This window comes from Lepisma saccharinum, chromosome 1 (assembly GCF_977018435.1).
Source record: "Lepisma saccharinum chromosome 1, izLepSacc3.1, whole genome shotgun sequence".
Lineage (NCBI taxonomy): Eukaryota > Metazoa > Arthropoda > Insecta > Zygentoma > Lepismatidae > Lepisma > Lepisma saccharinum.
In genome coordinates this window covers 63,399,403-63,639,546 of record NC_139229.1, presented here as the reverse complement: position 1 = coordinate 63,639,546, position 240,144 = coordinate 63,399,403, and the positions used below count along the sequence as shown (strand labels likewise).

The 240,144-nt window shown below is 37.6% G+C and overlaps 5 protein-coding genes across 9 annotated transcripts; 3 read left to right on the top strand and 2 right to left on the bottom strand.

Moving 5' to 3' along the window:
* Nucleotides 1-7,521: 7,521 nt before the first annotated feature.
* Nucleotides 7,522-53,709, bottom strand: Atac2 (Ada2a-containing complex component 2). Of its 2 annotated transcripts, none has more exons than XM_083132019.1 (11): nt 53,402-53,709; nt 47,086-47,366; nt 41,766-41,903; nt 40,318-40,466; nt 39,601-39,707; nt 28,878-29,548; nt 26,138-26,387; nt 21,906-22,012; nt 12,154-12,359; nt 9,767-9,948; nt 7,522-8,315 (listed from the first exon to the last, which is right to left on the bottom strand). In XM_083132019.1, exons 2-11 carry the CDS (start codon nt 47,319-47,321, stop codon nt 8,142-8,144), a joined length of 2,220 nt encoding a protein of 739 aa, XP_082988145.1. In that variant the 5' UTR covers nt 47,322-47,366; nt 53,402-53,709; the 3' UTR covers nt 7,522-8,141. The 2 variants fall into 2 exon arrangements, with proteins under 2 accessions (XP_082988145.1, XP_082988146.1); XM_083132020.1 differs by lacking the exon at nt 53,402-53,709 and adding an exon at nt 53,183-53,337.
* On the top strand, nt 53,708-90,597 carry LOC145995790 (serine/threonine-protein phosphatase CPPED1-like). Of its 4 annotated transcripts, none has more exons than XM_083132023.1 (7): nt 53,708-53,782; nt 58,976-59,056; nt 72,515-72,724; nt 74,170-74,308; nt 79,586-79,878; nt 89,315-89,529; nt 90,383-90,597. In XM_083132023.1, exons 2-6 carry the CDS (start codon nt 58,981-58,983, stop codon nt 89,512-89,514), a joined length of 918 nt encoding a protein of 305 aa, XP_082988149.1. In that variant the 5' UTR covers nt 53,708-53,782; nt 58,976-58,980; the 3' UTR covers nt 89,515-89,529; nt 90,383-90,597. The 4 variants fall into 4 exon arrangements, with proteins under 4 accessions (XP_082988149.1, XP_082988148.1, XP_082988147.1 ...); XM_083132022.1 differs by having other exon boundaries at nt 53,750-53,797; XM_083132021.1 differs by lacking the exon at nt 53,708-53,782 and adding an exon at nt 56,040-56,671.
* Nucleotides 90,598-122,813: 32,216 nt separating this feature from the next.
* On the top strand, nt 122,814-180,046 carry LOC145995748 (cilia- and flagella-associated protein 57-like). Its single transcript, XM_083132018.1, has 19 exons — nt 122,814-122,995; nt 129,101-129,334; nt 131,075-131,342; nt 133,331-133,596; nt 135,969-136,284; nt 142,403-142,604; nt 146,122-146,339; nt 149,086-149,298; nt 150,933-151,103; nt 159,353-159,670; nt 163,652-163,836; nt 164,934-165,033; nt 166,845-167,026; nt 168,663-168,813; nt 169,814-169,957; nt 172,160-172,375; nt 176,995-177,174; nt 178,670-178,864; nt 179,815-180,046. The coding sequence occupies exons 2-19, from the start codon at nt 129,129-129,131 to the stop codon at nt 179,896-179,898; spliced, it is 3,615 nt and encodes a 1,204-aa protein (XP_082988144.1). The 5' UTR covers nt 122,814-122,995; nt 129,101-129,128; the 3' UTR covers nt 179,899-180,046.
* A 6,203-nt stretch (nt 180,047-186,249) lies between these two features.
* Sc2 (trans-2,3-enoyl-CoA reductase Sc2) lies at nt 186,250-200,889 on the bottom strand. The gene is made up of 6 exons (XM_083132017.1): nt 200,751-200,889; nt 194,934-194,984; nt 191,614-191,930; nt 189,853-190,072; nt 189,059-189,251; nt 186,250-187,860 (listed from the first exon to the last, which is right to left on the bottom strand). Exons 1-6 carry the CDS (start codon nt 200,754-200,756, stop codon nt 187,733-187,735), a joined length of 915 nt encoding a protein of 304 aa, XP_082988143.1. The 5' UTR covers nt 200,757-200,889; the 3' UTR covers nt 186,250-187,732.
* Nucleotides 200,890-201,386: 497 nt separating this feature from the next.
* LOC145995716 (dnaJ protein homolog 1) lies at nt 201,387-218,520 on the top strand. The gene is made up of 3 exons (XM_083132016.1): nt 201,387-201,579; nt 204,431-205,253; nt 217,538-218,520. Exons 2-3 carry the CDS (start codon nt 204,438-204,440, stop codon nt 217,769-217,771), a joined length of 1,050 nt encoding a protein of 349 aa, XP_082988142.1. The 5' UTR covers nt 201,387-201,579; nt 204,431-204,437; the 3' UTR covers nt 217,772-218,520.
* Nucleotides 218,521-240,144: the final 21,624 nt, after the last annotated feature.

Here is a 240,144-nt window from a genome sequence, read left to right as displayed (position 1 = left end):
AGTGTTATTCATAATATAGTCTGTTTTGGTCAGCATTTTTTAGTGTATTTAATGAAAATTGCATTTTCATTTCGTGTTGAGGCACATTTTTGTCACCCAGATTTTGCATTTAAAAAATGTAGGTCAAGTTTATGTCATTGTGAATTCGAGTCGATTAAAACATTTTGCGTTGTTGCGAGATTGTCTTATTAGGATAAAATTTGGACATAATGAATGTAAGTAGAGACAATGCAACTTGTATATCAAAATTGCTATGTCCAAATGATCTCCGAAAGTAGTATTTTGCACGTGCCGGCCACCCCGTGGCAGAGTGGTTAGCACATCACTCTACGATGCCAGGGGTCCTGGGTTCGAATCCTGGCCTGGGCATGAATGAATCAATTCCATCATATCATCACTCATTCATCCTCATCTTAGCAAATTAGCCAAAAGTGGCACAAGAAGCGAAGTAAAATAAAGCAATTCTATCAATCAATTCTAGTATAGGTCATGATTGTATCTGGTATATGAACGAGATGTGTTCCTCCTCTAACAATACATGGCTTGTACCCACCGAACGATGTGTGGATCAATGTCACTTATAAATTAATTGTCCGAAAGCAGGCATTAGGCATGAACAAAACAAAAAATACTCCTGAGGAATTACAAATGTTATAAGCCAGTTCATGGCCGTGAGTTATTGACTGTCTTCCCAAACCTATCAGCTTTAAATTCCGGGTTCCTACATGAAATATCCATTAAGATCTGGTCTGGCAATTTCTTTTTTAAGTGTCCCTTCATCAATTAAATCTGATTATTATCAATCTTTATAGTTGCGATTAATTAAAAAAGTGACATGAAAGCGAAGCAAAATAAGAACAAATAAAAATAATTGCAAAATGACTAGAATGTCAGAACTACATTTGAAAAATATAATTCGAACAGAAGATTCATCTTCAAACAAGCATTTGGGGAGAACTGTGTAGACCGACAGCATGCTCCCGAAAGTTGCCAATCCACGTGTAGCATGACCTTCGATACAGGAGTTGTGCTTTTCAGGAAAGTTTGCTCGACGCTCCTCAAGCGTCTTATCAAGAATGCCTCTGTGTTCGCAGTATTGCCAACATATTTTCAGTCAGGAAAACCTTTTTCCTCCTATTTAATTTGCCGTTGGCTGTACTCTCAGCTGATCTAGAAAGCTGTTTTTCCGGCCATGTGTTCTTCATGAATGTTCAGTTTCACGCTGTGTCCGAAATATGTACTTCTGCAGCAAATAATACATGTATAGTTTGAAGGGTCCAATAAGGCAAGCAAACAGCTTGCAAAACCAGAATGGCAAGGAAAGAGGTGTTTCGGCAACACCACAGAACAGTATGACAAAAGTACAAACTGTGCAGACCATTAAAGAAATTGGTTGTCCTGTAGCAAATTGTCAAGTCCAATAATTCCTTTGCTTGTTTGTTTTAAAGTGAAGTACATTTCTGTTCACAAAAAGTGGCACACTCGTTTCAGTTGAAGTCCAGCTTCGTGGCCGGAAGAACAGCCAAACTAAGTGTTCGGAAAGCAGCAGTGTTGCTTACTATCAATCAATTTAACCATATGCAGGGAATTTTGTGTCTCCCAGACTCAAAGAAAAGGCCTGATGGAAAGATTGCAGCGTAAATATTAACTGGATTTTCCACGTTTACAATCAAAGTAATGTAAATGTGAACTATTCCTGAAATTTATTTTGAAAAGAAACACTTTTTTTTATGTTCGTGACGAAGTAGTTATCACAATTCGTTAGAATGAGAGGGCCCCGGGTTCGAATTTGGCCTGAACTTGGGTGTTCATCATCATCGCGAGTAGCCAAAAATGGAAGAAAAGCAACACTAAATAACGAAAAGGAAAAAACAATAAGCGAGACAGAAATAGTGCCGTTGCAATCCCTGAAAATGAATGCAAAAAAAATCTTTTGGGAATAGTGTTATCCTAGTCCAGGAGAAGGCTTAAAGAATAAATAAACTCCTTCCCCATACACTTTGGCAAACAGAATCGCAAAGTTGGCACTGAATATGCGATGGGGAAAAAATAATAGAAATGCTAAAGGAAGAAGAGTTTGTCACAGCCAGGGGAGCACATGAGAGGAGGTACCCCCCCCACATGTCATCCAAGCTATTAAAAATAAGTCAATGGTTGTCCTCTCATTTAACTTTAACAGTAAATGGAATTTTTGTAAAATAAGAATTGTCGGGCTTTACTTGTTTTACACGTGCACGTTGGTTTTTTAATGGAGCACAAAAATAGAATTGTGAATCTCGTAAAATTCTTACCAAATGAATGAATGTCTCCGTAGATTCCAGAATAATGACACTTCATTTGAAATAAAGAGTTTAAAATAAAAACAAATTATGTGCCGTTGGTTAATGAGATTCGTCGTCACATAGCAGAATCCGCTATGTTGACGGAAACTAGAGAACTGTTATGATTTAGTGTTGCAAACCCTAACCTTCCACAAAAGCACGATTTCCCAAAGTCTTCATTAATTTTCATGCACAAGTTTCACTTGTATTTTGTCAGCAATGTGTACAGCATATGAACCCCATTTGATGAAGCGTATTGCTTTCAAATTAATGTAATTAGCAAGAAGCAACATAAAATTTTGAGCTGGACAGGAAAAGATGCAATCTTATGGATAATTTACTCGAATAGCTTGGTTTCTTCACCGTGGCTTGTGGCCATGTCGGTTAAAGGCTAGCTTTGTAAGCTAAAATCCTAGGTTGAAATCCCCGTGCCTCCAAAATATTTTTTCTTACCAAATGGGTGCTACATAATGTATTTTATTCTCATCACCCCAATTGCAGGCTGAAACTTTGTTATTGTTTGCGTGCCAATAAGAAAAAATGTATTGAAACTATTACTCGTTCAGAGAACGTGACTGTTACTCGAGACTTGAAATTGAGATTTTTTAGTTGCAGCTAAGCCTCAATATTTAAAACCTAAAATGAAACCAATGAAATGAAATGAGTAAGTTTTGAGGAACACTAGCAGATGTATTTTAAGATGTTCCGTCATTCACGTGTCACTCTCCTCATTTTATACATAGATAGATATTTACAAGTGACCCACTCGATGAATGCTTGCACCTTAAGAGTAATTTTCAGATGGGAAAGAAAGAAAGCCTGGTCCAAATTGTAAAGTCAAGATGTGTGTAGATTGTAGATGTTATTATCAGAAACAAACAGAATTAATCAGTAACTACAATGATTTATACCTAAACATAACTTATATGGCACTTAGAATAGAGCTGTAAAATATGTATTTTGTATGATTAGCTGTTTGAGTTATTTCGTAGTGCACAAGTAAGTGTTTGGATCAGCCCCCTCTTCTAAATCTGTAATTTTGTAAACTTCAAGGAATATCATTTGATCCGGTTGCAGGAGTTATTACTAAGAATAAAAGAAAACTACTTTTAACTAAAATTATCAACCAAAATTGCTTTCTAGTAGTGTTTGTTTAAAAATAAATAAAGCACTATTTTCGGTGACTATATAATTCATAAACATGATGGAAAGTTTGCCTGTCTCTTTTTTTTCATCTAGGAATGTGGATTATTTTATTTTTATGTTGTTGGAAAATGATTAATTTAATTTATTCTTGTTTGGAGAGTTAATTTTATAGTTCTCCAGCTTAATACTGACCTAAATTAGAAATTGATAAATTTTGTGACATAAGAGAGAGACTTTCGTATGTTGTGTTGTAAATTAGTCCCCCTTGTAATAAAGTGGCTCTGGGTTCGATAGCAGGTGGCAGGCACAGTGGTTCAGTTCTCACTTGCAACTGTGAGTCCCATCCCGAGTATACTTGAAGTGTGAGTGTGACGTATCCACAGACTTTTGACATGTTTCGAAAAAATCACTTTGCAACGTGCAAAGTATGTATAATTTTTCCTTCTCTATGTAACCTCTAAAAGTGTACAAATATAGGTTTCCCGTTAGAACCATATGTTTTTACATCTGAATTTTTGCTATTGAATTGAACGTTGGCAGTTTTCGAAATTACATGTTATACATCGATGGCAAAAATAAACCGAAATATCAAAATCTACTTTCGAATCTTGCTACGCTTCACTGTTTACCGTGTGAATAAAGAGAAGAAAAAAATTCTGATCCTGACAGGGTTCGAACTCGCGACCCTTGCAGTTTGTTAATTTATACCAAAGCAAAATGAATTGATTCTGCTTCTCGGTCGCAGAGAAGAAGTGGCTGGATTGACAGGTTCACGTGACTAAGTCACTGGTGCTTAACCTTACTCGAACATAATGAATACCTGACCTTGACAGTCTAAAGCAGCTCCCGCAAAAGCCAACAGACGAGGAAGCTTTTTTTCAGATAGTTCATCACAAGGAAACAAACATTCCATGGAATGTAACGTCGAATTTACTTAAAACCAATTCCAACGATAAGTTACCCCAGACGTTACCTGCGTAATATAATGTGAATGGAAACTACATATTTGTCCCTTTCATCTCTCTATACTGCAATGGTTGTATTGCTATTAATATTAGATTCCAATCCGGATTCAGCTGTTTTGCTCAAATTGCACCTCGAAAGCAGAAGTAGAATATAAGAAGAAGAATTCAACCAACTAATTATGCAAAATACATATTTTACAGCTCTATTCTAAGTGCCATATGAATGATGTTTAGATAAATAATTGTAGTTACTGATTAATTCTGTTTGTTTCTGATAATGGCATCTACAATCTGCGCATGTCTTGACATTACAATTTGGACCAGGCTTTCTTTCTTTCCCATCTGAAAATTACTCTTAAGGTGCGAGCATTCATCGAGTGGGTCACTTGTAAATATCTATGTATAAAACTAGGAGAGAGACATCTTAAAATACATCTGCTGATGTTCTTCACAACTTACTCACTTAATTATAGTGGTTTTCTTTTTCAGAATATTAACGGTGTGTTTTTATCACACAACAATTTTCAATTTTAGCACTTGTTTTAAATATCGAGGCTTAGCAGCAACTAAAAAATCTCAATTTCAAGTAGTCTCGAGTAACAGTCACGTTCTCTGAACGAGTAATAGTTTCAATACATTTTTTTTGGCACGCAAACAATAACAAAGTTTCAGGCTGCAATTGGTGTGACGTGAATAAAATACATTATGTAGCACCCATTTGGTAAGAAAAAATATTTTGGAGAAATGGGGATTTGAACCTAGGATTTCAGTTTGCAAAGCTGGCCTTTAACCGACTTGTTTGTCCACTTTTGCATGGAATGTCACTTATGCACGTCCATTGATAACAGGGCTACCCTCACATTTACAACTGTAAAGGAGGAAATTATGCTCTTAAAATAAATTTGGCATCACCTGGGCCCAGAACACAATTGAACCTATCTGGTTCGCTGACTGGTTATAATGGGTGTCACAGTTTTACAGAGTTTTTCAGGTAAAAAAAAATGTTACAAAACACATGGCAATGGTCAATCACCAGTTGTGAACTTTGAAGAATTCATAAACGCTTGGACCAGAGATTACCAAAATCCTCTAGCCATGGAGCAGATTCCCAAATTTGCAAATACATGGTGAACTACCAATAGTGGATTGTTTCCAAGAAGGACTCCTGTGTAGCCAAATGGTTAGCACTCTCACCTTTGTGCAAGCAGTTCTGGGTTTGAATCCTCTTGGGAGCCCCCAAAAATTGTGGTGTCAACCCAGCATCGTGAAGCCAATTGGGGAGCTACTTGAAAAGAAGTACTTGTGGGATGTGACCCAGAAAATACATGGGTTGTAAATTTAATAGCGGCAACACTGTTGTGTGTATATATATCATGAAACCGAACCGGTGCTTCTCACTTATACCACATGTTAGTTTGATACCTAAGCTATAAGCTACCTCCCAGTAAATGGACTCTTCCTTCCAAACACTAATTTCATGTGCAGTGACTAGAGGAATAGAATATCGGAGTTTGCGGTCTAAAGTTGTGTAGTCTGAGCCCCACTAATGTGAAAGTTTTTGTAATTCTCACCATACCCCCAGGACAGACTGTCGATGGGCAGTACTGTCAGGTTGGAACACGACCTGCGTTGCAAAAGAAGAGTGGACATCTGCTGAATCCTACCATCATTTTGTAGGACACTGCTTGGGCACATGTAGTGCAACCTGTGGCTGATTTGTTAGCTTGATGGGGCTTGCAGATGCTCGACCAGCCCCTCTGACTGATTTGATCCCTAAGATGAAGCTTCCGAACTGTTCCAGAGATTCTTCAGGCAATAGACCACTCCATTCAAACCATCAACAGAACAGGCACTGCTACAAAAATACTACAACTTACGCATCATTGGCAACGATTGTACATAATGCTGGTGACTACATCAATGGTCTATGAAAGTTTCACAGAGGTGTGTCTATTTCCACGTAGTAATGAAGGGACTCGATGTGCAACAAAAAGCAGCTTAGGTAGGCCTTGGCCCTCGAAGGGCTGTCACACTATGGAGTTTAGTTGTTTCCAAGTTTTGTCTAATAAACAGTGAGAACGGAAGACGAACAATTAAGTTTTCAAACTACAGTAACATTGAGAACATCAGTGATTTGGCATCTTTCACAAAAGGAGTGATTAGTTTCTAGTCTATTCTTGTGGTTCGGGGTTGCTGAAATCTTGAGTGTCATGAGAACAGCATGCAGTTTCTGCAGGCCAAAGGATTGGCCACAGAGGAATTGCATAAAGAAATTGGTACCACATATAGTGATAAGTGTCTTGACTTTAAAATGCTGCATATGATTGGATCCAGCACTTCAACAATTGACGAACGAGTATTTTCAACCCATGGAGCAGCATCTGGAGGAGATGATCCATACCAAACAGTGTGTGCCAATAGATAAGGCCTGCATCATCATGGTTAAATGGGCTTCCCTGAAGCATATCATGCAATGCAAGAGGGCTTCATCAATGCATTTTCAACCAGAATCGAAGCATGCCTCCTCAGCAGGCACTAAAATGTTTAAGGTTATCCCATCAGCATGAAAGGTTCTGCTAACTGTGTTTTAGGACTTCCAGGGTGCAGACTTATGCCTCATGGTGATACTGTCAACACCACTTCATATCATGCTACCTTGCAGAAAAAACAGCAATCCGCAAACCTATCTCTTTCTTCTGAGCAAAGGTGTATCATTCTCCTCTATGACCACACTGCCTGTGCATGGCCGGTCAAATGCAAGAACTGTTAAACACTTTTTCTTTGGAACGCTCGGAACATCCACCTTAGAACCTAGTGATTTCCATATCTTTGGGCTCCTCAAAAATGTTGTTTTCAACCAGATCATGTGTTGGCTGCACGAGCAGCCTCAGCCGGAAACCTTTTCTGCCAACCTTCAGACTGATCAAATGATGAGGCAAGCTTCTGAATGTGCAAGGATGTGCACGAAGGTTCAATTTCTAATAAGGATGAACTAACATGAAATTTTTGCCAATATCGATAAAACCAATATTTTATTATACTGATCAGATATAAAATTGTAAATGTTTCTTGAACATGAACAATTCGTTAATTAATTAATTAACCAGATGACTGCAATGGCTTTTGTCTTTAAAAAGGCAACTGTATTTAGTTTACAAAATCATGCCATATAAAGTATACATTTATCCAAACAGCAGAACTTTGCACTAAATTACATACTATTTATTAATATATCTTACCAGTAAAATTATTACTTTCACTTTATATATTTGAAAATAGATTGTCACATGTTTAGAATGATGTCTTGGTACAACTAATATGTAGTTTATGTTCATGAACAAAATTTACAGAGGATCAACATTTTAATTTCCAGAATTTAAGGATGTTCTACTCAGTAGACAAGTGTTGGCAAAGATAAGCCCTTTTTGAAATTCCCTCTCCCTTCGAAAAATTGCTATGATATTCCAAAATTTGAACAATTACATATGCTTAGCATTTCTTCTAGAACATTCTCAAGAATCTTCATGTGATTTGCTTGTGCTGTTATCTAGATATTGACAGTAGTCTTTGGAAAGAAGAGGAAATTTTGAAAACTGCTTCACTAGCATCATCCAAAGGTCCAGCTTCAAAATGAAACTAAGAGAAAGGAAGCTACAGAGAAATTGCATGTTGAGAAAAAATTTATATTGTACAGTGTTTACAAAAAATGCTATCTGCTTAACCGGAGAAAAAGAGCATGCTTACATTCTTTGGAATCTGCTGGAAAATACTTATCGTAGAAGTCCTGCACAAACTCCTCTACTTTGAAACCAAACTTTTGGTACAAAATCAGAGCTGGATTGGTGGCTGAGACATGCAACGTCACATCTTTTCCCATACAAGTCTGAAAATAAAATTACAAAAATTCTACAAATGTTTCTTCTATTACATCACAACAAAAGTACTGTGCCATCGGAGAAGGAGGGCATAATGCACGAAGCCCAGATGGTGGACAGATCAAGCAGATTTGGCCTTATAGAAATGTTCATGTGCAGTTTATTAAGAATATAGGATGCTGATGCTTCCAATTGACTAACTTAATTCATTTTTCCTGACTTCAAGGATTGTTTTGACATATCGTATTTACTCGTGTGTAATGCACACTTTTCTCCAAAATTGTTGCCCCCAAAATCTGTGGTGCATATTATGCACGGAATAATTTGGACAAGCCCACATGAAACCACACGTTTTCACTATGTCACTGAATATATAAACAGGTGCAAATACACATTATACGAGATATAATTGCATGTCGCTTTTCCTCTTCAAAAACCAGGGTGCACATTATACATGCGTAAATACAGTATTTAAAATATCCAAAATTACTAAAATCACATTCCATATAAAGTACTACATAAAAATAGTTTTCAAATATTTCCATCAAAAATAGTTAATATGCAGTGTTTGTTTAATTATGGAATGAAATTAAAACATTGTTTTTCATGAAACAACATAATTTCACTACAGCATCAAAATTCAATGAATGAAAACAAAATAAAATTATGATAGAGAATGTCATTGGATACCATAAAAAATTGTCACTTTGATAGGTAAAATAATAGTTTCATTCATGTTGAGGGGAATAAACAATGCTGTTGATAATCTTAGATGTAAACGAGTTACTAAGGATATATCCGCGAAAGTTACTTGTAAATGTTCTATTAATTTCGGTGGCCTCTGCCACCATCCACTTGGGAGCATCGAGCGAAGGCCACCGAAATTAATAGAACATTTACAAGTAAGTTTCGCGGATATATCTTTAGTAACTCATTTACGTCTAATAATAGTTTCATGTTGAACACACACAGTTTTGTATTCTCCCATAATTTTTTATTTTAATGCTCAACTTGTTCTGCTCATTGCTCTTAATACAAAATATATAAATTAATTAATAACAATAATGATTATTGTGAATATATAGGATGCCAGTACTTCAGACTAAGGAACAAAAATATGATTTTCTTCAGTCCTCTGAAAAAGTTTGGTTATAGGCCCTGTGTATACAGTGGAACCCACATTTCATATTTCCGGATTTTACATTTTCCCATATACATTCAGTTCTGATGATCCCAACATAGCAAAATGTTCTAAAGATTTTCCTTGATTTTATACATTCCCATATTTTAATTTTTTCCAGCTTGGTCCCCTGAAAAACATAAAATGGAGGTTCCACTGTATTGTGTGTTTTAAGGACAGCCCTGAGTATCAGTTTATTTAAGTGACTCACCTCTATACAGGACCTGCATATGTTATTTTCATTAACATTACTGGCTGTGAAAGCATAACATTTCTCACCTGTATCAGATGATACAACATGAAGCTTCCTATTCCAGCTCGCCTCCATTCAGGTCTTATGAAGAAAAATGATATGTATGTTTCATTGTAGCTTACATCAGGTACCAGAAATGCAAACCCAATGATTAGCCTCTTGTACAAAACCACACAACTGAAATCAGGATACTGGAGGCACTCTGACACTGATAAAGAAGAAAAAACTACATAAACAAAAGTCTACTTTGCAGGTTACATACACTATAAACATTATTCAATTTATGACAAGATACAAGGGGAAGTTAGTAAATAGGTGATGCAATATTCTGTTAGCAGTTGCTAGATAGCAGATGCACGCATGAGCAGCTTAGTTTAAAAATCGCGACCGTGCTCGAGGAGTGTATGTGGAGATGGCATGGGTGAAGGAGATGATTTGAGCTGATAGGCAAGTGACGATAGACAGATTAGCAACTGCAATAGGTTGTTCTCGTGTTTAGTCTACAGTATAATGCACGATCACTTGAATTTCCAAAAAGTGTGTGCACGGTGGTGGCAAATGTTTAGCGGATGATGGTGCGACTGTGGCGGAGACAGCAGCCCAAAGACTTTTATGCAGCAGGTGTTGGGGTACTCACCAAGCGATGGGATAAGTGTATCATGTTTGAAAAAATTAAAAATGGTTCTCAGGACAGTATCTCACTTAGTATTGTTTTTAATAAACGTTTGTAACCTACTTACTGACTTACCCTCGTATTTGAACATACAGAGTCTGTCCAAAAAACATTGGGACTGATTATTTCTAGCCAAGGGGAAGGGGTGAAGGGTGGTCTCCATGGGCAGGGACTTTGGTGGAGGATGTCAAGTATACGACGTGACCTGGCTCATTTGCTTCTTTGTCTTTGCAGTGTGTGGATCACACCCAGAGTAGGCAGTTGTATTGTGGTGTCGTCCGGAATCAAGATGCAGTGCACCATTGAACAATCGAGGACGAGCTACGCATAAGGGAGTTTCTGGCGAAGGACAATGTGCTAACGCTGCCTCAGCCCCCCTACAGTCCAGACCTGGCCCTGCCAGACTTCTTTCTCTTCCCTCGGCTGAAATGGAGCCTTAAAGGACATCATTATGGGACGGTGGAAAGAGTGCAAGCAGCTTCGATGCAGTGCCTGAAAGAGATTCCGGTTGCAGACTTCCAGGGGGTGTATGAAGCATGGCAGGAGCACTGGCAATGTTGTATTGATGCAGAAGGATATTTTTTGAAGAAGTTTAACCCATTGTACATATATCTGCAATAATGTTTTTATCCTGAATGTAGTGTAGAATCTTTACCTTCAAGAGTTATGCATGGCAGGTTCAAAGTACAGTTGCCCCTACATAACTGACTGATTCAACACTCATCTCCTTCACAGTCTATGCCATAAACAATGACTGATACAAATTATTTCACCATTAAACAATGTATTGTTGCATGTTGTTGGGTTTATTAAAGGACAAGACTGAGTTCTATGCTCGAAGTCCACTTTATGCACAGACTGGACTGGACGTACAGTTTAAAGTGAGGTCCGAACCACTGTGTGTCTCAACTGTGTATTGATCCTGGGTCCTCTTGATTACAAAGCAAACATGTTACCGCTACAACATCCGGGGGCCCCTACGAAAGAGCAAGAACATGACAGACAATGAATGCAATGCAGACTTTCAGCAATGCTTACCCAAAAAAGAACACTTCTGCGATGGAATCACAAAATCTTTACCACAGAGAATAAGAGAATAAACCAAGAAGTGACAAGCCTTCAACCAGAGGGAAACAATGGAGACAAGTGGCAGATCAGTCTTGGCAACACTGCCACTTTTATACATTGTTATTCTTTTTTTCTCCAAGAAGTGTCAGCCTATTTTCAAAAAAACTTTGCATGGTTGTAGAAATGTACCACTCCTCTACACTACATTTTTAATTTACATTGATCCATTGTGGTGGCTACAGGAGCATGCCGAATACCAATTTCTTCCATAAATTTTGATCTTCTTCTTTTTCCTTTAACTGTCACTATTGAGAGGTACAATACATACATTTCACCTCCACTAAAAGCCCTGTCATTTTCCCCAAAAAAATCTCTCTATGACAATTAGTTCCAGATTTTTTTTCTTTCTGCAGCAAGTTTCAAAAGTGCATGCTTGAAAAGATCCCATCTGGAGAGGTTTTACTTGCATCCGAGGCTCCATCCGGTAGAGGGTAATATGTTACAAAAATTGTAAGCTGTAAGTCTAATTTAATATAAAATAAATTACAGAATAATAGTCCATATATTTGTTACATTTATATAGAGGTGGCAGGACTTTCTTTGTACACTCATGCATAACTAAACATACAGAGAGATAAGATCATTTTGACTTTTATAATACTTGATACTTACGGTCAACTCCTGGCCAGAAGAATTCTGAACACAAACTGTTAATAATAGGAATGTGCTGTGGACGTACATAACTATAGTCTATCGGAGCCAACTTTGGAAGCTTGAAGTTGGGGTCATTTTTGTGTGTTTTGGTTATAAGTTCTTGCATCACTTTCAGCCACAATGGAGTCGTTTCATAATCCCTCCGAATGAAAGGTTTCAAAATTCTGAAATAAATAAAAATATATATAAACATAGCACTCTTTATTTATTTATGGTAGCTTTCATGCCAAATCAAAAAGTAATAATTGATTGAGTTGGTGTTTAAGGTCCACTTCATGCACAGTAAGGCTTCTTGGGACTGGACCTATAGTTTCAAGTGGGCTCCGAACCACTATGTGCCTACAAGTAATAAGAGACATGCAATATCTAACAAGCAACACATGTCTCTTGCAGTGGCGGCTGGCCAAGTGCAACAAGTGCAGATGTTTTCACCTAATTTTCAAATTAATATTGACATTTTTCATTTGCTTGTTAAATTAAACTATTTCCCAGCAGAACGCACACGATAATACTCAAATAATACGCTGCTCGGCGCTACGCACGTGAAGAGTTCGTCCCAACCCAAGAGCAAACACCGCCAGGTTGTGGAAAACTTAGCCGGTTGTCATGGCAACGGTGACGTCACCTAGCGTTGGCCTTGAACGGGTGTCGCCTTCTAGATGAAGCAGTTCTCTCGTCAGAGAAAACATTGCATCCAGTGGTTGTGGCAAAATCTTTGCGTTCTCGCGAGATCTTGTTCCGCGTGTGTGTTTCACGTTTCCTATCGTGTGTTGTGTTCATGTGTTGAGCTGTGGTTTCTACAATGAACCCAGTAAATGACTTAGTGTGTAATTTGTTGCAGACACCATTTTCCAGATGGACGGATGAAGACAAAAAAGACGTTTTAAATTGGGGGGGGGGGGGGGCACTGGCACTTACTATTTGTTTTTCATTGCCTATAAATATACTTCTTCACCTGTTATTTTAGGCACGAGCCGCTACTGGTCTCTTGTTGCTTGCATACCAATCGAACTGGGCAGTTTTTCAATAGCATACACCTTGTCATCTCAGTCTGTGTGCAGGGACGGGGATGGGGGGGCAAGATAGTATTTCCCCCCCCCCCCCCCCCCGGGTCGCGTGCTAAAAATGAGACTATATTTTTTTTCCCACGTATGTTTCATTTTGAACAAAATTTGAAAAATATTTTTGAACTAGTTAAATAAAGGTGGACTCAGCTTTCACTACCAACACGAAGTACGTGCAGATAAGAATTGCATCCACGTCTCTGCAAATCAAGTGTAACGTGGAATTATCCCCTTAGGAATTCACCGCTTCGGTTTCCAGTTTTCTGTTGAATCTACCAGGTTCTGTACGTACAGGTGCGGTCGGTGTAAAACAATAAACCCAGCATACCCCGATGGGAAGGGGCAGAGAGCAGCTTAATTTTAAATCTATTCTTTTTCAGCTACAACTAGATTATATGGATGCAAGGACTCTGAACCGGAGGGGGGGGGGGGGTGGCAGGTGAAGCTTGATGCATCTGGGTAAAAAGTTGGAGGAGGGAAAAATTCGAGACAACACGATGGTCTAGTGGATGGACTGCCACACGGAGACCCGGGTTCGATTTCCAGGGTGGGTGATCTAAGGTCGGAATTTTTCCAGCCTTGTCCCCACATAAAGCGGCTCCAGGGCTCATAGAGCCTAAAATCAATGGGTACCTGGGGGCAACATGGGGAGGTATCCAGAGCATGGTGCTGATCACATCACCTCCAAATTATCCGAGATCGAGAATGTGTGGGCCTTACCCTCACATCCCCTAAATGTGCCTTCATGGCATGGTGCTATATGTACCTCTTTCTAAGGTCTAAAACTAAGCCATCAGCCCTGAACATGACGTTTAAAATAAATAGTAAACTTTTAATAAATCTAAATGGCCAAGAAACAAAAGTTCCTCCCTTGGTTCTTCCTCCTCTACCCACAAGTGCTATTAGTATTGCCTGATGTGAATAAATCACAGAGGAGGGGCAAGATTGTATTTTTGCTTCCCGAATATTTTTGGAAAAAAATTTGCACTAGATTTGCGAAGGTGCACTCAAGTTTCAAATATCCTGTAGGAATTCGCTGCTTCTGTTTCCTGTTTTGCTTTGAAGCCTGCCAGATTTTGTATCTACAAGTGCACTTGCATATAACAATAGACCGGGGAGGGGCACAGATGACAGCTTAACTTTAAATCTTCCGGTGCACTTTCCGAACACGAGCTTTCTTTAATGACTCCTTGCTGTCAAAAAGGTCATCGGCCATGAGAAAAGGTGCACTTTGTAAGTTGTTGGAAATTTGTCTACGCTAATCTCCCCTTCCCTTTCCAAATGTCCAAATGTAGACTTGGTCAGACGACATAGTTATTGTTTTCAGTAGTATAACCGCAGAAGGTGTGTTTCGGCATTTTCCTTGGAAATTTTAGTGATGAGTTTGGATTTTCTTTCGCACCAAGCGATACAACTGTGCATATATACATGTAAATCATTTGCAGAAAGTACACCGACTGCAAGGTCACGTCGGAAGATCACCGCGCTCAGTCGCCTGATGTAGAATCAAAAACTGGTAAGTTTTACTTCTCTCCTTAAGTTTGTTTTACTAATTTATATTTTCTGTCATCAGTTTTCTGCTCTTACGGCTTTAACGCTGCAAACTGTGGAGTGAATGAACCACCTCGACTCGTGGGAAGGGAGGAACTTTTATTTCTTGGCCATTTACATTTTTAAAAGTTTACTGCTGTTTTAAACATCATGTTGAGGACTGATGGATTAGTTTTAGAGCTCAGAGAGAAGTAACACTATTTATTCTTATTCTCAAGGGTGATTTATTTTTACGTTGGGAAGAGTAATTGTTTAGTTTTAGGTGGCAAGGTCGAGGCATGATCTATATTTTATACCTCTTAGTGAGGGGGGAAGGGGGCGATTACCCCTTGCACCTTCAGTCTTAGGTTCTTCTCTCAAATCTGAAACATCTGAGAAGGGCCACTAATCTGAAAAGACATGTAAAGTTCAGACTGATTTCATTCAAAAGTCTGATATTTGAAAATATCAGTAAAAGGTGAAAGAATCGTTTTTGTACACCATTTTAGAAACAGAAATGTTTTATATGATAAAAAAAAGGTAAAGTGCTCCCCTGTGCATAGCACCATGCCATGAAGGCGTATAGGGGGTGTGGGGTAACCCACACTTTCTTGATCCGGTCGTGAATGGGGGTGATGTGATCAGCATCACGCCCCTGACTGCCTTTACCCCCCAGGGTTTCCCCCAGGTACCCATGTTATTCCACGCTGGGTGGGCGCCGGGGCCGCTTCCATCGTTAGAAAAGTTCCCGGATTTGAACCGGCCGGAGATCGAACCCGGGAATTTTTTATATGATAAAATATGAAAAATATAGTGCCTCAATCTCATCGACTTCCTTCGCGATTAGCCAAAAATGGCAAAAAGTGAAGTAAAAAACTAAATCTATCATTAAATTATTTCTTATTAACTCTTTCATTAACGTAATTCTTATTTAGTATGCAACATTTGTGTTACAATTATACTACGATTTATAAAATGATGAAATGATAAATGAGAACACGGGCAACTTTCTTTGCAACACATTGATCAGAAAGTTTCAGAAACATGGATTTTCTCAATACGTTTGCACATGTACTTTGTCCCCTTTTAAAAGTAAGGTGTTTAAACGTGTTACTAATTATTAAAGGAATGCCTCAATACCAACATGTTTTACTGCATGCGAAGATCTAGTACCAGGCAGGAATGGAAATTTGTGGTGATTTACGTAAGACCTAATACGTTACTCTTCTTGTATTAAGTGCCGTTTAATGGAATTATAAGTAATAAAATAGTCCATAGTAGAGGCCTCTGGTCCTCCTCTTACCTCTTATGAGGCTTCGCCACTTCAATAACCATATATTTATTATTTATGTAATAAATATATAAATATAACAATACAATATAATAAGTTCTTTAATTATAATTAATATATATATACATATATAGGATAAAAGGAAGGAGGGCCACAAGGGCTAAATAAAAAGTGAAAGAGGAGTGTGGAAACACTCACCAGATGTAGAAAAACTTCAAATTTTCGTGACGATTGGTCACATCGTCGGGAGTAGAAAGAAGGTTCATGTAGTGAGCGACATCAACAATGTGATAGAGTGGCCTGCAGGGTTGCCAGATCCAGAAAGAAAACGTAGACACTTTCACACATGAAAAAATCATGTTTTTCCCTCGCTAGGCTGTTGAAAACTGTGAGTGGTGAAAGGTGTAGGGGAAGGTGAAGGGTGTTGCTGAAGGTGAGGGGTGGTTGTGGGGGGACATTACTGGGTGGCCTTGTTCAGGCCTGGGGGTGTGGTTGCACTCATGGATGATATGTAGACCCTCTCCCATCTTCTTTCCCATATATATGTATATATATGGGGAACTTCCGGTTCAGTCTTTTTTCTTGCACCGAAGATGCAGCGTTAGACTGCGAAAATTATAATTTTTCCAGTGTCTGGTGAGTATTTCCTTTCTCCTTCTTTGATTTATATATATATATATGGGGGAAGATGTAAAAACTAGTTGATGGTTGATGGATTTGAAAAACCTGCCCCCACCCACTCCAAAATAAGTTCCAATGTCCCTGTATGTGTGTCGTGCATGTGCGGTGAATACTTTTTTACAGACTAGAGAACAGTGTTCTCTCTCGCTTTGGTCTGAAGTCTGCTTCTGTTAGCAGTTTATTACATCTAATAAGTAGGGACATGCATACTTTGTTTTTGACGAAAACATAACATGTGAAATAACACATTGTCATGTTAATTTTTTATGTTTTTGAAAGGTGTGAGGTGCATTCTGCTACCATGTTTTGTCATGAAATGATGCAAAATGAACTGCAAAATGCAAATCTAAACATGAAATTTAGGGTTTACTTACAGACGCTACACCTTGTGAGGTCTGAATTATCCTGCGATTAATAATGGAAAATTGATTAATTCTGCTGTAAATATTTGAGAAGCAAAAATGGACTCCTTTACACAGCATTAAACTTAATACTCTGACAACTATATAAACTGTGCAACTAGAAGTGAAATGCTAATTTTAAGTAGTAAGTATAGTTTTAAAATCAAATTTAGGTTTGTATTCTGTAAACTTGCAATACTACTGCTCTTAAACATTGTTGCATGGTTGTAGGAGTGTACCACTGTTACATACTACAAATTTTTATTCACTTCAGTCTATTGTGGTGGCCACAGGAACATTTTTTTTTAAAAAAAAATTCAATTTTCTTCTTATACTTCTTCCTTTAACACTAATTATTAGGAGGCACTATGTACAAATTTTATCTCCGCTAAACACACTTTCTTTCTCAAGAAAAACAAAAATTATTTCATATCTCTACTACAATTAGTTTACGAGCTACAATTCTTTTGTTTTGATTTGATTTGAGTTGGTGTTTTAAGTCCACTTTATGCACAGTAAGGCTAATCGGGACTGGACCTACAGTTTAAAGTGGGATCCGAACCACTTGTGCCTCCACCAGGTATCGAACCCGGGACCCCTTTACAAGGCAATGATGCTACCACTGCGCCATGGGAGAGGCCCTACAATTCTTTTGTGTATATTGTGACCAGAGCACTGCAAAGTCGGGCTTTTGCCTACATGCTTCTTGCCCCGTGAGAACAGGTATACGTGCTTGCCGGCCCACGGCAACGAGTCGACTTGCATCTTTACCCAGGTTCCTCATCTTCAAGGTGCTCTGTGCTTACAAGGTAACTGGGCATTTAACAAGACCCGGGTGCCTGCAAAACCTGCTGGAAGGAAACAGCCCTCCGGCAGTACGTTGCTCCAGGCGTTTCTTCACCACGTGGACAGCTGTGGCCAGTGTTGCCTACTTACGTAGCTCCTAATTCCTACGAAGTTCTAGGAGGAGCTCTCTCCTCCAAGGAGAATTTATATACTTAGCGATTTCAGTTCAGTGTAAGCAGTTTTTATCTTATTGCCAGGAAATGCACGCAATATTACAGCTTCATTTATTTAAATGGATGATCGGGCAAACAAAAAACTCCTCATCGAAAACTAATTGTTTTTCATTGCATGGTGTCTTAACCAGGCACGCAATGGCACAACCATAGGGAGGCAGAGGGCATTGCTCATTTACCTTGGATGAAAATGAAGTCTAGCAGGGTTGGGCAGGGGGGGCAAACATTAAAGTACAAGAAAAACCAGGCTAAAGGATACTCAAGATGGAATTAGTTTTCATATTTTTCTTGTATTTTCCTTCCAGTCGGTAAAGGGCACCTGCAGAGGGGAACGGAGGGGCAATTGCAACCCCTTGATTTTAAATTTTATGTAAGTAGAAATATATTATACAGTCTCATCAAGTTCAATGCTGTAGCTAGGGGGTAGCGGGAGTCAGCCCTGGGAGCCGAACAATCTAAATGAAAAACGTTTTAAAACAGAGAATACCATGGCGGCACAATGCCAACATTGCTATCAATGTTGGTTTGTTATGACATTGATTATGTAATGTATTTAAATATGCATTAAAGAAACTTTGAATACGTACACAATTTAGTGTTAACATGTTGCACATGTATTTTCTGTCGCTCCATGTTGCATATGTGAAAAGAAAATATTGTACATGAAAATTTTACATGCCCTATGTAAAATTCCATTTGGAATGCATTTATCATGTACTTTCTTTCTTTCAAAAACAGTTTGGGTGCTTGTTTTCCATTATTAGCTAATGTGAAATTAACATGTTGAAAAAATATTTCAAATCCTTTGTTTCAACACAAATGTGTTATAACCAACTTCTACCCACCCTCTTTTTGCATGACTTATGAGAATAATAATGCCTTTGATGTTACTTTATTACTATTATTGTTATTGTTGTTGGCATGTTTATCCAGGTACTTGACCCAACAAAAGAAAACTCGTGGTTGCACCTCTGCAGGCCCGTATCCAGAATTGATTGGCAGGGTGGGGGCGCTCATGGGTTATCAGGGAGGGCTTTATAAACCAAGTCCATTTTCAAAGGTTTAATAGTATTTTATGAAAGTAAATTATACGTGTGTGTCGTGTGTATAATCATTAAGTTAATATAGGACACAGAAAATGTAGAAATATTGTTCAAATACTTATAATATATTTTCAATATCTTCCCATTCATAGCTGAAGCCGAGAGAAAATATTCTAATTACTACCTGCTACTTTGACTTCGGCTCGTAAATCAAATGAAATAATTGTACACCTATCTGTTCTTTGTATTCTGTGAATTTAACCTTTATCAAGTTTTGAGCAAAATAATATCTGCAGTCAACATTTTCACTCGTCACTGCAAACAAATTATACAAAGTAGTTTATCAAACTTCAGAAAGGGGGGGAGGGGGAGGGGCATAATGACAGTGCCCCTGGACCCTGCCTAGCTATGGTTCTGGTGTTCGCAGTAGAACAGTGTGTTGCTCTACTCGCGACCGCGGTGTCGAACGTGACATGTTCCAGTAGTGTCCTGGATTATTGGTTGTTTATGACATATTCTTATGAAGCCTATACCATGGAAAACCTATTTCAATGTATGTGGGGGCAAAAGTAGACACATTCTTAAATCTTATTTCATTAGCGATGTGGCTTACGAATCTTTGAGTTCCCTTTCTAACAGTTGGGCTGAAAAGTTCGTAGGCTAACATAGTAAAAAATATTTTTTTGACAAAATTCGATTTTATTATTCAATATAGTTGCCTTCGAGGGCGATACAACGATTATAGCGGTCATACAATTTTTCGATGCCATTTTTATAGTACGATTTCTCTTTAGCCTCAAAATAGGCCTCAGTTTCGGCGATTACCTCTTCATCAGTGCTAAATTTCTTTCCAGCGAGCATTCTTTTAAGGTCTGCAAACAGGAAAAAATCACTGGGGGCCAGATCTGGAGAATATGGTGGATGGGGAAGCAATTCGTAGTCTAATTCATATAATTTTGCCATCGTTTTCATTGATTTGTGACACGGTGCATTGTCTTGATGAAACAACACTTTTTTCTTCTTCAAATGGGGCCGTTTTTTCGTGATTTCATCCTTTAAACACTCCAACAACGCTATGTAATAATCGCTGTTGATGGTCTGGCCCTTTTTGAGGTAATCGATGAATATAATACCATGCGCATCCCAGAATACTGATGCCATAACCTTGCCAGCCGACTGTTGCATCTTTCCACGCTTTGGATTCGGTTCATCACGTGCAGTCCACTTGGCTGACTGTCGATTGGACTCTGGAGTGTAGTTATGGAGCCATGTTTCATCCATTGTAATATATCGACGGAAAAATTCGTGTTTATTACGGTTGAATATTGCTAAACATTGCTCCGAATCATCAAAACGTTGTTGCTTTTGATCGATTGTGAGCACGCGCGGCACCCATTTTGCACACAGCTTTCGCATGTTCAAATATTCATGCACAATATGTCCAACACGTTCCTTTGATATTTTTAAAGTCTAAGCTATCTCGATCAACTTCACTTTACGATCATTTAAAATTATTTTGTGGACTTTTTTGATGTTTTCGTCCGTAACATCCTCTTTGGGGCATCCACTGCGTGCATCGTCTTCGATGCTCATTTCGCCTCGTTTAAATTTAGCAAACCACTTCTCAACGGTTGATTTTCCTGGTGCAGAGTCCGAATAATGTTTATCAAGCCACGCCTTGGCTTCAACAGTATTTTTTTTCGCCAAAAAGCAATGCTTTATTAACACACGAAATTCTTTTTTATCCATTTTTTCACAATAACAAAAGCTGCTTCACTCACAATGCTATATCTCACGAACTAATTATCCGGCAGCTGTGAAATTTATACACGTATCTTTTGAAGGTTAGTACTAAGTAAAAATCACATGGATTTAATTCTAGTAACGCCATCTATGAGTCAGCCTACGAACTTTTCAGCCCAACTGTTAAGTAGTGGAAATCTATTGCAGTTGGCAACACTACAGACAGGTGTGAGACTGGTGCAGTTTCTACTCGAAGCAACTACGTCATGCAGAGGGAGGGGCCTGCAGTTGTGAGACCTACTAGGTATTGTAAGACTGCGGGTACCCAGCAGGTCTACAATACCTGCCAGGAACGATCTGGACAGGTGGGCAGACAAGCTGCTCAAGCGAGGGTGTTGCGCAGGTTGCATGACATTCTAGGAGCAATGTTCACGAACGGGTCTGCTCCAGGTCTTGTGGAGGTCTCTGATTATGGCAAGTTTGAAAAGCGCACGCTTGAAAAGTTCCTGTCCAGAGAGGCTCTTGCATTCTAAAGGTTAAAGAAGAAATGAATAACATAACCTGCATTCGGTGCTAAATCAAATCCATCATTTCTGACAAAATGTAACCTCAGAGGTACCAGATCTTCTGCTAATAATTATATTTTGATCCTCCGTCACTGATGTTACTGTCTTAATGTTCATGCATGTTGGTACCCATTTGAATCTAAATTCATTCTCATTTAATGATGTTTGCAGAAAACACTGTTAGCGTACTGACAATCTCTTGCAGGTTAGAATAACATATTAATCAATGGATCTTCTTACAATTAAACATATCTAATTGAGTCTGCTTGAAATAATCTTAATTGAAGATTAATGAACATTTCAAGTACTTATGTGTGTGCTATCATTAAATTAACATAAGTATACTTCAATCTACAACCTTAAAGTTCTCACCTCTCTGTATACGGGCTGACAAAGCATGCTGGATCCGATCCCATCAAACGAACATAAAAAGGGCAGCTACCAGAAATGGAGTCATCGACATCATCTGTTTTGGGGCGCTGCAACAAATAACAAAACCAATATCAGATTTCTATGCAAAGAAATATTTTATTTTGGTATCAGTAAGTTAATGAAATGATAAAAAAGAAAATTTACAGCTTTCTATACACTCAAGAATTTTTTTTTAAAGAGATTCTGGGGTCTCCATATTTAACTGATAACAACAATGTACCAATTTAAATTTACTGATAACTAATCTGATATTACATATAGTTCATTCACCTCATCAATTATACTAAGTATAGAATAGTAAAAGTGCAGCCTCCCAATGATAACATTGTTTCCTTGTAATCAAGGAGTCCCAGGTTCATACCCGGGTGATGCACATAGTGGTTCGGATCCCACTTTAAACTGTAGGTTCAGTCCTGATTAGCCTTTCTGGGCATAAAATGGACTAAAACTAGAGCTGCAAAAAAGCCGGCTTTTTTGAATGGACGTTTTTTTCGATAAAAAGCCAGCTTTTTTTTTTTACCAATTACAGCTAACCTATTTCACTTGAAGTTACTGTTATGAGTTTACAGGTTTGTAGTGACATATTTTACAACTAGCTAAAAAAATTTACATCATGTAGCAGCCAAAAGACAGATATTGGCCAATCCCAGTTTGACACATATTGCATACTGGTTGATACAATTTTAACCCTACCGAAACGGGGAGTTGGGGGGGGGGGGTGCCTTCCAGGCCCACCACTTTTTTTTTTTTGAACTGTTTAAAAATAATAAATTACATTGTTTCCTAGGATGTTCCCAATATTTCTTTATTACTTTTCTTCATAAAAACATAAATGTAATGTGAGGCAAAATGCACTTGGGGAAATGACAAATGCCTGTATCTTAACGACGATTATGTCGAAAAGTAACCAGGTATGTTCATAACTTTTGGTAATAAATTAATTTTGTTACTTACACTTGTCTTTTGTTTATGGTCCATCGGAGGTTATAAAAAAAATGGCCCTCGTATATTTGACAGCAAGTCTATACATAATTGAACTATGTTTATACCATAGTTGATATATTAATATTAATTAAGGGTGCATATTAATTTCCATATAAACTTTAAAAATCAGAGATATATTTATGAGTGAAATTGTTGAAATCAGGACATTGATTTGTAAGAAATAAATTTACTGGGCTGTGGTCTCACAAAGGTTGAGAACCACACCAACAAACAGCCAAAATACCCCACTGTGCCCAGGTTAAGCTGCCATTTAACCAAATAATACTTGATATACTGGAAAGCCAGAATACAAATATATTTTAATGAACACAAAATTTAATGTAAAGAGATTTATTTGACACGAGATTTTCAAAAGGTAGAGGAGTATTTTCTTTTTTGCTTCAATGCAGTGTTCATATAACAAATTCAATTATTGAAAATCATATCATACTATTAGGTTCTATTAAAAACACATACAAAACTACTCTGGTTATGTAAATATGTTTATACTACATCGATATATTTAACAAGCCTACCGAAATATGAAGATAACACTCTGAAAGAACCACCCATTCATAAAAGCCAGCTTTTTTGAAAACACTGTTTATGTCTAGCTACGAATTTTATATTCTAAATTGTATTTTATATTTAGAAATGAGTGTCTATTTTACAGTAGGGAGATAAACGAAAACCATGGAACAAGAAAAATACTGCCAACTCTGTATTTTCTTTGATTTTATACACTACTGTGAAAAAAGCTGAAAAAACACCAACCAATAAAGCCATGGAAAAAAACAAAAAAGCCAGTTTTTTTCAGACTACTTCCAACTCTACTTAAAACACAATATCAAATCAATTCCAAACCCAATAAACATATTTGGACATTTACTTTAAAAAATTACAGCCATGAACTTTACATTTAGATTCACTTAAAAAATAACAAACAAATTGAAGAATTTAGTCAAAAGATATTTGAAGAAACATTAGATTGGTGAAATTAACAGTAATTACACTGTTAAACCAATGTGACAATATCAGCCCATAACAATAGCATATGAATTATTCTCTGCCATTCCTGACAACACAATGCTGTTTCTATCATGAAAAAAGTATATTTAAAACTTTGCATATATTATAAATATTCACACATTTTTTAGCAGTACGGAAGCAGTTATTCATATACCATGAAATGAAGCAGTGGCGTACGCAAGGGGAGGGTTACCAGGTTTAACCCCCCCCCTTGAGCTTTTGAAATATTATGGAAAATGCTGTAGAAAAAAATTAAAAATGGCTAATTTATCACAGTCAAAGATCTGCGACAGTAATAATAATAATAATAATAATAATAATAATAATAATTTGAATTAATATTCCCATTCAGCATGAAGAAAAACACAACATTCCAAACACAATCTAAGCGGCCGCAAAGTTCAATTTTGCAATTTTTTATTGCAAAAAGTAGCGCAGTGACTCTCGGGAGAATTGTGAAAATTCCTTGCTTCGTCGCAATGTGCCGACCTTATTGCAAACGTTCTTCCCGGTACTGATTTCACATCCCCTTGTGAACTCTTAAGTTATGCTGAGTCTACATCCACATCATTAAATAATGTTGAAGAAGTGCTTTGTGAATCACCTAGAAGTGATAAATGTGTTGGAATGTCTATAAACTTACTTTTCAACCAAAACATAGACTCAGTGGAATTTAGCAACATGTATTCTTGCGCTTCATCATTATCCTGGGCGAGTTCCATAGGTACAGGTAGGCCTAATATAAATTCCCCCCTGCATATAGCACCGTGCCATGAAGGCACACGTAGTGGGGTGGTGGGCCCCAAAGATTCTCGATCTCGAACTATTTTGCAGGTGATGTGATCAGCACCATGCTCCGACAGCCTTCATCCCCCAGGGTTGCTCTCAGGTACCCATTGCTATGAGGCTGGGTGCGGAGACAAGGCTGGATAAATTACAACCAATTCCGGGAATCGAACCCGGATCTCCCACGAAGTTGTCAGACTAGACCAGCGCGGCTCCTTCAGTGAGTTTCATATTTCGATTATTTCAATAAATTTAATATATTTGCTTGTTTTTTATGGATTTTCTTCACACTTAAAATGTCTCACTTATCATATACAAATAACCGTTGACTAGACAATTATTTTGTAACAATGAAACAAAAGAAATGTAATTTTGTTCTATTTCTTTCATAAATAGCAGCTGCATTAGTAGTAATTATTAGTAGTAATTAAACTAATTAATTATAGGAATTATTAATTAATTTATTATTATTATTAATTAATTAAAGTATAATAAACAATGGTACTGTGAATTTGTAGAAAGTTTTCGAAATAACACCCCCCTTGATGAAATCCTGCGTACGCTACTGAAATGAAGTGTGTATGGTCTGGAAGCATTATGAGGAAACAGAGTTACAAGAGCTCTTTATAATATTTTCCTCACAGAACAATGAAATTTTGTTCCCTCACGGAGAACACAATCAAAGAAATGCATACTATCATCCAACAGAAACCAATGCTAAACTTAGACAACGGACAAGAACAGAAAGAAGACAAACACGACCAAATTTTCTTCTCTTCTTTATCATCCAATAGTGACAGTTTGGTATGGTCAAAACATCCCAAGGGAGTGGAAAAACAATAAAACATTACAGAGGTTGTCATTAACTTATTAGAAGTGTTTACATGTATAAGGGATGAATAACAGTTGCAAGATACTGACACTTTTTAATTTTTGTATTTATAAGTTAATCTGAATTGCTATGATTAAAATATAAATACTGCACATACTGAAATTGTACAGAAAAGCATTATGATAATACTGAAGCTACAGGTTTCATATCCATATATATCCAGATATCCATACAAGCAGTGTCCAAATTTGTAAAGGCACATATTAAAGTTGTATTAATAAATAATTTATACTCTTCGCTTTTCCACCTATCTACATGCATTATTTGTAACAATGGGGAAGAATGGTGAATTAATGAATTTGGTGAAGAAACAAACACATTGAAATATCCATTCATTACCAAGGATTTGAACCAGCATCCCTGCTACACTAATCTCTTTGGCACATAGCCCTGAAAGTTGTATTCAAATTACTGATCACCTATGAAGCAAATTTTAGCACAAATCCCTTGAAGGAATAATTCACTGAACATATCTATTTACCTGAAAACGATCCAACACTCGATCATCATATGATATTTTAGACGAGTCATTCCATCTACTTTTCATATTTCTTTCCTCACTGTTAACATAAGAATCTAAATTGAATAGTGGGATATAATGCATTCTCTTTTGCTGCCGAACCATTAGTTTCCTATGCAAACGTCTCGCAGCAGGCAAAGTAAGTGCATGTGCTTGTTTACTCAGTATCCTCAGTAACAACTGCTCTTCATAACTGCTCATGGGTATACACCTAAAAAAAATAATCAGAAACTGTTTAAATTGGAGTCAACTGATGTGTTACATTTACAGTGAAACCCCGAGTTTATGTTTCCTGATTTTACATTTTCCCGCATTATACATTCAATCTTCATAGTCCCAATAGAGCAAAATGCTAGAAAATTTTCTGATTTTACATTTTCCCGCATTTTAAGTTCTTTCTCTTTGGTTTCCTAAGAAACGTAAAATCAAGGTTTCACTGTAATAATACTGATAATGTTTGATACAGCAACTGTGTAATCCTTGTAAAATACATTCTCATTATTAATCAATGTTTCATTAACAAATATATAATTTAGAAAATAAATTGTCTACCTGTTTCTAAATTAACTGGCAACTGTATAATTATACAGAATCATCAGAAAAGAATTTTGGGATTATAAAAATTTACTACTCAAAAACTGTTAACCTTGTGTTAGGCATGCAATTTTCTGTAACAAAATTAGGCACATGGGTTCGAATCCCGCTCAGGCTTCGTTGTTTGTGAACGTCCATTCATCAATTTCATCATTTCATCACTCATCCCCATCTTCGCAAATTAGCCAAGAGACCCAAAACTCAAAGTAAAATAAACTAAATCAATCACTTAAATGGCTAACGTTTTAATTTGTATATAGGTTTTTAGATAGAGAAGTTTTTACAGCTATGGGTTTTAAACAAACGAGGGAACATGGGAGTAGTAAAGGTTTTAGAGAAATTTTCCAAATTTTGCCTTCCCCTAAACTGTAGAGTTTCCTTTTTTCCTGACGTTTGAGATTATTTGACGTGGCTATGACATACTTCTGGTGGCAGAGAAAAAGAACCTGAAGAAGGGAACAGTTGTTTCTGAAACATCGTTTGAAATAATAGATACTCGCTACATGTAAGTACAAAAGTTTTGTATTTTTGATTAATTTATTGAAAATACGAATTAATCTATATAAAAGTGAGTAAGTCGCACACATCATAAATTATGAATTATTAAACCCTGCCACCACAATTAATACTAGCTTACCCGAGGGGGCTGTCAGGCCCATTAACAGTTCTTTATGAGTAGTGGTTCACCTCTTTTTTTTTTTTTTTTAACTGTTAATATTTCTATAAAAAAAAAATACAATACATTACATTGTTCCCCAGGGGGTTCCCAATATTTATGTATTACTTTTGTTAAATAAAATTCCTAAAGGTGATATCAATAGGGCCAAAATTCATGTGGTGGTCCTATCAGCCCCTACCTCCCCCTTGTGATGTGTATTCCGACATGGCACCACGGCTGAAATAGTGTACAATTGGTCGGTAATGATGGTAATTTTTGCAATTATTATAATTATTATTATTCAACTGTACATACGTAAGCTAAAAATAGCACTGATGCGATATTAATGTTGCTTTTTTTTTGTTGAGGTTTAGTGAATGATATAATATGTGTGTGCAATAATTGATTGTTATTTTTTATTGATGTGGTAATTGTTGCAACAGTTATAATTAATGTACTGTGATCTCACGATTGACTTGGCCACAGAGTGGCAGCCAGCATGAAAGGCTGTGAGAGTGCATCTGCCGGCATTTACACCCACAGCTGTACACTGACTTGCCAGTCCTTCATTATCCAGATAGCTGGCGTCCAGTTTGCATGTGTTTGTGAAGTGTTAAGGTGTTAACAAGTGTTTTATAGATTGTTTTGTTTTAGTTTACGTATTACTGGTGCTTTTCTGTGGTCTAATAATGCCACACTATATGTACAATTTATAACAATGAATTTTTATATACGAATCTTGCATCATTACAAATTCTTGTATGGAAGTTAGAAGACGTTTTGCAGCAAATTCCTCGATGTCCCTGTTCCACACAGAGTGAGTGTTCGGGTACTTGTGAACAAATTTAGGGAAACAGGGTCTGTTTTTGATGAGAAGCAAAGAGTAAAACAGTGTATGCCCTCTGGGGCCTTCCACAAGAAACAGACATTTGCAAGTCGTCTGTGCTTCGACCTACCAAGGTTTTAAACCTGAAGACATACATTAGAATTGAAAGAAAACATCAGCAGAGAAATTGAAGCAATATCGGAGGAGGAACTGATGCATCTTAGTGAAAATTTCCTAAAAAAAATGCCGTAAATGTATGGGAACAGGACGACAACATTTCCAACATCTCTTGTTAACAAGGTGTGTGCTCATTGTAATTGTAACTTTTCATGTAACTGTAAGAGCTTATTTCATTACACAGCTAGTGATTCCAGTTCCATCCAGTTTGTCGGCAGACAGACTCTCGCTGCCTGGCATGTTATCTGCTGCTCTGCGGCCAAGTCGACCATGAGACTCACTGTATAAATACACTTACATAAACAACAAAGGATACAGTGATTCAATAACAAAATGGTTTTCTGAATTTTGGTGACAAAAAAGTGTGAGTCTGTGAGGCACTGCTCAGGTAAATAAGTTTCTCGTATGGCATGGGTAAGCTAGGGTTACAACAAGCACTAACATACCTCGATTCACTTTTGAAATCCCTTTCCTTGGCAGCAAACACGGAAGTCGGATCCTTCCTTTCTCTGGATTTAAACATACTTGGAAAATAAGAAAATCCACTTATGGTACCTTCTCCTTCAGTGTCGCACGGGGATTCCACTTGTCTATCACTATTAGCCAGTTCAGTCGTCACATAATTATCCACACAAAATTCACTATAGTCACTGTTTCCATTAGTTTCATTTGTGCTACTAACATCATCAAAGGAACATGATGCTCCTGTATTAGTATCTTCTGTTTTCATAACTTTTCCATCTATCAGCAAAGAAGTCTTATTTTCTGGCAATAAGGAATTCAAGTCATCCAATCCACCAAGCTGACAACGGATATCTAAAGGATCCACGTTTTCTATGTCGATACTCATGTCGACATCGGGACCATCATCGTCCGTAAATAGATATTCCGAAGCAGGCAGACTACCATGCTGAAATGAGCTTTCCCACGAGTGAGCACTGAACATATCATCACTGCATCCAGCCATCATAGAGAAATCAGGCTTGAAATCAATGCTGCCATCATCGTACGTGGATAAACTAGAATCGTCAATATTTAGGGTCGAGTGAAAGGACATGGATTGCACACTTTCTTTGTCACTGAATGTTGATCCATGCTCTTCCATTCCACTTCCGTCCTGCAATGATTCAAGAGAGATTAATTTTAACTTCAGTTGAGAGACAAGAGACTTGGTAAATGAGTACATAAAGGTTGGGTAAACTCTGTCAACAGTACCTCTCCCAACAGATTGATAGGGGAACATAGCTAGGTGAGGCATTGCCAACATTTTCATGTTGGTAAATAATTACCCCTTTTCCTTCATCACCCCACTCCCCATGCTCCTTTCTAAACTCAGAACCCCTGCCCTTTCGATGTGGGTGTCCTTGCACTACTTCAAAAGATGCAATTGGAAAATATTTCAAGGCAACGGTATCTGACATGTCAAGTTTAGGGCCATCTATAGATTGTCCATTGCATTATTGTGGTTTCTATCTCAAAATGAGTAGTTGTTGAGTGTTCCTGCAGAGACAATGAAATAAGTCTTATCTCCTTGTTTTGTAAAAGAGAGTGGAGAATTAACAACAGTGGCATAAGGAAATAGGAAGTTCATTCATTGAGAACATAAAATACACAAGACATAAATACAATTTTAGTAGTGGCTGTTAGTTCTAAAATATGCAAGAAGTTGATATAGGCATGCATATTTACATATGCAATATGCATTTATCATAACATATCTTTAATATGTGTGTCCAATGCAATGTGGAAAATTAATAACTATCTGAGTCCTAACATCACCAATCATGTCAGTTCTACTAAAAATAGTCAAGAACTGTCCAAGCGATGTGTCTCATGCATATCACTTGAGGATTGACCAATCGACTTCAGGAATATATGCCAAATCGGGCTGCAATGAGCTGCGAAAGTGCAATTGTTTTTTGTTCTCAGGCAGGGACGTAGCTAGGATGATCAGTTCGGGGGGGCCAAATCTAAAATTTGTTCCTATGCAAATATTACCAGACAGTAAAGTTAAACAACTCTGTGTGATGCACACACACACACACACAAACACACACACACACACACACACACACACACACACACACACACACACACACACACATATATATATGTATATATATATATATAATATTGCTACATATATAGTGCATTGGTATATAAAACTACTACGAAGTGTATGTAATATATATGTGAATACTGGAGGTCAAATAAACATTAGAGTTCAAGAATTTTCAGGAAGCAAATCAATTTATGAAAGTACTACTATTAAACTATTACTTTACAGTTTTCTTAATGTATTTTACTTTCTGCCTGTCTCAATGACAACTTCTTCTTTTTTATCGAAACTACTGTGGAAGTGCTAAGCTGATTTCTTGACATCTGATAAATTATTCTTTGCAGGATTTTTCCTATTTAGCTATTCTGGAGAATCCTCCTGTGGATTGCATTATTGTCTGTCAAGATATTTGATATTAAGTTTCCGGAAAGACAAAACTACTACATTTATTTTCAACACAGCTACAAATGCAACCATCATGGGGATTCTTCCAAACCTACAGGTGAAAAGGCCTCACCGATGGTGTAGTGGTAAGGTCGTCGCCTTGTAATCAAGGGGTCCCGGGTTCGATATCCGGTGGAGATAATGGCACAGTGGTTCGGATCCCACTTTAAACTGTAGGTCCAGTCCTGATTAGCCTTTCTGTGCATAAAGTGAAGACAACAAATCAAACAAACAAACCTACAGATGAAATCTTACACATATTCATTTTTCAGAATTTACGAAATCTGCTTAGCACTTTCAGAGGAGAGATGTTTTTGAAAATTCCTCTTTGCTGAGACATGCAAAAATCAGTACAACGAAGCTTGTAAACACAGTTTTAAACTATATACAGGAGTCGCAGCTGTGGACTGTTGACACATTTGTGTTCGTGCTTACTTACGTAGCAATTGCTAATCTTGAGACCGAGGCCATTACCGGAAGTTACATTCTTGGAACTATCAGAGAATGACGTCGTTTCGTTTGTAATGCAAACGAGTCTATGACACGATCAACATTTAACGACGTTGAAATTTCTTGTTCTATGTTTATGGTTGCCAAAGCAGATGTTCTCTCTTGGTTTGATTTGTTTGAGGTAAGATTTTAATCTCTTGTGCACGCTAAAAGATCGTTCACACGCACAAGATTATACTGGTAACGTTAATGCTACTTGTAACAGCTCTGCTGTAATTGGAAAAATTGTTTCCGGCAAAGCTGAATGCAGGTCAGAAATGCTGTTTAGTGTGGTTGTTTGTTTTATATTACGAACATAGTTTTGTAGTACCTCAATCTCATGTTGGTTATATTCAGTGACGTTCACTGAGGAGTAGCTAGTCTAGCAGAGATAGATCAATCAATCTCACATCTCGAATTATATTCAAATCACAATATTTATTGTCTTGTTAAAGCCACCACAGCTCATACGCAACACTTTCTTTTCCACGCGCTTCTCGTCCATCGGTGTTCTCCGCGGGCAAAGCTGGCTGGATACCCTAGCTCGCTCTTCTTCCGCCAGACCAGTTTTCAGGTAGAAACGGCCGGCCCAAGGAAAAGGAAGATTTCTACCTCTACCTCTCTTGTCCCCTCGCCCCCCGCTGCAATGGTTGAAAGCCCGTGCTTTCAGGTCCCCCAGTCTATCTCCTATAGGACAGATAGGGGATTGGTTTCTCATAGATTTTTTGTAAATCCTGTAAAGAACTCACGGTAAAATTTTCTGAAGTACTTATGTTCTCTGTATTTACACAACCTTTTACACGTTGTACAATATGTGCGTATGTATAATATGGGATGTAGTTTTATTATTTATGAAATGGGAACGTGTTATGTGCAGACAATGATGTTATGCTTTCTTTCTTTTTCTTTTACAAATATGGAATATATAATGATTAAATTACAAATATATGCTCAGGCTCTATCTGACTCTCGTTTTAGTAGTGTTTTATTTAAATATACTACTCTTGGTCTCTAACAGTCATAAATACGGATGTATTTATTTGGGCAAGAGAACGCGTGTTCATATTGTTGTTGGTTTCGTTTATTTTACTTCGCTTTTCTGCAACATTTGGTTATCGCGAAAATGAGGATTGAGTGATAATATGATGAAATTGGTTAAGGGACCTCATATGAACAATCCAGGCCAGGATTCGAACCCGTGATGAGTGCGCATTCTTGTCCTATGTGTTGCAGTGAATAATGAAATAATTTGGAATAAAAAATGTATCTCAGAACTCAAAAAGTCAAATGAATATCATTGAAGAAACTACAAAAAAGTGTGTTGTGTTTTGTTACCTGTCACCAAATCAACCAAGCGTGGGGGACTGGTTATCATAGCGCGCTACGACACCAGGATTTCCGGGTTCGAACCCCGACCCAGGCATGGGCGTTCCCTGTGCTCGTCCCTTCATCAATTTCATCGTATCTTTGCAATTAACCAAATGTGACAAAAAAGCGACGCTAAGAAACAAAAATGAAATCAAATCATTGATTGATTGCTCAATTTGGTTCATTTTACTTCGCTTTTCCGCCACCTTTGGTACAACAAAATAGATGAAGGAACACACACAAAGAACACAAATGGCCAATCCGAGATTCGAACCCAGGATCTCTGGCTTAGAGTCAAATCAAATAGTTTTTTTACTTTCGAATGTGGGTGGGGGTTACGTGTACTTTTTTCTGGTACTCATTCATAATTTTGCAATCTTTTCCTGTTATTGACATTCTTCTTTTTTGTAGGAATACTGGCCCTAAAAGGAGGAAAGGTGTGACCCACACCAACCCCCCCCCCCCCCTTGAGCACGCCACTGACTGCTACCCCAAGTGTCGACGTCACCACACGTCACTGGTTATATTTGATATCAAACTTCTGTGTGAAGGCTTGCGGTTTTCAGTGAATTCACACAAAGCTGCGCTGAATAGCATACGGTTTTTACTATAAAATTACTGAAAAAACTGTTATACCTGTTCTTTAATTGTAATACAATTCCACAACGAAATATTTTCATAATTACCATTATTAATTACAACTGAGAATAATTTCTATGTACCAATAAGCACAACACATTTTCAGATTTTAACTATTTAGTATTTTCAGAGCACTCCCACATATAGTTGTAGTCATTATTTGGTGTCCTAGAACTCAATCGATAGGGCGTCTGACTACCATGAGAAAGACCCGGGTTCGATCCCCGGCGGAGGTGAACCGGGATTTTTTCCCGTCTGTTCAAGCGGCACGGGCGCCCACCCAGCGTCGTATAAAGTGGGTACATGGAGGGAACTCTGGCGGGTAAAGGCGGCCACCTTCGGCCGTGATCAAGAAAGTATGGAGCCCAAACTCCACACTCTCTAAACGCCTACATGGCGTGGTGAAAAGCACAGGGGAGCACTTTACTTTTTACATTATTTGGTATCCAGTATGTCATCATTAACAAAACATATTACATACACGCACACACAAATACACAGTTTTTTGGGATAACAATTATAATTTGTTACTTATTAGAAATGCTTATATTGAGAGCGAAGCAATCTAGAAAAAATATTACTAATTTTATATCTTTCATTCTTTCAAGCAAGCAATAACAATTTTACTTTCACGAGTCATCATGTAAGTAAACTGCTACATTTTCTTCGTCCCCTTGCATCTGCCCCGCCTCCCTCCCCCCAAAGCCCTCCTGCCTCCTCACTCAAGTTATTCCTTGCTCGAGGGCACCGAGGTCATTGAACCGTTCTGGTACTTGGCACCCTGGATAGAAGCAAAATCTAGCACAATGAACAAAATGAATCGGAAACAAAGATTTACTGGGGAAGGGAAAATTTAACCATATTTGCGTATTGCCTTTCAGAAACTGTGCTCTCAAACAGCAGGGGTACAACCCAGGGATAAGTCTTCTCTACCATTTGATTGTCATTTCCTTCCCTTTATCTTCTCCATCTTTCCCTTGTTCCCTTAAAGCAAGAAAGACCGCTCCTTGCAATTTGTCAGGTTCGACAGGTGACGACTGTCCTCTCGTAGGAATATTTTATGACAGGCAGTTCAGAAAGTATTTGGGACGCAGTGCCGCCTTTGGTTGTCCGCAACCTTCGCGCCAACATTTGTTGAACAAGCTTGTTGTATTGTCTCCATTCAAGCTTTGTGCTGGTCTTAGGACCGCCTTGTGCCTTGTCAAGACGTTGCTTTCCTGAAGATAGAAGATCGCGTTTTATTCGTATTTCTGGGCCTCCTCGATGGCGCAGTGGTAGCGTCGTTGCCTTGTAATTAAGGGGTCCCGGGTTCGATACCCGGTGGAGGCACATAGTGGTTCGGACCCCACTTTAAACTGTAGGTCCAGTCCCCATTAGCCTTACTGTGCATAAAGTGGACTTAAAACAATAACTCAATCAATCAATCGTATTTCTGGCTGCGAATTTAGGCAGGGACGTAATGATAACAATAATAGGACGTTACAAAATCATATTAATAATAGTAATAATGATGACGCCTTTAACATTGAAATTATTTTCAAATTTAAATTCTAGCAGTATTCCATCGCAAGCAGCACTTTACATTACGCAAGTGATTTGTAACTCTCCTCCAGACACAAACGTACGAAGGATTTTCTTTCGGAGGGGAGGTGGAGAGAGACAATATAAAATATTTGGTAATTACCACTTTTGGGATTCCTTTTTAAAGTTGTTCAAAGAGAGAAATGGTATCTAGGGTCATTTTAGGGGGTGTGGGGGTTGCACTTACCAATTTGTTTTTTTCCCCGAGTTCTTTACAGATTTCATTTCAAAATTTTGTTTTTCTCAAAGTTTCGGGAGAGTTGTAGCCTCATCAGCTCCCCCATGTTTACACCAATGCCTCGAGATGTAATAGGAAAAATAGGACGCGTGCCACTTTTCTTTCGAAAATTGTGCACCTCAAAACTTGCACCCTGCATTATCGCAAAACGACGTTGGTGGTTTGTACAAGTGTCATGAAGACACTGACTTAGGTATTTTCACACTTTGTTTATTTCTGTCTCAGTTCGTGTTATCAGTAGGGAGCGCGTTTATAATAGCCACAAACCATGCTAAATAGACAGGTAAATTGGCGCCAAAAATGACAACTTCAAAAAGCCCAAAAGAAGGTAGTAAATATCAACTTGTTATTACCTTTCTTTTCAGTTCATTTGTAAGTTTTCCTTCATTAATTGCCATTTACTTTTATTCTATGTATATTTTATTTTTCAAATTTTGTACCGCTTTTTTGTTACTTTTAGTTAATCGCAATGTTGACGATTATGAATGGCAATTAATGAAGGAAAACTCGCAAACGGCCATCACAATTATATGTAATATGCAGAATATTATTAGCGACTCAAATATTCTGGTTTTTCTTGTTGTTTTTGAACATTCTCAAGAATAAATTCACATTTTTGTTTTATATTGCATATTTCTTATAACGACACGTTCACCACGGCGGGCCTCCCAGGTGTGGTTTACCACGTTCCCTTATAACCAAAGAGTGCCAGGTTCAAGTCCCGGTGGAAGCACATTACACAATGGGTCGGAGTCCAATTGACATTATAAATCCAGTTCCAATTAATATATTTGAGCATAAAATGGACTTTAAACTATTTTTGATTACGATGACAAGTTATTGTAATAATGAAAGAAAATAATATCTCCTTCAGGATTCAAACCTAGGACTCAGTTTTACAGAAATTGTAATCTCTAGACCAATGGTTCCGAAAGTGTGTGCCGCGGCACCCTGGTAGGCTTACGGGGCCGCCGCGTGATGTTCCAATATTTTCAATGAAATTCAGTCATCGATATGATTGTTCCAAATACATGTTCTTATTTTGTACTTGTTACATAAAAAATGTTTCTGAATTTTAAATATGTTTATTTTTTAACTTAAGGCAAGCAACGTAAGCACACTAACAGAGCGTTACAAGTGTTAGATAGGGCCTCCCCGGTGGCGTAGTGTTAGAGTTTGCCACCTTGTAATTAAGGGATCCCGGGTTCGTTACCCGGTGGAGTCACATAGTGGTTCGGATCCCACTTTAAACTGTAGGTCCAGTCCCAATTAGCCTTACTATGCATGGACTTAAAACATCAATTCAGTCAATCAAAGCAAGTACTAGATAGGCCTACATTCATGACGTAGGCGCTGTGGAAAAATCTTGAAACACGAAGGGCGCCGTGAAACGAAAATGTTTGGGAACCCCTGCTCTAGACAGTGGAGATTAGCTTTGTTCCTTCGTTCGTCAGTGCTGTATATATTTTTTAAAACAATGCAAATATAGGTAAAAATTATTTCTCCGTTCTGCGAGGTATCGGTAGACCGTTAACATCTGCTAGCAATGCCAACAATGCATTAGTGTACATGTTATTATCTCGGCTTCCACTCTCTCCGACATTCATTCTAAACCAAGGCATTACTTATTAAATTTATTCCAGTGTTCGTGGCGGAGTGGTAAGCGTAAAGGGCTACGAAATCAGAGATTCCATGTTCAAACCTCCACCAGCCATTGGTGACTCATTCTGTTTGTCTATGCTCCCATCACTTTTCCATCCGTCCATCATTCATCAATCCACATCGACTTGTCGTAAAAATTAACCTACGAGGTAGGAAAAAAGGTAAAATAGCCAAAATGGAAACCTATTGAATTTTAGCCGCCTCAGTGGCTGAGCACGTTAGCTCCCGAATTACGATTTTGTCCCCAAATGTTGTATGTCCTTTTCATGCACAAATAGGAGGCCAATCGGGACTGGACGTACAGTTTAAAGTTTGATCAGAACCACTATGTGCGTCCACTAGATATCGAACCAAGTATATATATGGAATTATATGGTGACGACATTACCACTACACGATGTCCTCCCCTGGACAGGCAGGCGTGTCTTTTGTTACTGTCCATTCATTAATTTCTTGTATCACCGTTGCATATCTTTGACGAAAATCAAAGTACATCCAGTGTTCGAATTAAAATGGGGGGGGGGGAGTTTTTAATTTAACTCCTGACCATGTAAAGAATTTACCCTCATAAGTATATTCTAGATCATATTTTGCCATTGCTCAGAATTTGACGCAATCATTTCTTTCAATTTCAAGTAAATGTTACATTAATATCAACATATATATTGTCAGTTTCTGAACTAAATTTTACATTAAAATTAATACTGTTGTTGGTTTGCAAATTACAATATATACTTAATGAGAAAATATTTCCTGATTAATTTGCCTTCCTCTAAGAAAAATAATTCTGATATTAAATAAAGTCCACTGAGGCGAGATCAGTGATTACTGAAACCTTGTACACTAATTGGAAAATTTGTGTTATTTACTTTGAACCCAAAATTCTCAAAATTAGAATAGGGAAGCTGTGAAATTTTTCCCTCGGCATTTTTTCAATTTGAACACTGGATACAGACATACACATATTTCATTTTTTAAATGTAATCTACGAAAAAAAAAACACACACACACACACACACACACACACACACACACACACACACACACACACACACACACACACACACACACACACACACACACACACACACACACACACACACACACACACACACACACACACACACACACACACACACACACACACACACACACACACACACACACACACACACACACACACACACACACACACACACACACACACACACACACACACACACACACACACACACACACACACACACACACACACACACACACACACACACACACACACACACACACACACACACACACACACACACACACACACACACACACACACACACACACACACACACACACACACACACACACACACACACACACACACACACACACACACACACACACACACACACACACACACACACACACACACACACACACACACACACACACACACACACACACACACACACACACACACACACACACACACACACACAAAAAAAATTGTTTTACAAAAGTAATTGGTACTCACTTTGTAATTTGCCCACAGTTCCATGCATTTTAGATGGTATGACGTTCCTTTGTGTTCCTTGATTTTTTCACATGCTTTCTTCCAGTTGTGCATCCCTATTTTCCTGAAATTTGGTTCTGCATATCCTGAATCTGTGCCAAATTTACGGCATGGAAAACAAAAGCATGCCTCAAGTTCCACACTATATTCTAGCCACGGCGCAGATGCAAACCAGTGTTTTTGAAATGACCGCTTTTGCTTTCCGAACGTAGTATTTGGATAGTTTTGCAAAAGTGGTTGCCTAGGATTATCTACCCCAAGATCAGTAATTGTTTTCACATTAGTACATTCACTTGTTTTGTTTAACTTTGGAACGTCAGAACTTGGACCAACACCCTCTTCATTGCCGTCATCTTCCACATGTTTTGAGATAGTTTTAAAATATCCGGTTTTGATAAATTTATCCATTCAAGATGGAAATGCACAACAATGCTAGAACTCTTCCCACACACGAACAAATACACAGTGACCGTAGGAACCCGATAGCAGACCTTCCTCGCAAGCAAGAACACAAAGCTAATATGTGGCTCTGAAGCTGAAGCATAGAGCAATTTTAAATCTCAGAACAATGTCAGTACTGGAGAACTCTCTCCATAGCCTATGTCGCTCGACCACCTACTGTTGACCGCTCGGCCAGGGCGGATTATTTGATTCCATCTGTATTGGAAGGGTCATTTGCAACAAAAGGGTCGGATCTCTGGTTTCCAGGAACTTAGGGCAAGGGTAATAACCTCTAAGCAGGCAGATTTTATGACCTTGGTTATAATCTGGTAAGCAAGGAAAGGGTGGAATTTTGCTGTCCTACATTTGCTTCTGAAGATTTTCTTCGGAACAGTGTTTCCAACTCTGCTACAAATTTACCAGAAAATAATATGTAGTATTAATTTAGGATAATTTTTAATCGATCAAAATTTTGTTTGCGGGGGCCAGAGTTACAACTGCCGGGGCCAAAGCCCCCCCAGGCCCCCCCTAACGACGTCCCTGTTCTCAGGTGACATGTTTCACTTTAGTGGGGTAAAATCTATCTTATCTCTCTTCTTTTCAATATTCTTGCATTTTGCAGTTTTCCATACAAAAATACAAAACTTCTAAAAATATTAGTACTAGAAACTCTTTTCCTTTTACCTGCACTTCTCCAGAAACTAGGCATTTGGCAAATTCCTTGATTTTTAATTTCTGTGCTGAAGTTGAAGTACTTGCTGATGGCATTTCTTTTGCATTCAGTTTAGAGCCTGCAAAAAAGAGAAAAATGTATAATTATGTATCATGATTTCAACATGGTAGCATGGACATGTTCAAGGTATTTTTTTAGCATCATGTTTGTAATAAATTGTTAAACTAACATTCTGAATGTGGATCATTAAAATTAATTACTTTTACAAAATAATTCAGGACTAAAAGTACAAAATGAGACAAAATTTAACACATTCTCTGCCATGTCGGTCATAATGTCCGAAACTGGAACACACCAATCGTACCATGTTGGTCATTATGACCGAAACATGTGGCTTACACTTTGTTTTCCTAGCAAGCCGTCCGCACATAAAAGTCTTTTGGCTATTCTATTTTTTTACAGAAAAAAAAGCAAAATTTGGAAATTTGCTAAATAAAGTCCAATAACCATTTTGCCACAGGAGGAAAAATTGGTGAAATCACCCTGGCAGAGAACGTGTTAATTAAATATTTCAGCTTGATTTGGGAACTTGTCAACAAACGTTGTTTCTTTCTTACAAGGAATGCAACTCTGAGATTCATATCTGTACTAATTCAAAATTCCACATGGAAACTGCACTGAAAACATACATTAATTCAATAGTATTAACATAAATTAAAAATTCTTACGTTTCTCCAGTAAAAGTTCTGGTGGAAGAATTTCAGATAACTTCCACCATCCTAACTGACCAAGTTCTGCATTTCCTGACGTAAAATACCGGGGACTGTATGTTGAAATAGCACCTGCCACTGTGCCACTTAAGTTCTTCTTTTTCTTGCTACAAAGAAATACAAATGAAAATCAAAATGTGTTCATTTTTCATTTGCAAACATGGTTGTAATTTAGAATGAATGAAGAATTGGTGCAAACCCAATCTTTGATCATTGCTAAAAGTAAAATCGTAATAAGATACTAATACAAAATTGTAAACATAATTAATTGAGATTATCTTTAACTCTTTACCATGCGGGGCAACTAGAATTTGATTAATCACGGGTTACCAGGTATTCTCCAATTTCATTTTTCCTAACTTTTCTGGGAACATTAGTATATTTTCCAGGTTGTAAATCAAGACTTTTTAGGGGAAGATTTATAACCTTCAGTCCTCAATAAACGAAAATCTATTTTCTTTTATAGCATTTATGTGTGCATATAAAAGAAAAAAAATAAAATAGACAGAAAGGGCCACCACAATATCCACTCACTGCGTATTATTTTTAAGTACATAATTGAATTTAGGAACATCATTCTTGCTTACACACAAGGAATCATAGAAAGTATGACTAACATAATTATTTCTTATTGTAAGCCTTGTGTTTTCCACATTTATGTTTACAAACCATTTTCCACATTTATGTTTACAAACCATTCCCAAAGGATTCTACATGCATTCTCTCTCTCTCTCTCTCTCTCTCTCTCTCTCTCTCACACACACACTAACAAAAATAGGAGTAAACCAATTCTATAAAGATATGTATATTTTTTCTGTTATGTGGAAAGAGAGATATTTATTAATATTAGTACTGTAGCCACATTGGTAGATTACTACACTTGTACAATTTTAAATAAAGGTATAAAACATATTCACTGTATAACAGAAGAAAACATAATTTCAAATTTAAATTGTAAATATATTAAACAACAGATATTGATATTTTGGTTATTCAACCCCCCATTTTTTTTCTCCCGGAAGAAAAAAATTCAGAGAAGCTCACTGAAACTAGACCTACAAAGGTGTGTAATCAGACCTTGTGCTCCTAGCATAAAGTCCATAATAACCACAACCACAAATAGATAAAACAAAAAATCTAGGCTAAAATATGGTCTAAAAGATATGACCACGCTGGCGGGAATGAACATAATTCTATTTACCATTACAATGCCACATCTACAGGGCAGAATTATATGACAATATGTGATAGAAAGCCATAAAATCAAAACATATCTACAGGAATTATAAAATAATGTTTACAATTGTATTTATTGCAGCCTCTTGGAACATATATGTAACCAAAATACGTAGACTAAGAGGATAAAGCACAATTAAATGTAATGGGATATATTAAATAATACTTACACATTATTTCCAAAGAAAACTCCCCAGTGTTGTATGATGTAAGCATAAATGTGCATTTTCCAATGAAAATATCCTCTTTTGCTGAATCCTTCTCCTTTTAAATGAAGATTATACAGAGCCAGCAGTAGTACATTCACCCTAAAAATAAAGTAATTTTACTTTTCAACCAAATCTGATACATTAGATTGGTGTTGATTATGAACACACATTCCATTTTCAGGAATTATCTTTGCATTTTGGTAAAATAAACTTGCACATAAGAATCTAGTAATACAATATTACGAGGGATATCAAAAAGAAATTGAGTAAATTTCTTACAGCCAAATGGAAATGTATTCACAAAAACTGAAATAGATATCTTCAAGGTTGAACATTACTCTACTTTTCCACATAAACATTCATTCACATTTATACATTTGTCCCACCGTGACACCAATTTTTCGATGACCATGCGGTAGAAATAGTTTGACTGGACGCATAACCAACGATGCATGGCTGTCGCAGCTGAAGTGTTTTTCGGCAAGGTGTTCCTTCAGTGGGTCGAACAGGTGAAAGTCTGATGGGGCCAAGTCTGGACCATATGATGGATGCTTGAGAATTTCCCAATGCCAGGAATTTACTTAATTTGTTTAATATGGAATAAAGAAGAAATCCCTCAACAGTGGAAAGAATCCATAATTGTTCCTGTGTTTAAAAAAGGTGATAAAATGAACTGCAATAATTACCGTGGAATTTCTCTACTCTCAACAACATACAAAATATTGTCTAACATTCTTTTAACAAGACTAACCCCATATGCTAATGAAATTATAGGTGATTATCAATGTGGATTTAAACGTAACAGATCAACTACAGATCAAATTTTTCACATCAGACAGACACTTGAAAAAAAGTGGGAATATAATCAAAATGTCCATCAGCTATTCATTGATTTCAAAAAAGCATATGATTCGGTCAAAAGAGATAAATTACATAATATATTAGTAGAGTTTGGAATACCTAAGAAGCTTGTTAGTATGATAAAAATATGCACCAGTGAAACAGAAAGTAAAATTCGTGTGGGTAATAATATGTCTGACAAATTTATAATTCATGATGGGTTAAAACAAGGAGATGCATTATCTCCATTGCTCTTTAATTTTGCCTTAGAATATGCTGTAAGGAAGGTAAAAGAAACTAAAGAAGGACTAAAATTAAATGGTGTGACTCAGTTGTTAGCATATGCAGATGATGTAGACTTACTGGGGGATGATATAAATACGATTAAGAATAATGCTAAAATATTTTTCAAAACTGCTAAAGAGATAGGTTTGGAAGTTAACAAAGAGAAAACTAAATATATGCTTACAGGCCGAAACCAAGTGTTAGGTAATAATCAAAATCTAATTATTGATAACAACTCGTTTGAACCAGTTTCCAAATTCAAATACTTAGGAGTAATATTAACAAATGAAAATTATATTAAAGAGGAAATAAAAAGTAGGCTTAATTCAGGAAATGCATGTTACTTCTCTCTTCATAAACTTTTGTCTTCTCGTTTAATATCTAAGAAACTAAAAGTTAAAATATACAAAACAGTAATTTTGCCTGTAGTATTATATGGGTGTGAAACTTGGTCCCTTACATTGAAAGAGGAACATAAATTGAGAGTATTTGAAAATAAGATCCTTAGGAAAATATTTGGACCTAAAAGGGATGAGGAGACAGGTGAGTGGAGAAGGTTACATAATTCAGAACTACATAATTTGTATTCATGTCCAGATATTATTAGAATAATTAAATCAACAAGACTTAGGTGGGCAGGCCATGTGGCACGAATGGGAGAGGAAAGAGGAGTTTACAGGATTCTTGTTGGGAAACCAGATGGTAAGAGACCTGTAGGAAGGCCAAGACGAAGATGGAGGGACAACGTTGAGATGGACCTAAAGGAAATCGGTAGGGATGGAAGAGAGTATATAGATCTTGCTCAAGATAGGGACAGATGGAAGGCCTGTGTTGCTGCAGCCATGAACCTTCGGGTTTAAGAAGGCTAGAGAGTTAGTTAGTTAGTTTTTTAGTTAGGAATTTACTTCTTGCGTCACTGATGCAGCCACATGAGGACGAGCATTGTCATGGAGAATGATGACCTCCTCCAGAGATTTTGTTGAATGTTTACGGCACAGCAGCTCGTAGACAATCCAGCATGGTACAATATGCAGCAGCATTTACAGTTGCTCCTTTTATTTCAAAATCAGCAAGAATGACACCTTGCCTGATTCAGAATACTGTAAGCAAAACCTTTCCTGCAGATGGGGTTGTCCTGAATTTATTGGGCAGGAGCGAGTTTGTGTGTTTCCATATCATACCCTGTCACTTTTGTTCAGGGATGTAATGAAAAACCCACGATTCGTCCCAAGTAACAATGTGGTCGAGGAACGCGTTTCCAGCCCTATGGTACCAGAGCAAATGCTCAAGACTATATCCCCCATACGGTCCTCCATATTCTGTGATGTGAGCTGTCTGGGGACCCATCGTGCTGACACTTTGCAATACCCAAGTTCTTCATGGATGATGGTGTATGCACTTCCATATGAAATGTCCACTGCATCTGCTGTTGAATTGATTGAATTGTTGTTTTAAGTCCACTTTATGCACAGTAAGGCTAATCGGGACTGGACCTACAGTTTAAAGTGGGATCCGAACCACTTGTGCCTCCACCGGGTATCGAACCCGGGACCTCTTGCTTACAAGTTGGCGACGCTACCACTGCGCCATCGGGGAGGCCCTGCATCTGATGTTGTTTGCATTGTTGACCTCTGCTCCTCCTGAACAATGTCTCCACAGCGTCAACATTCCTCTGTGTGGGGGATGTACGAGGTTGTCCAGAACGGGGTTCATTAACCCGTTTCTGCCCAATTTTTTTTTTTTTTCTGAGTACTTGCATCTATATTTGATATTTACTTACTTAGAACATAAATAAGTGTCTGAAATGATTTTTTTTATTTTTTAGTATATAGTTTGTGAGAAAACCGATGTCAACAATGGGCATGAAAGGCATCATCGAAAATTAATAGAAAAAATACATATAGTGTTTTGTTATCTTGTATTTATTATCTAATGACAAATATAAATTGTTTTTTTACACTGAACTCTACAGATACACAACATCGTCCAATCCAACAAATAATAAAGATTTTCTAATAAGGATGTTCTCATAGAAATAATGAAAATATCTTAGTTCTTTCCCTCAAAATTGCTGTTTCTTTTTTTTTTACCTTGTATGAAATGCCTTGCTGCAATTCACATGGCAGCCAACTTGACATATCTGACACTTCTTACGTGTAGCTTTTCTGCAGAACCAACACTTCACTTGCGTCACATATGTTTGAAGGTAGTGTCCGTGGCCAGAAAAACTTACTTCATCAGGTACCAGTTTGTCAACTTTCATGGTTGTCCTACCGGCTGCAGGATGCTGTTTCGTGTACATAACTAAGTATGCCCTGACAACATATCTCGTGAATCCCAGCAAGTTAAGGTTTTCTGAAGACACTTTATAAGTTAAGCGATATAATTGCCATGCGTTATTCATTGTAACGTTAAGTATGAAGGCAATCATTGGCCAGTACCACTTCTTATTTCTGATATTAATGCCATACGATGCAATATTTTGGTCAAGTCGATCAACTCCCCCATGAATGTATTGTACATGACAACACAAGCTGGTTGAGGGATAAACATATGCTTTTTGTGTGCACTTGACCACCTTTTAACTTTACAGATTGGGTCCGTACCACAAGTTGTTGAAATTACAGTTACGACACTGTTGTCATGCGTTACAGTTACGACACTGTTGTCATTATACCGAACTAATGTAATACAACTTTTTTGATCTGACACTTGAGAGTGGCTGCCTCGAGGAAGCTTTTTAAATTGTTTTGGATCTGGTAGCGGTGCTCGTTCAACCCTGTTATTTCGTATAGTTCCTGTTGCAAGATGTCCTTTTTCTCTCAGGTATTCTAGCACCCGAACTGAAGAAAATAAATTGTCAAATGTAAGTATCAACAGTATTTCCTGTGGTAGTTCCGATATAAGGTCCATAACCACTGATCCACCAACACCAAGTTCAGGGATCGTCTTCCCTGTTGAAGCATCCTGGTAAGCTTCTCCTCAGTGGTAGCAGATACTAAAAGTATGGAATATTTTGCCATTATGGTCGACGAAACTTGTGCCATTTCCATCCGTAGACAATTAATATTCTGCATTCGAACTGTGAATAAAAGTTTTGATATATTTGAGGAATTCATGGGCTTTTATGAGATTCAGAACACTTAGGCCAAAACTTAAAAAAGGGAGAGAGTGAGTCATTCATTAATTTATTTCAGTGATCCGAGCCCCCCCCCCTCCAATAATTTTGACAAGTCGGCACCCCTGACCAAGTATACACTCTGTTGTACCCAGTTAGTGTTGGCACATTCCAATCGCAGCCGCAAAGGAGGATATTAGTATAATTCCCAAAGCTTAAAGGAAAAAGCTGGAAAAGGATAAAGGAATTCATTAAATCGTCAAAAACATAAATAAATGGAAATCCAGAGGGAAGTTCACAAAGAAGACAAGAAGGGAGTCCAGATCCAGAACGTTCATTAAGAAGGAAGTCCAGATCCAGAACATCCATTAAGAAGGAAGTCCAGATCCAGAACATCCATTAAGAAGGAAGTCCAGATCCTCCATGTTGAGAAGGAAGTCCAAATCCAGACCATCCATTGAGAAGGAAGTCCAGATCCAGATTGTCCATTAACAAGGAAGTCCATATAAAAGAATATTCAAATCGAGAAAAGAAATAATAAAAAGCGTATTGAGATCAAAATTACAGAAGAATGTAGCTTATCATGTAAATATTCTGTTCCATGTATCCTGTGTTCGAATAATATATACTTTTAAAAGTCTCCATTGGAAGGCATCCTGTCTGGTTTCGTTGTCTACAAAGAACCCTACCCTGATGATATGCTAGCTGAGGTTTAAGATTAAGATTTATACACCTTGCACCAAATAGAGGTGGCAATGCAGAATCGCAAATATTCACCATGTTCAAGTTTTCCATTTTTTCTCCATTAAAATGTTCTAATGTAGTTCCCGACTTCATGTTATAAGCATGAATGTAGTAAAGGACCTTCTATAGTCAAGTTGGTTACCCTGTGCTGGTTGCCACATTAACGACATTGTGGACTTTGAAATATTTCAGGGCAGTCAGGTAACTTGTGTAGAAGTGTACAAGGAGTTCAAAAAAATCCTAGTAAATAAATAATAAATCAAGACTTACTGCCAATTAAGTCATGCTTCTTACCATGGCAACTTCTTCCTTGAAATTTCTTCCTTTCCCAGCAGGCTGCACTCCTGGCATATGAAAGTGAAAAAGGTGTCTCCATCCAGTCCACCTGGCACGCCACCACTTCTAAGGCATTTAATGTGAATTTTGACATTGCACTTCTCACACACCAAGCTTGGTATATACTCTGATGTGCTGCCAGATTGGCAATATTTGCAGACTCTATTAATGTTTTCATAGGCCATTGCACTCATTTTGTAAGTTCAACTTGTACTTTCAATGTCTTCTTCCTGATGATCCTAAAATAAAATAAAGAAATAAAAAATATCCTCTACCTAGTTGCAGGTCAACAATTTACTTTTACTTCATGATATTTGGTCTAGGAATTAATTCGTGCGCCTGGACAAGAGATGGCGTAACGAGCGTATGGTCCCACAGTTCTGTGTATCCACACATGCGTTGAAAACTCCTGTCAGCGCGCATCGTTCGTAGTATAGGGCAGTTGATTGACGCGTCAACAACAGCATTTTGTAGTCAACTGAACATGGCACAGTTCGTGCCAGATAAAGTGTTTTTGTGGGGTGTTCTGCTTCATTACTTTAACATGCAGAAAAGTGCTACCGAAAGTCATCGTATTTTGGTGGAAGTGTATGGTGACCATGCGCTAGCTGAGCGAACGTGTCAGAAGTGGTTTGCACGGTTTAGAAGTGGTGATTTCGGCCTGGAAGACCAAGAGCGACCTGGACAGCCAAAAAAATTTGAAGACAAAGAATTGAGAGCATTGCTCGATCAGGATTCGTGTCAAACGCAGGAAGAACTTGCAGAAGCATTAGGCGTTGATCAAACAACAGTTTCCAAATGCCTCCAAGCCATGGGAATGAATCAAAAGATGTCACATTGGGTTCCACATGAATTGAAAGACAGAGACGTTGAAAGACTAAAAACCACTTGCGAATTGCTGCTTCAAAGACAGAAAAGAAAGGGGTTTTTGCATCGCATTGTTACTGGCGATGAGAAGTGGATCCATTACGAGAACCCGAAACGAAAAAAGGCCTGGGTGAAGCCAGGTGAACCAGGTCCATCACAACCGAAACGAGATATTCACTGTGCAAAGGTTATGCTGTGCATATGGTGGGATATGAAAGGTGTGGTGTACTATGAGCTGCTGCAACCGGGTTAAACTATTAATGGAGAACGTTATCGACGACAATTAATGCGTTTGAAGCAAGCTCTGGCCAGGAAACGACCAGAATGGGAGAACAGACATGATAAACTTATTTTTCAACATGATAACGCTCGCCCACATGTCGCAAAACCGGTCATAACCTATTTAGAAAATGTCGGATGGAAAGTTTTATCCCACCCGCCGTATTCACCAGACGTTGCTCCTTCGGACTACTACTTGTTCGATTGCATGAATAACGATTTGATTGGACAGCGGTTCACTTCTTCAGAAGATATCGAAAAATAGGTCTCTGATGACTGGATCGCTTCAAAGGATGAGGACTTCTTTCGCCACGGAATCCGTAACTTGCCTGACAGATGGGCGAAAGTGGTGGCTCGTGATGGACAATATTTTTCTTAAGGTATTTATGTATTTTGTGTTTGAACTACAACTTCAATGTGTGCGTAACAACCGAACGAATTAATTCCTAGACCAAATACATAAAATTACTTAATCCATTTCTTAATAAAAATTAATTGTTTTTTACTTACATATTTTGCACTGCTTTTTCGGTAATATTTCCGTATAGTGGAGACACCTAGAAATCATTTATTTCGCAATTTTTTACATTGCTAATGTACAATTCTGCATTACGGAACATTTCTTTAGGTGTAATAATAAATTTCTAACGGAAATAATCTCTATTTCTTACATTTACGAGTACTTACTGTTCTTCCTTTTCTTGGTTCTCTAACACACAATATGGCGATAGCAGACTGGTTCATCGCGCGATGTGGTAGTGTTTTGTCGATTTGGAGTGTGAATGCAGTGTTTTTACCTTATTCACTGAAAAATACCTAATTTCGTGGCCAGATTGGAAATTATGCTAATACCTCGTTAGCCCCAAAAACCATCGACGTTAGCCCCACAAACCATCGACGTTAGCCCCACAAACCATCAACGTTAGCCCCACAAACCATCGACGTTACCCCCACAAACCATTTCCGGTAAGGTTAGGTTAGTTTAGGCAAACATAGTTAAAAAACTTCACGACGCATCCTAGACAAGTCATCTTCTTGCGAAAACGGCATGGTTTGCAACACTTACTGGGGGTTTACATCATCTAAAACACGTGAACATAGAGTTCAAGTGCAGAAAGCAAATGGCAGCAACAGCAATTCCGTGTCGGAGAGATATTTTCCCAGAAGAAAACATAAATTGGCATTGAAAAGGATAAAAACTACATTCCCGAAACTCTACAACGCTACAGAAAATGGTATATGCTAAATTGAATGAAATGAGTGCTAATGGAACCGAACCTAACCTCACCTCGTAGGCATACCTCGTCCCTGTGATGGTTTGTGGGGCTAGTCGTGGATGGTTTTTGGGGCTAACATCAATGGTTTGTGGGGCTAACGTCAATGGTTTAATAATTAAATATTAATAATAATTAATAATTAAAATTTCACCTTGAAGAATCTTTCGCAATGCAGAATAGGTAAGTACAAATGTTAAAAATGACTAAATAAACGAGTGAGAGGTGTTAGGGACGCTACTGAAGTTTTACCTTTTACCACCAATCAAGAAATTGCTCTTTAGAAACAAAGTAAAAATATCTTCACCACAGTTCAATACAATTTTAGATTTCCAAATATTCAATTTTTATCAAATCTCAGTACAGATATGTAACAATGTAAATTCACTATACTCTAAAAAAATAGCAAAAATTCGGTAACAGTTCTGTATATCGGAGACACATTAAAATCGGATATTTTGTGTTTTGCATGGTTCGTACTTACTTATTGTGTATTGCAGAACATAGTTCAAAGTGCCATTATGCTTTTTACATGAAAACAAACACAATTTTTCACATAGAGAGTAATTTTTTTTATTCCTTTTTTCGCTTGTGTAACACACAACATGGCGGGCAAAACTTGACTACCGTAGTGGGTATGCAGTGTTTTCAAACCTTCTTCACTGAAAAATACCTACTATCATGTTCGTCACGTGTGCAAATTGTACATTATGCACGGGTAGCTGACGGATAGCCCCACAAACAATTTCTGATAAGGTTAGGTTAGGTTAGGCAAGCATAGTTAAAAAAAAGGGGGGTTGAAAACACTGACAGGGGGTTACATCATCAAACGTACACAGCATTTGGTTAGCAAATGAAAGCAATTGCAATTGTGCATCGGTGAGATATTTCTCTTGAAAAATACATGATTTCCTGCTCAAAAAGATTCCACAATGAAAGAAAATACCTCATCGAACGATGGAAACCTTAGAGAAACTCATTTCCGTAAGTAGTTTCTTCTGTAAAAATGAAGAAATGTGTCTCCGATATACGGAACTGTTAACCAAAAATTCTGGACCACAAGCATAGTTTAGTTTATTTGCATTTTGGGTAAGAATTTAAAATACCGGACCCATGCGTAATTTCTATCCTACTTCTTATACTCACGAAATACGTAGTCCCGATGAAGTATCTGAGGTTAACATGAGGGGGTGACGTGTTGAAATTCTTAATTGACGCGTAGAAGTTGTTCAACGTATCGTTCACTTTTTCAGTAATCTGTGTGGTGAGGAAGATGGCGACTTTAAAGGTAGGAAATAAAGTTATTTCCTTCGTAAGTTTTTTAGTAACTTTTAGTTGGGTACATATTAATAATACAGGGCATTTGTTCATATTTCGCATAGTCAATAATTTAGGACACTTGATCACGATTGTGTAGTTAAAATTTGTCGTTCAAGTGCTACGAAACTGACTTTTTTTTTACGGTGCTCACAAACCATTCACGCATAGACCCACAAACCATTCGGTACTATTATAGTATGGAAGTGACACCTATAAATCATATATTTTGTACTTTTTTACATTTCTAACGTATATTTTGGAATGCGGAACATTTCCTAAGGTGAAATAATGCATTTCTAAGTAAGATAATGTCTACTTCTTACATTTACGAGTACTTACTATTATTGTTATTTCGATTCTGTAACACATATTATGGCGACAGTGTACTGGTTCATCGCGCGTTGTGCGAGTGTTTTGTTGATTTATGCAGTGTTGCAACCTCTTTCACCCGAAAATACCTACTTTCGTGCCTGGATTTGAAATTATGCTAATACCTCACAAACCATTGACATTAGCCTCACAAACCATTGACGTTAGCCCCAAAAACCATTTTCCCGTAAGGTTAGGTTAGGTTAAGTTAGGTTAGGCAAGCATAGTTAAAAAAAATTATAAAAATAAAAATACTCGACACGTCATGTTCTAGTGAAAACATGGCGAGTTTGAAACACTGACTACGGGATTACATCATCTATTGTGCTCTCATGCAGAAAGCAATTGGCGGCAGCAGAAACAGCATGTCGGACAGAGATTTTCGCAGAAAACAACATGTATTCGCAATAAAATGGATCAAAACTACATTCACGAACTTCCACAACGCTACAGAAAACGATTTCCGTTAAGTACTTTCTCCTGTAAATTTGAAGAAATCCGTCACCCCTATACTATAATGTTACCAACCATGGTAAAATTTTTGTATCCCCAAAACGTATTTCTTCAATTTTACAGGAGAAAGTACTTACCGAAATGGGTTTATTTATACTTTAGGAAGGTCTTGGAAGTTTGTTTTCACCTCGTTGAAATTTTTTTGCCGGTAAATCATATAATTTTCGACATTAATGTCACTCCGATGCACGAAAGCTGTTCCCTTGATGTCCGTCTACTACGTGAACCAAATATTTGCGAGCGTTTCATGACGTAACAACTGGTCAGTGTTTCCAAATACGCGGTTTTGTAACTGTGTAACAGTTCTAGAACGTAAATAAACGTGAGTTACTGTTCATCATTTCTGATTACGAACTTGCGACAACATGACGTGCACAGGATCAGTGGCATGCTCAAAGTGAGGTTGATGGGGGTTATAACCCCCCCCCCCTTTCGCCCACAATTTCTAAGGCTATTTATGAATGGTTCGTGGGGTTATTTATGAATGGTTTGTGGGGCTATTTATGAATGGTTTGTGGGGCTATTTATGAATGGTTTGTGAGGCTATCTGTGAATGGTTCGTGGGGCTATTTATGAATGGTACGTAGGGCTATATATGAATGGTTTGTGGGGCTATTTATGAATGTTTCGTGCGGCTATCCGTGAATGGTTTGTGGGGCTATTTATGAATGGTTTGTGGGGTTTTCGAACCCAAAAAAAATTCTAATTTTGAAAAACAAATTTAACTATGTTTGCCTAACCTAACAGAACCTAACCTTGCCGTGAATGGTTCGTGGGGTTTCCGAACCTGGAAAAAATACAAAATCAGTAACACGAAAGTAGGTATTTTCTATGAAGAAGGTTGCAACACTGCATAACCACTGATCATGGACTACGCTAGTCAAGATTTCTCCGCCATATCGCGTGTAACGCAAGCGAAAGCGAACAAAATAAAAATACTCGATATTTCGAAAATTGAGATTATTTGCGTGCAAAAAAATGAAACGCGAACTTGAAGAACCCTTAGGAATGCAGAAAACGTAAGTATCACTGTGAAAAATACGAAAATAAGGGAATTAGAGACGTTTGGTGGTTACTGAAATTTTAATCCAACCATTCACTGTAAGGTTAGGTTAGGCAAACATCGTGGTAAATTTCGTTCTAAAACGTAAAATATTGAAATGACCATTGTTTTAGTGGAGAAATCCAGGGTTTCTGTTCCGATCGCGGACCACTCAATTTCGCTTAATTTGCAATTTCTACACGTGACCCCCAAATTTTAACTTCAAACTCGTGATTAGGAGGCCTCAATGAGTGAGTATGCGAAATATTACAAAAATCGGGGAGGGGTCCGGTATTGTAAATTCGCTCCGCGTTTTGACTTATTCGTGACTGGTCGACACCCAGTCTACAGTTCCATAAAATACCTTTTTGAGCAAATATGCGCATCTTACCTCTAAAATCTCTTGATATCTTGCAAAAATGAAGTCTTTGCGAGAAATTTCAAAAAGTTGTGAATATCTCGGGTACTATAATCAAATCATAAAATTGCATGATCAAGTGCAAGGGAGATACGTATGTTCGTAATAATTGAACAACTGTCATGTTTGTTTGAATGTACAGAATAGAAGAAAAATAACATAGTATGAATTAATTAAATTATGTGTCATTACCAAAACGCTATCAGCTATCAGTGAGCCATCGACGGACCTCTACACAAATTTCCAACGTCGATTAAATAACACATGTTTAAACACATGACAACAGAGAGAAAACACTTGATGTTTGTAAACACAAACAGCAACCATAAATTGTATGTCGTGGAAGTTAAAACAACTTCCAATACCACTTGTCAACATTTGGCGCTACAATTTGGCTGTGTGTGCTGATAACCTTCATTATTTGAGCTCAACTGCTGAATTAGCTTTGATCATGATCATAGACATACTACATCAACTATAATTCACAGTAGTGATGGGATGGGATGTCCGCCATTTTTGTTTGAAACAAAAAGAAGAAGACCTTGAATGCGCATCGTGATATTTAACTAGCAAGTATGTCAACCAGCGGTAATATAAAAATCAGTTATACATTAAATAGAATTTAGGGAAATAATATATTCTTAAGTTTTGCGTTTTATTGCATTATTTGCATTTCGAGTGAATTGTTCTTCGATCGATTTGATAAATTTCTTCATACTATGTTAGAGGTACAAGTGTATTATTAGTCGGACCCAAAAGGGTCATGTTCCTCCGTTTTAGCTTAAATGATAAGTAATGATGATGATACTTGCGTTAAAGAAAGGATAGCAGAGCTCTAATGTGTTGCTTCCATACTACTATAAACATATCATAATCCATAAAATCACAAGTTGAATTATTCATTTGTTGTTGTAGTTTGGCTGTTTTTATGTTTTAATTTGAACCGCAACCGGTATTGAGCATGTTATAAATATTAATTAACACATTGTCCCATGTTTAAATTTCATAATGAAACTTATAAATGCAGAAAATTAGTCCAAGTTCAAATGTTACTTAAAAGTATTGTGTAAGAAGTTTTAAGTCGACTTTGTACACAGATAGGCTAATCGAACTGGACCCACAGTTTAAAGTGGTATTTAAGCCATTAAGTGCCTCCACTTGGTATCACACTCTGGACCCCTTGATTACAAGGCAATGATGCTACCAAGAATCAGACATTGCCACTACGTTAACGGGAAAGTCCATAACACAAGGGAGCCCTTGGTAAAACTTCGATAGCGTCCCAACGGATTCCTTCATTTTTACACAAGAAACTACTTACCGAAATGAGTTTCTGTAGCATTTAGAAGTTCTTGTTTGTATTTTCTTTCATCGAGAAAAAACGATGTCCGTATATGCTAAATTGAACTAAATGAGTGCTAATGGAGGTAAGAGTCTAGTTTACGTCCTTTTCCTAAGGAATACGTGTCATATATCGTTGGAAAGGTTAATTTATAAGGAATTCAACAAAGTAAATCCCAAGGCGAGGAAAAGTTTCCTGGAGGAGAAAATCTAGAAAAACCGATGTTGTCCGGATATGCGTGATTGAACGTACTGAGGACATTTTTCGATGATGAAGCACATATTTAGGGATGAAATGAATGCTAATGGAACCTAACCTAACAGGCCTAACCTATCCTCGTAGGCATACGTCGTTCCCGTGAATGGTTAGTGACAGAAAGTATAAAAAGAAAAACTTACTTACTCTACGGAGAGCCGGAGCGCCAGCTGTCTGCTAGCATGGTTTTGTCAACGGGCAAGAAGGAGTGCGCAAGAAAGACGTAAACGGGTAAGAAGGAGTGGGCAAGAAGGACGTAAACTAGACTCTAGCCCTAATGGAACCTAACCTCAGAGGCATACCTCGTCCCCGTGATGGTTCGTGGGGCTAATGTCAATGGTTTTTGGGGCTACCCATGGATGGTTTTTGGGGCTACCCGTGGATGGTTCTTGGAGCTAACGTCAATGGTTTAATAATTACTCTTTATGTCAAAAATTGACCTTTTTTCGTGAAAAATGCAAAATAGCACCTTGAAGAATCTTTCACAATGCAGAATAGGTAAGTTCGAATGTTAAAAATGATGAAATAAACTAGTGAGAGGTGTTGGGACGTTATCGAAGTTTTACCAAATATTCACCATTTGACATCTAGACAATTTCAAATGACCTTATGGATTGAAAGAAGAAAAAAGTTCTTATACCGGATACTAAATGTTGCATTTTACAACTAGATAAAAAACAAATAAACTATTTCACTCTATGTACTTAAACAAATCAAATTATTATCATGCAAGTAGGCAAAGCAAACCGAAAATATAATTAATGTTTATAGGCTTTAATCATTTAATTTTAATTGCTATGAACTAATGTACAATTGTTATGTACGTTGCCCACTTACTACATCATAGTTCTGACCCACTTCCCTGCAGTGAGGCAGCTGGGCCATCCTATATATATTTAATGATACTAACATCACAGATTTCATGACAATGTTAATACAAGCTTGGTAGTATGTAATTTATGAATATGTAAACCATTTTTTGATACTACACACTTGTTCCTGTTAAGATGTCAAGGCACAAACAACTCTCGGTAAAAATCTGATATTCCCCAGACACCTATAACTTCTTCGTTTTGTCAATTTTTGACATTTGTACTTACCTATCTGCTTCACGGAACGTTCTTTAAGGTGTATTCACGTTTTTCGTCCCCGGAATCGGTGGGAAATTTAAACTAAAAAAATATTTTTGTTTGGAATTTTTTAGTCCAAATTTCCCACCGATTCCGGGCTCCGCCCCTGGGGTAATTGACCTACCGCCGCCAACTGCTAACGCTCGGCTCCAGCTCCCCGGCTTTATCTATAGAGTCCCTGTTAAAGGCATGTTAGAAATTGGCTGGAGTCACCTGCCCCCAAATGAGCCCCAAACTTTTAAATTTGAAGAAATCTGTTACATCACACAAAACACCTTCCAGATGTTAGACAATGCTACAGGAACTTATTACAGTAAGTAGTTTCTTCTGTAAAAATGAAGAAATCTGTCTGGGGAATATCAGATTAGTACCCAACTCTCTTGCTGGTTTTTCAGATTTGCTCTAAAATTTGTTGCAACTTATGAAAAATTGTGCATTACGATAGCGGCATAGTGTTTAGCATGGGTAGTGTGACGACCATGTAGAAGTAAGTTTTCAGATAATCATAATGAAAAATAGAACTAAAAGAAAAGGAGTAGGGGTGGCTGTTGGTCCATTTACCCCACTACACTCTAGTGTAATTTAAGAGATGTGTGTTCTTAATCATCACACTGATCATACTTTTGTATTTGCTTCTTACAAGTTTGAGCTTATCGTAAAGTACAGTCATCGTCATCTTAAACATGGACTACTTGAAGCTGTGTTTTATAGCTTACTGTTTGATTTATGGAATAGGCATGTACTGTGAATTGCTTATCATTGAAAGCTGGAAATAACCCATGTGGATGAGAGCAACCCGAAGAAATATTCTCACCTTTTCCTAGTTAGTAAGGAATGAGTAACTTGGAATCTTCCTTTGCCCACATCACTTTAACTCTATGTCCCAAGTCATTTTTGTAGAACCATTAATTGCTTACAAGACCAAACACCTTTGGATATACAGCAAGTTACCTGATCATGTAAAAACTATCAAACCAATAGCCCAAGTCAAGAAGGAACTAACAAAACATCTATTGTACTTTTGCTTTTACTAAATGAATGAATTCAATAACATCTAATCCAGCAACTCACAAACTCACACATAGTGCATTTGAAAGTGTAAGTAATAGTACCAACATAGATCCATAATATGCTGGGCATGATCCCATATGTGCTGTACCAGCTTAGTGCATATGTTATCTTAACAATATACCATCTGTTCTTTTTACATGCATATCACGTATCATTCATTCTCTTTATATTGTAATGCTCACTGATGTACACAATATCACAAATGTACTGCACAAACATGATTTAATACATGAAAATAAATCCTATCAAATTATGTTTTCCGAAATAGTTTTATTTCAGTGATTTCCCTACGCTATTAAAGGAACCTCAGTGTTCTACTGTGAGCTGAGACATCTGCTATAGATTTATATAGATAGTTTGCTTTGTATTTCCATAACCTTAGATTGAAAGTTATTGTTGTCTCCTTTAACCCTCCGTTGCTTGCACGACGTCTACAAGATGCCAGAGAGTCTATCAGTGACGATAACTTCTATAACGAGGTAGCTCGGATATTCCCCGGCCTGGTACCTTTCTGGTATGAGCAAATGATTTTTCAGAACGAGCTACGACAGTTCAAGTTTGTGCAATGAGGAGTTATTAGTGATATTGTCTGCACCGAGTGTCTCAGACGCCACGCGAGTACTCGTGTTACAAAATCGTACATACAACATCTGTTATAAAACACGAGTTCATTTGTCCCCAAAACAAATAATGTGTTTTATCCAACTAAAAATGTAAGTTTTTGTTGTGTATTGCTCGAGTTTTGTATTTTTTTTTTAATATGTAGGTTTTGTATTTTAGAACACTCAATGAATATTTGTTGCATTTGTGCCCAAAACAATGTTTTTTATCCAACTAAAAATGTAAGTTTTTGTTGTGTATTGTTCGAGTTTTGTATTTTTTATTAAAGATGTAGGTTTGTATTTCATTAAAAAATATATTGGTTTGAAAAACAATTGTGTTCACACTTGGGTTCATCTGAACCACAATAATCCTCAAAAAAATATGTTTTCAACGCAGGTCATCACGTGAGTCTGTCAAGATGCCATGTGAGGATCAGTGTTAGGAAAATTGGCACGAGCAAGGGAGGGTTAATAAATAAAATTATTGCCACGAGGAGTTCATCCTTTACTCCATAAAAGTAAAGAAATCACAATGATTGGATGTGTCGTAGAGTTCTCACCTCAAATTTCATATCCTGATTAGTGTATGTGCATAAAGTGAATATTGAATTTTTCTTTTTCACTTCAATTCTGACATTATTTTTCTTGTAGTCTGTGCTTGTTACAAACATTAAAACACACTTTTTGTTGGGACATTTCAGGAGAACACACACTCCCTTCAACAGACATTTATTTTTAGTTTGATTAAAGATACAGTTATAAGAATGGTTAAACATTAAGATCACAACAAAACTTTGTTTTAATCTGTACATACAAGGAAAATTCTGGCATGTTTCTGCTTCCTAAAAGCACTTTACTAATGGCAGCTGCAGATAATTATTTCTGATATTTCATTAATTTGTATATTTTTCTTTGTTGTTACTCTCATCCCATGCCATTATGATCCACAGTGATCATAAATAGCTTATGTAGATTAGACAGTGGAAAACAGGTGGAAGTCAGATTTATGTATTGTGCATGGGTGTTGAACTAACACGTTTTGGAGAGATTTTTCTGTTGGTTAACTGTAGCTAGTCTTTTGTTTTGTGGACATTATTTTTTTTAGAAAGATATAGTTTTGTATTCAGAAAATGATTAGTTGAATAAAATTAAGTAAGTTCAAATATGCTTCATTGTAATTGCTTTTCATTCTTTATCATGGCTAATCTAAATACGTAAGATAAACAAAGAAAGTAAACTCATATTGTCTAAGAGGATTACATTTTAGTTTATTCAGTATTTTTCATTGCAATATGTGTTATGATATTCTTGGACTTTCCTGTGTTAAATGTAAAGTATTAGCTATCTTGATTGACTTTCCCAACAGGTGGAATGGCTCATTCATCAGAAGATCTAAAGACTTGGAAGATTCCTACAAAAGACCATCAGCATGTGCAACTGAAAGAAGGTAATTAGCATTCCACTTCATAGCAAAGGTATAATTTTCTTGAATTTCAAAATTTTTATTTAATTAAAAAAATCAATGCTGAATTTGGTAATTTATAGATCTTTTGGTTCTGGAAATTGTTAAGAACATTTATATCACATCAACTTGATAGTTCACAGTTCTTTGATCATTCGGAATTGCCTCACTATTCGGGATCCTAAAAAGTCAGGATTAGGATGGGAATTTTTTTCGTGATCCTGCTATCAACTCTTTAGGATCCTGCATCCTGCACTCTCCTATTGGTGCAATTAGCATGAAGATGCAACAATGGGTGCCTCCAGGAACGCTCAACGTTGGAGCAAAGAACGATTTCTAAGTTGAGCATGTTTTATGTCATTTCCTGGATGCACAGTTGAGTAGCAGGGAGAACAGCTGATAAACAATTGACAATCTTCTCATGATTCATGCTTTTCACACTGCACGTCAAACTTTACTGAAGGGCCAGAAAAGTTGACAGAGATATATATATATATATATATATATATATATATATATATATATATATATATATATATATATATATATATATATATATACAGGGTGATTCTAAAGGTATAGTACAAACGAAAACCACAGATACCTCCCATGAAATAGAGACGAAAATTTCCCCTTCCACTTTGCCGAGAGATGCCTCTGTGAGGAGCTAGACAACGCCGAAAACGTGTGAAAATGAACTTCACACCTCTGTACAGCCAGTACCAGTGAAGATAGAAAGGCGGAACAAACGAAGTCAAAAGGAACACCAAAGTCGCCCTTCCGAAAAACAAGGCGGCAGCTGCGCAACGCATGCGCATGGGGTTCCACAAAGGAAATAGGAGTGTCCCGCAAGACAAGTGAAGGGAAAGGGTAGCGATCGACAACGGTAGGGACAAAAGAAGCTATGAAGCATGAAGTAACAATTGCACAGCGGGAAACAAACACCATGACTGAAGCAGTGCAGTCGAGAAAAGTAGTGCGGGGTTGCAGAACCACGGGAGGACGACATAGGATGTAAAAACACACCGAGAATGCAAGCAAAGTGGTCCGTGAAACTCGACAGGCAACAGACGCATACATGGTCGGGGCAGAAATGGCGGCGCTGGCGGTGCAGCGCAAGGGAGTCCCCAAAACACAGTGGGGAGACACCGCAGCAAGAACAAAGCACGGTGCAACAAAAGAGAAAGAGGACCGGACGGGGAATGGTACCTGCCAAGGAGACAACAAATGCGGGATGAGGGATTCCCCGTAGCAGCACCGAGGGGATGTCACACAGAGGTCGTGCGCCAGCAGGACAAACAGCAACTACGGGCACAGGAGGTTATTGCTAATGAAAGATGCACGTACAGATAGGACCACGTACCCCGTACTGACGTTGTAACAAACGTCGTGATGGGGCCCAATCAGCCTCTTAGAAATGAAGCCGGAGGCACATCGCTGGGTGGGAGCGGGCGAAAGGCTGATGGAGTGTCGTACAGACCCCACCACTCCGTACGGTGGACGACACTAATGGACGAGGTCGGAATTTTTCCATCCCGATCACCAGGTCCACCGTTCCCAGACCTGACGCGGCTGCTTGCTTCCGAGCGCAACCCCAGCCGAACAACTCGAGTCCCTCCTCGGCCGCAGCCTTCCGCTCCGAAACCAAGCGTGGCCTCACGCCACCGCAGCCGCACACTGCCGCGTGGGTGTGAGACCGGGCCGAGCAAGTCTGGACAGATAAACTGCGTGGGACAATCGTGTAATGAAGCTACGTGGGGGTATGCACGTCTGTTCAACTGCTGGGTTACCCCACATTGGTGTACACAAACACCACACGATCGTACGTAGTGCTCCCCGTCGGCTCGAGCAAGACGGACGAAGTACGTGTTGTGGGTGAATGGGGCAAGAATGAAGGACGCTACATGTGTTCCACGATGACAAGGCCCCAGAGTACATGGCCCCACCTGACGGCAGTGGTCAGGTAGTGAAGAGCACAGGCACGGGTGGCTCAGGAACGTCAACTGATTTTACCACAGCGCCGTGCGGACGTGTGGGCTGATTGGAAGTGAAGCGTCAAGGAGCGTGTCAGTGAAAGAGCCGGTGCGGTGGTGGTGTGCTTGACGTACGACAATTGAGTACGTTGTTTCGAAGCCGTTGTGACCAGTGTGTGTGTGTGTGCCACCTGTGCACTGCAGTACAGTATTCCATAATTGGCACTATCCTCACCGTACCATGGAACGCTACACATTTGTAGAACTGAGGGACATGCATTTTGTCTACGGCCTTGCAGATCGCAATGGCCGAGGAGCTGCACGCCTTTATCGCGGACGGTATCCGGAGAGGCGACAACCCGACAGCAGGTTGTTTTCGAACGTGCACCGTACCCTTGGTGAATCGGGTGTGTTACGTGCAGGCCATCATGTCTGTCACCCAAGACATGTGCGCACCGCGGCGGTCGAGGAGGACGTACTTGCTCGCGTGGACGACACACCGTCTACTAGCACCCGTAGCATTGCACGTGCAGTGGGAGTATCACAGTCGACAGTGTGGCGTGTCCTTCATGGTGATCTGCTATATCCCTATCATCCACAGGGAGTCCATGCGTTGCAGGCTGAGGATTACCCACGACGTGTGGAATTCTATCAACGACTGTTGCAGTTTTGTACCGACGATCCCCGTTTTTTGCGCCATGTGCTTTTCACGGACGAGGCAACATTCACCCGTGAGGGCATCTTCAATTGCCGAAACAGCCATGTGTGGGATTAAGAAAATCCACATGCAGCAGTCGAGGTGCACCATCAGACCCAGTTTGCAGTGAATATCTGGGCAGGTATCATCGATGAACAGATTATCGGTCCATACCTGCTGCCACCACGTTTAAATGGCCGCCTCTATCGCACCTTTCTTGCATCAGTCCTTCCAGAGCTGCTAGAAGATGTACCCCTCAACGTGCGACATCGTATGTGGTTTCAATTGGATGGAGTGCCTGCACATTTTGATGGCACAGTGCAAACCCTTTTGCACCGTACCTACCCAAAGTGCTGGATCGGCAGAGAGGACCCCGTCCCCTGGCCCGCCCTTTCACCTGACCTCACACCAATGGATTTCTTCTTGTGGGGCCATGTGAAAACACTCGTCTACGAGACCCCGGTGCCTGACAAGGAAACATTGGTAGCGCGGATACTTGCAGCATCGGCCGAGGTGTGTACCATGCCAGGGATTTTTGATAGCGTTCGCCAGAATTTCCTGCGACGCTGCAATGCCTGCATTGAATGTGGTGGTCGTCAATTTGAGCAACTTTTGTAACAACGTCAGTCCGGGGTACGACTACGTACTACGTACTATTCCTATCTGTAAGTGCACCTTTGCGTGGCAATAAACCTCCTGTGCCCGTAGTTGCTGTGTTTGTCCTGCTGGCGCACGACCTCTGTGTGACATCCCCTCGGTGCTGTTACGGGGAATCCCTCGTCCCGCATTTGTTGTCTCCTTGACAGGTACCATTCCCCGTCCGGACCTCTTTCTCTTTTGTTGAACCGTGCTTTGTTCTTGCTGCGGTGTCTCCCCACTGTGTTTGGGGACTCCCCATGCGCTGCATGTGTTTGTTTCCCGCTGTGCAATTGTTACTTCATGCTTCATTGCTTCTTTTGTCCCTACCGTTGTCGATCGCTACCCTTTCCCTTCACTTGTCTTGCGGGACACTCCTATTTCCTTTGTGGAACCCCATGCGCATGCGTTGCGCAGCTGCCGCCTAGTGTTTTTCGGATGGGCGACTTTGGTGTTCCTTTTGACTTCGTTTGTTCCGCCTTTGTATCTTCACTGGTACTGGCTGTACAGAGGTGTGAAGTTCATTTTCACACGTTTTCGGCGTTGTCTAGCTCCTCACGGAGGCATCTCTCGGCAAAGTGTAAGGGGAAATTTTCGTCTCTATTTCATGGGAGGTATCTGTGGTTTTCGTTTGTACTATACCTTTAGAATCACCCTGTATATATATATATATATATATATATATATACACACACACACACACATTTGTTTATGTCAATTGTTTAGCCTTCAAGGAGTTCGGACGTGCATGAATAGCTCTCTCTTTCCGCTTGAGTCGCCCGCTGTGAACCGCATGTAAGAGGGTCCGTCTACCCAACTCGAGCTTGCACGGAGGAGGGGATACTGCAGCACAAGTACTTATTCTGTCGTATTTTTTTTTTAATTGTTAAGAGCAGTATTGCCCGAAAAATGGGAATCAGCAAAGCTGAGTGGCAACGGATTGAAAACTCCATCTCGACAGCCATAGCGAAGGAACTCAACCAACAGTTCGGAGACCTGGACAGACGCATCGCCCTGGCATTTGCAAGTGATGCGGTGTTGAAAGAAATTAAACCAGCGCTGACCACTGCAATTAAATCTGCCGTGGAGGATGCCATTCAAGAAGTAAAAAACGATCTCGAGAGGAAAATCTCTGAGCTAGACAAGCAAGTGAAGCAAGTGCGAAAGGATCTGAATTCCCTGGAACAATATGACCGCCGCCTGAACCTTGTTTTTCATGGCATCAATGAAAGTGAGGGTGAAAAGTGTGAAGTGATTGCTTCAAAAATCATCAATGAGCAGGTGAAAGTGAAAGTGCCACAAAATGTGTTTCATCGTGTTCACCGACTGGGAGCACCGCGACGTGATGGCAAACCCCGGCCGATCATTGCGCGCTTTGTCACCTACGCCCAGAGAGACTTGGTCTACAAGAACAAGAAGAACCTCAAGGCTACAGGGACAGGTATTTTCATAACTGAAAACCTAACAAAAACAAATTTGGACCTTTTTCACAAGGTAAGGCTTAGTAAAATATTCGAACGAGTATGGACAACCGATGGGAATGTACTTGCCCTACACAACGGAAACGTGGTTAGGATTAGTGACCCGGAGGACATCGCAAAGTTCAGCAGAAAGTAACGCTGTTCCTAACGGTGGTTGTGTTTATTTTTGGAACTGCTTCCCCCATCAATGACGTACGGGCAACGGTGACCAGTCAAAAGTAGAGGGTAGGGGAATGCAGGAGAACATTCCGCGCCGAACCTTACAAAGCTTGCAATACTCTCTGCATTCCTCGATGGTGGCGAAAGGAGGGCATGAACCTGTCGCATAATAGACTGTTATATAAATGTAAACAACCCTCAGCTTGTATTCTAACTCACGCCAGAATATATCGGCAAGCTCAAAAATCTATATTTCTCCCATTTTTAGTTAATCAACAAATATTTTCATTTTTTTTATTTTTATTTTTTTGTGTCAGTATTCACATTTTTATATTAATTTTTACTTTTTATTCTTAAATTTTTCATTTATTTTTTTACATTTTTAAAAATTTGATTGTAGTAATAAGTCACTATGATAACTAGCACCTGTTTTTTTTATGCGTATGCACATTTTCATTGTTATTCCAATATGCAATTCACACTTGGGACAGAATATATACTTCATGACCAACAGTGGAGGAAACGATAAATATAAATGACCCTACCAATGTAGTCAATGGTGCAGAAACGCTACTCCCAATCAGAATTCACTCCAGTTACTTTGATGAGTCGCCCATTAATATCCGCCACAGCAATTACAATATAAAGGAACAGCTCGAAGCTGAAATAAATAGATCTGAAAATGGCTTTAAATTATGTCATCTAAATATTCAAGGTTTACTCAACTCCATAGATGAATTTAAAGAAATGATATCGAACTTAAACTTTGACCTGATAGCCATTACCGAAAGCTGGTTAAAACCGAATATTAGTAATAATATAGTAGACATCGAAAATTACACATTAGTTCGACAAGATAGATTAAACAAATCTAGAGGTGGTGTGTGCTTATACATTTCTAAATCGCTTAAATGGAAACTTTTAGACGGGTTCGTTAATAATGATATCGGCGTAGAGTACCTTGTAATCGAATTAACTATCGATAGGAAAAAAATTGGACTTATGGTAGCATATAAACCCCCAAATGTCATCTATACTCACATCAGTCACGTAGCAGATATCCTCCAACACCTATACTTAAATTACGATTACTTCATTGCGTTAGGCGACTGGAATATCAACATGTTAAGAAAAAACGAAAGCAGTACTAGACTCCTTCAGAGTATAATCAAGGAAGTTCACGGGAAACAATTAATTACCAAGCCAACCAGAGTGACAGCGACGTCAAAGTCATTAATTGATTTAATCGTTTGTTCACAAGATTTAATTGTAAAGCAAATTGGGCAGAGCGAGTTACCTGGAATCACAGATCACCATATAACATACTCCATATTTGACCTGTACACACCAAAGCAACCTAAAAAAATTATCAAAATTAGAAATTTCAAAACCATGGACTTGGACAAGTTTCGTAAAGACGCGAAAAATGTGGAATGGTGCAAAATCGAAAGAAACGAGGACGTAGATGCAGCGGTGGAGGCCTTGAATGATAACATTATCAGATTAATAGATAAGCACGCCCCCCAGCGAAAAATTCGTGTAACCAAACCTCCCGCCCCCTGGATTTCAAATCAAGTAAGGGAATTCTGGAAGTTGCGCGACTTCTTTCATCAGAGATATGTAAATACAGGAGACCCAGACGCTCTCCTATCGTACAAATACTTCAGAAACAGAGCCAAAAAAGCCGTCAGAAACGCAAAATTTAAGCACTATAACGAAACGGTAAATATGAATGTAAAAAATGCTAAAAATTTATGGTCTAACCTCAGAAGCCAGGGACTTTTACCAAATAAAAAGAGTAATGCGCTCTCCCCAGATACATTTCGGCCGAATGCGGTAAACGAGTTCTTTGTTAAGCCGAGTGCACCCTCAGATAACAATGCAGCGGTGATTGATGAAACCAACACGTATCTTGAGCAACCCAACAATGACACGTTCTTTTTTACCCCAGTAAGTAGCGAACAAGTACGTAAAATTTTTAACAAAATGAAATCGAAAGCGTGCGGTTATGATTTCATAAACCTAACTATTTTACAGTATTGCATCCCCTTTTGTTTAGAAGCTCTTACGCACATTATTAATCTTTCCCTTTCCAAAGGTTGGTTCCCTCAAGAGTGGAAAAAATGCGAAGTAACACCTATACCTAAAAAATCCAACCCCACAGAAATAAAAGATCTACGACCTATTAGCATTCTATCCACAATGTCCAAAATACTTGAAAAAGTAATTTATGAACAAATACTTTCACATATTCAAGGTTTCCTACCACACTTTCAATCTGGTTTCAGAAAAATGCATAGTACTTGCACTGCGCTGGTAGATATCGTAGACAATGTAAGTAAAGGAATAGATGAAAATGAAGTTACACTTTTAGTCTTGTTGGACTATTCAAGAGCGTTCGACTCGATCAATCATGAATTGTTATTGGCCAAACTGTATCACTATGGCGTTACCGGAAACGCGTTAAATTGGTTTCGATCATATCTCGGCAACAGGAAACAACGTGTGAAATATCGGGAACCGGAAGTCACATACTCTAAATGGTTAGTTGTTCAACAAGGCGTCCCTCAAGGAAGTATATTGGGTCCACTACTATACATGATTTACGTAGCTGATTTCGACCGCGCTGTCCAATATTGCCACTACCATCAGTATGCTGACGATTCGCAAATCTATATTCAGTGTAATACAGAAAACTACGATAATGCGATGACCAAACTTCAATTCGACCTTGATGCTATAACAAATTGGTCACGGAGGAACTCCCTTCAATTAAATCCAACAAAATCTTGCTTCATGACCATAGGAACTCATGGTACTCTTAAGAAACTTCACAAAAACGCACCTTCTCCTCCAACTCTTGGCAGTATACCGCTATGCGAAGTGGATACAAGCAAAAACTTGGGGATTGTGTTCGATAGACACTTAAATTGGGAGCCACAAGTCGAATTTATTGTGAAAAACTGTATGGGGAAACTTAAATCTTTGTATCATTTAAAACATGCTCTGGACGCTAATGTTAAAGATCGTCTTATGCAATCACTTGTCCTATCCACGTTAGACTATTGCGCTCCAGTGTACAGTAATATATCCCAGGGCTTAAACTATAAACTTCAAAAAATTCAGAATTGTTGTATACGTTTCATATTTAACCTAAACAGAAAGGAACATGTATCCCCCTATTTAAAGAAACTTTCTTGGCTAAACATTAACAATAGAAGAAAATACTTAACACTCACCTTGATGCACAAAATACTTAAGAGTGGCTCCCCAAAATACTTATCCGATAAGATCTGTTCTCATAGAACATCAGCCGAACATAATATCCGCAACAAGCACAATCTAAAAATCCCCAAACATAAAACCGCCACATATAACAAGTCCATCATTGTTACAGGGATCAGGGAATGGAACAAACTGCCTGCACCATTGACTAACATTATTTGCCATCAAAGTTTTAAGAAAAATCTGAAGAACTTACTATTGTCCCAACAACTTAATTAACCTTCATATGTTAACAATTGCACCTGCACTTATACATCATATAATGCATACCTAACCTACCCCCCCCCCCCCCGGCATACACATTGAACTACCGAAGACTTATTACTTATCTTTACTCAACAGTATATATACTAATCTATTCAATGTATTATTTTATCATTGTATAATCTTTATATTATCTTTATTGTATTATCATGATCATTATGTGTTTTTTTTTCTTTCTTTTTGTTTTTATTCATTTATTGTATCTTTGACAAGGGTTGGTTGTAAGAACGGCCCATGAGGCCGAAACACGCCTGCTTAAATAAAGACCATTCTATTCTATTCTATTCTATTCTATTCTATACAACGTTATGTAGCCTATTTATAATTATGTAAACGTTGATGACTTGAATCAGAAGCCATCTCTTTGTAGATTATACCCTTGAAGCTATTCTGCTCGTGCCCCCTGTCTGCCATCTTGCTGCTAGTAGATGACTATGTTGACCGCTACCTGAAGTAGCATTTGCTACCTTGCAACAAGTACCTCCAGGGGCCTTGCTACCTCGGTTCGCTTCAATGCTGAGTATTCCTGGAGGCTCCCATTTCAAAATTATCCCCTCAAAATCGTTGCTACTGCCTGTAGCGATCTACTGTAGTTCACAATCAACGTTTGGCAGATTGACATACTTATCAAAATAATGTATATCATGTTCAAAACTAGTATTTACAAGATCTTCAAAATCAAGAATTTTAGAACTTCATATTTGTTAATTTATCAACAAGTCCCTTAAGATTGATTATTGTCGCTCTTGGTCAGACAAGCAGGCCAGTTGAGTTATATTATGCTACAGTGACCTATTATTTTGTGGATCTATGATTGTGTCAAATTTCCTCATCGTAAATACAGTAGTTTACGAGGAATACATACTTAACTTAGATAGATAGATATCACCATTGCATGAGGTCATGGGCCTAACTTTGGGGGGCAAAATCGAACTTGGGCTTAACTTTGGGGGGGGGGGGGCAGAATCATACTAGAGACGACTTTGATGTGGGGGGACAGAATCAAACGTTGGACTTAACTTTGGGGGGAAGGTACAGAATGAAACTTCGGACTTAACTTTGAGGGGGCAGAATCAAACTAGAGACTTGACTTTGAGGTGGGGGTGGGGCAGAATCAAACTTGGGACTTAACTTGCGATGAGGCCAGAATTAATTTGTTTTCCATCCCATAAAATAGCATCCAGAACTATTTTGCTCAATAGCTTACATTTGCACAATCATAAAAAATACACTTCAATACTTTGCTACTCAGGTCCGAGAAGGTTATCAAGAGTATAATTAACTTTTAAATTTTGGGGGGCAAGTGCACCCCCTTTCTCCTGCCAAGTTACGCCTTTGCATATGGTATTTTTTTTTTGCAGCATTGGTACTAATTAAGTATATTAAAAATAAAGAGAAATGACATTAGAATTTAAGTTAGAGAATTGAACCAAAGAGAATATTTGTTTACAGAAACCAGTTGATTTGAGGCCGTGATTGGTTGCAGCCTCCAGAGGGCTCTGAGTAGGGGACTTTAATTCTGACCACTTGGTGTGTTGTTGTTGTTTAGCATCCCTCTTCTGCCACTTTTGGCTGAATGCAGATGGAGATGAGTGGCGATTAGATGATATTGACGAAGGGACACCCGCAAGTGTCACCACCCATGCTTAGGGCATGACTTGAATCTGGGAACATCAGTGGTGAGATTGAATGTCGGGCACATAATGCACTCGATTTATTGTCAGCCACTTGGCTGGTGTATTCCATGTACGAACTGATCTTTTTCTTCTTCTCATAACCATGTGTAAAATTAATATTTATTTTCATTAAACTGCAGGATGGGCCATGCAAAATACAGTGCAATTCAAAAGTTCCCGAACTCTGATTTTAAAAATTCATTTCTGAGTATTGTTGCGTGTGGTGATATGTGGGTGACCTTGGAAACGTGCTGCACCATGGGATAGCTAGCTGCATGTGACGGCGTGCGCACACGGGAGTAAAATCACATGCGCCACGAGTCTCATGCAAGAACAGGGAGTTGCTATTTTAGAAACTTATTTTGTAATGTGATGAAGCCTGATTTCATTTAGATGGGTATGTTAACAGTCAGAACCCTCCGACCTGGTCTTCAGAAAATACGCACGTATTACATGAAGTCTCCCTTCACTCTCTAAAAGTTGGGGTGTGGTGTGTAATTTCAAGGCCACGAATTGTGTGTTAATTCAAATGTATTTGCAGACATTATCCATAATTTTGTGGCGATGCATGAAGAAGAGGAACGTTATACTTGGTTCCAACAAGGCCACACTTCGAACGAGACAATGGAGATGCTCCGTGAGTTCTTCCAAGGCCGACTGATCTCGTGAAAATGCGGCCAGTTCGCTCACCAGATGTGAATCCTCCAGATTTTTATTTATGGGAATATCTAAAAAAAATACAGTGTACCACAACAGCCCTAGGACACTGCAACATCTGCAGAACAACATAAAGCCATGAGGGACATCCTAAGCAGCATATTGAAAATGTAGTGTCCAACATGTCTCTGTCGCGTGAATATGTGTATTCAAGTAAATGGAGGACAATTCCAGCTTCTGTAAATATTGTCTTGTTATATGTAAGCACGAATTTCATGTAGTTACAGGTCACACTATAAAATAATTTAAATTCAATTGTCCTTCATTATTTTTATGACATGAAAATTGAAGTCGAGAGTTCAGGGACTTTTGAACCAAGTGGCAATCCTGCACAATGGAAACTGCAGCAGCAGCACCACCTGCGCGACTCGAACGTCTGCCATTTATTTCATCATGTGTTATTGGCCAGTGCAAGTGCATATTCAGGCTGTGGAGACCTACATGTGTGAGAAGACCATTGTAGCCGTGCAGCATGAGCTACGTCATGGATTGTCGTTGCTCAATTTCGGACAGAAGAATGCTATCCAGGTGGATGAAACTGAGTTGTCAAATGGGTTTGGTCACCAATAGGAAACATGAGAAGGTCCAGACTGCTGTTCATATCTCGTGAAAGTGTCCTTCGAGTCTGTGCATTTCTCCAGCAAAGTTCGCAACGTTCGCTCCATCACTATGCAAGGGTACTGCACATTAGTCACAGTTTGCTGCATCGCATTGTGAAATGGGTTCCACCCACATGCATTGAAATTTGCATAACAGCTACAGCCAGGCAATAAGGTTACGCTGACTAGGTCAAAATATAGATATGGTGCTTGGTGTTGGTGTATAACGGAGGTGCAACCACGAATTTTTGTCTGGGGTGGGGGGGCAAGTACCAGAATAAACATACCAATAATAATAATAATAATATATTGTTATTATTATTATTGGTTTGCTTTATTTTACTTCGCTTATTGTGCCACTTTTGGCAAATTTGGGGATGAGTGATGATATGATGAAACGGGATTCGAACCCGGGACCAACATTATTATTTTTATTATTATTATTAGTAGTAGTATCAAAGACGTTATAACCCTCGTAAATTATGCAGAAGGAAGGTAGAAGTTGGTGTTCGAACAAACTATTTAAATTATTTTTTCAACTCGTTCAATTTCACATTAATAATGGATTGATTGATTTACTTTATTTTACTTTGCCTTTTGTGCTACTTTTTGGCTAATTTGTGAAAATGGGGATGAGATTGATGAATGAATGGACACTCACAAACATCCATGCCCAAGCCAGGATTCGAACCTGCCTGGCGTTGTAACGAAAACATTAATAATGGAAAACAAGCACACAAACTATTTTTGAAAGACAGAAAATGCTTGATAAATTTATTCCAAATATTATTCTTTTTTACATTAACATGTATAACTTTCATGCATGATATATATTTCACATATATGCAACATGGAGCAATGTGGACACTAAATTGTGTGCATATTCAAAGTTTCATTGATACATAACATATTATTTAAATACATTACACAATCAATTCATCTATCTCACAATAAACCAACAGCAAAAATTTCTTAAATTGTCTCTCAAATGTGCACGCTCCCTTTCCTAAAAACTATTATTCATGCATTTAAAACAAAATCAATTAAGACAAGTCTTATTTCTCTGTCTGGTAATTTACAATGCATTACAGAGAACAATGATATATTGCGAGCGAAATGAGCAAGAAAATTATTGGATTCAATTTTTTTGCAGGCTGAAATCAATATTGATTTAATAGGGCACAAAGAATTTCACGGGACGCCAATGCATTCTCTCTTTTACAACTTTTGTGCCTCCCCGATAGTGTAATGGTAACATTGTTGCCTTGTGACCAATGGGTACCGGGTTCAGTACCTGGTCGAGGCACATGGCACAGTGGTTCGGATTTCACTTTAAACTGTAGGTCCAGTCCCGATTATCCTTTCTGTGTGTAAAGTGGACTTAAAACCACAAATGAAACAATCAATTTTACAGCTTATTTTCATTTAGATCGTTTGGCACCCAGGAGCAGGTCTAAACTTTATAAGATGAAGAAAAGCAGGTTATGCGAGTGAAGCAAGCAAGCAAGAAAATTTTACAAAAAGTGTTTTTATTTGCATAAAATTTGAAGTTGTGGATGGTGATTGCCCCTGCAGGTACACTTTGCCGTCAATGTTTGCCCCCCTCCCCCAGAACTCAATTCTGACCATGTTGGGGGAGGGGGCTCCCATGGTTGCGCCACTGGTGTGTAGATAGTGTGTTTGGTGGACCCATAAAGGCAATGTGTGTGTATTCCACAGTCAACAATACATTTGGTGTACATATCCTACATTTTTTATTATTGGTGTTTACTCTTGTACTATTTCCAGTGGCTCACCCTGTGTTAAATATGAAAATTCAAAGTAAACCTTTATAATTGTTTTTATGTTACATTTATAATTTTCTAGGAAATCAATCTTCTAATCTTGCAAGTATATTATATGCTACCAATAATATGAGAAAATGATTTTAAGTATGTGCACATATTTTCCTTTCAGAAAGTGAAGGGACTTGGAAAGAACCTTTTTATTTCATTCAGGGCGCTGATCCCCAGTTGGGACTTATTCAGCGATATATTGAAAATAATCCTGAACCAGGATGGGAAAAGGAAATAGTTCTTACAAAGAAAGCAGTTGAAAAAATTAATAGAATCAGCCCAAAACCAAAATTCTTTGCAGTTTGCGGAGACATTTGTGATGCTGTACCTCGTAAGTGCACTTTCATTATTCCAAAAATTAGTTTTGTTCCTTATTCTGAAGATGCAATCACATAAATATTAATATACAAGGTGAATTTGTAGTTTTGTAAAAAGTTAAGTTTTTAAACAGATAATATATTACACAAATTTTCAATAGCACATCACAAAATCACATTGTTCAAACCAAAATACAACAGTTTGATTAGATATCCTTCCCTGCTGGATGGATGGGGGAAATATTTTGATAATTTCAAATAATAATTGCCTTGATTGATGGGTCACATAATTTGAAGCAAATTTTGTAGCCATTTATTTGATATGGTATACCATATCCAAAAAGGAGCCCAGGCTAAGAAAGAATATGTAAATGTTTAATTCAGTTGTAAAAGCATAGATGTGCAAATATGGGTACTATAAAATAGAAAAAATGAATCAATATTTTGTACATTCTCTTTTTGGGTGCATAAGAATAGTTTTTCCTCATTTCTTTTAATGTACATTTGATACAAACAAGTAAGCATTTTTTTATGTAGTGTGTCGGGAGAACATTTGCTGCTTTCATCAGACATTTAAATAGGAGGGTTTGTTCTACCGAAATGTTACATAAAAATGTCTTGCTTGTAACACCATAAATTCAAAGAAAATTATGTAAGAAAAGTAATAAGTACATACAATAAAATCTCAGAAATTGTTCCTGCAAAATTTGCTTGAAATTGAGAGATGTCTCCCCTTTCTTTAAAATTAGGTAGATTTTTTCTAGAAAATTACATAATTTCACTAGAACATCCAACCTGAACGGAATTCAGAAAAAAATACTGAATTTTAAAGTTATTGAAAACTTACATTCTTAATCTAGTTGAAAGCTGTTTAGGACAAACTTGACATGGGATGTTGCAAACCCAGGGATCTTACATTCATATCATGTGCTAGATATGGAGAGAAATCCTTGGATGTAAAGTACTATGGCATGTTGTAGTTGTTGTTTTTTTTTTAACCAAATTTGTTTCATCATGGGATAAGAAAATACAGTTGTAAAATGTATGAGTATAAATCATAATTAGGTTAATTCATATTTCACAATATGGTTTAGCAATACATTGAAAAAATTAACCACACTACACTGCGTTATTGAGATGCATCTAACTATTTTCTAGCCTTCATGCAACCCACTCACACCAAAACTGTCTAGTTCTGACACTGGTAATATTTGATGATAGATGAATTTCTTCCCTCCAAGTCCAACATAAGCACATGCAGCATATGAGTCGGGAGTGTTGCAAATTTTTATGTTTTAAATTTTAGTTTTAACTTAAACTGACTGAAGTTTATGATGAATTTCAACAGTGAATAAATAATTTTGTTGGTTTTGATGAGTTAAATTTACTTCAGGTGCATGAACAGTGTACACTTGTTAAGTTAGTGCAATCTACAATTGTTTTCCGTTATTTTTAACAGATGAAGATATAGACCTCCGACAAAGACAAGAACATGATTTGAAAAAGCTTTTTCTCAATTTAGATCCTGATATCCCATTGGTTTTCTTAAGTGGGAATCATGATATTGGTGACAATCCTACTAAAGAGTCAATTGATTGGTGAGTAATTACTCTTAAGATGCTTATTCAATAATGGTGTTCACTATGGAGCACCCAGTATGAAATATTAAATACCAATAACTATGAGAAGTGATTCAATATGAAATGGCAGGCATTTTATGAAGAAATTGATTATTCATTCAACTCCTTAATTAATTTATGTGACCCTACATTTTCTTTAGAATATTTTCTGCAAATAGCAGTGTGCAGAAATTATGCCTTTATAATTCACAATATGTGCGACTTACTCACTTTATATATATATTAACTCATATTTTCAATAAATTAAAAATACAAAACTTTGTTATTTATGTGAAATGAATATCTATTTTTTATTTTTTATTTTTTTGAAAATACGAATTAATATGCCTTTACCTAGTCATTCCATAAGTTCTGTCCCTAAGTGCACGAGCTTCGACTGACGTCCGCGACCAGCTGTGTTTACAATCGGTCGTGCTCAACCTGTAGCGTAAACCAGTCCCTAGTTTGTGGCGTTCACTTGTCCAGTTAACATGGAGTGGGGTAGCAAGGAAAATCGGATCGCTGTGATTGCGTTGCATCAGTGCAACAAGTCAACGGTGGAGATTTTCAATCTCCTAAAGCCATTACAAATTACACAAAAATTTGTGTATCGGTGCATCAACCGGTTCAACGACATCTCCTCTATCGATGACAGAGCTAGAAGTGGCCGTCCGCACACTTCACGGACGCCAGCAGCTGTGAAAGCCGTAGCTGCTTGAATTCATCGAAATCCTCTTCAAAAACAGAAACTTATACCACGGGAAATGGATATACCGAAGAGGACGATGTCCTGCATCATCAAAGAGGACCTTAAACTTGGGGCTTACAGAAGAACCACAGGACAACTGCTGACACCTGCTCTGAAGAAGATACGAACCACAAGAGCCAAGAGGTTACTCCAGCGGTACGTGAAACACAGGCGAATCCTTTTCACCGCTGAAAAAATTTTCACCGTACAAGAAATATTCAACCGGCAATATGACAGGATTTATGCCCACAGTTCTCAGGAAACTGCCAACAAACTTTCTAGGGTCCAACGAGGCCACCACCCAGCTTCAGTCATGGTTTGGTGGGGCGTGTCATACGACGGTGTCACCCAGCTGCATTTTTGCGAACAGGGAGTCAAGACCAAGGCTGCAAATTACCAGAACAATGTTTTCGAGAAGGTAGGTAAACCATTGAATCACACTCTCTTTTCTGGTGAAGATTGGACATTCCAGCAATAATCCGCGCTGGCACAGGGCGAAGATGAACCAGCAGTGGTTGGCCAACAATGTTCCCAACTTCATAGCCACAGAGGATTGACCCTCTGGAAGCCCGGATCTCAACCCACTGGACTACCGCCTTTGGGACTACTTAAGAGGAGAAGGCCTGCAAGAAATCTCACCGCAATATTGAGTCGCTTAAGGCTGATTTAGTGAAAGCGACCGCTTCCGTACCCCAAGATGTGGTGCGTGCCGTGATTGACACGTGGCCTCAACGATTGAAGATGTGTGTGCAGGCCAAAGGAGGCCACTTTGAATAGACTATGTTTTGTTTCGTTCCTGTGTCCCTAATGTACACTTGGCAATAAAGGATTTAGTGTACTACAACATTTTGTGTTATTTACACCTATTGGAATGGGGGACAGAACTTATTGCACGACTGGGTATATTAACAATAATAAAAACATAGTGATAAAGTGCACACTCATGTAGTGACAGTTATACTGATAGAATACAAATTAATTGTTCCCCCCTACTCTTTATGCATATTTCAAATTTTACCTTTATTCAACTCAATAATGTGTTATTGTACACAGCGCCACCCCAGATGAATGGCTTATTGCAGAAAGGGACCTGAGTCACTTTTTCACAATTCTGAGAAAAACAAGAAAAATCGTATAATATTGATAGTGTAAGAAAGAAATGTGCCGTTGTTGGCTCAAATATTCAGCATAATGAATAGTTAATTTTGCAACCCTCAATGCACCCCCCTGCAGTATGCTGCTAGAGATAGTGGAGATGAAAAAGTTATGACTCCGGTACCTTTCTGCAATAAAAGTGGAAACGTTGAGAAATAAGACGAGAAATATCCTACAAACGTCCGTTTGTCGTTCCCACATAAGATAGGATAGGTTAAGTTATGTTATATATTCAACAGAAAATTATAGATTCGGAAAAAAAATTACAGTGCATTGCACTTTCTGGACTTTATTGTCGGTGTTTGAAGTACAATAATGTACGAGCTCATACATGCATGTGTTATTCTACATCTGAGTCTGTTTCATTGCCGTGTGTAGTGGGCCACTGAAGAATATCTTCATAAAATCCTTTGACGTCGTCTGTACATACGGCAAGGGAGTTCATATGTCCTTCAATTTAGTAAGCTTGATCGTCATACGTGCAACTGGGAACGTACGTGGCGTAGGAATTACAATTCTTGCACCTTTGGACAGATAGAAGATATAAGACGTGAAAGCTTTAATGAATTCGGAAACCTTGACAGTACCCTTATGTTCAACGCAGTATTCAAAGTAATGATATTTGGAAATCTGAAAATGCTGCCTATTCTTGTAGGAACACATGGTAGTTTTCACAGATGGCACATTTTTTTGTAGACATGAGGTCACCACATTGCGAGACCAATAATGGTACTGGTGTCAATAAGTTTGACAGTATTTTTACCGCTCCAAGCTGCATTACAGATTAGCGTACACAGTTCGTACAACGTATAAATACGGCTAGGTTTATTGCAGAAAAGGACCCGAGTCAGTGACTCCGGTACCTTTCTGCATTAAAGTACACTTTTCACTGGGCATTTTCTTGGCTATAGCCTCGTTTGACTGACGTCCTTTCTGCACTAAAAGATGTGTCTGTAACTAGGGAAATCAAAAATACCATTAACTCCAATACCTCAAAAATGTGACTCAGGTCCCTTTCTGCAATAAGCCATTCAGATATATTCTCATGTATGCAAAATATAATTTTATGGGGTGTATATATTCTACAGATGCTTGCTTACTAATTTATTTACTTACTGTCCTGCATTCTTAAACCCGAAGGTTTATGGCTGCAGCAACACAAGCCTGTCATCTGTCCCTATCCTGTGCAAGATCAATCCAATCCAATCTTTTTCTTCCTTAGCTATTTCCTTTAGGTCCATCTCAATGTTATCCCTCCCATCTTTTTCTTGATCTTTCTACATTTATCCCTCCCATCTTTTTCTTGATCTTTCTACATGTCTTTTATCATCATGTTTCCCAACAAGAATCCTGTAAACTCTTCTTTCCTCTCCCATTCGTACCTGCCCATTTAAGTCTTCTTGATTTAATTATTATCAAGAAAGTGTGGGGCGTTACCCCTACACCCCCTATACACCATCATGGTTTGGTGCTATGCACAGGGGAGCACTTTACCTTTTTTTTACCTTTATATCTGGACATGAGTACATTTTATGTAGTTCTAAATTATGTAACCTTCTCCACTCACCCGTCTCCTCGTTCCTTCACAGAAAGTTGAAGCTTCAATTTTTTTCCAAGTAAAGTTGGAATTAAAAAAAAACACCTAAATATCATTGTGTCAAGATATTTATATATGCTAGAAAAGTTTTCAATACGCTCAATAGCCTTCCTGATGGCATCATGGTAATTCTGTCCTCTTGCAATCAAGGGGTTTTGGGTTTGATTCCGGGTGGATACACAGCAGATCGAATCCCACTTCAAACTGTAGGCTCAGTCTGGATTAACCTATCTGAGCACAAAGTGGACTCAAAACAGACTTTTTGTCAACACACACAAATCTGTTCAAATCGTCTGTCACATCTTATCCATTTATTTTGGAAGTAATTTAGCACACTAGTATTAGTAGCAAAAATTCTGCTTGAAATACATAAATGAAAAACATTAAAGATGTTTAATGTTATCATTGAGGAAAATAATTAGAGTGTAAATTCTGTTTATAATACCATATTGGTCCGAATATAAGCCGCCTCCGCATATAAGCTGCACCCTAAAATTTGAAGGAGCGAAAAGAGAAAAGAAGATGATACCCGAATATAAGCCAAGGGAAGAAGAGAAAATACCGGTAACTATTTACCGACAAATTCAGGGAAATATAATGAGGTAGATACATAGGTATTTTTTTTTTATCATAAATACAGTATATACAAATTACAGTAACATTATTGAAAAATTAAGGTTACAATTGTGTGCTATACCTATTTCAAAGGTAGGTTTCTGTTAACTACCGGCACAGGACTTATTAGGCAACAAAATTTGCCTATTCACCGCCATCACTATGGTCACTACTGACCACTTCCGGTACTTACTCCATCACTCTCACTGCATTCCTCCCACAATACGTCATCCTTGCTACCATCCAGTGCATTCGACAACGAAATGTCATAATTTTTTTAAGGTCGCGAATATAAGACACATCCTAATTTTTCACAATAGAAATTTGGAAAAAATGTGCAGCTTATATTCAGGCCAATACGGTATATAATTTTTATATTATTTGCTGAAATATAGCAGCATTACCTATGATTTAATGAAACCTTAAAGCTTTAAATTGTTCATTCAACTTGTGTTAAATATTTGGGGTACCTCGACTGACGTCTTTAGAATTTCAGGTTTTTTTCTTTGGTGTGATTGTAAAGACCTACTTCTCTAAGTCTTGTAGTAACAAATTTTGTTTAGTTCCCTCAGTGGCTGAGTGCATTTTGTGGTTTACTCATAATCTTACCACTGAAGGTTCCAGGTTTTTTTTTCTGGCTTGGCCATGGTTATGTCTTTATATGAGTGTCTCTTCATCAACGTGATCTAATCATCATTCGTCCTCATCACTGTGATTAACCTGAACAGGCACTAAAGCAATATAAAATAATAATACATAAATATTTTGCTATTTTGTTAAATAAACCATGCAGGAAAATCAGAAAAAAAAATTCTGTGTGTTAAATATGTGTATATTATGTCATATACTGCAGATCAGGAAGTTCAAATTCCACAGCTAGCCATTGTGAATGAATTTACTTTGTTTTCCTCAGTCACTCTAGCTGAATGCTGGGATAATACCTGAAGAAGGGGCACAAATACTTCTTCCTACTTCCTTATCCAATTCATTCTATTCATATTCCATCACAGTGAACGTAATGGTACAAATAAATTGTGTTAATTAAACCAACCATGTACCATAGAAAACTTCTTTTGCTTTTTTTCATCCATTTTTTTTTTATTACCAACCTGATGCAGATCTACTTCTTACTTTATTGTAGGTATCATTCTTCCTTTGGAGATGACTACTTTAGTTTCTGGGCTGGTGGCGTCTTTTTCATTGCCTTGAACTCTCAATATTACATTAATACATCAAATGTCCAAGATATAGCAGCTAAACATGAGTTGTGGCTTGAATCACAGTTGGAAAAGATAACAGTGAATGGAAGCAAGCACACAGTGATTTTGCAACATATTCCATGGTTTCTGAAAGACCCTAATGAACCAGAAGGGGGCTATTTCTGTGTTGAGCCTAACCTTAGAAGAGTAATGCTAGACAAATTTAAAAAAGCAGGTACGCTTATTTCCTTAATAGAGCATCTTATAACAGATTTGACTTACTATTATTATTCTGTAATGTTTGTTATTTGTTTATTAGCATTAATGAATAACTATATTCATTGATACGTATTACATAAAAACTCGCATACCTTCACACTCAGAGGAGTCGAATTAACTAACAAGTTAGTTGAGCAAATTGTGACATGATCAGATATTGAACTTGGAACTTTTGCATCCTGTTCCATTTCCCAAATAAGCCACATGCTATCTGGCTTTGTCACAGTTTCCACAATTTGGATATTTCTGTGTCCTTTATGGGTAGTTGTAATCAAACTAGAGATTTGCTCAATAGATCAGCTAGCCGGCATCTGTGGTGCAGTGGTTATCACAGCATGCTACGAAGCCTGGGGTCCCGGGTTTGAATCCTGGCCCGGGCATGGGTATTCTTTATAAGTAGAGCTTGGAAGTTGAGGAAAAATCCTTTTTTTTTTCGTAGTGTCCGAAGACGAGGCCCAACATATGTTCATTCTGGGTCATTGTAGTCTATGAAAAGGTGGGTTTTATTTGTCCTTTTTGGCCTTTTTCAGCTTATTGGTCCTTTTTTAGCCTTTTTCTAGGTCTTAACGGCTTTTTTCTACAACTTCACCTTTATTTCGACTACGTTTTTACTGCCCATTCTCAATTCGAATCATCATCAGTTCATCACCTGTTAAACATCCTTTCTGTAGTAAAGAAATAAAAAAGAGAGAAATAAATATATTTGAACCATCCCTGAAACGAGAGAAAAACATTTTTGGACGACTGAAGCAGGTACGTACAAGGTCCTTTAACTGTAACTTGTCTGGAAGGTCGCGCTGTAAGTGGACACTTTCTCTTGTTTTGAAGCTTTCAGCACGTTGGATACGACCAGACAGCACGCACCTGCAAAGATCTCAAGTCAGATAAGGAGGTGCCATGCAGAGGGAGGGGGTGGAGGTTAAAACTGAAGTTATTAATTAATTTGGATTACATTTATACGTCCTTTTTTTCATTTTTAGGTCCTTTTTTTATATTTTTAGGTCTTTTTATAGGCCTTTTTTTTTGGCAATTTATAGGTCTTTTTTTTGGCAATTTATAGGTCCAACTTCCGACCCCTATTTATGGGTGTCCTCTCATCAATCTTATCATATCATCCCTCATCCTCATCTTGCGATTAGCCAAAGGTGGTAGAAAAGCGATACTAAATAACAAAAATAAAATCAAATCAAATAGATCAGTCAGTAGGTACAATTCAATGTTCTGGTTAAATCACATTATCTACCAATGGTGTGGTTGACAACCCATCATTGTATAGTTATTGTACCTGAAACAATTTATAGATAAAATACAATTGAAATTATTTAATTTCTGGATCATGCAAATCTATAATAATAAATAATAATAAAGGAGGTTTGGACCATTATTATATGTGATGTATATGACAAAATGTTCAGATTTGTTGTTGAGATTGACTGAATAACATTCGTTAACGTAGCTTTAAAAAGTGTTAGTTCATATATACAGGGTTTGGAAAAAATAATATGAACACCCGATTAGATGAGTCTCATTTTCGGAGTTGTGTGCTGACTGCACTGGCACGCACGGAACGTGTCTTTTGTTTTCTCCGTGTCCTATGATCCCTCTGCTAGAGGTATGAGTAACCAGTAACCCTGTGAATGACTTCATGTTGTGTTGCGCTACCATTATGTCTGACCTTACAGACTTCCAATGAGGGCAAATTGTTGGTGCCCTATTAGTAGGTGCATCCGTAAGAATGGTCGCAAAGTTAGTAGGGGTATCGCGAGCTACTATATCTACCATCATGACAGCATACAAAGTGCAGGGGAAAACAACGTCTGTGAAACAGAATAGTGGCAGAAAGATGAAACTGACAGAGAGAGACAGGAAGGCATTATGGAGGATTGTTGGCTCTCAGAGGAAGACCACCGCAACCAAAGTGACTGCTGAGCTGAATATGCATGTCGAGAATGTAGTGTCAACGAAAACAGTGTGCCGAGAACTGCATAAACAGAATATCCATGGCAGAGCCGCTATTGCCAAACCTCTTGTAACGCAGGACAATGCCAAACGGAGACGTCAGTGGTGTCAGGAGCACAAAACCTGGACTACCGATCAATGAAAACATGTGATGTAGTCCGACGAATCAACCTTCACACTATTCCCCGCCAGTGGACCTGTTTACATATGGTGAACACCGGCCGAAGCATACAATGCAGACTGACTGGTGCCAACAGTGAAGCATGGTGATGGCAGTGTAATGGTGTGGGTGGTCATTTCATGGCATTCACTGGGTCCTATTGTCACACTTAAAGAATGGGTAACTGCCAAGGTGTATGAAGGCATTTTAGATGACCTTGTCCATCCAATGGCGCAGGCATTGTTCCCAACAGGGGATACCATCTTTCAGGATGATAATGCCCCCATTCATACTGCTGCAACTGTCCAAGATTGGTTTGATGAGCACGATGATGCACTTACACATTTTTCCTGGCCTGCACAATCACCTGATTTGTATATTATCGAGCCATTGTGGTCAGTATCCGAAACCAGAGTACGGGCCTGTTTCCCTCCACCAGCCAATCTCAAGGAATTGATTAGTTTCTTGTTGAGGAATGGTATAGCATCCCACTGACTACCATCCAGGATTTGTATGCATCCATTCCCACGAGGATTGAGGCTGTTCTCAAAGCCAAAGGTGGTCCCACACCATTGTGTCGCCCCTGTCAACACATGCTTTTTCAGGCACTAAACTATTCAATCTGTATTATATTAATCTATGTTGGAATCTTTTCTTTAAAAATGTGTTATTGTTAATGTAATGAATTGTTGAACTTAAATCAGGGGAAAATGAAACTATGGAAATATTAAACAACTATGTAATAACCATGGTAAATTGTAAACAACAATATGATATAAAAGAGCTAGACTTTTGTAAGTCTACGGGACATTCTCCTGGTTGCCGAAAGGTTGATGGTTCAGGGGACGTTGGGGAATATCTTGCTTCAATCTTCGGATTGGCTGGTGTACTTGTACTCCATTTTGGCGGATATTCTACAAACCCAACTCTGAATAAGGTGTTCTCCTGCATCATCAAAAGACCAGGGTTATAAACTTCGGTATAACTAATAGGTTTAGGCCTACAAGTTATACCGGGTGAATTGTCTGTTTGAAAAAGTGTTTGTATAACATCATCAGTTTAAATAAATCTTCGAGTGAAAGGTCTTAATGATCTTTAATTTCAAACCTACATAGGTGATAATTAAAAATAAATCCTACATCACAGACCTCGCAAGGGCTTGGTCCTACTAACCCTTAGAAGCCTTTGAGAAGTCCGATAAAAGGGTTATAACCAGACTAAACTAAAAGCCCTAAAGGCAGAAGGTGTGTGTCTGTGATTTTTGGCGACCGTGACCAGAACCATCGAAGCAACCACCTGTGGATCTTCGTGGCCCAGCAGCAGAAGAAGAAGCCTGTTCTAGAAACAGAAGAAGAAGCCTGTTCCAGGAACGGAAGCAGAAGCCTGTTCCAGAAACAGAAGAAACAAAGATGATAGGTTCCCAGAGACATTTGACCAAGCAGCAAAAGGAGAGGCTCGTTTGCTGTACGAATGAAGAAAAGAAGGAGGAAACCTTATTACCATGCTCCAGCTGCAACAGATACGTTCATGAAAGTTGCGCACATAAAACCCCAGGATCTGACGTAGCAGCAGAGGTAGACGTTAAATGTAGACAGTGCGTGGAAAAACAAGTTACGCCAACCCCAACAGATGATAGTTGGAGGGAAATGATGATCTCCTTTATGACTGATTTCAATAAAGAGAAAGATGCAGAAAAAGAGCAGAGATTAAAAGAAAGGGAAGAAGAAAAGGAGCAAAGATTAAAAGAAAAGGAAGCAGAAAAAGAGCAAAGATTAAAAGAAAAGGAAGAAGAAAAAGAGCAAAGATTAAAAGAAAAGGAAGCAGAAAAAGAGCAAAGATTAAAAGAAAAGGTAGAAGAAAAAGAGCAAAGATTAAAAGAAAAGGGAGAAGAAAAAGAGCAAAGATTAAAGGACAAGGAAGAAAATGACCAAAAGTTTGCACGTTTGGTTGAAACCTTGGGTGAAAGAGATGCTGAACAGAAAGCAGAACGAGAAATGAGTGACCAAAAGTTCGCACGTTTGGTTGAAACCTTGGGTGAAAGAGATGCTGAACAGAAAGCAGAAAGAGAAAGAGAACGAGAAATGAGTGACCAAAAGTTCGCACGTTTGATTGAAACCTTGGGTGAAAGAGATGCTGTACAGAAAGCAGAAAGAGAAAGGGAACGAGAAATGAGTAAGAAAATGTTTGAAGATTTTAAAATAAATTTAGGAAAAGAAATATCCGAAGCGATAGCTGATATCAGAAAAGAGAGAGACGAAAAATATGAAGAACTAGTGGAAAGAAGGAGAGAGGATTGGCAGATAGATGATGACCGTTTTAAACAGCTACAAGAAAGTTTGAACCAAGAAATAAAGAATCGAGAGGACAAGGATAATGTAAACTGCGGTTTACTAACCGAGCTGAAGGAAATGTCAGTAAATTTGGAGGGTGAAATAAGAGTGACAAAAGAGGCCCAAACACAACAAGTTGAAATTATAAAAACGTTAACCTCAAAGTTGGAAACCTTACAACTAGGCAAGGAGAATAGGAATGAAGAGATGGAAACTCTGCCAAAGAAGATATGTGTAAGAACCTCTTGCTCCTCGCATTCTTCCAGTTCCGAATCTCCCAAACATTCTGAACCATGCCAAAGAAAGAAACGAAAAAGGAGTGGCAGAATGAGACGAACTACAGACTACGCTACGGAAAAAATTGTAGAAGATAATTCCTACTTAAACTATTCATCCAATCGAATTCTCCGAATGTCTGACGTCAATTCCCTCACCAAATTTAATGGAGAAATAAATTCAGTATCTGCTGAGAGGTACCTGGAAGAGATAAATACTTATATGGATTTAATGAAGATGCCCATGATGTATCGACTAAAAGTCCTCCCTTCGCTAATGGTGGGTAAAGCCAAGGCTTGGTTTATGGCAAACGAAAAGAGATGGAAAACTTTTGAACATTTCTGCTCTGCATTTAGGAAGCAATACGCATCACCTGAAGCAAAACAGAGGGAAATGAATACCCTGAGGGGTAAACATTATAGCAAAGGTGCAGGGTTATCATTGGAAGAATATTGCTGGGAGGTATATGCAGCATACTGCAATCTGACGGAAACCATCAACCAATCAGAAGTGCTGAACTTAATCATTGGCCAATTACCTTCACGAGTGCGACAACTGGTACTAACTCGAGATCCCGCCAACATAGACCAACTCACGAATTTCCTGGGAAAGTTCGAAGCGTCTGAACAAATGGAAGGATGGAAAGCCGATCACCAACGAACTGATGAACGAAGAAATCCTCAACCTCGAATCAGGAATCTAGAGCTATCCCGGAGGAATGGAGGAGAAGAAGATAAGAGGCCCACACCGATCAACCAAAGGTTTAATGGAAATTTAAGGTTCCAAAGGAAGGATGCCGATAGAAGGACATTTTGGAATAAGAACCAAAATCAAAGAAACTGGAAACAGTCTCGTAAGAAAAAATGTGGAATACAGACTGACGAAAGTCCAGAAGACTGTGCTTTGAACCCTAGAGCACCTGTATGGGAAATTCCTTCCGCTATTAAAGCACCTTCTTGGGAAATTCCCTCTACCAGTCGAACAAATTTAAACCAGAGGTCGTTGTAGATGAAGCTCTCCCTTCTACAACGCGACACAATCTTGATGTTTGTGAGAGCGAAGAAGACAAATTTATTACCAATGAGAATTTAGATGTTTTGTATCTGGATCTAAATTCTTGTCCAAATTCTGAAGAAGAGAAATTGTTTAATGTTTTTGAAGTAACTGGGAATTGCAGCAAGAAGCCAGAAATTCAAATAGAAGTTTTGGGATTAAAAATAAGATGTACTTTGGATACAGGAAGTGAATGCACAGTAATGAATTATAATGTTTGGGTAAAGCTCCGAGAGAGATTACCAGGCTTGAAACTGCAAAGATGTCCAGGAATAAGGTTAAAGGATTTTGTTGGATACGAGAGGTCTCGTATTGTAGGATGCCGAACCATTCTTTTTGAAATTGCAGGACACACTTTTGAAGATCAAGTCTACGTAGTGAAGAATTTAGAGGCAGATTTGTTATTTGGATATCCCTTCTTCAAGAGATATAGAATCAATTTGGATGCAGGTGCCAACAAATTATATTTAATGGTGAAGGGACAAGTCGTTGAAGAGAGTTTGATTCCAGATGACCAAGAAGATAGTTTTGAAGCAATTAATGGTAAGACTTCGTGTGTTAAACTATCGATGGCTGAAAGGGAATCCCATTCAGATAATAGGTCCGCCGCCGAGGAAGATATAAGAAAGAAGGCTTTCGCTCCAGGGTTGCCGAATCAAGAAGATGAGGAGAAACTACACTGCCCATTATTTTCTGACAAACAGGGACTTGTAAATACTTCAATCTGCAAGATAAGTGCAGAACAACCTGTATTTCCTTTACAAAATCCATCTCCCATTCCAAAAGAGGAGAATCTAGAAGACCTAAATGGATGGAAGACCTGGCTAATTGACGTCAAGAAGTTTTACGAAGGAGTGTGTTGAACAAAATGTAAAAACGTTTCCTGTTTTCTCCAGTAGCTACATGCAAATGAAGAATGAAGTCCAAGAAGACGATCCCAAATGAAACATCGCCTCACATCATGAAGAAGAAGTGAAAGAAAAATGAAAATATACAAAAAGTAGAAAAAGTTATAAAACAAAATTAAATAACGTTCACTTATATTTAATTTTATTTTCTTCTGGGGGAACGCTATGTGTCGCCCCTGTCAACACATGCTTTTTCAGGCACTAAACTATTCAATCTGTATTATATTAATCTATGTTGGAATCTTTTCTTTAAAAATGTGTTATTGTTAATGTAATGAATTGTTGAACTTAAATCAGGGGAAAATGAAACTATGGAAATATTAAACAACTATGTAATAACCATGGTAAATTGTAAACAACAATATGATATAAAAGAGCTAGACTTTTGTAAGTCTACGGGACATTCTCCTGGTTGCCGAAAGGTTGATGGTTCAGGGGACGTTGGGGAATATCTTGCTTCAATCTTCGGATTGGCTGGTGTACTTGTACTCCATTTTGGCGGATATTCTACAAACCCAACTCTGAATAAGGTGTTCTCCTGCATCATCAAAAGACCAGGGTTATAAACTTCGGTATAACTAATAGGTTTAGGCCTACAAGTTATACCGGGTGAATTGTCTGTTTGAAAAAGTGTTTGTATAACATCATCAGTTTAAATAAATCTTCGAGTGAAAGGTCTTAATGATCTTTAATTTCAAACCTACATAGGTGATAATTAAAAATAAATCCTACATCACAGACCTCGCAAGGGCTTGGTCCTACTAACCCTTAGAAGCCTTTGAGAAGTCCGATAAAAGGGTTATAACCAGACTAAACTAAAAGCCCTAAAGGCAGAAGGTGCGTGTCACCATATTAGGTGGGTGTTCATATTATTTTGTTCAACCCTTGTATATCTGCAAATATGGCTTGTATTTGCCAAATTTTTTCACTATTTCACCTTCCAGTTTGTGATTGCCAGGGATAAATATATACTTTTAAAATTATTACATAAGGATAGTATATAAGTTATTTGGTGCAGAATGTAAATTTTAAATCAAAACCAATTTAATACACTTAACTATACAGGGTGTCATTTTAATGGCGCCCACGGACCACGGAAACGTATAGAGGACATAAAAACAAACAACTTTTCTCACTAACATTTTTCTCGTTGGTGCGTCGTTTCAACGCTACAGTCGTTCGAAAAAGCCTGTTTTGCCGCCTGAATGCTGGCAACCACATACAACATTTAATAGCGTTTGTGACGTCATATCCCGTCGTGAAGCGATGCGTTCCAGGGTTGCCAGGAACACACATACTCTGTGAAAAATGACATAGCTACAATCAGCCACATTATGTACCGTAACACAAAACGAGAAAACACGTTCTGTAACCTAACAGGAAGTAAACAAACGATACGAAAAGTGGTAGAAAGAAAATAGAATTCAAGTGGAAGTGGTAATATCGAATTTTGTCTCAGCTTCCATGTCAAATATTTGCAAATCTAGTTACCAAGTTGGCATCTACAATTTAGTCTATCCACTTCGTTCTTCTGATACTAGTTGTCTGTGACACATAGAACAGATGACAAAATACAAATGAAAGAACTCAAAATTCCAAAGGTAAGTAACAATAATATATTGTATATTCAGAGCATTATGAGGCAAGTGGCAAAAATGATTGAAATACAGGGATATAAGTAGTAGTAATACAAGCTCTAAGACGACTATGTGCTTATCTATGCACCCGATACACATGTAATAGTTTGCAACTGTGAACAGCGCAGTATATTTGCTACTGATTCATCGTTACATTGTTACGGTGGTTGTACGTGTTCTAGCCGTAATGTAACAACGTGAACCTCGGATACTTCCGTTATCAGCACAAAAGTACAGTGGGATCCATGAGTATAACCATGCAAATTGTCCATGACTATTTTCATTATTTTTTTTCTTACATCCTATGTGTTTTTAAGCGATGGATTTTTATGTATGCTGGTGCAGAAGTTGTCAACAGCTTGTTTTGACTTTTCTTTTAATTCTCGAAGCTCTTATTGGGTCAAATAAAGTCCACGAACATGGTGATGGACAATTTGCACGGTGATACTTATGGATCCCACTGTACCGCATGGCATCTGGACACAAACCTGTAGATATCAACCTTGCAACGAGATTTGCGAATATTTGACATGTAGTTGGGCGTAAACAGCCACGTGTAAGCTCTAAGTCCAATAAAATTTATTGTTCTTGATATTTTAGATGTAGGCTGAGACAAAATCCGACATTGACATTTCATTTCGAATACGTTTTTTACCATTTCTCATATCATTGGTTCACTTCACCCTTCCCCTGAAATGACTGCTGATCTTCTGACTGGTAGGCTATGATGTTCGGTTTACTGGACGCGTTTCTCGCTTCGTTTTACAGCTAATAATGTGGTTGGTAGTTTGTCATTTTTCACAAAATTTGTGTGTTCCTTGCAACCCTCCCGTGTGCTGTTTCGCCGCAGGATATGACGTCACAGGTACGATCAAATGTTGTGTTGGGTTGCCAGCATCCAGGCGGCAAAACGGTCTTTTTTGAACGGCTGTAGCATCGAATCGACGCACCAACGAGAAAAATGTTACTGGGAAAAGTTATTTGTTTTGATGTCCTCTATACGAATCTGTGGTCCGTGGGCGCCATTAAAATGACACCCTGTATATATATTTTTTTTACTTGATTTCAGGAATTAAGAAAATATTTTGTGGACATTACCATAGAAATGCTGGAGGTTTTGATGGGGACCTTGAAGTAGTTGTTACATCTGCCATTGGTGGTCAGCTGGGAACTGATAAGTCTGGTGTGAGAATAGTAAAGGTATACCACGATAAGATTGAACATCAGTACTATGCCTTAGAAGATATACCAGAAAAAGTCGAACTGTGATACAAACAATAAGAGGTATGTCTCATACATGAGCCTATCAGATATCCTGATTTAGTTAAAACAGTACTTTTAATCCTGTTCCTGGAAATTTTTTCCGACTGTAGACAAGAAAATGTCCCATTAAAAAGAAAAAAAATGTTAGCACACATTCTGAGATGTTCTTTTATATTATACAGTAGGAATCGCTGCTGATACATTTCATTAATATAAAACATAACTTGCATCACATGTCATCATTTCAGCAAGTAATGACGTCCAGATTTGGCATGTACTTTCTTATTTCTTTAGGTTTCACCACATCATGTGGCTTCCTCAGGAGATAACAAGTCATAGTTTAAAACATGCCTTATCACCTGAGGAAGCCACATGCCAAAACTGGACTTCATTACATTTCATTAAGTTTATATGATACGTGTCTATATTGAAGTGACAATTTTAATTTCTAAATGTTAGTAATTTGCATGAGACCTGAGATTTGTATTTGTCAGTAAGCAGAGTTGGAGATGAACATAATGTAAGTAATGCTACCAGTATTTGTGTTAGTAACCTTGGTGCTGCATTTGTAATTTGTTACCAAAATTACATAAGTAATTTTAACTTGACTTCATTACTTTGCATTATCTTTATAAATTCAGAACTAGATAATTTATTTGCCAGGACGTAAAATAACAAAATAAATATAAAAATGCAAATCCTTCCACTGTACTTCAGCTGCATCAAATGACTTGCAACACATTTTAAAGCTACAAATTTTAATAATAAAATATTGTTGCAACAAATGGCTTAGAGAATATGTCAACAGCTACAGAGAGATTACACAACATACAGTGAGGAAGTAATGTTTTCTCTGTTTTTTAAAATTTTCCAGATAGAAGCTTCAAAAGACTGACATCTAAGATGTTGCTATGTTGGAACTTGCCATGGTGCCATGATATGATACATGTGTTTTGTAGTTAATCGTAAACAATTATTGTAATAATAGGGAGAGGTGTTTTTATATATGAATTATTGAGATTTTTATATGTAAATATATGAATATATTTTTTGTGCTTAATGATTTACTTGAATAAAAAATACAGAAGAGTGGTGTTGTAAATTATTCTTTTTCAAGTGAAATCGCTGTACACAATATGTGGGAAATCATCACTTTGGAGATGTTTGCTCCAGCCTTGGAGGTAGCTTGCATGGTTCAACACGATGATAAAAGAACAGGCAGGGTACGGAAATGTTTTATGGAAATTATCCCAGCTAGGGGATAGCATTCCTATTTGATTGATGGAAGTGGAATGCAATTTTACTGCATTTCAACTGGTTGAAAAATTGTGAGAAATAACTTGCAATATCGAATGCAATATATGAAATATCATTCACATTAATGAAGGGAGTCAACCCTTTACCTCATGAATGACATGTAATACCGTAACCGCAGGTTCATTTTTTTTCATTTATTTATTTATACATTCATTTTGCCAGCAAAATTATAATTTTGACTTTCCAAGCTGTCATCTTTCTACGAAGATCTTAAACATCCTTCCATGCTTGGGTATTTCAACACTTCTTCCTATCTTCAACCCAACAGATTTGGAATTCCTTCCCACAACAAGAAGGTTGTTAGCAAATTGAAAGATGAATGTAACGTTGAGATTATTGTTGAGTTTGCTGGTTTGCGTTCGAAGATGTATACATTCAGAACAGAGACCAGCATCACGAAGAAAGCAAAAGGAACGTACAAAGAGACCGTGGAAAACAAACTAACATTCCAGGATTATATTTATTGCCTTTATTCACAGTTGAGGATACTTCGAGAGGATAATAGAATACAAAGCTCAAACCATGAGATTACAACGAATAAAATTTAAAAAGTAGCTCTGGATCCACACGACGACAAGAGGTGTTTTCTCGAGTGTGGAATCCATACTTTGCCTTCGGGGCACTTTAGTTTAGAAGTTAATAATAATTGTACTCAACACATGTAAAAAAAATAATAAACCTAACATCAAACCAAAATTTTCAAAATAACAAAAAAATCTACACGTAGTCTAATTTTTTATACATTTTATTGAATCTAAGACTTTAAATATTTTTTTTATTTTTCCTATTAAAATTTTTCTATCACTCTTTAATTTTTTACATCATAAATATATGATTTCTCCACAATTAAAATTGCACTGCATATTGTATTTTCAGGTAGAGTTTCATGAAATTCACATACCAATTTAATATTAGTTCGATCATTTATAACTACCAATTTTCTTTTTGATGCATTGATTAAAAACATTGGTCTGTAAACTATGAACTAATCTGGATTATAAAACATATCTATTGTAGAGATATGGAGACCATTAAACCGAGAAAACCTTGTCATGTTAATATTCACACTTGTTTATTTCCTGAACTTGTCCGACCAGCGAGTGATCCCAGGAATGCGCTAACTTGTAACTTCCGTAAAACAAGGAACTGGAAAGGCAAATGCGTGGATCTAAACAGGATCTACCGCGTTTGAAAGGTTTAACAACCTTTCGATGCCTAGAATGATAAAAGCAAGCTCCGTCCCGGAGCTCGCTCTCTTTTGATTCTGACACTCATCGACGCTACATGGATAACTAGTCCGATTACATCACAACACGTTACACTGCTAACTACGACGATGGAACACGGAGTTACCGCTGCCTAGCATGCTACAAGGTGCAAGGGATTACTCGGTTTGGTGAGCTGAGGGTCGCTGGATAGAACCTTGGCAACTGTCACGATTCGGTCTGCGAGAAGCATTAGGACAAGACATCACACACATCTACCAGGTATGAACAAGCGTGAATAACCTTTTACACCAACTTTCCATATCTCTACCCTCCTAACGGAGCAGGTTCAGCCATCAGATATTATTAAGCTCTACCTAAATGTTTAAATGAAACTTCCCTGTGACCTCAGAGCCCAGGTAAAACGGGCTTACAACACTATGTTACCTTCAGTTACTCTTTTAAATGCACTATAAGCTTCATATAATTTTAAATAATCTTGTTCTGTAATGTTTAAATTGTAATTTTCACGAGGAAATACTTCATTTCTGCCATTCTTCAGATACACATTTTTAACTTTACAATTATCAAACTGGCTGCTATCCTTTTCCTGATTGTCATCTCTCCCTGTTTGAAACAGCACAGCGACAAACTCTGGCATGTCATATTGCAAAGATTGGAACTGATTAGTAAGGGCAATTTCAAACAATTTACCCTCTACCGGCTTCTGAATGCATTGGTATGTATAAAACTATATCGGAAGTTGAGGATTTTTCAAAATGTTGGCTTTGTATTTGAGAGCATAATTCGATTCCTATTCAACTATAGGCATTCACAACTCCATAGACTGGATCACACATTTTGCAGCTTCGGGTAAACTAGCCTTTTTAGCTGTTCCATCTGCATTCAAAGTTTTGTATCTCATGATAGCATTATGATCATTGGGTGCTCTGCGAAATATGACACTCAAACCACCTTTCCACATAATTTCTTTATAATCAGAGAAAAATCCAAATAGCAATCTCATGGGGAACAGTACTGTGTGACTTTTTCCTTGAATTTTTGTTCCAGCTTCGAACCCACCAACTTTATAATATGCACTCTCTGATTTGGACAGTTGCAATGTCCCCACTGTAGTGGATGTAATTCCAGGACAATCAATCTTGTCAATCACTGTACCATGCTTCCTAATTTCAATTTGAGAGAATAAGAATGGAAAAAAATGATCTATAAGTTTTATATTAGCCCCGGGGAGGGGATATTCTTCACCATTACTTTGTTTTACAATGTCAAATTTTATATACAGATCAGATCTATGTGGATGAATGAATCCATCCCCCACCGTGATGTTATACTGTATCTCTTTATTGGGCTGATTCAAATTTGCAAATGTCCTGTTTGGAGGGAAGGACTGTAATTCATAACTCTCAATATTTTCCATCTTGGTATTTATTAATATTTTTTAAATATTAATTTCTATTATCGCAGTGCTATTAGAACCAGCAAAATCGATGATCTCATTTTTCTCATTCGTAATTGTTATCTCCATGTAATTAACTTTATCAATAGAAACAGGGAAATAGACTGGTGGGATTGGGGAATAGAAGATAAGTTCCATAAATTCCGAATTCGGTTTAAATGTAGCAATAATACCTGTCTCCTTGTGACTGCCAATCGAATTTTCTTCTGCTTTGATAATCATACCTTTGGCAATGTTACAGTGAATATTCAATATCTCAATAGCTAAGAATTTTGGTATAAATTTATCTATGTGCCTAACACTAGGTTCTAATTTACTATTGTTCTCAAATCCTAAAAGTTATCCCATGGTAAATAAGTCCACTGTTTCATTGGTAGACACAATCTCTACTCTGTGTTTTACAGAATTTTGAGAGAGCAAGACAGTGTTTGGAAGTTCAAATTGTAAAGTAGATAAGTTACACTGTCCAGGAGGAATAATTATTTTTTTATTACCTACTAATATAGTATTGTTGTAGGTAGTTACATTCGGAATCAGATACATACTGTAGAATGCTCTTAGAGCTATGGATTTTGGGTAGATAATATCATCGTGAAGATGTAGTTTCAAAACCGAAGTCTCGCTGGAGAGATGAAAAATTCCCATATTTAATATATAATACAGCTTTTTGAAAATCTTTTAATTTGATGTTTAGTATTTTATTTAAAATACTGAGCATCGTAATGCAAACATGGCCACATATAATTTGATCAAAATCTTGAATACGATCGTCGTCGTAATAAATTTTAATGTTTCAAGTAACGAATTAATTCTGTAGGGGTATCCCTCCGAAAGAATCGAAAATAAAAGCATTGTCATTTTGTTTATAATAGCATATCCAGTGAGTACCAACATTTTCGGACTTGTCCAAATTCACCACGCCACATTCTCGAGAGTGAGGACTACCTTTAGGGAGAGAATCAGACATGAAAACCCCCCTGAAGTGTTTAATTTTAAATATTTTAATTGAAGATTAAATGTCTTGGTTGGTAAGAGCTTCTTTTTTTTTGTTAAATTTTCTAAGTGCTCTAGACTTCACACCTTTGCCTATTTTTTTTCGCCATGGCAAGATTATGATGCTTTTGCTCTTCTAGTTCTGCCTTTTTTTTTTCGAATCAATTACAGTTTTGGCAATAGCAGCACTACCCCCAGCTAAGCTCCTAACTGGCCCCAATGCAGTCAGGATAGCTGGAATGCTGAATATAAATCCTCTACTGTGTGTTTTCTTTCTTGTATTTTGCAATCGTTTTAATTGTGGCGTACTGAGTAATAATTTCATTCCATTCCCTTTGGCTATACATTGCCTCTTTTTTTCTTGTTGTTTTTTAGTTAAAATCGAATTAAGTTTTAAATTTTTAAGATCATGATATGGTATTTGGTATACAACTCCTTTTGGTTTCATGCTGTTTTATTATTATTATTTTTCAGGGTATTTATATTACAAACCCCACCCTAATTTCTGTTTTGTATTCATAGCAATGGTTGTACCCAACGCTGTTATTTTTTCACCCAATGATGCATCTCTGCTTGTTAATCTTCCAAAAGCTGCCTCTTCCAGTTTTTGATCAGCCACATGACGATCATTCAGATCTTTGTGTGTGTTGTATGCAATATCATGTTCTTTACAAGCTGCATCCAGAGGATTAATACCCCTGTCCCCTCTTTTTATTCGTTTCTCAAGTTTTGTACCAGGACCACAATATTGGTAACCAGGTACGTGTAATTCAAACTGAAGTTTATTAATAATATCATTCACCAAACCTCGACCCTCTGATATATTCCAGAATTTAGGAGGTAAAGTATTGATAATTTTAATTAAGTATCCTATACCTTTAGGATCGTTTACAATAAAATTAGCTAATTTGTCAGTAATCATGTTTACAATACCCATTTTCTCATTATGGAAATTATTGTTCCCAACATTTTCCTCCCCTGCTATAACCAGCAACCTATCTGTAAGTTTTCTCACATCATTTACCCACACAAATTCCTTAGGTAAAGTATTGTATTGTTTTATACCACTACCAGTTTTTAGTTGATTCCAGATAGGTTTAATCAGATTTTTGTATTTATCCCCGCTGCTCGATTTCACATGCTTTTGACTGGCATCGTTATTTTGGTACAAAGCATCAGAGAGTGTCAAAATTTCAGAGTAACTTTGATAATCATCTTCTGTAAAAATTTTTGGTTGTTTCTTGGTAATGAGGTCCCATAGCCCTACGGTACCAGGATATCTAGACCAGCTATTTTTCCCATCCAAATTAATTTTTATGTTATCCCCTTAGAATGTAACTTTAGACTTGCCAATTTTCGATACTACGCCTTCATTATGCTCCATAGTTGGATACAAACCAAACACCTCATCTTTTTCGAATAATCCCTTGCCAGGGGACCTGACTCGATTTTCTCTGATTCTTTTATAGCTGCTTTAGCAGGTGGTTCCTTGAGTACCAGGGGTGTGTGGATACTAGATAATGGCGTAGGAGGAAAATCTGCGTAATTTTTAGCAGTAAGAGGTACCAATTCATTGACGAGGTTTTTATTTTGTTCTGTTAATGGTTTTTTTTTATATCGTTTCAACGTTCAAAAGGTCGTTCATTTTATTTCTAAACTTACCATTGTTAGGTTTCCGAGTCATGTCGATAGTGACAAATCCAAAATTGGTTGTAATTTAAGTCTCCTCCCACATAATCATTGTACACATGTTTCAAATTAGTATGATCTTGACGAAACAAACAGATTAAGTTTGTATTATCTCGTAGTAATTGTTTGGGAATTTTGGAATAAGTTTGAGCTAAATAAAAGCAGTCTATTTCTTTGTGACGACCCTGTGTAAAAAAAAATCTAATTTTATTCTGATATTCCAGAATAACAATCATCGAATACCACAACAGAATTTTTCAAACTTTGGTCGAGACATTTTATTGTTGATGCAAATGTAGCTATGCTCAATCCCTCGTACAGCTTCATGAGTTGTTGGTATTTCGGTTGTTCTAAACTTTTAGAAAACACATACAAGTGTCCATTTTTCCAATCTAGCCAATTGGGGGCAAGCAAGAAATTATCAACCAGCAAAGTGGTTTTACCACAACCTGATGGGCCTGCAATGAAGCATCTTATGTTATTAGGTAACAACTCTCTATTTTTTTTTTAATTAGTTTCCACTACATCTGGTAAACGCTGTACCACATTCCATGTTGGTGTCAAAGAATCACCTGGTTTGCTTCTATCCAACTTTTGTCTGGCAGACCTAACCATTTCACATACAATTTATTATTCTTCTTCTTTAATATTTTCTCGATTAGATATGTATCTCGATATTTTGTTTTACTGAGTTCTTCTTCATAGAATCTCCCTTTCAATATTTTGTTATGATTATCTTTTATGATATATGTATTTCTATTCCCTGGTAAAACTTGAACCACTGAGAATAACTCCATACTCCAATTTTTAGTGAATCCCTTCTCGAATAACTGTTTATATTTAGTGACTCTTACCTGATCCCCTATTTTAAACTTTGGCTTCTTGGTAGTGTATGTATATTTTTGACAATGAACAGTAGAAATCAATCGTTGCTCATCAGTTTTGGTTACCTCAGCAGGTTTCATGTGAATAGTACTGTGTACTGTATTGTTATAATTATGAACTAGCTCGGGTAAAAATTGCACCCACTTATAATTGCCCTGTAGAGTAAATTGTCTCCACATGCGAATTTTTAATGTCCTGTTGAATCATTCCACTATACTAGCTTTCAGATCACTGTATGTAGAATAATGTTTAATATTATGTTGTTGCATTAACTTAGCAAATGTAGAATTGTAAAATTCTTTCCCTCTATCTGTCTGTAAATATTTTGGTATCCTTCCCTCACTAAATATCGACTTAAAAGCCTCGGTAACACAAGTACCAATCTTGGATTTTAGGATATTTGCTAAAGGTATCAATAACTGTAAGCATATATTTGTAACCATGATTTATCTTATCCAAATTTTTTAAAATCCCCCTTGGGAGGGTGGGGGGCATTTCAATCAGATCAGCCTGAAACAAATCATTTACACCTTTCGTTACCACACTCAGTCGTTTGTAGTTACGACGAGCTGGTCTGTGTAATTCATTAACTATATCTTGTCTTGACATCAGATTCTATAAGAAAATATGACATAACATTGATTATCCTCGGGGTATAATTGTTTCACTTCAAATAATAATTTGTCATTAGCTTGCACAAGGAAAACAGATAATTCTTGATCCTCATGTATTTTATATTTATTTCCAGATTCGTCCCAATATGCAACAGGTATCTGTAGTGCTCTGTAGATGCCATCTTTTCTCTGTATGGTGAAATTTGGTACTTCCACATGCTTTCCCTTCTTCACATAACCAAATTTTAAAAATTTAATTTCGCCATCAAGGAAAAATTCATGAGACTGACTGTAAGGATACATTTTGTAAACATTTCCTGCATTAACATAAGTCCAGTGCCCTCGTACATTTGGTACACTCTCAAGCCTAACTATCTCAACAGTGAAAAATTGACGTAATTCGAGATCGTCTAATCTGCTTAATACCGTTTCTTGATATTCATTTATGGTGCATACCACTTCATCGTAGCTGGGTTTGATTTTCACATCGACATATAATTGTTTAAATTGTTCTTTGAGATCGTGAAGTTCTGATGTGAAACCTGATAAAGGAGATTCCTGACTTGTTTAGAGAGTAGCAATTTGTTCTTTAATGTTGGAAGTAATCTCCAGTAAACTCTCTACAAGTTTCAATTTAGTGCTCTGGTTTGTAAGATCAAATACCTGCCGTCTGATTTCTACAAACAATGCATGTAATTCATTCACAATCTGATTGGTAGGCAAAGTAGCAATAGTGTCTTGAATTATGGCAATTTCCGCTTGAATATTCTTAATGTCCTCAGACTTCAATATTCTATTTACTACGCTTTTTACAGATCTCATCTCCTGGGAAGTGGGTAAATTGGATACTGTGTTTTGAAGTGAGGTTAAAGCTTGCTTAACTACATCTTATTCTGTAGCATCTGCTACGCTGGTTTAGGCATTTTTAAGCTGCTGTATGTCATCTTGCGTAGGGGTAGACTGTTGCAGTATTTGCAATTTGTTCCGTACGTCGTCTATGAGATGGTGAAAATGAGATTCAGTGTTGAGATTCTCTAATTTTGTGATCTGTCGTTGAATTACATTTAAAGATTCGGTTATGCTTGGCAACTTAAATTCCAGAGTTTCCTGTACATTCGTCAATTCGTTTCTCATGGTTGTCAAAGTATCTTCAATATTTGCTATGGTACCCTGTATCTTTCCAAAATCTTCGTAAGTTTCTAATTGCAATTTGATGCTGGCAACACTGCGAGCGATGGCATTTAATTCGGAAGATGAAGGTAAATTATTGATAAAGTCTTCTAATATTTGTAGTTTGGATTGAACTTCTGTTATGGCTGCATGTAATTGGTCTGTTTGCAGTTCGGATTTAATATATTCCAGTGAGGGAATTTCAAAAGATAAGAATTGCTCCCGTAATTCAAGAATACTTGCATTAAGCAGTTCATATTGCTCTTGAGTCTTGATAGTTTCAATTATGGAAAGTAGTTCAGTACGAATAGTATTCGCTTGGTTATTTAGTTCTTGCTTTAGATGTTCCGAGGTAATTGTTTGAATTTGACAAATTTTCTCAAGATCATTTTTTAATTTAGCTAAATTTTCTTTTAAATTTTCAACATTATCGAGAGACGGTAAATTAGTATATTTTTTAAGTAAAGACTTGAGTTCCCCATCAATTTTTACTATGGGATTAATTAATTCAGACTGTAGATTGGTAATTTCAGCATGTAAGCTTACATTCTAAAAATTTTGTAATATTAATAAATCTGATTTAAGTTTCTTTAAACGTGCATCTAAACTAGCAATCTCGCTGGAATTATCTGGAATCTCCTGTCGCCTTCTATTACCAAATATATCCATTTTTTAAAGGTATTTTATATATTAATAAGAGGATATGTTATTCTTATTTCGATAAACAGAGGAATCAATTTATCATACTCTCCAATTATCTCAGCATACAAAAATTCACCAGCTTCCACATCATAAGACGTATCAGGAAGTAATGTACTATGTTTAATTCTATACAAATTTCGACCTATGTGCAAAACTGCCGTATTGGGTGGTGAAATGTTTATTTGAATTTTCCCACTAACAGATAACTTATATGTTGATAAGTTATTATTAAATACAAGTAAGTGCTTTCCAGTATCCTCGTCAACATGAGACCAAATACTGTTCAAGTGAACAAGAAGTAACCCTTTCAATTGATGATAAATGTCTCTATATACATCCATGTTTACTGGAATTCTCTCTACAGGCTGATTATGTTGTTGCTTCTTAAACCCAAAAATATTCATGACGTTTTATTTTATATTAGTTATTTTTTATTATATATAAAATATATATTTGTACTAAGTATAAAAAATTAATAAGCACATCAAAACTCAATCTGATCGAAATTACTATGAAAAAAATCACTTGATACACTTTTAAACTTAAAATAATAAATAGTATGTAGCTTTAAAATAAAATTAAATACTTAACTTTTAACAAAAAAAAAAATATGAGGAGCACTGCAACAACACATCCGTACTCTTTAACCACTCTCACGATACTGACTGATCTGTAATGCGAAAACCCTTTAAGTAACCTAAGCGCGGACCACGTTGAAATCATCTGAAACAGTAAGTCAATCACAAGACATCACATCATCGCATTACGTCATAACCAACCAAATCAGAAAACACCACGTTAGATACGGGTCATCATAATATTGCGTAATAACTTGTTGCGAAACATTGTACAATAGTTTACCTCATGATACTAAGAGACATGGTAGGCTCATGCGCATCGCGGGGGGTTCCCCGGGACCGCTGTGACGTCAACTGGTGAGCAACTCGAGATTTCACCCGCTACATCTGGCAGTGAATCTTTGTCTCTCGCTAACAAATAGATGTGTCTTTCTTTAGTGAGAGTTTTCTTCAAAATGGCTTGTGCTGTGTTTCGATGTAATAACTAAAGTGTAAATCAAAAATCCTGAGACCTTCTGTAAACAAACGGTCTCAACGATTCGATGTATCACTCCGCGTCAGCTGATTCATGACCACAATCATCTGCTGTTACACTCATAGTTCACCGCACTTATACATTTTATATAAGAGCCTCTGAATGTGAGAACCCGCTCTCAAAACATGAGACGATTCCTTCATGAATGAAAATAGGTTGTACATTTTTTCGTTTCTTTTCTCTCTTTTGTCATTAGCTCTAAAACAAATATAAAAAGAACACGAGCAAAGAAGGTAGTTTCTTTCGGCATGTAACAGGCATCTGATAACTTTGCTATTTTTACGACCGTATTATATCCCTCTTGTTTACTTTCAACGATAAGGACGAATGTTGGAGTGACCAGAAAAAATGAACGAACACAATAAGCTCTTAAATATTACCCATGCTTCGAAAATAGATTTCGGCCTCAGTGGCAGAGTGGTTACCACATCAAGCTACCACGCCAGGCGTCCCGCATTCGAATCCTGACCTGGGCATGGATTTGTGAGTGTCCATTCATCAATTTCATCATATCGTCAGTAATCCCCATATTTGATTGAGTTTGTGTTTGAAGTCCACTTTATGTACAGTAAGGCTAATCGGGACTGGACCTACAGTTTAAAGTGGGATCCGAATCACTATGTGCCTCCACCGGGTATCGAACCCGGGAACCCTTGTTCACAAGGCGACGATGCTACCACTGCGCCATCGGGGAAGCCTCCCCCATATTTGCAACTTAGCCAAAAGTGGTACAAGAAGCGAAATCAAATAAATCAAATCAATCAATCGAACATAGAGTATCCGGTTTCATAGAGCAGTATGCAAAGCATTCGGTCATGAAGACCCTCAAAATTGAAATAATAAGTGGAACAAAAATTCTGATATTAGAGTATTTTTTAAGAGTTTAGGCAGATTAACAGTTCACGTCAACCTACAACAATTTCACCTGTATTGTGTGATATATGGTTCTGCCCTAATATAATTGAACGTGCTCTTGCGATAGTAGTTACACATTTTCGTCTTGCAACACACAACATGGACTCGGCACGATATGTGCATTTCCTTGCCCCTTTTCTGTATATTTTCTATTTAGGATATATTACGTTGCCTTTTTGCCTCTTGGTTAATCCGTGGCGATGAGAATGATTGACCAATTGATAACATGGATGTGATGGGGCAAACATGCCTTAATCATGGTTCGAACTTAAGACCTCTGTCTTCAAAGCACGTTACAATCTGCCACGTGTCTCTTTTCATCTCCAGTCACCATTAATTTCAAGAGGTAGAAAACGACGTTACTCAAACAAATTGTATAAATAATTTCCATGACTATAAACATTTGTTGCACTTGTTGAGAGAAATCCATACCCTCGTAATGTTATAAGTAAACGTCGACCTAGTTGATGTCCCAGGACACACTGTGTCCACATGATTTACGACTGAACGCTTACTAAAGTAATAGAAATGTGCATCCCCATTTCCATTAATCGTTCACTCTTCGTATATTTTGAGGTCAGCTAATTCGGACATACGACCCTAAGACAGCTACACACTGCCAAAAAATCTGCAGTGTCAACAAAGTAATTACTGTATATTTATATATTTTATTTTTGGTAATGGAATATTTTTCCCTTCAGATTCTTATTTATGTTTCTTTGGTTTATTTAATTCGCTTTTCTGCCACTTTTGGGTAAACGCGACGATGAGGATGAGCGATGAAATTGATGAAGGGACAGTCACAATGAACACCGAACGAACACAATGTCAAGGCGGTGTTTAAGCAAGCTGTGTTAACCACTCTACCACGGAGACCGGAATCCTTTTTAGTTAGGAGAAATCGTTCCTAAGAACAGTTAATATGCCTCACGTCAGAGTTATAATATTTTAAAATTCTAACAAGCATTTGGGATTTATTCTTAACCATTTTTTTGCCTACATAAAAACTTCCACACAGTTAAGATCGTTTACACTAAGGACAACAGCGTTAAAGACTATGCTGGAATGATTAAGCACACTATGATGACGGAAAATAATAATTCACATGACTATATTCATGCATTACATAGGTGAAACATTAATTTTCGTTCAGGAAGAAATATTGGAATATGCAGGGACACAATGACCAATTGATTTATTTATTTTACTTCGCTTTTCTTCCACTTTTGAGTAATCACATAGATAAGGATGAAAGGTGTGTTAAGACGAAATTTGTGAAAGGCAATCACAAACGTAGGACACAGCCCAAACTTCACAGACCATTATACTGGCCTTGTGTCTAGACGCCAGATCCTCGTTAGTCTGCAAAATATACTTCATTGTCACAATGACGTAAGCATTCGTAGAAGAAATTTGTATATCATTCTCCCCCCACCCCTAAGAAACGTGAGCTAAACTATTGCGCATTCTGTGATATGTTCGTTACGTCTCAGGAACCACTCGTGGCCTTCAACTAGTTTATCCTGAAAAAACTGCGGGTTAGGATGTTAACAGATATTTCAGGGACAATATCCAAATAATACTGTCACATAAGCAGAATGCAAAACTTTTCTATTTTCTCATTTCTACTACAACCCTGGCGAAAAAAAGGCGGCTGGAGCGTGGTGCTGATCGTATCACCTCCAAAATGGCCGAGCTCGAGAATATGCGGTACCCTACTACCACATCCCCTAAATGTGCCTTCGTGGCACGTTGCTATACGCACGAGGAACTTTACCTAACCTTTACTACTACTAACTACTCATGCCAGGAATTTTGGTATTTTTTATTATTTTTTTATTTGCCCATTGCTAACCTGGTTCATTCCCAGCCATAACAGCAATTAGTCGATGCAATAAAAATACGCCAAACTTAAAAAGAAACGGCACACACATATACACAGAGAAGGGGGGGGGGTGTAGGAGAACACAAAAATCTTCCACAAACTGCCCAGATCATGCCTGACAAGACTCCAACAGAAAGCTTTCCGGAAACAAGTGTACGTGCGCATAAGATAGTGATGGCCTTGTCTGCAACTGCCTTCCCCCACTTTCTTATCCAATACAGGAGTAATGAAGTGTTTCCAACTACCTTCCAATCTAACTAAGAGGAGGGGGACCTTTTTTTAAAGTTCGCCAGTGTACTATATTTAACCTATTTTTGACTACTTTTCACAAACACTGATATGGGTATATTAAACTAACTGAAATTAGTACAATGACACTGAAGGATCTTAGAATGTGTTTTAACACGTTACATTTTAGGAATTTAAATATGTAGGCTTAATTTTAAATTTACGTATCATCAGACAATATATCATTTAATAAACGCAAGTAGTGTGTAGTGAGTTACAAAAGTTCGAATACCGGGTAAAGCATTTGTGTTACTTGGCTTTGCGAAATATAGAAGGAAAAAGCAACAGCCATGGTGAAAATGCGAAAATATTAACACAATGTCCAAACACTTACAAGGATCAATGCAACATGTGTTAACTTGAGATACAGACGAAAAAGGGACTAAATTAGCTACAGGTTTTCTTCAGTATGCTCCTCCCCTACGCTCTATTCATTCCTACTTTTACTGACTTTGTGCACAAAGAAATACCAGCCCTTTTAAGCAGTAAATAAGGTTTTAAACCTTCCCCGGAAAACTTCATTCAATGAAAAAGAACCCCTGCTATGTGTTTTCTACCCGCTGGCTGCGATATTTGCTCACAAGATGACGTAATGCGCTGGAAGGGACGAAAGTCGTCCGCCGGATGAGCCAACCTACTAGTCTTAGAACCATGAGTTTACCTTACAAGCCATCGCAATGCTGCGTAATAACTTGTTGCATAACATGATGCAATAATTTACCCTTACGAGCCATCGCAATGTTGCGTAATAACTTGTTGCATAACATGATGCAATAATTTACCCTTATAAAAAATACAATGAAAGAGAGCTTAATATGGGTCATCACAATGTTACGTAATTTAACTCGAAAGAAATTATGACACTCGTACCAAGTATGAGATGAAAAAAAAAAAAAGAGTTGCAATACTATAAAATCGACAAAAACATCGTCAAAATAGGTTTACCACTGTGCTTAAATTAATAAAAATAATAGGCCTGGTACTACCAAGTATTAGTTTGAAGGAACCTTATCACCACTACTTATAATTTTTTGGTGCTCAAATAAAAAAAACGGGAAAAATTCGCCATTCCCCGACAAAGTCAGGAAATGTTCAAAATTTTCCGAAGCTCTGGAAATCTCGAATTCTACATTTTCAACTTAAGTGATTGTTCTTGCATGTCTGGAATAAAAACAAACAATTTCCATTAAGTTTCAGACACTTGCAATGCAGAAAACGTCGAGAATTAACATCTTTTTAAAATGACCATTCGGTATTAGGGAAGTCATCCAATACGCAAAAATCAGTGAATTCAGGCAGAATGCGAAAAGACTGAACTTAAACACGATGAAATAGGCTCTATAGTCGACACTACATCACCGGAGTAATTCAAATGAAAATATTTTACGTTGATTGATTGAATTGGTGTTTTGAAGTCAGTAATGTTAATTGGGACTAGGTCTACAGTTTAAAGTGGGATCCGAACCACTGTGTGCATGCACCAGGTATCAAACCCGGAACCCCTTGATTCAGTAGCATGCCCAAGGGGGGTTGGTGGGTGTTATAATCCCCCTTTGGCCAAGGATTCATAAAAAAAGAACGTCTAAAGCAGGAAAAATGGCATAAAGAGGACCGACTACTAAAGAAAATGTATACGTAACCCATCCCTTTCGAAAATCCTGGGCACGCCACTGCTTGATTACAAGGTGACGACGCTACCACTGCGCCATGGGGGAGGCCCTCCATGTGTCGCACATGTGTTGACTATATATACAGGGTGTTTCTAAAGGTCGTTTACAACGCTTGGGAGGTGATTCCTCACACGAAAACAAGCAAAAAGTCTAAGTTCCATTTTTACGACTGAGGCTTCGTTTCCGAGATAGGAGCCTCGCAAAAGGTGACAAAGTGAACGTCACACCTGACTGGGACGAATACTATAACATATAGAGAGGCGGTTCCAAGGGAATCATAAAGGAATCGTATGTGCTCAGTCCGGAAGTCACTATGAAAAGTTCACTGCACGCATGCGCAATGAAGTCCTCAAATGAATTGGGGATTTCCAGCAAGAACAATACATGGAAAGGGTATGTAACGCAGCAAGAAGGACCGTGACAATGAGAAATGCGTTCAAGACAACACATCCCGACCTCAAACATCAAAACATGAGCACCGAACACAAAATCCGAAAAGTTGAGCACGGTTGCATACCCCAGTTACACGCGAGGAATGAACGAATCATGTCATGTGGCATACGAGAGACACATTACTGCACCAGGAGGGGGGAAAGAAAAACACAATATCAGATGATTGCGACAACGTGTATTTTTACACGCGACAAATACGTAATATCCCCCCCCCACACACACACAACAAACAACAAATGCTACAATATTTTACGCACAGACAGTCCGTGTCACTGTACACCAACTGAAGATGTCACTTTCAACACACAAAGGGGGTGGGGAGCAATACCAAGAGTGTTCTCACTGAGATTTGCCGAGGGCAATAATCACAGACGGTTTTCAAAATGTCTGCCGTTTACTTCTACGCAGAGATGACAGGGACGAATCAAGGATTGTCGAGTACGAGCAAACAAGCCAGGTGTATCTGCTACCGTCGCGGCGGCGACGTTGATGCGAGCAACGAGGTCCTCAGCTGATGTGACAGGTGTGTCGTATACGAGGGTTTTCATTTCTCCCCAGAAGAAAAAAATCGAGAGGGTTGAGATCTGACGACCTCGGTGGCCAAGGCACAGGCTCATCCCTACCAATGAACCTATTGCGAAACACGTTATGCAGGAAATGTCGTACATTACAATCGAAATGAGCTGGTGCACCATCGTGTTGGTACCACATTTCTTGCCGCAGTGCCAAAGGTACGGTCTCCAACAGTTCAGGCAGAACCTCACTAAGAAATGCATGATACGTGCGACCATTCAGGCAAACAGGGAGAATGTATGGTCCAATTAAATGATCATGTACTATCCCGCACCACACATTCACTGAAAACCTGTGCTGGTAATGGGCCACAAAAAGTGCATGTGGGTTGTCAAAGTCCCATACATGACTGTTTCTACTATTGAAGACATCCATCCTGGTGAAAATGGCTTCATCTGTCCACAATACGTTTGCCCCGAAGTGAGGGTTTGTGTCCAGCTGATGCAACAACCATTGGCAAAACTCCATACGAGGGCGAAAGTCACGAGGTAACAGTTCTTGTACTTTCTGCAGTTTAAAAGGGTGCATTCCTTCCTCTGACAACACTCGCCAAACATTCACATGAGACGTGTTTCGTGCCCGAGCGAGCAATCGCGTACTGGTGCCAGGATGTTCTGCGACCGCTGTTAACACATCTTCTGCAAACTGATGTGTGCGTACACTTCGGGGTCTTCCAACTTCTTGCCGCGGTGGTAACACTGACCCTGTTTCACGCAGTCGACTGTCCACTACCTGAAAGAAGTTGTGAGACGGTAAACGTCTATGTGGAAAGCGTTCTCCATAAAGACGCCTTGCCTCACGGCTATTACCACGTGCCTCCCCATACATGAGATGCATGTCTGCTAGCTGCTGGGTCGTATACGCAGCCATCTGTGTAATAGGGAGCTGGAACTGAAAAGTATTGTTTTTGTTTAACACTGGCACACTGCACAAATTGGCCGTATCACCGTACGAACACCACAGACCAATTGTTGCGATACTTGACTTGCCCACTCCACCACGTCAACTTCTTTCAATACAACATACTAGAACTCTTCAATGCGTATGACAACCTAGAGCGAACTGCTGATCATATCCCAGCACCTGCAATACGACTGGAACGACTGCCGGAGGGAACCAACCCTTCGAGCTCCTCTCGCGCGAACAGCAGTCATGAAGGTCAAACGTAGACTACGAGAGCCAGACTTGCCTGTGCAGCGCTTCCAAAACTGGTCTCTTTTACGTCACAATGATCGCGTGCAAACACTTTTGGTATTGCTCCCCACCCCTTTTGTGTGGTGAAAGTGACATCTTCAGTTGGTGTACAGTGACACGCACTGTCTGTGCATAAGACATTGTAGCATTTGTTGTTTGTTGTGTGTGTGAGTGGGGGGAGATATTACGTAGTTGTCGCGTGTAAAAATACACGTTGTCGCAATCATCTGATATTGTGTTTTTCTTTCCCCCCTCCTGGTGGAGTAATGTGTCTCTCGTATGCCACATGACATGATTCGTTCATTCCTCGCGTGTAACTGGGGTATGCAACCGTGCTCAACTTTTCGGATTTTGTGTTCGGTGCTCATGTTTTGATGTTTGAGGTCGGGATGTGTTGTCTTGAACGCATTTCTCATTGTCACGGTCCTTCTTGCTGCGTTACATACCCTTTCCATGTATTGTTCTTGCTGGAAATCCCCAATTCCTTTGAGGACTTCATTGCGCATGCGTGCAGTGAACTTTTCATAGTGACTTCCGGACTGAGCACATACGATTCCTTTATGATTCCCTTGGAACCGCCTCTCTATATGTTATAGTATTCGTCCCAGTCAGGTGTGACGTTCACTTTGTCACCTTTTGCGAGGCTCCTATCTCGGAAACGAAGACTCAGTCGTAAAAATGGAACTTAGACTTTTTGCTTGTTTTCGTGTGAGGAATCACCTCCCAAGCGTTGTAAACGACCTTTAGAAACACCCTGTATATATATATAATGTTTATATGTACATTATATTACATTATAATATTGCTACATATATAGTGCATTGGTATATAAAACTACTACGAAGTGTATATAATATATATGTGAATACTGGAGGTCAAATAAACATTAGAGTTCAAGAATTTTCAGGAAGCAAATCAATTTATGAAAGTACTACTATTAAACTATTACTTTACAGTTTTTTATTTTACTTTCTGCCTGTCTCAATGACAACTTCTTCTTTTTTATCGAAACTACTGTGGAAGTGCTAAGCTGATTTCTTGACATCTGATAAATTATTCTGTGCAGGATTTTTCCTATTTAGCTATTCTGGAGTATCCTCCTGTGGATTGCATTATTGTCTGTCAAGATATTTGATATTAAGTTTCCGGAAAGACAAAACTACTACATTTATTTTCAACACAGCTACAAATGCAACCATCATGAGGATTCTTCCAAACCTACAGGTGAAAGGGCCTCGCCGATGGTGTAGTGGTAAGGTCGTCGCCTTTTAATCAAGGTGTCCCGGGTTCGATATCCGGTGGAGATAATGGCACAGTGGTTCGGATCCCACTTTAAACTGTAGGTCCAGTCCTGATTAGCCTTTCTGTGCATAAAGTGAAGACAACAAATCAAACAAACAAACCTACAGATGAAATCTTACACATATTCATTTTTCAGAATTTACGAAATCTGCTTAGCACTTTCAGAGGAGAGATGTTTTTGAAAATTCCTCTCTGCTGAGACATGTAAAAATCAGTACAACGATTCATTCTTTCAAGCAAGCAATAACAATTTTACTTTTACGAGTCATCATGTAAGTAAACTGCTACATTTTCTTCGTCCTCTTGCATCTGCCCCGCCTCCCTCCCCCAAAGCCTTCCTGCCTCCTCACTCAAGTTATTCCTTGCTCGAGGGCACCGAGGTCATTGGACCGTTCTGGTACTTGGCACCCTGGATAGAAGCAAAATCTAGCAGAATGAACAAAATGAATCGGAAACAAAGATTTACTGGGGAAGGGAAAATTTAACCATATTTGCGTATTGCCTTTCAGAAACTGTGCTCTCAAACAGCAGGGGTACAACCCAGGGATAAGTCTTCTCTACCATTTGATTGTCATTTCCTTCCCTTTATCTTCTCCATCTTTCCCTTGTTCCCTTAAAGCAAGAAAGACCGCTCCTTGCAATTTGTCAGGTTCGACAGGTGACGACTGTCCTCTCGCAGGAATATTTTATGACAGGCAGTTCAGAGAGTATTTGGGACGCAGTGCCGCCTTTGGTTGTCCGCAACCTTCGCGCCAACATTTGTTGAACAAGCTTGTTGTATTGTCTCCATTCAAGCTTTGTGCTGGTCTTAGGACCGCCTTGTGCCTTGTCAAGACGTTGCTTTCCTGAAGATAGAAGATCGCGTTTTATTAGTATTTCTGGGCCTCCTCGATGGCGCAGTGGTATCGTCGTTGCCTTGTAATTAAGGGGTCCCGGGTTCGATACCCGGTGGATGCACATAGTGGTTCGGACCCCACTTTAAACTGTAGGTCCAGTCCCCATTAGCCTTACTGTGCATAAAGTGGACTTAAAACAACAATTCAATCAATTCAACAGCAGATGCAGTGGACATTTCATATGGAAGTGCATACACCATCATCCATGAAGAACTTGGGTATTGCAAAGTGTCAGCACGAACCAAACCATGCTAAATAGACAGGTAAATTGGCGCCAAAAATGACAACTTCAAAAAGCCCAAAAGTAGGTAGTAAATATCAACTTGTTATTACCTTTCTTTTCAGTTCATTTGTGAGTTTTCCTTCATTAATTTGCCATTTACTTTTATTCTATGTATATTTTATTTTTCAAATTTTGTACCGCTTTTTTGTTACTTTTAGTTAATCGCAATGTTGACGATTATGAATGGCAATTAATGAAGGAAAACTCGCAACCGGCCATCACAATTATATGTAATATGCAGAATATTATTAGCGACTCAAATATTCTGGTTTTTCTTGTTGTTTTTTAACATTCTCAAGAATAAATTCACATTTTTGCTTTATATTGCATATTTCTTATAACGACACGTTCACCACGGCGGGCCTCCCAGGTGTGGTTTACCACGTTCCCTTATAACCAAAGAGCGCCAGGTTCAAGTCCCGATGGAGGCACATTACACAATGGGTCGGACATTATAAATCCAGTTCCAATTAATATATTTGAGCATAAAATGGACTTTAAACTATTTTTGATTACGATGACAAGTTATTGTAATAATGAAAGAAAATAATATCTCCTTCAGGATTCAAACCTAGGACTCAGTTTTACAGAAATTGTAATCTCTAGGCCAGTGGTTCCCAAAGTGTGCGCCGCAGCGCCCTGGTAGGCTTACGGGGCCGCCGCGTGATGTTCCAATATTTTCAATGAAATTCAGTCATCGATATGATTGTTCCAAATACATGTTCTTATTTTGTACTTGTTACATAAAAAATGTTTCTGAATTTTAAATATGTTTATTTTTTAACTTAAGGCAAGCAACGTAAGCACACTAACAGAGCGTTACAAGTGTTAGATAGGGCCTCCCCGGTGGCGTAGTGTTAGAGTTCGCCACCTTGTAATTAAGGGGTCCCGGGTTCGTTACCCGGTGGAGTCACATAGTGGTTCGGATCCCACTTTAAACTGAAGGTCCAGTCCCAATTAGCCTTACTATGCATGGACTTAAAACATCAATTCAGTCAATCAAAGCAAGTACTAGATAGGCCTACATTCATGACGTAGGCGCTGTGGAAAAATCTTGAAACACGAAGGGCGCCGTGAAACGAAAATGTTTGGGAACCCCTGCTCTAGACAGTGGAGATTAGCTTTGTTCCTTCGTTCGTCAGTGCTGTATATATTTTTTAAAACAATGCAAATATAGGTAAAAATTATTTCTCCGTTCTGCGAGGTATCGGTAGACCGTTAACATCTGCTAGCAATGCCAACAATGCATTAGTGTACATGTTATTATCTCGGCTTCCACTCTCTCCGACATTCATTCTAAACCATGGCATTACTTATTTAATTTATTCCAGTGTTCGTGGCGGAGTGGTAACGAAATCAGAGATCCCATGTTCAAACCTCCACCAGCCATTGGTGACTCATTCTGTTTGTCTATGCTCCCATCACTTTTCCATCCGTCCATCATTCATCAATCCACATCGACTTGTCGTAAAAATTAATCTACGAGGTAGGAAAAAAGGTAAAATAGCCAAAATGGAAACCTATTGAATTTTAGCCGCCTCAGTGGCTGAGCACGTTAGCTCCCGAATTACGATTTTGTCCCCAAATGTTCTATGTCCTCTTCATGCACAAATAGGAGGCCAATCGGGACTGGACGTACAGTTTAAAGTTTGATCCGAACCACTATGTGCGTCCACTAGATATCGAACCAAGGATATATATGGAATTATATGGTGACGACATTACCACTACGCGATGTCCTCCCCTGGACAGGCAGGCGTGTCTTTTGTTACTGTCCATTTATTAATTTGTTGTATCACCGTTACATATCTTTGACGAAAATCAAAGTACATCCAGTGTTCGAATTAAAATGGGGGGGGGGGGTAATTTAACTCCTGACCATGTAAAGAATTTACCCTCATAAGTATATTCTAGATCATATTTTGCCATTGCTCAGAATTTGACGCAATCATTTCTTTCAATTTCAAGTAAATGTTACATTAATATCAACATATATATTGTCAGTTTCTGAACTAAATTTTACATTAAAATTAATCCTGTTGTTGGTTTGCAAATTACAATATATATTTAATGAGAAAATATTTCCTGATTAATTTGCCTTCCTCTAAGAAAAATAATTCTGATATTAAATAAAAGTCCACTGAGACGAGATCAGTGATTACTGAAACCTTGTACACTAATTGGAAAATTTGTGTTATTTACTTTGAACCCAAGAAATTTATATAAATCAGTCCGTATGTTTTAGATACGGGATTCTTGAAACCCCTCCCCTAGAGAAATTTCTGCCCAACACAGTTGGCTTTCTATCAGGTACAATTCTCAAAATTAGAATAGGGAAGCTGTGAAATTTTTCCCTCACCATTTTTTCAATTTGAACACTGGATACAGACATACACATATTTCATTTTTTAAATTTAATCTACGAACATACACCCCCCCCCCCCACACACACACATATAATTGTTTTACAAAACTGATTGGTACTCACTTTGTAATTCGTCCACAGTTCCATGCATTTTAGATGGTATGACGTTCCTTTGTGTTCCTTGATTTTTTCACATGCTTTCTTTCAGTTGAGCATCCCTATTTTCCTGAAATTTGGTTCTGCATATCCTGAATCTGTGCCAAATTTACGGCATGGAAAACAAAAGCATGCGTCAAGTTCCACACTATATTCTAGCCAAGGCGCAGATGCAAACCAGTGTTTTTGAAACGTAGTATTTGGATAGTTTTGCAAAAGTGGTTGCCTAGGATTATCTACCCCAATATCAGTAATTGTTTTCACATTAGTACATTCACTTGTTTTGTCTAACTTTGGAACGTCAGAACTTGGACCAACACCCTCTTCATTGCCGTCATCTTCCACATGTTTTGAGATAGTTTTAAAATATCCGGTTTTGATAAATTTATCCATTCAAGATGGAAATGCACAACAACGCTAGAACTCTTCCCACACAAGAACAAATACACAGTGACCGTAGGAACCCGATAGCAGACCTTCCTCGCAAGCAAGAACACAAAGCTAATCTGTGGCTCTGAAGCTGAAGCATACAGCAATTTTAAATCTCAGAACAATGCCAGTACTGGAGAACTCTCTCCATAGCCTATGTCCCTCGACCACCTACTGTTGACCGCTCGGCCACGGCGGAGTCTTTGATTCCATCTGTATTGGAAGGGCCATTTGCAACAAAAGGGTCGGATCTCTGGTTTCCAGGAACTTAGGGCAAGGGCAATAACCTCTAAGCAGGCAGATTTTATGAGCTTGGTTATAATCTGGTAAGCAAGGAAAGGGTGGAATTTTGCTGTCCTACATTTGCTTCAGAAGATTTTCTTCGGAACAGTGTTTCCAACTCTGCTACAAATTTACCAGAAAATAATATGTAGTATTAATTTAGGATAATTTTTAATTGATCAAAATTTTGTTTGCGGGGGCCAGAGTTACAACTGCCGGGGCCAAAGCCCCCCCAGGCCCCCCCTAACGACGTCCCTGTGCAGCACTTTCTTTTCAACGCGCTTCTCGTCCATCGGTGGGATCCGCGGGCAAACTGGCTGGTAGTTTATTATTAACTTTTGCAAGTGTCATTCAAGAAAAGACTTTAGAAGTTAGTTAAAAAATTACTAATAAAGTTTACAAATTACATTGATTACATTAAATTATAAAATTTGATTTTTTTCAATTCTCGATGATTATAAACCGTTTCAATATACAGGGTGATTCTAAAGGTATAGTACAAACGAAAACCACAGATACCTCCCATGAAATAGAGACGAAAGTTCCCCTTCCACTTTGCCGAGAGATGCCTCCGTGAGGAGCTAGACAACGCCGAAAACGTGTGAAAATGAACTTCACACCTCTGTACAGCCAGTACCAGTGAAGATACAAAGGCGGAACAAACGAAGTCAAAAGGAACACCAAAGTCGCCCATCCGCAAATCACTAGGCGGCAGCTGCGCAACGCATGCGCATGGGGTTCCACAAAGGAAATAGGAGTGTCCCGCAAGACAAGTGAAGGGAAAGGGTAGCGATCGACAACGGTAGGGAGAAAAGAAGCTATGAAGCATGAAGTAACAATTGCACAGCGAGAAACAAACACCATGGCTGAAGCAGTGCAGTCGAGAAAAGTAGTGCGGGGTTGCAGAACCACGGGAGGACGACGTAGGATGTAAAAACACACCGAGAATGCAAGCAAAGTGGTCCGTGACAGTCGACAGGCAACAGAGGCGTACATGGTTCGGGGCAGAAATGGTGGCGCTGGCGGTGCAGCGCAAGGGAAGTCCCCAAAACACAGTGGGGAGACACCGCAGCAAGAACAAAGCACGGTACAACAAAAGAGAAAGAGGACCGGACGGGGAATGGTACCTGCCAAGGAGACAACAAATGCGGGACGAGGGATTCCCCGTAGCAGCACCGAGGGGATGTCACACAGAGGTCGTGCGCCAGCAGGACAAACACAGCAACTACGGGCACAGGAGGTTAATGCTAATGAAAGGTGCACGTACAGATAGGACCACGTACCCCGTACTGACGTTGTAACAAACGTCGTGATGGGGCCCAATCGCTGGGTGGGAGCGGGCGAAAGGCTGCTGGAGTGTCGTACGGACCCCACCACTCCGTACGGTGGACGACACTAATGGAGAGGTCGGAATGTTTCCATCCCGATCACCAGGTCCACCGTTCCCAGACCTGACGCGGCTGCTTGCTTCCGAGCGCAACCCCAGCCGAACAACTCGAGTCCCTCCTCGGCCGCAGCCTTCTGCTCCGAAACCAAGCGTGGCCTCACACCACCGCAGCCGCACACTGCCGCGTGGGTGTGAGACCGGGCCGAGCGAGGCTGGACAGATAAACTGCGTGGGACAATCGTGTAATGAAGCTACGTGGGGGTATGCACGACTGTTCAACTGCTGGGTTACCCCACATTGGTGTACACAAACACCACACGATCGTACGTAGTGCTCCCCGTCGGCTCGAGCAAGACGGACGAAGTACGTGTTGTGGGTGAATGGGGCAAGAATGAAGGACGCTACATGTGTTCCACGATGACAAGGCCCCAGAGTACATGGCCCCACCTGACGGCAGTGGTCAGGTAGTGAAGAGCACAGGCACGGGTGGCTCAGGAACGTCAGCTGATTGTACCACAGCGCCGTGCGGACGTGTGGGCTGATTGGAAGTGCAGCGTCAGGGAGCGTGTCAGTGAAAGAGCCGGTGCGGTGGTGGTGTGCTTGACGTACGACAATTGAGTACGTTGTTTCGAAGCCGTTGTGACCAGTGTGTGTGTGTGTGTGTGCCACCTGTGCACTTCAGTACAGTATTCCATAATTGGCACTATCCTCACCGTACCATGGAACGCTACACATTTGTAGAACTGAGGAGCATGCATTTTGTCTACGGCCTTGCAGATGGCAATGGCCGAGCAGCTGCACGCCTTTATCGCGGACGGTATCCGGAGAGGCGACAACCCGACAGCAGGTTGTTTTCGAACGTGCACCGTACCCTTGGTGAATCGGGTGTGTTACGTGCAGGCCATCATGTCGGTCACCCAAGACATGTGCGCAACGCGGCGGTCGAGGAGGACGTACTTGCTCGCGTGGACGACACACCGTCCACTAGCACCCATAGCGTTGCACGTGCAGTGGGAGTATCACAGTCGAGAGTGTGGCGTGTCCTTCATGATGATCTGCTGTATCCCTATCATCCACAGCGAGTCCACGCGTTGCAGACTGGGGATTACCCACGACGTGTGGAATTCTGTCAACGACTGTAGCAGTTTTGTACCGACGATCCCCGTTTTTTGCGCCATGTGCTTTTCACGGACGAGGCAACATTCACCCGTGAGGGCATCTTCAATTGCCGGAACAGCCATGTGTGGGATTATGAAAATCCACATGCAGCAGTCGAGGTGCACCATCAGACCCAGTTTGCAGTGAATATCTGGGCAGGTATCATCGATGAACAGATTATCGGTCCATACCTGCTGCCACCACGTTTAAATGGCCGCCTCTATCGCACCTTTCTTGCATCAGTCCTTCCAGAGCTGCTAGAAGATGTACCCCTCAACGTGCGACATCGTATGTGGTTTCAATTGGATGGAGCGCCTGCACATTTTGATGGCACAGTGCGAACCCTTTTGCACCGTACCTACCCACAGCGCTGGATCGGCAGAGAGGGCCCCGTCCTCTGGCCCACCCGTTCGCCTGACCTCACACCAATGGATTTCTTCTTGTGGGGCCATGTGAAAACACTCGTCTACGAGACCCCGGTGCCTGACAAGGAAACATTGGTAGCGCGGATACTTGCAGCATCGGCCGAGGTGTGTACCATGCCAGGGATTTTTGATAGGGTTCGCCAGAATTTCCTGCGACGCTGCAATGCCTGCATTGAATGTGGTGGTCGTCAAATTGAGCAACTTTTGTAACAACGTCAGTCCGGGGTACGACTACGTACTATTCCTATCTGTAAGTGCACCTTTGAGTGGCAATAAACCTTCTGTGCCCGTAGTTGCTGTGTTTGTCCTGCTGGCGCACGACCTCTGTGTGACATCCTCTCGGTGCTGCTACGGGGAATCCCTCGTCCCGCATTTGTTGTCTCCTTGACAGGTACCATTCCCCGTCCGGTCCTCTTTCTCTTTTGTTGAACCGTGCTTTGTTCTTGCTGCGGTGTCTCCCCACTGTGTTTGGGGACTCCCCACGCGCTGCATGTGTTTGTTTCCCGCTGTGCAATTGTTACTTCATGCTTCATTGCTTCTTTTGTCCCTACCGTTGTCGATCGCTACCCTTTCCCTTCTCTTGTCTTGCGGGACACTCCTATTTCCTTTTTGGAACCCCATGCGCATGCGTTGCGCAGCTGCCGCCTAGTGTTTTTCGGATGGGCGACTTTGGTGTTCCTTCTGACTTCGTTTGTTCCGCCTTTCTATCTTCACTGGTACTGGCTGTACAGAGGTGTGAAGTTCATTTTCACACGTTTTCGGCGTTGTCTAGCTCCTCACGGAGGCATCTCTCGGCAAAGTGGAAGGGGAACTTTCGTCTCTATTTCATGGGAGGTATCTGTGGTTTTCGTTTGTACTATACCTTTAGGATCACCCTGTATATATATATATATATATATATATATATATATATATATATATATATATATATATATATACACACACAGGGTGTTTCTAAAGGTCGTTTACAACGCTTGGGAGGTGATTCCTCACACGAAAACAAGCAAAAAGTCTAAGTTCCATTTTTACGACTGAGGCTTCGTTTCCGAGATAGGAGCCTCGCAAAAGGTGACAAAGTGAACGTCACACCTGACTGGGACGAATACTATCACATATAGAGAGGCGGTTCCAAGGGAATCATAAAGGAATCGTATGTGGTCAGTGCGGAAGTCACTATGAAAAGTTCACTGCACGCATGCGCAATGGAGTCCTCAAAGGAATTGAGGATTTCCAGCAAGAACAATGCATGGAAAAGGTATGTAACGCAGCAAGAAGGACCGTGACAATGAGAAATGCGTTCAAGACAACACATCCCGACCTCAAACATCAAAACATGAGCACCGAACACAAAATCCGAAAAGTTGAGCACGGTTGCATACCCCAGTTACACGCGAGGAATGAACGAATCATGTCATGTGGCATACGAGAGACACATTACTCCACCAGGAGGAGGGAAAGAAAAACACAATATCAGATGATTGCGACAACGTGTATTTTTACACGCGACAAATACGTAATATCCCCCCACACACACACACACAACAAACAACAAATACTACAATGTCTTATGCACAGACAGTCCGTGTCACTGTACACCAACTGAAGATGTCACTTTCACCACACAAAAGGGGTGGGGAGCAATACCAAAAGTGTTTGCACGCGATCATTGTGACGTAAAAGAGACCAGTTTTGGAAGCGCTGCACAGGCAAGTCTGGCTCTCGTAGTCTACGTTTGACCTTCATGACTGCTGTTCGCGCGAGAGGAGCTCGAAGGGTTGGTTCCCTCCGGCAGTCGTTCCAGTCGTATTGCAGGTGCTGGGATATGATCAGCAGTTCGCTCTAGGTTGTCATACGCATTGAAGAGTTCTAGTATGTTGTATTGAAAGAAGTTGACGTGGTGGAGTGGGCAAGTCAAGTATCGCAACAATTGGTCTGTGGTGTTCGTACGGTGATACGGCCAATTTGTGCAGTGTGCCAGTGTTAAACAAAAACAATACTTTTCAGTTCCAGCTCCCTATTACACAGATGGCTGCGTATACGACCCAGCAGCTAGCAGACATGCATCTCATGTATGGGGAGGCACGTGGTAATAGCCGTGAGGCAAGGCGTCTTTATGGAGAACGCTTTCCACATAGACGTTTACCGTCTCACAACTTCTTTCAGGTAGTGGACAGTCGACTGCGTGAAACAGGGTCAGTGTTACCACCGCGGCAAGAAGTTGGAAGACCCCGAAGTGTACGCACACATCAGTTTGCAGAAGATGTGTTAACAGCGGTCGCAGAACATCCTGGCACCAGTACGCGATTGCTCGCTCGGGCACGAAACACGTCTCATGTGAATGTTTGGCGAGTGTTGTCAGAGGAAGGAATGCACCCTTTTAAACTGCAGAAAGTACAAGAACTGTTACCTCGTGACTTTCGCCCTCGTATGGAGTTTTGCCAATGGTTGTTGCATCAGCTGGACACAAACCCTCACTTCGGGGCAAACGTATTGTGGACAGATGAAGCCATTTTCACCAGGATGGATGTCTTCAATAGTAGAAACAGTCATGTATGGGACTTTGACAACCCACATGCACTTTTTGTGGCCCATTACCAGCACAGGTTTTCAGTGAATGTGTGGTGCGGGATAGTACATGATCATTTAATTGGACCATACATTCTCCCTGTTTGCCTGAATGGTCGCACGTATCATGCATTTCTTAGTGAGGTTCTGCCTGAACTGTTGGAGACCGTACCTTTGGCACTGCGGCAAGAAATGTGGTACCAACACGATGGTGCACCAGCTCATTTCGATTGTAATGTACGACATTTCCTGCATAACGTGTTTCGCAATAGGTTCATTGGTAGGGATGAGCCTGTGCCTTGGCCACCGAGGTCGTCAGATCTCAACCCTCTCGATTTTTTTCTTCTGGGGAGAAATGAAAACCCTCGTATACGACACACCTGTCACATCAGCTGAGGACCTCGTTGCTCGCATCAACGTCGCCGCCGCGACGGTAGCAGATACACCTGGCTTGTTTGCTCGTACTCGACAATCCTTGATTCGTCCCTGTCATCTCTGCGTAGAAGTAAACGGCAGACATTTTGAAAACCGTCTGTGATTATTGCCCTCGGCAAATCTCAGTGAGAACACTCTTGGTATTGCTCCCCACCCCCTTTGTGTGTTGAAAGTGACATCTTCAGTTGGTGTACAGTGACACGGACTGTCTGTGCGTAAAATATTGTAGCATTTGTTGTTTGTTGTGTGTGTGGGGGGGGGGATATTACGTATTTGTCGCGTGTAAAAATACACGTTGTCGCAATCATCTGATATTGTGTTTTTCTTTCCCCCCTCCTGGTGCAGTAATGTGTCTCTCGTATGCCACATGACATGATTCGTTCATTCCTCGCGTGTAACTGGGGTATGCAACCGTGCTCAACTTTTCGGATTTTGTGTTCGGTGCTCATGTTTTGATGTTTGAGGTCGGGATGTGTTGTCTTGAACGCATTTCTCATTGTCACGGTCCTTCTTGCTGCGTTACATACCCTTTCCATGTATTGTTCTTTCTGGAAATCCCCAATTCATTTGAGGACTTCATTGCGCATGCGTGCAGTGAACTTTTCATAGTGACTTCCGGACTGAGCACATACGATTCCTTTATGATTCCCTTGGAACCGCCTCTCTATATGTTATAGTATTCGTCCCAGTCAGGTGTGACGTTCACTTTGTCACCTTTTGCGAGGCTCCTATCTCGGAAACGAAGCCTCAGTCGTAAAAATGGAACTTAGACTTTTTGCTTGTTTTCGTGTGAGGAATCACCTCCCAAGCGTTGTAAACGACCTTTAGAAACACCCTGTATATATATATCTGTGTGTGTGTGTGTGTGTGTGTGTGTGTGCATCACACAGAGTTGTTTAACTTTTTACTGTCGGGTAATATTTGCATAGGAACAAATTTTAGATTTGGCCCCCCCGAACTGATCAACCTAGCTACGTCCCTGGTGCTGCATATGAACTGCGGCTTTAAGAAGACAATAAATATTGTTATTTGAATATGATTCGAGATGTGAGATTTATTGGTCTATCTCTGCTAGACCATTACCTTCTCAATATGAAAGCCTCATGGCTTGCTTCGGTCACGTGACTAAACGTCATCAACTGGAGGCGAGATAGCCGCCATGTTCGATTTGCTTCTTCAGAATCAATGTTGGACCTTTTTAGTGAATATGGAATTGTAATGCAAATTTAGGAACTGTAATCGAGTTTACATGACGTGTAAATATGCTTAAATGTTGAAGAGGTATGGTGTAAGTGCTCAATTGCAGATGAAATTATGATGAAAAAGGTGAGAGTAACGTTCACATTTCTTCAACATGTTGCTGAAAATGAGAAATGTTTAGGGCAATTCCATGTGATTCGGTCCCTACGAAAATATACAAGTTAAGTAACAAAGGTTTTATACTCATAAATAAGTAAGAGTAATAGTTCATGATGTAAACATTTCATGTATACAGAATAGGCATCTAATATACTATTAAATGTGGTCATGTTTTATCTCTTATCAACATTTTTTTTTTAGAAATATCAAATAATTTACCCTGAATTATTACAAACGTTAGTTAACGTTAAGATTATTGTTTATGACTGCAAATTAATTTGTTTCAAGATTTAGCCAACGTTTAAAATATTACGTTCGTGTCTACTAAAGCAATTTAGTGTTAATTTTATGTAAGCATTCGATAAAATTTTCATATTAATTAGCCTACACAAATTTTCAGTTTCAAAATGTTATTAATGAAAGAAAGCTATACAACAGAGCAAAGTTGATACATGTGTACATTTACATTCTTATTTTATCTCGCTTTATGCTTCTTTATGCTAATCGGAGGCTAATGGAAGATATGTTGTGCATGCAAATACAAGGGTAACAAGAACTTCGATGAAATATTCGTGTGTAATATTATCCAAGAATATATTACTTACGTTTCAAATACAAATGTTTTCACATACAAAGCATTTTGTTACCTAGCTATGTTAATATGAACTACAAATGTGTTAAATTTTATAAAACTGTTTCATATGAACTGCTTTTGATTTTTTGTCTTTGTGAAGCTTCAATTTTCGTAACTTTGATTATTAAATCAGTGATTCATATCATAATTTATTAAAATTCTTCACGATGTTATTAACAGAATGTAAAAACAGTGTAAGGAAATATTCCAAATGTTTATATCCCATGTGAACGCTAAGATCGAAATATTAGTCTGCTTTTTTTCAATGAAACTCTTAAGTTATTGTCACAGATCTTACTAACGACAATGAAAAGATTCAATTTGTTTATTATCTTTCGTTCAATACAGTCAATAGGATCGAAATTATAATATGACAAATGATTTAGGTTTAGTCTTTATTCACATAAATGTTACATTGCCCTTGTACCAATTGTTTCGCTTTTGCTGCAAGGATATAGAAATTAAGCTTTTGTATTGCGATTATATAGCTAAGCAGAATATCTGCATTATCTGGTTGCTTAATTTTGGGTAAAGGTAAAGACAATTTAATTGATTAGGTAACTTGGAAAGTTTACGGTCAACCTAACATGTTTTTTTTTTATTTAATCAATTGATTTTACATACAAGAGTTCGTATAAAAGCGGTTATGAGTTTTACTGTAGCTGACAAATATTCCCGATAATATTTTTGAAAAATATACAATGTTCAAATTTCTCCGACAGGAAGTTTCTAACGGTTTTCAACTCTTTCATTGTGCTATGGTAGGAATTTTTGTGGTGGCTTGAATGAAGATTTTGGTGCAAATATTCAATATTATACATTTTTCTTCTATATTCGTAGGGAGGGTAAATGTCAAAATTTAACTTCATAAAAGAAATAAATATACCTTAATTATCTACGGTAAAATTACGACAAGGGGTTTTACAGCGTTAAGACGATCGCCTCCAGATGATGACGTCTTGACTGAGCGCTGTGGCCTGAACCTCAAGATGGTCTTGGCTAGACTCGCTACTCCTCAGTGCACGTCACTGTTTATAAGAAATAAACTCCGTGACGATTCTACCATAGAATGATTCTACATGTCATTTTCGTGATTGTTCTTGTATTTCTGGAATAAAAACAAACAATTGCCGATAAGTTCCAGACACTTGCAATGCAGAAAACGTCGAGAATTAACAACGTTTTAAAATGACCATTCGGTATTTCCCGACTGTTCGGGATCCCGAAAATGCGGGAAGTCATTTCCCGAAGTCGGGATCGGGACGGGAAATATTTTCCCCGATCCCGGTCCCGACTTTTCGGGATCCCGCACACCCCTTGTGGATAGCCCTTATATGTTATTCATCACAACCGGAATGGTATTTGAAATTCTTGCGTTCAAAATACTCTATCTTGGGAGCTGTAATGCTCGCGCATTTTTTAGGGCAATCGTGCTGTATCTATAAATATTATCTACTTGTGTCTCGTTACTTGGCAACCCGTTTTGAGTACCATAAACAAACTGACAGTGGTTTCTAATCCACATCAGCAAACATTTCTATTATGCTTTTTACGATGTTTATAAAATATCGATGTGCTTTGATGCGTATGAATCATGTTAGAACAGATTCTTTATGTACAATGACATGTTTTTGATCGCAGGCTAAACCAGCGTCTTTGGAACAGGTAGCGTTCTTATACCGTACTTAGTAAATTGCAATTGCAAGTATCGTCGTGTGAAATCCGAAATTTTTAACGAATTTTTGGGTAAAACAATTGGCATAGCGTTGTCAACTTATCATTGCTCACTTTATAAACAAGCATGGGTACTCTTGACCGTCTGTACCCCCTTGAGAAAGTGAAATGGGGTAAGAGTCTAGTTTACGTCCTTTTCCTAAGGAATACGTGTCATATATCGTTGGAAACGTTTTTCTATAAGGAATTCAACAAAGTAAATCCCAAGCGAGGAAAGATTTCGTGGAGGAGAAAATCGAGAAAAACCGACGATGTTGTCCGGATATGCGTGATTGAACGAACTGATGACATTTTTCGATGATGAAGCACATATTTATGGGTGAAATGAGTGCTAATGGAACCTAACCTAACCTCGTAGGCATACCTCGTTCCCGTGAATGGTTAGTGGGGCTATCGTGAACAGAAAGTGTAAAAAGAAAAACTTACTTACTCTAAGATATGCCGGCTGTCTGCTAGCACGGTTTTGAATGATGCACTGAATTATCACTGGGGATAAACGTATTTTACACTATCTAGAAGTTTTTGGAACCTGTTCTTCTTTAACACGCATTCACAACGCAGAAACAAAGATACGCATGCCGTGTTGTCAGTGTTGTTAACTCCCATCGGTTACCGCCAAAAGGCAAGAAGGACGTAAACTAGATTCTAGCCTGAAAGGGGCCCAAGTTCCTTTTGTTTTATTGTGATTTCATCATGTTACGAATGCAATTTTTACATGGTTTGATTTCGATGTACGTCTGTTAACACATACTGCGTTGTTTTAGCGATTACTTAAGGTTTTGTTCAATATATGCTTTCGTGGTTAGGTTAGGCAGGTTAGGTTTGGTTCCCTTAGCATTAACATTTATGTCCCTAAGTGCATTCTACTAAGGTTCTGATTTACTTCTACATTCATTCCCACGCTTCTACAATATTTACTGTCGCTTGTCCATGAGAAGTGCGTAAGGTAATTTTCAAGATGTTTTTTCTACATAAAATTTTTTCATAACATGATTTGATTTTGATGTACGTCTGTTAACACATACTGCGTAGTTTTAGCGATTACTTAAGGTTTTGTTCAATATATGCTTTTGTGGTTAGGTTAGGCAGGTTAGGTTTGGTTCCTTTAGCATTAACATAAAGTCCGTAAGTGCTTTCTACTAAGGTTCCGATTTACTTCCACATTCATTCCCATGCTTCTACAATATTTACTATCGCTTGTCGATGGAGAAAATCTTGTCCATGAGAAGTGTGTAAGGTAATTTTCAAGATGTTTTTTCTACATAACATTTTTTCGAGTCCAAACAGTGCTCATTACTTTAAGGAAGGTTCAAATTTCGTGTGACAATGATTCCCAAAATTCTACAATAATTAGTCTCTGTGCTAGGAGAAACCATAAAACAATTAGAACCGTTACCTTGAAACCATTTTTATATTTCTACTACTTTACTATACCAGAGACACCTGTCAATGATTTATTTCACACTTTTTTTCATTGCTAACATACTATTCTGCATTGCGGAACATTTATTTAGGTGAAATAATGAATTTCTGATGAAAATAATGTAAAGTGTTACCTTTATATTACGTAAGACATTGAAATTGGTCGATTTTGAAAAAAAAATGATGACGTAATTCTCGAAAGGGTACAGTGGGTTAATGGCCCCACTCTCTCTTATATGCCTGTACCACATGGATTGTGTTACTTCAACGTTACTGTTTTTTAAAGAATAGTTTCGGTTCGGATCATGTAACGATTTATGCAAGTTGTATGTACAGGAGGATGTGAAATGCATTACTAGTATAGTATAGGAATAACACCTCTGACTCGTTAATTTTGTTACTTTAAATGTTCCTACTTACCTATTCTGCATTGCGGAACATTCTAGAAAGGTGTGAATAGGCTTTTCTCAGGATATTTACGACAAATTTTCACATTATGAGTAGTTCTTTCATGTCCTCCTTTGAGTTGCGTAACATACAATATGGCACATACAGATTGACTACCGTAACATTTCAAACATATTTTACCGAAAAATACCTATGTTGCTCTACGAACTATTCATCCATAGCCCCAAAAACCATTGACACATAACCCCATAAACCATTCCCAGTAAGGTTAGGTTAGGCAAGCATAGTTATAATTTAGTTCGTAAAACTATATGTAGCCCCACAAACCATTGACGCATAGCCCAAAAAACCATTCATACATAGCCCCACAAACTATTTCCAATAAGGTTATGTTAGGCAAGCATAGTTAAAATTTAGTTTGTAAAACTATACGTAGCCCCACAAACTATTGTCACATAGCCCCAAAAACCATTCATACATAGTCCCACAAACGATTTCCGGTAAGGTTAGGCTAGGCAAGCATATTTTCATAGAAAATCATAACATTTCTCGCACAGAAACAGTTTTCGGTAAGACAAAACACCTTCACGAACTTCCACAATGATGCAGAAAGTGAGTTCCGTAAGTAGTTTCTTCTGTAAAATTGAAGAAATCCGTTACCCCTATACTACACTGTTACCCGAAATGCATCTAGAATAATGGAAACGATATTACAGAGTTTATTTAATGTTCGAGGGAACGAATTTGTGCATTTTAAAGACACTGAAAGCATTGATTTATGAGGAATTATGTGAGAAATAGGTTGTGAGAGTGGCCAGGCTCATAAGTTCCTCGCCTCCCTGATGGTGCAGTGGTTGCATTGTCACCTTGTAATCAAGGTATCCTGGGTTTCGATACCCGATAGAGGCACATAGTGCTTCGGATCCCACTTTAAATTGTAGGTCCGGTCCCAATTAGCCTTACTGTGCATAATGTGGACTTAAAACACCAACTCAATCAATCATAAGTTGCCTGGTGGAGTCACTTTGCACAGTGGATCAGGTCCCATTTCAAACTGTAGGTCCAGTCCCAATTAACCTATCTGAGCATAAAGCGGACTTGAAACAATTCACACAAACAATTCATAACTTGCCACTGCCTGTAACATTTTTTTCACATGAAGAATGTGTTAAGACTATAAAAGTAATCAAACCAGACAGTCCTAATCTACACTGAATAAATAGTAACACCTCACACATAATTATAATGCTAAGAACACCTAACTTACTCATGTAAGCATATAGGAGTTAGAAAACCTGTTCGGTCCATGCTAAAATAGATATGTATAGATTTTGATTCATGAACAAAACACACATGTATCATGATGATATCTGAATTACATGATGATATCAATTGGAACCTGACTTTTAGTATTTTATGTTGTCATTTCTGGTTCACTTACCATACCGTGGAATATTGAACAGAAGTTACATGCTTAAAAAAAAAGAGCACTTAAATTTCCATTAGTATTTTGGCAGAGAAAAAATTAGCAGTTAATTCTAAGAATCTGGTACTAAAGAAAACTTTAATGTTTTTCTAAAAAGCAAGTGTAAAACACAGGATCTCTTCATGTTGTTTTCAAAATGAAAAATATTTTAGGAATATTTTTAAAATTTTATTGTTTAATATTCTCTTAAGGCCCAGGTTCCTGTTGTGTAATTATTCTAATCGCATCCACCTATAGGATGTGGAAAAATCATTACACAATTGGAACCATAATCATAACTAAATTTCTCAACATAATAAAGCTTTGTTAGGTTGATCACAATGTTTTGCCATCAATCATGAAGGTCATGGACAAGATCATATGTTACAAAGATAAATACATAACTTACAGAAAACAGTGTTTAATATTTTTTGCAGGTAATTGTCTCCTATTTTATGTGGAAAATCTAAATCAATTGAATATTTAAAGAACCACTCCTTATTAATTTATTTAATCCCTGTCCACCAAGTAATTCACTTCCCCCACAATCAACAGACGTAATAAAACTTCCTCCAATAACAAATGATTTATTAATTAAACCACTAGAAGATAAATAAGGAAGGAATCATATTGCACCAAGTATACTTTATAATGTAACATACTTAAAAACTCTCAAATAAAAAAAGATGTAATATTATACCCAATTCATACTCCTAATAAAATACAAATAACTTCCCCATTCCTTAAATATAATGGGATAATAACAACAAAAATTGATGGAAAAATTAATCATCTTAAAATAGACCCTATAATAGATAAAAATAATAAACCTAATTTACCTTTAAATATATCCAACCTCCAATATTGAACTTAACCCTTAACTATTCTGGTGGGGTCTGACAAACCCCAGTGGTCATGCATTTCTCTCTAAATTTAAAGCTACTCAGTAGATGGCTCTGGTTTCTTGTCTACCCTCAGAGTTTGAGTTGCACTTTCATTGTGTGAATGAGACCAAACATTTACTGTTACTTTTTTGCAATATGAGTCGCTATAAGTGTAAGTATTTTTCATTGAACATTGTGAATGAAAAACTACTCAATATAAGTTTTGTAGAACCTCATACTACAGAGCATTCCCTGACATTCGCTACGAGACTCGGCGGCAAGCAGCTCGGCGAAAGGGGTCCGCGACAGTCGGTTATTAAAATTACAGTTTTCATATTGTGTACTAACCTTGACTACAGAAGGTGTTGAAAATGATTGTAAGTTAGTATTAAAAGAAATATACTTAGTCAACCTTGTATTTTGTACCAATTTGTGTTTGTAATAAAACATAAACTTTAGTAAACCTTGAACTCTGTAAGTTTTGGTATGTTTGTAATAAAACAAGTCAACCTTATTCAACTGTGTACTCTATATGTATTGGTAAGTTTGAAATAAAACAAAAACACTGAATCAGCCTTGGAAATTTAAAAAAAAATCATCCCAAAATGTAATATAGGTGAAAGATTCAATTGGGGTCTGTTATACCCCACAGGAGTGTAAGTGTGACTTATTTTCACGAGAGAGGTTAAGGGTTAAAAATCATACTTAATGTTTAGTGATGAGTGTTCTGTAGGAACACTGTGCATCATTCTAGACAAAATTACTAACACAAATTCTACTTCAAAAAAGGTAAAAGGTAAAGTGTTCCCCTGTGCATAGCACCACGACATGAAGGCGTATAGGGGTATAGGGGGTGTGTGGGTAACGCCCCACACTTTCTTGATCCGGTCGTGAGTGGGGGTGATGTGATCAGCATCACGCCCCTGACCGCCTTTACCCCCCAGGGTTTCCCCCAGGTACCCATGTTATTCGACGCTGGGTAGGCGCCGGGGCCGCTTCCATCGTTAGAAAAGTTCCCGGATTTGAACCGGCCGGGGATCGAACCCGGGACCTTGAGCATGGTAGTCAGACGCGTTACCGACTGAGCTACCGCGGCCACTACAAATTCTACTTCATCATCTCTTATTTTGATGCTATTTGGTGAGATTACTTATACCATTATAGAATGATAAACTGCCAAATCTTATACTGATTTATCAAGTAGACCCTTAAAATTACTAGATTTAACAAACAATAAACAAACAGCATTTATTAAAATAGCATTTAGAGCTCATATAAAAGGCAAAGTTAAAGTTAATAGTAAAGCCCAAATACCTAATAGATAATCTAAGAGGTAGAAAAGTAAAGTAAAATAACCAAAATGAAAATTAAAAAAAACTGCAGTATCACAAATCTCTTCATCCAGTATGTCATACGCCTGCTCTGTCTTCAGAATGCTTTTTTTTTTTACTATAGCAGATTTATCTACTGATACTAATTCAGTATAATAAATTAATTTTTCTCTATCCAGTTGAACTTCAGAGTGATAAGAAGACTTAAGTAAATTTCTAAATTATTTCTGCAAGACTTACTTGTAAATGTTCTATTTAGTAACTCCTTATTATAATCAACCATGTTTTTTATAACCCCTAACATGAATTCAGGGTGATAATGTAACCTTGGTAAGATTACAACAATACATGAACTCTGTATTGTTTTCGAGGCATTTTTGTAGGCATCATTGAGTAGTAGGCAAATTAATTAAATATCTGGCTAATGAATGAAAATTTTCTAATTTTCAAAATGCTCCAACCTATTTTTATAAGGTTGTTAGAATTTATTTTTACAAATTCTTAAAAATTATTTTTTTTCTTTCAGCATTGATATTAAGTAAAACTTTTCCAAGATGACGACGACAGAAATACAACCTCGTTTCATATTTGGAATAAGGACAGATGTCAAGAACAATATTTCTTACATTACGGACCAGACTATTTTATATCCTGTTGGGTCTGTTCTTACTCTACATAATGTTGGGCAAAAGCATCAGTATTACATACGAATGCATGATAAAACCAAACTAATTAATGTTTTATGTGTGAGTTTGAACAGGTACGTATGAATGAGTTAAAAGTTGTATGCTTTGTATGGGTATAAGCCAATGCCAGCTTCTTTTCTTAGTGTTGCTTAAGTTCTTGTTGAGTGAAATAAGTCTTGAAGCCTTCCTGGTAACGAAGGACAAACAAATTCTCTCTGGCTATCGACCAGGTGAGTTCACCAAGATATTCCATTTGTTCTTGTGATTGTCTGTGTTACAGTAGTGTAAGCATATTATTTATTAGATGATTTCTGTCTCTTTTAACATTGTGGTGTACTGCATTAATAATTATGCCTAAAGGATATTAGAGAATAGAGATAGGTCAACAAATGTCTCCTGCAACAGATTGTGTGCCATTGATTTAACACTCTCTCGACAATGAGATCAATGTAGTATTTGAAAAATTATGGGTGGGGTATATTCCAGAAACTTTTTTCAAAGCATTGTAAATCAGGGATTTATCCAGAATTTTCCATCTCAGGAGAGGATGGTGGGTTAAGTTTGTATATATCATAGTATCGGGGTGAATTTATAGCCAAAACAGTGGCATACACAGGATTTTCAAGGAAGGGATACTTTTATTTTTTAAGTTACTTTTTTTTAAGAATACTTGAATAAAGGGCAAGTTATGACCCCTACCAACCACCCCCTCTTGGGCATGACACTCATCCAAAATAACCATGAACTTCCTTTATGAAATATTTTAGGTAGGGAGTGGCACTGATGTAATTATACAGTGAGTATTATAATAGAGTAAACAACTTATCAGGTTTATTCTTAACAAATTATCCGAAACACAACAGTGAGGTTTGTTGTATAACAATGAGAAAATCTTCAAGTTTTGTTTTCATGAGCAAGACTTTTGTAAACATGGTCATTGTGACGCTGGTGTAGTGTTAAAGAAAATGGTGACTTTCATAGGTCCCCAGACCTTACATCCCTATGCTGCAAGCAACGTCCTTGCTTTGGTGGATAAGAAGTTCTTGGAAAAAATGTGGTATGAACTTTAATTTCAATCGGATGTATGTTGCATGACTGGTGTAAGCCACATTGAACTATTTGTAGACATACATAGAAACTTGAAGTGTTACTGATTGATACATAACAAATATCATTGTTGCATTCCATATACAGGGTGGAACAAAGTCGCAATACATAGGAAAATAAAATTTTGTTTTAAGTTTCCATATTTATTTCTTAACGTGTTCTTTTCTAATGCGTGTTCATCAAGAGTGGGAGAAACGTATTGCAAACCAATGGTAACAACATAGAGCATATATGAATACATTATTTTCCTGTAGTTTACGGTTATTACAAGCATAAGAAAACAGTTTTTCGTTGTGACGTTTCAGGAGAACACATGTGTTCTACAATGCAAGCAATGTGTACATACAAGAAAAACTATTATGAATACATTGTTTCTTATCAACATATTTATTGTTCCTATGTATTGCGACTTTTGGCCCACCCTGTAGTTTAGTCAAAATAAATTCTTAAAGTTGTTACTCCAGTATGATACACCCTGTATATGTAGTATCCTTCCTAATTGCACAAAATTAGCTAAAATATTGGCTGTAACTGATGTTTTCCATACCCTTTCATCAAGAGTACAGAAAAAAGAATAAAAGAAATAAATAAATATTGTCAAGTGCAGGTGAATATTTTATTTCAAATTTGGTTACTGTTATTACTAAAAATGAGCGATGTACATCTATGATTTCAATATATGTATAACAGCATCAAGTTTTTCCTAGAAAATTTGTGGCAGTTGGTGAAGTGGGTGAAAGACCGTCATTTTCTATATATGACCTGACAACTGCAAAACGGAAGAGAAGTGGAATGGCTCCCCATGAAATAACTGCGACTGAGTTTGTGTCCATAGCATTTACCCAAGACAACAAGTTTCTGGTAGCAGTTACAGGTGATCCGGATTGGATGCTCATAATTTACAATTTGGAAAATGGGAAAATATCAACTACCATGAAAGCAACAAATCCGGGACAAGCAACCTCAGTTTGGCAGGTGGGTGAGACAAAATATTTAGTCAGCCTGGTTTTTATGTTTGGGTCAATTTCTGTTTTTTTATTGAGGTGCAAGGTGGTTGACCTTCTGAGAAGACACCCAAAATACATGTAATACACCACAGTAAACATTGGCAAATTTTGCAGGAGGGGCACCCATCCCAAAAGGGTTGACTAAATACAGGGTGATTCAAAATGTACTTCACACCATCTACGTTTACTTCTTTAATTAATAATATTGAACAAATTTACATAACAATGTTTTCACATGCTCTCCATGTGTTAACCATCATTGTCCACAATCGTGTCAGTGCAGCTAAGTTTTCTTTAACCCCGTGCCACACGTGCGAGCAATTGTAACAGCACCACATGCACGCGGAGTATTGCTTCACATCTTTACTTTCAATATTTTTGTTATATAATATGTTGTTAATATTCATGCTATTACCTTTAAAGATATATTTAAATACTTTTATAACTCCATTAAGCCTTGTTTCCATGATTATGAAAAACTAAATATGCTGACCAAGGCAGTAATTTATTTTATTAAAAAACATAAACTAACGTAACGTTTCAACCTTCTAGCATATTACTTTTGTACTTGATACAGAGTCTGAAGAAGACCTTGCTAGAAGGTTGAAACGTTACGTTAGTTTATGTTTTTTAATAAAATAAATTACTGCCTTGGTCAGCATATTTAGTTTTTTAAATACTTTGTTACATATTTCACATGTTTGGGCTCTACATTTTCCATTTACAAAGTCATTACATTATGTATACAAAGGTATTGATTTATCTTATCTCTTGTAAGTAAATATTACTCAGAAGTTTTTTTTATTGTTTATGCTTAAAATGTAAATGAATATTTGGAAAAGACTAAATACCAGTAATATTACAAATTAATAAAGCACAGGATTGACAAAAATGGACCAACTAATAATTTATTTTACTGATTATCTGAATGACAGTTCATTTCCACCCTTTGCATCTTGTTATCATGTATCCCATGCGTACATATCTAAACATAAAGTTCTTAGAAAATAAAGACATGAACACAACATGAACTAAAAATAAGTACAAATGGAACGTAACATGAAGGTGGACCAAAAGTTGCTTTGATGACTCTTGAAGCTATATTTTTTAGGGAACAAAATGTATACTTATTTCTATATAAAACCAATAAGACTAATGGAAAAAAAAATACCTGATTTGTAGATTAGTTAAATCAAATCACAGTAGAACGCACATGGAGCAAGATTCGACAATATTAAAAACACAGAGGCACATGCGCTGAGCGTCACTTCACTTTCAAACTAATTGACTCACTGCCAACTATGGACTGAATGTTTATTGCTGTCAGCTGCCCCAGTTCCTTCATAAGAATGAAGGAAGAAGCTACTGAGAAGGCCTCCTCTCAAGCATGTTTTATTATACTTTATAAAACAAAATTTCCTAGTTGCTTAGTCTCACTTCGTGGTGCGTGTGGTGGAGGGTTAAGCAAATTTTCTCCCATAGAATATTAACTTTTTTTTTAATCATCGTGTATTATTATAAATGGTATCGATAGCATTATATTACATCGAACAAAACATGTTTGAGAACTTTTGTATACAGTAAAAGAATGAAACAAAGTTTAGAACAACTATATTAATCGGGACTACATTCATTAGACACTTAAGTAGTTATCACCAAAAATCGCATCTGGACTTCTTGGTTACAAGGTAATAGTGAAAGCATTCTATATCAAATATTTCTCATTTTGTGGAGTCTCTCTGATGGCGTAGTGGTAATGTCATCGCCTTGTACTCAAAGGGTCCCGGGCTCGATACCCAGTGGAGGCACAGTGTTCGGATCCCACTTTAAACTGCAGATCCAGTCCCCTTTAGCCTATCTGTGCATAAAGTGCATAAAACAACAATTTGTGTTTGTCTTAATTATTATTATTTTTATGTACAATATAATTTTAATGCATAAAATTTTTGTCAATAGGTGTTAACCAACATCGTAGACAACAACCTATTGTGTATAATTGGTCCAGGGTTATTTAGACTCCTACGCTTTACCGAAGGCCAATGGAAGCAGTTTGGTTATCAGAAAGGTGACATCCATCCAATTTTGTGTGCATGTTGGCTGGCATCAGAGAGAATCATGGCAGGAACAGCCGATGGGAAGCTTCTTGTCATAGAGTTGGGAGAGTACAGAGGATCACACAAACCATCTGATACTAATATAATCAGTTGCAAATTTAAGGATGAGTAAGTCTTGTTTTGTTTGTTCTATTTTAGCAACATAAATATGTACACGGCTTTTGCAAGCTGTCAGTGATGTTAGAATTGATGTCACTGTAGAAAATAGTCTTGGTTTGTGAAAAGAATTATCAGCCTTTTTGCTTTTTGATAGCGAAAAGAATGAACATGTTGAGCTGGAAAACAAGATACAACATTTATAAGAAAGATGTACAACGTAACAGTTTCTGTATATTATTAATTATTGTGTATTTCTTCTTCATTTCTATTGTATGCCAGTATTCTGAATTTGGTAAACATCTTTCGTCAATTCAAAATAAATACTTTGACTTGACTTATTTCCTGTTACTCCACTACGGAGCATAGGGCCTCAACGAAGCATCGCCAACGGACTCTGTTTCCAGCCATCTTCCTTATCTCGTTCCAGGTCTTTCCAGGTCTTTCCTGCTTCCCATATTTCTTGCTCTATTGTCCTTCCCCAACTCATTCTTGGCCTTCCTCTCCTACGTTGTCCTTGTGGGTTCCAGCTCAATGCTTCTCTTTCTATTGCTGATGGATCTTTCCTCAATGTGTGGCCAATCCACTTCCACTTTCTTCTTTTGATCTGTATTGCCACCGGTTCCTCTTGCGTATGTTTCCATAGATCTTCATTTGAGATAATATCTAGCCAATATATTCCCAGACGTTTCCATAGGCATCTGTTTATGAATGTCTGTAGGTCTTTAGTAATTTTCTTTGTTACTTTCCAAGTTTCACATCCATAAAGGAGAACTGACTTGACATTAGTTCTAAAAATTCGCAGCTTAGTTCTTATTGAAATTTCTCTGGCTTTCCAAACTTTATATAGCTGAATAAATACCACATTTGCTTTCCTAATTCTTGATCTAACATCATCTTCTGTAAACTCCTTAACCTCTTCAATATTTTCCTCATTCAAGTGGAAATTTTCCATCTTTTTTACATTTGTTCTTAATGATTTCGTCTTTGTACTATTTATCTTTAAACCAACTCTTTTCCCTTCCTTATCCAAATCTCCTAAATTCTTTTCTATCTTATGGTATGTGTGAGATAGCAGACAAACATCATCTGCAGAGTCCAAGTCTTCTAGGTGTTGGGTGAGACTCCAATTTATACCTCTCCTTTTTCCTTCCGTTACCCTCTTCATCGCTTTATCAATTACCATCAGAAATATTGTTGGTGATAAAATACATCCTTGCCTTACTCCTGAAATAACTCGTATTGGATCCATAAGTATTCCCTCATGCACAACTTGGCATGTGGAACCATCATAGGAGTTTTTAATAAGATCAATCATATGTGCTGGAATACCATATTCTTTTACAATTGTCCACATTTTCATTCTATTTACAGAGTCAAATGCTTTCTGGAAGTCCACAAATATAAGGTACAGATTAGAGAAGTATTCCATACTCTGTTCTGTAATAATACGCAGTGTATTTATCTGATCTATACAGGAACGGTTGCTTCGAAAGCCTGCCTTGTTCTCTCTGGATCTTTTTCTCAAGACATCCTTTAATTCGGTTTAAAATAATTCTACTTAGAACTTTGCTAGGAACTGAAAGTAGTGTTATGACTCTCCAGTTATTGCAGTTAGTAATATCTCCCTTCTTAGGTATTTTTACTAGTAAACCTCTTTTCCAATCTTCTGGTATTGATTTTGTTTTCCATATTTTTGCAAAAAGTGGTTGTAATATTTCTATTGTCATCTCCATGTCTTCCTTAAGAATTTCTGATGGAATGTTATCAATTCCAGGTGCATTACCACTCTTTTGTTCTCTCAGTGCTTTTTTTATTTCTTCTTTTGTTGGTTCTTTAGTAGTTATTTCATCTTCTATTTCATATTCTGGCATTTCTTCCAGTATTTCAAGCAAATATTCTGTCTCTTCTATGGTTTGGTTTAATACTTCTGAAAAATGTTCTTTCCATCTATTGAGCTGATTTTCCTTATTCGTAAGGAGTACTCCATCTTTATTTCTCACTGGGCGATTCCGTATGGTTTTCTTTCGAGACAAGATCTTTGTAATTTGGTATACTTCCTACAAAATAAATAAATGAATGCAAATAACTAAGAAACAGATCTCAAAAACATAAATATACTTTTGTACAGTGGGATGCATAGGTATTACCGTGCAAATTGTCCATCACCATGTTCATGCACTTTATTTGACCCAATGAGAGCTTTAAGAATTAAAAGAAAACTCAAAGCAAGTTCTTGACAACTTCTGCACCATCATACATAAAAATCCATTGCTTAGAAACACAGGATGTAAGAGAAAAAATAATGAAAATAGTCATGGACAATTTTCCAAGCAATACTAGTGGATCCCACTGTACCAGCTTGCTTTTTTTAAATGTTTCAGATTGCTGACTGCTACCGAGTCGATTTCAAATGAGGAGGAATGTGCAATATCTGTGATGATTTATTTTCCAAAAGGATTTGCATGCACATATGGACCTGATACCGTTGTCATTTATGAGACGCTTGATTTAATGACCTACAGGAAGAGGAAGCTAGTGAAATTCCCAATATCTGAATTTTCTCCACTCCTGGAAGGGCCCGAGTCCAAAATGGAAGTGCAGACATTATCGGTCAACCCCTCACAGGATATGATCATTGCAACAACTAACCTCTCACAGATATATGCTGGTAATATTGTCTCAACAGATTTGGAACAGGTGTGTACTATCTTACTAAATTTCAAAATATCCAAATAGGTGAATGAAATTTTGTACACATTACTTGCATTGTAGAATTTATGGCTGTTACAATCATATAAACACAATTTTTGTTGAAACTTTTCAGGAGAATACATTCTCCCTTCATCAGACATTTATTTTTAGTTTTAGTAATCCAGTTATAACAATGGAACAAATGAAAATAATAATAAAATAATATCAAAAACAGATTGCTATATACCAACAGTGGAACATTATTGACAAGATTCTTTGCATAACTGCTTCTGTCCGTTCTATTTTGTTAAATTTGTCCCATTGTTACAGCTTTGTCCTTAATCAAGCTAAAAAAAGCCCCATCTAGTTCACTGCACTTTTTGACTCTCTTTGCACTGAACTGTCTAGTTGGTTACACAGTGCAACCCCGACTCGTCTACTTCGTCGATTTACTGTATTTGGTGTCAGCACTGTTTGCACTAAGTTCTGGAGTGCTGTAGCATGTGGTGTATGGTCACATGGTGTGTGCTAACTAATGAAATGAACATTTAAAGCAGCAGACAGGCATTTCTTGAATCTTCTGAACTTGAACACCGCTATTCAATATAGTTGGTCGAACGTCATTTCCTTGCACCAGCCTGACACTTGGGTACACCTGCACTACACCTAATGTCAAAAAGTGGAGTGAACTAGATGGGAATAATATATGTCTGAAGAAGGGAGAGAATGTTCTACCAAATCATTACAACGAAATTAATGTTTATATGCTTGTGACAACTGTAAACTTCAAATAAAATAAATACATTTTCTGTTTTTAAGCCTCAGTAAGAAATTTAAATGCTCAGTGTAATGCATTGTTTAGCTGTTGTAGCAGCTACACTTAACAGATCAAATTTTAATCTTGATATATTTTTGTAGTTAACTACTTTAACTGCAGCTACTCTGTGTGAGTTGTAACTTCACTATTGGTACAACTATTACTAGTTTCTCAATAGTGCAACTTTCCAACAGTTCCCCTACATTGAACAAGAATTTGTACTATTTACCTTTAAAATTATAAATTTAGTCACGGCACTACTACTTCCAGACACTACTTTTTCTGCTTGAAAATTGTTCTCCAGATGGATAAATTCTAACTATTTGTATATTGTTATTTAGCGTCGCTTTTGTGCACGTTTGGCTAATAGCGAAGATGAGGAAGAGTGATAATATGATGGAATTGATGAAGGGGCACTCACAAAAACATTGGTGCATATGCCAGCATTTGAGCCTAGAAAATTTGACGGTGAGGTCACCACTTAATGCACTTGCCCACTAAGTAGTTGGGAACTTAGGGTCAGAGATATGCAACATTGCCTTACTTTGATGTGGATGTCTGCAGCCATCTGGATATTTCCTTTTGTGCTTGCTGGATTGGACAGGACCTACAAGATTACCTGACCTGAATATACTCCATTTTTAATCTAGGGATATCTCAAATTACTTGTTTGCTTTTTGTGAGACCCCAGTGGACATTGATTAGTTGTAGTATTGGCACCACTGTGGTTTGATTCAGAACATGCCAGGGATATTTACCACTGTGATGATTGCATTGTGGATGGCAGATGACATTTTGAAAAACTGTTGTGAGGTACCTAATTGTATGTTTGTAACACCAGTTTGTCAATGCTATGACACTCGTTTCCAAATGTATAAGCATGTAACAAATACACATAAATAAATGTCACTACTTAATGTACATCAGCTGTGTCACCACCTATCCATACATATTACTTACTTGTCATTCCTATGGACGATGGTGTACATTCTAGAACTCAACATGTTTCAGTGGAGTGGTTAGCACATCACACTACGATGCTAGGGATCCTGGGTTCGAAACCTGGCCTGGGCATGGATGTTTGTGAGTGTCCATTCATAAATTTCATCATATCATCATTCATCCCCATCTTCGAAAATTAGCCAAAAGTGGCACAAAAATCGAAGTAAAGCCTGAATCACACGAAACTGGGTTTCCAGTAGGAATGCCCAAGTTGGCGCTGGACTGGCTACCCATTTGCTAGTTTTCGTCTCACACGATACTTGTTACCGTACTTGTTGATAGTCTTTTATTCCCATAAGACATTACAGAGATTGCTCTGGGCAAGATGGAGTAGCAATTTGAAGAATGTTGTAGGAGAAATACTGCTGTGTGCTTTTATTAAAATTTTTTTAAAAAAAATATGGACTAGAAATTGGCTCAAAAAAAATATGGTAATCAATGTGTACTGAACAAGCTTTTTAATGAACTTGGGTATGGATATTCATACTTGAGATTCGAAGGATTTGAAAAAAAAAAATCAAACATTTAATACACTTCACTTGTAATTATAAGGATTTTAATTTTCAGCTAATCATATTTCTCATGTACACATCTCATCACTTTGCATAAATACCTAAATATTAATGAACTGAACATGAATGCACTGCACGTCATCTCTTTACTTTTTTATTTATCGAGAAACTAACAAAAACAGCCAACACTCGGAAAGCACAGACAAGAAACTCTCCTTTGCAAACTCACAGATTATCTTCACATTTGGCCAAAATTTGCTCTGATTGGCTGTTCCACAGAATCCAGTCGAGGAAAGCCAGTAGCAATTAGAACATGTCCTATTCCTCCAAACCAGTCAAGCAGCCAGCCAGGTAGCCATCACATCCGGGCAGGTAGCCAGTTCAGCGCCAACTAACGGCATATCCAGTTCCGTGTGATTCGGCCTTAAAATAAAACAAATCAATCAATCAATGAACATGTTTCGTCCCGTGTCTTGTTACGTTTGCTTTTCCAACTGTAGGTTACCTATCGCTAGAGGCACATATTTTTGGTAAATAAAAAAGCAAAATTTCGGTACAAAAACTGAGTCAATTTCGTGTTCAAAAGCGGTAAATAAAATAAAATATCGGTGTTATAGCGGTGAAAAAATGGATGAAAAGTGGTATATAAAAATACATATTGGTTTTAAAATTGTGAAAATAATCCTAAATTTGATTTATAAACTACACTTATTCCACAGAATTAACATTTCACTTCTAATAGCACATTATCAGAGTATTAAGTTTATTTCTGTGTAAAGGAGTCCCTTTTTGCTTCTCCAATATTAACAGCAGAATTAATCAATTTTCCGGGAATTGCATAACTCTCAGGATAATTCAGACCTCAGAAGGTGTCGCGTCGGTGAATAAACCCTGAATTTCGTGTTTGAGTTAATTTCGCTTTTTACAGTTCATTTCGCATTATTTCGTGACAAAATATGGTCACAAAATGCACCTCACACCTTTCAAAAACATGAAAAATTAACACTACAATGTGTTTTTTCAAATTTCGTTTTTTTGTCAAAAACGAAATATGCATGCCCCTACCTATCGCCAACTGTTCAGCAGGGAGTCTCATATTTCCTGTTTGCATGCTTTTACCGAATCATCCTGTGTATATACTATTACATAAGCAGTGGTCAGAAGTAGCGAGCTACTTGTAGCGTCCCTACTGTAGCTAACTACAAAATTTGTAGCCATAGCTGTAGCTGTAGCGATGCTACATTTTGAAAATTGTAGTTGTAGCGGTAGCGAAGCTACAAAATTCCTGTAGTTGTAGCGAAAATTTCGCTACAGCTACATTTTTTCTCAGCATTTTGAGATGAATTTTGAATATGGCAACAGTGTCAGAAAAAATCGACAATAACCCTTAATTTTGCAGGAGGTTCATAAAGACAGTCTATTTCATGGAGATACAGATTATCTAGACTGTAGATTACAGATATGATATCTGCGTAATTTATTTAATTAGTATCTGAATAATTCAGATATCCAGATAACTAACTGACATATATGAATATATTCCTGCTAACAGCTACGTTTTTTTAGCTGCATCGCTATTAGGGAAAGAAACATGCCTCGTTTGCTGCACCACTGGAAAAAAGTGCCTCGTTTGCGTCACCCCCGGAACAAATCCTGTGGATATCCATGGTGTAAGAGACACCAAAATGTCATTAATTGCTGTGTAAGACGCAACTTGCAGTGCAGAAACGAGCGATGGATTTTCCACTGCACTGACAAGGGAATAGTGCCATCAATAAATGGCTCAGTACGTTAACAGCATTGATCATCGTCAGTATATAGGATCTCGCCAGCAATAAATTATTGTTACAAGAATGATAAGAGTTTCTGGAATTACAATTATTTTCGCGATAGTATTTGTTCACAAATTTTAAAATTACAATACGTTTAGAACACTCAGGTTTACACAACAGTTTCCTCAATAATTTTATCATATTGCAAAAAGTATGTATGTTTCCTGCAGAAACAACAGTTTTCTTTAGTTAATTGATTGATTGATTTGGTGTTTTAAGTCCACTTTATGCATGGTAAGTTTAATCGGACTGGACCTACAGTTTAAAGTGCGATCCGAACCACTATGTGCCTCCACCGGGTATCGAACCCAGGACCCCTTGAATACAAGGCGGTGACGCTACCACTGCTCCATCGGGGAGGTCTTTCTTTAGTTAATATACATAGTTTTCAAATTTATATATTTCTCCCCCTTTTGCGTCACTTTTCTGTAACTTTTGCTAATCATGACATCATCATCCTTCGCCGTTTCCTGCCTCTGGCTGGGTCGGCATAGAAGTCAAGCCTCTCCATTTTTCTGGTCTCCCACCACTCCTCTCTTTCCACAGTGTTCCAATCTTGTCCTCTTCTCCTAACACTCTTCACTATCTGCTCTTTCCACCGACATCTTGGTCTCCCCCTTGGCCTTATTCCCACTCCTTGTTCATTGTAAGCTCTTACTGGCAGTCTTTATGCACCCATCCTCTTTCAAACCATCTCATCTGTGCCTGATCTATCCTGTCATGAAGCTTCACCACACCCACTGTCTGTTGGATCTCCTCATTCCTTATTCTATTCCTTCTAGTCTTCCTCAAAAAACTCCTTAAAAATTTAATCTTCACTGCCTGCATATTTTCTTTGTCTCTCTATGGCATTGTCCAAGTCTCTGCTCCATATGTAATTATTGGCACATAGTATGTGTTATATATTACCTTCTTGCATTTCATAGGTACATCCCTGTTCCACATTAATCTTCGAACGCTTTGATATAGTCCACCACCTATTTGTCCTCTTCTGTTTACCTCCTCATCTATTCTTCCACTTCTCTCAATTATGACAATGAAGGATGAATGGTTTATTTAATTATTCTCTTACCTATAGTCGCTTTCTGCCACTTTCGGCTAATTGTGAGAACGAGGAAGAATGATGAGCAGTGTGGGGAATGGAGAACCTCATCCTCCCAACTTGGCATTTTTCCTAGTTTTCGTTTTGAGTCCATTTTATGCATAGATAAGCTGATCGAGACTGGATCCTAACCACTATGTGCCTCCGCTGGGTATCGAACCTGGGGCCCTTTTGTAGTCAAAGGGCTCCAGGTACTTTTCATTCAAAATGCTGACTTCATATCAGTCTATAAAAAATGAAATATTTATTCTAAAGAAAAATATGTTGATGTGAACATAAATACGTAACCCTACCAAATTTTATTTGTGTATAGTTGTAATCATTAATTTGGTTAACACCCTAATTGCAATATTCATATATCAAATTTGAATTGATATGCCACTTGCATAGGTATGGTATTCTCAAAAACTATAGTAAAAATAAGTAACTGAAGTAACACTGCTATCAAAAGTATCAAATGACTGGAATCATGATAATAAATAACAGAATCTATTTACCAGTATAGATCCACCAAGCTTTCTGAAACCTCGGAAAATATGCGAACTACAGGCTTCTCCGTAGCTTTAACTAGCGACACTAGCGCCACTGCTCCCGTGCTAGGGCTTCAGATGAGTTGGTGGATGTATAGTAGGGGATTTTTTTAATACCCATATGGTTCATTTTATTATGCAGAAGTAGCGCAAAAAGTAGCGAAGTAGCGAGTAGCGAACAGGAGTAGCATAGCGAGCTACTTTTTGGTAAATGTAGTTGTAGCTGTAGCGAAGCTACATTTTGGAAGAGTAGCTGTAGCTGTAGCGAAGCTACTTTTAAAATGTAGCGTTCTGATCACTGTACATAAGTAAGTGTGAGCTATTTTCAGACTACAGAGGGAGTTTTTGAGTTGGTTGGCGAGCCATTACATCATGGACCGGTAACTGGACTTGATGTTTGTGCGTGGAAGCCAATATATGTGACATGTGGGGAAGATAAAACATTGCGAATGTGGAATTATGAGACTACATCCCAGATATTTTGTAGGGAGTATCAAGAAGATGTGTGCAGTGTGTCATTGCATCCAACTGGTTAGTATCTAGGGTAAAAATCTGATATTCCCCGGACACCTATAACTTCTTCGTTTTGTCAATTTTTGACATTTGTACTTACCTATCTGCTTCGCAGAACATTCTTTAAGGTGTATTAACGTTTTTCATCCCGGAATCGGTGGGAAATTAAAGTAAAAAATTATTTATGTTTGAAATTTTTGAGTCTAAATTTCCCATCGATTCCGGGCTCCACCCCTGGGGTAATTGACCTACCACCCCCAACCGCTAATGCAGCCCCACCTCTGCTCCGCTCCGGCTCCCCGGCTTTATCTATAGAGTCCCTGTTAAAGGCATGTTAGAAATTGGCCAGAGACACCTGCCCCCAAATGAGCCCCAAACTTCTAAATTTGATGAAATCCGTTACATCACACAAAACACCTTCCAGATGTTACAGGAACTTATTACCGTAAGTAGTTTCTTCTGTAAAAATGAAGAAATCTGTCCGGGGAATATCAGATTAGTACCGTATCTAGAAAGCCGTGAATGTATTGAATGCCACTTCGAAGTGTGAATAATTTGCATGGAAATTAGTATATATTAATAATAATGATGATGATAATAATAATGATGATGATGATGATAAAGTCATATTAGCTATTTTGGGCTACGGCAAATGTGCACTAACTCATTGAAGCTTTTGTATCATTATTTTTCACTGTTATGTATCCCTTCTGCTAGTGTATTTTTTAAAAATATATTAGCATTAGTACCAGGTCTTTATCTGCCTTAATTATTTTCAGTGTTTGTCTGTTTATAAACAAATCAAACGTTACTTTAATTTTGCAGCTTCCCAGTGGAGCACCACATATTTTTTTTGTCAATAATAATAATAATAATAATGCTTGTTTAATTCCCAGCATTTGTCATAATAATCACCGAGACTTGCTTAGAAGCAGAAATATAACCAAAGTTCATGGTGCAGCATCACATTTTTATTTATGAGAAATTTCTAAATCGAGGCCCAGTGCTAATTTGTTGGAAACGTGTTGAACAATTACTATTTAAGTGAGATTTGTGAGAATGTAGTCTAATTTACATATTCTTAGAATGAAGATTCTCTGATTGTCTAATTTTAAAATTTATTTTCTTCTCATTATATGTTGAGTATGTTGGTCATACATTGGATTCTTTTTACCGTTAATATGCAAATGGAAGTGTCCTTTTTTATTTTCAGTTCATCATGTTTATGGTGAACTTTTTTTGTTTAAACTTCCTTTTAAAAACAATTTTGTACATATATTTTATTTTTTTAAAAATAAATTTTGTATGTTTTTTCTGATTACTTTTAATTTTCTGTTATGTTAGCTGTCTCATGATTTTTATTATTTCTGATGGAGAAGACTTTTGAAAGAAAAATAGTATTTTTAAGAAACCTGGTAAGTTTTGCAGTTGTTTTTAATTTTAAATTACCAGTCGTTTTGGATGTTCTACTATCTATAAATTAAAGAAAAAAAAGATTTCAGAAATATATAGATTTTTGTTTGTTTTTATAGAAAGTGTACATCAAATTTTGTATTTTGATACACTGAAAGAGTTCACATTTTTGTTCTGACATCCTGCGGTATTTGCAGTAGGGACAGACCAACATGAAGTTTTTTCCAAACTTATAAAGTACTGACACATAATTTACTAGTGCCAATAAGCAAGATTCTATTGACCTGATATAAAATTACCAACGTTACTTGAAGAACATGCATGTAAGGATGAACATTAGCTGAGATCCTCAAGACATTTATAAAAGTAAATGCTAAAGCTCATGTAATTGAAAAACAGGAGAAGAAAGTGAGATGATGAAGAGAAATTCCAGACACTGTACCATTGTAAATAGGGCTAAACCGATACCACTTTGATGTCGATACTCTTACCAATTCAGAAGAACTCAATATGCTGACCAAGGCAGAAATTTATTTGATTATAAAACATAAACTAAACGTAGCGTTTCAACCTTCTAGCAAGGTCTTCTTCAGACTCTGCACCAAGTACAAATGTTTTATAATAAAATAAATTTCTGCCTTGGTTAGCATATTGAGTTTTTCATATCATGGAAACAAGGCTTAGTGGTGTTACCAATTCTTACCAATATATATACTGATGCTTCAGAATTGTAATAATTAAGATTAGTTTAAAATATTAAATAATGTCAGTGGGTGGTCATTCTGCTCCAATTATATGCATCAATTTACCAGAGTTTTGCTTCAAAATATTCAAGAATGACATCAGAATATTAAAATACCTGTTATGTAATCATAAAATTCAGTTTTTTTTTCACACAATATTGACGCAAAATAAATGGAAACTTCGATTTTTCATAACTTCCAGGATAATTAGACTTTGTGAAAATGTCAAAGTGCATCTCCACTATGCAGGTTGGCAAGGCCGAGCTGGAAAGCTGAACAGTTGAGTACAGGCTGTTGGCCTGTGTCGACTGGCTGATCAGCATGCTGACTAGTAGCAGTCTTCTTCAAAAGAAATCGTGCCGATGTGCCAAATGGAGGAGGTGCCAAGCATGTCTAGAAAGGTTGAGGAAGAATTTGTTTTGTTTGTTCAACTTCTGATCATGGAGTGGACGAACCATGTCCTCCACCATGGAACTGTAGATTGCATGACTACAAAAATCTGAACAGTTCTATAAGTCAATTGTTTCAAAATCTTAAGTTTATACATAAGCGAATGGTAGAAATAACCTGTTGCAGGAATCCACAAAGATAAAGCAAGACATTCATTGGCTGGAATAGTAAGCCTGATTTTTTGTATCTTACTTGCTGATTTTGGTTCCAATCTTAGTCAGAATTTCAAAGTCACAACTTGTCAGATGGAAATAGTTTATGAACCCAGCATAAGACATGTACTCGTCTGATACCAAGTATTTGATTAAATCACTTCCGCTATACTTATTTCAACTTTTCAGACTTGGACGAATCGAAAATCTCCATGGACGCTTCATAGAAATAACAATTACAGAATCTGCCAAAGCTCATCTTCCTCATCATACAATTTCATGGAGTATTTCACACGTGCTGCCAACTAGGCATGGAACCAGACAAATGCACGACCATACACTTTAGTATTGTAGGGACGCCCATTGATTTCGGCAAAGTCAATCGACCTTGCCGACAGGTGTATTGGGGATGTGCCTCCTTGCATCATTTTTGCAGGTCTCGCAAAAGATAAAAATGCCGGAAAAGGATTGGCCAGTAGCCATCCGACACTTTCTCATAATGATATATTGGCATCGGCTCAGCCGTAATTGTAAATATAATAATGTGTGTTGTTGATTTTGATAGAGGAAGCAACAGTTACCAAAATTTTTAGAAGTCGAACAGTTGTTTTGATAATGAAAGACGATGCACATCAGACATATGCAATGCCACATCAGGGTTTTTTTTTCAAAAAGTTCCACAACTAAAAAACAGTACTTACCTAGATTTATTATTATGTCATACTGCTCATATATTCTATAAATAAACAGTTATACTTTAACTTATTTTATTGGCAGGTCATTATTTATTGGCTGGCTTTTCGGATAAGCTAAGATATATGGACATTCAAACAGCTGATGTTATTGTGTGTCATGATTTTGCTATAAGAAGCTGCAAAGAATGTTGTTTCAGTCACGGTGGGCATTTGTTTGCTGCAGTTAGTGGCAATGTAATACAAATCTTCTCGTCCATTTCTTTTGAAGCCGTCCATAGTTTAAAAGGCCATAATGGAAAGGTTGGTAGATTTTTAATATATTAAAGTCATTAATACACAAAAATCATGTTATGTAATTAAATTAAATAGAATTTGTTTCGTATGGTAATAACCATTTGAGAAATTGAAATATGGAAATATAGAAACTTTGTACATATAAATTTTGTAAATTTTGGTAACTTCAATACATTAGTAGAACTACCATGAATTTGATTATATTGGACTTTAGTTTTTGAAACTACATCACTGATAAAGTTCCAAAAAGTATGAATGTGCATTTACAAAATTACAAATATATATATCGTAACGTTCTGTAGTATCTTTTAATTATAATGTACAACGAACTCCAACTCCCAGTCATTCAACCATCGTTTTCCAATCAGGAAATATTCAGTGACATCAGAGGAATGCAGTGTCAGGCAGCACTGAAGCTCTTCCTGGTCATCAGTGGCATAAACATGTAAATAGGCGAAATCCAGGCTACAGGCCTGACTCTGCATTCGCTTAGTAAATTCGATTGGGATAAATGTCCTGAGAGCAGTGAGGTCAGGGCAGTCTAATTCAGTCATTGAAGGAGCGAGTTACAGAGAGAAAGAGAGAGGGGAGAGGGAGGGAGGAGATGCTTTGGGCGAGACCGTGTCGTCGCGAGTCTCAAGGCAGACTCTCTGTACAGTCGTGAGCGTAAGCACTCACCGCAGATCTACAACACAGAGACAGGTATACCTATTCCGATAGCCTTGCTGATCCAATCTGGAGGGATTTATACTCAAGTGTCATGTTTGCCATTCAAGTGTGTTTAGTTTAGTACCTCTCACACCTTACCACCAAGCTCGCCTAGAGCAGAGAGTTGTTCTACCATTGTGGATGAATGATTCGGCGAGCTACATCAACCCAGATCAATCCCAGTTTTCTGAGGGAACAATACGATATGGAATAAATACGCTGACAATGTTGTCCAAAGTTCCTGAGATTTTTGTAATGTTTCCACATTACATAAATCTGTATGTAACTTAACTTTTAGATACTAGGCAGTCACAAGATTTATGCCTTAGATGCCTGATGGTTGGTTATGGCTGGAATTAACATGCCATTTCTCCAAAACAAGAGATGATATTTCAGTTCTATTTTTCTTGGTTCTTTATATACATATCAGGATCCGACATACTTGAATTGCAAAACAAAATGTTAATATAGATAAGGCATAACTTACACCACATGCCATCATTTCACTAAGTAACTGAGGTCCAATTTTGACAACATGTACTTACTGCTTTACTCTAGCTTTAGCTATGACAAGAATAGTCAAGGTTTAAAACATGGGAAGGTAAGTTGGGTTAAAAAGATTAAATTTTGAGGTAAGAAACCATGCAGAGTGTCCTATCATTGCTTCCTACTCCATCTCTGACTGATCTTATTCGATATGGCTGCCTGGCTGACAGGAAGTCCTGTCAGACCATAATTAATCCTTGTTTTAGGGTGGATCAAATGAAAACTGAACAGGGGCCACAGAATGAAATCAACAAGGTTTATTTCAAACGTAATCTCCAAAGTTACACAAGTACTTGTCCCACTGTTTCACCAAGCGGTGAATACCTTGCTTGTAGAACTCCTTTGGCTGAGATCGGAACCAGTTGCAAACATTGTCCACGACTTCATTGTCTGAGTGGAAGCACCTTCAATTACTTTTTCAACGGACCAAAGATATGGAAGTTGCATGGCGATAGATTAGGCCTATACGGTGAGTGTTTCAACACTGTTCACCTAAAACGTCGCCACGTGTTCTTTCTAACAGCTGACACATGTGGTCGCATGTTGTCATGCAGCAAAACCACTCCAGAGGACAACAGGCTGGGCCGTTTGACCTTGATTGCTGCTCAGACGATACTGCTGCACAACTGCCTTCGCATATCACGTGCTCACACAAGACTATCTAGGGCGAGTCTATTATGCAGTAGGGGTTTCCTTCCTTAACTCCCGCTCTACCTCTACACAGGGTTGTCGCCACACACACATAAATATAACCCAATATCCCAACTGTTCCATTTTCATTTGAACCACCCTCATACATTAAAGTGAACTTTAAACTAAATGTGCCACACTTTTGCCAACAAGACTATTTATTTTTATTCCCTGAAAATTTCCAATAAGACCTGCAAATTCCCCAACATACTTCTTAAAAAATCATCTCCACTGCCTGCATCTTTCTTTTGTCCCTCTCTGTCATTGCCAAGTCTCTGCTCCATACATAATTATTGGCACATAGTATGTGTTGTATATTACCTTCTTGCATTTCATAGGTACATCCCTGTTCCTTATTAATCTTCAAACACTTTAATATAGTCCACGAACCATTTGTACTCTTTTGTTTACCTTCTCATCTATTCTTCCACTTCTCTCAATTATGCTTCCTAGATATTTGAAGCTCTCCACTACCCTCAACTCTTCCGTGTCCATCTTTATTCTTTGGTTCATTTCTGGCTGTTTCTTGTTGTTATTGCACCTTGTTCTTTTCTGCACTGAATTTCATTCCTTGATCAAATATACAAATACTCTTTGCTTCGTTGGGTATATATTTTTTGTACCACTCTGTAGTAAACTGATGCTTGTAATGGAATGGAATACTCACCCACTAATGTTAATAAATACTTTGAACAACTTTTGTTATGCATTGGTATGGGTAAAGAGTATCAATCGGCATCAGTTCAAAGTAGTGTCAGCTTGGTTCCGGCGTTTACCTTTCTTTCAAGTTTTGTGTTTCATTTTTAAGGTTCGATGTATAATTTGGTCACTGGATGACAGCAAATTGGTGTCTTGTGGCCAGGAAGGTGCTGTATACGAATGGGATATTGTCACAGGCAAACGTACAAGTGAAAGTGTACTGAAGATGTGCTCTTATATCGGAATTACAATCTCTGCTGATGGAAACAACATTTATGCCTCTAGTGCAGATGAACTACTCAAAGAAATATTTGAGTCACAGGTATTTTTACATAAGTAAATGTTCTTGTTACAAATAAGAGCAAGCATTGTCTCTAGTATTATAAGTTTTGTAATTGCACGGCATAGCTGACCTCTTTCAGAATGTAGAAATTTATTTAAATAATGCGGCAGATCAAATTAATTTAATCAATTTTCCTGTATAAAATATAGAGAAAATGTTTATTCTTTTGTTTGCCTTTGATGCTCTTGTACAGTTATGGACACTTCTGGGTTGTAATGATTCCATTAAAAGTCAATGTATTTATTACAACCCAGAAGTGTCTGTGACTGTGTATGGCAATATTTTGGATATAATACAAATTTGAATGTGTGATAAGAAAAATATTTAAAAAGTGCTTACAAGTGATCCTCTTTCTTAACTACGGTGTATCAGCTACATTTTTGAGGCCTTGTGGTTTTCCAGAGAGTTTGAAACATTAAACAAACTTGCAACTTGGGTTAAACAATAATATATTTAAAAGGTAAAATATAGGACAATACATGAAAAATACAGAACTGAGATTCCTCAGTTTGCTGCCAGATATTAAACAAGAAGTACAACTTGAAGCTTTCCTGGCGATGAATGATGAATAGATTCTCTCGGGTTATCGACCAGGTGAGTTGCGGAAACTATTCCAAGCTTTCGAGAGCTGGTCAGGGTTGAAGATAGTCAGCCCTGAAGATGAGAGTGACATTAGCTCTCGAAAGCTTGGAATATTTTCCACAACTCACCTGGTTGATAGCCCGAGAGAATCTATTCATCAGATATTAAACAGTTTACCATTCAACACATAGCTCTTGTTAGTGTTTTAAACTCTGTGGAAAAATTAAGGAAGGCCTTGGAAATGAGGCTTAAACGTTGTCTTTTGGGAAGGGAATCCACTTGTACTTTTTTCTTGTGGAACGGTGGTTATGTGAACATTCAAGAAAATAAGTCTTGAAGCTTTCCTGGTGACGAATGATGAATAAATTCTCTCAGGCTATTGACCATGCAAAAGTTTCTGAGCTTTTGAGAGCTAATGTCACTTTCATCTTCTCTGCCCAGAAGATGAGAGTGGTGTTAGCTCTCGAATCTTGGGAACTTTTCCAGAATTGAGGGCCTTCCCAATGGCGCAGTGGTATCATCGTCGCCTTGTAACCAAGGGGTTCTGGGTTTGATACCCGGTGGAGGCACATAGTGGTTCGGATACCACTTTAAACTGTAGGTTCAGTCCCGATTGGCATTACTGTGCATAAAGTGGACTTAAAACACCAAGTCAATCAATCAATCAATTTTCCAGAATTGACCTGGTCGATAGTCCAAGGGAATTTATTCATTCAAGAAAGTTTTGATTGATTTGGTGTTTAAGTCCACTTTATGCACAGTAAGGCTAACCAGGACTGGACCTACTGTTTAAAGTGGGATCCGAACCACTTGTGCCTCCACTGGCTATCAAACCCGGGACCCCTTGATTACAAGGCGACGACGCTACCACTGCACCATCGGGGAGGCCTCATTCAAGAAAGTGTTTGAATTTGAAATCAATGTAAATTTGCTTATCATTGTAGGTGCTTGTTACTTCAGTGTTTAGAACTTCCATGATATTGTAGTATTTATAATTCTACCAGTGTTTATGAATATACCATTTATTGCAGGTGAACCGCGTAGTGGAATGCCATATGATTCTTAACTCTTTGGTAATGTCGAGATCAGGCATGATGCTATTTGCTGGAAGTTCGCAAGGTTCTATATTGTCTTTCAAATACCCTCTGACAGTTCCTGGTGAATGGCAAGAATTTCAAATGCAGAGCAAAGTCATCACAAAGGTAAGATATTATTAAAATATTTAACAGCTAGAACTCATATGATACACATTTTCTGGGAATGTCAATTTTATCTTAGTTCATGCTGTGTACATGGATTGCATTCCTGAAGTCATAGCTAGGGAAAGGATTTCTAGTTCCACACTTTTTATTATTATTTATTTTTATTTTTATTTTTATTTTGCTACGTCCTAGACATATACTATTTAGAGATATTTGCATTTCATGTGCACAGCATCTGTCCATTGAAATTCTATAGGACCTAAAATGCCTAATTAATGAACTGTAATTTCCTACAAATACCAAAAAGCCTTGTTTGTACATGAAAATCACATTTTGAACCTTTCGTGTAAAATAAAAATATTTTTTTTATTAGGAACGACCCTTAATTTCCACCTCAAAAGCTTTCAATAATAGATTATTGAGATTAAGAACCTAAGCTATAAAAAGTGACCATAGGTGTAGAATACCAAACAAAGATGCAAGCTGTTTTGGAACGGAATTCTGGCTACAAAACCATACAATTGTTAGTCAAATTGCACTTAAAATGAGATATTACATAAAATTATTATTGTCAATTAATAAATTATATTCATAATTGGGAAAAGAGAGACGCAAGAAACCAGTTCTTAATCATGCACAAAGGTGATTACTCTACGAAAGTGATAGATAAACTAAACAGTGACTCCTACAGTGCCATCAAAAAAGACCCCACAGACAGGTACAATAGAATTGTGAAAAATGCAGTGAAATCTAGAGCCATACTTAGTGAACAAGACCACAAATTCCTCCTCAACCCCCACCCTTCACCTGCCATTGACTATGGCATTCCTAAAACTCATAAACCTGGAATCCCCATGCACCTTATAATGGCTGGCTTCAATTCCCCCACGGTCCACCTAACAAACTGGTTAAAAAATAAAATATATCAATTCAACCACAAACTAACATACGTGTTCCGCAACAGTGCCGATTCTCAAAATCTGGTGACTTCAATAGTGCAAGCTGACAGTGCAAAATTAGCCAGCATTGACATAGTAGATATGTACAGTTCAATCCCCATAGACCTAGCACTGCGTTCAGTTGAAAGATGGCTGACAACTAACAGAATCCCGGCCCTAGAGGTACAAGAGATAACCAGGCTATTGGAAGTTTGTCTAAAACACAATTACTTTCAGTTTGAGGATAAATTCTACAACCAATCCGAGGGCCTTGCGATGGGCAACCTGCTATCAGCTCCTTTAGCCAACATCGTCATGCACCTGGCTGAAAAAGAGATACTCCACACTCCAGAACTACAATACATCCGATATGGAAGGTACGCGGACGACACAATAGTCGTATACAAAAAAACAGAAGAACTCAACCTCCTAGTGAACAAGCTAAATAGCATCCACCCCAGGCTCAACTTCACCGTAGAACAAGAAAAACTTGGTAAAACCAACTTCCTGGACATCACCATCATTCGTGCACTTAACAAATTCACAACCACCGTCTACAGAAAACCGGATGCAGGCAACCAGTACATACATGCTCTCTCTAGTCATCCCCCTAAGCAAAAAGCCAATGTGTGGTTGAACTTTTATTGAAGAGCCTTCTCCTACTGTGGCAAAGAAGATGATCTACGAGAGGAGATAGCCACCATCACTGAAATAGCCCTGAAACATGGCTACACTGAATCACAACTTTCCACTTGGTGCAGTAACCAACCTCAATCAACCCATCCACAAGCAACCCAGCCACAATCAACCCCCAGCGACCAATATAAATGGTTTGCCTTCCCCTACCATCCCACCACTTCCAACCACATAGCCAAAGCCCTTCTCCCATATGGCATCAAAGTAGCGCACAAACCCATTTCCAAAATAACTGATAAACTGAACAAGCACAAACGGTACTTGCTCTCCCCCCTTGACAACCCAGGTGTATACGATGCAGAGTGTGAATGCAAGGCTCATTACATCGGCAGGTCCATCAGATCTGTCAATGAAAGAATCAAACAGCACCTAGCAGATGCGAAAAAAGCCCAACCCACTACTGGTCTTGCTAAACATATCAAATACAATAGCCATAAAATTCAAAAGGTTCGAGTCAAACACACTCCCCACATGCTCGTAGACACCAAAATCAAGGAAACGCACACCATAATGCACTTCCCGCACGAACTAAACATCGATAGCGGGCAAGCGCACCACACTTGGATTAACCTACTACAGCAGTTATCGTCTGATCGCCTGGAAATAGCAGACGACACACCAAGGCGCACAGTGCACCTAGTGGCAGCCAGAGAACTACGAACAAAAGACGCATGCCAAGCAACAGTGCAGCAAGTTCCAACGAGGATGGTGGCAGTGGCCACTGAAATTAATCGAAAAAGAAGAAAAAACAGCTTCGTGGATAAAAGTGAGTACTAGTTTCTCCGTATTTAATAAATTATAGTTATCAATTTATTATAAATACCTAAAATTCCTGAAATGGGGTTTATAAAGTCCTAAAACTCACTTTTTTTTAGCACCTAAGAATCTATTCTATGGCCAATAAAAGATGCATTGGGTGAAAGTTTATTTTTTATTTTTGAAAAGTTTACAAATATCATACTGTAGGAGGTCCGTTCTTGTGGTAGAAATAAATTATTGCAAACATTTGTTCATTTCTAATCGAATTTTCAGAGCAGTGCAGACACACTCATGTTGTTAATGTTGCTTAATGTCACTCTCTGTTTAAATTTCAATGTATTCATTGAACTACTATCCGTGACAAAAATATTGACCCCTCTGTTTACATGCTTGTAAAATTGCACTCCGTGGGAGGAATAAAGTCAAATATATCTCATTCGAAAGATAGAAGTGTCTACTTTTAGACAAGAGAAAGACAAATTGATTTTAGCTCTGTCTGTTCTCTATTCAAACAAAAATGTTCGTAAAAGTGTAGTTTTTTCGTGTGTTTTTTATGTAAGTCAAATTCAATTGTTTGTAGCTCCTTCCAAACCAGTCGTAAAAAATTGAAATTTCTTGTGATTGAAGCTTGTTTATATGGAAATATCTGAGCCACATATAATGTTGCTATCATTTGTGTAACAGCCACAATTCATGTTTAATAACAGTGTTGCAATCTCGGCAATGGTGAACCCAATGGTGATGCAAAGCGTATCCAAATGATGAGCATGGAATAAAAATAAAATTTTCATGTCTTAGTTTTTCATATTCTGCAAATTGAAAATGACAGACAGAACTGTTTTTTCTTGACAACCGGCTCGCGTGTTTTCCGTCTCGTTGCTACATCAACGTGCGCTTTGTTGCCACACGCTGCCGCTTGAAACTCTGCGTTCAGCCAGCAGCTTTGACACGGAAAGTGAGCCGAAAGTTTTGGTTACAAAGCGAATTGTTGTGCACAGGGAAGCATTGTTCAGATTCTGTAATTGACGAATGCAAATTTTCTTTTATCACTCCTGTGTTCTAACTATGAATTATTGCCTGAACTCACACACATACATATGATCCCTTACATACACTTTTTCTTTCCTGTTTTCCTTTGTTATGAAGTTGCTGTACATCGCAGGTACTTTATTTTTTTTTATACAGAGGAGACTACGAAGCCAGCAGTCACTTGTTCGAATATTTGGTAAGATATTTATTTTATTGCCTTCATCAAATCGTGCTCATTCTTGGACTTACTTTGTACAAATGAGCAACATAAAATGATACGGAGAAAATGACATTCGTATAAAGATTGGATAGAAAGCTAGAAAAAGTAACAAAACTAAAGTATACCAAGAAAATGTATTTCATTCATAACATGACAAATTGTTTATTCATTATTTTACACTGCCACAATGTTTTGGATCGGATCAACTGAACGAACTTCCAGTATTCCCACAGCGTAGACCATGTAGTTGTAGCGAGGCGGCAACGCTGTGGAAGTCACCTGCAGCCTGCGGAGTCCGAGATTGGCTGCATCTCACCATACGTCATCACGCATTTACCATATTAGGAGTGGTCAATAATAATTTATATCTGTGGTCATACTTGAGATACACGTGTTAAACTTCTGGATTTGGATCACATAATGTCATATAAACGGCTTTTTACAATTTCATTAAATTTACAATTATGCAATTATCAATTTTTGAAGGATCTAGTGAAGATCTGCATTTGACTTTTTCCACAGAGGTGCAAAAACAATCCGTCTTCAAGTACAAAACATTTCAATATCATATCAATAGTAGATTATGAACTGTATGATGTTAAGAACCCCATTTTCACAAAATGGAAGAAAACTACACTTTTTAGTGAATTTTTCATTATAATAAGAAATTGCAAGGAAGAATAATTTTCAGATGACGCTTATTAAGAAATAGATACTTGAAGCTTTCCAATGAGGTATATTTGACTTTTTTCCACCTACGGAGAACAATTTCACAAGCATGTAAACAGAGGGTTCAATATTTTTGTCACGGATAGTAGGGCAGTTTGAAGTAACCATGCATGTGCATTATCTGCAGAATTTTCACAGAACAACCAACCATGCAAGAACGAATTTCACGAAAGTCAACTTTAGGAACACAAACAACAAACAACGAGGCATAAGGAATGACCAATCGCCATAACTCATTCATTATGTTAAATATGTGTGGTTTTTCGGAATGCACCGTTGTATAAGTTGTGTAGCTCTTTTAGTTCACCTTTATCATATTATAAACCAGGTTTTACATTTGAATCAATGTTGCCATCGGTAAAATATGTACCTATTAATGGCCGTCATATAAGATAGCATAAAGTAGCTCCGGGTATGAGACACGTGCAGGTTTGAGTCTCCTGGGGGAAGCATAACAACTTTTCTCCTAAGATTTCGGCCTGTGTATGGGACTGGTGTTAAGAGTCAGGGTAGCTCAGTTAGGGCATCTGACTACCAGGCGAGAGACCCAGGATTTTTTTTCCACCTGTTCAAGCGGCTCCGGCACCCACCCAGCATCGTATAAAGTGGGTACCTGGAGGAAACTCTGGGGTAAAGGTGGCCATGGGGATGGTACCCCACCTTCGGCAGTGATCAAAAAAGAAAGTGTGGGGCCCTAACTCCACACACACTATACACCTTCATGGTGTGTTGCAAAGCACAGGGCAGCACATAACTTTACACACACTATGGGACCGGTGGCCACCCACCATCGTGAGGAAATTGAGGAGCTACAAATGAATAGCGTAACCCGGTCATGGAAACATACAAATGACTGGGGGTTCGTTGTGTTGACCACTCATCACCCCGTAACTGATAGGACGATCTATCACCTTGGGTGAGTGAGTGAGTAGAATCAGGTGGGAGTGAGGTCTGCAGTCTGTAGGTAGGCCTGGGCCCTGAATGGGCTGTTGTGCCACGGGTTATTTTAAGTTAGCATAGAAAACTGTCAACCAAAAATAGTCAAGATACTGCACTAGGTGAAAGTCAGTATTTTTTACATTCATGGTTTTGACATTCGTGCAATATCACATGAGTCATTGATCAATAATTGATATTTTCACAGTCCTTCTGTCCCATATATCATTATAGTTCAAATTCTTGCCTCGTATCTTTTCTGCAATTTTGCTTTACATTGACAATGGTAGATTGATAAAATTAAGTTGAAACTTTTGGTAATCAGGTGTTGATTTTTAAATTATACTTCAACAAGAACCTTTGCCACTAGCATTCAGAGGAATAATAGCCATTTTGTATACCTTTGAGACATAAGAGTCATTCCATGCCAAATCAACACAGATATGTGCAATTTTTAACTTGACCATCTCCGATTTTCATGAAATTTGGGGAGTTGAAACTATGCATGGAACTTAGTAACTATGAAAATGTTTAGTCTCGTGCGTCTTGTAATTGTTAAATTATTCAAGGTCAAAGTTTGCAGAAATTGCCTTTTTTGAGCCCGCATAGCTATACTAAATGTGCTGTAACTCCGCCCCTATTTCACCCAGGAAGCTCAAACAAAGCTTATTGTACAGGGAATTGAATAAGCTTTCTAGTGATATATAACAAGCCTACCTTTGGATAAAAATATAATTTTGTCACGTGACCTTGACGTTTGACCTTGAATATCTCAAAACATGTCATCACCAAAAATCGTGAAAAAAATATATTTGGTCCCTCATACCATACTCTAAAACATACTAAAAAATAATTCTGGGACTGCAATGGGATCAGAAGATACAAAATAATATGTGTAACTATGTGACTGATAAAAGCCCCATTACATGAACTATGAAGAGTCAAATCTCCCTTAACACCCCCTACAAAATGTGAAGGAGTTATTCTGGGTATAATTGGTCATGAAAGAAATAGGTTAGGCACAGGGAGATCATGTGTGTCAAGCGCAGATCCGACATATTGTTGACCGCCATATTGAATTCAACGCAAACATTTCAAAGGAAAGGGGGTTATGTGATATATCAAATGAGGCTAGAATTTCACGAGAAATGAAGTGACGAAGGATTTTCCAACATATATTTAACCAGCAAAAATTTATTACTGCATGCTTGTAACCATTTTCTCCTTTTCGAGGTGTTAAAAACAAAGCATTGGAATGCTCCTAACTTATGTTAGGAACTCATCGAGATCACGCTGACATCTTGGGAGAGAAAGAAGTATACGCACCATTGCATATGATTTGAATCAGCTACATTCACCAAATAGTTGAATAGTGAAGAATATTGGGAAAAGTATCTCAAACAATTACGTGACACTTCCTTTGGAATGAAAAATTCTTCAGTGACGAGGCAAATTTTTATGTTCACGGTGAAGTTAATAAAAATAATATGCAATACCTGTGATTTGCTCAGTCGAATGGTTGTTGCTGGTAAGCTAATTATGTGATATAATGTATGGCGAACGGGAATGGTTGGTCCATATTCAACAACGGAACCTTAAATGGTGAGGGCTTCTTGGATTTGTTAAGTGAACAGGTTTTTTCACCCTTGCTTATGGGATATGGCACTTTTCGAGAGTTTTGAAACAGGACAGAGTGTGACCACACTATGTAGACATTTTCGCAATTTCTTCATGGTAATTTTCTAGGTAGATTGATGGGCACACGGGGTTCTATTAAAAGGCCTGCACATTCCCCAGATCTAACATCTTAGGAAGACTTTTACCTTCAGAAACATTTGAAGAGAATGGTGCATGCACTAAAAGTCCGTGATATTGACCATCTGAGAGAAGGCATAGTTGCTGCTTGCGATGTTGTTGCACATGCTACATTGCCAAATGTTATATGCGAGTGTGAGAGACGTCAACGAGTGTGCTCACAGGAACATTGACAACATTATAATGTGCATATATCGTAAGTGAAAGATATGTGTATAACTTTTTGCTGGCGTAAGATACGTTGGAAAATCCTTCGTCACTTCATTTCTCGTGAAATTCTAGCCTCATTTGATATATCACATCACCCCCTTTCCTTTGAAATGTTTGCGTTGAATTCAATATGGCGGTCAACAATATGCCGGATCTGCGCTTGACACACACGGCTAGAAATCTCCCTGTGCCTAACCTATTTCTTTCATGACCAATTATACCCAGGATAACTCCTTCACATTTTGTAGGGAGTGTTAAGGGACATTTGACTCTTCATAGTTCATGTAATGGGGTTTTTATCAGTCACATAGTTACACATATTATTTTGTATCTTCTGATCCCATTGCAGTCCCAGAATTATTTTTTGGAATGTTTTAGAGTATGGTATGAGGGACCAAATATATTTTTTTCACGATTTTTGGTGATGACATGTTTTGAGATATTCAAGGTCAAACGTCAAGGTCACGTGACAAAAATTATATTTTTATCCAAAGGTAGGCTTGTTAAATATCACTGGAAAGCTTATTCAATTCCCTGTACAATAAGCTTTGTTTGAGCTTCCTAGGTGAAATAGGGACGGAGTTACAGCACATTTAGTATAGCTATGCGGGCTCAAAAAAGGCAATTTCTGCAAACTTTGACCTTGAATAATTTAACAATTACAAGATGCACGAGACTAAAAATGTTTATACTTACTAAGTTCCATGCATAGTTTCAATTCCCCAAATTTCATGAAAATCGGAGATGGTCAGGTCAAAGGCTGTGTTGATTTCGCATGGAATGACTCATAAGCGATGTGTTGGAAAATAGCACATACTACCAACGAACAAAAATTGTGTTACATAATGCTATTGACATCTGCTAACTAATCTTATATGCAATTTTTTTCACTACATAATTTGATTTCTGCATTCCAGGTAAAACTTACATATGATGATCTATCCATGATCTCTTGCTCAGAGGATGGGACCATATGCCAGTGGAAATTGTTGCATGCAGAAGGAAAAGCCGTAAAACTTGACAAAGACTTTGCTTACACTACTGAAGTTCTTATTAGTGTTGACGAACTGAACAGCAAAATTACTTCAATCAAAGATTTGAAGCAGAGGATAGAAGAGATGCAATCAGAGCATGCATACCAGTTAAGGATAAAAGAGATAACTCACTCTGAGCTAATGAAGGAAACGCATGAAGGGTACCTGAAACAAATTGAAGATCTGAAAGAAAGGATTGAGGTATATATTTGAAGTTTCTTTTCATATTTAGTAGGGCGACCAATACCAATGCCAGTGCTATCAGTTGGTATTTATCTACCAATACCTGCTGATATTTTCCTGGCATTTTCGTCTTTTATAGAGACTGCAAAAATGACGAACTGCAATTTCAGGGAGTCTAATTATCCTGGAAATTATGAAGTTTTAATTTATTTGCACCAGCATTTTGAGTAAAAAATTGATGTTGTGTTTATGTACCAGTTATTTAAAATTTTGATTTAATTTTTGATTATTTTAAAGGAAGTTCATGCATGTAACTCCTGTGGAATATTTACCCAATAATATTAATTAATTATTTTAACAACAATTAATTGCTACAAATTTTTGGTCATTGGTATCAGTATTGGTGGGAATCGGTAAGAGTATCGGCATCGGTATGTGTATTGGCCCAGCCCTAATATTAAGAAAAATATATTTTTTATGGATCTTTTTGTTTATCCATTTATTGATTATTTTGCAAGGAGCCATTAGAACATTGTATAGATTTTCTTTGTGTATATGGGTTTTCATTTTTATTAGAGAATACTGTGTGTTCAGATTATAGATATACAAAAAATTAAACATACCAACACTAAGTTGCTGACCAAGGCAGATTTATTAAGAAATAAAAACACTTAACAAGTAACGTTTCAACCCTGTATCAGGGTCTTCCTCAGTTTAGTTCTTCGTCCATAATATTTATTCATTGCTTTGTCTTGTAAATATAGCAATGAAGGACCAGTAGAAAATTTTAACTGATATCGATATAAAATATATTAATACTGGTAACTAATATTCTACCAACCTGGTATTAAGTAACAATGTGTCATGAAGAATCTGATTAGGTTTTCTGTAGTATTGCCTGTCATCAAGTGACAAGTGGATTTTTTATTGAAAAGAGAAACTGAATGCCTAGAAACTTTCTTTATCAAACCCAGTATATGGAGTATATGTTTATATTCATAAGAACATTAACATAAATGGAAGAATTGTGCACTAAATTAGAGGCTATGTATTGAAATATTGAATCGGTAAATTGACAATGTTGCTCAGTGTCAGATCTACAAATCTTGCCCCTCCCCCCCTGCAATATATTACCAAAGGACTCCCCTCTACCTACCTACCTTTACACTTTACACACACACACACACACACACACATATATATAATGTATGTGTAATTCTTGATCTCATGTTGACAAAGTCACATGAGGGTGAGTCAAAAGCCCCTTAGCACCCCCTATAAAAAGTAAAGGAGTTAGGCATGGTACAAGTGGTCATGATAGAAACAGGTTAGGCCTAGGGGGAACTACATTGGTGTCTTCCAAGCAGATGTCTGCCATATTGGTGACCGCTATATTGAATTCAACTCAAAATGTTTAAATGAGAAGGGGGTGATGTGACATATGTATATGACATAGTTTTCTCACACCTGGAAAATGATACATTTGTTACAATCCTGCTGTAACTTTTTCCTGATTAAAGATAGGTTCAAGAAACCTTCACCACTTCATTTCTCGTGAAATTCTAGCCTCATTTGATTTTAGCCTTACTGCCATGCGGGAAACCCTGGGTGGGTGATCTAAGGTTGGAATTGTTTCGGCTTTGTCCCAACATAAAGTGGCTCTAGGGCCCACCCAGCATCAAATCAAATGGTACCTTTCGGGAGTAAAGGCAGCTGCAGCATGGTACTGATCACATCACCTACAAGATGGTCGACATCTAAAATGTGTGGGGCCTTAACTTTACCTATACTTGTATATATTGTATTCGTTTTTGTACCCCTGAGTACATACATTTATTTTTTACATACGCATATATGAACCCTGTACTATGTCAATGGCTGAGGGCCGCCTAAAGGCTTACTTGTGTCCGGGCCCCCCTGCAGTGCGGGGTTTTGCGGCTCGTAGATCCGGCACTGATGTTGCTGATGAATCAGTGTGTTTATAGATCTGCCCCATCCTTAAAATGTGTCATTTTCCAAGTGTAACTCTCATAGTATTTTCAGTCACTTCTTTGGAGCGGGAAGGGAGGGGTTCCATTGCAGTGAAGAATATCCAGGTAACATTCAATGTGTTTACATGAGTAAAAATTATGGATAAGACAAACTAATCCATAATCTATTGGTATCAGTTTATCAGTAAAATTACCAATAACTTTCCCATGTGATATATCTATAGATAGCTTGTAATTTAGTGCAAAATTATGCTATTGTATTATTGTTTTTATAATTATAAATATACAATTTATATCTCCTGGTTTTGTAAATACCTAACTATGTAGTCCCTTTTTTTTCAAAGGCAAAGCTCATTTCACTCACCTGCAAACATAGTAATTAAGGAGATCAATTAACCATTCATTTTCTACAAGAAACATTTTCAATTTTACTATGGGTCTATTGAATATTGGTTCTCTCTATCAAAAAACTTTTTATCAGTGTCAACAAAAATTTCATATCGGTCCATCCCCAATAAAAATGAGCATGTACTCGTGAACATGGTAGCAGAAGTGCTCAGAAATGAACATGTGCTAAATTTTTGTATTAATAAAATCCTCTCTTACATAGTGTCCAACCTAGGGATTCTCATAGATATATCAATATTGTTCATGACCTGCAACATATATACAAGCATACTCGTAGTGCACATGTGTGTATGGAATTTTGTAATAAAGAATTGTATATTTATTTTTAGGTGTTACAAATTTAATCTCCTTTAAAGTACTGTCCATTTGATGCAATGCACCCGTCTAAACATGTTTTCCACTTTTTGAAGAAGTGCTGAAACTCGTGCAAAGAGATGCCGCAGTCGTTTTTTCTTCACAAAATGTTTTTTTTAAGACTTTTTTTTTTATTTGGGGGAATAAGAAGAAGTTGCACGGAGCAAGATCGTGTAAATATGGCAGGTGGATAAGCTGGGTCATGCTGTTTTTGGTTAAAATTTGTGTCGCACTCAAGTCTTTGTGGGGTGGCATGTTGTTGTGGTGAAGCCACCCCTCCCCACTTTGCTACAACTCTGGGTGTTTTTATCTCATCTCGTCAACCAAACGTTTCAGAACTTGTAAGTAAAATGCCTGGTTAACAGGTTGACCATTAGGAATGAAGTCTGAGTGAACAATGCCGTTTGCATCAGAAAAAGGAATCAGCATTGTTTTGACATGTCACCCTGAGCGAGGTTGGTCTGCAAATGACAATTCACCATTCGTGAAGTGGGAAAACCACTCGTAAACTTGTGTCTTCACCAGAGCAGCTTCCTTGTAAGCTGTTTCAAGCATTATAACTGTTCGCCCTGCCATTTTCCCTAACACAAAACAATTTCACAACCGCACATTGTTCAAACTTTCCAGCCATCACAAAAATTGACAAACAAGTGAGAGACGCTTAACAAAGAAATATACTACGTTTCACCATGACTTCATTCGACTCCGCCGCTTGGCAGACTGATGCCGAAGGGTCCCTGCAAAAGACATCTAGCGGCAGAAGCATGTACTGCAATGAGCCTGCCCAGCAGCGAACTATTCCGGTTCCTTTTGGGTCGCCCCACGTTTGTATAATCTGCTCAGTTTCTGAGAATGTACGATGTGATATGAGCACATGTTCGCTATTGAAGTAAATGCTGGTGTGCTACAGAATAAGGTGTAAGCTTTTATTGGCGTACATCAATGTGATTATAAAATTGTATAATCTTAGCCAGCTTAGGAAAGATGGCTAAAATTCATGTTCAAAAGGAAAAAAAGAGAGCTTGCTGAATCATTGTGACTTTGTTGTGAATTTGAATTGTTTTTTGTAAGTAAGGATAGGGCTTAAGATAGTTGGTGAGATGAGGAGACTTTAAGCCCTCCTAGCTTCCTTTCAATGTCCTATGTCCCTTTTTATTTTTTTTGTGTTTATGATTTCCTTGTACCAGTTAAGAATTATAGAACTGCTTCTAGTGAGCTAATTGTATAAATGACATATTTATTTCAGCAATCGAGCAATGATCATATCCAGCAAGTTACTATAATGAATAATGATCGTGAAAATGAACGAACAGTTCACGAAAAATTTGTGCACAAGCTGGAAAGCACGTATGATGCTAAGCTGATTGTCGAATATAATAGATACGAAGCCCTTGAGAAAAAGCTCGATGAAACAATTCAAGATTATGAAATGTAAGTATGGAGTTAAGTTGTTATTTTGCATAGGTTTTTTATTTCAGAATGCAGTGCTGATGAGAAGTTTCACAGCACTACACTTAAATACAACCAAACCCACATTCACATTCATTCGCTCGCTCACTCACCCCCCCCCCCCTCTCTTAGTCTCCAGCCACCCCTCTGATTGATAAATATTTTAAGTAATTAGTTTCCAATTACTTTTATTATTATTATTATTTGTTTTGGCACATGTTCATTTTATATATGTGATATGTTCACTCTTTCAGCCTTTCTCAGGTGAGGGGATGAGGGTGATGTTGAAACCCAAACCAGTATACTTTCTTAAAATAGTGCACCTAAGAATTGTTGATAGCTACTATCTCTTATTCAGAGTGGTGGACAGAATTAATAACGCAGTGAAGTAAAAGATAAAAATAAGTATTTGGATAAGGCATAACGTACACTACATGCCATCATTTCACTAAGTTATAAAGACAATTTTTGGCATGTACTTACTTTGTTCTCAAGCTTTCACCACATCATGTGGCTTCCTCAGGAGATAGGACAGGAATAGTAAAGATTTAAGATATGGGAAGGTAAGTTAAGGTTTAACCTTAACTTACCTTCCCATGTCGAAAATCCTAAAATCTTGACTATTCTTGTCCTATCTCCTGAGGAAGCCACATATTGTGGTGAAAGCTGAGAATAAAGTAAGTACAAGTCAAAAATGGTCTTTATTACTTAGTAAGAGTTTGGAGCCACAGTGGTGCAGCCAGTATGGGAACTGACTACCATGTGGGAGACCTGGGTTCAGTTCTTGTGGTGGGTGATCTAAAGTTAGGAATTTTCTGACCTTGTCCCTGCATGAAGTGGCTCTGGAGTTCACCCAGCCTCTAATGAATAGGTACATTGGAGTTAAAAGCAGTTGGAGTATTGTACTGATTACATCATCTCCAATAAAATGGCCAAGATTGTGAATACCCAGTGTCATGTTATCTAATGTAGGAAAGCCATTTTTTTTTCAAACTGCTTTTAGCATTAAACAACTGGAAACTACAACCCAAATGTTTTAACCTTGTATATTACTAAGTATTGTTATTATTTTACAACAGGAAACTGAGAGCACTGGAAATTGATAAGCAGCAAGCTTTGGAACAGTTAACAGAGAATTTTAAAGCACAGATACATGAACGGAATGTTCAACTAGAAGAGGTAAGACAACAGATTTTGTAATATTTTTAAACATCAGAGGTGCCCTGCATAATATTAATATTTATAATTCAGGGTGCTGATTGATGGGAAACTATATTCTTAGATTATCCAGGATTTAGTAGAATCCCATTAATATTTTATTCACAAACTTGAATAGGCAACAGTGATACAATTTTATTTAAAAGAGCTATAAACAGAAGTTTATAGATTTTTAATCAAAGCTTTTTATTAGGTAGTGCAAAATGTTTAAGATGTTTTTGCTAGTAAACAAACAATGAGAATACAAATATTACAAACATTGGTGCAAAAACAACTACATTATTACTTCTTCATCTGTACATATTATATGAATATTTTCAGATATACAAGGGTGGATCAAAAAAATTAAAATAGATGACAAGTGGATTTCTGAACATACCTTTATCCTGAATCTTACTTGCCTATTCTCCTGAATCATCACTTCCACTCATTACACGTACTCACCAATGGTTGATGTTGGATGCTGTCCACAGCACTGTTCATCACTCACAATTCCTGCCATTTGCAAATGGCACCACACTCACACTTGTTTCCAGGACATTATACCATCTTCACAGCAGTTTTTGCCCCTTGGCATGCAAAAACAAGATGACATTTTGGACCTCCATGTTTCCAGATGTTCCACTATCTTGATAACCATCCCACTGATGACTTCATAATGCTACTCCCTACAAGCTGCCCGAAGTACTATAACTCGGTACCTGCTATATATAAAAATTATAGCCATAATTAATTTTAATCTCAATTTTATAGACCCTGTTACCTTGTTTATTGACCCTGTGCCTCCCTGATGGTGCAGTGGTAGCATCATCACCTTGTAATCAAGGGGTTCCAGGTTCGATACCCAATGGAGGCACAGGCACATAGTGGTTCAGATCTCACTTTAAACTATAAGTCCAGTCCCAATTAGCCTTACTGCGCATAAAGTGGACTTCAAACACCAACTCGATCAATTATTTATTGATTCTAACTTGTATATTGCCCATTTACATGACACAATGTTCACTTTCATATGTAACTGTAAGTGACTATTCTAGATTATCTTCACTGGCTCCCATGGTGGAGTGGTTAGCACATCATGCTACAATGCCAAGGGTCCCAGGTTCGAATCCTGGCCTGGGCATGGATGTTTGTGTGTGTGTCCATTCATCAAATTCATCACTCATCCCCATCTTCGCAAATTTGCCAAAAGTGGCACAAGAAGCGAAGTAGAATAAAGCAAATCAATCAATCTAGATTATCTACAACCCATAGAAGGACATGTATGAACTGTAAGCAGTTTGTTCTTTTCTCTATTTATGACCATATTAAATTAACACTAATCTTAATTAAATTATAATTATCGTAACATGTTTAAATATGAAAATATAGAGTTTATAAGTAAACTCTTATACTTGAAAAAATTACCTCATAAAAACCATTTGGTCGCAACAAATGTCATGAAGATAAAAATTCTATGTTACTTATGAAACTATAAGTTTGTTCATTGCAGTTGATTATTCTTTATGCTGTTGAAATATACAAAAAAGTAGCTGTAACTGTTATTTGTAACTTGTTACTTCAAAACAGCTGATATTTAAGCTTAATTTTAGTGCTAATAAGTGTTTTTGTGTAAAAGTCTTTTTTGAATAAAACAAAGGATAGATGCACAAACATAAATACCGCCAGTGTTACAGAGATATTAGAATTCTGTTATAAAGATTGGGTAAAACTATTAAGCAATGGTTAATCGCCTAGTTAATGTGTTTATTTTTTTTACTTATGCTCCCTAGCTGAGAGAAGAGGCTCGGCACCAAGTTAAAGAACATGAAGAGATTAAGCAACAGGTCGAAGATGATGCCGACAGAGAAATAGTGGAGCTACGAAGTCACTATGAGAAACTGCTTAAAGATGAAAAGGAAACAAATCTTAAACTAAGAGGAGAGGCTGGCATTTTGAAGAAGAAGCTAATCAGGTATTGTTTTCCCAATTGACCTTGTTACCCAATTTTCTATCACTACCTTTTGCTATTCAGAATTTCCACTCATTATTATCAGAGTAGCAGACCCCCATAGCAGAGTGGTTAGCACATCACGCTACAACACCAGGGGTCCTGGCTTCGAATCCCAGCCTGGGCATGGGTGTTAATTAATTTCATCATATCATCACTCATCCTTACCTTCGCGATCAGCCAGAAGTGGCAGAAAAGGGAAGTAAAATAAACCAAATCAATCAATTGGTCATTGCCATGGACTTTCTTGGAAGATAAAGACTATTATAAAAGCAGTCAGCTTCTTAGCTCTTTAAACCTTCTTCAGCCATTATTGCCCGCCTATCATGAATGTCACATGTAGCAAACTGTGTATGTCAAATTTGAAACGACACCAGTTATTGTGTAACACTTCCTTTAATACAGATCTCCTCCTGTGTAGGAAACATATTTTGATATGGCCACAACATAGGATTGATGAAATTATGTGTACTTTTAAATGCCAATTTTATGCTTATTTCTGCATTATCTTTTAAGAGGACCAATGGCAAAAATTTAGACCACTGCTTGTATTGTGCTATGGACAGGTGGTCAATATACAGCATGTTTGAAAATGATGTGAACGATTTCAAGCCGTTATATGTTATTCATAAATTGTCGAAATAAGATACAACTTCATACATATGTAATTTAACTGTTCAAGTTTTAGTGCCAGTGGTTATCGTGGAGTTAACTCACAAATGCTCAATGTAAGCACCCTTCGTTACCCTGCACTCTGCACACTTCAATACGGTAATCTAACTGCATCCAGACATGTTTCACCATGTTTCACAATGTTCGCATGAATAATTTGCACTGCGGCACTAATGCGGTGGATCTAATAGAGTTCTTTGGTGGTGGATCTTTTTGAAATCGTGTACGAAACTGACGTTGCACGCTCACGACCGACCTACTCTCGCAAAGTGTTTTCTCCTCACCACTGGCAGCCATTTTACAATTAATCAGCCTGGCACCTAGTGGCAAAATTGAGAACTACTGGGACAGTTCCCAAAAAAACTTAAATATGTGTTCGAATGTATTTCACGGGATATTCAATCGGTGATTATGTTGTATTGCTCATGGAATGTGTTTTTATCATTCAGATCATTTTGAAACACCCTGTATTAACCACCACCACGTCACAACAACTAATGTGTCTTCTTCAAAACTACATACAATATTTCAGTTCTGGGTTTTTTTATATGAGGGTGTGACATACTCAAATCACAAAGCAATATATGTATTGTTACTACTTTTAACAAATGCATTTTTTTTAAAAAAAAATTGATTTTCCCCTCCAAAAATTATGTGATGTAATTTAGAATGGGTATTACTCTTCAATAAGCTATTTTTACCAACATGTTTTACTTTCACATGTAATAATGAAAACAAAACAAACTTCCCCACAATGTGTGGCAATTAGGGGTCCAGTAGGGAACATCCCAATTTTCAAATATCTCATAATTATGATTTTCTAAAATTTTGTGTTTTCCATTTTTTTTCAAAATAAGGCATAGAAAAGAAACCCAATATAACCAAAATAGAATAGATATAGATTCACTGATTTCCCTTTTTTTCACAGCACACAGAAAGAGATTGAGGATTGTAAGCACCATATCCAGGCCTTGCAAATAGAAAAGGACAAATTTCAGCAGATGATTAAGTCTTTGGAGAAGGATATTACAGATCTGAAGAAAGAGATAATTGAAAGGGATGAAACAATACAAGATAAGGTTTGAACATTTACTACACTTTTAATTAATGGTTAAGACAAGAGCAAGATGTGTTCTAGTGATTATCAGATGAGGGAAATTTAAATAACTTTTCATTTTCTTGATTGTTGCATTGTACTTTTGTTTTAAGTTCATATCAAAGTGGAAGTTATGAATGAAGGTATGATAAATAATAAACTCCTGAAATTGACTGTATACAATGTTACAGCCTTTTATTCTATTAATGCAAAGTTTTCAATCTGGATGAAGTCTGCTATTATGGAAAGGTGGAAAGATATCAGATAATTTTTTATCCAGCATAGGTGGGTTTCATGTGCCGTCAGGATGCGCACTTCCACCATGTTTGTGGCAAATTTTATATGTTGTTTGCAGGGAAAAGTGCACCACGTAGTATTCGTTACATCTGCATCAACTGCACATTTGTTTTAGATTACAAATGCCTGTGTCAGTCTCTCCCGCCCACCCGCTTGAATTCTGTATGCTTACAAGAACTGGCCTCAATCGCGGCTGCTCAAAGCCACAATGAAACAGTTTGTGACATAGGTGAAATACTCCTATTGTTAGAGTAAATATGAGAATATTAAACAATGAATGAGAGTTACTTTGTTATTTGCAATTTGTTGGTAATCTATCACATGTGAAGAACATTACTGATATAAATTATAGAATGAGAATTTTGTATTTTTAAAATAACAGCTTGTCAGGATTCTTTTAGATATTTTAACATGCACAAGAACAAGGAGAGCATAGCATTGACATGTATTTTAATTAATGGGTAATTTTTTTGCTCAAAATTACAATATATATCACCGTGCATCAAACCTAAATGTTTTATAGATTTAAGGCATATGCTTTGAAAAGAGAATCAAACCCAATGAAGATTCTTGTTGAGACCTATTTATCCCTTGATTCAGTTGTAACTCACAGTACTGTATATTACACAAGTACTTAATTATTTGATATCAAAGGGACTAATTTTATTTATTTTTTGTGTTTGTAGGAGAAGAGAATTTATGACTTAAAGAAAAAAAATCAAGAACTTGAGAAATTCAAATTTGTTCTAAATTACAAAATAAAGGAGCTGAAGAATCAAATAGAACCTAGAGAAAGAGAAATTAAGGAAAAGAAAGAGCAGATTCAGGACGTAAGTATTGTTGTATTGTTGATCTATTGATTTTCTTCATTTTGCATGTTTGTTTCTTCCAGATTCTGTTGTGCCAGATTTAATATTTGCCTTAAACTTTGGATTTTTGTTGAATATTTTTCTGATTTTGTATTGCTTTTCTGCTTCTTTACGTTAATTACAACAATAGGGATGAATGATGATTAGATGAAATTGATGAAGGGATTCTCACAAAGGAACACGAAGACTCAAACCTGAAACCTTTGGTAACCTTGAATGAACTGTTTAATGTGCTCCGATACTGAGACGGCGTGTGATAAGTGAAGAACTGTGACAGTTCATTCTTTACAGCATTAATGCACCCCATTGTTTGAAAACAACAATTTTAAATGTGCAACTTTTGTTCTTAACACAAACTCCACCATATCCTTACTCATGTACATAGCTGTCTTAACAATTTAGTTCAATTGTAATTACTAGAGGCACATATTTTCGATAAATAAAAAAGCAAAATTTCTGTACAAAAACCAAGTCAATTTTGGGTTCAAAGGCAGTAAATAAAATACAATTTCACTGTTATAGTGGTGAAAAAGTGGTATATAAAATTACATTTTGGTTTTAAAAATGTGAATATAATCCCAAATTTGATTTAAAAACTGCACTTACTACACAAAATAAGCATATCCCTTCTAATAGCACATTTATGTCCTTACCAGAATATTAAGTTTATTCCTGTATAAAGGGGTCCATTTTTGCTTCTCAAATATTTACAGCAGAATAAATCAATTTTTCTTGAATTGCATAACTCGCAGGATAATTCTGACTTCAGAAAGTGTCTCATTGGTAAATAAACTCTAAATTTCATGTTTAAGAGTCTATTTCTCATTTTGCAGTTTATTCCGCATTATTTCGTGACAAATCAGGGTAGGAAAATGCACCTCACACCTTTCAGAAACATGAAAAATTAATATTACAATGTGTTATTTCACATTTTGGGTTTTCATCAGAATTACCCCAGTAAATGTGAGTTGAATAAATCTTTTATTCTGTGACTGCTTATAAAGAAAGTTCTTACAAGTATTATAACTTCATCTGAATTTACCAAACATGGTTTCATAATTATTATTATAGTTGAGGAAAGTCATTGTTTCAGCTTATATTATTTGATATTGTTTTCAAATTGTAATAATAACAAATAAATATTAATTAACATATTATTTCTAATAGCCATGTCAGGATAAGAATAAAGTTCACAAAACGTGGCTATTTACCTACTCAAATCTTGTAGTGCCTTAAGGATTTGTGCCAAGGATGTCATTAGGATTATGGTCCCATTTGACATTATTTCTTCTATTATTATTATCATTTAATTCCTTTATTTCAAATAGAACACAGGTTGGTATTTTTGTTCTAATACGTTGTACAAGAATTAAAAGTCAATATTGCATTATACGTATGTAAATAGGACTTAGGTCCATACCACTGCTGATACTCTGAAGAACTCCCATCATATAAATTGTAAGTTAAAAATTGTTCAAAATATTGATTGTTATTAGTGTGTGAATATTTCACTCCAATTACATACATCAATTTATCAGAGCTTTGCTTTAAAATATTGAAGAATTATATTAGAATATTAATCATGTACGTAATCACAAAATTCAGTTTGTCACATAATACTGGTGCAAAATACAAAATGGAAACTTCAAATTTCGCATAATTTCCAGGATATAAAAGTGTCACATGCCATTTTTGCAGATCACGCAAAAGACCCAAATGCTAGAAAAGTATCAATTATCAGGAAATAAATGCCAACTGGTACTTTCTGATTTCAATATATCGGCATCAATGTCTCTTCAGCCCTATATGAAATTAATCAAGGAGTCCTGAATATGATCCGAACCACTATGTGCCTCCACTTTGCATTGAACCCAGGGCTCCTTGATTACGTGGAGACAATGCCACCACTGCCTATAGAGCAGAGCGATAGCTGTAATATGGTATAATATAAATTATATCATGTTTACCATAAATTATATAATTTGCTACAGTGCTGAATAAAGAATGTTAATGAAACTGGTTTAGACCTGAATAAAGACATTTTATCAGCATCTTTTTTGCACCTTTTTGAAAACATTTTCAGAACCTTTTTTTTCCCTTTCCTGACCATAATTTGGCACCTTAAAATCCACTCTCTAATTATTATTATTATTATTATTGCAGATGGAGACAGAACTGGAAAAACTTCAGAGGAAGAATACAACATTGCAGTTGCACATAGATGATTTGAACCATCGAGTAACTGCAACAGATCATGAACTGACTACAGAAAAACACCGTTGTCGAGATTTGGATGCCTTGTTAAAGCGAATCCGTGTTGATCTGCACAATACATCAGGTCTCATACAACAGCCTGGACAATTAAAGAAAGCTGTTAAGGTATTTATGTAATATTGTTCATATTTATTTAATACAGTTGCTTGTGTCAAAGTACAAGGTGCATTCGATAAATAACGGGAAAAGAAGTATAAAAAATTTAAAATACGACCGTGATTGTTATATGTTTGTTATTTTGTGAAGGCATCTGTAAGATATTCATAGCTGGGGCTGGCACGCCTGCCTCGCTCACAGCCCGCTGGGAAACAGTTACATGAGATGCAGTCACGGAAAGCAACATTGCTCAAGTGGAGGACTTGATACGGGAGATGATTTGCCTCTCTTTCCCCGCTGTTATTTCATAGGTACTGCCCAGAGGTCATAATCATAATGTAAACAATACCACGTACCACGTACTTCGAACCTTTTGCGCGAGAAACTAAAGCCAACCATTGTGCAGAGACGACGTGTTCACTGGTGTGCTTTTGTTCCATGACAATGCGAGACCACACACTTCCAGTGTCATATTGTCTACCATCGAGGACCTAACGTTTGAGTGCTTACTCCACCCTCCATTTTCACCCGATCTCGCACCTTCCTATTTCCACACCTTTGGCCCACTGAAAGTTGAACTAAGTGGATCGAGGTTCTAGAATGATGACGAAGTCTAGTCAGCGGTGTATGACTGGTTACGCATGTATCCAAAAGATTTTTTTTCCTGTGGAATCTGTGCACTTATCAAGTGCTGGTGTAGGTGCATTGAACTAGGGGGGAACTACAGTGGAACCCCGATTTTATGTTCCCGGATTTTACATTTTCCTGCATTATACATTCAATCTTCATGGTCCCAACATAGTAAAATCTTTGTAAATTTTCATCGATTTTACATTTTCCCGTATTTTAAGTTTTTTCAGCTTGGTCCCCTGAAAAACGTAAAATCGAGGTTTCACTGTATGTTGAAACAGTACTGTAGTTTCTTTTGATTGTAATAAATATTTGTTACAACATATTTCCGGTTATATATTGAATGAGCACCAAAATATTTTAATCTCTGAGGAATATTTGCCCTTATAATAAAAGTAAGTGACATGGGGGTTGGGAAAGTACTGAAATGAAGTACTTACTTATCCACAAAACTGACTTTTCTTATTTTTTGGTGACCACTGCCATCATCCTCTCAGGAACTGGTTCAACAGATAAGCGAGTACTTCATTTCAGTGTATTAATTTGCTGTCTCTTTCTCTCCCTCAGATATGGATCAAAAAAATTAACTTGGGAAATGTTATAAGTTTATTTGATTTTATGTGCATTTATCAAATAACCTGTTATATACTCAGAAAGATAACAGTTTCAATTAGAAAAGAACAACAAATATGTACTACTTTTTTATCCATTTCTCAAATATTGGATACTGAAAAATAATTTTAGCTATTGTTCTACCTACCTTTAGAACTTGTTAGAATGTTGATAGGTCAGATTTCAACTGTAGTCAAAACTTCTACAAAATAACCGTAATAATAAATCAGTAAAATCAAACCATATCAATTATCATGTCTCCCCCGCCCCCCCCCCCAAAAAAAAGATTGCCTAACAACAAAAAAAACATTTTTCAAATAAATACAGGGAAACTACCTAGGTAGTGCTCACTCTTGTTGCACTCTTGGAAATAACAAGCTCCAATGAGGATGGTGGCAGTCAGTGGCCACTGAAATTAAATGAACTATGAAGAAAAAAAAAACAGTTTCACAGAAAAAGTGAGTACTTTGTTTCTCTGTATTTATGTACTACTGTTTCCCAATTGTGAAACATTTTTTGGTATTGTAACCCCTATGCAAGGGTAGTTTAAAACAGGCATTATTATTTTTTCTTTATATAACTTTGTTTAAAAATGACGGTCATTTTTGTTTCATGACTTTTGGCATTTTTGGCCTTTGCAGACAGCTTTATTATTTTTTTTTTAGCAGGGAGGACAGTAATATCAGAGCTATATTTTTTTTAAAGAAAGAAATATACATTGAAAGTTTTAGCAGAAAATATTTGACCTATGTTACTGGTTTTCTCTTTTAGTTATAGCTCTTTGCAAGTACTCGTTTTTCACTTTTTCAAAAATTTGAGTCCCATTATCTTTGGTGAGGGAGCTATACCTGCCGCAAAATTAGTTTGGTATTGACCCTTGTGAAGCACATGGAGAAAGTGGGTCTATTCCACTATGGGAGGGTGGGTTGCTGGCATGTGAGCCAATCAAAATCTTCCCAGTGCTTCACCCAAGCCCTGGTTACCTAGCAACAGAAAACGTTTATCTCGGTCTTGCCGCTTATCGGGCGATTCTTCCTGCGATCAGTTTTCATCTTGTTGGGAGAGGACGTGTTGTTTGTTTGTTGTGTTGTGTTGCTGTGATATTTTAACCGGTCCGTTTGTTTAGTGTTTATTGAATTTAGAGTATTCTTTGTTAGTGTGTTATTTTTTTGTACATACTTTTCTGTGTTCTGCTTGAGTATGTCGTGTGCTTGTGTGAAAAATGTCAAGCACAGGAGACAATACTCAAGATGACAATGTACCAAAGAGGCCATGCACTAAAAGAAAAAGGAATTCCTCTCAAAGGCCAAACGCGGTAGATGGTGTGTTCTGAGCGCAAATAATTTGAGCAAGAGAAAAGCAATGGGGGTCCAATCATTTCTGTAAATAAAGTTCTGGACATGACTGCTGCTGCTGTCGGCATGTCTAAGAACAACCATAGGGAAAGAAAAATATAATGTGGTAGAAATGAATAAATAAATGCGAGGCTTCAAAACTGGAAACCCCAGGAAAGAAGAGGAATATCAGTAAACACGTGACAAATTTAGATACCTTTTGGCAAGATGCTATTTGTTGCCATATTTACTCTTATTGTAGGAGGAAAGATCATCCCACTGTTGGGAAACTGCTTGTTTCGTTGAAAGATTCGGGACTTTTTCAAGCTGGGAAAACATCTTTAAGAACAGTCATAAAATCTCTGGGATTCTCATACAAAAAAAATTAATGGACGCAAAATAAAGTAAACTATGGAGGCATATGGGGGATGTGGAGTTAGGACTCCACATATTCTCGACCTCGACCTAGGCCATATTATGGAGGTGATGCGGTGATGTGGTTCACCAACCGCCTTTACCCCAGGTTTGCCCCAGGTACTCACTTGGGCTGAGTCGACCCCGGAGCCGCTCGGGATATTTGATTGATTGATTTGTTGTTTTAAGTCCACTTTATTCACAGGAAGGCTAATCGGCACTAGGCCTACAGTTTAAAGTGGCATCCGAACCACTGTGCCATGTGCCTCCACCGGGTATCAAACCCGGGACCCCTTAATTACAAGGTGATGACGTTACCACTAGGCCATCGGGGAGGCCTGCTTGGGATATTTGAAAGAGTTCCACAAACCACCATGGGTGTCCCGCATGCAAGTCAGACACCCCACCAACTGGACTTTGTGCAATTCAGTTGCGGTATAATTGAAAGATGGGCAGACTTTAACGGCGACTTCGGAAATAAATGGTTGCAAGTGTATATATTCAATATTTTAAGAATGGATTGAAAAGGAAACAATGCTCGTTTCGTTAATTCATTCATGTTGTAAGGGAGATGGAAATGAAGAAAGAAAACAATAACACATTCATCATTGTTGTCATCATTGTTATTCTGTTTTCCTCGAAATACAATAACATTTCATCATTGTTGTTCCTTTTCATAACATGTTTTCCTCGACACAACGTCAGACAGCTGCACTGCATACTGTACCGTACCGTACCGCATGATATGGCAACACCATGATGCATATTCCTTCAGCTGTCAATACCAAACTAATTTTGCGGCAGGTATAATAAACATTTGATATTTACAGTATAAGAGTACTCAGTGAAGGGTGCCTGAAAAAAATAATAAGTTTGACATTCCATGGATAACGAAGTTACATCAGTTTACCAAGAATTTGCTTTAAAATATTGAAGAATTGCACAAGAAAATTTTAAAATACATGTTATGTAATCACAAAATGCAGTTTCTCACATAATACTGGTGCAAAGTAAATCCAAACTTTGAATTTTGCATATTTCCATGATAATTAGACTGAAAGAGTTGCTCAACATGCCAGAAAAGTATCAGCAAATAAATTTCAACAAATACCTTTTGATACTAATACCACTGGTATCTGCTGATACCAATACATCTGCGGGGTGACCTTCCACAAAGTACACCCAATTGTCAACCTCACTTCCACGTAGTACACCCTGGACTGCATTTTGCAGACGAACGAGGCTCTGGCGACTGGTCCTGGCCAGTTTAATTCTGTGTGTTGTCCTGTGTCTTTTCCTTATGTGTGCTGAGTACCTCTTTACAGCCTCGGCTTTTAACCAAAGTCAGAATATTTTAATATTTTAGTTACAACACGACATTACAGTTATGTTTATTTTAGTTGTGTTAACCTAAGTCAGAATATTTTAGTCTTCCAACGTTACAGTTATGTTATTGGTTACATTTTAGTTCAGGTAAGTGGCTGGACCTTGTATAAAGTGACGGGTCAAAATAGCCTAAGTGCTGACACACCCAAATTTTTAAATTCAAATTCAAAACCAATACATCTGCATCAGTATTGATGCACAATTTGTGGATTATACATTTTTAATGTAATAATCTCATGTGGAATTTTAAAGGAAATCTACCATAAACATGGTGAAGATCCAGAGATGCTACTTAATAAAGCGAAAGACAGGGAAGCGCAGGCTGAATTTGAAAGGCAACGAGAGCATTTGGAGAGAATGATAGCTACTCTTAAACGACAACTTCAAGCTGGTGCAAGTCTTCAAGCAGGAAACACAATGAAGTTGATGGAAGTAAGTTATATTCGTAGCACTTTTTAGATTTTAGGTTATACATTTAGGAATGTGTTATTTTGCTTTGTTGATACCTTAACATGTTTATAAGGTGGGTTCTGTTATTGTGGTGTCTACCAGTTAAGAAAGAGTAAAGGAATCAACAAGTAGGTCAAGAAGTGAATAAAAAGTCAAGAAATTATACTTGTAAAAAATTTTTACTATCGCAATGACTGACTGATTCATTTAGTTTATTTTACTTCACTTTTCTGCCCCTTTGGCTAATTGCGAACGTGAGGATGAATGATGGTGACAAAAGATGGATGAAGGGAAAATCACAAATATATAGGGACAACAAGGGATTTCACTTAGATCAAGTTTATCGGTATTCTCATAAATTTGTGAGACTAACAATGCCTTCAGACTATGTAAATTTAAAAGAAAAAGATTTAAACTTGCTGCTTACGGCTTGTGTGAAGATTAGTGTACATTGAGTTGATCTGCGGTTAAATAGAAATTTATAATTTTACATTGCGATTTCTAATTAAATGTACAAAATAGGTTATTGCTGTTTTTAGTACCACATAGATGTTAAAAAGTGCACAGGTGACATGATGACCAAGACTCAAAGAATTATATGGTCCCAGGTTCGAAACCCAGTGGAAGTACATAGTAGTTTGGATCCCACTTTAAACTGTAGGTCCAGTCCCGATTAGCCTTACTGTGCATAAAGTGGACTTATAACACCAAATCAATCAATCAAGGCATTATACTTGACCTGGTAGTCCATAGGGCCTTAATGATGACCTCAAAGTTAATCACATGAAAGAAAATGAAGGAATCTCACTGATGCTGAACAGAGCGAAATGTGCCATATGAAAGCTCGAGATCTCGCAGCAGCACTTCCATATAAACCTAACCTCTATCATGAAAACCTTCAACTGTCAGTCCAACACAATCATAAATCATATTAAGGGTTGTGCACCCAATTCTACCAGTTTCTTCACATGCAAATACTGTTAGTGTAATTCCAAACTAGTAATATGTGTATATAACGTGGGGGAGGGTGTTGGGAAATTTTATGTCAAAACAACTGTTCTGGTTTAGATGAAGTATGTATTCCATGCAAAACTTCCTTTTTTCCTGATTTTCATCTGTTCCAGTAGTGAAGTGTTTCGTGAAAATTATACACATAATCTGCATGCAAGATTTGCAGGAATTTTATAACTGTAACTCTATTTATGACTTACAATTTTGTAGATTTTTCAAGACTGGCTCCTCCATTTGAAATCTATTGCTTTAATTTTTCATCAGCTTCCTTAATAAATTACGCAAGCTTTGATTGTACTGAATAAATATAGCCCCCACCCCTACAAAAAGGAAAAAGAAAAGGACAACTGCAGACCAGTGGAAATGATCTGATAAATATTCCCAAATTCTTACTTTAGATTACACAAACATAATTGACAATGATTTTGATCATTCTCTTCATCAAGTTTTACTTTCCATCTTTCAGGAGAATGTGTTTCTGGTGAATGAAATCAATTCGCTGCGCAAAGAATTAAAAATGGCACGAGTGCATATTCATGAAATGGAATCGCTGTTAGGATTAACTCAAAAATACATGACACCTAAGGAAATGAAACAAAAGCTCAAAACTGCTATAAAAACAAAAGAGGAAATAGAAGAAGAATTTGAAAAGCAGATAGAGGTAAGTTGGTGAATTACTTTTCTGATAGTAATAATTATCTTGTTGTTTTTCTTTTATTAATGATGTGGCATGTTTCACAAGTATATTATAATAAGCTCATACTACTAAGCGTACATCACAGCTCTACATTTGAAACTATAACTACAGATTGTTGAGACAATTACTAGAAATCAATATGCTGCCCTGTGGTCTTGCTATTACCAGTGTGAGGTATGGCAATGTTAAGATGTTTTTATAGCACTGAAATATCAAAATAGGTTGCCAATACTTAACAAAATAAAACTTCTATATTTTTGCGGCTTCATAAATAGAAGAAAGTGTCAAGTAAAGGAAGAGTCAGGCTCAACATGTTTTGTCTGTTGGTATAGTTTAAGTGAAAATTTTGCTTGATTATGTGAAACCTAAAACCTAAAATGCACTAATTCTAACAGTTATGCAAATTGTTGGAGACTTTTTATTTGTGTAAATTGCATACGAGTTTCTGCATAGCCAATTGGTTAGCGTTCTTGCCTTTGGCAGGCAGGAGCAGTCAGTGGTCTCAGGTTCCTTTCCTGGCAACCCCCTCCCTTCCCCCTCCAATTTCGATATTGACTCAACATTGTGAGGACAATTTGGGAGCTACTGCAGAAAAGAAGTTTGAAAGCCAGAAAACAGTGGCTGCAGGACTTAATGCAATGGCCATGCATCTGCTTGTTAGGCCCTGGCCTTCAGCGAACTGTTGCATCATGGAGCGTAGTTTAGTGATCTAGCGGTATTTTTAGTTGAGGAAAAATGCATTTCAATCCCATGAATATAACATAGCCATAATCTAAAAGATCTTCACCAAAAATAGTGTAAGAGGCCTGGCACTAATACATAGAACACCTTATTTCTCTCAGTAGTGCAAGGTAGATAAATAGCATAATAAAATTTAGATCAGTGTTATTCATATTAAACTTGATCTGTTTCAGGATCGAGAGAAAATTATCTCAAACCAACGAGATGAAATCCACAGGCTGTTCCGTAAAATAAAGAAGTTAGAAGGGGAGATATAAATAATACAAAATTTTAATTTTATATTTATTTTGAAATATTATTAATGAATGTAAATTAAAATTTTCTGTTGTACAATTATCTTTTTTTATATTGAAATGAAGCCGTCATTATTATATCTATGGTGTTTGGGAAAAAACCACGAGTCACAAACTGCAATTTTCGTTGCATTCATTTCCACACTGAATCAATTAAAGAAAATATAAGTATAAATTTATATTGAGCATGTGTAAATATTCTTAATAGTGATGATCCATGTATATCATGCCTGTAATGTTTCGTATTACATGAATTAGCATACATAACTGCCTGCTGTAAAATTTAATTTTTTGACTTTAGTGCTTTTCCCAAACACTCTAGCTATACAAAGTCTGACATAAGAAATACTACTGAATTTATATTTCATAAATGGAAGCAGTTGCAGTAAATTGGTTAGTGTTATTTTGAAGCACCATACCCCTCTTCCATCTGCATGAAGTGTGGACTCAACTGACCTTAGCAGTTCCGAGTGAGGCATCATTCCCTGAACACGTGTAACCCGTGCTGTAGCGGGAAATGGCTAGTTTGAAAGTGGAACAAAGGATTAACATCAAGTTTTTTGTGAAACTTAAAAAGTCGCCAGCGGAAACATTCCAAATGCTGACCGAGGCATACCGTGATACTTGTATGTCCAGAGGACAAGTCTTTCAGTGGCATAAATGTTTCTCAGAGGGGAAAGAAAGTGTTGAAGACAATGATCGTTCAGGCAGGCCGCGGCCTTCAGTTACTGACAAACATCAACAGAGTACGAGAAGTGATCAGAAGTAACCGAAGATTGAGTGTGTGTGTGCAGTGGCTGAACTAGTGAAATTGGACAGGGAATATGTTCGGCGGATTATCACAGAAGAATTAAACATGAGGAAAATCTGTGTCAATGTTGTGCTGAAAAATCTGTTGCAGGAACAAAAAGAGTGCAGTCAAGAATTGTGTGCGGACATGTTACAACGCATCAAATATGAACCAGACTTGTTAGAATCTGTAATCACTGTCGACAAAACATGGATTTTTACCTATGACCCGGAAACTAAGTGGCAATCTATGCAGTGGAAGTGTCATGGTTCCCCAAGACCAAAAAAAGCATGCATGTCATGCTCAAAATTTAAGGCAATGCTGCTTCTGTTCTTTGACATTCATGGAATTGTAATGTTTGAGTGGGTTCCTACTGGGGGTACAGCACTACTACATTTGAGGTTTTGACCAGACTTCGTGAAAAATTGAGGAGAAAGAAGCCTCATCTGTGAAAAAAAGGATGGATTTTGCATCAGGACAATGCACTGGCCCATAAAGCTCTGTCTGTCGAGCAATTTTTGGCAAGTAAAAATATTACCGTCATGGAACATCCCCCCTACTTGCCGGATCTGGCACCATGTGACTTGTTTTTTCTTCCTGAAACTAAAGTATGGCCTCAAGGGAACACGTTTTGACTCAGTTGAAGAAGTCAAGTCGAAAAGGCAGACCTCCTACGTGAAGTCAGAGAAAATGACTTCCAGTATTGTTACCAACAATGGCAGCAGCGAATGCAGAAGTGTGTGAATGCAGCCGAAGGTAATGCCACAACAGGCACTAATGCGGTAAGTACCAGAACTTAAGAGTCCCGTACGGTTTTTTTTTGTGTCACACCTCGTATGAATGATAAACACCATTATTATACTCATTCCATTAAAAATAAATATATCATAGCCTAAGGACTTTTCCATGTGAAATGTTTTAGTTCCCATTGCATATAGCAACATGCCATGAAGGAACATTTAGGGGATGTGGGGGTTCTCCAACTCAGCCATTTTGGAGGTGATGTGATCAGCACCAGGCTCCTACCACCTTTACCCCCATGCATACATTGATTTATGATGCTGGGTGAGTCCCAGAGCTGCTTTATGCTGGGACAAGGCTGGAAAAATTCCAACCTTAGATCACCCACCCCGGGAATTGAACCCAGGTCTCCCACATGGCAGTCAGATGTCCTACCAGCTAGACCACTGTGGCTCTAGTTTATCAGGCAAATTAATTTGACGTTTTCCAACTTTTGAGCAGTGCTTGAAGTATAAAAATGTTGGAGGTGGGAGCAGTTGATGAAGCTAGGAGTATGCTTGCAAAAATTTTGCTACCTAAGGGGATGCTACCCCTCGCATCCTCCCTGAATTTGAGCACCGTTTTTGAGGTTGTACATACCGAACAAAATATGTTTGCCTTACCTGTATAAAGCCCTGAGTGCAAATGACATTCAACATACTAGTTAAAAAAACAAAATTTTTCCAGTTAAAAAAACAAAATTTTTCCAACTTCCTGTTTTTATTGCCAAGGTAATAATAACAAAGACTGAAAATATGTAAGGATGGTAGATGCAGCAGCATTGAGGAGATTAAGATTCATGTGATAAACACTAGAGTGGAACCCCGATTTTACATTTTCTTGCATTTTAAGTTTCTTCAACTTGGTCTTCTGGAAAACGTAAAATCAAGGTTCCACTGTATTTATTTGTGATTGCTTAACCAATAATAAAGTGTGTAACGCTTGTTTACACGTGGCAAAAGAGAAGGAGCACTTTCAGTGAGCTACGATCTACTTCATGATTTGGCACACACAGGAGATGTACTGTATGCAAATTTTAGCAAACAAAACAGGCTCGACTGGAACTTGAACCAAGGTCTCTGACATACTATGCCGTTGCTCCACAAACCCTGGTTTTGCTGCCACTGCTGAAATTTCTACATAGTACATCTGTGTCTGCCAAATACAGCTCTACGTTAGGAGAAACTAGGCACCATCAACATTGTCAGTGCTTCTAAGGCCATTGTGAAGGCACTGACAGAGGCAAATCATGGCATGAAAATTGCATAGTTCCTTACAGTACATTGATACAGTAAATAGTCTATACTGATGCTTCAACAATGAAAAAATTGTTCAGAATTATACAGATGTTACTGTATATTTTGGATCACCTTTAGTTCCTCAAACTTTCACATCATGTGGTAAAACGTGCCAGCCTGACATACAAGGATGGACATTGTGACAGAGCAATTGCTACCTTGATTTAAACTTCTGACTACATTTTTTAACCGTTTAAAAATCAACCTTTTATAATCTTTTCATCAAATTTTGTCCAACCTCCTGAAGAAGCCACATGTGGTGAAAACTTGGGGAAATAAAAGTATTCATGATGGATGCGGTAAACATGGTTGTAGTAGTATTTCATATGTGAAGTTTGGTGTTTCCACGTTTCAAATTTGGATGTATACTGGTTAATTTTGAAATGCCGCATCCTCAGTTAATGAAGGTGAAATTAATGGGAAAACATCCAAATTCGCAACACGGAAACACCAAACTTCACGTATGTTCCAAAAAATAGTGAACATATATATCTGTATGAAAATGTTGGCATATGATATGAAGTATTTTGTTCAGAATATTTATAAATATTACATGTGTAAATATTCCATTGCTTCAAAATGTTCTTAAATTCACATTAAGAGTAATAATAATAATAATATTAAAATAGCTGTTTTTTAAACATGAAATCCACTTTGGCCACATGATCTTGCTGAAGAAATAATGCAAGATTATTAATTTGCCTAATTTACAGCACAGGAATTCACTAAGTGTTGTGCGGCATTTGTTATTAAGTTATATATTTATTTGCTGCTCTAAACTGAGGAAAAATCTCCAATTACAGAGGGTGCCACATCAAGTCCATGACTTGGTGACAGTTGGCACAATCTGCATTAGTGTATTTGGTGCACAGAAGGCACATAAACATATATATGTATCTTTTTCTCCTTCTTTCTACTAAACCCTCCATTAGTGCATGTGGTACCAGTATCCCCATTGATATTCACTGCAAGATTGCAACACTGTGAACTATACTGCACATGGGTGCTGTTGCATAGCTGAATGTTCTTTTTGTCTTAATTGTAAGCCGTTTTGTTCTGCAGCCCTTCTGAGCCACATAACATTATCAAGTTAACATCAGTTGCATGTTTGGGAGACTCATGCATGCAATAGGAAAATGTAAGGAAGGGTTAGTGAGGAAGGGGAGGACACCTAGGTATATGTTAGTGACAAAAGTGAACATGAAAGTGACCACATGACCAAAAGTAAACATGACACTGCTTCATTGTTACTTATTTAGGCACTTGCCATGGTTGACATTAACTTTGCACTTAGAAAGTGCAGCTGATCTTAGAAGAAAAAGAAAGAATGTTCAGCATTCATGTGCATTATAATTCACGGTGTATTTCATAGTTAAAGATAATTAAGGGTGGGGTACAAGTATACCCCACATGCCTATGTAACAGGAAATGACACATCTAGTGTAGGGTGTTTGTTCCTGGCTATATTTACTTGTTAATGCTTGTCCAATAATGGCACTACGTAACAGCTACGACTTTTCCTTTACTCAAATTACATTGCAGTTATCTTTGCTGATGATTACATCACATCCATTATGGGAGATATTGAAACGTGGGAGAAACCTCCACATCCCCTATGTGCCTTCATAGTACACCATTGGCTAATATTCAGGATTGAATTTTACAGTTGAACCCGAGTTATACGTATGTCAAGGTGAAGAGAAAATAATACAAATAACTGAGAATTAATTACAAATCAGATTTAGATGTCATGCCATTATTAAAATACTATAATTGTATTTATTTTGAGGAACAAGATACACTGCTGGACAAAATAAACCGGCCACTTGCATTTTTTGTGGGCATGATGCTGATCACATCACCCCCACTCACGACCGGATCAAGAAAGTGTGGGTCATTACCCCCACACCCCCTATACGCCTTCATGGCGTGGTGCTATGCACAGGGGAGCACTTGCATTTTTTGTGATGACGAATAAATTTTGGTTCGAAGGCTAACTAAATGTTGCATATGATACTACATGATCTGCCAAACATTCTGTAATATATCATTGCAATTCAGATGTGAAATATTAAGGTGTCTAGTTTTTTTGTCCAGCAGTTTATACGTGATATAGGTTATTTCTGTCAAAGTGGTAAATTAACACATCTAAAAGTTCGATTCCTTAAATACATTACATTTGCCACATTATTAGTGAACACTTTTACACTGAAATACTACAGTAGACACTATAGTTTTTCTACCAAATTAAAAATTGGCTAAAAGAGCATTTATTTTACTAATGACTGCAAAGTGTGGCTATTTCAGTTTTTAGTTATGTGGATTAGCATCCACTTTCTATATAAATTTTCCTCTCTGGTCAGGGGTGTCTTTTCCTCCTCCTGTTGTCCATGGCAGTCCAATAGCAACTGAAAACTGTCACTTCTATGACGTTGTTGCTTGGTTATGTTCAAATCAACTGTATTTTATGAAAATTAGTACGTATAAATGCATTACGTACAAATAAGGTTTAATTAAGTTTTTAATTTGTATTTTGCCAGGACCTACAGTAATTTATGTATAAAAGAGAATTACGCAAAACTGAGTTAAGTATATATAAAGCAGTAAATTGTATTTATGGTGCAAGATTCTATTATTTGTACGTGAAATTGGTGTAAAAGTTGAGCAAAATGTTTATCCTCCTCACATGTTCCGTGGTAATAATTAATTTGTTTTCCAATAGAGGTCAGTCAATGCCACACATTTTAAAATAACAAAAATAACACACAACAAATGCAAATGAAACACTAGAAAAAATATATTACGTTCGTATCAATATCGCAACAAATGGAATACGTAAAATATAGGGAAACACAGGACTCTGCTTTAAACACATCTCCTCCACCCATTACCCTACAGGTACGAAACTCTAGAAGTCATGAATTTGGTCTAGTGACTTTAGGATGTAAATGACTTAGTTTGTTACATATTTGCTGTTATTTGTGCCGGGGAAACAACTTTTACATTAGTTCTAAAAATTGAAGAAAATATTTGAAGCTTTCTAATTCAATTAAGATTTTTGGTAGCTCTATCAAAAAACCATAATTTAGCAAATTTTCTGCTCCTTCATTTTGGTAATCTTCACTTTTTGTGTACAATGCACAGTTTTCGAGATATTAAATTTTTTATTTTCCAAAGTGAATTTTTGGTGCCATTTCAAGATGGCGGCGAACCTATAGGTCAGTGTGTGGTAGACTATTCAAAAGCTATTTTTTTTTCTTTACAGAGGTTTCATTTCTGTTGCAATTAGTTCCTCAGATGGCAAAAAAATTGCCTAACTTTCCTTGACTACATAATAATGTCTTTGTTTCAAAAAAGAACTTGAAAGTGTGACAACTTTTAACATTTTGTACAGGGCTTATCTGTTGCAGATATTAGGAGTTTAATCTAGCATAATACATACAAGAGTTTTACTTCTAAGGAAAATTTTATTGCAATGTATAAAAAGTTGGTAACAAACATGTACCACAACATGAGAAAAATTTGTTCGTTACAAGGTATCGTGTGAAGCAATTCATATATAAATGCAAGCATCACAAACAAATTTTACTGACCATCTGACGATTGTTGTACAACTTTCCATAAAGACAGTTTTTTATGAGAAACTTTTTCAAATGAACACTATTACAGAGCACGCAAAACTTGATATTCAGTATTACATACAATTAACTGTGAATGAATACTTTGTATGGTGAACTCCAAACTAACTTTACAACTGGTAGGGCAGTGCACATTATTTACAGAAGCAATACAAAGGCAGTTTACAACAAAAGCTCTTTACAAATATTTTCCAATTTTTACAACAGAAAAGCGAAGGAATGCTCCCACACAACCAAACAAAAGTTGCTCTGCCTGTAGTTATCATTCTGTTTTCTGGCAAAAACCATACTAATTATCCCTGCCTTGTTGATTCGAATGATTAGAATTTATTTAGCAAGTCATGTAGCTTATAAACGCCTCTATTTTTGCCACATCTGAACTTACCAGTGGAAAAAAGAAAGCAATATGCATAGTTTTGATTATCATTATCTGTTGTTCAAAGTACAGAAGACAATAAATTTTCATAACACTGGAAACAGTGAATAAAGTCTGCCTATATAGCAGTTAATAAAGAAAGGGTTAGACAATATCTTTGGGATTTTCAGAATGTATAGTAACAAAATATACCCTGCTTAATATGTGAGCAAATACTGTAAAAACAGTATCACAAAATGATAAGTTAATAACAACTCCCTCAACCCCCCTTTTTTTTCCATTTTACCAACTATCCTTACAATGTTAAAATGATCCTTTTTTTCCCTTTTTAATACACTTGACCTTTTCCAATTTTGCTTTACACCTAATACTTCATTTTATTAATTACAATGAATTATAACTTGCACTTTACACTAAATTTTGTTAAAATATTGCTCATTCAAAATAAATTAACAACAAAGTGAATTATGGAATATGAAATACAGGTGCAATAAATGTGTAGACCTAACAGTTATATTTTATAAGCAAGCATTTTTACATGCAAATTCTACCATTTGACTACACAACAAAAAAATTACACATATAAAATCAGATACTTGGCTTAAAAAATATGCATCACAACCTTGTACTGACTCCCTTGTATATATTAGTGCATACTCATCATTTTCATATGAGATACAGTATTCTCATTTATCTTTTTATCATTACTAAATGCAAACACCAATGTAGCCTTCACATTAACCCTTAAAACAATGAAACATTAATTAAAACATTTCAGTCTTGAAGCATCTCTCATATGTGTGCTACATGGTATGCTGGAACCAACAGCCATGGAAATAAATGTGTGGGGAAGAATCCACAATAATAATTGAACCCAACTGAACATATGGAAAATGTTTAATTATCCACCACCAAATTAGAGAACAAAGGGCAGTATTGCTTTCCGACCCTTAGGATAGGCACTGAATTCCTTCTTGTAGGCTCTGTGTTTTCCAAGTGCCCATACAGACATTTGATACATTCCTGCAAATGCGAAGAGACCAGCTGCAAAAGAAAGATTGAAAAATCAATCACATTTGAAAAATATGTACACGCTGAATTACTCGTGTCGAATCTCACAGACACAATAAAAGTTTGCACTCTGAGAAGGTTACAGTCCCAGGACTCGATCTCCTGTGGAAAACATTGCTTGTACGGTCACGGACAATTCTAGGTTGTAACAACCTCATAGAAAGTCAATGGGGTTGTTGCAATGCAGAAGTGTCTGTGACTGTACCATTAACGAATAGCAATCAATCCTATTCTTCACATATTTCTTATTTTATGTTGCTTAACCATTTGTGACAATGTGGATGAATGATGAATAGAGTATGCGCAGATCAAGATTCAAACTGAGAATGCACCCAGCAACGGTGACTGGTCAGTCCATTATAAAAAAGCAACCATTTAATTTGGATCCTAAAGATTTGTAAATGACCATGGTTGAGAGAGAAAAATAAAACTGTATTTAGAAATTTATTTCACTTGAATTAGATTTATATTCATTCAACAAGAACAAAATTGTAGTCACACACTAGAAATATCAGATTGGTGAACATTAAAACACAAATAAGTTATCAGACAATGCCAATAGAGTATCCCACGAAGAGTTATGAAGGTATTTTGTAAAACCTGCAAACAAGCTATACTCAGTAATTTGTCTTAAGGAAAACTGATAAACTTAATAAGAATATTCAAGTAACTCCATTCCCTAAACATCTCTATATTCAAGTTTCAAATGTGCAAGAAACAAAATCCCTTGATATTGCAGTAGGAAGTTATATGTTCAATATCTGATAAGCATTTGTCTTCTTCCTTAGGCATCTCAAGCTATTTCACAGTACTATTCCTTCTAATTTATATAAATAAATTGATTTTATGTTTGTTATTTAGAATAGCTATTTTTGCCACATTTGGTCTAATCCCGACAATGACGATGAGTGATGAACAGACACTCAAGGAAAACCCAAGCTTAGGTTGGGATTCACATGACCCCTGGCATCGTAGTGCACTATGCTAACTAGTCTGCGATGGAGGTTGGTTTATATAAATTGAAATAATAGTAAATCGAACCCAGATTATGCACATTCCTAATTTAAATATACTTTTGTTGAACGTAACATCAGTAAATTTCTTCAAGAATTCGAAAAGCTTACAACAAACTTTCACAATCAATATTCCTCAAAAACCTAAAATCACCTACCTGGCAAGCACTGAGTCATGACAGTAAATGCTACCCAGCTGCCGAATTCATATGTGTAGTTAGGACAGGAAACTGTATTGAACAGCCAGGTGAATGGATTGGATGTTGAGACTGGTATTTTCCTTACTTTGGTTCCTGCTGGTCGCAGATTCCTCAGTGCTACATGAATACTGAAGTTGCCTAGTTCACACAACTGTTGAGAAAAATAATAATTTTAGATTAAAATACACTCTACTTCTTGCACATTGAGCAGGATTTAACATAAACAATATACTTTATGTCTAATGCACAATTATAACTTATTGTTCTTATGCACATGGAGGTGACTAAACGCACACATCCTAGAATATAACTTTCAATGCTTTTTTTGGTCAGGGTAACCGACTTGTACAGTCGACACTACCGACTTGTAATGATCCCATTGTGTTACAACCCAGAAGTGTCAGTGGCTGTAAAAATAAATGTAAGTCTTAAGCACATTTGTACATTATTTTAATATTACATACCAATATTCAAAGCAAGTATAACAACAGATGAAAAATCCACACAGGTAAAGAAAAAATTGCAAATTAATTTAATAACCCAGTATTTTTTAAAAAAAATAATCTGCATATTCTATAGTGCATGTGGCATTCACAACAAATAGTCAAATGCTAACAAAATAGTAAGTTAAACATCTGAATTATGAGCACTGAACATGAAAGAATTTTTTTATACATTTATTAAATACAAGTCACCATTTTATATATTCCTTCACAAGTTACATTAAAAATAAATGGTACATTAAAACTTACTATAAATGCTGCCAATCCACCATATATTTGCAGAGGTGACGAAGGAGCTGAGTATAAAGGATGGTTTACATGGTACGCCACATAACCAGTGAAGAGCCAGTAGTAGCCACAATTTTTAAACAGATTTGTAAAAGGCATAGTAGCATGAGAGAATCTGTGCACAAAGAGGGTCTCTAAAAGCCTTTTCACATAATGAGCTGCCCAACAGCCTGCAGCAATGCTAGAAAGAAACACACTTCTGAGACTTAAAAAAATACAATTATATATAAAAACACACTGATTATTACAATATATTTATGTAAATGTGTATCAACTTTTTAATTTTGAAGGGGGAGGTCACGGAATCCTCTCCATATCTGGATTTTCTTTACACGTCTTAACTAGTTTCCCAACTTGACAAATAAAGTTTCCTATCTTCTGACCTGGAAATGTTCAGGAAATCAATCTAAGAGTAAAAACATCTACGAATTTTGAAAATAATCCAAAAACCTGGAAAACCCTTTTTTTTTTGTACTTTGCAAGGATTTAGAAATGAAAATAACCTCCACTTTTTCTGAACTAGCACCTTCATTGGAGACAAATCTATGTAAAAATGTATTACAATTTAATTTCCTTTGCTTATTTTGGATGATGTTGAATAAACTTTATTCTGGTCAGGAAAGTTATTTTAAAATTGCCTGGAAAAGCCATGTAATTTATTTTGCTAAAACGAGTGGAAACCATAGTGCCCTATAAGTTATTTTATTTCATTATTCTATCAGTAATTTCAAGTAGGCTTATTAGATCTCAATTTCAAAGTGGGAGAAAAGTAATTGTGCTGGTAGGGTGTCAAATATTGACAAGAGAAGTCCTGAAACTGTAAGTTACACAAAATTCACTTTTTAAAAAATAAAATTAGGTTTGCTGCCATTTTTTTTTGTCTAAACATGGGGAAACAAATATACCCCATCCCTACTAAATGTTACTATTTGCCTCAACTAATGAAAAATGGAACTTGACAAAAAAGAAACAAAATGAGTAAAATTTTGCATGTAATTACAATCTATTTTTTTATGAAAATTGGTATTGCATGCACTTGTGTACGCAATGTGAGAGGTGATACCTGGATTCTTCTTCCTGCCATTCTTGAAGCACTTATATTTTTTACACTGGTTGACAATCTCTTAACATCTTATCAAATAAAACAATAAGGGAAAAAAATGATAATGCTAACATCTTATTATTAAAATTACTTGACGATGTCACCCAGTTAATGTAACTTAACAAGAGTCGTATGAATGAACTATGTATTATCAAACTGCCCATGGCCTAAATACTAAGATTCAGGAATTTTATATTAATCTTTTAAGTAATAATTTTGATATTATAATTGTTACTGAAACCTGGCTGCATGAGAGTGTAAACAGTAATGAATTGTTTAATGGTAATTACAAAGTATACTGTCAAGATAGACTTGGAAATAAGAGGGGAGGAGAGTTATGATAGCAATAAAATAATCACTTCAATCGGAAGTAATAAATTTGAATTGTGAGGTACAAACAGTAGTTGTTAATATTAGTACGTGTAATAAGGATTATGTGAGCTTTGTTTTGACATTGGGTCCAAATGACCCATGCCGAGGGTCAAAGAATGCAGGTTCCATGTGAGGTAAATGAGTTACTGTTGATTATTTCTTGAACCAACACTGTGAAATAATGTTTTATAAACGGTTAGATGCTATAAACATGATTTATTCAATGACAAGAAAAATAAACAACTTACTGAACAACCGAACGGTATGGCAAGTATTTAGCACCTTCACCATAGAACAACCATGGCCTCTGGTAGATCCACATGTATACCACAAGGGGACCAGCATACTCTGCCAGGAACACTGTCTTCCAGCCTACTTGTGGACCAAGGTCTTTGAGATACAGCTTAGAGTACTGCTGCTGGAGCCCCAAAGATGCAATTGTGTCTTCATCCTTCAGTCTTTTCCCTCTAGATTCTAGGCGAAGTTCCTGACGTTCTGGATACAGGGAGCCCTTTGTCTTATGGATTTCTTTTTTTACTTCCTTGATAGTTGCAGTTGAACTTACCTAAAAATTTTAAATAACAGAAGTTTACAAAATATACACAATATATTAGTACAAAATAAAGACTTAATTCATGTTTCAAGCAGCAAACTAATCAGTCAGGATGAAGCACTTACTTATCCAGGAAAAGTTTTCCTAGATTTGGTAGCTACTGCCACTATCCAAGCAGCCATGGTAGATCAGTTGTTAGGGTGTCTGACTACCATGCAAGAGAACCAGGTTTGATCCCCGGCAGAGGAGAACCGGGATTTTTTCCACCTGTGCAAGCAGCTCCAGCACCCAGTGGGTACTGGAGGAAACTCTGGGGGGTAAAGGTGGCCAGGACCATGATGCTGATCACATCACCCCCACCTTCGGCCCTGATCAAGAAAGTGTGGGCCCTATATGCTTTCATGGCATAGTGCATAGCACAGGGGAGCACTTTACCTTTTTTTACCTTTACTGCAACTATCCTCGCAGGAAATTGTATTATTGCTTGGTAGACTTCCAGCGTATATTGTTTTTGATACTTTGTTATTAAATTTTTTTATTATTATTTGAAATTTTTTTAACGTAAAATGGGATGCCAAAATGTCCCATTTTTTGTGACAATTGGCATAGAATTACTATGTAGCACCAGAAATACTAGAAAGATGGAAGCTGAAAAAGACATCACCTAATGATTGTTGGGTAGAAGTTCACATTTCAGTGTTAACAATGTGCCATATTCCAATTTTCTTAAAATATTGGAGTCTCTCCTCTGTTTTGGTTTGTGGACAAATGACAACAACACTCTTTCACAACAAACTTTAATCAGACGTGTGTAAACTTTTACAAAATGTTATTTGAAAGGAAGAAGAACCATTCATCAGCATATTGCCATATCATGCAAATTATTTATACAGTATTTATTTATTTAATTAGTATTCAAACAAGTATTTGTGATGAAACAGTTTTCACACTAAAATGTTGTTTTAAAATCTGATCACCTTATTGAAATGTGCATATTCAGACCACAAACCTTGTTAAAATACACTTCTTATACAAATATAATTAAAATTCTGTGGAACATGTGAAGAAATAACTGATTTGCCTATTGATTTTGGTGTCCAACCTACCACCATTCACAGATAGCCAGTCTATAAATTCTATAGCAAAATAATTCAAAATTGGCAAGGAAACAATTACAACATAAATAGAAGTAATACCTAGTATGCCTAAATTTATAAGAACTATGGACAAATTTGTTTCTAAACTAGTAATTACTGTTAATGATGATTATTATTTACACTCCTTTTCCCCCCTGTTATTCCGCTGGTGTTAAAATTTACCAAAACTTACTTCACAGGAACAAAGTAGGCAAGGCTACAGCTCTGGCAAATGTTAAATCATCATGGAATGGGCATTTTTACATCTTTTAGAGCCTGCAGCATTTATCCTTTATGATAGAATGGGCTCATTCTGAAAGTCGCACAAGTTTAACGAGTTATGGCAACTGGCTGTCCCCATAAGTGCTTCCGTGCATTTCATTAAGCTGTTCCAAAAGTCTCTTTCTGTGCATCTCGTGCAAGAACGAAATTCACCAAACGCAAGGGGCCAGGAGGCTGGTTTGATCGGTGAGAATCTCTGCTGCCTGCAGACAACACATGTGCAGGATGGCTTCAAACTGTACTAGTTCGGGAATTGTATTATAACTTTAACAGAGAGCGATATGAAGCAACATGCACAAGATGAGTGTGCCTCAACTGTTCTTACAATATGGTTAAAATGAGTAACCATGTCCGCAGTAGAGTTTATTTCTGCCAGAAGGAAATGCCTTCCGCTGGATGCCACGCAGAAAATTTCTATAACCAAAATGCTGCAGGTCTAGAGCATCCCATAAGTCTGTAAAATAACTGGTTTCACCAGGTTCACCAGCCCAGTTACTTTCGTTCGATTCGTTGACTTTTGGAACGTACCCAGTTTCATTAGTGTTATTATTTTGCAAAACATAATCACAATTAAAGATTACACTTGTACCGGTATTGGTCTTGTGGCAAATACTGCCGGATAAAAATATTTTGCAGATAAATTCTGCCATGAAATATCACAACCTAACTTATTAGGAAAAGTGGCTAAGACCAGTTCCCAAGAATACAATACGTCTTTAGTATGGTAATGTATTTTGACCTTTCGGGGTCAAGGAGTCACCTCTTATGTGATATGCATGAGAATTGCTGCACATATATATTCATTGAATAATTCACGGTGCAATTTTAATGCATGTACTTTCTTAGTTCATTACTTCAAAACAATATACATTGCTAATTTGTTAGTACAAAGAACAGAAGGAAACATTTTCACAAAGATTACTAAAGTATTTCCTAAAATCTTTGAACCACTATGCTTTTTCAAAAAAAACAGATCAGATAATTTTAACGGAAACATTACAAAGGTACCCTTGACCCTCCGTACCTCCTCGAGAAAGTGAAATGTTTTGCATAGTTTGTTGTTTATGAACATTTTCAGTTGTTTTTAGCTTGCAAAAATGTGTTATTGTGAAGCAAATAAAGTATGTCTGTTACTTTAGCGTAAAACAGAGCAGCACGAAGGCTTCACACAAATGAATATAGCAGCTAACAAGATATTCTACAACAGCAGCTATAATTTCATGTCATTACGTTAGGGACTGATAGTCATTTTTGAAATTTTTTTTGCTATTTGAGTGTGCATACGAACAGTTTTTTCTAATAAAAAGCAGTGAAAGTACTCCAAAATGGCAAGTTTTTTTTACTTATGCAGGCCATACTTGAGGATCAAATATTTCCATTATTTGTGTTTTCTGCATGCTGGACCCAATTTTATATTACGTAAAACATCAAAATCGGTCGATTAAAAGAAATCAACCTAATTCACGAATGGATGCTGTGGGTTAACGACCCCTATTAGAAATTAAAGTAAACATGATTACCACCTAGCTGGAAGTTCATACAGATAAACAGGAATGAGAAATGCATTTGGAAGCTTCAAAGATAGTTTTTTACTTACATTCTTCAGTGTTGCAATAACCTTGGAACTTTGGCTGCTAAGTATTTCAATCTGGAACCAAAAATAAATAAATAAATAAATACAAATGTAAATTAATGTTCCATATACAAATCCATGAAAATGATTCAAGACACAATTCCGTGCTTTAAAAGTAATGATTATTACTTTGCATTGCATATGTTTCTTTGCCAAATTTAGAACTGGGCCATTATTGGAAAATACAAAACTTGAATCAGTTTTACATTTCTCAGATTTCAGCTAAATCATGAAACTGATTCAAAGAAATAGTCAGGTCCCTTTAGTACCTCTGTTGTCAATCACCAGGGACGTAGCTAGGTTGATTAGTTTGGCCCAAGACCAAAATGTAAGATTTTTTTTCTATCAAACCATTAACAATTAACAAGCTATTAATATAATGTACCATTTTTCTACGTCTTGGGTTAAATGCGATGATGAGATGAATGATGACATGATGAAATGGCGATGGGACAGACATGATGCAACCATAAATGTCCAAGGTCCGAACCTGTGACCTCTGGTTTCATAGCGGTTTATGATCACGTCAGGGGTGTGTTTCGAATCCCGGCCTGGACATGGGTATTTGTAAGCGTCCCTTCATCAATTTTACCATTAAACACGGTGAAGCACAAGGACCCTTGCTCATCAACACGGAGACAGGTCAGGTCATAAACATTTTTGGGATCCAATGAACAGATAGTCACACCTTGAGGCATCTCCCTTCCCCAGCACAAACGGGTCTGTCCGTCAATTGTTTCAGTTGAGGGGCAATAGTGACAGTGTTACGCAATTTTCTTTTAGAAAAAAATGTCCAGTGATATTGGTAGTGAAGATTAAGATTAGCTTGCCATTAGTTTCGAATATTTGTGTAATTTCGTGTGAATAAACTTTCAAGAAAAAAATAAAATATACAGAATGAAAGTCTTGAAACCCCCTTACTCCTTCTCTGCATTTGCATACATTCGACACTGCTTCCCAAGATACCTAAAACTAAAAGTAATTATCAATTACGAAGCTTAGGAGTAAAATGTGATCGCCCGACTCCACTCCCCCACCCACTTAAATATAAGCAGCCTCCTATTTGAGAGTCCTGTTATAATCCCACCTATCGCATTGTAGAAAGTAAAATTGTTCACGTAAAAATACGTAGCACAATATATTGCATGTGGCTCGAGCGAATCGAGTAATAATAGTGGTTGAATGATTTGGTTTATTTTACTTCGTTTTTCTGTCACCTTCTGATAATCGCAAAGATAAGGATGATTGATGATACGAAATTGATGCAGGGACACTCACAAAAAACATTCATGCCCTTGCCCGGATTCGAACCCGGAATCCCTGGCGTTTTGGTGTTCTGCGCTAACCACTCTGCCACGAAGGTTGAAAGGAGACAAAAATGTAACAAATAAAATAATTACTGTAAATAATTCTGTTAGGATAGAATCACATTGGTCCTACAAATACATACAGTGTTGCTAATACGAGTATTATTGGAATTATATTTATTATTAATATTTTTACTCTTAATTTAAATATTTCACGTGGTGTAAGGCTTGATGTGTAAATAAATAAAACTAGTAATCCACCTGAGAATACCACAAATTGATTTAAAAGTTACACATTCTTCTGTGACACATATGGGTCTTTTACTAATGGAGCCATTATAGTGGTGATTACGAGAATAATGTATATTTCCGTGGCGGAGTGGTTAGCACGCGGTATGATGGCACGAGTTTAAGTATTATTTGTGAGTGCTCCTTCATCAATTACATCTAATCATCACTCAACCTCTTCGTCGCCATTAAAAAAAGTGGCAGGAAAGGGACGTCAAATAACTAAAAATAGAGATACAGTTAAAATGATTAATTAGGAATATTGTTGGGATATATCGTCTATGAATCTTTCTATATATCCGTAAAAAAGGGCACAAACATTTTCTTTGCCGATCTATGGAGCAACGTGCTTCCAACATTTGCAAGATGGTATTTAATGCAATTTGCCGGCCCCCGTGGAGCTACGAAGTCAGGGGTCCCGGATTCGAATCCCGGCCTGGGCATGGATGTTCGTGAGTGTCCATTCATCAATTTCATGCTATCATCACTCATCCCTATCTTCACAAATTATCAAAAGTAGCACAAAAAGCAAAGTAAAATAAAGCGAATCAATCAAAATTTCATGCAATTTATTGCATATCACAGGTTTATCTCTATTTACCGTGACGAATTGAGCTTTTGTTTCATTCACATTAAAACATTTTCAGTCCCTATTTATGTCACAGTAGCACTTGAAAAGGACAGGAAAGGGTTACTTCGAGGGAGGGGGAGTAACCTTGAGTGGGCCAATCACAGAGCTGCCGGAAAATGGGACCAAAGATCAAACGTTGTTTGTTCTTGGGAACCTCTCGCCAGGAGCGAGGCTCCACTATGCTGTTCTCCATTTAACTCCATGGGTTTGAATTGCCTGAAACTTCTCCTTGCGAGTTTCTGGCAATGTGAGACTTGTTCCGTATTTCACTATATTTTTGCCCTTAGGCTTCGCCGCGCTTGGCCTTGTTGAGAGTGCCACCTATTTCGGAATTGACTCGAAACTAAAAATTTGGCAACGCAGAGTACCACAAGAATTTCCCCTCACCACGGCAACTGGACAAAGCCGATTGGTTCAGCCGTTCGTGCGACCCTCCTTGGCTTTCGACGGAAAAGATAAAAATATAATTTCCAAGTCCATTCTTTGGCCGGAACCACTGTAGCAGTCAAATGGGAAAGAAAGGTATTGCTTGGGGGGCGGGGTTCGTGAAACTCAAATTGAAGAACAGTGTTTCAAACTGAAAGCAAAATTTATTAAAATCCTATTTTGCAATATTTGTCATCAAAGTAAAATTTTCAGCAAATGTAGAACAGTTTGCCGGGCCCAACATGAACATTTGGGGGGGGGGGGGGTGCCCCCTCGGTCCCCCCTCCCTAATGACGTCCCTGTCAATCACCTTTTGTTGAGTACTATGTTCTGGAAATTCATTGCTCCATATCCCATGTTCACAGAAGGAGAGAGATTTCTCTAATAAAAACTCCACTGGCGGTTTCAGAGGAAAGCTTTTTTCCTGGACATCAGTCAGCTATTTTATGCTGTTGTAAAGGCATGACATTTTCTTTGGTCGAGTTTGTTTTTGGTCCACCTTTTGTACAGAAAGGCTAATTGGGACTATACCTACAGTTTAAAGTGGGATCCGAACCACTATGTGCCTCCACTGGGTATAGAGCCTGGGACTCCTTTGACGACATTATCACTACACCATCAGGGAGACCCAAAAGTAGCTGAGGTGAGGACAAAATCATAAGGAGTGTATTCACAGATGAGACCATTTTAATTCGTGATATGTTTGGATATATTTCCTGATTGCTACAGTTTGTAGGTGTTTACAGTCATCACAGACTGTACATGTCAGCAATGATAACATGAAACATCTTTGAGCCCTTTGCATCAAAACCTATGTAAAAATGACACATGGTCCTCCAGTCAAAAGAAAAAAGTGCCTCACCATCTAGATGATGCATGGCAAAATCAAGTCCAGTTCAATTCAAGACGAAAAATTCTAATTGCCATCTCCCTCATCAGTGGTATCGATGTGTGTGTCAGTCAGAAAACAGAATATCTGGTGAATGCAGCAGGCATGCTTTTTGCATTAAAACATGCAGATCTCAGACTTATTTCTGCTCAGTTCAATTTGAGCTACATGTGGAAGTCTGACTTCATGAACAGTTCTGGGGGGAATAGTTAGGCATCAACTGCAGCATATGCACATCTTCGTAAAGTACTGACGATGTTTTCTGTTTCTCCTGTAAGATGTTTAAAATGGCACACATAAAAAAACCAACTAAATATTGATAAAAAGTGCCAGATGTGTGTTTAAATTATCTAACGTTGACTTGTGTTGAACAAATTCTTGCACACAGGTTTGCAGCAGTAACATAGTGGAGGTATTTAAAACTCTTGTACTAATTGAAGGATGACTAACACTGTAGGATAAGATTTTTTGGTAAAAATCTGATATTCCCCAGACACCTATAACTTCTTCGTTTTGTCAATTTTTGACATTTGTACTTACCTATCTGCTTCACGGAACATTCTTTAACGTGTATTCCCCTTTTTTTAATCAAAGTAATTGCATTTTTTTTTAAAAAAGTGTTTTTGTAACTGAAGAATGTACGTTTCCGCAAATGGTTTGTGGAGCTATGTGTCAATGGTTCGTGGGGCTATGCGAGAATGGTGTGTAGGGCTATGCATATTTTTTTTTTCGAAACCAATTTTTAACTATTGTAACCTATACGTGACCCTACCTAACTTAACCTTACCGGAAATGGTTCGTGGGGCTATGCGTCAATGGTTGAATTTCCGCTATGAAACATTCCCACATCACACAAAACACCTTCCAGATGTTAGACAATGCTACAGGAACTTATCACCGTAAGTAGTTTCGGTAACACTTTACTATACCGGAGACGAATTTCTTCAAATTTACAGGAGAAAGTACTTACACAAATCATTGCCTGTAGCGTTGTTGATGTTCGGGAATGTAGTTTTGATCCATTTTAATGCGAATGCATGTGGTTTTCTACGAAAATCTATTTCCGACGCGCTATTGCTGCTGCCGCCATTTGCTTTCTGCACGAGAGCAGAATACGCTCTCGTATTGTCTGCATATGCTAAATTGAACGAAAGGAGTGCTAATGGAACCTAACCTAACAGGCCTAACCTAACCTAGTAGGCATACCTCATCCCCGTGATGGTTCGTGGGGCTATCGTGAATTTTTGGGCTAACGTCAATGGTTTTTAGGGCTGCCCGTGGATGGTTTGTGGAAAATAAGGAACAACAGTAAGTACACGTTAATGTAAGAAATAGACATTATTTTCGTTAGAAATTAATTACTTCACCCAAAAAAATGTTCCGTAATGCAGAATAGTACGTTAGCAATGTAAAAAATTGCGAAATAAATCATTGTTAGGTGTCTCCGGTATAGTAAAGTAGTACCGTAGTTTCTTCTGTAAAAATGAAGAAATCTGTCCGGGGAATATCAGAATAGTACCGATTTTTTTTGTAAGACTGCAGAAGTTCATTCTAAAATTGGACTAACAGTGTTTCGTATGCTTTCAATATTTGTAATTAAATGTGTATTCAATTGAAAAACATGTCAACGTTTTAGTTCAAGAATGTCGTTTAGATGTGGGTTTCATTACTACATCAGAGACAAAACATGTATATTAGGGTCTGGATATGCAACCACATATGATGAGGAGTAAATCATGAAATGATCCTTGCAGAAAGTAGATTGTTAATTTGCAATGTTCCAACTGTAAAGTAACATTAACATTCTTTTCTGATCTGGAAATCTGTGACTGACACCTTGGATTAAAAGTAATGCTATAGGCTACCTTCAAGGTATGGTAAAACATTAGTTGTTTTAGTAATATGATCATATTAGTTTTGAATAACTTTCCCAATGCATAAGTGTAACTAAGCTTTTGCTCATGGCATAGTTGACCTAGCACATTCACATACTTTCTCATGATGTTGAAAGTATAGATGTGAACAAACTAAATGATATGACCTTTGTACAAATATTTATATCATATATATGTTACCTACACTCAATATTCTTTCATTTAGCCAACCACTACTTCCTTTGGAAAACAATATTCTAAATTAATTATTTCATTGACCATTCATGTATAAATCAAATAATTTCATTAATACCGATATATATCTTGTGTTTGTTAGAAAAATTACGTTGAGGATAACTTACTAACCTCCATTTCTGCTACAAATCCTATAGAACCGCAATGTAAATCTCTCAGCCTTACGTGGTTGTCTGACTTTGCGTATTCTGCTATTCTAAACTTCCGTCTGCTGTAGTTGACATAAGTTCACCCCTCCCGCAGAACCGGCCTGACTAAGGCAAATTGTAATTTCAAAACCGATCACCAGATGTCAGGATGAAGATTGTTTGAAAATCTTGGTGTCCATGTTTTATCCGAAAATAATTGGATTCGATAACTTTTGAACTGAAAAAGGACTTTTGTATAATTTTACATCTACAAATGAAGTCTTATGAAGATTTTTGTAATGTCAATTCATAGATTCATATTTGTCTGTTGAAATTGTTTCTTTTCTAGATGTTATTATGAAAACTGAATTCGAAAATTGATATAGTCCTTTGTAAAGTTATTATTATAGAATAGTTGAAATGCCATAATTTACGATCACCTTTCATTGAATGTGTTAACATTATAGTGAACATGTAACTTCTAGAAAAACGATAGCATTTTTTAATGTTCGCTACTTCAGAGAAGTTGTGATTTTGCTCGCTAGATGACTTCAGGTGTAAGTGTAACATCTGAAGGTTGAGTGCCTTTGGCTTGGATTTCTGCCAACTACTAGAAACTTCCGGAATATTGTAGAAGCGTAGGCTGGGTATATATCGTTGCAACGAAGAGCCCTATTGGTTAATAGTCTTCGTGTAACAGAGAAAGTTCAGTGTTGTGGTGAATCAGTCTGATATTTGGTGTTGTGTTAGTGTTATTAAGAAGGTGTATCACACAATAAGCTCTAATCAGAATACACTGTAGAAATCAAAGGGTAAGTTAGTTATACATCTCATGTTAATTAAAGAATATTTGAGAAATTCGCATATTGTCATTTCGGACGTATTGTAGAACTCGTATAGAAAGGGAATTTCGTTCCAGCCCCCTAATTTAGTGATAAATGAAGTCTATGGTGTTTATGAGGGAACACACAAACCCATCTATTATTAAACATAATAATCATGTATATAATTAATCTTTTAAAGCAGCAATTACATCTTGCTAACATACGTAATAACGTTTAAAGGTGCTTCTTCAGTTTCCAGAACATTCCGCAAGTTACGTAACAGATTTTTCGGTATCTGTAACGATAAGCAAAGGCCCAAGTTCCTTTTGTTTTGATTTCATGCTACGAATGCAATTTTTACATGGTTCGATCTCGATTTATATCTGTTAACACATACTGTGGAGTTTATATTTTGTTCAATATATGCCATCGTGGTTAGGTTCCCTTAGCAATAAAATAAAGTCCCTAAATGCATTCTACTAAGGTTCCGATTTACTTCTACATTCATTCCCACGCTTCTACGATATTTACTGTCGCTTGTCGACGGAGAATATCTTGTGCATGAGAAGTGCGTAAGGTGATTTTCAAGTTGTTGTTTTTTTTTAACGGTAATATGCGATATCGCCCGAACACCTCACTCGTTTATTTCTTTTATTTTAGCATTGAAAACTTACCTATTCTGCATTGCGGAATATTCTTTAAGGTGAGGTTATGCGTTTTTCCATAACTTTTCATATTATGAGTCATTATTTGTCTTCCTTGTTCCGCTTGGGTAACAGACAATATGGCGTACACTCGTCATGTATCATCGTGTGTCGTGCTTGGGTTTTGTCGATTTGGAGTGGGTATGCAGTGTTTCAACCTTATTCACCGAAAAATACCTACTTTTGTGTTCATTATGTCATCACAAATCATTCACGATAGCCCAACAAACCATTGATGGATAGCTCCAAAAAAAACATTCACGATAGCCCCACGAACCATTGACGGATAGCCCCAAAAACCATGCACGATAGCCCCACGGACCATTTCTGGCCAGGTTAGGTTTGGTTAGGTTAGATAAGCCTAGTTAAAAAAGAAAATTCTCGTAAGGAAAAGGCACGTTTGGAAACACTGGCGAGACCATGTGACTTTCGATGCTCGTGCCATCTGCAGGTACATAATGTCAGAAAATGCAAGTTCCTTACATAAAGTGATTACTTCTTGTTCTGCAGCATTCTATGTTGAATTTTTCAGTTTCTGCGAAAGAAAATACCTCGAAGAACTTCGACAATGCTACAGAAACTGATTTCAGTAAGTAGTTTCTCCTGTAAATTTGAAGAAATCCATTCGGGCGATATCGCATATTTACCTTTTCAACATAAATAACTTTTTTCGAGTCCAAACAGCGCTCATTACTTTAAGGAAGATTCAAATTTCGTGTGACAATGATTTCCAAAATTCTACGATAATTAGTCTTTGTGCTAGGAGAAATCATAAAACAATCAGAACCGTTACCTTTTTTGCTTTCACTACATTTGTGCAGGAATGTGCTCCACCATGTCATTTTTTCCTTCCAACCTGTATACGTATTTCATGTTGTTTTTCAAAGAAAAAAAAAATCCGCACCTTCAAACGTACTTTTCCCGATTACTAACTACAAAACATTACCAAAAAATTATGAACCGCGTTCCTCCTAAGCAGCCCATATTCTGCAGTCTTATTTTTTCATTTAAACGAAAGGCTTAATTAAAGATGACGGGAGTATTCCCCGATTTGTTTGAAATTTTGTATACTTTCTACATGAGGCCTCCTGAACACGAATCTGATATTACAATTTCCCGGTCACGTCTGTAACTTGAAAATTTCATGTAATGTTAGGTTTGGCAAACATACTTGAAATAACACTAAACTTACCTTCAAAGTCTGTAGTGTTTACAATCCAATGGTGGATACAGTGTTATAGCACTTCCACGAGTACTTATCAATGCGTGAACTGTCTTCGCACAAACTAAGAACATGTCCTCGGGGACGCATGTAATCGCCATTATGAATTGTAATTTACACATGTGATATACAAATTTTAAACAGTGACCGGGACATCAGAACCTCTGATACTTCATTCGGAAAACTTATTTGGTTAGTACATTTTCTAGTAAATAAATCTGAGAACACTCCCTTCACCTTCAATTGCTCCAAAGGAAAGCAATGCCAAATCTGTTTCATGACTCACTTTCTTGATGTGAACAGAATCACTCTTTGTATATCAAATCTATCCTCAACCATTCACTTGCTGTCTCCACAGAATACATAATGATTGATTTCTCTCTCTGTTCAGTATTATACATTTGTATATGTACATTTTTATTAATCTTTTTACTACCATACTAAAGGTCCCGGGTTCGATCCCCGGCCGGTTCAAATCCGGGAACTTTTCTAACGGTGGAAGCGGCCCCGCCGCCCACCCAGCGTCGAATAACATGGGTACCTGGGGGAAACCCTGGGGGGTAAAGGCAGTCAGGGGGGTGATGCTGATCACATCAACCCCACTCACGACCGGATCAAGAAAGTGTGGGGCGTTACCCCCACACCCCCTATACGCCTTCATGGCGCGGTGCTATGCACAGGGGAACACTTTACCTTTTTTTTACCTTTTCAATATTTGAAATTAACTACTGAATATGTCGCAGGTTCAAAACTTTTTTCTTTCTTTCTAAATTTTGTCCAGCTCTATTTGAATTCTGGTAATGTTGGTATTTGTCTTGATATATTGAACTACTTAAGGTTCAGTGCATTTTGTCATACAAATTTTGAAAGTTTATAACTGAAATTTCACACATTGAATTCACTTTCATTTCAGATCCAGTATGGGAAGAGATTACTACAAAATATTGGGCATATCCAGAGGTGCAGCAGATGATGAAATAAAGAAAGCATATAGGAAGCTTGCCCTGAAATACCATCCAGATAAGAACAAAAGTCCAGGTGCTGAAGAAAAGTTCAAGGAAGTTGCAGAAGCCTACGAAGTTCTTAGTGACAAGAAGAAACGGGATATATATGATCAGTATGGTGAAGAAGGCTTGAAAGGTGGTATTCCTGGTAGTGGATCAGATGGTAACCAGTTCAACTACACTTATCACGGTGATCCCAGAGCAACATTTGCTCAGTTCTTCGGGTCGGCTAGCCCCTTTCAGACATTCTTTGACCTTGGAGGTGGTGGCGGTAGCACTAGAATGTTTTTCCATGATGAGGACATGGACATTGATGATCCTTTTGCCACACTTGGTATGCCAGGTGGTAGACCTGGTGGAGCCTTTAGGTCTCATTCGTTTAATTTTCACGGATCCCCAAATAGGAGTAAGGATAAAATTCAGGACCCAGCTATTGAACATGATCTTTATGTGTCGTTAGAAGATATTACAAAGGGATGCACAAAGAAGATGAAAATCTCAAGAAAAGTCCTGCAGTCAGATGGCATTACAAGGAAGGAAGACAAAGTTCTTACCATTAATGTAAAACCTGGTTGGAAAGCGGGAACAAAAATAACTTTTCAGAGGGAAGGTGATCAAGGTCAAAATAAAATCCCAGCAGATATAGTGTTCATTATTAGAGATAAGCCACATCCACTTTTCAAGCGAGAAGGCAGTGATATTAGATATACAGCCAAGATTTCATTGAAAGAGGTAAGTAATGTTTTAGTTCTGTATTTGTTAAATTCTGAGTACTGTATTTGAATTGAACATTGGTGTTTGTGTAGAAAATTTGGGTTCATTGCACAAGAGTATGGGTGTTTTTCACATCATAAAGTCTCCGTGGCTTGGGATTATGGTTTCAAAGAAAGCCGAAATTTCAAGTCTTGGAATCCACTAATGGATTTAGTTTTTGGTGTAATGGAAAAAAGAAGGATTAACTGAACCCTGTGCCACGTAAGGAATGGGGAGGTGGGACTTTACACATTATCAATGTCAGCCACCCATAAACGGGCTAGGTGGGTCTCGGGGTGTCCTAGATAGTGTGAACTATCAGTCTTTTTTTGAACAATAAAGTTGCACAGTTTAGTAATTCGAGAAACTTTGTACTTAAAAATGGATTTGAAATGTTTGAAAAAAAATACCATTTTGATGTAGGGACATAAATGTTGAATTCCCTTTTTTGCTCTGTTAAATTACGCTGCTTAGTTCTTTCAAAATAATTTACCAGAAGACATTTTTACATTAAGTGAAATACTTACTTGGTCAGCATTGGATTGGGTTACTTCTATAATAGTGTACTATGTTTTATATTTTAAATTATCCTATGGAGCAGCAACAGTCTCGGACACTTGTCTTTTGGTATTAAAGTTGGCGACTAATTTTGTGCCGTCTTTTGGTATTAAAGTTGGCGACTAATTTTGTGCCAGGGTGTAATGCTTTAGCTGCTTAATAGTGCTTGAATGTCAAGGTCTAATTTTGAATCTTGATTCATAACTGATATCTTCTCTCTTGTAATCTTAAAACTGTCACAATACAAATATGTATGATATAAATGTAACAGTTGTCAATGTTAGGAGTATGATGTGGAGCGCACATGGCATGGAATTTCAACTTTTTTTCGTAATTGATATGAAAAGAAACCTATCCTTAACAGCAAATGAGAATTTGAAATGTTCAGGGTCTTCTGATACTATATGAAAATGAAAAGTTCTCTCTATTACTACATCAAATGTTGTGTCCCTCTTGGCTTACCAAAGTTCATTTGAATTGACAAATAGGTTTCAAGAAATATTTTAAGCAGGATAGTATTTTAGTGTATGCACAAATTGTAAGTGGCAAATCATGTCAGTCAAGGACTTCGATGGTGGAAAATTGTAATGTTTTTAGAGGTTTTTTTCCTCTGCCACTCATTCTTCCCACATGTACCTTTGCTGCCCTCTCCTCCCCATGGTGTAGTGACCTTGTTATGAAGGGCCCATGGTGGATTCATATTCCACATTGGTTCGGATTTATACGGTGCACGCTTTTAGAAGGAACATGAGTTCGGCCAATACCCAGCCAGTGCTACTGCGCTGTTGCCAAACTAACTGCTAGCGCAAGGGAAGAACAGAAGATTCGCGATGTGTCCATTATTTTGATAATGCATGCACAGTATATGAGTACAGTGAAATAATATGGTGAATATTTCTACACAGGATTATAATATCATATCACTGTAGCATATACGAGAAACCCATACCTGAAAGAAGCTTGAAGGTATTTATTCATCACCGCTCTCGTCGTCTTCCTCGGTCTCCGTGTCACTCATTTCCGAGTCACTCTCCTGGAGGTTAATGATTAGATTTTGCACCCTTGGTGCCTGTACTACTGGTGCTAGGTTTTGAGAGTGACATTATTTAAAATAAAAAGAACACACGGAACACACACTATTGCACGAAAGGGCTGTATTTAATCTTTTCACAAACTGTTCTTTGTGGCGCACGAGGGGACGATAAGCGTATAATTTTACACCAGCGTTGCTACGAAAACGCTGAACTCAAACTGACCCAGACTTTCAATGTTCGAGAACGCCCAGAACAATGAAGGGTCATTGTTTATATCGAGGCGAATTTAACACCCACAGTTTTCCCTAGACACAACAACTCAGCTGCGTCAACACGGTGGCAACGAAAAAAACAGGCGGAAGGAAATGAAAGGTGATGTTTCCCTTGTTTCTTCAAGGAACGATAACTCCGGCTGTATTCGACGGAAATTCATGGGACTTGGACAGTCAGGTTCAAAATGTATTTCCCCATCTTATGATGAACCTTAATGTGGCGAATTTTATGAAAACTTCTTGCGTGCAAGAAAAATACAGAACATGGCTTTTAACTTCCGCGCCGCAGTCTCCTAACTGTACAACGTTGCACTCCTGCCATTGGCTGATCGCCACGCACACCCTCTGCGTGGCCCCGCCCGATATCGCTTCTAAAAGCGTGCGTTGTATAATTCACTTTAAATTGTAGGTCTAGTTACAAGTAGCCTCTTTGAGCATAAAGTGACATGATTCTCAAACATGTCCCTTTACCAGTTTCTACAGATGTGTTTGCATAGTCAAACCACAAACATGATGCTATGTTTCAACGTACTGCATTATCTCTTGATCTCGTCACCATTGTTTTTTCATTTATTTCATCATGACTAACAGAAAGCGGTACAAAAGCCATGAAGATAACTGAAATACATACACACAAGCTAAAAACAGTGGAAATTCTCCTGTAAAATAGAAGTATATTATGAGTTTGCGGTGACAAAATTTATCCCTCTTGCCCCCATTTCTACATTGTTAGCCATCCATGACTTTTGTACTAATTATTATCATTCAACACTTATTCTTTGATTCAGTGATATATACGAGGTGTGTCCAAAATTAAAATCTCTTATCAACTTCTCATACAACTTTATAAAATGTATGCTCTTCAAAGTAGTTCCACTCAGTATGAATATACTGCTCCAAGGTTTCTCACACTGTGGTATAGCCGTTAAGTCTTGTAATGAATTTTCTTTAATGTCTTAAAAATTGTGCCCTTTTAGTGTGGTCTTTAGCTTTGGAAACAAAAACTAAATTCATAACTGCTAAATCAGGCGAGTAGATCGCCGAGGGTACAACAGCTGTGTTATGCTCCACCAAAAACTCTAGTAAGAAGTGCCGAATAGGCTGGAGGTTTTTGACCCATATTTCTGGTCTCTTTGGCCTCCCTCAAACTCTGTCATACTTTCAAATAAAAGCTGCTTGATGATGGTTTTAAACCTGGGTGTACTCACAATGATTGACACCATTCTAATCGGAAAACAAGATGATCATCGAATTAAAGTTCTTCTTGATTTGAAACGGTTGTGCCATTCATAACTCATGGATTCGTCCCCTTAAGCTTCTAGCAACAGTTTCGGTACCTATATCCTATGTGCCGAACACGTCTCACTCGTTTATTTCGTCACTTTTTGCATTGGTACTTACCTATTGTGCATTGCGAAACATTCTTTTAGGTGTTACTTTGCTTTTTTCACAAAAATAACTTCAATTTCTGACATAACAGTTAATATTGTTTTTCACTTCTGTAACACCATATGGTCGCGCACCTTGACTTGCGTAGTGGATATGCAGTGTTTCCAACCTTACTAACCGAAAAATGCCCCACACACCATTCACGCATAGCCCCAAAAACCATTCATGGTAAGGTTAGGTTAGGCAAACAGTTAAAATTTGGGGTTATAACCAGAAAATACCCCACCCACCATTCACGAATAGCCCCAAACATCATTCCCGTATAGCCCCCCAAACCATTCACGGTAAGGTTAGTTTTGGTTCGGTTAGGCATATATAGTTAAAAAAAACAAAAGGGACATAATTTTCTTGTAAAACAACGTGGTTGGAAACAATGACAGGAGATTACGTCATTAAACGTGTGCAACATCCGGTTCATTTAGAGAAAGCAAATGGAAGCAACGGCAATTGGGCGTCGGAGAGATATTTCTTTTCAAAAATACATGAATTTCCGGTCAAACAGATTCAACGATGAAAGAAAACACCTCTACGAACCTTCAAAATGCTACAGAAACTCATTTCGGTAAGTAGTTTCTTGTGTAAAAATGAAGAAATCCGTATGGCGGATAGGAAACTGTCCCCACAGTTTCAGAGTTTTTGTAGATGTCTTGCCCACTTAGAAACAGTTTCGTATTAGCACATTCTTCTTCAAAAATCTTTCATTTTCTCTCTATTCCAAAAACTAAGCATGCACTAAACGTGACCTCAAATGCTTGCAGGCTGAAAATGAAAGTACGCAGATGTCATTTCTAGATGGCACCACCAAGGAGAGTACTGTGTCCTGGTTCTTTATGGACAGGCCTCGTATATAGCTAATTTTTGATGAGTGCGTTCCCTGTTCTGTCAGACCTGAAGAAGGCTTCTTAACCTTTAGAAGACAGTGCCTATTTACATGTGTAAGACCCTCAAGAGGGATGTTTTCAAGCATCCTCTGGGTATGGTTTGTGAGGGAGGGATGAAGACATGAAGGTTAAATTGAAAGGGACTGAATCAAATCATTTGTGACTAAAACTCTCAAGGCAACAACGTCTACCTGTGCCACCGTCTCCTTGTCGTGTTTTAGGGGTGGGGGGAGTGGCAAGACACTTAGCAAATCCAAACTAGTCTTCCTTTGTTGGTGTGCACTACACCCCTGGATTTATGGCTGTCATTTTCTCTGATTAGGGAAACAAAGTACACTATACTGTGGTGAAGAGTTTAACTATTTACTGTACACAGTTGGTTTCTATTTACTGTACACAGTTGGTTTCTATTTACTGTACACAGTTGGTTTCTTTTTCCCCCCCTCAAGATTCACACACTTGTAGAGAGGGAAAATTTTATATCTCCTTCCCATCAAACACAATTAGAAAATGAATGAACAAATTCTATTGGAAGGCCCCTGTTGTCCCATGTGATAAACTGAAGTAATTACAAAAATTCTAAAATACAGTACTGTTATGATCCTACAACTGTGTGACCCTGTTTTGTCACGAAATTTACCGTTTATATACCGACACAACACTTTCTGAAGTCTGAAGTATCCTGTGAGTTATGCAATTCACGGAAAATTGATTAATTCTGCTGTAAATATTTGAGAAGCAAAAATGGACCCCTTTACACAGGAATAAAGTTAGTCTCTGGTAACTATATAAATGTGCTATTAGAAGGGGAAAGTATATTTTGTGTAATAAGTGCACTTTTTAAATCAAATTTTGGTTATATTCACAATTTTAAAACCAAAATGTCATTTTATATAACACTTTTGATGTGATTATTCACCACTATAACACCGAAATTTTGTTTTATTTACCGCTTGTGAACCCGAAATCGACTGTTTTTGTACCGAAATTTTGTTTTTTTTATTTACCAAAAATATGTGCCTCTAATAATCGTTTAAAAAATCATCTCAAGGAACTGTATTATGCAGTACTGTACTTTAAAAAAAGTCTTGAAAGTGTAGTATTTTCTGACGAGTGGTCTTTTGTGGTATTTAAATAAAATTACCCAAGTAGTCTATTTGGCAGCACTACTTTTTTACTAGTACATAATGCATTTTAATTATTTTTCTATGATAAATTACAGGTCAATTTTCAACTAAGCACAGTTGTAGGTGCCCAGCAGTGCTGTACTTTGGTTTATTGTGGGATCTGCATGTCCCCCCCAAAATATATTTCTTGAGTAAATTACCCTTCTTTAGTTTTCTAATTAAGCCCCGATTGAGATAAAATATCAACATTTTTACTTTTGTGGAAAGCCCTATCCATTCCATCCAAATGAAAGCAAACCTGTAGTTAATATTATACAATTTTTGAAAAATATTCCTGTGCATTTGAATAGCCCAGGTTTTAAATTTGATATTAATTAAAGCATCAGATATCATTTGACTAACATAAAATATTCACATTACATTGTAATTTGATTGTCACCTTCATATGTATATGAATGAACAAGAAGACAACGGTAATATAATCTGTTTTGATGAAATGACATGAGTTTGTTTTGTTTCAAGTGTGATCCGAACCATTGCGTCTCTCCACTGGATATCAAACCTGAAAACTACTTGACTATGTTACCACTATGACATCAGGAAGATGCGGAAGAATTAACATGTTAATTCCAGTCATGTGATACTTCGGTCCCACCTCACTTTTAAATTACGTTTACGTGGCTAACGTTCTTGCCATCTAGTTGTGGGTTTGATTCTAGTGGAGGCCATTTTTGATCCTTAAACGTTTACTATTTTTCCCCATTCTTGTTCCTCTCAGATGAATCATGACAATGAGGACATGTTGAACTGAATGACGGGACAAGCGCAGAGATACATCCATGCTTTACACAGATTTTGATTCCAGTACCTGTGGCTTGTTGCAACACCACTTTGTAGGTCCAGTCCCAATTTGCCTTCTACTTAAGTGTTCAACTCTGATCTTGGTTTGTTTAAGTCCTTTTTCTCGTTCAAAATATTTTTACTTTCCTCCTGTTATTTCCATACTGACTTCATATTTTCTTGCTCCCTAGTTTCCCATGGCTTCATATTTTTTCAGGAGGCAAGGGATTTACATATAAAGTTTATTATTTTCTTTCATTTCTCCATTTGTTCCGGTTTTCATTTTTCTGTAGCTTTCGCACAGTGAATAGCATTTGGGCAATAGCTAACACATTTTTGGCATTCTTTCATTCACTGTAATTTAATGTAGAACATACTTTATCTGTTGTTTTTTTTCATAGCAGTAAGCACTGATTCAGTCCTCTTTATAATTCAAAATAGTGGACAAGTTTAAATTGTCTGTTTTGTTATCTGCTAAATTAAGGTTTATGATTGATCAGGATTCACTTCAAGCTTGTGCGAAGGTGTCAGCTACAGATATGCTGTAGAAAGTTTAGACCCCTTAGTCTATAATTTGATACCTATGAAACTCTCCCCTCATCCCCCAGTAAAGTTGCTGGATTCATCACTGCTTTTGCAAATCACATCTTGAACAATTTGTTTTGTGACAATCTCCATCCTCGGCTTCCCAATTTTTTTTCTTGTCTTCCTTCAGTTACTGTCTTCATTATTCCTTTATATCTCACAATATGGTATACCACCCAGCATATTCTGTGGAGAAACTTCTCTTGCTATGTGTGTCTCAAAACTTTTCAATTTGTTACCCTGTGTAACCATTCGGTCTTCAACCTTCTTGTGTAGCACTGGTCATTTCCTATCAGCTTAACAAGGGTTCCCAGGTTCGATACCCGGTGGTGGCACAGTGGTTTGGAGCCCACTTTAAACGGTAGGTCCAGTCCCGATTAGCCTTTCTGTGCATAAAGTGGACTTAAAACAACAAATCAATCAATCAACCTATCAGCTTGAGCCACTGTCCATGTTCTGTGCCCCAGGCTTATGCCTGTGGAAACCACTTTTTTTAGAAGCTGTTTTCTTCTGGTATTGTCCTTGTGATCTCTTTCTTGCATCTTCTATCAATTAGCTTGCTCATTGGCAACATACACTAAGTGGTTGACCCCGATGGCATAGTGGTAATGTTGTCACCTTGTAATCAAGGGATCCCAAGTTCGATACCCGGTGGAGACATTGTGGTTCAAATCCCACTTGAAACTGTAGGTCCAGTCCCAATTAGCCAATCTGTGCATAAAAGTGGACATAAAACGAAAACTTAAACACACACACACTATGTGGTTGACTTATAATTGTGCCACAAGAGTTCCCAGGCTGGTGTCCCAGTCTGGTTTAGGTGCTTCATCAATTTCATCCACTCGCCACTTATCCTCATCACAGTTAACAAAGAGTGGAAGAAAAATCACATAAAAAAATTAAAATACCAAATATACAATAAATTACCATAATTTATTATTGTATTCCCAAGATTGCAAAATTGTTTCACTTAATTGATTCTATTCTACGTTCTTAAGTTTAGATCCACCAACCCATCTGAAACCCTGGCGTGGGAGCAGTGGCACTAGTGTTGCTAGTTAAAGTTACAGCATGAGACCAGCATCATCCTAACTTAGTGCTATATCATCTTCAAATTAGATCATACCATAACATTTGAGCTGAGCTTAAAACAAATGTTGCCAAACTTTGTCATGTCTTAGCACAGTGGTGAATACTGGTTAGAAAATTTATAATTGTTTGTGTGCATTTATTATGGAATGTATTTATTGTTAACTGTTTGCCTGAGCTTAGTTGTGACAATTATCTCAACTGTTAGCTCCATTATTTGAGAATTTCATATGAGATTTACATTTTCTTGGATTTCAACCAATAAATACCTGGCTTGTTTGTTTGGTCTCTGACATGGAACAGGGTATTAGGTTCAAATCACAGCATATATTTGTCAGCTAAGTTACATTTGACCATGAGATGGGATATATATATATGTATATATATATATAATGGATAAAAGCAAGGAGGGCCAAGCCCTGGCAACTCTGCAGGGCCCCAACTTCTGGTTCAGTCTATTTCTCCTCACACCGATGATGCTATGAAATTAGCGAAAATTTTGAATTTTTCTACTGTCCAGGGAGTGTTTCCTTTTACCTTCTTTGATTTATATATATATATATATATATATATATACAGGGTGTCCCAAAAGTAATGATTCATTTCATAAAAAGCATGTTTAATAATAGAAACGTATATATACATACAAAGGGCACATTTGAGGCATTAGATATCAATAAAGTTCAACGTGGCCACCCTGCATGTCAACGTACAGACTCCACCGTTCCACCGTAGCATGGAACACACTGCAGTTGAACGGGTGTGATGTTGTTGACTGCCTCCACAATCCTTCCATGAATCTGATCCAGACTTGTGATTTTAACCCGGTTCACAAGGTACTTGATATAACCCCACGCGAAGAAGTCTAAGGCGGTAAGGTCAGGTGACCTCAGAGCCCAGATACGTGTTAAACCTCCACCGATCCACCATCCCGGGAATTTGTGGTTGAGGTAATCACGAACAATTAGAGCAAAGTTGGGAGGTGCCCCATCCTACTGGAACCCAATGGTATTCAGAATTTTATCAGACTGCAATTGTGGTTCCAGGAAAAGCTCAAGCATATCAAGGTAACTTGTACCTTTTACTGTTTGCTCCGCAGACATGAACAGTCCATAAATTTTAGTCTTGGTCATCCCTAGCCACACGTTCAACTTTGGGGTGTTTCTCTCCCATTCTTGCAACTCATGAGGATTGCTGTCGACCCATTTCAGCAAATGTGACGGTTCACTAAATCACATGTGCGAAATGTGGTCTCATCTGAGCAGAGGAGGTTGTCTTAACAGGTTTTCATTTTTCACGGCCTCCGGAAGGTCAGCACACATTTCAGTAGGGGCTGCATAATCTTCCTCCTCCAGGTGATGCATTACCTGAATGTGATACGCCTTCTTCAGAGTAAAACTAAGAGTACGCCAAACACTGGTTTGTGGAATGTTCAACTCACGGCTGAGCCGACTAACGGCAGCACGTGGGCTCCTTTCAGCGGCCTCATGAATGCTCTGAACTGTTCCCTCGCTACAAGTTCGTCTGAATTTGTTAGCAAGAAGCCTGATATTGGTGCTTGTTGGTGGATCTTTTCCATGTCTTCAATGGTACAGCTCCCACACTTCCTCGAATGTTTTACCACCCAGTTTCCAGGAAACAATGGCTATTCTTTCTTCTACAGAGAGCATCCCTTCAAACACCTGTGAAAGAAAACAATACATTACTGGTTTCATGAAAATGAATTGTTAGTTTTGGGACACCCTGTATATTCTTTTTTTGCTTTAGATATACAGATAAATCTAGATGTATGCAATGATGGCACATGGTGTGATATGGAGCTATAGAGCTCCACATATTCTTCATCTCTGATTATTGGGATGATGTGATCAGCATCACTCCTTGTGCCCTATACCCCCAGGGTTGCACTCAGGTATCCATTTACGAGTCTGGGTGGACCTGCGAGCTGTGCAGACACAGGGGAATGGCTGAAAAAATTCCTGGTCCAGATCACCTGCCCAGAGATTCAAACCTGGGTTTCTGCTTTGTAGCTAGATGCTCTACCAATTGAGCTACCACGGTAGGGATCAATATTTTTGTAATGTAGATAATTCCATGTGATTTACCCAACTTATGTGCCTAGTCCCTAACTTTGCAGCTTCTTTCATGTAAAATAGAATATGAAGTTTGTTCAAATGGAATTCTGAACCTCGAACAAGAAAGTTTTAATGATTTTGTACACTCACAACACTTGCTACCTCTCACAAAGTTGTGTTAAAGTTGTGTTGCTATACATCCAGAAGTGGGAATCCAGTAACATGTGTGTCTTGCTTGTTACAACGTTGATCTGAAAGGGGAGACAGGGTCGCCATTGGTCTGGGAAAGTAATAAAATTAAATCCTTTTTTTTTAAAATGGAAACTGAAAACTCATTATACCCACCCCCACCCTGTTTGGGTATTTCAATTTGAAAATTTTCTGTTTTATCAACCCAAGATTAAATTAGAAACCAGGAAATTTGAAATTGTTTTTGAACTTGCAGTGAAAATTATTATTATTTTGCATATTTGTATCATAATTGGATACAACAGGTGCTCTTAAGGAAGAAAGTAATTTTTAAAATTGTGTTTGTTACTCCTGGGAGGCTTTAGTCACATTTCGACTCCAAAATTGTACTGTAAATGAAGTTGAATGTATGTTGAAACATTTCAGGCTGGTCTGGAATTTTGTTTCAATAACCTGGTAAAGTGAAGGAACTTGTTTTCACAAAATGTTTCCTTTATCCTTCATTGGGCAAGTCAGTTGGTGTGGTGGGGTTGTAAAGGCTGTTAGAATAAATTACCTATTGAAGCCATCAACCTTGCAGGAACATTTTAGAAGCCAGGATATATATGTGTCTGAGCAGACTAGAGGTTCTGACACATTTGTCAACTTGGAGTGAGACGGTTATTTCATTCTTAATACATATAAGTAATGTAGCTTTCCTGCAGCATGCCATTTAAGCTTGTAGGAAATGTGGCCCCCACACATTCTTGATTTTTGCCATGCCGTACATTGTGATCAGAACTATGGTCCAGGTGTACCCGTTAAATTCTGAGTGATCTCCAGAGCTGTTTTATGCACGGACATTGTCTGAAAATTTTCCATCTGAGAATTAACCCAGCCATTCTGTATGACGATCAGAACCACCTGAGTTGTCACTGTGACTCCTAATTCTTAGAATGTGAACAAAATAATAAAACAATAAAAAAAAAGTACCTTCAGTGATCAACGTGCAGAATAAAATACAGGATTTAAATCGAGCAATAGATCTTCATTGGGGCAAATGATTGATTTGTTGTTTTAAGTCCACTTTATGCACAGAAAGGCTAATCGGGACTGGACCTACAATTTAAAGTGGGATCCGAACCACTTGTGCCTCCACCGGGTATCGAACCCGGGACCCCTTGATTACAACATTGGGGCAAATGAAATGAAATGATTATGTTTAAATTATTTTTCATTAATATGAGTGTGATAGCACAGACACCTCTCAAGAAAATGAAATTAAAAATATATAAATGAATGTATGGAGGCCGATGTGTTGCATGGAAGGCACTGGACATCCAAACGAGCAAATACAGATTTGTAACTGGGAAGTTAAACATGGTTGTCTAGCATGCATTGCACCACTCAACGTTTCTTTCTTTTGGTGTGTGTGTGTGTATCTTGGCAGCAGATTTTCTCAAGATTCTACAATGTCAGCCACGCAAGACTGCCATGGGAAAAACTGCAAGTTTTGTTCACATGTAGTTTATTACATAAGTCTCTGCTACAAGGTTATGTAGCCTTTAGTATGGTATCATTCGGCAATGCACCTGAATGTGATTAATTCTGCATACCGTATTTCTCTGCATAATCATTGCAGATTTTATGTAATTTTTTTTTGGCAAGAAAGTGCGGTGCGACCGTTATCTGAAGCATTTTCTTTTCATTGTGTCAGTATTACCAGTACTTAAAAATTATTTATTACTAAGTAAACTGTCTTAGTTGCAAGATTAGGATACTTGTGAATACAGTTAAAATTGAATAGTGCAAATTAAGACAAGTTCTTTGTGACAGTTTGAAAAAAGTAAACACATTATTTGTTATTGATTTGTGCATTATTGTCGAAATATTACACTTGAGAAAAATTTAGTATAGTGTTACGGTACAGACTGACGAAATTTAATCTTCCCTGTGAAAATTATCATTGGTTTCGTAATCTGACGTGCCGATGTGACAATTTCATGATGCAAAGTTATGAACCAATTTTAGACTGAAAATCAGGGTGCGACGATTATGCGGTGAAATACTGTATCTTATACATGCCATGTGCTATTTTATTCTTAAAATATCCGTAATTGTGTAAAAAGAGTTAATTTCGTTTACGAAAATCGAATCCTAACTTTTTCCTTTTCTTGTTCTGCAGGCTTTGTGTGGCACTATTGTAGAAGTTCCTACATTACCAGGTGAGAAGATTCCAATTAACTTGACAAATGAAACTGTAAAACCCACCACAGTTAAGAGAATCCAGGGCTATGGTTTGCCTTTCCCAAAGGAGCCAAGTCGAAAAGGAGATCTTCTTGTAGCATTTGATATTAAATTTCCAGAGCATTTGTCTCAAAGTGTTAAAGATATTTTGTATGACACATTACCAAATTAAACTTAAAAGAACTACATATTTTACAGGTGTAACAGAACTTTTAAATGCTGAAGGACTCTGTGTTGTGTCAAAAGAGTTATTGTGCATTTGTTTTGACAGACTGTGGTATTATCAAACATTCATGATCACTTGTGCAATTATAAATTGTAAATAAAATTGTTATAAAGTGTAAATACAACAAAAAACATAGTGAAATGTATTTTATATTTAAGCTGATCCTTAAGATCACAAGAGGACAAATGCTACATTGTTGGTTTCCATTTCTCCTATTTATAAAACTTTCTGTGAATTTGAAATTTGATGCAAGTGCATAGAAAGGTAGATGTCAACTGTCGTATTGTTTTAATTGTTCAAAACATAATCTTTGGTAACTCAATTCTGTTACATCTGCAATTGATGTTTGGACAATTGAAGTTTGTGATAATATTTTTTTAGTAATTTGAAGAAAAGAATACTGTTTAAGGATATGAAGACTTAGCCGTCAATATTTATTTTTTTCCATACCTGACTCCTAAGACTTGCAGTAACTCGTATTGCACAATTACTTCATGAAAGTTCGATGACTGGTTGGCACTACCACACAAGAAGACTGGACATAACACATGTATAACATATCATACATTGTTTGTATGGTAGAAATTTTTGATACAATGTACGTTTTAGTACATCACAATCACTTTATTGACATGTAAATAAGATACTGTATATATTGCTTTAGTTGTTTAATAAAGTATTGACTATACACACAATACACACTTCTTTCCTTCTTAATCCAGGACTTTACTGTACATGAACTTTATACTAAATTAGGTTTGTAGTTCCAACTTGTGATTTAATTTGATGATAAACTGATGCTCATTTTATATTTCTAAGTGACGCTAGTAAAATTTTGTATATTATTTATATTTAAAATTTACTTTCTAGTTAAATTGCAAGTTTTTGACAACATTAAAAGCTAATTTTTGTAATTTATTACAATACAACTTTTATAAATTTCTCACAAGTTTTGATCTTTGTTTCCATTCTTTGAACTTAGTTTCCTTTCTGATTTAAACTTTATATATGCATGGTGGAATATAAAAGGTAACCGAACACGAATACAAGGGTTCTACATTTTGGTTACCTTCTTTGAAACACCCTGTGTGTGTATATATATATAATGTATATTTACAGCTGTCACTTGGTTTCCTGGGCAGTCCAACTTTTTTAATGAATAACTTGTAAATTAATTATGTTGTTTCATATAAAGTAGACCTATTCAGAGTCTATGATTTGGCTAATAGTTTGAAATTATTTTTCAATTCATGCTGATCCTGGTAATGTATTGTTAGCAATTGTGTAAGGTTACAAATTAACTTTACAGAGTGCATAACATTGTTCCGTGGATTAGTAAAAGTCGTAATATTGGGAATTGCAATAGCTAAAGTCCAAACTGTTTGCACTTGCTTATATTTTCATGTGTATATGCGTACACCATATATATCTTTAATAGAGAGGATGTTTATACCTTGAAACAAATGTTGTGATCTTTTTTCCAGTGTCACTTATTTTCTTTTAATTAAACGCAAATGTCAACAACTGTATTGAACATTGATTTATAAAGGATTTTCAACTTACAGGAAGTTTTATTTGTATCCTATTAGAAATCATGAAAATATGCCTGGAATACTTGCTCTGGTTGTGAATTTACTAGACCTTGCAGAAAGTACTTTTAGTTCAAATAACGTTAAAAGTTATCAATTCAAAACCATTTTAGGAAATCTTGATTCTATCTATTGTAAACTGATCCTAAATTGAAAAGAATAAAATGTTATTTAGAGACTGGTGATTTTTTTTCTGTTTGTATTTGGTTTATGTTGATTTTCTGCCACTTTTGACTAATTATGCTGATGAGGATAGAAGTGATGAAAGAACAAACGCACAAATATAAGGCATAAGGTATATTTGTTGTGGATACAAAAACCAGTCTTTTTGACCTACATAGATGCAATTTCTAGAATGTACTAATGGAAGAAAGGTTAATATTTGAGGGTCTTCAAAAATCTTCAGTACAGATGATGTTTAGTTAAATAGACATATTTTACAGGGTTATTCAAAAAGAAAGAACAGATTTCAATTTTTTATTTCTCACGAACTATAAAAGATAGAAACACGTGCCATACATCAATGGAAAGAGGAAGGTTCAAAGTTTTATAATCCTGCCTATTAGTTCCATTCAATACACACCGATTTGTTGTAGCCATCAATTCAATAACTAGGGACCAGTTAATTCTTGTGTGGCACGAAATGGAGTACCGTTTTGATGTTTGTCGGGCAACACATGGTGTTCATGTGGAGTGCATACAATAAAACTTTGAACCTTCCTGTATCCATTGATGTATGGCACGTGTTTCTATTTTTTATAGTTCGTGAGAAATAAACATTCGAGATCTGCTCTTTTGTTTTGAACGACTTCTCCTGTGGCGTCGCTATTTTACCTGTAAAAAAGATGCCGTTAAAGATATTGAATGGAACTAATAGGCAGGATTATAAAACTTTGAACCTTCCTCTATCCATTGATGTATGGCACGTATTTTATCTTTTATAGTTCGTGAGAAATAAACATTTGAAATCTGCTCTTTCTGTTTGAATAACCGGGCTTGCCCGATGGTGCAGTGGCAGCGTCGTCACCTTGTAATCAAGGGGTCCCAGGTTCGATACCCGGTGGAGGCACATAGTGGTTCGGATCCCACTTTAAACTGAAGGTCCAGTCCCGATTAACCTTACTGTGTATAAAGTGGACTTAAAACACAAACTCAATCAATCAATGTTTGAATAACCCTGTATATAATGCCTAAATATTAATTTTTGATTTTGCAAGCAGTATGTAGCATGGGTTTTGGTATCAGGGGCTCATGAAACTACATTCATCAGGAAAGTTAATATTTTATTGAAATCTCTGTGCTAACTATTAAATTTTGTGTAACATTATAATTAAAGCATTTTTTTTTCATTAAAATGAAACTGAAAACTTCAATTCACAGATTTCTGATGCAGGTGCTTCCATGGATAATTTTGTTTTTGGAAACATTTGAAAAGGTAAGGTGTTTTCTTGTATACAGGTCAAAAAACATGCACCAACTCCTGTCAGGATAGCATAAGTAGTCCTTGGAAAGAAGGTAAAGTGAGTGTTGTAACAGGTGAGGCAATCTCTCATATTGTATAGTGCTTGAAGTAGAAATTTCTAACCGGGAGAATGTTTGGTCCAGTTTTGGATACGTGGAGGGATGCTTGTCTTTGATGAACATGGGAAAGAAGTGCAGTGGGTGGGGGATTAATGCCTGTGCAAATTATCTTAATAAAGATCTAAACGGACTCATTTTTATTTATTTTTTCCAGAGAAGACACAACTTGTCATTGTTGCTTTCTATTGATTGATTTATTTGGTGTTTTAAGTCCACTTTATGCACAGCAAGGCTAATAGAGACTGGACCTACAGTTTAAAGTGTGATCCGACCCACTGTGTGTCCACCAGATATCGAACCCATCCATTGTTTACAAGTCGAAGAAGCTACCACTGCATCATTGGGGAGGCCCTGTTGCTTTCTATTGCCTTTTGAGAAATTCAATTTATTACACTCGCCAACATGCCATGGCACTAAAAAAGTTTAGAATTTATCCTTTTAGCAATCAGCGATTTCATCACAACTCTACTGTTAGTTGCCTAGGAGTAATGCAGTTTTATTATTGTATATGCTGCAGTGTTTGGTAAAATATGAGTGGGAGGTTAGTCACATTATTTTACCCCTAAATGTGAAGTAAAAATTGAATTTGCAATAAAAGTTTGTTTAATGACAAGAGTTTTCGTATATTTTGGAAGACATCCTCATACTATAATATTTAAAAATGAGCATAGGACAACATATGTTCGTGCCATCAACAGAATTCCATTCCTTAAAACAACACAGGGTGTATAATATAAGGGAATAAAAATAGTAATGGACAATTTGCCTACTGTTATCTTGGCCGTTGGCTATACAAAGAAATGTTATCTTTATAGTAAGAATTTTTGCTGATATTTTATAATGTCAACAAAGATAAGCAGGCAATTGTCCATCACTTCGTTTTCTGTAACGTGAAGTTTCAGAATGGAAACAAAAATGCAATAGAAGAGGGCAACCATTGGTTCAGGATAATAAAGTCCAATCTAAACACGCAAGAAGTAAAATAAATGAATCAAAGTATTGATGGGCAATTTGCCTTTTATCCTGTTTGATATCAGTTGTAAAGTGGGATACATAAATATTACGTGGAAGATTTGTCCACCACTATTTTCATTATTTTCCTTTAAATCTCATGTTTTAAAGGAATTGAATTTAACGTGTGCTGTTCTCGATCTTCGCATTAACCTATGTAAAAGTAAATGAACACACTTAATGCATTTCACTCCACTAATTTTTCTTTTTTTTTGGGGGGGGGGAAGTTGAGAGGCGATTTGGAGTACTAACACAATAATTTGATTCAAGTTGCTATATAAGCCGGCCAAAGCTGTGAAAATATCCAGGTAATATTCTTAGTTTCAAGATCGTGACTGTATTCGGAAAAGTCGGCGTGAGTTGACTCGTCCTTCAGCTTAGCGCTGCGAGATTCCTTTTGTGGAAGTAAAAACCTGGCAAGCTTGCAGCCAGAAAGGATGACGTCATATCAAACGTGAACGTGTAGCAAAATGAGCTACCTAAAATTTTAGAATGCTGTATTAGGAGCATACATGCATGAGAAGGTGAGTACACGATTATCGAAATAAATAAATATCCACCTTACAGCTACTCAGTAAAAGAGGCCGTGGATTTATTTAATGATTGAATGCGATGATTTATTTATTCAAATGGACTTTTTTTTAAGAAAAAATATGAGGGGTGCCTGTATCGTCCACTGAGAAAGCAAATGTGTCCAATTTACCAGTTTTCAGAACTGGCATTTAAAGTTTGACATAGAATATTGCAGTTTCCAAGTTTTAGAGATACAGAAAAACACACATCAAAATTGGTTGGTTGTATAGATATTAGATGATCGGTGTGTAGATTAAGGGAGTTAAATAATTAGAGATATCCATTATTCTTGTTCCTCCCTCACTTTGTATCACGTAATCCCTCTTCCAATATAACGCCATTTTATTTGTCGTAATGAAATGCCATATCTGTCGTTTCTTGAAAGCTGCTTTTGCTTTCAGGAATAAGAGCAGCTGCCTCTGCGTCGCGACTGATTTATCACAATTCAGCTTTCCAATGTGACGGGTTGAAGTCTTAGTTCATCCATTCTCATCGTTGCGATAAGCCAAAAGTGCCAGAACATGTACGTGAAATAATAGGAAACTAATAAGTACGATTATTTTGTTTCTCCGTATCCAGTAAATGGAATGGATGTGAATGGATTAGCCTACTCCTGGAGTAGGATGCATAGTGTAAATATTAACAAGGAAATTATCCATCGCCATGTTTATTTCTTTTGTTTCAATTCTGTTTTGCGCAATGATATATTCAAGAATTGAAACAAAAGACCCAAGCTGCTGACAACCCCTGACTAGCATACAAAAATACACACCTAAACACACAGGCTGCAAGAGAATTAAAAAGTAGTGAATGAACATTTTGACAAGGTTGTTAAAAGGTCCAGGAATTTTAAATAAATTCAATTCCAGTCCAGGAGAGAAAATGAGAAAGCGTAAATGGGTTCTGGACCGTAAAGAACATTTTTATCTGCAAAGTATTTCAATTCGGTCCAGGAACCTTTTTTCACTGAAACAGCGGAACCCAATTGAACCCATTGGAATTATATGGGTTCCTGGACCTTTAACAACCCTGCATTTTGACAAGCAATACTCGTGCACAATTTGATTAATTTATATGAGAATGCACACTTTCATTTGCGCACCGAACGGATGTGGGGGTGGGTTGATGAAAAAAGGTTTATGTAATTGTTTAATTCTGCTATTAATTGTATATTCCTACCCATAATGCCATTCAAAGTGTTTTTACTTCAGTTTAACCCCAACCCTTTTATCTTAATTACTTTCTGGTTGCACTCGAGTACCTTTGTATGGGATTGCACTTGCAGAGTAGGTGAAAGTTGACAGTACTTATATCTTGCTTGGGTCGTAGCTGGAAACGATAAACTTTGGTATGGCTGGCAAATTCGCCCTTTTTTATGAAAGCCACGCCCACGCTTGCTGCAGCTTGACGCAACTGGTTTGCCTTGAAAGTTTTAGACAGCGTGTGCATTTGGTAAACGGCATTCGGCCGTTCGTGTTTTGTCTGCAGCACAGCTGCTTCGGTTGTAAGGCCACCCTTGCCTTATAATATCAACATTTACCAAGTGACTTTGGGTACGATTCTTCATGTGACTTTGTGATTCTAATATTAAAACTGTATAAAGCAGCATCTATTAATATTTTATATTTATACATTCCATTTCTACCAGTTTTGACTAATCACAACGATGACGATTGGATGAAATTTATGTTTCCATCGGGGGATAAATGTAGAGCCAAAATAGGCATAAATTGGACCTTTTGTGAGAATAAAAATAATAGGAGGGTGTTAAGTAAGACTTGAAGCTTTCCTGGCGACAAATGATGAATAGATTCTCTCGGGCTATCGACCAGGTGAGTTGTGGACAATATTCCAAGCTTTCGAGAGCTAACGTCACTCTCATCTTCAGGGCAGCAGTGCAGATGAAGATGAGAGTGGCGTTAGCTCTCGAAAGCTTGGAATATTTTCCACAACTCACCTGGTCGATAGCCCGAAATAATCTATTCATCAATAGGAGGGTGTTGGGAGTTTTTGGGAGAGCATGAAACGGTACCCATGCCCAGAACACTGCACAGATACGTAAGGAAATAGCGAAAGGGTATAATGGGGGGGGGATATGCCTCGTTCCCACCCCCGGAAAAACACCTCTCGCGGCCCACACTTAAAAAAAAAATCCTGCAAATATCCGTGTTGGAGAGTAAGTGATTGATTGATTTGGTTTACTTTACTTCGCTTTTCTGCCACAATTGGCTAAACGCGAAGATAATGATACAATGAAATTGATGAAGGGACGCTCGCAAACACCCATGCCCAGGCCGGAATTCGAACCCGGAACCCCTGGCGTCGTAGAGCGCTCTGCTAACCACTCCGCCACGTTCAAGGCTTTGTTTGTCGTGGTGGCAAAAGGGGGAAAATGTTAATTGATTGTATAGTGGGATGCTCGTCAAATTGACTGTGACTATTTTCATTAATTTTTCTCCTACGTGTTTTTAAGGAATGGATTTTTACGTTTGCGGTCAGCAGCTCGTTTGGCTTTTCTTTCATTTCTTGAAGCTCTCATTGCATAAAACTTAGAATAAACATGGTGATGGACAATTTGCGTCGTAATACTTATGTATCTTACTTTACATCCTTCGCGTTTCTTACTGAAACAAGCCCTTACTTATATTTACGTTACAAAATTTTGGCAAAGTTGCTTAGAATTCTATATAAATCCAATAATAACGCTGCGATAGCTCCGTTTTAAATATGCGTCGTGTCTTCTAATCGGTGCTACCGTAATGTACAGTCACCGGCAACAAATATGGGACACCTGTATCCTGAAATTCTACCTTCCCGGTGTGTTGCCTAAATCTACGGCGATGAGTGGATTTTAATAGTAAATTTTCAATGGCAATTTCTGTCATTGTCGTTTAGTTAGCGAGCACACAACACATTGTAGGGATGCGAGTATTTCAGGATAAAGGTGTCCCATTTTTATTGCAGGTGACTGTACCTGAAAATAAATAAAGAAAACATGAAATACATTGAGAACGAAATATCTCCCCACTGTATTACCTTGCTTTCTTATTGCAAATTATATAAGGAGTCACACTATCCTCACTGTTGTTGCTTAAAAAATATAGATCTATATGCAGACCCATTGGGCTCCCTCTCCTATACGCCCCTGCTCGGCAACCTTCTTTCTGCAGCTGTTATGCATGGCACGTGGAAACATGTGAACTTGACCTGTTAAAAGAAAAAAAAACGAACGTGTATATTTTAGAACCCAGTCTCATTGGTTTTCCTGAGTTTGGCCTCACCCGTCAGATTTTCTCGTAGTGGAATGAACGATGCTCCAATCACGCCATACACACAGTGGCGGATTACCAAATAGGCCCACTAGGCACGTGCCTAGGGGCGGCAACTCTTGGGGGCGGCAAATCTTTTTTCCAGAATATCAAGAATAATAAAGAGTGTCTTACGTCTTACGTACAGTGACAATTTAGACCTATGAAACCAGTGTTTCAAATCAATGGTTTGCAAACACTTTCGCTTCATACGAAAGAAACCTTGATGTATCGGATTTATGTGTTACCAAGAAATGTTTCGTCTGCTCTGCCTCCTTCAGGCGTTAATCAATTTGTTTTTAACCCGTGCTGTGGCTTTTATCGCTTACAATGACAATGCAAGCCGCCCAGCCTTTGTTGGTTTGTTTTTGTAAATACATAGCCTATACCCCTCGATCTTCCACTAAGCTTTTGTTAATAGCCAGGCAGGAAAGAAGACTGATTGTTTGAAACTCGCATGTAACAATGCCAGTATTAAAAATAATAAACTCATCAACACTGCTGATAAGTGAGTGAGTGAGTGCAGCTTTCGCGTGGACCGCAACTATAAACTATATAGTTTTTGTCTTACTGTATACTCAGGCTGGTGCATTCAGTTTGTTGCTAGTGCGTTTGCGATTTGGTGTTTTCTTATGCAGCAGGCAGCATGAAGCGAACAAAGTTAAGTGGGGCGGCTTATCGTAAACTTGCAAACGAAAAGCGTGAAAGAGAAACAACCTTACAGAAAAGCTTGGTACAGTGGACACGTTTTTTAGGCGAGAGGAACAAGTGATATCCGAAAGCAGTTCAAAAATTGAAGTGGAAGCGGCTACATCGAGTGAACTCCGTGAAACGCAAAATGTCAAAATATTGTGGGTTTAGTGGAGGAAGAAAGTGCATCTGAGGTAGTGTCCCCTCAGTTCGTAGGAGTTCCTGATTGTGACAGTGAGAGTGCACATTTCGTTAGTGACGATCCTGCCGAGTGGTGGCTGAATGATTCTACAATTGACATTCTTCTAACACGTGTAATTAATCAGAATGCTGAAAACGATTTTTCTAAATCGCAAAGACTCATAGCAGGTAAGACAAGATTTTTAAATAATAGTGTTTTTTTTTCGTAAACTTGTAAATGGGGAATCAATTTTGCGGATATTTGGTATATTCGTGCAGCACTGGTGCCGTTTATTGTGCATCATGCAGGTTGTTCAAGGGCAAGACAAACATCGCAACTCATGGCATTTCAGACTGGAAAAACATTTTTTTAGAAGGGCGCACATTAAGTTTGTGCCTAGGGGCGGCGAGGAAGCTTAATCCGCCACTGCATACACACGCGGCATTGGTGCAAGCCTCGCTAGGATGTGTTAAAGCGTTAAATGGGGTACAGTTGAGCAGTGTTGCTATCTCATTGTAGTGCTGATCCTCTTTTTAAAAATCCAGAACTAGGAGCCTTGCCATTAGGTGGGCATTGGTGGGTTCTAACATAGTCTTGCGCAGACCAATTTATTTGGGGGTGCCTTGACGGGAGTCATTCAATTGCCTATCTGGACAATGTTAGCCATGATCTGAATTAGCAAACATAGGTTTTTTAATGATTGTATCGTAATACCACTAACAGTAGCTGCATATTAAAAAATATCAATTTTCAGATTGTATTTTTATGCACTTGGGACTTCAGTGGTCCACTGTAAGATAAATCGTAAAAACAAATCTTTGTTCATCATACTCGACAAAAATAACCTTTGTGTTGTTTTAAGTCCACTTTATGCACAGAAAGGCTAAAGTTTAAAGTGCGATCTGAACTATTATGACATGTGCCTTCACCGGGTGTCGAACCCGGAATCCCTTGATTACAAGGCGATGACGCTCCATCGGGGAGACCGTTATTAAACCACTATTATTAAATTTCACAGAGCTCTTCCATAAATCGATTTGTATTTCTTTTTCTTGTCGGTGCAGTTTTCATTGTTACTGCAATTTTCTTGTTATATTTTCTTCTATGTAGGAAATGTAAATAAACAAAATAGGCCTCGCGAGTTGAAGAAGTTTGCATTAGCAGTCGAGGCTGTGCTCGGGAGAGGAATAAGTGTGGGCCGATTTGTTTGTTTGTTTTGTTTGTTTGATTTGTTGTTTTAAGTCCACTTTATGCACAGTAAGGCTAATTGGGACTGGACCTACAGTTTAAAGTGGAATCCGAACCACTTGTGCCTCCACCGGGTATCGAACCCGGGACCCCTTGATTACAAGGCGACGACGCTACCACTGTGCCATTGGGGAGGCCCTGGGGCCGATTTGTGGAAGAGTTCTACGATTTATAAAGTGAAAAACATATTCTTTACTAAATGATTATTATAATATACAATATCACATTGTTTTGGAAAGCGAGGGAGACAGAGAGAGACAGAGCAGGCAATCTCAAATAAAACGACATTTCTTATTCTCTTAAACACGGATAGTATTTTCATTACGTTGATGGTAGTTTCTACATATTTTTATTTTTTAAGGACACTCTAGGGGGTGCCCAGGCACTAACCCTCATAAAAATATTATTTGGCCAGAGTGATGAACTACAAGAGATTTATTTAGAATCGTGTTACGTAGAGGAAGAGGAATGAGAAAGAGGAAAGGACTGAAGAACATCAATAAGGAAAGAAACAGAGAATGAAGGAGAAAAAGGGAAACAGAGGGAGAAATAGGAAGAAGGAAGGTAGAAAGGGACGGATAAAATGCAAGAGATATAGAGAAACACAAGAAAGAGGGAATGAAATAAAGGTAAAGAGAAATATGAAAAAGAAAACAGAAACAAACGAAGAATTAGAAAGAGTGAAAGTAGAATGGCGACAAAGGAATGATAAACAGACGAATAAGGATAAAGAAGGAAAATAGAGAAACAGACGGAGGAGAAAGAAAGACAGAACGAGTGAAGGAAAAATATAAAGAGAGATAGGAAAAGACAAACATACGACGGAGAAAGAACAATAAAGACAAAGAGGAAGGAGAAAAGAGATAAGGGAGAAAAAGGAATAAGAAGAAAGTGAGAGGGATAAAGCGTGACAGAAGTAAAGGGATGTAGAAGCAACGATAGGTGAAAGAGGAAGACAAATAGAGATGCTTATTAGCCTAAGTAAGACCACATGGACAGAAATGAACACAACCTCCTTATCTTTCTGTTCAGTGCGCTATTTATTTTTGTGAATAGACCCCCCCCCCCCCGAGGAGCGAAATGTAAAGTGCGAATTGCGTACACGAGGTGATACATCTCACCTTTGCCTCCTGGCAACACTGACGCGTAAAGGCTAGAGAAACCCACGTTGCGTAGAATTGAACGGAGGACGTTGTATCTTCTGTCTCCATGCCTTGTTTCCACACACGATAGAGAAGTGGGCGAAACTACCGGTTCATGGAACACGTGATATAACTAGTAATGTCCGGGTGAAGGTGGTTTATCGATATTTCAACTCACGTGTACTTCAAAGACGTATTTCATGGGGGTCAAAGGGGTTCGGATCCCCCAGAAAGACTTACCAAGTAATAAAATTAAATGTTTATTTAGCATTTTTTGTACAATTGATGGTTATTTATTTCCTCTGAACTTATTGAAAGGCAAGGATTAGCTATAGGGCAGTACGAAAGAAGATTCATGCACTACTACTAATTATGATACTATGCATAAAGTATTAATCAGGAACTTTACTTTTTGTCAATTGGATCTAACATCCTTTTTTGTTATTCAATAAATATTCAATTTTTAATCTTTTTGATATTAATTTTCTTCTCAGGACAGTTTTTTTAATATAAAATTTGGCGATCTTAATTACACTTAAGCTAGATAATTTCTTTATTGATTTGTTGTTATAAGTCCACTTTATGCACATTAAGGCTAATCGGGACTGGACCTACAATTTAAAGTGGGATCCGAACCACTATGTGCCTCCACCGGGTATCGAACCCGGGACCCGTTGATGATGACGCAACCGCTGCACCATCTAGGAGGCCCTATCCTAAGCTAGATAATGAATACGTGATTATATCTCTATTCTGTTTTACCTATTCATTTAATAATAATACAATAAACATAATTTAATTTAATATAATTATGGTGAAAATAGGCCAATGATGGGATACAGTGTGAGCCTGCAACTATAATATAAGGGAACATGAATATGTTCTGGGGAAAGGAGCAATGGCAATATTTACTACTAAAACGCCTATGAGCTGGTTATTTGTATTTCATTGTTTTACGTTGCCTTTTGGTTAATCGCGACGATGAGGATGAGTGACGATATGATGAAATAGGGACACCTGCAAAGAACACCATGCCCTGACCGGGATTCGAGTCTGGGAGCCCTGGCCTTTCAGCACGCTGTGATAACCACTCCGCCACGGAGGTCGGCGACAAGAAGATATATATAAATAGTAGCGTTGAGAGAGAAAGAAAGAGCAAGTGACAGAGAAGCAGGAAGGAAGGAAGAGATAATCAGGAGATAAATAAATAAACACAGAGAATGAAATAGATATAGATTGATACAAAGAGAGACGAGTAAAGAAATGATGCAAATGATAAAAATATTTTTGGAGAGAAAGGGAGAGTGAGAGATGTACAAATTCCAACACCAGATAAACATAAGTCCTGTATATGTTTCGTCCAGCCAAACGAAATCATCCAGCAACACCACAGCCCTGGCAAGAGAGAAACAAAAGAAAAGGGGACAAAGAGAGAGAGAGAGAAAGGAGGAAAATTAGATAATTAAAATGACAAAGAAACATAAGACAAAGAGAAAAAAGAGGGAAAGAGAAAGAAAGATAAAAAAGAGAGACGATATGTGCAAACAGACTAATAAAATGAAAGAGAAACACTAAGGGAGAAGAAAAGAGAAGGGTGTAAAATAGGAAAATAATGAAAGATAAACAAGAAAAAGAGAATGAAAGATGGAAAATGAGGCAAATAAAACGAAAGAGAAACGTAGGAAAAGAGGGAGAATGGTGAGAAGTTAGGAAGATGTAAAGAATGAAGCAAGGGTACATAGAAGGAAAGAATGCTTCTCTGAAATAAGGGAGCTACGTGTGTCTCCTCATTAGTTTGCCTCCCTTCGTTGAGTGAATCTCCTTGCTTCTGCCAGCTGTATCACCAATCGCAGTCTCGATATCATAAATCACGGGTGGCTTTGTGAGGTAACCTTCGAACCAAATGTTCGAGACGGCCTTTTTGGCTGCCGCGTCGGAGGAGATTTCGTGGGAGTTGCATGAAGGCTGTCCCACTTTTCGGAAAACAGGTTTTGCTTCTGCACCTTGGAAACGCCTGAGTTATCTTTAGGGTCTTGTAATGGAATGATTGTTTTTTCTGATTTTCTTTTTCCTTTTACAAGATCTGCAGGCGCTGGTGCACACGTTAGGGTCAAGGAATGGGGTTAGAAAAAATATCGCGGGCGTACTCTTCACTTCTGCCTTTCATTTATAACCCTTTTCGCTTTTCTACTTAATTTTATTGTATCTTCTTTCCAGATTGATTTATTTTCTGTTGTAGTATTATTTTGTTTATAATTACCTTCTCTCTTCTTGGTTATTCCCTTTTTATAAGGTTTGCCTCCCGTCTTTTGCATCACTTTTATATTTATTCTCTCTCACTCTCTCTCTCTGTCTTTTGCTTTTGCCTCTTTTCTTTTTAGTTCTCTTCCCATATTTATGTCTCTCTCTCTCTCTCTCTCTATCCCTCTCTCTCTCTCTCTCTATCTCTCTCTCTCTCTCTCTGCGTTTTTTCTCTGACTTTCTTCTTTTTCGTTCTCCTTTTTTCTTAACACTCACCTTGATGCACAAAATACTTAAGAGTGGCTCCCCAAAATACTTATCCGATAAGATCTGTTCTCGTAGAACATCAGCCGAACATAATATCCGCAACAAGCACAATCTAAAAATCCCCAAACATAAAACCGCCACATATAACAAGTCCATCATTGTTACAGGGATCAGGGAATGGAACAAACTGCCTGCACCATTGACTAACATTATTTGCCATCAAAGTTTTAAGAAAAATCTGAAGAACTTACTATTGTCCCAACAACTTAATTAACCTTCATATGTTAACAATTGCACCTGCACTTATGCATACCTAACCTACCCCCCCCCCCCCGGCATACACATTGAACTACCGAAGACTTATTACTTATCTTTACTCAACAGTATATATACTAATCTATTCAATGTATTATTTTATCATTGTATAATCTTTATATTTTCTTTATTGTATTATCATGATCATTATGTGTTTTTTTTCTTTCCTTTTGTTTTTATTCATTTATTGTATCTTTGACAAGGGTTGGTTGTAAGAACGGCCCATGAGGCCGAAACACGCCTGCTTAAATAAAGACCATTCTATTCTATTCTATTCTATTCTTGCTCAATTATCTCTTCCGTGCGCTTCTGTATTTCTTTGTATTCTCTCTCTCTCTCTCTCTCTCTCTCTGCCTTCTTTATTTCTCCTTCTCTCTCATTCTCTATCCTTCATTTCTTATCTTAGCTCTCTCTCTATCTTAAAACGTTACTTTCTTATGATGTGACGAAATTATGAATTTTGGTTTAGCGGTACGGTAGTCTAAAAGTGAGAGAATCACACGTCTAAGATTATTTAAAGCGTGCATACAAGGGCGCCTGCAGGAATTTTTCTTAGGAGGGGCAGTCATAGAAACTTTATTATTATTATTATTATTGATATTATTACTGCTATTACTACTACTACTACTACTACTACTACTACCACCACCACCACCACCACCACCACTACTACTAATACTACTACTACTTGTTATTTAAAAATATATATTGTGACGGTCCTGTGAATCCGCACAATATAATTATATGTTTATTGAAATTATTAATTTCATATTATACAAATCACTTTATATTAACGTTTAAAAAAATGTATAATTATTACTTTGTACAACGTTAATTATGTTTTATGTTATTCATTGCACTCTACGCTGTATAAACGAGATATTTGGAATTCTAACGTTGCTATAGCAACGAGAATCAATAGTCATTATGTGGTAGTGTGTCTGACAAAAATGGAAATATAGGTAATAGTGAACTGCATATTGCTTAGTTATTTCACTAATATATAGACCTATAGAAGTTGTATCTTCACCTTCGCGTTTTATTTCAAATATTTATGAACTAAATGTGATCGTGCAAATGATTGACTTGTGAACGTCACAGTATAATTGGTGGTCCAGTATTGTGGAACGTTATCAGCACGATCTTGAGTGATGTGTTTTGCGTAAGTGTTAACTTACACCATTGTTCTTGTGAATCTAGTTTGTACATAAATTTATATTATGTACGCATTAAGTAATCCTTATAATCTGAGATCCAAAACAAGTCTTACAGCTAGATCTATCAATTGTGGTGATTAACCTGATGAATCACAAAATAAGAATGGTGCCATGAATATGGTGAAGTGCTGCAAAGATCCCGATAAGGAAAGGTTGGTAGCTTGTGAAAATTGTGGCCATTGGTATCATTTACAATGTTTGGGTTTGTCCGATAACCATTGGGAATTATACCAGTTAAATGAAAATTATTTCTGTAGAGATTGTGATCCATCTTATGATCCGTTCAGTATTGAAGCTTTTGTGCAATGGAAAAGAAGTCAAGAAAATGTTCATGAAATTGACATTCGTCCTTCTGTGTTGGCAGAGACGTCAACGGGGCAAAGTAATGTTCCTTTTCAAATGTTTGATCTGCTGGCAGAGTTAAGGAAAATGAGCGAGTCACAACAGATGGAATTTACAAAAATTAGGGAAACTCAAGAGTCTCAACAGCTTGAGTTTACAAAAATGAGGCAAACTCAAGAGTCTCAACAGCTTGAGTTTACAAAAATGAGGCAAACTCAAGAGTCTCAACAGCTTGAGTTTACAAAAATGAGGCAAACTCAAGAGTCTCATCAGCTTGAGTTTACAAAAATGAGGCAAACTCAAGAATCTCAACAGCTTGAGTTTACAAAAATGAGGCAAACTCAAGAATCTCAACAGCTTGAGTTTACAAAAATGAGGCAAACTCAAGAGTCTCATCAGCTTGAGTTTACAAAAATCAGGGAATCTCAACAGGAAATTCAAAACTCACAGCAACTACTCAAGCTTGACTTCCACGAATTGAGTACATCGTTACGAAAGGAATTAGCTGAAGTTGCCGAGTCCTGCAAATTAGCAACACGTTCATTACATCAGGAAATGGAAAGAGAAGTGCAAGGACTAACACAGAAAATCGAGGAATTCAACACTACTTGTACAGAGAATTCTAATAAACTTGCTGGATTGAATGATCAGATTACAGAATGTCAGAACAATGTTTCAGGGTTGTCTCGACAAGTTCAAAGACTTGAAGTCGTTGCGAGCAAGGACGAAATAACGAAGCGCGTGGAAGCATGTGAGGAAAATATTACTAAGTTAACATCTAATATTTCGACTAATGTTGAATCAAGTAATCCTGTACAAGTTTACAGTTCTCATGTGAATAGTAACTGTCAACCTGGTATTCCTGCACGGAACCTAACCTCTCCGAAATCATCTGATTCTTCAGCGTGTGATGTTTCTGATGATGAACACAATCGCATTGCTTCACAAAGACACAAACGTTCTAGAAATAATCGAGTGAGAACTAGTAATACTAACAAGTTATGTCAATCAACCCGTACTTTATATTCTGATGGTTCTGGTCAGGAAAGAAAGAGGCAAGTAAACCAAAGGTCAGCAAATCCGCAGAATCATCGATGTGATTATCCTGACAATGGACATTTCCACTCAATTTTTTTACAGCAGTTTTAAAAACTACACCCTGGAAAAATAACCCCTGCAAGTTCTCGCGTTTCTCTGCGTTCATTTTAAGGCAGAAACGAGACTTCCAAAGTTGCGAGGCTAGCGTTGCGCTGAAAACACGCCGCCGCCATGTTACTACGTCACTCCTTAGGGAGAGCTCGTTTGTCGTCTGCTTCGAGCGTCCAGTTCCGGATGGGTAGCCCACGGTGAGCGAACACGTGCAGCAGTTTTACAAATCTGTCCCGATTTAAATAATGGAAGGAGGAGCGATAGGAGAAAGGAAAGCTATGCTTTGTAATGATCATTCTTCTATGGAATATCCGTGCTGCTCACGTGCAAGGTAAATGGAAGGGTTCAGTTGCGTGTGTGTTCTCAGGCGATACGAAAAATATTGCTTATAAAATTGGTTTGCTGACCAGACACTCAAAAATAATTTTTAAACTTATATTTATCGATACTTACCGTAATCTATATAGTGCAAGATAGGAATTTTCACATTCTTCACTTTATTTATAAAGCCTATTTAACTTTCTTTTCCATAAAGCAATTTCAGTTTGTGTTCCATTTCTGTTGCGCAAATTATGATCAAATATTTTTGTGCAGATAAGAGAAAATACACTGAGAAGATTACATTAGTTGCACAGTACATATCTATACTTAGTTTATGTATAATTATTACAAGGAAATAATGTGTATAACCATGGGCGTATTTAAGGGGGATTCAACGGGTCCAACCCCTCTCTTTTTTTGGTTCACTAAAATTACCAGTTTCCTTGTTCTATCCGCTTGTTCATGAAAAATTCCTTCGGACTTATTTCATTCTCTTAAATTAGAGACGTATAGGACGGGATACGGATGGGAAGGAAATTTCGTAATTCCACACACCAGATGGGACTGCAGACCAATATCTGCAATTTCCTGATAGTTTCGGAATTTCTGCGATAAGAAACTACATTGAGACTGTCAAATCAGTTATTCCCCCCCCTCGAATCATATTAAAGAAATTTGGTTCTTAAAAACGTAGTGACACAAGATGAACAGAAAAGTATCAATACTAATAAGTAGTGTGACTACATACACAAAACTTTGTCGGGTCCAGCACCCCTTCCCCCCCTCCGCTCCCCAACAAGCTTCCGGCCAGCAGTGTCCTGGATTTTCACTTACGAAATAAAGCAACCCTAATCATACCAAAAGTTGATCCATCCCTCTCCCCCGTGAACTAAATATATATACGCCCATGTGTATAACAATATCCCATACTGAAATGGTACGATATAATTATTTTGAATTTTGTACTGCGAAAAAAGCCGCCTCATCTCGTTACCCCGAACGCATTAATTGGTTGGTTCACAACTTCACCACTAAGGATCCTATCGAGACGAGACATGGCAGCCTTGGTCTAGTTCTTGTTGAGAGTTGTAAATGTCTGTCTCGTGTTTATTTGTAAATGTCTCATTGACAGTCTCGTCTCAATTTATAAACATCCGTCTCGGTTTGGGAAGCAATTCTCGTTCTCGTCTCAAGTCTAGAAAAAATATAGAATTAACAACGTATGCAAAGGCTTATCATTATAAATACAAAAAAACCTTATATATATATATATATATATATATATATATATATATATATATATATATATATTGACTCCTCGTTTCGACGGTGCAGCCTTCGAAAACTAAATATTATCCTGCTCATATATGCAAACCAAACTGCAGATTCAGAATTGCCAGGAATGAACTGGCGTTGTAATTATTATACACAAAATTCATGCCTATCTGAGGAAGTCGCATGTTCCAGGTTTGACTCGACCTGGGCATGACTGTTTCCTTGTGAGTGACATTTCATTGAACTGGAAATTGTTACATGGGAGGATGTTTGCTCGAGACTTTGGGGACAGCTAGGGGGATGCTTCTATTGTTAATGTTAGTGTTGATCACCAGACGAGGCATGTTCCGTCTCGTCTCATAAAAGGAGATGGGACAGTGAATGATTTCGAAATGAGATGGGACAGAAGAAAAAGTTCGTCTCTTATCGTGGCAGGTTGGGTGATACTTAGATTGTGCAGTTGGTGGTAGTGTGTGTGTGTGGGGGGGGGGGGTGTACTCCTGCACCCCGACTTCGAATACTGCTTGTAGGTATTCATCTTCATTGTAGCGATTAGCAAAAAGTGGGAAGAAATGTGATGTTAGAGATGATACATAATAAATTAACCATGCGTTCTCATCGTTGCGGTTAAACAAAGTGAATGGAAAAGCGACGTAAAAGTAGGCTAAATACAAAAATTTACAATATACATTAAGTGAAGAAAACTGTCATTTACTGCAGGAAATTTAAAAACTCACGTACCTTTTTATACCGTATCACCTCTTATATTGCAGAAATTGGCGTGTAAACCAGTGTGTTCTAAAAGTATTATCTTAAAATTTGCGAAGAAAATATTATGACGAAAATAATTGTAATTCCAGAAAAGGCATTCCTATAACATTAAGTTCTTGTCAGTCAGAACTAACCTATGTATTCGCAATGAACAAGGCTGTTCACGTGTTCAGCCACTGACTGTTACAAGGTTTGTTTTGTGACCGTAATTGGATAACCATCTACCGAGTGGCTGAATTATAGTAAATACTACTATACTGCTAGGTCATAATTCATCTCCAAGAAATGGACCACAGATTTTTGCACTGGAAGTTGTAAGATACTTGTTTTACACAGTAACAAGTTCATTTTCTGTCGCTTCCGCGGCTCATGCTAAGTTGACGGAACGAGCAGAAGCCCCGCCTCCACGCATTTCTAAGTGATGACGTCAGAGGACCTCCTGTCTGTGGAGAGAACGTTTTCAAATCTGTGACGTAGGAGGTGAATTTCAGCGGTGTTTGAAGGCGTGTTTCTCGAGAACCGAAACAAATATCGCCGAGATATTTTGCACATCTCATGTTTGTGTCATTATCTGTAAAATGAATGGATTTAAAACGTTTTTCATGTCAAAGTGGAAATGTCCATTGTATGCGTTCGCTTACTCAAGAACCTCGACGGTTGGTAAGATTGAATGAACTTACTGTTCTTCCTAAATATTCTGGAGATCCTGAAAAATCAAGCCCACGTAAGTTTATTAAAACTTTAACGTCCTACTTAGACTTACTGCAAGTTCCTGACATGCAAAGGCTTGAATGTATTACAAATTGTTTTCAAGGACCTGCAGAAGGTTGGTATAATACTCATGTCGATTCGTTTACATCATACAAACAGTTTGTTGACGAATTTCTGAATCACTACACGTCTTATTCGTTAACTCAGGCTCAATTATCTGAACTTAGAAGTCGTAAATATGATCCTAAATCGACGAATAGTATGGAAGTTTTTGCTATTCGTACGCATTCAGCATATTATAATTTAGTTGATCGTCCGAATGATGCAGAAGTTATTGATATTTTAATCAATCAGTTGCCCACATCTATTGCACAAACAATATTAGCTGCTAGATTAGTTAAAATGGATGATGTAATTGCGTTACTAAAGAGGTTGGATTTAGTGAATTCAAGATCAAACAAGAGTTTTAATGTTCATGATAATGTACGTGAAAAAAATTTCCGACATGATGGGAATAATTCTAAAAGTTTTACCGACAATAATAGTGCAAGGGCAAAACTGAGAGTTCAAAGTGTTGCTAAAAGTTCATCGTTTGTGAACGACGATGAACCTAATGGAAATCAAGGTTCAAGACGTAACGTAAGACCTAATGATAGTGTTCATTTTGTTTCTTCTAGCGATGAAAATAAAAGAATTAAGATTCCACGTACAGATGTTCCGTTTGTTGCTGAAAACCAACAATCAAACTCCAGCCAGAAGACAATGATATTTAATAGAAATAATAATTTTGGAAAACCTAACCTAACTAACAAACCATATAATCGTTACAGACGTAATGGTGCAGGAACTCAAAATTTCCGGCAAAATAGAAGTCCACAAAGCTCACGATACTTCAACAATAATGGTAGATTTATGAGCAACAGTTTCAATGCCAGAAACGAGCAAGAACAACAGCAATTTACACTGCGTCCTAACTCTCAGTTCTCTAACAATAATTTTCACTCATTCCAACCATGCAGTGTATGTGCCAATTGCGGATATTCGTCTCCTCAGATGTCAACGGGTAACAGTTGCAATGCAACTGCAGTGGCGAATACTCCATTAAATGAAAATGCTCCATCTTTCGATCCAAGAGATACTTCTTGTAAACAGTTCATTTCTTCTGTCCCTGAAGCAACATTAAACGAACGTCGCGGGTGAACGTGGACCAGTTTGCTCGCACTAACATAATGGAGGGTCCGTCTAAATCATATCGTAGTGATAATATAGGCACAACTTGTCAGTATGCTGTATTAAGTAATTCCGTTTTATCTGAAGTTGATCATTGTTATCCACTTTCAATATTTTTTCAATTAGATTGGTACGAAGATGAACCTACTTGGATTTTAAATGATACTGGTATACCTACTCCTATTACTGATCAACCTTTGATCACAGGAACAGTTTGCGGTATTACGATACAGTGTGTCATCGACAGTGGAAGCCAGTGTAATTTAGTCAGTTATGAATTATGGTGCAGTATAAAATCAATTATTCCGAGTGCCAAACTGGATACAGTGGATCAACTTAAGTTATTGCCGTTTGCAGGACATCAGAAGTTTCGTGTTGCTGGTCGGAAGATTATAAGTATATTAATTAACTCGGAAGTTTTTACTTTGGAGATATTCGTATTGAAGCAACTGCATGCTGAATTAATTCTCGGAATACCATTTTTATGGCAATACAAAGCTGTACTCGATTTTAGAAGAAACGAAATTAGTTTGATGGCGTCTACGGGTTCCGAATTGGTTCAGCCATTTAACTCTAGCAAAATCACAACTGATAGGGATCGCTGCCAAATGCAAGAAGTTACTATAATCAAAGAAGCAGAAAATTTACTTGTCGTTTCTTCAGATCAGATCACAACGAAGGTGCGGTCGTGTGAATCACTCAACACGGAGCAGCAGTCTCAGCTTGAGAATTTACTAATAGAATATCATAGGTTGTTTTCTGATCGACCCCGATCTGCATTTGTAGAACCTTATCAAATTGAACTAGACACAAAGGAACCAATCAAGGCACCTATATATCCGGTACCGTTCGCCAAAAGAGCAGCGTTAGAAAAGGAACTAGAAAAATGGAAAGCCTGGGGAATAATTAAAGAGATGTCTTCGCCTTATTTGAACCCAGTACATATCGTTCCAAAATCTAATGGTGAGTGGCGTCCAGTGGTGGATTTTCGTCGTTTAAATCAACATGTAATTTCACCACTTACCCATGTTGAACCGATAAACGAGCTACTTCAATATTTTAAGGGTGCAAGATATTTTTCTTCGATTGATCTCTCCTGTGGATATTTCCAAATACCACTTACGCCCGACTCATATAAGTACACAGCTTTTTCGTAT

What these genes read in the sequence shown, in the direction of transcription:
- LOC145995790 (XM_083132021.1), top strand. Translation starts at nt 56,620, where the DNA reads ATGGACTACTTGAAGCTGTGTTTTATAGCTTACTGTTTGATTTATGGA. An exon ending in CTGTTTGATTTATGGAATAG is followed by an intron (nt 56,672 to 58,975) that starts GCATGTACTGTG and finishes CTTTCCCAACAG; the next exon opens with GTGGAATGGCTCATTCATCA. An exon ending in AGACAAATTTAAAAAAGCAG is followed by an intron (nt 79,879 to 89,314) that starts GTACGCTTATTT and finishes ACTTGATTTCAG; the next exon opens with GAATTAAGAAAATATTTTGT.
- LOC145995716 (XM_083132016.1), top strand. Translation starts at nt 204,438, where the DNA reads ATGGGAAGAGATTACTACAAAATATTGGGCATATCCAGAGGTGCAGCA. An exon ending in CCAAGATTTCATTGAAAGAG is followed by an intron (nt 205,254 to 217,537) that starts GTAAGTAATGTT and finishes CTTGTTCTGCAG; the next exon opens with GCTTTGTGTGGCACTATTGT.
- LOC145995748 (XM_083132018.1), top strand. Translation starts at nt 129,129, where the DNA reads ATGACGACGACAGAAATACAACCTCGTTTCATATTTGGAATAAGGACA. An exon ending in AGTTGCAAATTTAAGGATGA is followed by an intron (nt 133,597 to 135,968) that starts GTAAGTCTTGTT and finishes TAAATGTTTCAG; the next exon opens with ATTGCTGACTGCTACCGAGT. An exon ending in GGAATGTTCAACTAGAAGAG is followed by an intron (nt 165,034 to 166,844) that starts GTAAGACAACAG and finishes TATGCTCCCTAG; the next exon opens with CTGAGAGAAGAGGCTCGGCA.
- Atac2 (XM_083132019.1), bottom strand. Translation starts at nt 47,321, where the DNA reads ATGAGTGCAATGGCCTATGAAAACATTAATAGAGTCTGCAAATATTGC. An exon ending in GATTTCAAAAGTGAATCGAG is followed by an intron (nt 26,388 to 28,877) that starts GTATGTTAGTGC and finishes TATTTTTTTTAG; the next exon opens with GTGTATACCCATGAGCAGTT. An exon ending in GAGTGTTGGATCGTTTTCAG is followed by an intron (nt 22,013 to 26,137) that starts GTAAATAGATAT and finishes TATTTGTTGCAG; the next exon opens with CGCCCCAAAACAGATGATGT.
- Sc2 (XM_083132017.1), bottom strand. An exon ending in CCATACCGTTCGGTTGTTCA is followed by an intron (nt 190,073 to 191,613) that starts GTAAGTTGTTTA and finishes GTTTCTTTCTAG; the next exon opens with CATTGCTGCAGGCTGTTGGG. An exon ending in CATGACTCAGTGCTTGCCAG is followed by an intron (nt 187,861 to 189,058) that starts GTAGGTGATTTT and finishes TTTCTTTTGCAG; the next exon opens with CTGGTCTCTTCGCATTTGCA.